At 35.3% G+C, this 238,695-nt stretch overlaps 1 protein-coding gene and 1 long non-coding RNA gene across 7 annotated transcripts; one reads left to right on the forward strand and one right to left on the reverse strand.

The window, feature by feature from the left end:
- Positions 1-67,906: 67,906 nt before the first annotated feature.
- CDK5RAP2 (CDK5 regulatory subunit associated protein 2) lies at positions 67,907-225,279 on the reverse strand. 6 transcript variants are annotated; one of them, XM_074292916.1, is made up of 39 exons: positions 225,058-225,202; positions 212,448-212,512; positions 208,973-209,040; positions 206,016-206,187; positions 196,948-197,058; positions 186,873-186,949; positions 185,247-185,370; positions 183,447-183,601; positions 181,019-181,181; positions 179,993-180,046; positions 178,069-178,188; positions 177,336-177,428; positions 172,293-172,511; positions 155,502-155,672; positions 154,021-154,182; positions 139,700-139,797; positions 137,257-137,387; positions 136,012-136,121; positions 132,701-132,820; positions 127,695-127,799; positions 124,933-125,120; positions 119,857-120,316; positions 116,715-116,946; positions 115,745-115,864; positions 107,225-107,801; positions 104,369-104,601; positions 98,729-98,777; positions 96,695-96,873; positions 94,025-94,144; positions 89,100-89,216; positions 86,219-86,408; positions 85,826-85,947; positions 84,779-85,024; positions 79,569-79,646; positions 78,583-78,842; positions 76,628-76,771; positions 72,177-72,303; positions 68,750-68,796; positions 67,907-68,006 (listed from the first exon to the last, which is right to left on the reverse strand). In XM_074292916.1, the coding sequence occupies exons 7-39, from the start codon at positions 185,295-185,297 to the stop codon at positions 67,950-67,952; spliced, it is 5,298 nt and encodes a 1,765-aa protein (XP_074149017.1). In that variant the 5' UTR covers positions 185,298-185,370; positions 186,873-186,949; positions 196,948-197,058; positions 206,016-206,187; positions 208,973-209,040; positions 212,448-212,512; positions 225,058-225,202; the 3' UTR covers positions 67,907-67,949. The 6 variants fall into 6 exon arrangements, with proteins under 6 accessions (XP_074149017.1, XP_074149015.1, XP_074149014.1 ...); XM_074292914.1 differs by lacking the exons at positions 206,016-206,187; positions 225,058-225,202 and adding exons at positions 222,746-222,765; positions 224,819-224,863; XM_074292913.1 differs by lacking the exon at positions 206,016-206,187 and having other exon boundaries at positions 115,748-115,864; positions 225,058-225,279.
- Positions 139,411-142,674, forward strand: LOC141557375 (uncharacterized). The gene is made up of 2 exons (XR_012486775.1): positions 139,411-139,447; positions 142,376-142,674. It is a non-coding gene; the product is annotated as an uncharacterized LOC141557375 (long non-coding RNA).
- Positions 225,280-238,695: the final 13,416 nt, after the last annotated feature.

Raw genomic sequence — 238,695 nt, forward strand, 5'->3', positions numbered from 1 at the left:
GCTCCAGTATTTTGCCAAGAAAATTCCAAATGGGATCATGAAGAGTTGGACACAAATGAAACAAAAGAGCAACAACAATTGGAAGGGATGAGGAAAAATAATTGGATTAGGTTAAATATGTCTAGAGAAGATTCATTCTGAAATAATTTTAAAGGTATTGAAGGATTAATTCTCAAAGTATCTAAAAAGGAAAATGTACTAAATATGTAGAAAAGGATCTTGAATTTAATTATTGGCAAATATAAAAAATGACCAAGAGAATAATATCAATAACTGCCAACTTATTTATCTAATTTCTTATTCATATTAATTTTATTTATATATAAATATATTTTTTTTGAAAATAATCTAAATTAAATTAACATGAAAACAATCTGCCTATGGGTCACTGGCATCCTTGATGAAGGCTTGAGAAAAAATTAGGCAGACAACATTTTTATAATAAAGAAATCGGCTAAAATGTGTCAAGAATTCAAGCTTTTTTGTGCTTATTATTTATCCACTTTTTTAAAAAGTTTATTGAGGAGAGTTCAATAGAGAGCAAAATTCTAATATAACAAGAATTATGTATTCAGATATTAAAATCATACAATATATGATTCCTTGAAACATGTTCAAAAGAAATAACCTTATTCAATCCCCTCTTTATTCATATTAGACAAAGTAGAAAACAGAGAGATTTATATTGACCAAATATGTTTGCTACTGTCACCAAGGATGTCCAGAATAGAGTTAAAAAGGCGTTCTTTTATTTGGTGAAATTTGACAGATTCTTCAATTTGTGAAGGATATTGTACTTGTCATATCAAGCCCCAGGACATTTCAGAGCCTCCTAAATGAGAACCACCATCTCTCAAAAGAGATTGGTTTAACTATTCAAAGAGGGAAAAAATAAGTAGATGAGGAATGCCCTCTTGATCAGATTATGGTTTGGAATACTGCCATAAAGCCTGTTCTCTAGTGTAGTACTAGAGTAATACCTACAGGTCAAAGTTGAATAAAAGGAAGAGAGCAGGCTGGATTACCTTTTTTGAAATTGCCCAGTTTTCTGGGTCACTCTAAGCTTCTCCCTGAAAGAAAGGCCCATTTCTTTAACAGCTATAGTATCCTAGTATTGTTGTATAACTATGAGCCATGGAATTCTAAAATCTCTGAAGAATGAAAACTGATGATTATCAGAAGGAAAATGGAGAGGTGCATAGTGGTCATAAAAAACCATTAAAAAGACAAGATTGTGGGGCAACTAGGTGGCACAGTTACCTGAAGTCAGGAGGACCTGAGTTCAAATCTGGTCTCAGACACTTAACACTTCCTAGGTGTGTGACCCTGAGCAAGTTACTTAACCCCAATTGCCTCAGGGGAAAAAAAGATAAGATTTTTTAGTAGAGGTGGTATAAATGATGTCATCAGAGAAACAAACGACCAGGGGAAAAATATGGGTTTGTCACATGGTACTAGCATGGAGTTTGTGGCATGTTTTATTATCATAATGTTGAGACAAGATGAGGAATGCCTTTGATGTGCTGGGTGAGCTCCAATGGCAGCTTTGGGGCAGTATATGAACAAGAGTTGGGATGGAAAGACATGTACATTAAGTTACCTATGAGAACTTAATGAAGTCACCAAGACCCATTCTAAAATCTATAAAATAAGGGAGTTGAACTAGAATATCCTTCAGGTCTTTTCCAGTTCCAAAGCTAGTTTACTGGTAAATATATGGGTTTCTGTTCCGGTCTTCTATTCAAAGGTTAAGTCTCTGACATTTTATTAATGATGTCTTCCATGCAGAGAGCTATCCCCTTAACCCTGTTTCAATTATCAGCATTTGTCACCTCTTAGGGGCTGTTTTGTATAACTTGTGTTTGTTCACCCACCGTCAAGATTCACCTTTCTCAGCTGGTGAGGTGTAACAAAGTCCAATGGGCATCCCACTATGCCTATAACTTGATACTGAGATGCTTCTTTCCAGAGTATTCCCTGAAGCACTGGACTCCTAAAAATCATACTGGACAGCACCTTAGAGATGGATGATCAAGTTCAATTCACTCATTTTTACAACTGAGGTCTCCAAAGATGAAGTGAATTGTCTAGTAAGCAACAGAGACACCTTTGCCTAGAGTACATCTTCTGCTTAAGTGTAGTCAGTAAAACATCCACCTTCACAAAAAAGCAGCATACTATAGGAGAGAGAACACTAGATTTCAAGTCAAAACAGCTGGGTTCAAAGTCCCGCATTACAGCTCATACTTTGGACAAGTCACTGGGTATCAGGCTCATCATTTGTAAAGTGAGGGGGCTAGACTATATGAACTCTAAAAAGCCCCGATTGTTCTAAGTCCCACAACTTACTGTTCTTTTGCAATGTCCTTCTTTTGGACATTTTTGACATTTCAATGGCTCTACTCGCCACCACCACTACCACACACACACATGCACTTAGGAGTCTTACAGAACCTCTTAAATATAATTTAAAGGGCAACCTCTCCCATGTTAATGGGCATCACAAAAATCCAGTCTTTAAGATATGAAGAAATGATGCTTTGATGGAAATCCTTCAGGTGTCGTGTAGGTACGGACATCACATTATGCAGGCACATACAAAAAGAGTAAATTGTAAAGGCAAATATACATAAGCAATCACTGTATAAATCAAGATTCTATGTATCATATGTAGCATTTCACAGAATCTGGAGCCAGATTTAAAGTTAGAATATGTAGGTTCAAATATGTGGCCCTGAAGATTAAACTCCTTGAGCCCTAGTTTTCTGTTTATAAAAGGAGGATCACATTAATTTTATCCCATTCCACTCCCACACCCCAGGGTTACTGTGACGAAAGGACTTAATATATCTTCAAATGCTGCAGAAATGGGAATTATCCTATAGGCATCTCCTCCTACAGTCAGACACATCAAATGGCTGGGAGCTAGTCAAGCAGTTTCTCATAAGCAGAAAACGGAGTAAAAGGCTGGCTGCTAGAATGCTGCCTAGTGAATGTTCCTTCACCCAGGCACCCTATATCACCCTGGCTGCAGAGTCAGTGGCTCAGGGGGATTTCAGGCTGAGCAAAGGAGCAATTTGTACTTATGACATGTTAATGAATTTCTGAATGGAGGAATTAATTACTGCCTGTCGAAATTAGACTCCCCCCCATCCCTCTGAGATGCATCTTCTTTTTATCCTTAATTAATTTTTAAAATTACGACGTCAGTGCAGATTCTAATTTACTTTGCGTGTAATATGATTTCTCTGATAAGCAATTTCACTTTGTAGGGGGAGACTGTCTGCTCTTAGATGGTCAACTAAAGTGGGGGAGAAAGAAACTCCCTTGGGAGGTGGGGAAGAGAGGGCAGAAGTGGGACATAGACACCAGCAGGACCATCTCTTTGAGAACTCACGACAAAGTACCATGCTTATTTCTTTCTGCAGCAGCATCCTCATCTCTGTCCCTGGTACCTGCTCATACAAACACAGGGATGAGAGGGGAGCCTCTGTGTTTCCAAATTGTAACTTCCTCATAAAACAAATATTTTGAAAAGCTTTTGGATTCCACTTTTATTGGGGGCAGGGGAGAAGGAGAGAGGAATGGTGACAGGGAGGGAGAAGAAATTCTCCTTCCCACATTCATAATTTAATTTTTTTTACGGTTTTTCCTTTTATGACTGTGTTTGCTTTCATTTTCCACATATTTATTTAGTTGGTTGTCAATTAGTGTCTATTCTCCCAGCGACAAGCACATTAGCAGCTGCAGAAATTCAAATTAAAATCCCAGGCCAGTTGTGTACATATTAAAGCAGCATCTTGCGGCTCTTGCTAAGTCAATAGCACCTTTTTGTTCCATATTTCAAAAGACGACCTTCCTCTCTCTCCTCCTATCTTCGTGCATTTTTTTAAAGTCTGACTTCTAGTTATTTCATTGAGCAAGTGAAACAGCTTGTGAAGTTCCCTCCCCCACCTTTTTCTTTTAAGAAAGGGGTTTTATATATATCAGGATGTAACTTCTAGATACAACTTTGAACAGGATAATATATAAACAATCATCATCTAGATTAATAAAATAGCAAATAGAACAATGTTGGTCCTGGAAAACTGAGAAGGAAAGATACTTTGTTCTTCATAAAAAAGAGGAAAAGGCAACTGTTATGGAATACATGATCAGATGCAATTGCCATATCAGTTGGCTTTCTTAAATATTTTGTTTTGGTGTTCAACAGGGATGGTATAAGGGAAGAGACTTGTCCAATTTTGTACAATTAATAAGAAGCAAAGCAATCATAAAGTATTGTAAACTGATTTGTAATACAAATAGTTGCTATGTAATATAGTTATTAGAGAGTACTGGACTTAGAGCTAAGAGATCTGGGTATAATTTTTTTTTTACATTTAATAACTGTGTGACCCCCAGCCAAACCATGACTCTTTCATGAGCCTCAATTTCCTCATCTGTGTAATGGGAATAGTCAAAGTGAATTCTACAAAATAATTATTAAACGCCTGCTATTTGGAAGTTACTATACCATTCATGAATACACACACAAGCAAGTCCTGTTCTCAAAGAATTTATTTTCAATTAGGAACATAGCATGTACCTACATGAATATAATTCAAGCTAACTAAAAAGGGAGGAAATGTTAATAAGTAAAGGTGGGGGGATACTAGAATCAAAGAAGTCTTCAAAGAGATGGAGATACATGAGCTTAATGAGGGAAAGGAAAGGGGGAACCTCATTTCTCGGCACATAGATAATCCCATGAGGTGCAGTGTCCCCTGTAAAATGAATTTACAGGCCGGAAAATCTAGATTGATAAATAAAAGGTTTATTGTAGAAATTTGGAAGTAAAGCTCAGTTAGAAAGACGCCAGGGCCAAAGGTGGCCACTGGGCAGGCAGAGACCCTTACGTGGCTGGAAAGATACCATGTGTTGGCTGGGAGGGCTCCTGCAATGAGGGCGTTCCGGCTCACCTCTTTTATACCCAAAAGATGATGGATGGTACCCCTAAGTTCTCAGGGGGCTTTTCAGTTAGCTCTGATCAGGTGAGGGCTGGGGAAAGCTGAGCTGAAGGTGGGGGCTGGGCATGGATATTCAAAGGGTGCCTTTGACTAGGATTTGTGAATCAAGGTCAGTCATGGGTTGGGCAATTAGAAAGGAATCTTAAAGGGGGACCTCAACCCTCATCAAGCTGAGGGTGTCAAAGATAAGAGGACTGAAAGGTGGGGAAAAGAAAGGAGGGTTTTCTTGGCATGAGACCTGACCCATATAAATGGAAGAGAAGGAACATCACATTTAGGAAATAGCTGAATTCCAGCTTAGCTAAAATGTGGATTGCAGAAGGGAAAATGTATGCTGATGCATTCACTGACATGGAAGAGGTAGGAGACCATGCTTCTGGGAAGACATGAAGACTTACAATGGAAATGCCCAACTCTCTGATTAGGAGCATGAATAGACATTCTAAAACTCCTCCCAAGCTTCTAGCTTCATGAGAAGAGGAGGTTTTTTAATTGGCTTCATAACCTGAAGGGGTGAATTCAAGTTAGTAATGAGCCAATAGTGAGCACTAGCGATCCTTGCCCTTGAGCTAGATCTTCTCACCCTGGATGACTTCTAGGGAGAGAGGAATGCTTTAGATTTCTGGATGGGCTTTATGTCTCCCCATTCAAGGTTTACACATGTTTCATCCTCTAGATATCATTTACTTCTTTGTATTTATTCTCATCTATCTTTTACATTTAAAAAGAAAGATTAGAGATGGCTATTTCTTTGTGGCCTTCAAAATTTCAATAGAAAAGACCACCAGTGTTAGGGAACTGAAATCCACAGTACAATTTGAAAGAGAGAGAGAGAGAAAAGAGAGAGAAGAGAGGGAGGGGGAGAAAGAGGAGAGGGAAGGAGGAAGATCTAAATGATTTGCTTGATTTGGACCAGCAGTAGGAGATGTAAATGTATCTATCAGACATGATATCTTTAGAAGTGAACTGGATGATATAAATACTACACAGAAATTTCATTAAGTCTGAACCCACTCTCCCCATGGACCTTGGTAGAATAGGGAATACTATGTCTCTTAGGTTTTCAGGAGAAAATGATTATACTTCACTCTTATTACATATTTATTGTAAATATCCTTTTTTTAAAGTTAACTTATGGTTACTGGTTAAATGGAACTGGTACTTTAATTACTTGTAATTGACAGTTGGAGGAAGAGTCAGAAAACATTAAAACAGAGGCTTTATCCAGTAATATTTAAAAAGACATCCTTACAATGGACCTCTAGAACCTAACAACATGTCTCTTATTGAAAGGCAGCCAGGGAAGGAAGATGCAGACTAAAGGCTTTATCCTGGCTGGGTAGAAACTTTTGGATTCACCCTCATTTTGTCTATGTAGTCAATCAAAAAAATCTATTCATTACATGGCTGGCAGACCAGAAGCACTTATATAATTTCTATGCATGCTCCAAATCGGGAAGTAAGGTATTTCCCTGTGAGAGATGGTATCAGCACTAGATGCTCCCTCACATTCATTCAGTAAAGTAGTGATACATGTAATATTGGTGGTTGTCCTTAATACTTGAAAAGGAGCAAAATGATGTTACTATGTCAGGGTCAAAAGACAATGTGTCCTACTGAGGCACATCAGACCAATACAAGCTTAGAAGGCTCTACCACAGGTCGGGCACAAATACTCTATATGAACATTCCAAATGAAGATGTCTCAGTGTCAGGTGCCTTATCTTGCCAGATGATCTTCAGAATCTTCTTGAGACAATTCAGTGGAAACAATCACTTTTCTGGCATGACGGTGGTATCCTACCAGGTTTCATAGCCATGTCCATGAGGTCAACAAAAACAATGATGTCTCTTCAAGCTGTAAGCATTCTACAGCCCTTGCTTCCACCACCTTCTTGAGCCACTGGAATAAATTGTTCTTACCTGCCCTTTCCATCAGGTGAGATCTTCACATGCTTATGGTGGACGCCACCTTACCTCCCTGAGTTTAAGGCCCACTGGACAGCCTCAGCCTGGTTCAACTCATCTGCCAACAGCTTAGCAAGCTGTGGCTGCTGCACATACCTGGAACCACAGGTGAGAGGTAGGTGGCAGTTAATCACCAAAGGTAGAAAGCATCCCATACACCAAAGGCACTAGTCCTTCCTGACACCTGTACATCCCACCTATAATATAAAACTAGAAGTACATGTCAGAACCAGTGTGTGGAAGGCTTCAGATTCTAGTCTGAGCTGTAGAGAAGGGCATAGTCAGACCTATACCCTCTTGGAGCATTATTTTGACTGCTGTGTGAAGGATGGATTAGAGAAGGAAGACACAAAACAGGAGATGAATTATAAGATCATTGTAAGAGCTCAGGGAAGACGTGATGAGGACTTAAACTAGTTCAGTGGCCTTGTAAGTAGAGCAAAGGAGATAAATGCAAAGGATATCATATAGAGAGAATCAACAAACCTTAGTGACTAAATGTGCATGGCACATGAGCGAGAGGAAGAGCTGAGCATGACTCTAAGGTTACATACAGGCCTCAGAGACTCTGGGAATAGAAGTGCCCTAGACAGAAACAAGAAAGTTTAAGTGGGGAAATAACCAGTTCTATTAATTAGACTGCCTATCTAAGAGAATTGTTGTGAGAAGTATATTTTGTAAATATTTAAGTGTTAAATTTTTACAAATAAAAATAATCCTTAAGAACTCACATTTAAGCCACACATTTAAGACTCACAAAGTGCTTTGCCCAAATGAGGTTGGATTTTTTTAACTGTGACCCTTAACAAATCATTCCCTTTTATTGGGTGCTAGTTTCATCATCTATAAAATGAGGAAATAGTTCTAAACTATCTCTGGTGCACCTATGCTTCTTGAAATGAAGAATAAAACATCTTAAATGCATAATATGAGCATGTTTCAAATTCCAGGTATGTACAATATTATACTATAATGGATGGATAATCGAAATGATTGAATTCATAGATTGATTCCAAAGCTTATTAACTGTATGATCTTGAGCAAATCATTTAAACCAATGCTTCTCAAAGTGTGGTTTGAGAATCCCTGGGTCCTCCTAGACTTTTCCCCAAAGACCCTCTGAGAAAATCTACAAAGTAATAGCTATTTTCTTAATAAAGATATTATTTGTCTATTAACATATTCCTCCTTTTCCAACTGCATATTTACATGAGGCTGGATTTTCTTCATCTACTTTAACCAAAACAACAACTCTTAATAGATTTAATGTAGAAGCAGATATGAGAATCCAGCTGTCTTTTATTAAGCCAGATGTTAAAGAGAATTGCAAAAATATGCAAACAAATGCCATTCTTTTCACTTTTTGTCTTGGAAAACATAGGGTTCTTTATTTAAAATGCTCTTTATGTTAATATGTGATGGGTTTATTATTTTAATGAATAAATAAATATTTTAAAGTTTACATGTTCTAATTTCTTTTTGATATTTTATTTTTCTCAATTAGATGTAAAAAGAATTTTAAACATTTATTTTAAATGATAGGAGTTCCAGATTCCCTTTCCCACTCTCCCTTTCTCTCATTGAGAAGGCAAGCAATTTAATATACCATATATTTATGTAGTCATAAAAAGCATATTTCCATAATCATCATATTGTAAAAGAAAACACAGACCAAAACCACAAAAACAAAAACAAGAAAAAGAAACTTTTTTTAAAGTATGCTTTGATCTGCATTCAGACCAATCTGTTCTTTCTCTGGAGGTAAATAGCATGTTTCTTAAATCTTTCAGAATTGTCTTTTATCTTTGTATTAATAGAATAGCTAAGTTATTCCAATTGATCATCATACAATATTGCTGTTACTGTGTACAATTTTCTTCTGATTCTGTTCACTTTGAATCAAATCATGTGAGTCTTTCCAGGTTTTTCTGAAGTCAGCCTCCTCATCATTTCTTATAGTACAATAGTATTCCATCACAATTATATACCTCAACTTGTTCATCCATTCCCTAATTGATGAGTGTGTCTTCAATTTCCAATTCTTTGTTACCACAAAAAGGACCTTTCCTTTTTGTTTTTATCTCTTTGGTAGATTTGGTAGATATTGCTGAGTCAAAGAGTATGCATGGTTTCATAAGCCTTTGGACATTATTCTAAATTGCTCTCCAGAATGATTGAAACAGTTCATAATTCCACCAATGCTTATTATCTGTTTGTGATTTAGAACAATTTTTATATGACTATAGGTTGCTTTTATTATTTTATCCTATTCTTATCCTTGATTATAATTTGAAAAATGGCTCTTATTTTTATCAAACTGACTTAATTTTATCTATGTATATATGCACATAGGTATGTATGTGTGTATGAGAAATTATACCTTTATCAGAGAAACTTGCTATAAATTGCTTTCAGTGATTATTACTGTGTATTTTCCTATATCTTGTTTTCCATCTGTTTATTCTCTCTCTCTCTATCAATCTCAATCTTTCTTTCTTTCTTGCTGTGTGTGTGTCTCCCCACTTCTCCCTATCCTTCTCTCTTCCCCTCCTCCTCTCTTCTTCAATTCTACTTTTTTTAAAGAATTCTTTTCTTCATTGAATTATTGTGCCAATTTTACCATTTGACCTATTCTGTTTTTTAATGTGTTGCTTTCTTCATTGGTTAGACTCTTTTAACAAGCCAGAGGCTCTTTTTTCATTATTTTTTGTGGATCACTCATTTCTTTTCCCAATTTCTCTTCTACCTCTCTTATTTGGTTTTTAAAATTCTTTTTCAGCTCTTCCAGGAATTCTTTTGAATTTGAGATTAATTCACATTTTATTTTCTTTTGAGACTTTGGATGCAGTAGTTTTGACTTTATTGTTGTCTCCTGAGTTTGTTTTGATTTTCCCTGTCACCATAGTAACTTTCTATGGTCAAATTTCTTTGTGTAATTGTTGCTTGCTCATTTTTCCAGTTTATTTCTTGACTTTTAGTTTTATGTTAAAATTGGGTTCTGTTCTAAAGGTGAAGGTAAACCTGTCCCAAGATTCAAGGTTTTTGTGTAGCTTTTTTCAGAGCTAGTTCTGGATATAGATAATTTTTCCAATTCTTCCAAGATGATATGATCTAAGGAGAAGTGTGTTTATTACTCTTCTGACCTGTACATTCTGGGAATGACAAGCACTCTTTTCCACCCTGAATCTGTGACTATAATATCTCTGCTTTCCTGGGGATGCTAACTCTTATGTGCAAGTTCTCTTCTTTGCCCTGGGATTGTGATCCATAACTGTAACCCACATCTAAATATGGGCAATGCAATAGAGTCTACACCAAATGCCAGCAAAGAGGCTCCTGTAATATTCTGGCTAATTGTTCAGGTGCCTTACTCTCTGTGAGTTTAGATTTCTGGAAGTCCCTACTGACAACTCAATTGCCCCCCAGTCTGATGCTGACTTTCTGGATGTTTCCCACATTGGACGGCCTCCACTCTCATCCCAATGCAGAAGACATCTCTTCCTGATCTTGTCTCGGATTGGAAAATTGTTCCACCCTGTTGTTTTGTAGCTTCTAATGCTCTAGAATTCATTTTAAGCTATTATTTAAAGTTGTTTAGAGAGGAATTTGAGAGAGTATAAGTGAGTCCCTTCCTTTTCTGGTTTTTTTTTTCTATCATCTTGACTCTCCCCACATCCACATTTTGGTTTCTAATATGGCAAATATTTATAGATACATATAAGTATGCATAAGCCAGATTGTATTAACTCAGAGAACCAATTGTGAAATTTTCAGTACAAGAATTTACATCTGAAAAAATTGTTCAACTCTACAAACCCAGGCCTGATTTATTATTGATTGTCTAGACATTGAGCAAGTAATGAATACTATGTTAATAATGTGAACTTTTTTCTAGAGTTGTTAAACATTTGCCAGCACACCTCTTAATATAACTTTCTATATACATACACTCATAAAAATGTGCTCTTTGGAGTCTTCAATAATTTTTAAGAGTTTAAAGGGGTCCTGAGACTAAAAAGTTTGAGGACTACTAATAATCTATCTGAGCCTCAGTTTTTGACCTCAGACACTTAATACTTCCTAGCTCTATGACCCTGGGCAAGTCACTTAACCCCAGCTGCCTCAACAAAAAAAAAAAATCACCTACAAAGTTGTTGAATCAATCAGCAAATATCTTTTTAATATATACTATATACTAGCCCACTAGTGTTACATCCTGAGAAATCAGAGATAAAAATGAAATCATTTCTACACTCAAGGATCTTATAGAGGAAGCAATATGTACATATATAAGCAAATTTTAACTATATTCAGACTAAATACAAAGTAATTTGTGGAATAGTAATTTGAAATTGCAACTGGAAAGATCAGAAGAAGCCTCAATATAGAAAGAGATGGCCATTGAGTTGAGTTTTGAAGGAACCTAAGGATTCCAAAAGGCAAAAATGAAAATAAAAAATATTCCGGGTATGGGAAATAGCATGTACAAAAGCATGGAGATCTTTGATAACTTGGAGGAGAGTAGTTTCAATTAAAATTATGGGATATTCAGAAGTGAATGAGAGGAAAGGGAAAAGAGATATGACAGTAATTTGGGAATAGTTGAGTGTTATATGCGAGGGATAAAAAGGATTTCAACTTGCCTGAATTAGAGAGTGCATAAAGATGATTAATTTATATTAAATCTGGAAAAGCAAGCTAAAATCAGATATTGAAGGAAATTCAATGCTAAACACAAAAATGTATAGTGCTTTCTTTTGGTGGGGGAAGGAAGCAAATCAGGATGGAACAGGGAAGGCTTGAAAAGGAACATGGTTACAACTGTCTTTTAGGAAGATCACTTTGGCACTTGGGTGGGAGATGAACTGGAGACATGAAAGTCTTAATGCAGGGATACCTGATTAAGAGGAATTTGTCTCCATCTAGACAAGAGGTAAAGAGAGCCTGAACTAGGGTCAAAGCTACATGAATTTAGAGAAAAGAAGTAGATGCAAGAAATTTTATTAAAGTAAAAATCAAGATGAATCAGTAAATTATGGCTATAGAAAAGAAAGTGAAGAATAAGGAATGATGGGTAATAATTCTGGGAGACTAAAAGAATGATGCTATCCTTATCAAAAATAAGGAAATTAGGAAGAGGGGTGGGTTGGGAGTAGAAGAAATAATTGAATCCCTTTTTAGACATATTGAATTTGAGATACATATGGAACTTTAAATATTCATATGGTCTCTGTGATCTTATTCCAGTGAAGCAGATTGGAGTCTGTCCATGTAGCACACTCTTTGTAGCCCTCACCTATGTCCTCCCCAAAAGTTGGCCACAATGTATCAAGCCCACATACTGGATGTTTTCCTTTCTGTCTTCTGATATAGCAAGAGTACCAAAAAAGTACTGTTATCTCTCGCTCTTGTCACAACTGGCCCAAATGACCTTCCTTTGGTGATACCCATTACTCTTGGTCCTCAGAATTGCTTGTTGCTTCTCTGATGCATCATTTTTCCCCACACTCTGGGACTCATATTTAGTTCCTCAGAGGCAGTGGTTAGCCATACTTTTCTGTCATCAGCCAACACCACCAAATTTTTTTGTATTACAAAGATAGTCTTTGGTTGTTGTGGGAAGCTTGATCCAAGTGGATATTCTAATAAGCCAATTAGGGCAGTTCCTTTTATTCAAATAGCCTGTAAATAGCCCTGTAGTATCTCTCTTTATGCTGTCTATTTCAGGCAGGTGGTAACAAATAAAAGAGTTCGAATTGGCCAAATTCACCCTGAAATCCCTATCTGACTCAGCAAGTGTTCCTTATGATTCCTCTAGACATAATCAGACAGCTAGAATAAAGAAAAAACTTTCTTCACCCTTCATATAATATTTGTCTTCCACAAATTCTTCATCTCCTAGAGAAATCAACAAACAGCAAGTGCAGTAAAGCCTTATATTTCTACAGAATTCAGTTAATTGTGAAATCTAGATGGTACAATAGGCAGAGTCAGGAAGATATCAGTTCAAATCCTACCTCAAATACTAGGTGTGTGAGTGTGGGCAAATAATATCTTTCTCTCTCTCTCTTTCTCTCTCTCTCTTTCTCTCTCTCTCTTTCTCTCTCTCTTTCTCTCTCTCTTTCTCTCTCTCTTTCTCTCTCTCTTTCTCTCTCTCTTTCTCTCTCTCTTTCTCTCTCTCTTTCTCTCTCTCTTTCTCTCTCTCTTTCTCTCTCTCTTTCTCTCTCTCTTTCTCTCTTTCTCTCTCTCTCTCTCTCTCTCTTTTTCTCTCTCTCTCTTTCTCTCTCTCTCTCTCTTATCTATGAAACAGGGATAATAATACCTATCTCACAGAGTTATTGTGAATATCAAATGAGACATTTTAAAGACACTTTGCAAATTTTAAGGTACTATATAAATACTATTATTAACAAAATGGCAAAGCTGAGACCCATTGCTGAATACTGATTGTTAAAACCTAACCTGTGCCTACTTGTTGCCTATCCATCTTAAAATATCTAACAAGGAGTTAGTGATATGTGTCTGGAACTCTGGAAAAAGACCTTTTACTGAATCTTATTAAATTATATCTTTTATACAAAATATCATATTTTAATGATAATGAAATCAGAAAATCTGAGTTCATGGCTTAGCTCTGTCACTTACCAATTCTGTGACCTGGATGTTTGGAAATAATCTTCATAGAGATAATTGAAGTCATTAAGGTTAAAGAGGTCATTGAGAAAGTATAGAGAAAGTCCAAGAAAGAGGCACAGTAGGTCCACAGCTAGAATTCAAAATATGGATGATGATCGAGCAAAGAACATTGAGAGAGAATGGTCAGAGAGATAAAAGAAGCAGGAATGAGCATTTCCATGGAAAGCAATATTTAGAAGGAAAGAGTACCTAGGAGGAGAGTAGTCAGCAGTGTTAAATGCTCCAGGGGTCAGGAAAAATGAGGACTCTAAAAAGGCCACTAAAATTGGCAATCTCTAGATCTTTGGTAACTTGGAGGAGAGTAGTTTCCATTGAAATTATGGGATATTCAGAAGTGAATGAGAGGAAAGAGAAAAGAGATATTATAGTAATTTGGGAATACTTGAGTCAAAAGAGGACTTAATTAATTTTTACCCCCACTGATTTTTTTAAATAGTGGTAATCTGGAATTTTTAGGGGCTAAAAAAAAAGGTTTACAACCATTATTGTCAGATTTATATTACTAAATTTGGGTGGTTTTGTTTTCTTACTTATTTTCTTTTTTTAATTAATATCCTTCCATCTAATCCCATAAAAAATAAATCCCAAAAGAAGACTCTTTTAAGGTTAGAGAGATCTAGGGGTATATATTTGTAGACAGCAAGGAAGGATCTAAAAGATAGAGTAGACATATTTAAAACAGAGATAATTGTATGGTCAATATGCCTAAAGAGACAGAAGGATAGGTTTAAGAGTCAAAGTAGAGGGATTGGTCTTGGTGAAGAGAAAGGTCCTTTCTTCATAGGTTGCAGTAAAGAAAAAGAGAAAGCAATAGATAATGGAAAGGATTTTGAGATGTAGGGAAGGGGCAAAGCAAAGGACCATGGCTTCTATATTCTCAGTAAAATATAAAGCAAAGTCCTTACCTGAAAGATAGGGAAGAAGAACTTGGTATAAAATATTTGTTGAGAAAAAGGAACCTTTGTCATAGCTTCTGTGGTAAGATCCAAAGTCAATTAGGGAAAAATAAAAAGATTGCCTTGCAATAATGAGGGCCCAATTGCAAACAAGTAACATATAAAATTAAATGACTTAGCATAGTTGTAAATTCCTCCAATATTCTTTAGCAGCAAGTGAACAGGAGTGAAAAAGGTACAGTTATCCCTTCTACATCATAACTTTCCCCTTCATAGTTTTGATATATTACAGGTTGGTATAAGAAGTCAAATGGGAATTTGAGGGAGTTATGCAGAAGCTGAAAGTGACACATGAAGGCCAATGAACAACACAGAAAAATACTTAACCAGAATTTTACAATAAGGTTCTGTAAATACCCCATAAAAAACCCACAGGGCTAATGCCTATATTGCAGTTACAAATGAAGAAGTCCAAAGTAATTGAAAGAACAATCTAATAATAATGATGGTGATGATAGTTCTAGAAACGACAGCTCATCCTTCAAAATAGTCTTATCTTTGCAATGTTGGATCACTGATGCAACACAGAAACACTGCCCATTTAAAAAATATTGTCTTCCATCTTATTCCAAGATGGCCTTCCTTCTTTCTCTCCTTCTTTCTTTTCTTCCTTTTGTCTTTTCCTTCCTCTGTCCTTTCCTCCCTCTCTCCTTTCCTTTTTTCCTTTCTTTTTCCCTCTTTTATTTCTTCCTTTTTTCTTTCCTCCTTCCCTTGCTGCTTCCCTCTCTTCTTTACTTCCTGTCTTCCTTCCTTCCCTTCTTCCTTCCTTTTCTCCTTCCTTCTTTAGCTTCTCTAAGCTTCAATTAGTCTTAATTGTCTTTCTTTTAAACCAGACTTAGAAACATTGTAATTAGACTAGCTTAACTTCCATAGGTTTTACAATTGGTACCATGAAAGTGTGTCTAGTAGAAATGTCTTTAAAGTTCACTTACAATATTAGCATCTACTCTGATAAGGCTGTTAAAAGGGATGTAACTGGAACAAAAATATGACATTTTCTTCCTTCCTATCTCCCTCCCACCCTTTCTTCCTTTTTTATCCTTCTTTTTGTGATTGTCCCATAATGCCCAAGACTGAGCCAAGAAGGTAAGTAATTTGCTTTGATGTTCAACAAAATTGGTTTAGTTAATGTTTGCATCTTAAAAGATGTAAATAGCCACAAAGTATTCAGCATTATTTATAGGTTTATTGCACACAATCACTGGTTGCTCTTCTTCCTGGGTCTCACTCAAAAAAAAATGTAGTAGGGAAGGGAAAAGGGAAATATTCTAAAAGATGTAAGAGACTCCCAAAGAGTTAAGTCAATAGGACATGTCCCAGGTACTCTATCCTGATTGAGATCCTTGTTAGGCTAATTTTGAACTGTGCAGTGTAAAGAGCCCTGAACAACCAATCAGAAAAGCTCTTTGCTTTGGAAGTAATTATAAACTTTTGGATAAGTCCCTATCCTCCTCTGAACCTCAGTTTACTCCTCTGGAAAATGAAAAGGTTCAACTAGATAAACTTTATGTTCCCCTTTGACTCCAGCATCCCAGGACCAAAGATCCCTCTCACTTCTATCTCTTTCTATGTTCTCATATTGTAGATTTTTAAATCCTTTCCAGTTCAAATAGTCATTGGAACTATGACACTTAAAACAATTGGTATCTGCAAGTATCTTTAAAGAGCAGTTTTCAGCATTAAATTATGGAATAAATTCTTCTTTCTCTTAAATTACTCTATGGGCAGATTATGGTTATGTTGTAAAAACAGTATTTATATTTTTTCTTATTCCCACCTGTACTGCGGGGATATGGATTTTGGAATCCAAGGGTCCCAGATGCTCAGCAGATGGTTAGCATGAACAGTTAATCCAAGAGGCAGCAGAATCCTGTGCTCATGAGTTCCTATTTATTTCAATCTGGTGTTTTGCCTCACAACAGGACTAATAAGCAATTACTCTAGCATCTCAAATGCTTATGCAGTGTAAATGTATCTGTCAGCCAGATTCCACATCATCAATAAAGACGCCAGAGATGTTCATAATTCAATGATCTATGCTTTGAGCATCTTTTTGGAATATAATTTAAAGATTGCAGACTTATGATTCTGGCATTATTCTGAATGTGGTTTAGAAGTTACCAGCTGTGGAAAACTCAGGAGGGCTTCCTGGCAGAGATGGACAGGCAAAATTTAGACTCTCTAGAAATAAAGTGTTAGTCTGGTCCCAATATGATTGTTGAGATTCCTTTCCATGATTGAAACCTTTTTGATGTTTGTACCCTAGCCCTCAGCCCAATTTGTTTCATTTACAGTATTTGCTAAAAGCACCAGCTTGGTGGTACTCTTGGTTGCCAAATTGTCTGACAAGCAGTCAGTCAAGAAGTATTTATTAAACACTAATTATGTACCAGACTCCATGCTAAGCACTGAGGACACTAGAAAAAACAAAGACAGTGTTCCCATCTCCAAGAGACTCATGTTATAATAAGGGAGATGACATGCTAATAACTATGTCCATACAGGACATGTATATGTGTAAACAAAGTAATCTCAGGAAAGTCACTAGCAATTTGGGGAGGGAGGAGAGAAAAGGCCTCTTGAAGAAGGTGGGATTTGAATTGGGTTTTGGACTTCAGGGAAGCCAGAAGGCAGAGGTGAAGGGGAGCATTCCAGCTTTGGAAGATGGCTAGTGACAAGTCTAGATAAAGCGACCTGTCTGAGGGATAATATGAAGGCTGACTTAGCTAAGTTACAGAATATTTAGAGAAATGTAAGGTGGAAAATGACTGGAAGAGTAAAAAGGGGCCAAGTAGTAAAGGAATTTCATGTCAAGGAGAGCATTTTATACTTGAACCTGAAGACAATTAGGGAGCCAATAAATTTAGTGGGTGTGGGGGGTGACATAGTCAGAGCTATGCTTTAGAAAAATCGCAAAGGATGGATTAGAGCAAGGAGAGACTTCAGATAGACCCCACAGTGGTTCAGGTGAGAAGTAATGAGCATGGTGGCTCTCTAAGTAGAAAAATATATATATATCACAAGGAGTGTGTGAAGGTAGAAATGACAAAATGATAACAGATCCTTGCTTCTTAGTGACTTACTCACATGTCTTTCACATGGAAGAAGCCCTGGTGTTAAGGTTCTAGTTCAGGCCTTCTCCTGACTGAGTTTGACCTTGAGGAATTCATCAGCCTTCTCTAGGTCTTGGTTCCCTCATCTATATAGTGGGAGGGATGCAAGTTCTTGAGTCAGAGAACCTGGGTTCAGACCTCACTTCTAATGCTTACTTTCTTAGACAAGTTCACAACCTCTCTGCAACTTAATTTCCTCATCTATTAATTGATAAAATCATCTATAGGTGATTCCCTCATTTATAAAATTGAGAAGATTAATCAGATGGTCTCTCAGACCCCTTCCAGCTCTATGCTCTATGAACCTATGATATTTTGAATTATGTCCAGCTTTAAATTTTTGATTCTAAGATTCTATGATCTCTAAAGTCTCTTTGAACTGTAGAATTCAATTATTCTAAATGTCTCAAAGAAACTTGACCTGAAGACAGCAATATGAGGAGTATGGACTATGTAGCCCTTTTATTTGAAGTTGAAAAATTGAGGCTCAATTCTGGCTGTACTACTTACTAGCTATGAAAACTGGGGCAGGTCATTTTACCCTCTGGGGACCTCAGTTTCTTCTTCTGTAAAACTGGGATAATTATCTCTGTGAACAGGTTTCAGAAGCTTGTTTTGAGGAAGAAAGACTATGGTACAAGGAGCAATGAATATGATATATTTATGAAATATGAGATGTGAATATGAAATAAAATCATATATAAGATGCTGTATGATGGAAATGTGTTTTGCATAATTGCACATATAATCTACATCAAATTGCTTATTGTCTTAGGAAAAAGGGAAGAGAAGGAGAGAGGGAGATAAGTTGGAAATCAAATTTGTAAAAAATATATTAAAAACTGTCTTTACATGTAATAAAAAAATAAAATAGCAATTTTTTAAAAAGATGTTTTATGTTTACAAAGCATTTATTCAAATATAACCTATTACTAGTATTAAACTAGTAATAATATTGTCATAGAGAAAGTGTTTTGTAAACCATAAAGCACTTTATAAATGTCAATAAGCATTTATAAAGCAACAATTATGTGCCAAATACCAAGCTAAGCACTGGGAATACAAAGAAAGGCAAAAAGTCAATCCTGGGTTCTCAAGGAGCTCACAATCTAATGGGGAAAGACAATGGCACAAACAACTGCATACAAGTAAAATGTTCATCAGAAATTTTGGAAAAAAAATCATACAGGGAAGGCACTAGAATATTTCATCTGGCTGATTCCCTTTCTGGCTGTGCCCATCTGTTTCCTCTGCCTCCACCCATCTTTCCTAGTCTAAACACAGTATCATGGAATTTAGAAATTTAGTGATTTTAGAGGCAGTTTAGTTCAACTTCTTTATTTTACAGGTGAGGAAAGTGAATCTCAGAGAGAGAATATAACATATGTAACTTATAACTAGTAAATAGCAGCACCTTCTGACTTGAAATTCAATGTTAATTCGAATGGACCACCCTATGTGGGGAATTAATTTCTGATTGGACAACCAGTGGTTTGTTGTTAGGGAATGGTGGCCTAACTCTTATTAAGAAAGCAAAAACATAAGTATTTCTATGAGGAAGAAGCAGCCTTGCTTGGATGAGTCAGAGGTGGCCCAGTGGGAAGTTAACAGATGAAATAATGGGTGAGGGAATGTTTTAGACTTTGATTTAAGTGGCTGCCACTTCCCTTGGGGAAGCTATTTCACAGTCTGGTAGTTCTTGCTGTTTGCCCCGATCTGATCTGGAACCTAAATTTATCTCTTGCCATCAGTCCCTTTGCCATAGTTTAAAGGGAATGAAAACCCTAAAGTTTACCTACTGTGAGAATGGATTTGAAGATAAAAATCAGAAAATTTTTCCTATGCATCCTTACCTTGCCATTCTCTTATCAATACCCCTCTATTTTGCTTGCCTTCTTTTCCCCGACTTTACCCTATAAGAGCTCTCTGTGAGATCTTTTGGTCTAATCCCCTTTTTGTCCCCTAATAAAAAACTTACTAGTTGAAAAAAGAAAAGAAACTTGCATAAGTTCAAATAGTGCATTCTACTTGGGTAGATTAAGTCTACTACAGTCTGCCACAATGCCTGGTCCATAGCTTGCTTTTTTTTTCTTTTCTTTTTTTTTTTTTTAATTATAGCTTTTTATTTACAAAACATACGAAAGCGTAATTTTTCCAACATTGACTTTGCAAAACCTTCTGTTCCAATTTTTCCTCTCCTTCTCTCTACCCCCTCCCCTAGATGGCAGGTAGTCCCATACATGTTAACTATTTTAAAGTATATGTTAAATCCAATGTATGTATATATATTTATACAGTTATCTTGCTGCAAAAGAAAAATCAAATCTAGGAAGAAAGAAAAAAAACCTGAGAAGGAAAATAAAAATGCAAGCACACAATAACAAAAAGAGTGAAAATGCTATGTTGTCATCCACACTCATTTCCAATAGTCTCTCTGGATGTAGCTGATTCTCTTCGTAACTGAACAATTGGAACTGGTTTGAATCATCTCATTGTTGAAAAGAGCCACATTCATTTGAATTCATCATAGTACAATCTTGTTGTTGTTGAGTACAATGATCTCTTGGTTCTGCTCATTTCACTCAGCATCAGTTCATTTAAGTCTCTCCTCTCTGAAATCATCCTGCTGATCATTTCTTATTGAACAATAATATTCCATAACATTCATATACCATAACTTATTTAGCCATTCCCCAACTGATGGGCATCCACTCAGTTTCCAGTTTCTCGCCATTACAAAAAGACTGCCACAAACATTTTTGCACATGTGGGTCCTTTTCCCTTCTTTAAGATCTCTTTGGGATATAACCCCAGTAGTAACACTACTGGATTAAAGAGTATTCAGTTTGATAACTTTTTGAGCGTAGTTCCAAATTGCTCTTCAGAACAGTTGGTTCTATTCTCAGTTCCACCAACAATGTATCAGTGTCCCAGTTTTCCCACATCCCCTCCAACATTTGTCATTATCTTTTCATGCTATCTTAGCCAACCTTAGAAATGTAATATAGCAGTTGCTTAATAAATGGTTACTGACTTAATAAATACTAAATTAGTATTTATTATTTATTATTTATTTAATATTAAAATATTAAATATTAAAATAAATACTTTTTTTTCCTGAGGCAATTGGGATTAAGTAACTTGCCCAGGATCACACAGCCAGGAAGTATTAAGTGTCTGAGACCAGATTTGAACTCAAGTTCTCCTGATTTCAGGGCTGGTGTTCTATCCCCTGTATCACCTAACTGCCCCAATACTATTGACTTTTATGCAGCACTTTAAAGTTTTTTCTACAACAATTCTATTATTATAATAATATTCATAATGGCTTATATTGATGTAATGCTTCATAGTTGATGAAGAATTTTGCAAATAATCTTATTTCATTCTCACAAGCTATTTTTGTTATAGTTCAGCTGTTTTGACTGTGTTTGACTCTTTATAAGTTTGGGTAATTTTTCAGCATTGACAATTGCAAAACCTTTTGTTTCAATTTTTCCCCTCCTTGCCCCCATCCCCCAGATGGCAGGTAAACCAATACATGTTAAATAAGTTAAAGTATATGTTAAATACAATATATGTATACATTTCCATACAGTTTTTTTGCTGCACAAGAAGAATCAGACTTTGAAATAATGTACAATTAGCCTGTGAAGGAAATCTAAAATGCAGGTAGACAAAAATAGAGGGATTTGGAATACTATATAGTGTTCTTTCACTGTATGTAGCTGGTTCTATTCATTACTGAACAATTGAAACTGATTTGGTTCATCTCATTGTTGAAGAGGGCCACATCCATCAGAATTGATCATCATATAATATTGTTGTTGAAGTATACAACGATCTCCTGGTCCTGCTCATTTCACTCAGCATCCGTTCATGTAAGTCTCTCCAGGCCTTTCTGAAATCATCCTGCTGGTTATTCACAGAACAATAATATTCCATAATATTCATATACCACAATTCAGCCATTTTCCAATTGATGGGCATGCACTCAGTTTCTGTAAACCCAAATATGTCAATTATTTTCTCTTTGAGCCAAATCTGATGAGAGTAAGATTCACACAATGTTCCTCCCCTCTCTAAATTCTCTCAGATATGATAGGTTTCTTTTGCCTTTTCATGGGATGTAGTTTCCTTCTTTTTCCATTTTTCATTTCTACTTCTTTTTTATATTATATCAGTAAAATCAAAGTTCTTTTTACCTTTTTCTGGTTCTCTTGAGAACTATAGTTGGAGGTTAATTTTTTTTTTATTTAGCTCTGTTTTTTTCATTAGAAACAAATGGAATTCACCTGTTTCATTAAATGTCCATCTTCTTCCCTGGAAGAAAATGCTCAGCTTAGCTGGGCAGTTTATTCTTGGCTGCATTCCAAGTTTTTGCCTTTTGGAATATCAGATTCCAGGCCTTTCAATCATTTAATGTGGAAGTAGCTAGATCCTGAGTGATTTTATTGTGGCTCCTCAGTATTTGAATTGTTTTTGTTTTTTTTTCTGGCTGCTTGTCATAATTTTTTCCTTAGTCTGATAGTTCTGAAATTTAGTGTGACAAAGATATTAAAATGGTTTGCCATTTTCTTTTCCAACTCATTCTATAGAGGAGGAAACTGAGGCAAACTGGATTAAATGACTTGCTCAGAGTCACACAGCTAGGAAGTATGTGAGCACAGATTTGAACTCAGATCACCTGACTCCTGGCCCAATGCTATATCAACTCCACCAGGGCATCTTACTTTTTCCACTTGCAATTGTTTTTTGTCAAATAAGTTTTTATACAGCCCCAGGTATAGTGATATATAAAATAAGTATACAGATGCAATAAATCAAAAAGAAATTTTTTTCTAATTTCTTTTAGTCTGACTTTATTTACTTATTTTATTTTCCCTAGTTATATTTTTTAAAAAATTTTGTTATACATGTATATTCATTTTTAATATATTTTGATATGAATCATGTTGAGAGAAAAATTAGAACAAAATGGAGGAAAGAGGTAAAAATAATATGTGTTGTTGTTCTACGTTGAGTCTCCATAGTTCTTTCTCTGGATATGGATGGAGTTTTCCATTGGGATTGCTTTATATCCCTGCACCAGAAAGAACCTAGTCTATCATCTCACAATTCTACTGTTACTGCATACAATGTTTTCCTCATTCTGTTTGCTTTACTCAGCATCAGTTCCTGTAAATCTTTCCAAGTCTTTCTAAAATCAGCTTATCATTTATATAACACAATAACATTCCATTACTTTGCTACACCACAATTTATTCATCCATTCCCCAATTGATGGACATCTACTCATTTTTCAATTCCTTGACACTACAAAAATTTATTTTAAAACAATTCTTTGGTATACATATAATTTTACCATTTATTAAAGATGAAAACAAATTTGCATACTAATGAGATGGATGTGCTTATTTACTTTTACATAAAGAATTAAATCTCAGAGGAATATCTGATAACTTTTACTGCTGCCAAATTTTTCACATTCAGTTATGCAATCCACAGTTTAAAAAGCTTTATACTATACCACCTAGCTGCCCTTCACAACATATTATACTCTTTGCTTCTTGCACTATGTTTTTTTGCTCCCCATATCAAAACCTTTGAAGCTAGTTCAAGTCAGTCTCTGATGTCCAGTGGGATAAAATAGTGGAGATAAACAACTGTGCAACTATAGGATATAGGAGTTATAAAGCATAAAGATAATTCAAATAAAAAAAGACTACAAACTCAATTTGGGTCAGTAATATAAGGTATAAGCCAAAAGAGCTAATGTAATGTTGGATTGCATTAATAGAAAGATTCATCTATGTATTCCATGGCCAAATTAGTTTGGGAAATGCTGAACTAGATCTCTAAGTGTCTTTCAGCTGTGACCTTCTATGCTCTAACATTCTGTATTCTAAATTTCTTTCCAATAACAAAATTCTCAAATTCATCATATGCTCTTCTGTACTGGTTGGACCTTACATCAATGGAGCCATGGGCTCTAGAGCTAGAAAAGGGCATAGAAGTCACCCAATCCTAGCTTTTCATTTTACTGAGGAAGCTGCAGTTCAAAAAGAGGCTTCCCAATGTCATTCAAGTAATCAACAGAGCCATTGCCTCAACCTGAGACCTTGATTCTAATTCTAGTGTCCTTTCTATTAAAACTTGTTGAAGTTTACTGAAATAAATGCTTGGAGATAGTGAGGTTTTCTTGGGAAGCTGAAGCTAAAAACCCAGACATCTTTCATTTTAATCCATGTTTATTTATACTTCTCTTATGGCAGTGAATCACATCTTGCTTTGTATTAGTTATTTATATACATGTTTCATCTCTCCTGTTAAATTATAAGCAACTTGCAAGCAAGGACTATCTTATTTATTATTTATAACCCAGGACTCAATACATATTGGTGTCTCAAAAAATGTCTTTGAATGGCCAAATAAGTTCATAGAGCATCTAGTATGTGCAAAGGACTACGAGAAGAGGGTGGGTGGAAGAGAGATGAATAAGTTTCTATCTTCAAGAACCTTATTGTTGGTAGGGGAGATGTGACATAGACACATGACAAGGAAGCCAGCAATATAAATTGACATTTAACAAAAGCTAAATGAATTGGTGTTCCAAGAAGCAGATCCATGTGGGCAGGGGTGATCAATAAAGGCTTTAGAGAAGAATTTGAGTCTGGTCTTAAGGGGGAGGAATTTGTTTTTCATCTTCACAAAGAATGAGAAAGAAGGGATAAACCAAAGTCACAGTGTATGCAAAGATAGGAATGAACCTTGTAGGTGAGGAGATTTGCCAGATCAGTTTGCTTGGTAATTAAGCTATATGTAAACTCCCATGGATTTCATTTTCACTCCACCTTCACCACATGAAGGAAGGAAAAAATAAGAAAGGAAGGAAAGAAAGAAGAAGGGAGGTAAAAATGGAAGGAAGGAGAGATGAAGACAGAAAAAAAAGAAGAATGAAAGGAGGGAGGGAAGGACAAAAAAGGAGGAAGGGAGGGAGGAAAACTTATATGAAATGCATGCTATATGATAGATGTATTAATTTCTGGGGATATATACATAAAGACAGTCCTGCCTTACAGTCTAATAGGAGAAGGTAACACACAGAAGGGACCTGAAAAGGGATGGATTGGAGAAAGGTACTTGGCACAAGAACTTAGTTTTGAAGTCTGAGAGCCAAAAATAGAGCTGGAGGGAGGTCAGCCTGGGCTCTTCCTCAAAATGGAGATTCCACAAAACAAAACAAAACAAAACAAAACTTGATATTAGGAGAAAGGGATAGGGCTTACTGAAGGATATTCCAAATTGAGAAGGCCACAGAGGTGGGTGGATGTTCTAGGATGAGAAAATTCCATGCACGAAGAGAATTTCAGGATAAGCTAGGGTAGTTTGGAAGTCCTTAAGCCAGAAACAAGATAGGAGGGGGACAGGATAGTGATATTTTTGATCTAATCATCACCCCCAAACTTCCATATTCTGGAACTCTAATTTTGGAGAATGCTTTTTTTTTTTTTTTACTCTTTCTTTATATATTAAAAATAAAAAAAACAAAACAAAAGGGAACATTTGTCATGTGCCCAGTAGAATATCAGGGAGGATTCAAAAAATAACAATAAATTACCAGTTCAAGAAAGGCTATATAATAATAGAAGACATTATATTCACTAGTGTCCATATTTTCTTTACTTCCTTGTAGATTGTTCTTTTGTTCTCTGCTGTGCACTTTTTTTTAATTTTATCCTTTTTTTCCCTTTCCATCTTCCTTACTTCCTCCAAGCAGGCTATAATTAAGCAAAGATATATTTACATATACATATACATATACAAATTATATATATATATACATACACACACATATAGATACACCTCTCTGCCCCCCTACACACATACACATACACAAATAGCTTTCCTATCCCCGTTGACTTTGCTTTAATTCTACTCTTTAATTTGCCTTGCTATTATTTAATCTCTCCCTACCCATGGATCTCTCCCTTGTCTTCTTCTCCCACCATCTTTTTCCCCTTCCTCCCATCCCTCCTCCCTTACTTCTTGATAGATTTTGGAAGATGTTATACCTTTCAGGGTATATATTTAGTGTTGCCTACTTAAACCATTCTCAAAGTGAAAGGGTTTTAAGAACTAGGAGCTCTCCTCTCCCCTCTGATGCTTCTAGGTCTATTCTTCCTCTATACCTCATTTGCATAACATAATTACTGTTTTTTTACCTTAACTCTGCCCCAATATTTCTTTTGAAGTACCTAATTGCAGATGTCAATCTTAATATAGTATACATTTCCATGTAAAAAAAAATAACAATTTGTTCATGTATTGGCTCTTATATGTTAAATTTTCTATTGAGCTTGGGTTTAGTTGAAAGTCCTGACAATTTGCAAGTTCATTGAATGTCCACTTTTTCATTCAATATTATAGATAATTTTGTTGTATATATTTTTAACCATAGGTCCAGTTCTTTTGATTGTCAGTATATATAATTCCAGGACCTGTGGTCTTTTATCATAACTGCTGATAAGTCCTATACAATTCTAATTAATTCTACCAAATTTGAATTGTTTTTTCTTGTTTGTTACAAAATTTTTTCTTTGATTTGGGGATTTCAAAATTTGGCAATAATATTCCTATGTGTTTTCCATAAAGGATCACTTTGATTATCACTTTGTGATAATCAGTGAGATTTTTTTATTTATACTTTATCCTCATTTTCTATCACTATGTGACAATTTATTTTCAAAGAGTTGTTTTCATCTTTAAGACTCTATCTCCTTTTCTAGCTGGTTAACTTTTTTCATAATAATCTTCTTGTTTTTCTTGGATGGTTTTTATTACTTTTTTTAAATTTTTTCTCAATATGTCTCATTTTATTTTTAAATTCTTTTTTGAGTTCTTCTATAAACTCTCTTTGGGCAGAGAGCCATTTCATTATTCTTTGTGGTAGAAGAAATTAGTTTTTTGTTTTTGTTTTTGTTTTTGTTTTGTTTTTTTTGTTTGTTTGTTTTTTGGTACTTCAATATTCTCCTCTGAAGATGAACCTCTTCCCTATTCTCATAGTAAGTTTCTGTGGCTGGGTTTTTTGTTCTCAGGTTCATTTTTTTTTTAATGAGAAGTATTTGTGTAAGCACCTCTAATCTGCTCCACTTCAACTCTCCCCTCTGACCTGGAATCCCAAACCAAGGATTCCACCTTCCTGCAACTGCAGGCAGCCAGAAATGTCTCTGTCCCACTGGCTCTTAGGATCACTGGATGTGCTGGCTTGCTCAGGGTCCAGTCTCTGCATCCCATTTGGGCCTGGTGTTCCTAGTCAGCCAAGGTTTCCTCAATCTTCCAGGACTCAGACCCTGACTCTACAGACTATTTGAGTAGTGAAAGTTTCTGTGTTTCCTACTAAAGCTCCCTAAACCTAGCTCTCCCCAGGGGTCCCCACTTGGTGTTTCTGAGGAGCTAGCCAGAAAAATATTTGCACTTCACGAGTTAATCCCCAGCCATGGTTTAATCTCCAGTCTTCTCTGGTTGTCTCAGGAGAATCCCTCTTCTGCCCCAAGTTTTCTTTGTGTTTCACCAGTCTCTATGTTCACCCTGAGGTAAAAATGTGTTCTTTTTGTGGGGGAAATCTAGAGAGCTTGAAATTACTGACCTATTCTGCCATGTTCCCAGAATCCCAAATACTTTTTTTTTTCTAGTAACAACTTTCTTTTAATCTTTCCTCAATCCTTTGTTCTAAAAAGAGTTGTCCTTGCAATGGCCTACAATCCTCCTATCCTTTCCTGTTCTCTCTCAGAAAGGAGAAAGTCTGTTCTTATGTCATTTCTTTCCCTTCCAACTTGACACTATGAATGATCAGTTCAACTTTCCCCTTAGACCTATTAGAATCATACTTTACCAAACCAATCTTGATTGTCACTTTTTCCATCTCTACTCCCATTCCTACTCATATGTTGCTATAAACTTCTGGACAAAGTTATATAATCACACTGATAAGGTTCACTGCAAATTTATTATTATTTAATCTCAAGTAAGCCCTCACTATGTGCCAATCCTTTTTATTCTTCTCTGATTTTTCACAGTAAAACTATCTACTTTCTCCTCAGGATTTCTATATTGCCCATTCTTCTTCCCCCAACTCCTCTTTTTACAGATGACTCCACTTACTTTATTGAAAAAAAAAAAAAAAACAACCACAATAATAAGAAACCATCCATTCTGGACATTTATTCTTCCCCAATTCAATTCTTCAAAACTTCTCTTCTTTATCTCTCATTCTCTTTTATTTTACTTCAGTCTCTAAAGAAATAAAGTATATTAAAGTATATTCACATAAAGTATATTATATTTATATAATATATTAGAGGATATAGAGAGTATATTTTCTCTTTGCTAAAACCAATTAATCCATTCTAATCCAATAAACATTCATTAAATGCCTAAGACAGGCAGGCACTGTGCTAAACTCTGGGATACAATTAATAAAAAGAAAAACAGTCCCTGCCCTCAGTGAGTTTATACTCTAAAAGGGGAAACAACATAAGGAGACAGGAAAGGGAAAGAGGGATGTGAGATACCAGGGAGTAACTGACAAGTAGGCATCTTGTTCCATCTTAGAGTATCAGATACAAAGTGGACTCAGCTGAAAGTCCAATTTCCACACTATGGGGAAAAAAAAGTATCAGGAAGAATTTGGTACACTGCTCTCCAGTCTCTCAGTCAGTGGGAAGGGAAGACTGAGGGAGCTGGAGTTAATTAAGCCTTGAATCACCAGCATAGTAGTGAGTTTGGAAGAGATGAGCTCATCTTGAGTAGGGCAAAGTAGAGTGTCCTTGTGGTTTTATTTGATCCTATTCAATCTCCTCTAAGAACTTTATTTCTACTAATTCTTTTCGTTTTTCACCTACTGATTCTTTTTCCTGTTACCTGCAAATAGGTTTGGGTCTTATCTATATTTTTTTTTAAAGTCCTCCATTGGACCCTACCATTCTCTCAAGCTATTGCTTTGTATCTCTTTTCCTTCACAACCAAACTCACAAAAAGTTTTGTTTATACTTGTTTCCTTAATTTCATCTTTTCTCAATCCCTTGCAATTTGATTCCTGACCCTATCACTGAACTGAAGCTTCCTATCAAGTTTACCAACATTCTCTTAATTTTTTCAGCTATCAGCTTCAGCTAATGATAATTGTTCTGTCCTATAATTTACCTTGTTTTAAATTGTTTAACTCTGAGAAAAAAACATTAAAGTCTCCTACTATTTTTAAATGTATTCTTTACATATGCACACTTGTATATGTAAATATACATGTATATGTACAATAATTGATTAAATTATTTTTAACATTTTAATAACTATTTGATGCAAATTTGTTTAATATTAGTTCATTATTTATCATTCCTAAACATAATGATTTTCCATTTATCTCTAGTGACAAACATTTTTTTTGGCTTTGGCTTATAGCAAGATTGCAATTTCTGGTGTTTGGGTTTTTTTTTTTTTTTTTTTTTGATGAATCATGAATTTTGCTCAAACATTTCATTTTAGTTCTATATATGTCTTTAAGTTTTATGTTTTCATACGCACACATATATAGATTAGTGGGTTTTGTTTTCTTATCTAGTCTGTCACTTTTTTCTTACATTTTTCTTAGAATTATTTTCTTTTAAAGTTTTGACTGTTAGGCATGTGTTTTCCTCTATTTCTTTAATACTGTTTTCTTTTTTAAATTCTCATTTTTTTAAGCTAATACTTTCTCTCAACAATTAAATTTGCCTAAGTTATTTAATGCTAATATGATTCCATAAACTTTCCCCTCCTACCCCATTCTCATTTGCCTATCCTTTTCTCAAGTTCTTCAAATAATTAATTTTTGTCTTGTATTTAGTTAACTATTTCTTCTACACTTTTGATGCTTTTTCCCATTCAGTTAAACACTTCAGAACCTTCCCTCTCTCATATTTGATCTCGTTTTCATTTTCTTTTACTGTTCCTTTGTTGTTTTGTTCTCTTCATTATATTTTTTATCTTTCTAGGCTGTTCTGAATTTTGTTTTTGTAGGTGATACTCTTATCTTTTTCTTTTAGGTCTCTGGAGATCTTGTGATATTAAATCTTCTCAAGAATCAGGTTTAAAAGTTTCCTATTGCAACTAATTTCTGTATTATTGCCTTTGTAGATAGAGCTTGCTCCTTCTCTCCTTTTTTCTTACTATGATTCATTCTTACAAATATTAGGTGAAGAGCACCACATGGTAGGAATCAACCTGTGTTTTAAATCATGTAACTCAGTTTCAGACCTGCACTCATTATGATCTGACTTCTTCCCAAAGTTGTACCATCTCATATCTAGCTCACTATCCCCTCAACAATGAGTGCCAACTGTCCTTAAGAACTTACTCTACCTTTCTTATGAGTTGAGATGCTACTCATAGGTATTACATTTTCTCAGAGTAAGTGGCCTCTGGATGTACAAATTCAATCCAAAACACCCAGCATAAGGTCCCTATATCCCCAAACCCAGGCATTTTCTCTCCCCATCCCCACCCCCAGTCCTTTTCCTTTGCTGCCTCTACCATTCTCCCACAACCTTCCTTTTGTTGGGACACTATAAAATCACCAAAGACTTGTTAGGTGTTTCTGGCTCCTTACCTTTTTCTTCTCCATTTAGACAACCTTCACTTTGTAACTTCTTCCCATAAAAGCAATTAATGCACTTGCAGGGGTTCAAGGACTTTCATTAGTGGTAATTGAGTTCATTTTTTCTATCTTAGCTACTTCTGATTCTTCAAATTTTAATTAAATCTGTATTACCTCATGTACTTTTTTAATCTTTTGGTCTACTTTTTTTTTTAATTGCATAAATCAGCCTTTATTTTTTAAATCAATAATCACTAAACATGAGAAGTGATTTCATTATTTATTATTTTCTTGATCATTGTACATATTTACTTTTTTGTGCTTCTGTTTGGGATGTTTGGAAGTCAAATATTCTGCTTAGATTGTTTTTGTTTCAGGAATGTTTCTCTTTTGTTGAACATTCATATTTTTATTGATATTTTTCAGGGCATATTATTTTGAATAGCAAATTGAACTCCTTTAGTTTTTAGAGTATACTATTCCAGTCTCTTCTGCAATTTCTCATGATGGAAATAATCCCATTTTAATTTTCTTTCATGTTTAAATTTGTTTTTGTTACTGAAATTATTAAATTTAATTACATCGTATGTTGGAATTTAGAGCATGAAGATTTTTTTTCTGGAAGTGATCTATGAATTCCTGATTTATGTTTGTTATCTATGCTTAGAAATTCTGAGCAGTTTTCTTACATTATTTTCTGCATTATGATATATAATTTTTTTAATTTGTAATGTTCATCTGAGATCTAAAATTCTTAAGTTATCTCTGTGCATTCTACCTACAAGGCCAATTGTTTTAGCTTGTATAGAATTCCTATGTTCTTTTAAGAATATTTCCTTTAATTTCCCTTTTCTTACTTACATAGTAAGTAAGGACTTAATATGTGCCAAGCATTGTACTAAGCATTGGGGATAGAATTATAAGTAGAAATAAATACTCAAAATAAGAGTCCCTGACCTCAAGGAGATTACATGCAGAAGGGGGAAGACAACATATAAAAAGAAGCTGAAAAGGAAGGGCGGAGAGAAGAAGCATGGTAAGAAAGTTCAAAGAGTCAGAGTAGAGCCAAGAAAGGAATATCTGGGTTCTCCCTAAAAATGGAAGTTCTAGGAGGAACTGACCAATGAGAGATGGAGACTAAAAGGGCAGAGGGATATTTCAGGAAGAGAAGGGCTTCGGACCTTCCAGGGTAAGAAAACAGATGAGACAGGGCAGCAAAGTCTGGAGAATCAAGAGCAAATCAAAAGCAGAGAAGAATCTCAGTCTTATTTATTTAGAGAAGTTCTCTCTCATAGATTAAATGTCTCTTAAAATTTTGCATTTTAACTATTTTCAGAATTTTAATTTCTAACCTACATTCATTCCTAATTTTCTCTTTTATTAATTCCAAAAGGTATAAACTCCTTAAAAGAAGGTATTGGTTCATTATTTGTATTCCCGGGCCTGTCCTATACTATATATGTAATAAATATTGAATTGGATATCTCTTTTAAACCATTCTATAGTTTCTTGAGATGTAATGTTCTCTTGAAAATCTATAGATTTGGGGCAGCTAGGTGGTGCAGTGAATAGAGCACCTGCCTTGAATTCAGGAGGACCCGAGTTTAAATCTAGTCTCAGACACTTAACACTTCCTAACTGTGTGACCCTGGGCAAGTCACTTAACCCCAGCCCCAGAAAAAAAAAGAAAAAAGAAAATCCATAGACTTCTGCCTTTTCTCATACACTATTATTGCCTTACCTTCATTCAAACTCTATCATTATCTAAAACAACATTGTATTCTATTTTAAGTTTTACTCATTCTTCAATTTTTTTTTATTCTGTTGATTTAACTTTAGCTTGTATGCTGGGCTTTCATTGATGTTTCTCCAAGTTTTTTCAGAATTTCCACCTTTTTTTCTTGAATTTCCTATTTTCATTTTCAGGTCCCTTCCCTTTTTCTGATTAGATGATTTACCAGAGCTCTTTCAGCTTCCTTGTGTTGGAGGATAGAAGATTTGCCTTATCATCCTCAATGATAGCTTGAAAACAATTCAGTTCTCAACTGGTAGTTGGGAGCAACATTTCTTTCTTTCAAGCACAGCATGTCTACCTCTGCTGTCATCCCTCTGAATTCCTCTTTCAGCTCTCTTCTTTTCCATGTATTATATCAAAATATGTTATATAATTGGTATCTTTGCCTTCTTCTGAGAGGGTAGTTGGTGGGATTTGATTAGAGATAAGGAACCCCAGGCATACCCCTATAAATTTGTCCTTTTTTCTGCTATGGGTACCTAGAGACTGGTGGGAGAGGACTGTGAAGTGAATTCTCTAAGTATTAGATTTCTTAGCCATAAATTCACAACAATTTTACCTTTTTTCCCTATGGGACTTGGAGATTATTCTAAATTGGGTACATTTTATAAATACTAACCAATTTGTCATTTATTAATCATTAAGAGCTCTTTTTCTTCTCCCTCCTCTCAAAAAGACAAAATCAATTTATTGTTTTTAGCTAATTTTACTTATTCTCTCTAGTTTTTGACACCCTTGTGGGAGGAGAAAAGAATAGTCATTTTTACTTCATGAAGATTCATTACCTCCCCTGAAAGCTGATGCTCAATCTTTCTTGGTAATTAATTCTTGGTTGTAGCCTCAGATCCTTTGACTTCCAGAATATGGTATTTCAGGCCCTCCAATCCTTTACTGTAAAAGTTACCAGATATTGGGTAATCCTGACTGTTGTTCTTTGATATTTGAATTGTTTTTTGTCCAGCTACTTGCAATATTTTTTTCTTGAGATTGTAGTTTTGGAGTTTTGCAACAATGTTTCTTGGAATTTTCCTTGTGGGATCTCTTTCCAAAGGTGATGGATGAATTCTTTCAATGGTTATTTCCCCCTTTATTTCTAGAATATAATGGCAGTTTTGGTCATGGCCTTCAGGTACACCAATAATTCTTAAATTGTCTCTTCTAGATCTATTTCCCAAGTTGGCTATTTTTCTATTGAGTTATTTCACATTTTTTTATATTTTTCATTCTTTTGAGTTTGACTAATTCTTCATGTCTCATAAAGTCATTAGCTTCCATTTGCCCTGTTTTAATGTGTGATTCTCTTCAGTTAGTTTGGTATTTCTTTTTCCAGTTGATTAATTCTATTTTTGAAGGTGCTGTTTTCTTCAGTGTATTTATTTGCATTTGGCCAATTGTATTTTTTAAGGAATTGCCTTCCTTTTCCAAGCGGTTTATTTTCTCTTGCATACCTCTCATTTCTTTTCTCATTTTTTCTTCTCTCTTACTTGCCTTTTAACATCTTTTAGGAGCACTTCCAAGAGTTTCTTTAGACTTAAGACAATTCATACCACTCTTTGAGATTTCCTCTGTGGACATTTTTTCTTCATCTGAGTTGGTGTTTTGGTCTGCCCTGTCACTATAGTAACTTTCTATGATCAAGGTTCTTTTCTATTTCTTGCTCATTTTCTTTCCTTTTCTTTTGGTATTTCCTTTTTTTTTTTTTTTTACTTTTATGGCTGAGCTCTGCTCCTGGGGTAAATGAAGTACAATCCAAGCTTCCTGTACAGCTCTGAATCTTGGCTTTGAGCACAAGGGCCTCTTGTGCTTACAGGGGGTAGCTTTGCCTGCTCTTTTCAGGAAACAGCCTGGTTTCCCAGAGTTTATTTTTGAGCTGGGACTGGCAGCTGACCCATTGATCTGCTCTTCTACTGAGCCAGGACCTAAGGTTTCATTTGCTGATTTGCTGTGATTGAGACCCTCTCAATGTCTTTCCCAGAATCTGTCTGAGCTTTGCTAAACACACTTTTCACTTTAGGGAAACTTGCCTTTCTTGAAGTTTTTCTAATCTATTTTGAACTGGAGAGTGGATTTATTCCATCAAACTCTATTCAAAGGCTTGGTTTTATGTGATTTTCAAGGGAAACTGGGAGAGCTTGAGCAGTTTCCTGGCTTCCCTCCACCATTTTGGCTCTACCCCCAGAACTGAGGAATAGTCATTTTTACCAGGCACTGTACTCAGCACTTTACAAGTATTATCTTTTTTTTTTTATCTCTATTAATTAATACTTCTTTCTGAATACCCTCTTGACTTGAATTCCACAAAACTGCTTTATTCTGGCTGGCTGCCTATATGTCTGACCATCATTCCTTATCTCCCATTCTCCATTTGCATATGTATGTATATGTATGTATATATACATATATATTAAAATATATTCACTCTACCTTGGTTAACTTACTCATTTTCATGGGTTCTATTAATATCTTTTTTTATAGATGACTCATAATATATATCTCTATATCTAAATAATCACCAAATTATGTCAGCATTGCCCCTACAACATCTCTTATTTCCATTTCCTTTCCATTTCCTTCTCTCTATTGATGCATTCTGTTTTAGTTGTGGCCTTTATTCCCTCTCTGTAGGCAATTAAAAAGGCTTCTTAATTGATCTCCATGCCTTCAACTTTTCCCTTCTTCTTCAATCCTTCCTTTTATCTGTACATATTCTAAAATGATGATATTCCCATGGCACAGATATAACCATTTCACTTCCTTTCTTTAAAAAAAATAAAATTTTGATAGCCACAATCACATCTAGAATCAATTACAAATTCCCTTGGCATTTAAATCTCTTCACAATCAAATTCCAATCTATTTGTATAAAATGATTTCACATCACTCTCCCTCACACAGTTTGTTCCAAGAAAAGTGGCCTACATATAGTTCCTAATACTTAACATACAATCTCCAAACCTTCAGCCTTCACATACAGCCTACCTCTCATTTCGGAGCTGTTCTCTACTTTCCTCTGCTTCCTGAATTACTATCACCCTTCAGGGTTTAACTCAGGTATCTCCTCCTGCTTGAGGCCTTTTTCCATCCCCCATTCAAAGAATTAGTATTCCTCTCTCAAAATTACTCTTTATTTGCTATAACATAATTTAGATTTACTTATTTTGGTAATGTTTTTACCCATTCCACTCCCATCCCATAGATTTGTAAGATCCTTGAGGGAAAGGCTGCTTTCGTTTTTGTCTAGGATAGTGCTTTGTACTCAATAAACACTCAATAAATACTTGTTAAACTGAATTTTGTGTGATAAGGTTACTTATCTCTAAAGGTCAACTGAAGCCAGAAGACGAATGTCCTCATGTTGGATTAAGGAATTTGTATATTTTTTTTTTTCCCCCTTTGGGCAATAGGGAGCTGTAGAAAGTTTCTGAAAAAGTATTATATTGGTCTGAGCCAGACTTTAGGAAGGTTAATTTTATGGCAATGTACCAAACTAAATTCATTTTCTTTTCTTAAGTAGGATTACTTAACTAGTATTCTTGACATCTTTAATTCCATCTTGTGGTATTGAGGTGATCTGTATTTTTGAAGCCCCTGGCTGTTTGGGCTTAGAATATAATTCTGATTACAAACTGGGTCTATAATCTGATGACCAATTTAGCTACAGAGGCACATTACCAGGTTGGCAATAGGGTAATAATATGTTCAGCCACAGCAACCCACAGAACTAGAGAAGAACAAATCATTTAGGGGAATGCTAAATATCCAGACTATTGGAGTTTCAAGTACATTGACAAAGTCTTTCATGCTGTCCTTTGGGAATAAGATGTGAAGTGGTGGTAGGCCCAAAGATAAGCAAGTTAAGTAGATTCATTCCTGTTCAAACACTCAAACCCACAAAGAATTGATAAATGGAACAATTTCAACCTGGAAGAAGGTCTGTAGAGCATGTTTCAAGGCTCTGCCATCAGCCTTTTTTTATATAATATTTTTATCAGTAGTTTAGCTGAAGTCATAGATGGAACGCTTTATCAAATTTGTGGATGGCACAAAATTGGGATAGAAAGTTAATATGCTAGATGTGAGAATCGGCATTCAAAAAGATTTCGACAGGCTGAAAAGATGGGCTGAATATAATGAGATGGAATGTAATAGGGATATAAATAAAGTCTTACATTTAAGTTTTTTAAAAAATCAACTGTACCATTCAGAAGAGGAAGATGTCCAGTTCCCATGAAAAAGACTAGGGCTTTAATTGACTGCAAGCTCAATAATGTGACACAGCAGCCAAAAAGCTAATGCAATCTTAGATTTAAATTAAGTCCCAGCATGCAGAACGCAGACTAGGACAGTCATACTAGACTTTTCACCAGTCAGACTCGATCTCAGAAACTCAAAGTTTTAGAGTTTGTGCAGAGCTTTGGCTCTTAAAGCCCTTCATAATTAGGCCAAATTATTCATCACACATGCCTCCCATTTCAGAGTTCTCTCGAATACCCAAACTTGCCTTCTTGCTGCTGGTCAGATATGACCTGCCATGATTGTTTTTGTTTCTTTGTATTGCTATCTTCCATATCGACAATGTGCTCCTCACTTCCACTTCATCGATGCCCTGGTTACTGCAACTCTTGACTTAAGTTACCTTGTATATGAAGCCTTTCCCTTTCTCTTTTTACAGTAACTTTCTCACAAAACTCGGCCTGTGTGTGTATATTGTGTCCCCTCACTACATTATAAATTTCTTATGCACAGGCAGGTACTGTTTCATTTTTACTTTTGTATACCTAGCACAGTGCCTGGCATATAATAGCTGCTTAATAAATGACTGTGATTAAATAATATACTACCCATTAGATATGGGAGAATGTAGATTATCAAATACTAAATCTTGAAAAGATCTAAATGATTACATAATATCAGGTATATTGGGTATGATAAATTTGAAATGGTACCTATGATCCACTTCTTTTTTCTCTCTGGATTGGCTTAGTCACCCCAGCCTGAACTCACCTTGGCAGATGAGGGTAGGAAGATTTTAAAGAGAGAAAGGGCAGTCCTAATGGAAGAAACCTAATGTTGTAGAAATGCATACCTACACTCACTATTTGACCAAATTGCTGGGAAAACAAAATAATCTGGCAAATATTAGTTACAGGCCAACATCTCACATTGTGTAACAAAACAAACTGCAAATAGATACATGACTTAGACACAAAATGTGATATCACAAGCAAATTTAAAAAGCAAGACAGAAATTACTTTTTGCAACTTTGTAAAGGAATATAGTTCAGTGGTATAGTAAATAGATCACTAGATTTAAGAGTCTGAAAGTCTCTAGTTCAAATGTGACCTCAGACATTTCCTATTTGTGTGATACTACTAGGCAAGCCACTTAATTGCTATCTATCTCAGTTTACTCAGTATAAAATGGGAATAATCATAGTATCAATCTCTCAGAATTATTAAGATCAAATTAGATAATATTTTAAAGTACTTTGGAAACATTTGCATTGGTCATTACTGTTATTACTGATGATCAAGCAAGGGACTGAAAAGATCATACAATATAAAGTAGACAACTTGGTTATATAAAATCTAAAAAAGTTTTGAACAAACAAAAGCAATGTGGCTAAAATTAGAAGTGAAAGAACATTTGCAGAAACTTTGATAAAGATTTCATATCCAAGATATATGGAAAACTAATTCAAATTCATTTGAATTAGAGGCCATCCCCAGTAGATAAATGAAAAGGGATATAAACAAATATTTTTCAAAGAAAAAACCCAAGTTATTAACTATAATATATAGTTGATAAAATATATAATATAATATAATGTATAAAATAAGTTTCTGAATCACTATTAATTGAAAAATGCAAATTAAATCAGTTTTGAGTTTCTACCTCATATCAATCAGATTGGCAAAACTGACCCCAGAAAAAAAGAAAATAACAAACTTTAAAGAGACTTAAAGAAAACAGACATATCAATGCATTCTAGTGGAAATATGAAATAATTGCCATTTTGGAAAGCAATTCAGGAGTATGTTCCCAAAGGCACTAAACTGTGCAACTCCTTTGAGACAGTACCGTCTTTGCCAGGCCCTCAACCCAAAGAGATCAAAGAAAGAAAAAGACATATATATATATATATATATATATATATATATATATATATATATATATATATATATATATATATATGACAACAATTTTATAAAGAAAGGCAATTTTAAAAGAATCAGAATTCCAATCACAAACCAAAAGTCCAAAGGACTAGAAGTAAATTTAGCATGCTATCGAACTCCTGATAGAGAGGTGATAAACATTAAATTCAGAATAAGGCATGCATTTTTTAAAATAGTCAATAAGAAAAATTTCATCGTTTAACCATGCATATTTATTGTGAGGTTTCTGTTTGGGATTTGAGGGTAGTTTTTATTTTGGTTTGGTTTGCTTTTGCTTTTAAGTGAGGAAAAAGTAAAAGAGAGTGAAAACAAACATTTTAATTGAAAAAATAATAAAATTTGTTTTAAAAAGAAAATATGTGCTTATACTCAAAACTATAGCTCCCAAATCCCCACCAGTGTGCTTTCTATTTACAGTGACATGAAAGATTTACTTGATAGTAGGTAAAGGCAGGGATAATCAAAACATAATAATCCACTGATAAACCTTGGGTAACATTTTCCCACCAATATATATATAGTGTCCATGAAAGAGAGAGTTTGCATATATTGGCAGAAACTTGGAACTAGTCAAATGAATAGGGAAATTCACAATTCTGGACTTCAAATCTGGCTGTCTGTGGTCTCTTTAGGGAACAGTCTATATCATATACACAGCATTTGCTGAGCAAAACTGTTCCTCTTCTGAGCCTCTCCTACTGGACAAAGCTTTTACTCTGCTATTTTTGGGCTACTGTTTATCCCATACAGCAACCTTAAGTCTCAGAGCTGCTCTCTTGGCTAGTAAAATCAGTTCTCTTGGATCTTCAAAATTGTTTAAATTTTGTTCTGGGTACATTTTGAGGAATTTTCCCCTCTTGATCCTCAAAAAACAATAATAGGTAATATTACCAAGTCTTTGATGGATTCTCCTTTCCTAAATAGTATACAATACCAGGGAACAGGACATCCTTTCTCCCAGACTGTTCTTCATTTACAGCCAGAATTATTCTTTCCTCCCATCTGTTCCTTCAAACAGCAGAGCTTTCTTTTTATCAAGTTAGCTCCTTCATCAACTAGAGAATTTGTAGTCAACTGTATCTCAAAGCTCATGTCATCTTAGCTTCTCAGCTCTGAGGTTTTTGCGTTCTGGTTTTTGGCTTCTGATATCACGGCTTCTTAACCCTTAACCTTATGCTCTATAACTTTTCACAATCTTCCTTGCCTGAAATTAAATCTTCCTTATGTGTAGTGACCCATTTCTAATTTAAGTTGATCAACCCAAATCCACATTTCTGTCAGCTCTGACACAAATAGTTATTATACAATAGCCCCGTAGACCCAAAACAGTTCTTTGGTTCAGAGTTTCCAAGCAATAAACTCTAATGTCCTGAAAACAGCCATATTCCAATTAGCTTCTGGGAAACAGTACACTGTAGCCATCAGTCAATATTTTTGCCTTTGAAAGGGGCATAAGTCCTCTCAGCATTTTTATCTGAGAGGCTGGATTTCAGGCACTCAGAATTGTCTTTTTTTTTTTTTTTCAAGCTACTTTTCTCTGTGTTTCTCACACCATCATATCTTTTCTGTCCCTTTCAGCAAATTTATTGTTCAGTTGTTGTAGTTGTGTCCAATTTTTCATGATCCATTTAGGGTTTTGTTGGCAAAGATCCTTCAGTGGTTTGCTACTTTCTTCCCCAGTTCTTTTACTAATGAAGAAACTGAGGCAAACAGGGTTGGGTGACACATCTAGTAATTGTCTGAGGCCATATTTGAACTCAGGCCTTCCTGACTCCAGCATTGAAACTCTATTGGGCCACCTCGCTATCCAGGATCAGCAAATAAAATGTCTTATAAGAAAAGGAACTACCTTCTATCCTCAAAGCTCTTCATTTGACAAAAAAATAAAATAAGAAAAGAAACTGAGTTCTACTAAGTAGAAAATATTTTTCCAAGTTCATATTGCATGTTAGTGTCAAGTCTAATTCCTAAGTCTCCTGATTCCCAGGTAGTATTCTTTTTACTATTTGTAGCTATGGCTACTCCCATTTGGGTAAGTTGGGAAAACTTAACTTTTAACTCATTTTAACATGTCTGCTCTTGAATATGGGGCTAATTTTAATATTTGATGAAGGAAACAAGCCCTTATTATGTTTCTCTAGATCTTGTGATATCTTCATTCTACAAGTAAACATCTAATCAACCTCTCCTATATAACTAGTCTTACAATAGACATAAAAGACTTGCCTTGCCCTAAAATATCTCCATTGTCATCTTGGCACAATGCCTAGAATTCTGCTCACCTATATTGAAACTCCCCTTTTAAAAACTATTCTATCTATACCTATTAATGCCCTAGTTTTGATTAGTTCTTTGAATTAGTTTATTAGATTATCACTAACAAAGAACAGGATCCTAAAAGAATAAATCAAGGAATAGATAGATGTATTTTGAAGAACCCAACCTCAAAGATAAAATACAAATGCTTCTCGTTAACATTGAAGTTCATTACAATTCAAGCTCTCTTTCCAGTCTTAGTTTATTCTACACCTATTATATACTACAATCCCACCTCATCCATGACATGCCATACATATTCTGAATTAGTGCCTTTGTATACATTGTTCATTATGCTTGCTTTACAAAGATGGCAGGACTGAAGCATCCATAGGATAGCATTAAGAAACTACTTAATGGACACAGAATAACCATTATCCCAGATTCTCCAACCTATGTTACTACTTCTTCCCTATGGGAATCAGGAGGACTTTTAAGCCAGGAATGTAAGAACCTCCTCCTTCCTTGAAGGAAGTTTGCCCCCTCCTTGCCACTTAGTAGCCAGGAAACTGTCTCATGCAAATTTCCATCCTAGCTTTTCTCTCTAACTTTTTCAGAAAGTTCAGAGGGACTTAAGAGACTATATAGGGCAATTCTTGGCTGTGTCATGAATCTCATACTCACCACTAATACTTCCCTTCCATGTATCCTTCCTGCCTATATCTTGATCTCTGTGTGTTAGGCATTAGCTCATAAGAGTTCCCTTAGTCACATGGTTCAATATTGGTATTCTTGACTTGCCATGACCCAAGTACCAAATGATCCATCAACAAGCAGGCCCTAGGCCTTTTCCTGAACACTACTAAAGTGGGTTTTTTCTTTCATTCATATCCTGAAAGGTAGCATCTACTCACCTTGAGGGAATTTGCCAATTAAGAAGATAAGCTGGAAAAAATTTAAATGGGTGGACACAGTGCAATGGGAGATTGAGGCCAGGAAGTAATATCTGTGGATATTAGGACTGCCCTGTGGGTGGGATCTTGGCCACATTGAGATAGCTTCATAATGGGTGACTCTCTCGCTGATTGGCTGTGTATGTGACCTCACAGGCCCTTTATAAGCCCACTGCAGACAGCAGTTGCTTTCTTTAACCTGGATCCCTGTCCAAGCGGACAAACTGACTCTGGAGAGCATAACTAGCAACAGAGAGAGAGGGAGAGAGGGTACCAAAGAGACAAGTTTCAGTTTCATGTAAAGAAAAACTTTCTAAATAACAGATGGAGTAAGCTCCCTCAGAAAATAGGAAGTTCATAAGGGAGATGTTGATAAAAGTGGTACTCGTTGGGGATGTTGGAGCAGCAATTCCTATTCGAGAATGGATTGTACTGCATGACCTTTGAAATCCTACCCAACTCTGCAATTCTGTTAGGCAGACAGATCTAGTGCATATTGCCAGGGAAAGTATGTCTATACATTGAGACTATCCTATATTCTTTGTCCTGAGGGTAGGAGAAGAGAAAAACAGAGGATGGTTGGATACAATACAGAAGCTGAGCTTGGCAGTTCAATATAGTTTTACTTTTCCTTCTGGAAATATCCTGAGAAAATGCCCAGATAATCTCTAGAGGAGACTTAATTTGGAGATTTCATTTCTGTCCTCCTTTCTGAGTCTCCAGGTGCATCGAAGCATTGAGGTGGCTAGGGGATGGGAAGAAAGGGATAGTAAAGGCACCATTTAATATCCAGGAGATAGTAGAGAAAGTGTCCTTTGAGCTTGGTCCTTTAAAAAAAATCCTGTGAACCTTTTATCACCGTTGTTTAGCTAATAGTTTCCCTGTTCTTTGGGGATTGTTATCATCTCTAAGTGCCTCAGTGCTTGAGCTTGCAAAGTGATTGATTACTGTTTTTATATGTATTCTTCTGGTTACAGGGCTAATTGTTGGAAGGCTTTAAATGAAATGAATATTCTAGTTTTCCTTTAATAATAACAGCTAAAAAACTCATAAAATTAAAAAGAGTGGTACCAATAGAAGCACCATTTAGAGATTTTCTGAATATAGGAGAACAAAAGCCAAATGACGGGCATCATTCCCATAGTCTAGGCAGTGCAGAGAAACATCAGGAGCAAAATGGGGGCAGAGTGAGAACAAGGAGTATCTGTGCAAAAATCTGTGAATCAGCCTGGCTGGAGTCTTAGGTAACTGTAGGGCATGGGATGTCGAGAAAATGTGCAGCCAGATTATAAAAGGTCTTGAATGCCAAACTAGCTAGGAAGTCTAGACTTGATTCTATAGGTTACTAGGGAATTGGAGGTTTCTGAGCAGGTGGGTGACATAAACATGTTATGCTTTGGAGAAGATGCCAAAGTAAAAGAATAATTGTTGTCATTTAGTCATTTTTCACTAATGTCCAACTCTTCTTAGCAAAGATATTGGAATGATTTGCCACTTCCTGTTCCAGATAATTTTATGAGGAAACTGAGGCAAACAGAATAAAGCAATGTGCTCAGTGTCACACAGCTACTAAGTGTCTTTGAATTCAGGCAGATGAGGGTTTTTTTTTTTTTTAATTCTAGACCCCACAGTCTATCCGCTGGGCCCAAGAATAATAACTCATGATTACATTATCCTGCAGTTTATAAAGCAATTTCCTCAACCTCCCTCTCTAGGTAGGGAACAAAAATATTATTAACCCCATTTTATACATAGGGAGATGAAGACATAGAAAAAGTATCTAGTTCTTGGTTGGCAGGATGTGATTTAAAATTCACAAAATGATTTACATATGTTATTTTGATACAATAATCCTGTCAAATGGGTTCTATCAAATAGGTTCTACAAGTATTATTATTATTATTATTATCAGCAGCAGCAGCAGCAGCAGCAGCCCCAATTTACAGATAAGAAACAGAGGACCCAGAGATACAAAGTAGTATGTACACCTAAGTAGTGAGTATCAGAGGGTTTGAACCCAAATGTCTCCTAAATACAAGTCTAGTTTTATTCTGCTTCTTCCATATTGCCAGAGTAAGGTGTTAATGAATGTGGGGCAGAGTTAATCAGGGGAGGCTTCTTGGAGTTGGTGAATACTTAAACCAGAGACTATAAGGAGTCATATCAAAGAATTCAGGCCTGAGATTTAAGCAGACTTTCTAAAAACATCTCACTGTTCTTAATATTCTCAAAAAGACTGAAAATCAGAGCAGTGACCCTGTGAAAAACAGCAGTCAGGAGAAGGTCATCTCATCCATCCCACTGCCTCCTCCTTGCTATCTTTTCTTCTCTTACACATAGAAACCAACAATATAGACCTTGGCAACACATACTGAGAGAGAACATAATTGTCCACGACAAAATATATTAAAAAGCTTTGTCTTTATCGGGCATGCCCACCTGGGTCCTCCAACCTGCTGAGTTCAATAACCATAAAAGATTGTGTTGGAGACAGGGAAATAACTTGGGGAAAAAAATTCACTCTGTTCTCTCTCTCCCCCTCCCTCCATTCCCCCTGTCTCTTGCCCTCCCTTTCTCTCCCCCTTCTCTCTTCCCTTTTTCCTTTTGGGTTTTTGCCTTTCTTGCCTTCAATAAATACAGACTCTGGAGTGCATTTCAATGTCTATCTCCCCAAAGTGATATTGCAGCTAGCGCTGAGGCTCTCCTCCATTCTGGCTATTACACATCTGATCACTGAGAGAAATTGGCTCTCGTTTTTTAAAGAAACCCAATGCAGTCATTTGTGGTATTTTTTTTTTTTTTTACACAGCAGAGGGTCTTAGGGGCTGAAGCAGTTCAGTGTGGTAGAAAGAGCACTGAACCTGAATGCAGCAGGGCTCAGCCAATTGGCTAGTTTTGGGTGACCTTGAGCAAGTCACTGAGTGGGCCTCTAAGTCCCTCCCTGAAGAAGGAGCAAGAATGTTCACCCAGAGAAGCAAAGATTGTCTATACTTTTTCCAAGAAGGTACAGTGAAGTAGAAACAGTGGGCTGCCTCTAGACTCCGTGCTTCCTTCTTATTTTTCAGAGATGGAAGCCTCATTGCCTTGAACACTTATCAATGTCCTGACATCCTGAGAATATGCCCCTCTGCTGGAATGGGAGGAGGCTAATAAAGAGACTGTTTTAATCTTTTATCAAGGATAGAAAATGTTCTTTGTGGATAGAATTGAGATAGGCAGGACAGAAAGAACTCTGAGCTAGATATAGGAAGCCTGTATTCTAATTTCTGCCGTATTTTTGATCTCTTGTGTGACTCCTTCCTAAGCCTCCTCAGTTTCTTCAGCTGGAAAATAGTTATGATCATAATTCCTGCTCATGCCATTCCTTTTGTTTGGAAGAGAGTTTGCTAGCCCTCTCTGCCTCTCCAAATATTAGCCAGGCTAGCTTCTTCCATGTAGCATCCCTGACCATCCTCCCCTTCTCACCCCCTAAACCTAAAGTATTCTCCCCCTCATAATATCTACATCTCTTCTCTGCCAGTTTCACACCCTATCTTGTATTATAGCCATGTCTTAGCTCCCTAAGAGTGAGGTTTATATAATTCTGTCCCCCACAATACAGAGTGCAGAATTAGATACATAACACTCATAAATGTCTGGTAGTAGAGCAAATGAATAAAAGGTAAGATTAAGATATGAGACAATAGGATGATGCTAAGTTGTCTTTCAGGGATTAAAAGGTATGAAAGTGGGAAAGAGAAACAAGAATGTTTCCTCTTGATCCTGAGGGGAAAACTAGGAGCAATGGGAAGAAAGAGAGGAAGAAGACCCTAATCATTAGCTTCTCCAAGTGAAATAAACTGACTATAAATATAGTGATTCTTCTCTCTTAGGACAGAGGTAGAGAACTGTGGATGTGAAATATTTCATATGCTATGGATCATATCACAGAGGCAGTCATTTTGTTTAATTGTGAGGTTTCAGGAAGGAGAAGGGAAGTATGACTGATATAGAAGAGTATCAATTATTTTTTTTTTGCTAAGGCATTGGGATTAAGTGACTTGCCCAGGGTCACACAGCTAGGAAGTGTTAAGTGTCTGAGGTCACATTTGAACTCGGGTCCTCCTTTTTTTCAGGGCTGGTGCTCTATCCACTGCACTACCTAGCTGCTCCAGTCATTTTTTTAAAGAAAGATTTTTATGGAAGGTCTTCTAAAAGATACTGAATGATAGCTTAAGGGTAATGTAAAAAGGATCCCTGGAGCAGCTAGGTGGCACAGTGAATAGAGTGCTAGCCCTATTATCAGAAGATCTGAGTTCAAATCTGGCATCAGAAGCTTATTGACTGTGTGACCCTGGGCAAGTCACCTTATCCCAATTGCAGAAAGAAGGAAAGGAAGGAAAGAGGAAGGAAGGGAGGGAGGGAGAGAAAGGGGGATCCTTGTTCAAGCACACACTGGACAAGAACTCTGCTCTTTAATAACTGTTCCAGTTCTAGAAGTCAGTCAGAGTTCTCCATACCTCAGCTGGTCCAGAAAAAACTATCCCGGGTCAGAGCAGCTAGCTTCCCTCTCCTGAACTGTACTTTCTCAAGGCCAAGTTCCAGGTCCCCATTACATTTTCTCAAAATCCAAATGGCTTAACTGATGAATCTAAAAATGTTTGGTTCTTATCCACATCTGTTCTATTCCCTTCTCATTCTGAAAGATGCCCCTACTCTTGCAGACCCTTCTCCAGTTGGTGGGTTCCTCTCTAGAACCTCTAATTGAGAAAGTTCTTAACTATACTGACTTGAGTCCATTTCTCATTCTCCAGGTTTCTTCACCTTGCACCAAAGAACTTTCCCCTTTATCCTCCCCAACTTCCCATCAACCCAGAATCAACTTTTCAGCTTTGTTTTATGTACTGTATTACTCCATTAGGATGTAAATTCCTTACAGGCAAGGGCCGTCTCATTTTGCTTGTTTTTGTATTCCCAGTGCTTATTACAGTGACTGCTACATAGTAAACAATTAATAAATGCTTTATCTATGTTTTCTAAGTCTGGGATCCTCCATGTTCCAGTCTTGCCCATCTGCCCCCCCTCATTCTTTGGGCAAGACTGTCCTGGCCCTCCCTTTGCCCCACTCCTAGGCATCAAAAAAAAAGTTTTAATTTGTTTTGCCTTCCCTTAGATGGATTAAGGGCTCATAGCCTAAATCCATGGTCTCTATCATCTACAGAAATAGGGTAGGGCCATGTAAAGGATGCTAGCATTAATACTTAGTAGCTGTGTGGTTATTAGCAAACTAATTTACTTCTCTGGGCTTCAATTTCTTCATCTTTAAAATGATGATAATGATATTTGTACTACCTACCTCAAAAGACTATTGTGAGGAAATTATTTTGTAAACCCCAAAGCATAAAATGAATGCAAATATTATTATCATCATCATCAAGATCATCTTCATCTTCCTAACTGGATCCCTGGCCCAGCTGGCCCTCAGCACAACTAAATGTTGGGCAAACTTGGCTCTAATATTAACACTCTACAATGTGCTGCAAAATGAGGAACAATAAAGTTATCCTCATTATGCAGTTGGGGGAAAAGAGACCCAGAGAAGCAAAATGACTAGTTTAAAACAAGTGACTGGGGAAGGCCCATCTCCTTAGTGAGGGAGGAGATCATTCAACAGAACATATTATTTGATGGTTCGCTTTTGCATCGTAAGTACATAGTAAGTAGTTCTACTAAAGACTCCCAGAGAGATTGAAGAATGGCCACTGGTCTTAGTAATGCACTGTGGATGGATACTTGGAGGAACAGATGGGTTGGAATGGGGGGAGTGGGAGGAAAGAGAGAGAAAAGGGAAAGGGAAAGAAGGAAAAGGGGAGAAAGGAAAGGGAGAGAGGAGAGAGAGAAAGGAAAAGGAGAGAGAGGAGAGAGAGAGAAGGGAGATGGGGGAGAAGTAAGTTATGTTCTTAAGATATGATGATTTCTTGATGTCCTCAAGGAACCTCAAGGAGTTTTGGTATTAATTCACTAAAACTAGATGGGCTTCCTGACTTTTCACTCTTCCTTCCTTTTAAAAAAACAAACACAGCATAGACGTTTCTGGCACTACTTAAGTGTTCTCCCTACCCCATCCCTTCTTTAGCATAGGCACCAGCTGAATGTGGGTTAGAGAGAAGACAGAGCAAGCTGATGAATAATACATCCCTGGCAAACCACCTTAATAAATTCCAATAGTCCTTCCCTGGAGCAGGGAAGCATTACAGACATATCTTTCCCAAAGGAAGGAACTAAGACTTGGATTTAAAGGGAACTGCATATCTGACTAAAGCTCACTTCTTGAGAGTCATTCCTCTCAATAGTCTTAATACCCACCTGTTGCCTTTACCATGGGACATGAAACAGTGAGGAGGAGGGGAAGTGCAACTCAATATCTTTCTGTCCTTGAATGATAATATACAGGGAAAGTAAGTAGGGTAATTCCTAGAGGAATGGGAAGATCTCTGCCCTCAAAATATCTCAATCCAGCAAACATTTATGAAACACTGACCAAAGCCAAGTGCTGTATTAGGTACTAAGGATGCCCAGAAGAAAAATAATCCATGCCCTCCAGAATACAAAATTTACATTCTGATACAGAAGATTTGTTCTCTTGTTCATGTGGGAACACTTTGGAACAATACAAATCTTAACCCTTAAGTCAGTTAAGTGGCTCCAGAAATGAAAAGTCCAAAAGACCTGAATTCAAATCCAGAATCAGATGCTGATAAGCTGTGTGAACCTAAGCAAGTCATTAACTACTGTTTGTCTGAGTTTCCTCAACTGTAAAATGGGAGTAATTATAGCACCTACCTCCCAGGTTTGTTGTGAAGTAAAGTACTTAGCACAGCGCCTGGCACATAGTAAGCACTTAATGCTTATTCTGTCTCTTCTATTCATACCTTATCTCTCCTCTATGATTCTTGTCAATAGTCTCCTGGAAATATGAACACTGTGTTTATGGCCTTCTTTTTATTTTCCTAATATTGTCCAAATAATATTAAAGCATATGAGTTAGCAGTTGGCTTTCTCTCATTTTTATTACATATGATTGGCCTGCCCTTTTTTACCCTGCCTTTTTCTGATAGCATCCTTTGCTTTGCTTCTGCACAATCTTTCATTTGTAATGTGTCGTAGTCGGTGACCATTCCCACCATGCATTCTCTGCTATTCTTTGGGGTGAGCCTCTGCTTTAATTCTTTGAAGACTATAGTATTCAGTGCAATTTTAAGAGGCAGAGCAAAGAGACATGTCAGAGAGGGAGTTAATTTTAAAGAGGAGAACATAGGGATTCAGACTCTGCCTCAGACAAGTACTAGCTGTGTGACTATAGATAGGTCACTTAGCTTCTCAATGTACATCACCCCCAAGTATAGACAAAGTGCCATTCTACATTGGTAAAGAAAGTTTCCTGAGCAGATAAAATGTCAAGCCCAGATAATAAAAATGAGGAAATACTAACAATGGAGGAATCAGAAAAGGCCTGGCTGAGGAGAGAGTACCTAAAACTGTTCTTTGAAGGAATAGGGGAAGGCAGAGGTAAAGAGACGGAGCTGGTAAACTGATTAGATTGGACAGAGAGTGCATAAAAGCGTAGAATATGAAATAAGACCAAAAAGAGTAAGTGAGAGCCATATCATGGAATGATTTAAATACTAAGCTGAAGATACTATATTTTATCCTTGATGTAATAGGATATTGAAGATTTTTGAAAAGGATAGTTCCATGGTTAGATGGAATTTGATTGGTGTGTAGAAAATAAGATGGAGAAAGACAAGGGCTCAGATGAGTCCTTTACTTTTTCTTTTAGGTGAAATAAAACCTGCCTTATGCTTACTCCCTTGTTTACCTTGAGTACTTGCATGGGAGATGAAGGCACATCTTTTTGTGATGACCCCCTAAAAATAAACTGAATTCTGTTCCTAGGGAAAACTCAGTGATGGCATGCACCAAAGTATTATATTTTGAGAAGTCTCATGTACTTTACTACATGATATATGTAGTAAATTCATACCCATGGTACTCTCAGTCTAACACTATGTGTCTACTCCCTTCTCAAATTTTCCTAGAGCATTTTCGATATTTATCTGGATACATATCATATACTGCAGTAAAACACGTGCTCCTTAAGAACACAGACTGTTTCATTCTTTAATCTTTGCATCTCCACTGCCTCCAGTATCTTGCACATAGCTGGTTCTTAATAACTATTTATTGAATTGTATACTACAGCACACTGCCTCCCACCAGGTCAGCCAGGCTACAGGAACCTGGTTTCTAAATTAAAGAAAGTCATTCTCAGTGTCTATAATAAATAGGTGTGGTCCAGTGAAAAGAGCATTGGATTTACAAAGCTCAGCTCTGTTGCCTATTTTGGGGTAACTTGGAACTATGGGGATATAAATTTAGATCTAGGAGGGTCATAGGATATTGGATTTAAAGCTAGAAAGGACCTTAGAGGCCATCAAATCCAGGCCCTTTATTTAATAGATGGGAAAAGTGAGACCTAGAAATTTGCTCAGGATCATGCACATAGAGGTGAAATTTGACCCCAGGTCGGTCTTTCTCTAAATCTAGAGCCCTGTCTACTCTAATATGTTGCCTCTTAGAAATAACTTTACAGATGTTTCATTTCACAGATGTCACACAGTTAGAATTTGGAATTTGCAACAGAATTTGACCCCAAATTCATCCTTTTCTACTGAGGCTTTATCTATAAAATAAAGTACTTGTTCAGGAGTCAGAGTATCTGCATTCAAATGAACTTCAGATGTCTGATCCTGCAGTCATCTAAAGTCTCTGAGTCTTGGTTTCCTCGTCTTATGGAATGAGGGGGTTAGACTAGATGGTCTCAGAGGTCCCTTGCAATTTAGATCCATGATTATGTGACTACATGACCTCTAAGGTTCCTTCTTTGTCCTAAATCCCCTGAATACAGCAATGAGAAGAGGGTAACTTGGTGAGTTTCCATCCCTTTCTAGGTCCCTGCATTCCTGATCCCCATTCCCAGAAGTCCTACTACCTGCACAAGGCACCTGTAACAAACAGGGTGGCTGCTAGAGAAGGAACAGAAGAATAAACAGATGGCCCATCCCATGGCAGCATATGTATAGTGTAAGCAAGGAATATGCAAACCATATGTAAATACTCTGGGGTCCTTTCTACTCATATACCTACAGGAAGCCCTAGAGAAAATCTGGAGGAAAAACAGCTCAGCACAAACTCTGCCTGACCCTTAAGTCTCCTTCCCTGCTGGTTTGCTCAAGCTGGCGTGGGGAAAGGTGCTCCACTGGAGGGCCCAGGAGTTCTAGGTATAGCCTAGGTTTGCTCCCGTCTTGACTGGGTGATTCTGGGTACCACTTCCCTTTTCTGGACTTCATCCTGTGAAGAATGAGGGGACATTAGATGGTCTCTAAGGTCTTCTAACTTCAGTTTTCAGTGACTTTGAGTCTGGTGTTACCTCTGATCTAATTAGGATTAGAAAGGAGAATTTTGAATTGAAGAATACCCTGAAATAGCTTTGGAGCACATGAACTATAAACAGCTTAGGGGATATAGGGAAGAAGTAAGATTCAGGTGGCAGGGGGTGATGGGCCCCCTAAATAGAATAATGTCCCAATGTGAGACATAACAGGAATCTGCCTAAGCCATAGGAGAAACTGGCAAATTGTGATATGTACCTTACTGTAGAAAGAACATTGATTTTAAAGTCAAAAAATTTTCATTTGATTTATACTTTTGCAATTTATCTTGGACAAGGCATTGATTATCAATGCGTTTTTAAATATGTGAGACTGGGACAATCCTTCCCTGCTCTAAGTGTGGCACAATGGAGAGAATACAGGATTCGGAATAGAAAACTTGGGTTCAAATTCTGGTTTTACTTACAAACAGTGTGGCCTTGGGCAAAGATGTTCATTTCCTAATCATACAGGCAAAAAGAAAAATGGAATATGCTTCTTGTATCTCACAGATCATTTTTCCAATCCCTCATTTTGTAGAGCAAGTAACTAACCTAGATCACTCTCAGTAGTAAGGATAAGAAGTGGGATAAGAATCCAGGTCTTCTGCTTCCCAATAAGAGACTCTTTTTGCTGCATTGATCTCTAAATTTCTACTTCCAAATCCAGTAGTTCTAACAGGAAAAATATTCACAGAGTGGGTGCCCTTCATGAAATATTTAACCAGGATAGGAAGTTTTAAAAACCTAAAACTCTTCAACATGTCAAATTAGAAATAAATAGTATTCAGTTCCTCAAAAGCCTCTTCTTCCGAAGAAGAGCCAGCAAACAAAGTGAATGAGCGTGGAATGACTTTGATTCAATTAAACAAAAATTTATCAAAGGCCTATCACATGTCTAAGGCTAGGCTGGCCATTGAAGGGGAAGACATAAGAGGAGAACAGAACTTGGTTCTCCTCAAGGACTTCATAGTCTAATTAGGGGAATTATATTTCTTTTCTGAGTTTGATTTCCACATCAATATCATGAAGGGGTTAGATTAGATGCCCCCTGAAATCCCTTCCAGTTCTAAATACTAGGAGCTTATGCCTGAATGAAATAAGATGTGGACACAGGGCAGAAGACAAAACAAAAAGTTCCCTGACTTTGTAGTCAAGGGCCCTGCTCTTAGCTACCATCTTTGCCACTTTTTTTTTTTTTTTTTTTTTTTTTTTGGTGACTAGGAAAATCAATTATACCTCTTTGGGTTTCAGTTTCTTCCTCTGTTAAAAAAAACAAAGGCTAAGAATCCTTTCAGCTCTAAATCCTACAAAACTTACGAATAAGCTTGGACTAAGATATTCAATCAAATGGTACAATAGATGGAGGACTGGGCCTGAAGTCGGGAAGACGCCTCTTTCTGAACTCAAATCTAGCCTTAAGATACTTACTGGCAGTGAGACCCTGGCCAAGTCATTTAACCCTATTTGCTTCGGTTTCTTCATCTGTAAAATTAGTTGGAGGGGATGGCAAACCATCCCTATATCTTTGCTGAGAAAACCCCAAATGGAGTCACAAAGAATAAGACACAACTAAACAACCACAAAAATAATATTCAATTAAATATTTATCGTGTATTCTACTGAGTACAAAGGTTAGGAAAAAAAACAGTTGTTGACACTAACCTTGTGAAACTCATAAAAAATTAATATATAAATGGGGATAACACAAGATAAATTGTAAAAATTTAAGAAAAGAAGTACAAAATGCCATACAAGTTCATGGGGGGGGAGTCATTTCAAAGTTGGGAGTTTATTTATGATTTCTATTGACTTGATCTGTTATGCACAATTTGGGGGCATACGAGGGGAGGGAGGCGGGTTGTAATCAAGTCTTCTACTCTTACCCAGCCATCAAGAGCAGCTCTGCTCCTACAGAAAGTCTTCCCCAAAGTAGCAACTTAGGGAACTTAGAATATGAATGGTGCAGTTTTGCCTTGATACTACGCTGAATCGCCATCACTTTTTGCCATCTAAGATCAGAGATTTCCTGAAATGAACCTTGAAGGAAAGGTGTGAGTGGAAAGCATGGAAGGAGTAAATCGAGGCAGGAAAAGGGAGCACGTCTTAAGGTGGAAGCACTGGGTCTGGTTGCAGCTTAGGGATCACAAAGTGGGATAAATCGGGATTAAGGCTGTAAAGGTAGAGATCTCACTTATTGTGCCTGTGTTGAGAAGTTGCATTGTTATATTCAGTCCAAAGAAAGGATATTAATATAAATATAGAATTTTTAAGACCGAAAATATGTAATTAAGCACTAGTTTGAGTGCCTTTTAATGATTATATGATTAAAGTGTTTCAAAGAGGAATTTATATGTTGGATGAATTAGTAACAGCCTTGTAGTTTTATTAATATTGTGGCTGAGAAGGGGGAGTGGGGAGGGAGGGAGATACCAGGAGAAGCAGTGTGCTGCCATCTAGTGGTGAGTCTGGCGGGTAAGCATCCCCACTGCTTTGGAGCAGACAGCAATACTGGCAGACCATAGGATCAGAGGGACAAAAATTCAGGACTGAAAGGGACGTAATTAGCCATGGTTTTACAGATGAAAAAACGGAGGTTGGGAGAGATTCCATGTCTTGCACTCAGGATTTAACTTCAGATCCTGTGCATAAAAAATAGTTTCCTTTCCCTATTGCCCTCTAAGAAATAACTACTTGCCCAAAGGCCTAAGTTCCAGTCCTGACTCTGCTTTTTACTGTGTAACCTTGGAAAAGTTACTTTCCATAGTTAGGCCTTGGTTTCTTCCTATGTGAAAGGAAAATAAAAAGCCTAATTCCTGTGGTTTTCAAATGGATCAAAGGAAATAGCAGAGGTCAAAATGACTTGAAAAATATAAAGCATAATACAAAAATGAGAAACTAGCTTAACTAAGGTTTGAAATAAGCAATATCTGAAATCCATGACTAAGAAAAGGATTTACAACTTATGCTGGAATAGCCCTTATAAGATTAAGACCCATCTATATGTGTTTATCTTGTCCAACTCAAGAGAAGCCTCCATCCCTGTTATCAGGGATCTCAGTCTGACTAAAAAGAGCTACACATATATGAAGTATGTGATGTCTGGTAAAGGAGTCCCTGGGTTTCAGAGTCCAGCTCTGCTCCTATCAGTCTGACTGTGATAGATCCCTTGATCTCTGTGCATCTCTACTGAAAATGTGGAGAATTGGATTCAATGTCTTCTGAGATTCCTTCCTGATCCCAATTCCCCTGATTAAAGCAGATGTTATTCCTGATCATAGAAATGTTATTTCTGATCGGAGAAAAATTTTAAGTTCCAGAAGAGTTCCTGTTGAGGAAGTCTTCCAAGGGAATATGGGACCTGAAATAGGCCTGGAAAGGTGGGTAAAACTAAAAGGAGGCAAAGGTGGCAGCTTATATTCCAGAATTGCAATTCCTCAGCCTCTGTAATATTCCCTCAAGCAGTCCCAAAAACTTTGCCAAAATTTATCTCAAAATGATAAAGCTCTCTGCAAGAGCTAAATGGGCTCAGGTATGTTCCCAAGAGTGCTTTAAACATACATCATTCTTGGACTCCCTAGCTGGGATAGGATCATCCATTTCAACTAGGAAAAGCCTATTTGTGAAACTAATTGATATAATCACTATGTACACTTTTTTGGTGCAGACCCACTATTTGATTGGTATAAGGAACACCAAATATGTAAACTCCCTCTATTGATATAAATCAGAAACTCTTAAGATAAGTTAGTCTTAGAGAATTGCCTAAGATACTGTGAAATTAAAGCAACTAACTTGCCCACAGTCATAGTGCCAATATGACAGAGGCTAGACTTAGAGTTCAGGTTTTCTAGATTCAAGCTCAGCTTTCTACCCACTAAACCATGCTGGTATCACATAAATATTGGATCAATGAACTCACAGGCCTTTTGATTGTGTACAGAAAATTTACCAGGTTCTTCTCCATATGCTAGCAAGTCATCTTTTATCTAAGGCACAAACTACCATGTGTTGTTCTATTCTAGCTTCTCTTGCTTGAGATTTCTATCATTTTTTCAGGTATGACCTTATAGTTACAAATTTTCCTATAAAGGTAACCTTTCATATCAAATCTTATAATTCTTATCTGTTCCCGCATAATCTACAGCTGGCTCTCAATTGTTACAAATAATGAATATTGTGAAGTAGCTCCATGTATTCATTTTGCACTCTTCAGTTATAATTATGTAAAATATATTCATTTCCCAATAGAAATGTGCAGTGTAAATGAGAATTAGCTACTCCACAGGATTATTATTTGCACTCATTGGGACCTAGCAATAGTTAAAGATCCCAGCATCCAGATTCAGGAAAACTAATTTTGCACCTTTAACTTTTAAGTTAAATAAAGTCTTCTGAGGCTTAACATATGAGGGAGAATGGGACCTCAGAGATAACTCTTTCAAGTAGACCTAAAATGATAAATGGTACATGATCCATGTGAACAGGCTGCCATATATTACCAATGACAAATCATAGGCAAGTCATATAAAAGATAACATAAACATACATGGGTGGAAAATAAGGAAAGTGGTTATATATTAAGAACAAGGAATAAAAAATGACCAATATGCACTGGGATATATAGGGCTGTTCTGGTATCCATGAAATACTGAAAAAGAAGCACTTCTCCATAGTATATAGGTCCCTGTAGTGGATTTACAGAAATAGACAAAGAATGACACAAGATGAAAAGTAATGGATAGGTTGTTATCCGTACCAGTGGAGTGAGTGCCTACATCAGTAGATCTTTGTCTCCAAGCTATTGGTCGTCTTGGTTTTCCTTATCTGATGTCATATCTTGATATCAATCTTCAGCCCCTCATCAATTTCCTAACAACTCAGCTACTAGGTAAAGGATTATAATCGGCTCAAGCACAGGCACTGTTCCTTACTTCATCTTTCCACCCTCCAGACCTTATATACATGCAAAGGCACTCAAAAATGTTTGTTCAATGAAATCCTCACAAATGCCATAGAGGTAACATATTCAAACAATTCTTATTTAAATGCACTTTCACCTTGATTCCTGTGGCCACTTTTCTCAAAATCAGAGTAAGCATATTTTATAAGATAGTCACAATGACACATTCTTATTCCATTTGTGCAGCATGGATTTTAGTTTATAATTATAATTCTGAATGTGTCGACTATATTCTCCTGTGATAAACCAGAAAATAGACCCAGAAGTTTGTGGTCTGCTTTTCATCATTTATCACTGAAAATTCCCTAAGGGGTTCTATAAAAACACATTAACATCACTGAACTGAATACACCATTATAACTCAAGTAAGAAACCAATGTCTGGGATACAGACAAAAATGTAGCCAATCATGTGTTGTGCTCAGTTGCTAAGGGAGTATCATGCAGACTCCTTTTCATCATGGTCCTAGAGAATAACTGAGCAAGTAAGTGATGCACACATTGTCCTAATGTATTTTTTATACTACAAAGAATTGTAAACAAGGTAGATATCCATCATTTGGGGAATGCCTAAACAAATCATGGTTCATGAATGTAATAGAATATTACTATACTGGAATTATGCCCTAAGAGTTCTTAAACTACCTATACCCTTTGATCCAGAAATACCACTACTTGGTCCATTTCCAGATGATTAGGGAAAAGAAAAGTAACTAATATGTTCTAAAATGTAATGGTAAAAAACTGGAGGTTACCTACCAATTGGAAAATGGTTAAACAAATTGTGGTATATGATCGTGATAGACGTACTATGTGGTAAGAAATGATGAGCTCAACAATCTTAGAAATATATGGAAAGTCTTGCATGAAATAATAAAGAGCAAAATGAACAGATTCAAGGGAACACTGTATACTACAATACCAATATTTTTTGAATAAGTTATTATTGACGTTCACAAATACCCAAATTAACTATAAAACACATAGGAAGAAAGATACAATATGCTTCCAGAGAAAGAACTGAGAAAGAGATGTATAAAATAATTTTACATATCTGTGTGTGTATATACACATACCTATTTGTATCTAATGATAGCCAGCTCTAGAGTGAGGTGGGGAGATAGGAGAAAAGAAATCTACCTGATGATTTTGTTGTATAATTAAAAGTAAGAGCAAATTGTGCTTGTAGATTTGCAGTTTCACATACAATCGTCTTTTTCATCATACTATGTAATGGAAATGTTTGTATTCCAAAAATATATATTAATAACAAAAATAAAGGGAAAATTTTTAAAGAAATGAGCATAAAGAATTCAGAGAACATATTATATAGCAAAGCAATCATTATATTCTGATTTTAATAAATATCCAAAAAGATGAAAAGAATTGAAGCATCTCTCTAAGAGACTGACTTGCATTTGTGGAGAAACATGCCCTCAAGAGAATGAAGTTAATAGTGGGTATTGTATTATCTTAATGTCCTTGAATTCTACTGTTAGTAGAAAATAATTTTGTGTTGATTAAAAAAAAAAGAAAAGAAAGAATGAATGAATTCAGAGAAACATGGAAGCACTTAAATAAACTGATGCAGAATAAAAGTGAGCAGAATCAGGAAAACAATCATGCAAATAGGAAGAACAAAGTTAAGGTAATATTGCAGCATTCTATCTCCACTTGAGAATTTCTATAATTCTAGAACAATTCTACTTCTTGGATTATCAATTTATTTTCCAGAATTTATCACTACCTCAATGGAAACAAGACTTCAAAGTCCATTGAAAGTAAAAATATCTTTACAATGAGACAGTAAGTACTTAGCACAGTTCTGGCACATAGTAGTCATTTAATAAATATCATTCCTTTCTTCTACCTACTCTTCCTTCATATTTTCTTTGGAGTGGGTGTTTTAAAGTCTAATAAAAATTCCCAGATCTGACAAACTTACTTAAGACTGGTAACAATTTTAGTAACAGATTTGAATAATCCTATACTATTCATCAATAAGTTACTTTTTTGTAATCTTCACTTCTGCATTCTTTTTATGTTCTTGCCCTTGACAAGTGTATTTCCTTCATAGTTCATTTTTTATTGTTTTTTTTAACTCTTCTTTCCAACTTCAAGTTTATCCCACACTGTAAAATAAATAAATAAATTATCCTTTTAGTTGTCAAGCTTCAGTGAATTCTTTGATTTTTTTTCCCCCTTAAGACTAATTAGACCAGTCTGCATTGATAATTTTATTGATGCTGTTTTCATTTTTTAAAGTATTTTATTTTTCAGTGAGACTGATCTTTTACCATTGAGTTGAATGATACTTAAATTGTTTAACTAATCCCATACCAACAGCCATGATACTCTTATTAATATTTTTATTTTTCAATTAACAAAAAATCAATTTTCCCTTTCCACTCACCCCCATTAAAAATGAAAAAAAGAAAAACAATAAATAAAACAATGTGCATAAAAATATGCATAGCAAAGGAAAAACAAATTCCCATGCTAGCCATGACCAAAAATAGGTCTTATATTGCATCTTAGTTCACAAAGTTTGCTAGAAAATGAATAATATGCTTTATTATAAGTCCTCTGGAATCATGATTTCAAAATGTACAGATCAATGTTCTTACACCTTTCAAAGTTGTTTATCTTTACAATATTGTTATTATTGAGTATATTGTTTCCCAGGGTCTGCTCACTTCACAGTACATCAATTTATGCTACTCTTCTCGGGCTTCTTTCAAACTGTTCCTTTTGTCATTTCTTATAGCCCAAAGACATTCAATTACTTTCATATAGCAAAATTTGTTCAGTCATTCCCAAACTGAAAGGAACCCTTTTACCTTCCACTTCTTTGCTATCACAAAAGAGCTGCTATATGTTTTTGTACATATATTACAAATATTTTGTACATATATGCACTTTTTGTAAATATATACTTCTCCTTTCATTGGTATCTTTATGGTATAGATATAGTACTAGCAACACTGGGTAAAAAGATATGTAGAGTTTTGTGATCTGGCCGGTAGAATTCCAAAATGGCTTTCCAAAATGATTAGACCTATAATTAAGAAATACATTACAAATAACATGAAAAAAATGCTTCAATTATCTAGTAATTAGATAAAAGTAGATTAAACCAACTCTTTGATTCCACTTTATCAAATTGATAGAGATGTCAAAAAAGGAAAATGACAGATTTTGGAGGAAATAGATGTGAAGAGAAAATTATTAGTGATGTTATTCATAATGTATTTCATACTTATAAAACTATCTATTCATGTCCTTTATTTATCAACTGGCAAACAGACCAATGCCCTATCTCTAACAGTTCCTGAAGTATACTTTTTTTGCATGTTTCTTTTCTGTAATATCCATTCTTTAAAATCAGAGAATTTTTTTTAAAGGCCAATATAATGTGCATATAGTGTAAAATCCAGTACTTAATTGTTAGAGAACTAAAGGTGAGAAAACCACTTCCTTTGGGTTTGGTCATGGTTAGCTTAATGTCAGTAGAAGCAAACATTCATGACTATTGCTGGGCCAGAGGGGAACAGATTATGCACAAATTTAGCAGTTATTCATTAACTATACATCAAGAGTAGAATATGGCAAGAGATTATGGAACAAAGCACTATGAAAAATATGGTGGAGGCAACTTAGGCTTGGGATTTGAGGGGGAATCAGAGAGCTAGTATTTACTTTATGCATATGTAACATACAATGGAATCATTTTAGCACCTCCAGATTTCATACACTATCAATTCAAATTTGCAGTTGGCAAATGCATTATCACGAAATCACATCTTTTGGAATAATTTCTTCCTTCATCTAACTTGACATCAGTGCTAAAAGTTAAACTTTATTAATTCCCTTAATTAAAAAAAATACATTAATTATCAAGAACTCATACACATTGCTCTATAATTATATTTTGGAATTGTTTTAGCATTTGTTAGCCTTCCCCTATTCACACAGAATGCTTTTTCCTTTTCCTTCTTATCTAAATCTTGCCCAGGTCATAGCCTACTTTCTCCATGACCTCTTCAGCTGATCTTCCATTCACCAAATTTCAGCCTTAATTGCATACCTGAGTGCTAGACTGCATAATGGCTTACACTGTTCTAAGTTAAGGTTTACTTCCTCAGTAGAAGTGCAAGGTTCCCAAGGGCAGAAACCATTTTCTCCTCTATATCACTTAGCAAAGAACAAAGCACATGAGAAAAGAAGGGCAAGCAATCAGACAGATTGGACTGAGTTGTCCTCCAGAGGTTTCTAAGAAATAGGAACAAAGAGTAGAAGCTGTAGACACAGATTTGGGGTCCATGTTATTAGAAGCAAAGCTGTCAAAGAGCAGAATGAGCTCCCTTGAAAGATGCTGAGTTCCTCCTCAGTGAAGGTTTTCTAGTAAAAGTTAATCATTGTCAAGCATGTTGCAGAAGGGATTCCTGGTTCAACGAAGATCAGAAGAGATAATCTCTGAGATTCCTCAGGTCTGAGATTTGACAAATATATCAAGTATTTGTTGACAACTATAGAAACAACTATTTAGTATCTAGGAATGTGTAATTGTTGAATTCCTTCTGAAAAAAATCTACCAGATACGTACTACAAATATAAATGAAAAAAATTATGTAAGATTCTATGCAGTTCTTTCAAGTTTTCTTGGCAGTTCAGGGAAGGCAAGAAACACCCAAACAGGAGGAAAACTCAACAATGTCCATTATGCTGCTAGTGAGATGTCAGACTTTCAAATGCATTTTAGTCCTGCACAATCTGGCTGACTAATATTTGGGGTTTTCTCTCCTTTCTACCAAATTCCAATCCCTAAAGGAATCCTTTTCTTAAGTACTCTAGTTTACAATGTGATGCTATCCTGTCTCTTTAAGTTTCTGTAGTCCAATAAGCATAAACACTGTCACATTTACTAATTATTTTGTTTTAGGCTTAATAGTTTCCTAATTAGCCTGAAAACTCCTCCAGAGCACAGATAACACTTTTGTCTTCTACCTACCCACCAAGGATAGTATGGGATACATGATATGTACTTACCTTTTTTGAATGAATGAATATTTATGAGAAGAGAAACAACATTTCTTTTTTAATTAAAGCTTTTTATTTACAAAACATATGTATGGGTAATTTTTCAACACTGATCCTTGCAAAGCCTTCTGTTTCAAATTATCCCCTCCTTCCCCCACCCCTTCTCTGTAAAGTACAGGCTAGCTCCCCTGGAGGGTTTCAGGGTTAGTCAGAGTGAGGATGAATTAAAGTCCTTGGTCTTTAGGGGAAGATGTGGAAGTGGAGGATGTAGGCAAGCTGCCACAAGGCTTGCCAAAGATGTATCCTGGATTCTGGAGTACTGAGTCCAGCCTCTCTCCTCCTTGTCCTGCCACCAAGTGACTCTGGCCTCTGTCCCTCGGCCCTCCAATCCTTGCTTATGATTATCTTGACACCAAACATTCAGCAAGCACCAACAGTGAGAAGAGTCATTTATCCAAACATACACTAATAGAGTCATTGTCTCACATGGAATATGTAGTTAGCCTTAAGTGCTGGTTGTCTGATTCAAACATACCTTTTTGGAGTTTCAGCCCTCTACACTTCTCCTAGATGGCAAGTAATCTAATACATGTTAAATATGTTAAAATATATGTCAAATCCAATATATGTATACATATTTATACAATTATTTTTCTGCACAAGAAAAATCGAACCAAGAAGGTAAAATAAAACTGGGAAAGAAAAAATGCAAACAAACAACAATATAAAGGGTGAGAATTCTATATTGTGGTCTACACTTAGCTCCCATGGTCCTCTCTCTGGGTGTAGATGGCTCTCTTCATCATTGAACAATTGGAATTGGTTTGAATCATCTCATTGTTGAAGAGAGCCACGCCAGCTACCTGAGATAGTGTCTCAGCATGTTTGTGTGGCCTCTTCAAGATGAGATGGCAAGAAAAAAAAATTGTTAGCTTGGACCCAGAGAACAGAATCTGGAGCAATGAGAAATGGTCAGCAAAAATAAAGATTTGTGCTTGATATGAAACAAATTCTTAAAAACTAGATCTTCCAAAGTGGATATCTTCAACATAAAAAAGAGCTAATCCAATTCCAATTGATTAATGATGGACAGAATCAGCTACATCCAGAAAAGGAACACTGGGAAATGAGTGTAAACTGTTATTTTTACCTTCTGAATCCAATTCTTCCTGCGCAACAAAAAATTCGGTTCTACATACATATATTGTATCTAGAATATATTGTAATATATTTAACATGTATAAGACTGCCTGCCATCTGGGGGAGAGGGTTGGGGGAGGAAGGGAAAAAATCTGAACAGAAGTAAGTGCAAGGGATAATGTTGTGAAAAATTACCCATGCATATGTACTGTCAAAAAAAAAAGTTATAATTATAAAATATAATAAAAATTAAATTAAAAAAAAAAAAACCTAGATCTTCCAAAAGCAAGATATTTCTGCCTCAGGAGGTAGTAGATTGATTCCCCTTCCTCACCATCATCATCATCATTTTCACCAGAGGTCATCAGGCCAATGATAGATGATTTGTTGATGATACTGTAGAAGGGATTCTCATAAAGGCATCGGTTAGACTAGATGGCATCCCCCAAAGGCTTTTCCATCTCAAAAATTCTGTGATTCTGTGTGATGACCATGTGCTCAAGAATATACTTGGTAAAAGACATAGAATTTACCCTCAACTAGCCCACAATTTTGTTGAGTTAACAAAAGACAAGAAACAAATGGAAAATGATGTCAGTAAAGAAACCAGTGTCAGTTTGCGTAAACCAGAAAAAATACTGCAGAGTTCAGATTGGGAGAAGGAATGGTCAGCCCTGTTTTTACTTAAAAATGTTTGCTTAATATTTCATCTCCTTCGTTCTCATTCACTACCTAATCAATTGAATTAGTAAAACTGATTCTATTCTTTTTCCTATCCATCCCACATTTATTACCAGACCTAAAATATCTCTTTATCATGTCACTCATGTTTAAAAATCTTCAGAGATTCCCCAATTAATCAAATATATCAAGTCTTGAATCCAAATGTAGGGCTGGTTTTAGAATCAAGTCCTACCCTAAAAACATACTGGCTAAATGTCCACAAACAAGTTACTTAAGTATCTCAAGAAACCCTTTACAAATTTAATTTTATCTATATCAGTGACATGTTTCCACACTGGGACTTGCCCATACCAATGAAACCATAGGTCCAGATCAAAACCAAATATAAAAAATAAAAACCTGTTTTATCCTAACTCATCAGCTACTGCCTAGCATGCAGTTTTTAATAATACCTCCTGATCTCGTTGTCCTAGTCATTTCAAACTCTCTTATCTCCCTATCTTTTGTTCCTCTTATATTCCTTTCCTGGAAATGTCTTTCCAGTGACCTCAGGCCCAAATCTCTTCTAGAAAACCTTATCCATTCTAATCTTCATTATTTATTGTCTACTCTGTTCATTCAATATGTATTTATAAAGTGTCCACAGTTTTGTGTTTAAGAACTCAAAAATAAACAAATATAGCTAAGACAAAGTTTCTACTTCTTTGGACTTCATAGCATAGTAATTTATTATCTTTCATTTTGTTTTGCTTCTTTCTTTTACAAATCCTACAGCAACTAGGACAGAGTGGATCACACAGCCAGGGATCAACAAATAATTATCTATTACATACCATGCATTTTACTAGGAACAGAGACAAAAAGTGAAGCTGTCCCTGCCCATAAATATCCAAGAAAAATATGACATGTTCATGGAGGAATAAATGTCATATGTAAAATAAATGATAGCCAAAAGGATTCACCAATACTTGGGAAAGTCAGGAAGTTCTTCTTGAAGGAAAAGGAACTCAATCTAAGTCTTAAAAGGAAACTGAGGTTTCAAGAGGGAAAAGTGAGGAAGAACATTCCAGGCAGCGAAAAGGTTTGGAGATAGATCAAAATGCTGAATGTAAGTAAAGAATAACAAGTCAGTCAGAAAAGTTGAAGTGCAGAAAGGAATAAAATGTAAAGATAAGTAGAGTCAGATCGTGAAGGGCTTAAAGCCAGAGGAGTTTATATATTATCCTAGAGATGATGGGGAGTCGCTGAACCTTTAATAAAGGAACAGGGTCAGATTTTTGAATATTAGCTTGGTTGCTGTGTAAAGAAACAAAATGCAAAGACAATTTAGAAAACTAGTCTAGTCAAGAAGTGATGAAGGCCTAGATCAGTGGTATGGGCATATGAAAGGGATGGATACATAATAATGTTGATTAAGCAGGTCAAATCAATGAGACGTGGCAACTGATTGCATAATATAATAAGAAGATTCAAGAATGCAAACCTGGGTAACTGGAAGAATAAACACAGATGTGTTTATTTGAGGTAAGGCTTGATTTGGGCCTTAAAGGCAAGGATAATTGAAATATGCAAAATGGATGGCTCACTGAAGGGTAGGATTATAGGATCTGGAGTTGACATGAACTTCAGAGATCTCTTTATTCAGCTTGTTCCTTTTTCTGGAAAAGAAATGGAGACCTACAGAAACTTAGGAAGGAAAGGTGGGAGAACCACTAGAATCATGTCTTGAAAGATAACTGGGTCAGTGAGCTAAGCATAGATGATGTTTCAGTCACTGAGCCCATGGGTGTTTGGAGGTTGAGAAAAGGGAACCAGCAATTGTTGAGTATTACTGCCAGCAAAGGATAATAGCTAGAAGCCCTTTCTATCCTAGTCTTCATCACATTTCTTTCTCCTCTCCCATTCACCTTCTTCCTGTTGCTTACACTGATCCTCTCATGTCCTGCTGATCACCCTGAGTGCTTAAGAATTTAATGAGTTCAATATAGTTCAATAAGTTCAATAGACTTAATTCCATACCTACTCTGTATCTAGTGGAGGGGTTAGGCTGGGGATGAAAAAAAATAGTAATAAAATAATTAAGTTAAAGACAGGTAAGATTTCAATAGTCAGAATAAGTATGGGAGGAAGGCATCAAAAGCACAGTGACAGCAAACATGCTGAGGCAGAATGGCACAATTCTATTTGTTGGGTAAGACACAGAAGAGTGAGCAAACAAAAAGAGTAGTTAAGACTTTTAAGAAATCTCTTGTTAATATCTATCTAGTTTGGCACTATCCAAGGGATCTAACAATTTTACTTCCTTTATTCTGGAATAAATAGTCTGAATCTAAGGTTACAATTTAGAAAAAAAAAAGACAATAGAGGCTATTAATGCAAATTAATAGCAGATCATCTCCCAAAAACTGAAAGCAAACTAAGGAAACTTGTATTCAAGGCAGAAAAGATGGAGAAAGACTGTAAGGCTTGGGAGCTCTATATATAGATGTACAGCTGTTTCTTTCAGGTGTTATAGCTCAAAGACATACAGTGATTAATTTCAAAACTGGAAATGTACAACATTTCTGATTACTACTTTTGAATGTCTATAATTTGGCTGCTTAGCAAAATTAACTTGACATTTTTAGTGGTTGTGAGGACAATGATGCTTTTGTAAAGTGCTGAATTTCCCTCATTTACAGAGTTTGTTCTCAGCTCTAAACCAGCACAAACAAATTCTCTTCATCTTTTAGCAAATGGAAAGCCTTAGACAACCCAAAGTTTTGAACTCATCTGCTTTTACATAATCTGTGATTGGGGGGGAGGGGGGAAATGTAGTAGATATGTACTTCATTTATACAAGAGAGCTATTTATAAATTCAACCATTTTCAAAACTACAGAAGAGCTCTCTACTTAAAGAAATCCTACTATGAATCCTCTGGTGAAAAAGTAAATAATCACTTTTTATCTTTTTTGTAAATATGAACTTTCTCATATTGGTTTTGCTTAAAGGGAAGTACTTGTAGATACATTTTCTTAAATTTGAATAAGATAGAATGTTAAAACTGGAAGGAACCTTCCTAGTCCAATTCCCTTATAAAGGAAGGGAGGCCCAAATAGGGAACTTGCTCCAGGTAACTGAGGGAATAATGGTAGAACTAGGACTAGAATTTAAACATCATAGTCCAACATTCTAATACAATACTGCTTCTCAACTGGATTCTATTTTTCCTAGTTATGTTATTATCTCACAGATGTCTTTAGCTTTGTTTCTTCCCCCTCCGATTTCTATAAACAAGGAACTCTTATCTGCCAAAGGATTCACTGCAGGTTTGGTATAGAGCAATAAATCCTTCTGAAAAGCACTTGATTGGTTTTGCACATTACCTTCCAAGGACCTTTCTAGTTCTATCATTTGATCAAAGTGTAGTGATGCTGAGGAATCACATTTCTTATAACAAAAGTGCAACTCCTAAAAATCTAGAACTAGCATAGGCAAAAACTACTAACCCCACTAGTGGGTTACTAGTCATTTAATAGAACCCATTCTAGTAGTCAGTGCTACTTGTGACAAAGAGCCCCAAAATACCCTATAGACTACTTTGGACTAAAAACCCCCTCAGCCAAGATCAAATGGTAGAGTTCATTCTACTCTTTTTAGAACAAGGTTTGACTGTGTATGTCTCTCTCTGGAAACAAAAATATCTCTTTGTCAGCTGCTGAGTATAGGACTATTGGACCCCAGAATAAAAACTGACATTTCAACAAATCATATTTCTATAATGTTTTAAGATTTATAGTAATTTCCCCACAACAACCCTGTGAGGTAGGTAGGTATGCAAAGATACTTTACCCATATGGATTGGGGAAACTGAGATGTTAAATGATCTTGCCAAATCACAAAGCTCTCAAGTGTACAAAGGAATTTGGTCTATTTAAGTATGGTAAGTATACTAAATATAACATTTTCCCATTTTATACCATGCTACTATTAGAGTTGGAAGGAACTTTTAAGATCATAGAGCCAAAGTATGTCTTTTTATAGATGATGAAACTGAAGCTCTTCCAGTGATTCGTTAAAAAAAAATAAGACCCCAGGTCATGTTAGACAAGGAAAGTTTTGTGGTACAAGACTGTAGTCACCATCAGGGCCCTTATCTTTGTACCATACAGTCTTTCAAAAACCAGAAAAGTACTAGGTAGAATTTTTATCTCCAGAATTTAATAACTAGTCCAACTAAAGCAGGAGATGAGAGAACAGTGATTTTAAAAATTATTTCATGGCAGAAACAACTAATATTATCTTAATAATTACACAACTATTTGTTATTATGCAACTAAGATTTTAGCTTAAGGCTGGATGTTCCATATCAAATAATTGCAGAAACAGATTTAAATAAAGGCATTATCTAATTAGTATCTACAAATCATGTCAATGGAAGATTGTTGAGCAGATAGAAAAGCTTGATGAAAAACCATTTTACATGAACTTTAACAGAAGCCCCTGGCCAATTTCAGCCACAACTTAAGTGGGTACTACAGAAAGTTCTTTTTTCCAATCTGTAATTCTGAAAAAGTTGGAAATTTGTATTTCCTTTACAAGTTCATGGATACTCTCTAGCTGATGATACATGAAAACTGTGTATGTACCATAGCTAGTGAAGCTGTTCAAAACCCTATAGTACCATCTATGATGAATTATTCCCCCAAACCAAGTATACTAATTTTTTTTTAACAATACATAAAACAGGACTATGAACTGGAAAATATTTCAGGGGTCATCTAATCCTCTCATTTTACAGAGGAAAAAGGCCTAGAGAAAGAAAGTGAAGATTTAACGTTACACAGGTAGTAAAAGAGCAGAGTCAGGATTTAAATACAAGTCCTCAGACTTCAAATCCAGTGCTCTTCCACCACACCAAATGTGTCTATAAACATATACATATACATACACATACATACATACACACACACATACATACATATATGTAATATTTTACATCTGCTTCTCAGAGACTGTTCAAACCCTTTCCCGTGATATAGGAAACAAAGACAAGCAGTCCGCAAATGATCATAGTGAAGAGCCAATGCATTTATTAGCAAAAGTTGGTCCTTCAGGATTCTGATCCGCAGGAACTGGCTGTTCCCAGAGATGGCCCCCCTGGTTTAAGCTGAAAAGAAAAGGAAACTTTTGAGTGTGCCTCAATTAAAAACTGTGACAAATTTCATTATTTCTTATACATGCACTCAATTCCTTAACACACAATTTCAGATATTTTGAATGCAACAAAAGTAAATACTATAAGGTTTGCTCCCCCTCCCCCCCTTAAAAAGACCAGGAAGCCTTAAAAAGCAATGTGTTTATTTTGCTCTCAATCAGGGATCACTCTGGTGAGAAATGAAGAAGAAAAGAGTTGGAAAGTATCATGGAGGAAGGAGTTGGGCCAAGCTCTGATACTCTTGGGTGGGAATCTAAAAAGAGAGCATCTCTGAAAATAAGGATCACTTACTTTAATAAAACAGGATGACCAAGAAATTAACTAGCATTGAAAAATGCCTTATGCCTTTTTGTAAGAGATTGGCAGGGGATAAGTGGCTACAAATTAGTTTTTCATATATATATATTTACACACACACAGACTTCAACATTTTAAGAACTGGTGGTTTGCTGGTATAGATTCTCTGCACTAATATAGATCACAATTCCTTTATGGCTTAGAAAGGTATTTCTAGCCAAAAAAATTCATTCATCACATTGAAGACATAGCCTTAGAGAACTCAGCATCTCTTCAATGATACAATGAAAAGGACTTTAGTGGAAGATGAGGTTGTACATGTGCATACATATGAACTTTATTTTTCCTTTTATTTTTATTTTCCTTTAATTATAGGATATTTGGAAATTTTACTTTACCTCAAGGTTTCCTCTAGCCTTTCTGAGGATTTCATGAGTTAAAACCACTGGAAAGAGAAAAAAAAAATGGAAAATTAATTTCATACACTAGTGAAAAATACACTTAATTTCCCTTTCCTACCCCATGTGATAAGTATAGCTGGTTGAAAAGAAGCTTCTACACTTTGCCACCCTTTGTTTCATTTAAACCTCTCTCTGGGTCTCAGTTTGTTGACCTGTAAACTAAGAAGGTTAGACCAAGCAATCTCTACATTCCCTTTGGATTTTAAATATATGAGCCTGAGGTCTGAGGCAAGATTTGTTCTTCAATATGTGACTCTTTTTAGTATCCCATGATGCATCTTCAGAAATAGGCTCTGACCTATAAAAACTACTCCCCCTAAAAGCTACAAAATTAGAGCAACTGATGAAATGTCATGTTTTAAATGTAATTTAAGTTCTGGCAAACATCTCTCATTTGTACTTCTTCATATGGTTACCTTTCAGTGCTTAGCATAGTACCTGGCATATAGTAAGGGCTTAGTAGAATAAAATAAAATAATAATAAAAAGAAGTAGAGAGTCAGACTTGGGTTTTAATTTTAGTACTACCAGTCACTAGCTTTGGAACCTTTGTACCTTAGTCTTCATTTCCTTCTCTATAAAATGAGGGAGTCAGACTAAATAATTTCAAAGAGCTTTCCTATAATTTTGGAGTGTATGTAGATTATTAACTAGTTCCCAACAAATTATCTGGTCTTACAGGAATTCTGTTGGAAGAAAGGATATTAAATGATCTTTTTTCCCCCATCTCTGTCAAAACAAAATTAAATGACCAGAATGAATACAATTAACAGTTTCCTGTGCTTCACTGATCTTGCTACAAACCTCATCAAAAAGTTTTTAAGAAGAGATGCAGTTTAGAGGCAATTCCAAAAACTGCTGGGTAAGGCCTGGGAAAACTGTCCTTGCTTTGAATTCCTCCAATTGCTGAACATGGCCCAGAATATGGCTTAAATGTAACTATATGCTCTGCTAACAAAAGCCCAAAGTTGGAATGAACTCACCAAATTAAATTCCATCCCTTAAATGGCTTATTCAGTACAAGGGCAGAATGTCGAGCTTGATAAACAAATATGAGTGGCTGTTTCTTGCCCAACAGCACTTTTCATCAGATGATTTCAAAGCCAGTTTGAATTCTGTGTTGGGAGGAGGGCATGGACATTTTTTTTTTTCACTGAACAAGATAAGATTTTAATGCAAGTCATTTCTGATAAGCTTCCCACTCCTTTCCTCCATCCCCTCTACCAGAAAGCTTAAGAGGTTAAAATTAATTATTGCAAATCAAAAAATGTATGTCAGTAAAAATCGAAGGAAACCTTAATGAGGAAAAATGAGGGAAGAAAGAATTAAAACATCTAAATAACCTTTTAGGAGGAGGGAAAATGTGGATTAAAAAGTTTTACTCCTACTTTTTTATTTGGTTTATATTATTATATTGTTTTATAGTTTACAAAGAAAGTAATTCTTCATAAGAAACTTGTGAAGTCATTAGAGCTCAAGTAGTTACCCTTATTTCACAGATGAAGTTAAATGGAACAATGTGGCCTAGTTAACCAAGCAAGGCTTGGCAAACAGGAACTCCCATCTGCCCTGTCTTTTCTTCCTATATAACCTATGACAAGTTTCAACTTCTTTAAGCCTGTTTCCTCATCTGTAAAAAGAGTAATAGTACTTATCCTGCCTACTTCAAAGATTATTATGAAGAAACCCTTAAAATATTCCATAAACATCAAGTCTTATTAAATAACTTGTCCAAAATCACATAAATAAGCGGTAATGTCAGGACTTAAAATATAGCATTTTTTTCATAGCACAGTCACATTCCCAAAAGGTTTGGCTCAAGTTCCCTCAAAATCTACAGAATTAGAGCAATTGATAAAATAAGAGCAACTTAAGCTCTGACAACCATCTCTTATTTGTACTTCTTCATATGGTTACTTTTCAGGGCTTAGTTAGCATAGTGTCTGGCATATAGTAAGGGTTTAAAAAAATGCTTACTGATGTACTTTATACCAAGTGCTAGGGTATCTCAATTTTCCATTTCTAGATTAATTGATTCTTGATACACCTGAGGAATAACTCAACTAGAGTCATCAGAAGTCAGATCTAAACAATACAAAGGCACAGATCCTAATAGAACCAAATCTTGCTATTTATTATTTTTATGTCATAAGGTATTTATAGAATAAATCTGGAAATTAAAAAGCAAATTCACAGGGAAGCCTCAATTAGAATACATCATAATCAGTTTGTCTACTATTTGATATCTACTCATTCCGAGACCTTGAAAAATCACTTTCTCTCTGTGAACCTCAGTTTTCTCATCTGTCAAATCAGGGCATAGTGTGGCAAAATGCAGAGGACTCTGTACTTGGAGTCAAACACTGGCTATATGTACCTATATATGACCTTGAGCAAGTCACTCCATATTGCTTACTACTATATTTCTTTACCAGTAAAACACGAAAGTTTGACTAGAAAACATCTAAAGTTTCTTCTGGCTATTTTACATCTGATGAAGATATAATGGCTTGATTTGCACAGATTATCTGTATAAACTATCCATATTTTCATTAGAACTCTAGGTTCCCCTACATAGGAAACAATATGGCCTCAGGGAAAAAGCAGTAGAGTAGTAAACATGACTCCCATATTCTAATCTTTAATAGCTGTGCACCAGTAAATAAACCTGCCAGTCTCCACTGGTGTTGCTGAAATGAGATCAGAAAGGAGAGCAGAAGAAATGTAAAGTGGTGTGGTTGATGTGTTAGTCTAAGATGACTAGCTCAGATAGCTCCTAGGAAGTTCTGCTAGATGTTTATATTCACAAGGGTCACTGACAATGAGGGATTTAACACACTTCCCCTTTTCTAGTTCAAATCCTGCAAGTCTCATGAACTGTTCTTTGCATGCACCTTCCAAGAGGTAGCCAAGATGTAATCCTACTCAGCAATAAACTCAGCTCTCTGCTCTTCAGAAAAGACCCTAAAACTTTCAACTTTATCAGAATTCAGGCATGAGGCAGGATCTTAGTTCTACCCGAGAAAATGCTGAAATAATGGTGTAGGAGGAGGAACTGGGGTGGAGAGTGGGAACAAGCAAGGAGGGATGCCTCAGTCAGCAAACTCTAAGATAGAAGAAATGACACAGTTAATGCGAAGCAGCCTCAGGAGGCTATTATGCTGACAATATGAATGAATATAATAAAACACCTTTGACATGGCACCAAATCTTTGCAAATACCATGACATAGAAAATATGATAATTAAAAGAACTTAATTTCAACAAAAGCAGGAGTCAAAAACAACATGGTCCAAAGTACATAAATAGACACAGTATACAAGTAAAAAAGACTAGAAGTTATATGAGTGTAAAATTTTACATACACTGATCAAAGATGACTTTTTCCTGGTGTTTCCTCAACTGTAAATGTCTAGCTGTACTATATAGTTTCTTCTCTTGTTCAGAAATTTTCTTGCGCAGTCGGATGATTTCAGCTTTCATTTCAGCAATCTAGAGAGGAAATAAAGATAAACTGATGCTGACCTCTTTTTTAAGGTCTAATGATCTGTTAACATCAGCATGGAGCAAGATATTTGAGGGGGAGTATCAACGACAATAGCAATTATTCTTTTTTGACCCTCCTCCTAACCTGAGTTCTTTGTCTTGCATGATTTTCACATTAAGCTCTGAACATCCTTACTAAAGAAGTAATTTTAAATAAAGTAACCAAGTTACTAGGTAGTAGAGTGGTTCAAGATGAAAAAAAATCACAAGATATTTATCCTAGCCACAATAGATGCTATTACATGAAACAGGTCACAGACTATGATATGATTAAGCAAGACTGAATCACATATGATTAAGCAACATGCTTCCAGTTGTAATAGATTTTTAAAGTTGGTAGGGGGAGGGAAGCAAGGACAGGTTCTAGGAAAGTAAGGGAGAAATTAGGGAAGAATTGGGAAGGAGCTAGAAAGGGGCCAAGGAGGAGCTTGGTCTAAAACCAATTTACATATGCAGCACGAGACAAGGCAAACATTAAGATAGGAAGAAGTTGAGTCGCTTTTTAGATATGCAAACAAGACAGTATTAACTCGGTGTGTGACAATGGAAACAGGATGTATGGATTAAAGTTCCTGTTCCTTATCACCTAGAAAATCACTTCTGTGATCTTCCCAAGACTGAAAACAGCATGAAGAAGTGATTATTATGGCTACTTTTTCAAATGGTATTCATTTATGAATGGACATTTAAAATCAATATTGCAATATGGGAGCTATTCATCGGGAACCCAGTTTTTCTTTTTAAAAGCAGATACCTATTTGACATTCAATGTCTGAAATACAGGATTGTATTCTGAATTGGATTTTAGGCAGCCCTCCACTATCTTAAGGATGATTGTGTTACAGGAAAATAGATTTAGAAGCACCAAAAAAAAAAAAAAAAAAATCTAATTAGTTATATTCAGCTGTAGCATTATCTTATCTACCCCTACCCCCAAAATTTCAAGTTTCCTGAGAAAACTAATAAATCTGGGACTGCTTTATGCTACACAGTGGGCTATAAGAATAATTATGTGCAAACAGCACTGGAAGCAGAAGACTTTCAGTTTTGTTCCTGGCTTCATTATTATTATTATTTTTTTTTCCCTAAGGCTGGGGTTAAGTGACTTGCCCAGGGTCACACAGCTAGGAAGTGTTAAGTGTCTGAGACCACATTTGAACTCGAGTCCTCCTGAATTCAGGGCTGGTGCTCTATCCACTGTGCCACCTAGCTGCCCCCTCCTGGCTTCACTATTAACTAAATGTATGGCCCTAGGCAAATCCCTCAGGCTTCAGAATACTCCTGTATTGAAAATGGGCACTGGACTTGATGGCCAGACTCAGAGTTCTTCACACTTTTAGTTAGTGTTCCCTCCCTCCTAACAAAACTGTTGGATGTCAGTTTAATTTTAAGTATAGGGTCAATAGATGCCAAAGATCCTATATTATGAAGCACAAAATAGTTTTTTAGTTGTAGTTTCCCATTTGGGGAAGGGAGATGGGGAAATCATATTGGAATGGAAAATGACATATACAAAGAATGGTTAAAGACAAGTGAGCTTCGAGATTCATAGTGATATCTTCACTAGGTATAGAAAAATATCCACGGTAAGGAAACTGTACTCCAAGAAGTGAAAGTTTAATGGCTGAGATTGCAGACTGTGAGACCTTTAGGGAGAATTTTTAAAAGGAGGCATCTAACTGGAAGGGTTTAAATGAATTTGTCCATTGAAGTAGGGGCCTGTTTCCTGTAGTTTCTTCCAATCCTAGAAGACTTGGATCTTATTTATAAAAAGATAGAAACAGGGGGGTTTTTTTGTTTTGTTTTGTTTTTTTAAGAAATTAAATATATATTCTTTTTGTTGTTGTTGCTGCTGCTGCTGCTGAGATAGTTGGGATTAAGCTGCCCCTAAATATATATTCTTTAAGAAAACAGTAAATAAATTATTAAAGGTAGGAGGATTTAAAGAATTATTTTTTTCTTTGTAATCAGTCTAAAGACTGGAATTTTATGAAGTTTTAAAAAACTCAATTTAGAAATAAGCTAATGTCTAAAAGTTTCAAAGAAATATTATAGGTTAATCCCTCAGTGGCTCACTATCACACTAAGTGCCTTGCAGAGCTGTGCAAGGATAGAGGCAAGAAGTTTACCATAAGGTGAAACTGAGATCCATTCCCACCCACTAAAAATATAGGCAACTTTGCTTCAGTTGATGGACACAATTTTCATTGTGTGAGGAGATAGTATCACTTAAGCTAATCACTTAAGCTACCCTGAATCAAAAAAATTCTTATTTTCTCTAAAGGGATTCCAAAGCTATTAATGAAATTTCAAGACCATAGCAGAAATAGCTAACAGCTCAAATACAACTCTCATGTTGAAACAGTATGTTCTTCACTATAGTTTTTTTTTTGTTTGTTTGTTTGGTTTTTTGCTACACTTTAGATATATAGGGATAGCCAAAGATTTTACTACTAATATAGCAAAATTCTTTTCTTTCAAATATTTGCAAGATCCTAAAACTTGGAAAAACAGAAGTAAAATTTTCAAAGCAACAAAATTGATAGCTATTTACTTCTCTCTCAGGGTAGTGCTTCCCCTCTTCAAGGAGCTTCCTTTGCAGGTGTGGGGACAATTGGAGATGGAGAACCTTTTTCTGCCAAGTGCCATTTGGATACTTATAATATTCACAGGCCATACAAATTATCAACTTACAGAACTCAAGCAGTGAGAGGTTGCTGTACCTAGCTTTCAGCTCATTATCACTTGCAGTTGATTTCCTTAGCAAATGATTTTTTGGGCACAGGCTTAAAAAGGCCTGCAGGTTGGACATTCCCTACTCCTGGGTTAAGTGGAAGGAGTGATGTCCAACATGATACATTTTCTATTAAAGAAATAGGTCCTCTTGCCCAATAAAGCCAGCACCATATTTTCAGCATATTCTAAACAAAACTTAGCAGAACAGAAATGAAAACTTAAAGAAAAAATGCAAATAAGCATCAACAGTGTTAGAGAAGTCAGGATGCAAAAGGAAGAGAAACTAGAAGCAGAACTCTAATATGTTAAGAATAGGCTAAAGCCCCAGAATTATATCAACCAAGTGTGTATTTGTCAAAGTATAGCAAAAGAGCTTCCTTAAAATTTGAAAAAGATAAAATTTTAAATAAATAAAAGGAGGTCCCACTTCACAGAACAAGTAGTAAATAACTCATTACAGAAAAATATGATAGAAATTGATTATGTAAACAGATTAGAATTTCAATAAATTCATAGATGACAGATTTAATGGAAAAATTACTCAATTAAACATGTATTTTCTGAGTACCTAATGTGTGTACAACTAAGATGACTGAGATAAAGTCTATGCTTATAGGGGGGACAGAGGGTAGACAGGAAAAAATAACCATAGACAGCAAATGCTACTTAAATGTGTAACATAAGCCTTTCTTGATTAACAGAAGACTCATCTGATAGCTATGTGAGAATACCATCAACACTGCTACTTACATTGTGTGGATGGTACATAGGACAAAATGCCACAAAAGTTCTTTAATCACCAACATGTGCCTGCTACTACCTCTAAGATAGGTATTCCATAAGATAGTCGATAGAAGAATGAGCTACAAGGGTTCATCAGAAGAGATCACCTTGGCAGGGGAATGGAAATAGAGGGGTCCTCTAGGAAATTTGTTTAAAGGAGCTAGTTGAAGGCAATTGTGCCTGAAGAAGATGACTATGGAAAATCTTAAGTGACCAAGCAAGGAAGATTACCTTGGGAGGACAATTCTTCAGAGAGACATTCTAAAGAATTATTATGTTCTTCTATGGCGTGGGACCCCCTGTTAACCAATGAGGAATCCATAGACAAAGATGGCTGGCAAGTGAGTAGTTAAGAGAATGTATGAAATACTAGGGATGCTCTGTCATTCTCACCTATTTGAATTTTAGCCATCCTTTAAGATTTGGATTAGTGCTTCTTCCCTGAAACCATATAGGCACAGTTATTGTACTTTTTGTTCCTATAATTTAAAATATACTGCCCTATAACAGTTATTTGCATACATGCTTCATAGCCCCTTAACAAAAGAGAATATGTCCTTATCTTTTTAGAACCTCCTTAAAAGCCTAATATTAATGGTGCTTAGTAAAGAGTTGAATAAATGAATAAGGGACTATTTGCCTTATCTGTTATTCACCAAGAAAGTCAGAAACTTGACCAGAACTCAGTTCCTGCCTAAGCATTTCATAGATAACCAACTTGTATTCTTTGTCATTACATTAAATTGCATACCTGATTAGAGTGAACAGGACAGTGGCCATTTATGGGAAGGGAAACTCTCCAAAGAAGCTTCAATAAACGAGCTGCCTCTTCTAATATCTGCTGTGCTGTGTTAACACTGTCAGAAAAACCATTCAGAGGCGCCTGATCTGGAACCTATATTGTAGGATTAGAAACATGTTATATTTTGGCCTGAAAAGATTATGAAAATGTAAGCTTTAATTAGTGATATAAATCCTTGTGCTGTAATATTCGTGTTTAATATGATGAAGAAGAGGATAGAGCCAGGAGAAGCTCCCTAATTTATGGATTTTAAAGGCTACTGAATTATACATTATAGAAGAATTTGGGGGGATTTAAACCAAATCAATAATTGTGATTAATAACTGGTTGCATTTACTGTATTTACTAAGACATGAAGAAAATGCGTGGCAAGACTTGCCTTCTTCATTTGCATTTCATGGCAGGCAATTTGAAAGTCAAATGGTGCTAGACATCAATTTAAGCAATGTAGAGGTATCCTCCTTTAGCAGACCCTTTTAAACTGTTTTATTTAATGCTAGAATAACTATCAGAAACCCATAAAATATATTTCCCTTTGATGACAAAACAGGAAAAAAAAATGGCCTCAATGTGTATAGGCCCAAGAGACAGCAAAAGACACACAGAGAAGCACTCCTGTACCAGAAGTCTTGTTGACCAGATGTCTTCTGCCAGGTAAAAATAAGTGGTTTCAAGTCCTGCCTTTTCAATGTATGAAGTGACTCATTTATCTCTCTAAGCCTGTTTTTCATCTTTTAAAATGGGAAAGCAGCAAAGTATAGAAGAAAATGCAATGGATTTAGAAAATGAATTCAAATCCTGACTTCATCTTATCTGTAAAGTGAAAAATTTGGAACACATTATTGCTAATGCCTTTTTAAAAATATAAATCCTATGAACCTATCTGTACAAATTTGTACAAATGCATAGGAAAGTGTTTCAAAAATTAAGAGTGCCATGAATGCTTATAATAAAAAGACAAATAAGAGAGTGCAACTTCTCATAAAAGGATTTTGATGACCAAGTCACTGAATGGACTTGTATTCTCAGAGAACAGGCAGGCAAAAAAATTTATACAAAAAAATTGTGTGTGTGTGTGTGTGTGTGTGTGTGTGTGTGTGTGTGTGTGTATATATATATATATATATATATATATATATATATATATATATATATATATATATATATATATATATATATATATATATATATATATATAAAAACTGCTGAAGCATGATATTATAACCTGAGGGAACAGACTCTATTTATATCAAGTAGGCAAAATAGTATTAGCTCCAAGGCCTAAGAGAACCTATATTATGAACAACTAAACTCATTTGCTAATATCAACCACAAACACAAAGCTAGAAGTAGTATTGCACTAAGAGAGATTAAGTCTAACATCTCCAGTTAACACAGTAAAGACTTAAGGGGTTTTGTTTTTAATCAATCTGCAAAGCTGGTTTATACTGGAGCTATCTTTCAGAAACACAAGTTATACAGTATACGTCTGGGGTATGTACTTTTCCCTGGGAAGCAAACAAAACTAACTCCATTTTACAGGGAAAGAAAGAGGACCAGAAGAGGTTAAGATTTTAAGGCCACAGAGCAGTATTTGTACTGATTTGGAGAGAAAAAAGGAGAGAAATCATCTGATGCAATGAGGTTCTATTCAACAGACACAATGGCTTAAAAAGAAAATCATATGAATACTGTCAAAAAGGATTACTATAATTTTATACAGATTTCAAAAAGAAGTCCCCACATATCTAGCATCAAAAGTTGTTTCCTCCCCCAATAAAAAAATCTATGAACTCTTAGGTATTTCATATGCAATGTATAAATATTCTAAATCTAACCAAATGAATGGGTTTTATTTTTGTTTTTCCCTCCAGCACATCTAATTTTTTTTTTTTTTTTTTTACCTTTAATCCACTTTCCTGGTTCTTGGGGCCAGAAATGAGTTGAAGACGAGCTTCCATTTCTGAAAGTAGCTTCTGGCCTTCACAAATTTGCTTACGTAAAGCATTATAATCCTCAATCAACCCCAGAATGTGACGTCCACTCTTGTTGGCCCACATTCGATGGCCAGGAACTAGGCGGGGAGTACATGGTATACTGTGCGCAGAGCTGCTGCTACAGCAAGAAGAACTGTCCATATCCCCTCCAGACACTTCTGGCTTTTCTGAAGTAACAAAATGCATATTCTATTATCTTGCTTTCAGAAAGGGGCACATTTTTCCCACTGATGTTACCAACCATTTTTAGCTCCTAGAGCAAAGACAAAATTCTGAATATTCTTAGATTTAGAGTGTTGCTTCCCACCAGAACATGAAAAAAGTCCAGTGCTTTTCAACTCCTACCTATATCAGGCTCTTCTCTAATAGGCTCTACTGGAACCTAACTATATGAAGCTTTTCTTGATTTTCCAACTAGAATTGCTATCACTCTCTTTCTGAATCCCTACAACATTGATTATTCTGCCTTGTATTTATAATTATTTATGTTGTTTAACTATTTTTCAGTCATGCTGACTCTTCATGACCCCATTTGGAGCTTTCTTTGGCAGAGATATTGGAGTGCTTTGCTATTTTCTTCTCCAGCTCCAGCTTTTACAATTGAGGAAACTGAGGGAAACAGGGTTAAATAACTTGCCCAGTGTTATACAACTATTAAGTGTCTGGGGCCTTATTTGAACTCAGGAAGATGAATCTTCCTGTTTCCAGGGCAGGTACTCTATCCACTTACCAAGGAATTACTTGGCTATCCTGAATTATTTTTGTACAAATCCTATTTTCCCTACTAGCTGTTAACTCCTTTAGGAAAGGAAGTGAGAATTATTCATTTGTGTATATTCCCTAAAATAGGCCTTAACATAAGTGCTCAACAAATCTCTGAATCGGGAAAGTACCTGATTGTGGTAGCTGTGCCAAACTCTGATCTGACAGCTCACATTGTTCCTTATCTTCTGTAGAGGGCTCATTATCAACTGTGAAGCCCAAAATAAAAAGAAAAACAAATTAATTCAAAACTAACATTATAATCCCAACAACCCATATGTAAGATTTAAGTATAACTACTTAATCTAATATTTAAATCTAATAATTTATATTGAGCTTTAGAGTTTACAATGCAATTTTATAAACAAGCACTAAAGTACTTACTACCTCTGTGACAATGTGCTAAGCATTAGGATTACAAAGGAAAGGGAAATCTGTCCTTATCTGCAAAAAGCTCATAGTCTAAACAAGGCAACCAGATAATTATAATATACAAAATATATGTGGAGTAGATAAGAAGTAATCTCAAATGGAAGGCACTAGCAGATAAGGCAACTGGGAAAGACCTAAAGCAGGAAGGATTTGAGTTGTTTTGAAGCATCCCAGGGAAACTATGAGGTACAGGAAAGGAAGGAGAATATTCTAGAAATAGAAGACTATCACAAAAAAAAAAGCATGAATACCAGGGATGGAGTATCCTGTGTCAGGAATAGCAAGTACATTCTTTGCTGGATCTAATATATGGTGCTATATTAAGAGTAAGATTAGAAAATTAGGAAGGTAGCAGCCAAATAAGGGATTTTATATTTGATCCTAGATAATAGGAAGCCACTGGAATTTACTGAATATCCTACAGTACATGGTCAAAATTTTATTTTAGGAAAATTGCATTGGCAAACATTGGAGAGACTGTGGAAAAACAAGCACATCAGCATACTGTTGAAATTCCTATGAATTAGTCCAGCCATTATGGAAAATAATTTGGAACCATGCCACAAAAGTTACTAAACTGTGCCTAACCCTTTGGTCCAAAAATACCATTACCAGGTCTATACCATCAAGAGGTAAAAAACTAGATACATACAAAAATAAGAAGTCAGGTCATTTGTACAGTAAAGAATAGGAAATTAAGGGAGTGTTCACCACCTAGGAAACAGGTGAATAAATCATGGCATGTGAATGTAATGAATACTATTGTGCCATAAGAAATGATAAATGGGATGCTTTTAGAGAAATCTAGAAAAAATTGTATGACCTAATGTAAAGTGAAGTGAGCAGAATCAGAAAAACAACATTCAATAGCAACTCTGGAAAGATAAAAAAAACTTTTTTAAATCTTAAGAATTCTGATTGACATAATAATAAAGCATGATTCCAAAAGACTTATAGTGAAATATGCTAATGATTTTCTGAAAAAGATGTGATGGAATCAAGGTGCAAAATGAAATATATATATTTTTAGATGTGATCAATGTAGGGACTTGTTTTACTTGACTACATATATTTGTTATAAGGGTTTTGTTTTTCATCTTTTTTTAATGGGGAGAGAATGTTAAAAAAAAAAAAAAAAGAAAGAAAGAAAACTGCTTTTTGTTATTTGGGAAAAAATCATTTTAAAACAGTCATTTTGGCAGCTAGGTATGGAATATAGAGTGAAGAAACTGGAAGTGGGGTGATCAATTAGAAGACTATTGCAATAGTCCAAGCAAGAAGTAATGGGGGGGGGGCAGCTAGGTGGCGCAGTGGATAGAGCACCAGCCCTGAATTCAGGAGGACCAGAGTTCAACTCTGGTCTCAGATACTTAACACTTCCTAGCTGTGTGACCCTGGGCAAGTCACTTAACCCCAGCCTCAGGGAAAAAAAAAAAAAAAAGAAGTAATTGGGGGTCACCATTACAGTGATGACTGTGTGATTGGAAATATATATATACACACAGATGATTTTGTGAAGAAAAAAATGAGATTGGTAACACTGAATATGTGGGTTCAATATGAATAGAAAGCCCAAGGCTTGTGAGGATGGTAGTACACTGATAATAAAAAAAAAAAAAAAAAAAAAAAGTTTGAAAGAGGGAAAAGATTTGGAATAAAAATAATGATTTCTGTTTTGGACATGTTTCATTTCAGAAGCTTATAAAAAAACCAATTCCAGATGTTCAAAAGGTATTTACTGATATGGGACTGGAGATCAGAAGAGAGATTAGCTAGATATTTAGAAGAGATTCCTCTGCAAGGTAACTAAACCATAGAAATTGATAATGTAGGACTAGATAATGTTATACTGTAAGATTGTATAAGGGATATAAAGAAGAGAATCCCAGAAAGAGCTTTAGGGCATACTCACAATTAATAGGCATGACCTGGAAGAAGATTCAGCAAATGAGACTGAGAAGAGACAGACAGGTAGGAAGAAACCAAGAGAGTGAAAATATCTAAAAAGAAGACTCTATCTCAAAGGAGATGATGATTCACAGTGTCAAATGCTATAGAGATATCAAGGAAAAGGAGGACAATTGAGAAGAGGCTATAGCATCTAGATGATCTTCATAACAATAGGAAATAGGGATCACTGTTCCCATTCCCATTTTAAAGATGGAAATGCAGAGATTATACAAGGTTAGATAGCCACTAAGTGGCAGAATTTGGATGTGTAATCCAAATATTCTGACTTCTAGAATGGTATCACCAATCCTTTTCATTCCACCCCAGGAGTGGAAGGAATGATTTGATTAGAAAACAGAAAAATGAGCTGACCAGCCTTATTAAGATATCAGAATTACATGGTGCTAGCCTATTAAAGAAGTCAATTCACTTTTTTGGAAAACATATGGCAGCTGTTGAGAACATTGAGCAGTCAGTGGCCTTTAAATTTGACTTTTAAAAAGTAGCATACTTAAATATGGATCTCAAAAATGCCTCAAAAAGAAGAAATAATGCTGCCTAACAAACACTATTATTCTAAACTACAGTGACCCAAATTTTACTATCAAGTTTTGATAAGAGAATATCTTAGTCATATTAGTTTTAAAGATATTCTTTTTTTTCCCCCCTGAGGCAATTGGGGTTAAGTAACTTGCCCAGGTTCACACAGCTAGAAAGCATTAAGTGTCTGAGGCTAAATTTGAACTCAGGTCCTCCTGACTTCAGGGCTGGTGTTCTTTATAAAGAGTACTCTAAGAAAAAAAGATATTCTTAATAAATTTTTCACTAGTAAAGCCTAAATCTAGACCTTAGCAAAACTGGGAAGTAGGGGATATTTTTCCCACAATCATTTTCATCCAAACTCCTCTCATTTTTACAGATGAGGGCACTGAGAACAGGAAGTAACATGTTTCATGCAGGAAAGAAGCAATTTTTTAGCAATATCTCTGATTCCAAAAACTGTGAACTTACTCTTGAAAAGAGAGTGAGATGAGAAAAGAAGGCATTGTAGGACGAGATGAATAAGGCCTATAGACACAATCTAATAGAACAGCCCCACTTTCACAAAGTTTCTTGATTCCACAAAAAGCTATTGGGCGACAGCGTAATACAATGGAAAGAGTTCTAGATTTGGAGTCAGAAGAACTGGATTCAAATCCCACTTCAGACACTTACTAGTTGTGTGACCCTGGGCAAGTCATTTAACCTCTGAGCCTCAGTTTCTTCATCTGTAAAATGAAGATTTGCAATTGATGGTCTCTGAAGTTCCTTCTAACTCTAAATCTATGATCCCCTGAAGACTGGAAAGCAAACTGACAGAAAATAGGTTTATAGATTTCCTTCCAGTTATAACATTCTATTCCATATTCTAAATTTCCTTCCATCTTTAACATTCTATACCCCAACCCTTCCATTCTTAATATTCCCTGAAGAAAGCTGTAGTCATATAACAGGACAACTGACATAATATAACCTTGAAAGACAATTCCTTGGATTTCATGTGAAATCTACGAAGCTCTATGCTGGATACTACAGGCCCAATATATGTGTGAACAGTTTATTAGATTTTTCTCCAACAGTAGTGGCTCCACCATCACTGTCTGACAGTGATGCAAATAAAGATAAAATATGCCTCAAGGATATAAGGCTAGAAATGGATTACATAGTGTGTTCTCTGATTGTTCTTGAGAAATACAGTGGCAACTGTAGCAAATGCTACCCTTGATATACAGATGTTTGAGTAAATAGCCTTTGGCCAAACCAAATTTATGGAAGCTTAACCTAGTTTCTATCATATGCAAAATCTCTAGTATTTTGCAACTAACAGTTGGAAACTCTGAAACCCACTACTGCCAGCTTTCATAAGGGAGGCATTCAAATAGAGAGAGCAAAAAGCATGAAAACCACCTCCCAAAGGGCAAAACCGAGAGCTTGTGAAAATCAAGCCTGGTACAGAGAAATTTGGAGCCTTTGGCCAAAGCACAGTTCACTAAGAAATCCCAGTGTGAGAGAGGTGAAGGGACTTCCCCCTATTTGTACAATTCTTTTTTCAAATCATTCTTTACTCTATATATGATGTGGTAAGAAAAGCAGCTGCCTGGTAATCAGAGGAGGGTTCTAATAGAATAGTCGATTAGTCTTTCTGGGCCACTGTCTCTTAATTTGTAAAATGAAGGGTAATAACATAAAGTGGTTATGAAGCTCAAAGAGCTAACAGAGGCAAAGGACTTTTAAAAACGTAAAGTGCTGAATAAGAGAAGGAAATTATTAAAAGTTTCTTTATTTTTTGTTTTCTTTCTGTTTGCTTTCAATTTCACTAGAAAACAATAGTTTTCCAATATGAAGAAATGGAGACAAAGAATTGAAATAACTTGATTAAAATCATAGCGAGACAAGATTGGGACTATACTCCAAACTTCCTGGCTCCTGATCCAGTATGCTTTTCTTTATGGTCTATTATCTATCTTAAAGAGTCATACAATGTTACAGTAAAAGAGATCTTAGAAAACAGAATACTGGAACTTTAAAAAAAAAAAAAAAAAAAAAAAAAAAGGAAAAAACTTAGAATGTAAAAGGTTAGAATGCAGAATATTACAACCAAAGGAATCTTAAGACAAAATCTAATAAAACTCTTAAAGAAACTAAGAATCAGAGACATAAAGGGGATTTCCTGAAGTCAAACAGCTAGTTTAGTGTAGACAGGACTAGACCTAAGACCAGTACAGTACCTCCCTATACCATGCTTCCTGCAATAGAAACCAACAAACATCCATAACTTTCATAGAGGAAGGAAAGGGAGGAAGACCAGGAAGATGTAAGAATCTTTCAAGCATTTATAGGTATACAAGTACTACTGTGTGGCAATTCTGAAAGAACTAGGGTTAAAAAAAAAAAAAAAAAAAAAAAAAAAGTGGCCTACCATTATTTCCTGGACAAAGCTGCCATTCTTTTTGGGGAAGGCTGGGAGTGGTCAAAGGAGACACTGCAGCCATAGTGTCCATTCCCTTTGAAAGCTGCTCCTCTAACTTGTTCCTCAGGGCATTATTTGTCTCGATGCTTCTTTCCAGTTGAATCCTCAAATTCTGTATCTCTGTCAGGAGTTCATGCAAGTCCAGAAGATGGTTCTGCTCTTTTCTGCATTCCTCTGACATATCTTGTCTAGGTTCTGTGGCATTTTGTGAGAAAAGACTTATCTTTTCTAATTAAAAGGTCAGTTTTCCCAGGAACAGGAATAGTTAAGGATATAACCACTTGTATATTCTCTTTTCCACCAACCAGTTAGAGCTAAAATAATGGCTTGACTTAAAACCAAAAATATTGGCAGACATAATTGCTGCTATAGCAAACACTTAATAAGAGCTGAAAATTAATTTTCACTTCTGGCTATAAAAGCTAGCAAACTGCCCACCAAAAATCTGAAATTAATGTCTAGTTGTAATAAAATCTATTTAGACTGGAATTAGTGTATCAAAAGGGCCATTTTTTAGGACACCATATATCACAAAAGCCACAACACAGAGGGAAAGGAAAGAAACTATGAAAGAAAATAATTATATGATTCTTTGCAAAAACAACTTTCAGCTAGAAGTTATCTAGCAAATTCACTTTTTTAAAAAGTTCACCTCAAAATATAAACTCAGGAAATAAAGGCTTAAAGAGTGATCTCAAAAATTTAAAATCTTTTAGGGGAAAGAGAACAGTGTACCCTGAGACAATACCCTAACACAAGCAAAACCGTAAGAAATGAAATACTGAACTTTGTGAGGCCAATGAAAATTAACTATAATTTAAAACATTCTTATGCTACCTAAAAGCAACAGTTAAATATCAGCACTAGCTCAGTGTTTTACTATAGCATCTCATGCCAAAGGAAACTAATGCCTAGCTTCTCCTATGAGGGCTCTCTGCATGGCTCCAGTCCGACCCAATTTAATTTAAAATCAGATGAGCTCATGGCTCCAAATACCTATCTGTCTTCTGTTTGCTTCTTCCAGCTTTTCATATACCTTGAGTTCAACTCGGAGTGATTGCAATAATTTGGCATTCTCTGCATACTGCCGTTGTTGAACCTTCATTTCTGCCTGAATCCTAAAAAGTACAATGCAGGTTAAATTAAAAGATGGTTAACTTTGATTTATTTTAACACAAGGATAAAACCATGCAAATTACCATTTCATGAAACCACCTTAGATATGTCTATAATTATCCCTGAATTATATGAGAAGTGTAACATATACAGAACTAAGGAAAGGGTCTGATCTCTATGGATGACACTCAACTTAAAAACATTTAGACAAAGCTGGCTTATTTACTCCTCAACTTTCCACAATGGAAGTTTAAGTGGAGATGAGATCAATACCTGTTTAATTCATGATGGCTGCTATAAATCGCATGAGTCAGATGCCTGTTGTCTTTTTCTTTCTCACTGACTTGTTTCTGCAACCTTTCATTTTCTTGCTTGACACATTCATAATCCCTCTGAAGGTGTTCAATGATCACAGTCTTCCTGGAGAGGGATTCTCGTAATTTTTCATTTTCCTTTTGTTTATCTGCAAACACAAGCACTATCATTTATAATGGGGACCATTTGTTTTTAAAGCTAATTACCCAAATACAACACTTCAGTTTAAGTACTCCAAAAATAAAAATAGAAAGAAATTTAATCTGGTTTTTAGGATTTTAGTATTCTAATTATCTTCTGCATTTTGGCTAGATAAATCTGTCAGCATCAAATCTACAGATTCTACTTTCCTGGAATAAATTGGTCTTTTTAATTTTCTATTAAATAATAGGCCATGCAAATTTCATTTTCTTGTCTTCATAAGCAAATGATAAGTAGAAATTTGGAAAGCATGCCCTACATATTAAAAGTAGTCAGCTATATTATATGATAAAAGCAAGAAATTCATGAAGATCAGAAAGCTTACTTCATACAATTCTAGAGGACTTGTTACATTGACAACTGCTGGCTTCCTTTTTCTTCAGAGACCATGAGGACAGTTATCAATAAATTATCTTTTTTCTGTGATCTATATCACTTAGTCTCAATTTCCTCCTCTGTAAAATGGGAATAAAAAATTCTTGCCCTTCCTACCTTAAGGATGTACTAAAAGTATTTCATAAATTGTAATCAATTACAGACATGAAATATATTATCATTTTAAAGGATACCATCCTGGCAAGAGGGTTCACTTCTTAAAAATGTCAGTCAGTGAAAGAGAAAGTGAGGAACACAAATTTTTCCTTGGATCAGTATCCCAGGTCTTAGGCCTAATTACTTCAGAGGTGAGAATTAGATAAACAGAGGTCTTGGATCAACAAAAACTCGATCATCATGTCAGAGGACCCTGAGAGGTAATGCAATCTATTTCTAAAACAGAAAAACAGAACAAGGAAGGAGCTAAACAGCAGCAGGTCTTCCAGCTGTAAAGGGGGCAGAAACAAGTCATCGAGAAGAAATACAAAGGACATCTGACTCACACAAATTTATAGCAGCCATCATGAATTAAACAAGTTATTGATCTCATCTACATTTAAAATTTCCTTGTGGAAAGCTGAGAAGTAAATAACTTTATATCTTTTGAATGTTAAGAATCACAGCTAAAGAGTCTTATTGTTCTACAGAGCCCAGAGAAGCCAAAAAGTCAGACCTTTATGATGTGATTTCTTCGTTTTATTTGGATGTAATAGTTATCAGCCAAGCCCTTTCTTGATTACTCCTTTGCAGTGTAAAGAAAAGTCTATGGCAAGCATTCAGTGCAAACTTCTTTCTTACAAAAACTGTTAGTAATTTGATATTTGGGGAAGAAAAGGAAAGAAATGATAATTTAATCATTTCTCCAGAGTAATTAAATTGGAATTAGTTTCTTAAGAGGACTGAAGACCTAGTTGATCAATAAGAAGGAAAGAGAGCTAGGCATTAAGGTAGGAAAGAAAACAGAAATGGGTTAACAAAGAGATGTATGGATCAGATTAGATTAAATATGTATTAGAGCTATCAGAATGGAATTTGCAAAGTTAAAAACCAGGAACTTGAAAACACAGGAGAACTCAGACTGTAAGGGCTACTTACACTGCTTGGGCAGGGCACTAATGACCTCAGTATCCAGAAGGAAACAAAACAAAAAAAAAAAAAAAAAAAGCTGAAGGCAGGAGAAATAGAGAATCTCAGAATTGAGAAAACATTTCAGGAGGCCCAGCCAGCCCAACCTATACCTAATCAAGATTCCCTTTTTCTAGATACTCACTGTGAGAAAGAAAGGAGGAGGGAGGGGCGGGTGGTGTGTGTGTGTGTGTGTGTGCTGTGTGTGTGTGTCGTGAACGTGAACATATGCATACCCACATTTGAAAACTGAAAGACTCCTTAAAAACTACCAAGGTCCAATTTCCTCATTTACAGAAGATGAAAAAGAAGCCCATAAAGGCCATCATGCATGCGACTCTAGGACTCCTGACTCAGTGTCCTGGCTTTTACTACTAACCAAAAGAATTCTCACTTACTATTTTATGGATAGGTTGAATCCTAATTACTCATTACAAATACAGAAAAGTCACTCAATTGAGCTGAAAAAAACAATGCTTTCATTTAAAAAGAGATAGGTAAGCAAAGAACTATTCCCTAATTCACCTGAATTAGGGTCTCTCATAGATTTATGAATCTTAAAAAAATCATCTAATTACACAAAGAACATGACAAAAGATTATCTAAAAACCTCAAATTTAGGGGAAAATCCACCACTTTCTGATATACCTCGTTTTATTTTTGAAGAACTTTTAATTATTATAAAGTCCTTTCTTTAGGTTTAGCAAATCTGCTTGTAAATCTGACCAGGGCAGAAGATAGCACAACAGCATTTCTGTCACTCTGCTAAAGTAACCTAAGATCACAAATTCTAGACTACCATGATACATTTAATTCACATTAAGCTTACAGTACCCATCAAGATCAAGGGAAATAAAAGGGAAAGAAATACCAAATGAGGAAGATTTTTATCATTTACATGTTTCAACAGAAGCATAGTTTTGATTCAGCCAAACTTGCAGTTCAAAAGGGCAAGTCAATTCCACATTAGCAAAGCTTTTAGATACCAGTAGTACCTTGCTATATCTTTCTTATGTTCAAATACCAATGGATTACTTTTTTTTTCTATGTTTATAAAATTATATGGTTCAACATATAATAGAAACATCAGTACCCTAGACTGCCAATTACTTTTTTAGGAAAATTGTCTACTTTTTACCTCGTGAACCTTTTGCAAGCATCACATTGAGGGCTTGATTTTGTTTCCTCAGGAAATGAATTTCTGAAGTAAGGGAATTATGTTGCTCTGAGCCATGGATAAAAATGTTTGCAGAACCTATAAAAATATATATAAAATCATAATTTATAAGTCATCCCTAGGTCCATAAAGATTAAACATTCTAAACAAGAATATTTTTAACAATTCAAGGGGAGAAAAAAATATTGTTCTGAAATATAGTTCATCTTCTGTATTTTCTGAATGGTATACATAATCCCTACAGTTCAAAGATGACTTCAAGAAAGCTTCAACTAGAAGGCTGATGGGAATCCTAAAGTTCCTCCACAGTCTTCCCTAGTAATGCAATGAAAGTGGTTATAGATTTATGTATAGATATCTTACAGAACTAAGAGGTAATCAATACTATAAGCAACCAATCCTACAGGACAAACTGTGATTAGGACTGCTCTAGCACTTAAAAATTACTATGTTGTAACCATTCCTTAGATAATACTTACTAAAACCCAGCCAGGCTTGCTCATTCAAAATGAACTACATTCTGGCTGTACCACCTTCAGCAATGATTGACAGGCAGATACTAAGTGGGCCTTGACAGTCAAGGCTGCCTCTCCATGCTGGAAAAATATTCTGTTAAGCAGCTGCAGCACACTGTACCTACTCCTAAGCTTATCCTAGGTACCACTCTCAAGTCTCCTCACATGTGTCAGTTACTCTCCTGAAAAGGAATAGGGTGGCTGTCAAATGGAAAATGTTACATTGAATAAATATATGATAATATTGTTGATTCTGATGATCTTCATAAGACTTTGGCAATACCCTTGACCATTAAGAACTAAGATAGTACAATAACTAGAGAATTTGGCAATTAAGTTGAGTTCTGTTTGGGATACCACGCCAGAGATTCTTAAAATAAGAATTTTTTTTTTCATCTGCAAATTATTCATTGGGATACACTCATTTCCCCCAATCTCTGGCCTCTGCCCCCATTTCTACTGAAAATTAATCTACTGAAATCTAAGATATAGTACACCATATTAGACCTCTATTTTCTGCTTTTTCTTTCATGCCATGACTGGCATGGAACACTTAATATATTATGTCCTTTTCAGTATATATGTGACATTATCTATTTCACTGCCACAGTGATCCATTCACGCCTTTATCTCCTCATTGGTCCTGGCCACTCCAGAATCCACCTGAGGCCCTGGGAAGCATGAAGATTTGCCATCACTAGAGGCGCCTTCTTCACTTGTCTTCACTAAGCTGTCCAGATCCCATCATGTCCACACAGTTTGGATGAGAGAGAAATCACAAATTTTATTCTTTATAGTAATTAAGATCTATTCATCTGCCCTATCAATGTCTCTTAAAGTCTTCTTGATCTTACCATCTGCCCTGCCTCTAATCAATACAAAGCCCTAGTGTTGTCATCTGACCTAATGACTTAACTTGAGGATTCATGAGCTTTATTATCTGCCCCTGTACTATTGCTATTATCTTAGCAATTCCAGGCCTTTCCTTTCGTCCAACAGCTGAGTTTTATGCATTGTTTCTCCCCATTAGAGAGTCAAGAACTCTTTGAGAGCAGGAACAATCCCAATTCAATTCTGTTTATACCCCAAAAATCTAGTGCAATGTTTGGCACATATAAAGTGCCTAATAAATTCTTCATTATTCATGCCCAAGTCCTGCCTTCAAAGTCCTAGAAAAGCTCTGCCCTACAATAATGCCTTTACTAATGACCCCACCTTTCAATGATCTCTCCCTCTTCCCAATTCAATTTGATATTTATTAAGCACCTTCTAAAGACAAAGCATTATAACAGATGCAACTCTTATAGAACTTACTGCTTAAAATTCCCTTCAATGTTGATTGAGACCCTACTGTGTGTAAGGTCTTGTTCTATGTAGACTCTTGGGAAGATGATAATGACCATAATCTTTCACATTATTATGTTGCTTGACAGTTTTCAAGGTTTATCACTGCCTGCAAAAATCCTATGAGGTAAGTAATCTAAGACTATTATCCTTTTATGGATTGGGAATTCCATGGGAATACAGGGAGCAAAATGACTCACTCAAAGATACATGGTAAGCCACTATCTTTGGCAATTGGTACATGGCAGATGCTGGAAAACAACATAATCTCAAATAATTTATGGTCTAGTTAAGGAATGCATGGAGCAGAAACATAAATACCTACAAAATAAGGGTTTTATATATATATCTTGTTCATTTTCACCTTGTAACCATTCTATTTATAAAAATCCAGTCACTCCAACAACAGTTGTCCTTACATAGCCTCTTTCTCAACCTTTAATTTTCTTAACCATAAAATGAGGATATTAAGTACTAATAAATAGTACTTCATATGTTTATAAAGTGCTTTTCACATATTATATTATTAGAAAATGGTTTTATTATTTACCTCATAGGACTATTATCAGACTCAAATGAGTCATATATATATAAAAGGACTTTGTAAGTCATAAAGTACTATCTAAATATCATCTAATGTTATTATTACATGCTACTGTTATTTCCCACATTGCTTAGAACTATGCTAGACATACAGGTATATTCCACAAAGATTACACTGAGTCTATATATTAAAGACTTAAAGGAGGAATGTTAAAGGAGTCAACTAGTTCACAGAATCAAAGGATATCATCATTGGAAGAGACAATTATCTGGTCAACCTATATTGGCAAGAGAATCTCTTTTACAACATCCCTGAGGAGTCATTCAGTCTATTGGAAAACCAAAAGAGAGGAATACCTGCTAACTTCTCAAGGAAGCCCAACAGGCCATCCCACTTTGAGGCAGAGTTCATAAATATGAGTCAGACTTTCCAAATTCTCCCTTGGTAAGTAGCAGCAATTCTAAATAGTATTATTATTAGTCAACATTAGAGATATATATGACTTTGCCAAACCTACACTTGTTAAGTTCTCACTGGATGGGGACGTATTTGTATCTTTGTCTCTCCAGAAATTCTTTTCTTCAATTGATTAGTCATGTCTAACTCTTTGTGACCCCATGGATTATACTTTCCATGGAGTTTTCTTGGCAAAGAAAATGGAGTGGTTTTCCATTTCCTTCTCCAGTATATTAAAATAAATAGAGAGTAAGTGATTTGCCCAGGGTCACACAGCTCGTGCATGTCTGAAGGCAGATCTGAACTCAGATCTTCCTGATTCCTGGCCGAGCATCCTCTCCACTGATTCACTCAGCTGTCTCCTAAGCAAATGGGACTAAGCCCAGAATTATAAAGCTACTAAGTGTCTAAGGTCATATCTGAACTCAGGTCTTTTTGACTTCAGGTTCAGCATTCAATCTACTGAACCATGTGGCTGTGCCCTCCCTCTTTCCCCCCCGCCCCCAGCAATTTTAGCAGGACCTTCTATATCAAGATCAATATTAAATAAATTCCTTTTGTCAATCTTTTGGATATAGTGAATTATTCTTAAAAATATATGTCAGCTTTATTTTAAGTTTGTGGCTCCTTAGGCCAGGAATAATAACAACAAGAAGATTTTCACTACTAGATTTTAAAGAACTACATGGAATTTGATGAATCTTATTCAGGTTATTATTGAAAATTAATATAAATTAGCATACACATATTTATTTCCTATATGTGTTATGACTAATAGTACAAATCAATCAACCACTCAAAAGAGAAACTGCAGAATACCTAAGAAGAAAGCATTATAAAAATTGCATCTTGCACAACATTCCCTGCTATTAAAACCTACCTAGTTAAAGAAAGACCGACCATCTCTTCAAAGAAAATACTGAAAAACATCTTGTTAGGAGTATAATTTTGCTTGTATGGAATACCTATCACCATTTGGCAGATCAGTCAAAATTGCCCCTTATTTGAAGACTCTGAAGCCACTGAGTAGTGCTGAGATTTTTTAATCCATGATCTACATTGACAGATATCTAAAAATATTTAACTTGTATTTTAAATAAAATTTATCTGTAATGTTCTGTTGTCTCTAAATTGCGATTGTTCTCTGGGGGGCAGATTTTCTTAGGGAGCTTCTGAGGAGGCAGCCTTAGTTTTAGTTCCAGTACCAGTAATCCCCAAAATGCAGCCAGGAGTTAAAGTCCAGATCCTATATTGTGTCCTTCAAAGTCTTGAATCTTTTCCTGTCAGAATGTCTCCAGCCAGGTTCAGTTTCTAGCTCCCTCTGAATCCAAAGCCTCCAGCCAGCACAAAGGTAGATGTGGGAATGAAGCAGACTGCCTCCGAGAGTGTGGGATTGTGGGCTTCTCAGAATTCAATCCTAGATGTGAATCTCCTGGAAGTCCATGAGCAGGCTTTTCCTTTAGACTTGTGAATCTGCTGGACTTGTGAATCCACAGAATCCACGCTCTGAATCTCCTCGAATTTCCCTGAAGTTCTCCCCTTCACTCCCTCCCCCACTCAATGTTGACTCCTTATATCCTCCCAGAGAATGGCTTGTGGGTACTCCATGGGCTTGTGGGAACTCCTTACAGAACCAATGAGCAAACTCCTTTAAAGGTATAAACTCCCTCAAAGGTTTGAACTCCTTTAAAGGTATGAACCAAGATTACATTATCTCAAGTTCTGACCCATAACATCTGTGAGAATCCTAATATTCATCGATCTTACTAGATTCAAATATAGACTTTTAAGCTAAGTATGACTGAAGAGCTTACTTGTCTGCCAATTTCTCAAGCCAAAACTGAATAAGGAAATTCAGAAAATAAAGTCAGACTCCTGAAGCTAAAACAGTCATCAGAGATTATTTAATCAAACCATATCATTTTACAGGTGAGGATATGGAGACCCAAAGAGGAGACACCTTTAGAATATTTTCCTAAAGAGTCATCTGAAGAAAAGCATTACCAAGTGAGACTGTTCTCCTTTACCTTGTTCAAGTTCACCCCCTTGATGTTCAAGCTGTTTCCGCAGCCTGTCGTTTGTTTTAATGGATTCTTCTAAACGTTGTCTCAAAGTTCGAATTTCTTGCAGATGTTCCATTAATAAGTCTAAAGGAAGGAAGGACATTTTTTATTTAAAGACTGAAGCCCCCAACAAATTGAATAATTTAGGACTATGCAGTAAGTGCTAACTTGAAAATCTAAACATTATCCTACAACTTAAAGATAGTCAGCAACTGGCATTTACTCTGGTCTTTTGTGCAGATCCCATAGTTGGCATATTTCAATTGACATGTTTCTTTAATGGTACCCTAGTGCAATCCACCAGGAAGCCATTTAACACCATATGGAAAAATTATATTAGCTACATTTTTAATGCAAATGTTAATGTAGCCTTTTATTCTTCTAACATATCAAATATTAATTCAAAGTCTTCCTAATGATGAAGGAAATAAATCACCTTCAAGATGGCCTGTGTTGCATCATAGTTGATTACAGGGCTTTCCTAATGAAACCAAATACTTGCAGACCAAAAAAAAAAAAGAAAGTGAACTTTGTTGTCTGTAGGTAGATTTCTGGATTCACTTTTTAAAATACACTCAAACTAAGTATCCAAAAGAAGCACTATTGTTCTTGATAAACCAATTAGGTTATATTCACTGCATCTTAGTAATGTTTGTTTTAAAGTACTACACTAATGTTATGACCCAGTTTTAATTCTTTTAAAATTACTTTCATTTAAAAGTAGCACAATGTTACATTTCTTTTCCTAATTAAATAGTAATTTTAATATGAATTTGAATGGTCACGAGATTACTTAATTCCCAGATCTGCAACTATCTTCCATTAACACTAGAAATGTTCCAAGTAATTTGATACAAAATATATAAGGACGTTATGTGTTCAATACCTAAGAACTCTGCCTTCAATAAAAGGGCCAATTCCATCTCAGTACAATACCTTTCCCTCCTTGCTTGGCTGCTCTACAATTCTTCTTCCATCTGCTGTTCAGTTCAGCACGAGTCAGGAACTTATCAGCTTTAACTGCTACTTTATTTGCCAGTTTATCCATGTCATACACCATTGGCTTTGGAGGTAATCAATTTTTTGTAGTCATTACTATAAGTCACCTTTTAAAGGGACTTTTCGGCTAGGAGATATAATCATCCCTTGGCCTTAAGGAAAAGCTCTCTAGATCAAATTAGACACCACTTATTAATTATGTAGCCTTAACAGCAGAAAGGGAAATATTACACTGGACTTTAGAAAAGGAGAAAAATCTGTCCTACTTTGGCTTCCCTAGTCTTTGGACAAATATCAGCTAACAGTGGATGTCATACTGCCGGGGACATCAGTTTTTTCAACTATAAAATGGAGGCTAAACTGAGGTGTCTTGGAGACCTGAAATCCTAGTATCATCCTCATCCCTTGGCCCATCAACTACTGGATAAGAATTGGATCTGAATGAAGATGCAACACTGAGCATTGAAACAGACTATTATTGGTTCCTTGAGAGTAGGAACTTTTATCTAATTTGTCTTTGTATTTCCCCCTAGCACACAGTAGGAACCTAATAAGTTTATGCTAAATAAAGGCCAATCTTCTGATTTACAAAAGATTCCATCACAAGAACTATATTATGTTAAGGCACAAAAAGCCATTAGAACTTAAAATGCCAGAGCCAGAAGAGACTCTTAGAATGTGAGGAAGGGAAGATTTATTAAGCACCTGCTTTGGGCCAGACATTGTGCTAAGTGATTTACAAATATCAATTCATTTGTTCCTGACAACAATTCTGGTAGATAAATGCTATTATTGTTATTCCCATTTTAAGATGAGGAAAATAAGGCAAATAGAGATTAAGTGAATTGCCCAGAATCACATAGTAAGTATCTAAGACTGGATTTTAATTCAGGTTTTTCTGACTAAGGCCTAGCATTCTACCCACAGCATTACCCGCCTGCCTCCAAGAAACCTTAGTAATCATTTATGTAGACCAACTTCTTCATCTCATTGGGGGGGAGGGGGGAGAACCAACATTTTCCATCCACTATGTCTATGCTAAAAAGACAATGTATAAGCGAGTAGGAATTTGACAGCCTTAATTACATGGATAGGTGAACTATATAACTCAGAGTACATGTATGTAAACAGTAGCCTCTGCAATTCCTGAAGAATCCATAAAAAACTTAAATAATAAAAAATGTTTATTAACAAGACTGATTTTGGATACTTAATTTTTTTAGAAAATAAACAAAAACCAACCAATGTTATGGCTTTAAAAGAATATTTTTAAAGGGAAAATAATTTAAAGGGAATCTGCACATAGATGTTACAATCTCCTACTTCTATATCTATAGATAACTTCAGACACTGAATAGTGACCAAAGAATTATGTTCACTTTATCTCATTCACTCATAAACTATACTTACTAAGGTAGTAAAATAGATGGATATAATTTTAACTAACTGCAACAATAAAGACCTAGAATAAAAAAATTTTTAGGCTAAAAAGAGACCAACATCCCATTAAAATAAAGGTTTTTTTTGTACTTGGTAAGTCTGTTACTGAAAAACAAAACAAAAACAAACAAAAAAACTTGAAAACTACTTTTCTTCTTTAAATGATTATTACATGATTTACTGTAATAAAATTACCTTGAGAAAAATTGTTTGCCACAACAGAACTCTTGTCTATATCCTCACTATCTTGCTTATGTTCTCCAGAATCAAAGGAAGACTTTTCTGATATTTCATAATCTGACAGCACTTGATTAGCTGGTAGCATGGTTGGTTTATCATTAAGGCTCGGATATACTGTATTATCCTCTGACGCCCTTGAGTATTGAAAACAAAAGAATTAGTGCCTAAAAAAACACAATTTTTCTGTCAGATAATTTCAAATACAAATCAACATTCATTATAAGTAGATAAATCACATTTTGTAACATAATTCTTAATATTTTAATTCATTATGATTAATCACAATAGTAGCAGCTTATATCTGTTTTGTCTCCTTATGAGGACAACACACTATACCTCCCTAATCTTATAACAATCTGGTAAAAAAAAAAAAATTATATCCTATTTTTCATATTAGAAAGTGGACTGAGAGAAGTAAAAACATATAGTTACATCATCATGTCTTCTGCGAATGAGTTCTTTTAAGTCTTTACATCTCACCATTATCTTTCTGAAACTCCTCTGCATAAAGATAGTCACTGTTTGTGGAATAAAGCTGTTTTGCATTTGTCAGCATTACGTATAACATATGTTGTATCCTAAAAAATGTGTTGAACATTCAGGCTTGCCCTTTATTTTCAGAAGTATACAGCAAAAGAAAGGAATAGTTCAGTTAGCTAACACAGGAGTTCTTAACCTTTTATGAGCTATATATGTTTTGGGAACCTGGTAAAGCTTTGTTAATTCCTTATCAGAATAATATTTTTAAATGAATAAAATATATAGGATTTCAAAGGAAATTTTTTATATTGACATACAGTTATCAAAATATTTTTTAAAACAAGTTCATGGATCTCTTCTTAAGAACCCTTGAACTCATGAAGGCCTAAATATAGCTAAGAGATTAGACTAGATTTAACTCTAGACTAGGAAAAAAAAAAGCAAACTATTCTCAATCATACAATCCACTATGACTTTAAAAATGGGAATGTATTGGGAACACCAAAGAAATTATCACAAAGCAACTCACAGTTTTTTAATACTTTTAAAGTTTATAAAGCACTTTTCACAAAAGCACCCTGTAAAGAGACACTGCAAGTATTGTTTTCCTCAATTTACACATTTAAAAAACTATTAAAAAGATAGTAAGTAATCCTATAACTAGCAAGTGACAATCAGTACTTCAGCCAAAATCTCCTGACTTAAAAGTTCAACACTCTCTTCTCAACATCATTCATGAATAGAAAAAGAAAATCTTGCAATTTCAATTGGCTGCAGCATAGAAAGTTGATAAGTAACAAATTTGGAATATAAATAATTACTGATCATAGAGAAACTCCAGAAATAACTTGAAGAGGCTAGAGAATGGAAACAGGATAGACAAGTTGTGTAGCTTTTGTTTTTGATATGTTAGTTTAAGTTTCTGCTTTTATTCACTTAGTTTATCAAATGATGGTTCACCATGAAAATGAAGAAGCAAGGAAGGAAGCTAGTCATAAGTCAGTAACTAGTCTGAGCATTCAAGGAGTTAAAGCCATTGGGGCTCAAGAGCTTGTTGTGACCACCTCCTTTCATTCAATCAGCACTTCTGCAAATTACCTGAACAGCATCAAGATGGTTTTTTAACAACAGAATAGTAGAGTTTTGTATCAATGACACCATTCTTTCATTTTTAGGTAAGTATGTTAGAGAAGTACAATGTAACACTATCTTGGCCTCTGCTTTTCTCTTATTCTTACTCCCCACTATCACATCCCACCTTCCACTAGATTGAGTCCCACAAGAACATGGACAATGCCTTATCTTCTCCAGTACACAGCACAAAATTCTCTGCACACAGAAGGTACTTAAAAATATTTGCTACATTGGAATATACTATTGCAGCTATAAAGAAATGGCATTGTCTGGAACAAAGTAATAAGGCATATATACCTATTCACTCAAAAGTTGACAGTTAAAATGAAGCTTGTGTTTTTGAATGATTTTCTTTAAAAAATGCTATAAGCTTACCTTTTGATTAATTCATTATGTTTGCTGACTTCTCTATCAGATGATTTTCCTGCGAAGGAAAAATCCATTAGATTGAACAAAAAATATTTCATATGAAAACATTTGTTCTACGAAATCATTCCCCATATGAATATTTTTAAATGAGCTAACCAGCTTGTTTAAAAATCTTCTTTAAGATTCCAAGTCTTTAATGTATATATCTAAGAGTCACCAACAATAGAAAAGAAAACAAAAAAATCCTTGCTGGTGGGCCACCTTTATTACCAGTTCTTAATTATTTCCTGCAGGGATGGATGACATGGGCAAATCTATAAAAAATGCATTTCTGGGGGCAGTTTTAAAGCTTATGTTGTCTAGTCTATAAGAAAAGAAGAAGCAGAGTCTAAAATGCAGCTGCTGAAAGATTTGCTATTTTCTTTTTGTATATATTTATTTGCCATTTCTGAGGGTATGAGATTTAAGACAGACTAATATTTTATGTTGGCATAATTCAGAACTCTTCAAACTGTGCTCTTTGAAACTTTAAAAAAGAGGCCCAGAGCTATACCTAGCATGCAGGATTGTGACTAAATAGTACCCACACAAAAGTAATTAATGAAACTCAAGAAGGGAAAGGTTCTATACCTTTCTAAGTGGAAACAAAAAAACCTGAAGACTTGAATGTACTTTGATGTCAGATTTCCTTTACTGCTACGAGTACCAACCAGTAGCATATGAAACTAGCTGAGAGGGCCCACCTACTGTGTAAGCTGTCCATCATAGTCAATCAAAGAGAATTTACTGAGAACCTAAAAGAATCTAAAGAGTTGAAAGATATCTCAGGTCATCTTGCCTAAACTCTACCCAAAATAAGAATCCTCTTCATATCAACCTATTAAGAGAAAATTCATAACCTCATAAATCAATGCACTCTACTGCCATACACTTAAAATTGTTAAGAATAATTAAAACAGTTCCCATTGGCAAGAAGTAACAAATGGCTTAGATTATCTACCAAGTTTCAAAATATACCATTCTGTAAGAAAATTAATCTGCTGTTGAAAACTCCTTTGTAATACTGTATCCTTTTCAATTTCCTCATGGGAAAACACTCAAGTTTGATATGATTATATGATTTTCAAAATACTAATGTGGCTTATTTCTTCCTTTGAACCAATTAGAAACCAAGAGACAGAATTTTGTGTCAAGTTCAAAGTTATACTAGAAAACGGTGATGCTTAGAAACCAATCTGTGAATTAATTCTTTTTAAGTGGTTTACTGGCCAAAGAAAACATAAACTTGCCACCTGGAAGAAAATACCAAATCCTACCTCTATAGTCTTTAGCAGATTGATATACCATGACTGGCTCAAGTATATATAATATATTAAAAATCTTAAAAGGAGAAGGTGGTGCTAAGTTATACCCTATTCAAGAAAACAAAACACAGTGAATTTGGTTATTTGTTACTACAATGGTTTATTCCCTCTGCTTCTAGTAAAAGACCTTTGAAAGGATTTCAATAATTTAGCAGTAGTTATATTCCAATTCTCTACAAGAATGTTTTAGTTTTTTTTCTTTGAGACAAAGTGTTATTCAAGGAGAAACCATTTCACCTGATGCACAGAATTATTTTGAAGCTGCCTCACATAAGTAATAGGCTACCATCTGTTGCTCTACTCTAATATGTTAGGATATCAGCCTTTAAAGCATTTCTCCAATCATTCAATCTCTAGTTAAACTGCTATAAAACCAATACAAGTCATACTAGACCAAAAATTTTTTAAATAAATAGAAAGTAAAACAACACATACAAAAAGTCTTTATCTTTAAAGTCTAATTCTTTGGCTTTATTCACAAGTACACAGGAACACTTCTAAATGTTATGTCTCTACCTCTGATCCATCCTGCCAACAAGTAAAACAATATTTTTATCAAGTCAAGTCATTTTATCAAGAATGTAAAAAAAAGGGAGGAAGGAAAGGAGAAAGGGAGAAAGGGAGGGAGGGAGGAAAAGAGGGAGGGAGGGAGGAAGAAAGGAAAGAAGGAAGGAAGGAAGTTAGTGAGGGAAGGAAGGAAGTGAAGGAAGGAGGGAAGGAAGGAAGGAAGGAAGGAGGGAGGGAAGGAAGGAAGGAGGGAGGGAAGAAAGGAAGGAGGTAAGGAAGGAGGGAAGGAAGGAGAGAAGGAAGGAAGGAAGGAAAGGAGGGAAGGGAGGGAGGGAAGGAAAGAAGGAGGGAAGAAGGGAAGAAAGGAAGGAAGGAACGGAGGGAAGGAGGGAAGGAGGGAAGGAGGGAAGAAGGGAAGGAAGGAAGGAAGGAAGGAAGGAAGGAAGGAAGGAAGGAAGGAAGGAAGGAAGGAAGGAAGGAAGGAAGGAAGGAAGGAAGGAAGGAAGGAAGGAAGGAAGGAAGGAAGGAAGGGAAAAATTGAATTCTGAAGGACAAAATCCAGATTTCTAGTGTGGAAATCAAGGACTTCCATAATCTGTTGTACATATTCATGTTCAGTCTTACTCCCACCTTCTTCTCTAACCTGAACCTAACATACTCTAGGAGGCAAACTGATTTTCTCACCATTACAAACATATTATATACATTTTCCCACCTGGAAGTTCTCTTCTAAATATTAGAATTTTCTTTGTTTTCAGACCCTAGCTCAACTTCTCTCATCATCCATGGAGTCCTTCAGAACCCTTTAGCCCACTGTGAGATAAATTCTTTTGAGTTTTTTGAGGATTTCTCATCTGAATGATCCTATATTCTACATTACTCTGGCATTAGTTACTTTGTATTGTTATTATTGACAAATAGTGTATTTATTATATGCAAAGCACTGAACTTTGAGAAGTACAAAAAAAAAAAAAAAAAGAAAATTAAGGTCTGCCTATCAAAAAAAAAATTTGTGGGACACACATTTCCCCCACAAAATCTAATTTGACTAAAATCTAAATGTCACTTGTAATTGGGATTAATTTTCAACATTGTCCTTTCAAAAAAAAAAAAATGGGATATAATTGAATGACTACAGTAGTTGGGAAGCTAAACCATGACACAAGAAAAAGATATACAAGGAAGCAAGTTTAAGTATCATACGAGTAATACAGACAATATCTGTTCAGAAGAAGAGAAAAATCACTGGGTCAAGACCTATGGACCACAAAAGACAAGAAAGTTTTCACAGAAGAGGTGGGAAATTTAATAAATTTAATAAATGGCATTTAATAAATAAATGCTGAATGACTTCTTGGAGATTCTGAATTAATCAATAATCATTAATAAAATTGGCAATAAAATAAAACTAAGCATCAGGAAATGTCTTTGATATTTGTGACTTCCAGGGGCAACTAGATGGCACAATAGACAAAGCACTAGGCCTGAGATCAAGAGGACTTGAGTTCAAATCTGCTCTCTAACACTTAATACTTACAAGTTGTGTGAACCTGGGCAAGTCACTTAACCCCAATTGCCTCAGTGAAAAATTAAAAAAAAAAAAAAGAAGCAGCAGCAGCAGAAGAGAGAGAGATCTGTGATCTCTGTGAGTCAAAAAGAAAATCAGGCCTGCCCACCAGGAGCTGACCCCTGGGAGAAGAAAGGAACAAAGCTAGAAAGCCAAGATGAGAAACTGCATAAGGAAACCACGAGAGGAAAAGAGATGTTAGTCCTGGACAGATGAAATGCCTCGACCCACTGTGTTCCCTGGTTGTGTTTTTGTGCTAATCCTCTTTCTTTCTATTTAAACTATGTATGGCTGGAACAAACTGCATATCACGCTTCTGGATGAAATGTTCTGTTACTATTGTTCTCTTTATGTTGTTTTAGTAAATGCATTTGCTTTCAGTTAATTATATCTCCTGGATATTTATGGTAAGTGCACCAATGGGGGGGAGGGGGTTCTGCATTTTAGTTTTAAGGGAATGGAGCCACACATACAGAGTAATTGAACCTGAGTGTAGTTGTCTCTAGGAATCCAACTTGTGAGAATGAGCTGGAGCATAGCCCCAGAGGAGGGTCTAATTACATACAAAAAAATTATCTACAAAATATTACAAAATAAATACAATAATTTCAAGGTTCAGGCAGTCATCAATGAAAAGGATCAGAAAAAATTGGAGTTGGAATCTCTACGAGTCTTTATAGGTGGATAGCTTGAGAAGACATGAAGGATGACAGGAGTCAGTGGCCTTTTTTTTTTTTTATCAATTGTTCTACTTCATTAGGCTTGAGTCCATAGTAAGAGAAGAGGCAGTAGAAAGAACAGAAAAGAAACAAAATTTATAAAATCTATTCCAAAACTGAGTTCTTTTAATTATTATACTAAAAATTCCTCCATTAAATTCTTACTTCAATGCCACATAATGACATAGAGATTACCTTAAATATTCAAAAGTTACCAGCAGATTACAAACTCCTACAGATCTCACAACAAAGAAGACAGGCCTTGAAAATGGGCCATATGTTTATTATTTGAGAAACAGTCTACCTAAGCTGAAAGAATGGTCAAGTTGACCAAAGGAGAGAGGCAGCATAGTGTAGCTGAGAAAACACTGGATCCCAAGAGCATTGATTTAATTTATAGCTCTGTTATAAATGACTAGCTCTGCTAGTCACCATTTGGTTGAGTGTGGGCAAATCACTTAATTTCCTTTGCTCTCAATTCTTTATCAATTAAAAAAATGGGAATAAAACTAGGTGAGCTCTAAAGTCCCTTTTTCAGACCTACACTTATGACTATTACCATGATTCTATCAATTTTTTGGTAACAAAACCTTTCAAAGACAATCTATGCTAAGTTTAAAACAGGTTGCAATTTTTATTTGTGGAATACCATACTGATGAAATTAGTGATCCTTCAAATAAAAGAATGATGACTGATAGATATTGCAAACACTGAGCCAACAGGTAACAATGGGATAAGAAAAGGAATAGGGAAAAGTATTTCATGCACCTCTACCCAGCCAAAAATTCCAAAAAAGGAAAGATGAAAAATAAATTGAAATATATCACTTCCTGCCCTATTCATAAGCTGCACATTTGCAGTCATAAATGAGGTTCTTAAAAACATGACAAAAAAAACAAGTCATAAGCATCCACAGACCACAAAATGTCAGAGCTAGAAAGTATTTTTAAGGTCATTAACTTTAATTCTCTCATATTATTGAGGAAGAAATTGAACCCCAAAGAAAAAACTGATTTATCCAAGATTACCAAGTAAGTAAATATTATAACCAGGCCTGGAACCTCAGGCTCCTAGCTCTTAGTCCAGTGGCCTTTCCACCAAACCATATAAAGAAGCCAAGTTACTTCCAACAGTTTGTCATGGAGGTCCTGTTGAGCCAGCTGTCTTAAAGGCTCTTAGAGCAATGTATAATAAATAGCTCACAGGTGTGGCTAGTGGCACAGCCATTACAAAGGGAAAAGTAGCTATAAATGATAGTTTCCAAACACCAGAAACCAATTTGCCATTAGGCAACAATTGCTGGCTGCCTTCCTAAATGAAAATGGTTCAAGATGGTTCCTGCTGTGATACATATCAGGTCAAAACAGGGGAAAGGGAAAGCCAATTTGTTCCCCCTCCACTCCATTCCAAGACATATACTACTTAAAAAGTCTGACTTAAAATATTTAAGAATTTTAGACATTAAACAATGCAAGCATTACCACTTACCATTAAGAAACATCTTTTCCAATTTCTCAAGTAACTGAATGCTTTGATTCAGCTGCTCCCGGAAGCCTTCAGCTACATAGTAATCAACATCACTGGCCTGCAGCAACTCCTCAAAAGCTTTAATAAGGTTGGTCATATGTTGACGATAAATGACACAGATGCTGTGGCTGTCTTTAATCTGCTGCCGTTGGGAGGAGAGCTCCCTAGCTTGGGACTGAACTAATGAATCGTATCTGGTAAAAAGGGGGAAAAAAATCTGGTATCATTTTCAAATTGAATTTTTTGACCTTAACACTAATTGAAAATATGATCGAGTACATTTTTCAAAAGCCTGAAGCTGTACAAGTATATATACTATTTTGTTAATGGCATCTATACAACATCATTTTTTTTTCTATTTCAAAATAGCTAACAAATCCTGGAACAAGGGACTTCATGCAATATTTTTCAACCTTACAAGGTATCCAATTAAAAGACAGATTATTAGTGACTAAAGGAAATGAGCAATCCCATGTATTTTTCAAAAGAGCAATTCTGACGAGCCTAATCCACAAATATCAGTGAAAAATGATAGAATTAGAAGGGGGGAAACGGAAGGAATCATGGGCATAGCCCTGTACTTCTATGGAGATATATAACAGCAAGAAGCCTTACTCTCCCCAATATTTCCCATTCAGCACTGGCATTACAGAAAAAACAAAGTAGGATACATATGCTAAATATACACTATATATACACTATATATATATGTGTATATATATACACACTATATATATACATATACATATATACATAATATGTATACATATATACATATATGTATACATGTATATACGTATATATATGTATATGTGTGTGTGTGTGTGTGTGTGTGTGTGTGTGTGTATATATATATATATATATATATAGGATCATAATTTCCATTTTATAGATGAGGCAACTGAGGCCTTTCCACAGAGTTTACTCATTGCTTCTCTTCTGCATGAGTCATATTTCTATTTGATATTATGGCCATTTGTATCCATACCTTCTCCTCCCTATTCGTATGTAAATTCCTTGAAAGCCAGGACTGTATCACTGCTATATTCCCCGTACAAAGTTATGCAGATGATGATGCAAGATTCCACTTATTATAAAATGGAATATGAAAAATCTCAAATATGGACCAACTTCAAGTGTACTCAGAATAAGCAATGAGTTCAAATGCTTCCTTGTGCCACATGTCATCTTTCCATTTAAGTGACACTGGAATGAGTAAGAAGGTAATATTTGAAACAATTCAGCATATCAACAAGCCCCATCATAATGATGTGATGCTAGTTCTTAAAAAACTATAATCCAAGCATTTCAGAAATATTGGAAAATTCAATTCTGCCTCTAACAAAATTAACAATAGATTATCACCAATTAGTGACAAACAAAGAAGGGTACACTTTATAAACAATCCTATTTCCAATGTATGATAAAGAATAAAATTGTATACACTGATACCCATAAAATATCTGTGAATAAAAAATCTTACTCTTTTATTAAGAGCCTGTTTTTCTAAAATGATCTTGAGGCATAAATACAGAAAAATGCTTACACTCCTCTTCTTATTGTCACTTGAGCTTACACAGAAATGCTAAGGTCAATAACCATGCCTGGGAGTGAATATTGTAGGCTGTCAAGGTAACATGATTTGATCTATGGTGGGTCCACCAAAATGGGACTTGGGGGGAAAAAAAAAAAAAACAGTTCTAGGAAGATCTCCCCCACAAGCTTTTCTAGAAATTAACTACTGTTTAAGAGTACTTAAATTCTACCCATTCAGTGAACTATTTCAAAAACATCCATCCTTTCTTTCTTGTTGCCTTAGCTTCCCCCCCCTCTCATTTTTATCTCTTTAGAGATCAACTTAAGCTCTCCTTTCAATATAAGTAGTAATTAGGGTTCTTTCCCCCCTCATATTGGTTTGTATTTACTCAGATGTGTATCATATCCTAAATAGAATGTGAACACCTTGAAGATACAGCCGTTCTTCATTTTTTGTACCTGTATAGTGACTAGCAAAGTGCCTTATAGCAAAATAAGGGCTTTATAAATCTTTACTGAATTGCTGAACAGATTCAGCAACTTCCACTGGTCTGGAAACATAAGAACAAATAGAAGTATGTTAAGCCAGCATTTCAATTTCTTAAGAATGAGTGCCAGCTCATGATCTGAGAGGATAACTGCAGGTTTTTTACTAGTAAATAAACTTGGGGTGTGGAAAATGCTATTCAAAATTCTGATCTATAAATGCTATATTCAGATATTACCCTCTTTCCAAAACCTTTCCTGAATAACTCTAAAAGTATTTGCAAGGCTACCACAACAAAGAGGGATTCCATTTTTATAAGTTTGTCTTTTTAGACCTTTGGAGCAATGGCAGTTGCAGAGAACCAAATTTAAGCTTGAAGTAAAAGAAAATTTCCTAATGTTTATAGAGCTATTCAAAGGAAAAATAGTCTTCCTCTGGAAATAGTGTATTCCTCCTCAATAGGTGTCTTTTCAAGAAATGGCTAAATAAAGGTTATAAGTAGATATTTTTGTTTATCCCTGAATTGATGTTGATGACTTCTCAAATCTCTAGCAACTGTGGTTCTTGAAATATATAATAATTAAATCTAAAAGTCTTAGAACAACCTCAACTCCATACTGCAATGTCAGTCAGTTTGTTTATATAACACTTTTTCTATAGAACTAACTTTCTGATCTAACATTCTTTCGCCTATTACTGTGTTTTCTATGCACCTGGTAGGTGGGAGAAAGCTGTGCAGTTAGTAAGAATGTGCTGTAATGAAAAGTAATCTGGCTAGTCATACCAGAACTTACCTTGTAGGGGATGATTCTCTGAGTTTGTTTTGAAGATTATGTACTTCCTCAAGAAGGTTCATATTCATATTCTGCTCTTTCTTTAGTTCAGATCCTTGTTCTTCCAGCTGTTGCTTTAGTTCTTCCACTATCCCATCAGCCAACTCTGAAGTCAATGGATGAAGGATTTTGGTGTGTTTTACATATTGAACTTGATGTAAACTAGAGAATGTCTTCATTTCTTCTTCATGGGTCCCACCCTTAGATTTATTCTGTCCTTCCTGGGTTTCTTCAGTCCCACACAAGACTGTGATAATAGCCTTACTGCACTGGGACTGTTTAGAAGCTTGCAACTGAAACATGAATTTCTGGTATCCTTCAAGTTCAGTTTTCAAATCTCTAATTCGTTGTTTTAAATGTTCAGCATCATCTGCATCAAATTCATCAGAAAGATCTGTTCCATTCACGTTTACTTGAAGAGAAAGATTTTTGGAACTTGCATAAGACGCAGTTGAAGTTGCATCTATAAAATCTTCACAATGACTCTCTTTGTTTGAGGGCAAGATGTCAAAGTTTTTAAGCTGATATAGTTCAGGTTCTGAAAGTTGAATGCTTTTATATTAGTATCTGTTGTTTTCAGAATCACTATAATGAGTAAGATTTTCATAAATCATCTATTTCAGGACAAGACTTTATCCAACTTCCCAGAGACATAGTTATAGCCTACTTATTTTTTTAAATTTCCAGAAGAGGATCCTACCATATCTTCAGTAAATAGTTCTAGAATGTGAGCCAACAAGCACTTTCTCAGAGCTAACCTAAATCTCTGTTATGTTTGATTGTGCTCAGGTCTTAAGAAATGAGGAATAGATGAAATTAGGTTAAATTAATGGCCCACCTTCAAAAATTTTTAAATGAGAGTCATGTATCAATATTCCACCCACAATGTAACAAAAACAACTCTTACATATATAGCATTTGACGATTTACAAAGCATTTTCATATACATTATCTCATTGGAAACAAAGGCCTGAAAGAGCATTCAACTTAGAATCAGAAAGCCAGACATCAACTCCTGATACTATTAACTTGCTAAAAGAGCAAAATGAAGATATCACTTTACTTAAGTTCAGTTTCCTCATCTTTAAGATGTGAATAATACTAATTGTATGACCTACCTCAAAGTGATGGTGAGGAAATCACTCTGCAAAGTGAAAATTACTACAGAAATAAAAATCATCGTTGTTGTTGTCTAAATACATATACACACAACTATGTATTTATATGATACTTTCTTTTTAATCTATTACCATTATTATTAATAATATGCCACAATATGTGAACAGAAGAACCAGAATTGGAATCAGGGAAACACAGGTTCAACTTTCTTCTCTGACACATACCAATTATGCAACTGACTCTCAATGTCCTAGGCAGAAAATACACTGGCAGTCCTACTTCATTGAAATCACAAGTCTAATTTCTACTCCTGCCACTGATAATAAAATACTAATAATTCTAGGGGGAGAATTATTCTAAATTATCTCTCAAGTTAACCAAAATATTAGAAGCCTAGGTTTTCCGACTATCAGGTCATAACCAAAATTAAGTCTCCCACTTAATGAGAGGGTGCCCTAAATATAAGCAATTATAAGAAAATAAGCTACCTATTAAAAGTTAGTCTTGTAAACCCTAACTTGTTACAGTTAAAGAAATATTAAGATGTGTCTCTGAACTTAAGTAAAGTGATAAATCTTAGCCCCTTGGTAATAAGTCTAGATCTAAGAAAACAAGACAATGGTGATTTCAATGCAATTCTCTTCACAAAAGTAATACCTTGATTAAAGCCAGATAATTTTGAAATTTACATTTCATAAATATATGAATTATCACAAATCTTACCTGTGTACATATTTGTTTTTGTGAATTTTATCATCAAACATTCTCAAAATGGTAAAAATGAAAACAATGTTAGTCTACAGGAATAGGGATCATGCCCCACTCAGATTGTTATTAGTGAATGAACAATTGCATTGAATCTAGTGGGGGAGGGGGGAGAAAGAGGTATATTATTTGTCTTTGTATATATGAGAATATTGAGTATAGTACCATTTCATTTCTTGTACCTCTCATAATACTTGGCATGGAGTAGTTAAGAGGAAGGCAGGCCCAGAGAAAAGGAAGAAAGGAAGGCCTATGTCTCTCATATCCACATATAAATAGTACCAGTTCCCTTTCATCTACTTAGTTCAGAATTGAATTGTACAATAGAAAATTTTAAATCAGAAAGAAAATATGTTAAAGAGCAATTAGCCTACTGCCCAATTTCACAATAGAGAAAACGGAGTGCCAGAAAGGTGAGGTAACTTGTCCGTAGATCCAGAGTAGTTGATAATTTGACAAAGTGCTCAGCTGGAGCATAAGTTTATGTGCTTTGGTACTGAAATAAGAAGAGTAAAAAGATTTGAGGGTCATTTTACTAACTGAAATTAGAAAAAAAAAAAAAAAAGAAATAAAAAAGCCCTGCAATCTTTCCCCTAATTACATTGCAAACAACCCAAAATTAGATTCTTTCATTTAATAAATTGCTGTCATGTGAAGGATTAGAAAGAAGTTGGAATCATAAAATCTTAGGTCCCTTGGAAGGGACCTTAAAGATCACCTAACTCCAACCCCTTTATTTTACAGAAAAGAAATTAGTCTAAAGATACATGGCTAGTGAAGTACCAGAGCCTGGTACTTCCAAATTCTATCCAAATCTATGGTAGTCAAATTCTAAAGACAGCATTCACTCATTCATTCATTCAAACAGCATTAGTAAGCATATGCCAGGTGCCAGCATTGTTCTAAGCACTGACAACAGATAAAAAGACAAAAACAGAACAATACCTAGCCTCAAGAGGGAAACATTCTGGCAGAGGAAACAAGAACATATATAAGTACAAAATATAGACAACGTAACTTCAGGATTAAGGGTGCTAGCGGCTAGGGGAAATATAGCTTTCTTGCAGAGAGTAACACCTAATCTGAGCTCTAAAGGAAGCCTGGAATTCTACAACACAGAGAGAGGTAAGGAGGATGTGCAATAAGTATAGGCAAAAGAAACATCAAGACATGGAGAAAAGAGATATAATGTCACGTGTAAGGTATAGCAAGTAAGTCAGTTTGTCTAAAATATAAAAGGATATAAAAGGGAGTCATTTGCTCCAAGTCTGGAAATATATGCTAGAGTAGTGGTGAAAGACTTTAAAAGCCAAAGAGAGAAGTTTGTATTAGAAACTAGAGGCAATGTGAATCTATAAAAGTTTTTGAACAAAAGAGTAAATGGTCAGATAAGTACTTTAAAAATAACAAGAAGAAACATTCACATTCCACTTGATGATTTGCAAAGTGCTTTATAAATATTAACTCATTTTATTCTCTCAACAACCCTTGGGTAGGTGCTATTATTATTCCCATTTTACAGATGAGGAAACTGAGGCAGACCGAAGTTAAGTGATTTTTCCAGAGTTGCACAGATAGTAAGTTATCTGAGATCACATTTGAACTCAGATTTCCTTAACTCTAGATTTAGGTAGCTGAATAAAGGTTGAATTGGAGAGGAAAAATCCTGGAAGCAGATAAAGAGATCTGGGAGGCTATTATAACAGTGAAAGATGGCTTTGTAGAAAATAGGCTCTAGATAAGAGATATAATGTGGAGGTACACTTGAAACTGAATGGAGATGCAAGGGTGAGGGAAAAGGAAAAGTTGAGGATGACTCCAAAATTTTGAACTTAGGTGACTAGAAGAGTGGTACCATAAAAAGGAATGTAGAAGTGAAGAAGATGGGAGATGGAAGAATTTGAGGAAAGAGAGTAGAGATTAGCTGTGTTGAATCATGCCAATGAAAATATCCAAAAAGCACTTAGTAAACTGGGATTGGAGCTGAATATCCAGATCTGAGATTGATCTCTATAGAGATAACAAATAACTTTAATACCTGAGGACTGATAAGATCAAGTCAAAGTATAAGAAGGGGGCACAGGGCATAGCCTTAGGGCACAGCCACAAACAGTATAAAAGACAACTTGATGATCCAGCAAAGAAGACTGAGTAGCAGAGGGCTGACAGATACAAGAAGAAAGTGGAGGGCAATGTAATGAAATGGAAGAGCAGTCAAGAATATCAATTACTGCAGAAAGGCCAAAAAGGACAAGAATTTTTTTAAAAGGCCATTGGATTTGGAAGTCTAGTCACTAATACCCACTGCTACATGCATAACCTTTTAAGGGGATAGGCTTTTGTAAGTGGGCTCTAAAAGATATGGTTTCTGTGAGCCATTCAACTGAAGAGAAGCAGCTCTGTCACACTTCATCTGTTTTAAGTATACAGTCATATTCTACATAAGGTTGCCCAGACCAATGTTCTACACATGGGTCTACACAGACTCATGTGGCAAAGTTGTAAATTCTGACACAATATAATTTAGCCAAATGATCATTTATATGGACCTAAATGCTCTCTGTAATGCTGTTTCCATGGAACCATGTCATGGTATTATGGAGAGTTATTCTTGTATTAATTTTGGTGAGACTGTGCCTGTACTTATAATACCATAGCTGGAATGCATAATAACATTATTTGGTCTAGCCAGCTCCTTTCACTGATGAGAAAACAGGTCTAGGGAGAAAGAATGACTTTCCAACACCACACAGATGTCACAGGGTCAGGATTTGAACCCAAAGTCAATGCTCAGCAAGTAATATAGAAGCACAAGAGCAGTAGGTAATCTTGAAACCCTTTGTTAAATAATTATGAGGGAAAAAACTGTAAATTTAAGCATGCTTCATTAACAACGATGCACCCCTGAGGCAACTTTAACATGACACGGTAGGGCAAGATGGCGGAGAGCAGACAAGACTCTCTGACCTCCTCTGACCTTCTCTCAAACCAACAGCAGATTAAGCCTCTAAACTGGTTTTGGAGTATAACACATTTCTAGAAGAAGATACCTTGGAAGAACTACAGAACAGGTCTGTTTCAAATGGGCAGGGGGACATTCTGCCTAGCCCAGATGGCAGTACAGGGAGCCCGGGGCAAGAAACTGGAGTGGAGAGCCAGAACACTGCAGCTTCCACACACCTGGGAATATTCTGTGAGCCTCTTAGGTCATTCTATCCTGGTTGTAAGCAGGTGGTTTGGCAGATTTGCCTTTTGTAAAAAGCAAATTGTAAACTACTAAGCCCCCAGTAGAACGTTGGACCTAGTGGCTATTACCCAGCACTAGAAATCAATCAGCAGAGCTGCCCCAGGGCAAATTAAAGCAGCTGTCATTCCTCTGCATTGAACAGACCTCAAATCCTGAGGTTCTTAAAAGCAAAGCAATTCCAGATGTAGCCCCAATGGGAGAAATGAGTTGGTCCCCATTCCACAAGGCTTTCTTCAAAAACTGCATAAAGGATCTTAAAAGAGTTAGAAGAAAATTGGGGAAATGAAATGAGATCATTGCAAGGAGGAATGGAAAAAGCATATAATGTCCTACAAAAGAGATATGAAAAAGACACCAATTCACTGAAAAACAAAATTTGTGAAATGGAAAAAGAATGCAATGAACAAAAAAAATTCAATTGGCCAATTGCAAAAGGAGTTAAAAAAGGTAACTGAGGAAAATAATACACTAAAAATTAGAATTGAACAAATGAAAGTAAGTGAATGACTCAATAAGACTTCAAGAATCAGTCAAACAAAAACAAAAAATGAAAAAATAGAAAAATATATGAAATATCTCCTAGGAAAAACAACTGACCTGGAAAACAGATCTAGGAGAGATAATCTAAGGATTACTGGACTTCCTGAAAGCCATGATGAAAAAAAGAACCCAGGCATTATCTTACAGGAAATCATAAAAGAAAACTCCCCTGATATTTTAGAATCAGAAGGTAAAATAGTCATTGAAAGAATTCACCAATCACTTCTTGAAAGAGACCCCAAAATTAAATCCCAAAGGAATATTGTGGCTAAATTTCAGAACTATCACACCAAGGAAAAGATATTGCAAGTGGCCAGAAAGAAGAAAAGTTAAATATCGAGAAACCACAATTAGGATTACCCACGACCTAGGAGCTTCTACCTTAAAGGGTCAAATGGCCTGGAATCTGATATTCTGAAAGGCAAAGGAAATTGGATTACAGGCAATAAGCTATCCAGCTAAAATGAGCATTATCTTTCAGGAAGAAGATGGACATGATAAAAATGAATTTCACCTATTTTTAATGAAAAGTCCAGAACTGAACAAAAAGTTTGATCTGCAACACAGAACTCAAGAGAAGCATAAAAAGATAAAAAAGAAAGAATTCTTGAGAACTATATTTCTGTTATGGGCATACTTGGAGAATGCGGGTATGATTTTATTTTATTATGATAATAAGGAAAAGAAACTAGAGTTGGAAAGGGGATCATACTGGAAAAAGAGGAAAAGGGAGGAAAAATAAGGGAAATTACATCTTACAAAGAGGCAAAGAAAACCTATTATAATTGAGGGAAAGAAGGGAGGGGGATGAGCATTGTGTGAATCTTATTCTCATCAGGTTTGGCTCTAAGAGAGAATATTAGACATATTTGGTTTCAGAGAGAAACTTGTCTCACCTTATAAGGAAATAAGAGGAAAAGGGGGGAAAGAAAGGGAAAGACTAATAGAAGGGAAAACAGAAGAATTAGGGGAAAGGTATAAAAAAAGGAGGACTGTTTGAGGAAGGTGGTCATCAAAAGCATAATACTGGGGAGGAAGGAAGAGGGAAAATAAAGAAAAAAGCATAACTTAGGGTAAATAAGATGGCAGGAAATACAGAATTATTTTAACTGTGAATGTGAATGGGATGAACTCTTCCATAAAAACAGAAGCAGATAGCAGACTGGATCAAAAACCAGAATCCTACAAAATGTTGTTTACAAAAAAAAACCACATTTAAAGCATAATGATACATACAGAGTGAAGGTAAAGGGCTGGATCAGAATATAGTATGCTTCAGGTTAAGAAAAAAAAAAAAAACAGGGGTAGCAATCTTGATCTCATATCAAGTAACAGCAAAGATCTAATTAAAAGAGATAAGGAAGGAAACTCTATCTTACTTAAAGGGTACCATAGGTAATGAAGTGCAATATCAATACTAAACATATATGCACCAAATGGTATAGCATGGAAATTCCTAGAGGAAAAGTTAAGAGAAATGCAAGAAGAAATAGACAGCAAAACTACTTTTTCAGATCGTGATGCAACAAAAATCACATGCAATATAAGGCCAGGAAAAAACAGACCAAAAAGTAATTGAAAACTAAATAATCTCATCCTAAAGAATGAATGAATGAAATAGCAAATCATAGATACAATTAATAATTTCATCTGAGAGAATGACAAAAATGAGACAACATACCAAAATTTATGGAATGCAATCAAAGCAATAATAAGGGGAAATTTAATATCTCTAGATGCTTACGTGCATACAATATAGAGAGAAAATCAATGAATTGGCTTGCAACTAAAAAAGCTAGGGAAAAAAAATTAAAAACCCCCAATCAAATACCAAACTTGAAATTCTAAAAATAAAAGGAAAGAACTTAAGCTGAATACGTACGTGTGTGTGTGTGTGTGTGTGTGTGTGTGTACATGATTGTACGCATTTATGTGGACCTCCTACTTCTTGATACAGTAAACATTTATTTAGTATTTTATAATCAGGAAGGCAGAAGTTATTAAGCTTTCTTACAAATATCAATAAAGCATTTGAAGTCATAAGCCATCCTGATATCAGCATCATTTATATTCTTAACAATGCTTCAATTAAGTTTAAACCATGTCAAATGCCTTTCCACAATTCAGATAAAGGACCAGTTTCATTTTCTGACTTCCTCTTCCACAACCAGAACTCTGCAGAAGCTTTTCTTGAATTTCCGGAATTAAAGAGAGGTCCCACAAAGAAAATAACATTCAACCCATTTATATGAAGATCTGAATTTATAAATCCTTGTGACCCTCTTGAAAAATCATCTTCTCTTGAGTCTAGCATAAGATTTCTGGGATATCACTTCTTACTAACTGAAGTATGTCCTAGTTAAATTATATCGCAAAGGACAATAATCCTTTTAAAAAAAGAATCACAAAATATTATAATGAAAAGGGAACTTATCTATTATAATGTACATTCTCTCTTTCTTTAAGGCACAGTGATATGTGAAGCTCAGGTAGAAGTAACTTAAAGACATCATCTCAAGATATGGAAACTGAGGCCCAGAGAAGGTAAAGGATATAGGATGTGGACAAATGCCATTAGTAATGATCACCTAGCAATAGAATGGTAAATCTGAAAGACCCATTAAAATTGCATAGTCTAAGCCTCAAGAGTTTTACAAATATGGAAACATAGGCTTGGAGAAGGGTCTAGAATTAAGAATTCATAAATATCAGTTTGGGTTCTTTCTTTTCATTATTTTTGTAATCTGCTTTCTAATCAGTAAGCAATGTTCAAGCTACAGAACTCCCATCCTTATTTTCTAATTACAAACTACCTGGACTCTTTCTCTGATTCTCATCCTCCTCTTTTTCCTCCTTCCCACCGGCATCACCTTCAGGATCCTTTAATTCCACCTTGTTCTCCTGGCAAACTGCTTTCGACGAGGGCTCAGCTAGAGAAATCCACAAAATGAAAAAAATAAAAGCACAAAACTGAAACCAAGCCAAGCAACTGAAAAGAACACAAAGACACAATGGGGAAAATGAAAACGCTGGGGATGCAAGATGCAATTTATAAGACAAAATTAATCTACAGAACTGCCATAATAAAAAATAAAAAGCATAAATATACTTCAGCTTGTCTCAAATGGTTTAAGTCCCTGCTTTTGAAAAAGAAGCACATGGAAATGAATTCTAGAGGGTCAAGCCACGTTTCTCTGAGAGGAGAAATCTTCTAATGGGCTTCTTGACTGAGAACCATAGAACTAGGACTTTCTTGGGTTCCATAGTCTCTCAAAATCAAAAATGGGGTACCTTTATGGCCCAAAAGTAAACCCCCCCAATGGGCATCATGGATTCTAATACTCTTATTCTTCTCAGGTAGAATCAAGCCCACTCTTTTCCTAGGGTTAAGGCAGAGATTCAGAACAATTCAACCCATATTGTGGGTCATTGGAGTCCAAAAGGGACCAGGCAGAAGTAGGTTAGATCCAAGTCAGATTAGGTTTTCCAGTTACCCACAAAAAAAAAAGCATCTATCCTAGTGACCTCTGCTTCAATATTAGTGTGACCTAAACCAACCCCACCCTTTACAGTATTCCAGGGGGAATGAAAATAATAGATTTGGTTTTCCCTTAGTGTTTTTCTGTATCATGTTAGAAGCCAGAATCAAGATTAATCACTGCAATTCATAGAATTTATAAGTGAACTTATTATAATTCTAAACAACACAGCTGACATTTCAAGCAGTTCTATCAGTTATTTGCCTAGCTCTCTAAAACACATTTTTCTTTTTCATTTTACCATGCAGCAAGAGTTTGTCTTGCATTGGTCTCTCTTCAATCAGAGCTTCGGTCAAAGATAACTTTTGTTGAAGATGTTTGTTTCGAATTGAACATTCCTTGAGATGTCCATGTAGCTCAGCTATCTGGTTCTGTAGATAAACCATTGTTTCCTGGGTAGAAGAGTTTAAGTTTACACTTCCTAATGATCTAGATGATTTTAATGGAATGGGTAAGCGGGATTTCTTAGTGCTCTGAAAAAAACACATTGTACAATTTTACACATACTAGTTAATGACCACTGCATACACATTACTATTCTAATAAAGTATTAGGAGACATTATTAAGGAAAGAAAAGAGAGAATCCCTGCTTTCATGAAACTTATTTTTCAGTAAAGAAAAGATGCCATATAAAACACATGCATCACTTATTCTAATAAGATTATCTCTCTGAAAACTTGAATTATTTAGATCTAGCAGTAAACAGAACAAGCCTCTGAAGAGTCAGAGATATCATAAAATTGATACATCAAAATTCTAACACTGTATTCACGAGCTCTTGCTCAAGTCCTATCACTCTTATTAATATTATGAAGTCTTAAGCTTTAGAAATGTAAGCTTAATATTTACTAATATCAGTATTATTAATAGCAGCTTGTCAAGTTAATATTGTTAATACTAATAACAGCAATATTGATAATAACAGCTAGCATTTATAAAGCATGAAGACTTGAAAAGTATATTGCAAAGATGGTGATATATTATCACCTTCATTTTGCAGGTAAAGAAACCAAAGTTCAGAGGGATAAAAGTAGGAAGTAGGACACAAACTCAGATCTATACTAGATTTCAGTCCAGTGTACTTTCTATGCCTATCATTGTTCTAAAAGCTTTTTCAGGAAGTGCAGGAGAATAGAAGAAACAAATTAGGAGGCAGGGAGTTACAAGAAGTATACTGACAGCAGAAAAACCTGAGAGCTGACACCAAAGAATAAGGCAGAAAAGAAACTAACAAAGAAAACAGACATAAGAACTCACACATCATAATAGTAAGGGGGCAATAAGTATAAAAGCCAACAAACTCAAGTCTATACATAAATAGCTTCTAGAAGTGTAAGCATATTACAGCTTATAATTATAACAAAGGCACTAAAGTAGAGGGTGGTCAAAACTCTCCCAACCTTCCCTCCCACACAGTAAAACTGCTCAGGCTAAACCTTCATCCCAGGTCCAGATAAGCAAGGAATGCCAACATTTCTCACTAAGTAGTCTAGAACACACATTCCCGATAGGTGGTTCTACTTTTGTCACTGTGAAAGCATTCTTTTTACAAGAAAATAATCACCTTTGGCCCATGTACAAATTTGCAATATCTATATAGGCCTCCAAATTTTTATCTGGCAAATTTGACTGAAATAAAATCATTCTGGAATCCAGCCTTTTTTTTCGTTTTTTTTCCCCATTTAAATGATCAACAATATAGATTATTCCAAACTATATATATATATTTTGGACAAGGGGAAAGGGAAGATGTAATACTCTTACAGTTCCATTTGATTCAAAAAAAAAAAAAACCATAAGAATTACCTTTCCTAATACTCAGGTATAAAACACAAGATATATGCAATTACATAAGTGAGAATGGATATTTGAAAAAACAGCCAAAATTACACAGATGTTCATCCCAGTTGTCATTAATATTATAGTAATGTCTTTTTATTGTCTACTTCAGATATATTTAGAAAACCCCTTTCCAAAAATTATAGTTTTGGTGCATAATTTAAAACAATCAAAAGCAATTTTGTTAATGATATAGCTAACGCTCTTTGGTACAGACAAAAGCAGTAATTTGGTGGTCAGAAAATAAACTTAATTCTCTATTTCTGTGTTATGAAGCACTATTACAGTTCATTTTTCAGATCCAAAACAGCCATCAGAGATAGATTAGAAAAGTCATCACTAAAGCACCATATTTGAAAATGAGCACTCTTGTACTGTAAGACTTACAAATATGTGCTCATGTTTTAAAAATACAATGGAAAATTTGGTGATGAGGAAGGTTATGACATTAAAACCAATAGAAGGCATTCAAGAACTTTCTAACATGTTATGTTCTATGCTATTAAAAAGTTACTAAAAACATGGAGCTGGATAAAAATATCTCTTGTTGATACAACATTATCAGAACTCAAAGGGTCCTTAGAACAGTAACACTGGGATTGAGAGAGGCCTTGATTAAAAGAGTACATTTTTCTCTAGTATTTAAGTTTCATAAAATAGTGTCCAAAGAACAACTCTACAGGTAATGTATTATTTCTGATTCACAGATGAGAAAAGAGAGATTCAGAGAGATTAAGTGAATCTCAGCTGCTAAGTGAAACCTCATAAAATAACATTTTTAATTTTAGAAACAACCAGTGCAAAGCAACTTAAGAAACTTAGAACCCAACTCAACTATAAACTCTTTGACCTTTTGGTTCAGAAGACTATGTAATTTTATTAACAAATCCTTATAAAGAAAAACAATCATTTTGATGGCAGTACTGAAAACAGATTAGTAATATTCCCCCCCTGCCAGCCTGGGGTTAAGTGACTTGCCCAGGGTCACACAGCTAGGAAGTGTTAAGTGTCTGAGACCAAATTTGAACTCGGGTCCTCCTGAATTCAAGGCTGGTGCTCTATCCACTGCTCCACCTAGCTGCCCCACAGATTAGTAATATAAACCAAAAACAAAGGAACAATTGGAATTAGGGACCACTGATCTAGCTCAACTCCATCATTTTAAAGTTGTGGAACCTGAAACTCAGAGAAGGAAAGTGACTCACCCAAAATTACAAGGAAAATTGTTAATGATTTAACCAAAGAACAGAACCCCAAGGATTCTGAATCCTAGTCCATTTATCTTTGTACTGAACTAATTAAAAATCAACATTGAGAATATCATGCAATGAAACCATTTTCAAGGCACAATATCTAAATATGATTTCAGTGAACTGTCTGAAGGAAATGGTGCTAAAGGAATTTTGCATAGTGGGAGATCTGACCCCAGAAGGAGAAATAATGCTCTAATTCATTGGGGAAGAAGAGAGGGAAGAAGGTGTTTATGTATTTTCATCACTGCTCTCCACCCCCAAGCAGGCAAACAAAGAAAAGAAAAACATACTTTGTGTATTGTGCTTTGAAGAGGAAGAACATTGTGCTGTTCTGGCATCTTACATATATTTTCATGCTGATGTTCTGCATTTAATACTGAATATTTTGCTTTTTCTTCTGCAGCATCTTTCTTCCCTTCGTGTCTGAATTTCATGGTGTCACCCTCTGGGTTCATTGTTTGTGTAACTGAATCTTTCACTTCCACCATAGACAATTCAATTGCCTTATTAAGGTGTGCTGTTGCAGCAGGATAAAATCTTTCTTTTCCATCAAATACCGATTTCAGGTCTACATGCTGCCTTAAAAATTTATTGACCTGTTTAAAACGTCGGAGTTCAGTTCTTAACTGAATAATTATTTGCTTAAGAGCCTTTTCATTCTTATCCTCTAGATCACAGCCAGAAAGTTCCTGTTCAGTCATGCCCAGATGTTCCAGGAGAAGTTCACTTACAGCTTTCATAAGCTCTGGTCTGTATTACCATAAAGAGAGAAAAATGGTGAGTTTAGCTTTTTAGAACACAAACTGTTCTGTATATTCATTTCAGCTACTCAACTTATCCTATAGCAATGATAAAATCATAAAAAGCTAGAGTTGTGGGAGACCTGAGTTTTGAGTTCAGATCACAAAATGTGAGAGTTGTAGAGGACACTCAGAGGCCTTCCCTTCTACACTATTCCTAAAAACCAGGTATGTAGATGATGCTTTAAAATTCCAGGGATGGGAGCTCACTAATGCCTACAAAAAGTTCATTTCCAGTTTTGACAGCTCTCATTGCTAGGAAATTTTTTCTTCCAAAGAAATCTGTCTCTGTAACTTCTACCCAGCTCTCCTACTTCTGCCCTGTAACCAAAAAGAATAAATTGAATCCCTCTTTCATGTGAACTTTAGAATGGAAGTGACCACAGAGATCCAGCATTTGCTCATCTTGTAGTGAAAGAAACTGAGGCCCAGACAAGTAAAATAACCTTCCCAAAGTCACATAATTAATTTAAATCAGAGGGAACTCAAACCCAGGTCTTCTGATTCCCAGTCCAGTAAATATTCTTGTCATTAGATTATACTTCATTTAATATTGAATTACTTGTCATCTAAGGGAGGAGATAGGGAGAAGATGGAGATGAAGATGGGGAAAAATTGGAACTTAAGGTTTTGCAAGGGTCAATGTTGAAAAATTATCCTTGCATATGTTTTGAAAATAAAAACTTCAATAAAAAATGAAAAATTAACATTTTCATTCTGAAATGAATAAAATAATGACAAGGAAAAACTATATTTCATTTATCCCACATTTGTATGGCATCTTGTGTATAGTATTGTCCCAGGCACTGTGGATACAGGTTTCAAAATGACAATCTATGCTCTCAATGATAACACATTTTTCTGGGTGAAAATAGTAGAGTCTTTACAAAATAAATGTGACACAAAACAAGCTGTAGTGCAGACAATGATGAAAGCCAAACAAAGTGCTCTGGAGAAAGTTTGAGAAAGAACTAGTTAAAAGCCTTCATTTTTTAGAAAATTCCAAAAAAGGGAGATGAAGCAGAAGGATAGAGCAAGCTTAAGCAGCATGCCAACTCCAAAGAAAAGGGGAAAAAAAATTAAGCCAGATGGATAGTGGTCTACATAAAATGTGTAATAGTTCCATACTGGAAATATCATCTCTATGGCCTGAGTGGTAAAATTCACCTAAAATATTTCTCACGTCCATCCCCTTCTCTGTTCTCACAAACCTCATCAAATTTTACCTGAACTACTACAACAGTCTCCTATTTAGTTTCCCTCAGTCTCTGCCCCTTCAAATCTAACTCTCCAAACAGCTGTCAAATTTATATTCCTACAACGCAGATCTGACCATGATCTGTCTGGCACTATCCTCAATTAAAAAGTATTTAATGTCTCCTATTTCCTTCTACGATTAAATAAAAAATCTTCGGCCTGATATTTAAAATCACCTATAATCTGGCTTCCAGCTACCATTCCGGAATCATTTCAAATTATTAACTTCTTCATCTACTCTCTGTTCTAATCAAATTGATCGGCCTTGTTTTTGCACAATTGGCTATTTATATTTAGCAATGCATTCCCTTTTCCATGACACCACACTCACTACCTTTAATAGAAGAAACATATATATAGGAGTCCTATAGTGGGAAGCTCTCAGCAGTAGGTATGGAATTGGCTTCCCCCTTTTTTTTCTGCCAGATAATCTTTAGCTTCAAATCTAAAATCAGGTGATACATTTCTAATTGGAAATATAGTAAAGTGGTACAAAACTAATTAGCCAATAGTGTGATAAAAATTACTTAATAATACTAACTTAAAAGTACTTACAATATTTTAAGATTAAAATTTAAAATACTTAACTAATCTATTACATATGGTAGCTAGGTCATAGAAAATAACCATTCTACTATATTCTGTCCTAGTCCTACTCAGTTTGGAGTACTATGATCACTTCTGGGCACAATATTTGAAGATGATTTGACAAACCGGTGTGCAGTCACAGAAAAGCAATCAAGATAGTGAAGGACTAAGGAGTGGAAATGAGGGGATAGTGATAAGTGTGTACAGGGAGGAGAGAAACATGTTCAGCATTCAAATCTCTGCAAGCTGGCATTTCAAAGAACTGGATTAATTCTATGTTCTAAAGAACTGAATAATGAGGAAACATTCCAGAGAGGAAAATTAATATAAGAAACTCACTAGCAGATAGACCTCAAAAATGGAACGTGCTGTTTCATAAGGTAGAGATGTCACCATATACATTCAAGTAGAGGTTGGATGATCATGTGACTGAAGAAATTTTTGCTTTAAAATGCAAATCCAGCAGCAAAAGTATCTTCAAATTCTAAGATTCTGTGCTTCTGAGGTTCTTCTAAGGTTTTTCTTACCAAGGATTTGATTTTTTTTGTTTGTTTGTTTGTTTTTTAAACAGGAACCAAATTTATTCCCAATTCATTTATTCTTTATTCTTCATTTAATTATATTAACATATTTTATCAGGGCTGTGCATTCACTTTTAAATGTTCAAAAATGCCCACAATGAAGAGTTTCATAATTACAGTAAATCCCTATATCCAGGATCCCAGAGTGACTAACAGATTCTAGAGATGTTCATTCAATTTCAACTACAAAGCTTCATGTTATAGACTAACTTCGGTTACCACAAAACTCACAAAGAATAACATATCAAAGAATATCTCTCCTATGCAAAATATATATTTAAAAATATAATTTGATTACATATTTCACTATTTAATTATATTGCTTCACAATTGTTGTAATAAAAAAAAATCTCATTTGCCTAGAATTTTATTTTTTTCATAATATTTATATTTTTGAGGTAGTAATGAAAAAGATTTATACTATGAACAAAAGTTCATAGCCATAAGTTTATTTTTCCAAAATAAATGAAAAAGATATGTTAGGCAATAGAAATTATACAATAATTAACAAATATATTCATGTCAACGGCTTCTAAAAAAAAAAAAAGAATAGGAGCAATGTTTGAGGAACTAATCTTTTACAAAAAAAAAAAATAATAATATATATAATAAATGTGTGAGACTTGCTTTTAGAAACATAGAATGCTAGAGTTTAGAAGGGATTTTAGAGGTTCCCCTAATGCAGGAGAATAGGAACTAAGGATTGGACTTGTGTTTTTATCAGTTTAGAAAACCTTCAGAAGTAGAAATTTCTGTTCTACCACCTTCTAGTGTTAGATTTCCCTAGAGAACTGAGAACCTTGCCCAGGGCCATAGAACCAATATGTGTCAGAGGCTAGTTTAGCTCAATTCTTCCTCCCTTTGAAGTCAGCTCTCTTTCCACTATGGCATGCTGTCTGTCCCATCCAGTCATCATACAGTTGAAGAAGGTTCAAGTCTTTTTCCAAAAGATGGAAACTGAAATGAATTCCTGCTTATGCTAATCTAGAAATCAGAAGCCCATTTTTTGCTTATTGCACAAAAATCTAACATTTTATAAACTATAGAGAAAAGAAGATCATCACATTCCAATAGCATGGAAAAAATCTAGGGATCTATTCCCACCTTGCCTTATCCCAGGAGACATGAGCAATTTCCTTGTATTCTCAGTCAATTTTCTATGCACTCATTTTCTATATTTATAAAAGAGATAGAATACTGCCTGGCTATTGCTGTTGTCATATTGGTGGAAGGAATTTTTTTTTTAGTAATGTATTAAAGAGATAGCTTCAAGAAAATTGCTAATGTTATGAAGTCCAATTCCCTTTACCTAGAATGTACTTGATTCCCAGTTCATTTATATATCTCAGCAACCCTCTCATCTTTCAAGACTCAACTCAACTGCCATGTTTTATCACAAATCTTCCTTGACTTCCCCACTTGTTAGTGTTCTCTCCTGCCTCAAACTTCCTTGTACTCTTATTTATTTAGTTATGTGTTATAGCCCCTCCTGGCATGTATGCAAGAACCCTTACAGTTTTTGTCTTTGTGTCTTTAGCACCTACCAGGGTGATTTAAATTTAATAAAGGCTTATGAAATGTTTCTTATTGAAATGAATTTAGAAGAAAACATTCTAAAGCATTTCCCATCAAGAACTCAGTAATGTCTTCTTCATGTCACTTAATCAACCAGCCTCTACTCAAATACTTATAGTGACATCATTACCTTAAAAGGAAACATGTTCCATTACTGGACAGGTCTAATTGCTAGTAAGAGACTTATAGTTAAATCTAGACTTTAAACACCAGAATCACAGATGCTTTATATTAAAAATGTTTCAAAAGCAAAAAGATTTAAGTACTACAGATTCTTCTCTCTGAAAGCTAGACAATACTCAGAGAGAAACTTTTTTTTTTTTTATCTCTATAATGTATTTACATGTGGTTTTTGTCTTTCCCTTACTACTGCTAGCATGCAGTCTAATTACTTAATTGCATGATTGGCAATATTCCTTCAGAACCATTTCACTCTCTCTTTCTTTCTCTCTCTCTCTCAGGTAAATTAGGCAGGGCCATTATCTAAATTCACTTCAACAAAATTACTTTTTTCTCCCCTCAACTAGAAACACTGTCAAAAGCAAAGCACAAATCTCATACATACCTGGGCTCCAGCAATGATGTTCTGTTTTCACTTAAAGGCGAAGGGAACAACTTCATCTCCTCACCTCCATGTTGACATTTGTCTTTGTGGCTATAAGAATCACCAACTACATCAAAATCTAGCTGAGAAGCATCTTGATTCTTTGAATATCCATTTTTACTGAAAGGTTTAGAATACTCCAAAGTAGTCTGGGGGGGGGGGGGAAATTGATTTAATTAAATATGCATTCTTCCATAGTTGACTGACAGATATCAGTATCCTGCAGGCACATGTACCAAGCATGGCTTCTTATTATCATGAAGGTCAATTAATGTGTTATTAAGCTGTTGATCCTGTTTTCAGAATCTCTAGACTGACCATCTGCAAGAGTTCTCAAAGCATAATTAGTGTTTCCTCCAACAGCATCCACATCAAACCCTTCATCCACTGCTTTTAACAATGATATATATATATTCAAATCCACTTCTATCACTATACTTAGTCCATGATCCTGGAAGGAAAGAAGTCACAACTTTGGCACAGCACTTGTGAGACGATGCCAATCCTTTATCTACTAAATGATATACAAACTAGTGTGTCTCAAAATAACAAAAGCAATAATAATAATTGGTATTTATCCAGTGCTTTAAGGTTTGCAAAATATTTGACATACATGATACAAATCTACAAATATAACTCTTTACATACATTATCACAAATAATTCTCTCACAGATTGGCTCAGTGACCATAGAAAAGTTCCTTGTCAACCTCAACCAGAGTATTCTAGCATCTCTGTGGGTGCTGAACAAAGAACATGGTCAAAATTTATTTTACTTAGGGCCATTCCAAGCAGGGCTCAGGGACAATAAGTTAAGGCAGTGGTCCTCAAACTTTTTAAATAGGGGGCCATTTCACTGTCCCTCAGACTGTTGGAGGGCCGGACTATAGTAAAAACAAAAATTCACACTCTGTCTCCGCCCCTCAGCCCATTTGCCATAACCTGGCGGGCCATATAAACATCCTCAGCGGGCCACATCTAGCCTATGGGCTGTAGTTTGAGAACCCCTGAGTTAAGGATATCAGCTGCAATGTAATTTTGTCTTCATCTAATTTCATTTAATTCAACAAACATTCACTAAGCCCATAAGTCCAAGGCCCTGTGTTACCCTCTGAAGAGAGAGTCAACATTTTAAAATAGTCTCTACTCTTAAGTGGCTTACATTTTACCGGGGGAATATATATATATATATATATATATATATGTGTGTGTGTGTGTATATATATAATTCAGGAAAGGCTCCCAGTGGAATACTTTAGGCTCCTGTGTCTTAATTTGTATAATTATTTATAGAAGTATTTTACTTTTCCTATTACAAGGTATGCTCCTGGAAGACAGGGGCATTTTCTCCTAATCTTTTTAAATCTTCCTTCTAATATCCAGTATAGTGCATTTAATACAGCAGCACTTATTAAATGATTTCTAAATGAATGAAATTGCATATGCTTTGAGATCTTACTAGCCACTATGAAAACCACTAGAGAGAGTAATATAAGTAACTCATTAAATATTTTATGTAGACTTTCATTATATTTTATAATTCCCCTTTATATTTCTTATATATATATATACACATACTAATTAACTTCACTTTGATTTGTCTAATTTGGAAGGTGGAAGGAAGGATTTCCCATGAAAATGTTATTTATGAATCCAAACCTTCTTAGGTCACTGAAGTCCCTTGAGAACTGCATGAAGTTGAATCTAGTTAAGGCTTGTACTAGGCATGCCTTGAAGTGCAGTAATTAATATTCTTTCTCCTATTGTAAAGTTGTAAATTTCCTATAAATAACTTTACTCCTGCATCAATATTCCTGATACAAACCAAAAAACATTTTTTTTATCAAAAACAAGCCTGTCAAACACATATCTCCTCATTTATAATGAATTATTTATCACAATCTAGTTTTAAAGACTAGTGATTAGGAAAGTTAATACAAAGTAGAAGCCAGAGACTAGCTGAACACATGTCTTAATTTTAATGTTACTTCTCTCCACCTTTTCAATTGCATATTTATTTGCGCCATTCATGAAAAACAAACCTATAGGTTCACTATTCACTTCCCCATCCCTTTGTCTCTTCCTCCAGAATGTAAAATAATCAGGAGCAGCTCAGTGGACAGACCACTGGCGTTGAAATCAGGAAGACCTGAGTTCAAAATGTAAAACGATCATAGGATCTAACCTCAGAATGCAAAATGTTACAGGTAGCAGGAACCTTCAAGATCCAGTCCAATACCAATATTCCAGAGATGGAAAAATTTGGGAACAGAAAAGTTAAATTTTTTTTTTATTCTGTTTCAAGAAATACAGAAAAATGCTGTACCCAAAAAAGTTCATAGTAAGCCTGAATGACTATTCTGAGTAGCAATTACCCTTATCTTTTCTAACTTTATAAATAGTATTCATTCTGGTAAAATGTTGGTATCTGGGGATGTCAAAAGCGAATCCAGTTTTGTCACTGAACAAGTTCCATTTAGGGAAGTAGGGAGACCAAGGAATAGAACCAAGGCTTAGATGCAGAAAACAAGGATCAGGTCCCTATCCAACAACTTATCTGTGTTATAGCAAATCCCTTCACCTCTCTGAGTCTCTGTTTCCCAATTTCTAAGTTCTCTTCAAATGCTAGTATTCTGTGTAGTAACAGTTTATGGGCCAATCATATCTGGAAAATGCTGCTATAAATAAAGATTTTGGGGGATTGGAGGGTAAACAGAATCCTACCTCGCTGCCCCACACTGAATGGGAACTACTAAGTAAATTCTTCTCATCATCATCTATATCTTCAGCTTTTGTAGCATCCTCCTCATCATCCTTACTCCCCAGGATCTAGAGAAGATAAAATATGTGAAAATGGAATACAAAAAAAATGTGAATAAAAATTTTATGAGTTGATAGAATATAAAAAGCAAAGTTTTCAAAAAGCCAAATTGCTAAAATGAAAATTAACTAAAGTTAGGCTTGTTAATTCCAATAAAACTACAAAAGGCTTCCTAGAACCAAGAAAAGTTTATAGACCACTTTCTTTAGGAAATGATCAGAAGCATTTTCTTACCACATCTCTATGCTTTTCATCAAATTATTTGAAATTGAATGTTTTGTCTCTTGCTTTACTGATATTGCTTCACACTATGCAGGCTAAATTCACTCACAAATTACACAAAAATACAGAGAATTAAGAATCACTACTGATGGAATTGAAAACATAAAATCCTTAAAAGGTATTAAAGGAAATTTACAATATGCCGAATGGACACATAACATCTACTGACAGAGAACAAACTACTTTTCTCAATTGTCATACATCCAAAAGGAGAAAGGGACAATACCAGTTATACTGCCACTTTACTGCCAAATACTTATAAACACTAATGAATGCACAAAAGTCAGAGAATATGTCTGGTTTAGAATGAAGGGCGTTTTATGATTAAGGTCTAACACTTCTTAAAAGTCAAATTTAGGAAGTTTCTATCTTGATCATGTAACTGACTAGAAAATGTTTCCTTAAAGGGCTATGGTAATCTCTTGGCCTTTCCAATGGATTTACAAGATATTTGGCTCTTCCAAGTGAAAAATGGAACTGGCCATTCCCAAAGAAAAAGCCTTTCAGAGATGTGGAAATATACCTCAACAATTTATTTTGTGAAATCCTGCCATTAATCAGTCAATTCTATGATTCTCTCAACCCAACTTTCATCTTCCACACATTATTCCCTATTTACTATAAAGATAACTTGACTGGAAGGCAACTCACTGAAATCCTAAATGTATTGAATTTTGTTTTTTGAAATCCACTTCCAAAAGGGGAACAACAGAAGAAAACAAATTAATATTTAGGATTCAGTCAAAATTAATCCTGGAAATCAAACCACATATAGTTTTCTTTTTTCTACCTTCCTCATCTACATTTACAATCCTGAACTTTAGAGAATTGGTGTTCAAAATGATGATCCAAAGGTACTGCAAGATCTTCAGTCATTAAACCAAGTTTGAATTATGTTCAATATACTCTATTTACTAAGAGAATTAACATAAAAAAGATTTTTAACAGTGAGGAATAATATAGAGAAAAGAACACTGGAATTGAAATAGGAAAATCTGGTTCAGGACATGGTTTTGTCATATGACTGTGGACTAAGTCACTTAACTTCTGACTTTCAGTGACCCTATCTATCAAACAGAGATACTTATACTTGCCTTGTCTACCTTAAAAAGCTATTATAGAGAAAAAACTCAATATAAATTTGAAATCACTTAAAATATGAACTATTAAAAATGTTTTTCAATATCATTGCTGGCCATGATTTTCTATATGCTGGGCTATCCCATTTCTAAGATAATCTATTTAAGCAAGGTTTTCAACTATAAGCATATTTCAGCATCCTTCCCATCTATGTTCATGAAAATTTATAACTGGTCATCACATCCATTGATCAGTCTAATCCAGTAAACTGAACTATCTGGCTGATTATTCAGGATTAAGCACAAATTCATAAAATCATAGCAACTCAGGAGTAGAAAGAATCATCTAGCCCACCCCAAGCACAAATTCTCTCTAAACTATTTGGGAGGATGGTCATTCAACTTCTGCTTGAATATTTCTCAATTGCAAAACAGCTCCAATTATTTGAAAATGCTTTCTTATTCTGAGTCAAATTGTAGCTGTGCCTTGCCCCCATGTTCTGTCCACAAATCTTGCATCCTCTTTCCCTTCAACTGTGTGATACCAGTAAACAAATTTCCTGAATATTCTCTTCTTTAGAAGAGAATATCCATTGTCCCTTCATTTTTTCATATAGCATCATACTGGTCATCATACTGGTTACCCTGCTCTGGGAACAGGTTCCAATTTGTCTTTATTGATAGCTATTGAAAATCTTTTTTAAAACTCAAAAGTTTCTGATTAAAAGTTACCTAAAGAGAAAGTGATTACATGCATGACTTAAAAAAAAAAAAAAATGCTGTTAACTCACTGAACCCTCGAGCATATGTTTCAACCAGTTATTGATTAGCCTGATGCTATCAGATCTAAAAATAATTCTCTTACACTGGTAAGCAACTATATGGAAGTAAGCATTTTCTCCCAAAGATAATCATCAAAATGTCATCACTTTTTGGCACCTCATCCTTTCCACACTAATCTTCAAATTCCATTTTTAGGGGGCAAAGGGACTTCTATTTAAATTAGAACTACAAATGACAGGGCAATGCACAGAGAATATCAAATTGAAATATATGCTCAAAATTTAACTCAATAAGAATTTATTAATGCAATGTGCCTGGCATTTTACTAGATACTGGAAACAGAAAAACAAAAACAAAACATTTATAGACCTCAAAGAGTTTATATAATAATGTAGATGGAAATGTACAAAGTAAACAAAAAGATGACTGGGAAACAGCACTAACAAGTAATGGTTTCAGAAAAGGTCTTGTGTGGGAAAGGTAATCAAGCTGAACCCTAAAGAAAGCTTAGAATTCTTTTTTTTTTTTTAAATAATAGCTTTTATTTTCAAAATATATGCAAAGGTAGTTTTCAACATTCACCCTTACAAAACTTTGTTTTCCAAATTTTTTCTCCCTTTTTTCCTCCCACCTTTTCCTCTAGATAGAAAGCAACCCAATGTGTCAAACACGTGTTAATTCTTCTATAAATATTTCCACAATTATTATATTGCACAAGAAAAATCAAATCAAAAAAGAAAAAAAAAATGAGAAAGAAAACAAAAAGCAAAGTTTGGAACTCTTAATGAAGGTAAGGAAGACCACATCATCCCAGTACAGTGAAAAAGCAGAGAGGAAGAAAATTAAATGATAAGAATAGAAAATAAGAAAGAGATTAGTTTGGGTAGAACACAGGAGCTATGATGGGGATTATAAATGTGAAATTATACTGGAAAGATAGGATAAAGCCAAACTGAAATTATGATTTAACAAAAAAATTTGTGTTTTATCTTAGCAGTAAGATGGAGCCATTACATGAGGACTGTAATGGTCAGACCTGTACTTTAGGAATATTAAGAAGAATAAATGGGAGAGAAGGAAAACTAAGGTAAAGAGACCAATTAAATTTCTATAATAATCTACTTGAGAAGCAATAAAGACCTAAAATAGCATATTGACAAATCTTTCAAATTTGAATTTTTTTAGTATTAAGATCTCAAAACAGGAAGACAAAGACATTGTTATCTAAAGAGAGTCAGAACTACATTTAAGAGTTAAAGGGCAACAACCAAAAAATAAAATTCCACAATTTCAATATCAAATGAACTCTGAGAACAACCTAATTATTAAAGCATTTCCTTGGAGGAAACAAACCTAGAGACTGCTCTTTTTGTCAACAAATTGAGAACACACTAAGTTTTTTAAATTATCAGACTTCCTGGACGTTAGAATCATAAATGTTCTCTTCCTTAAAGAAATCAAATGGTTGAGAGTGACAAACTACCTATGAGTTTCTTTAAATCTTATAATCAAGAAAATGATTTCTTGGGGTTTCAATATCTATGGAAACAAAATTGAAGCAATGGAACCCTGATCTACATTCATCTATTTTCCAGTGTAGACTTGCTTAAAGGTAATATCAAAATGAACAGATTTCATAGCACTCCAAGAAACAGTGAAATAAGTTTGTATTGTACCTAGCCAAACACATTTATACTAGCTAACTAATGAACGAGCCAGCCACATTCTGTAGAATAACTATATTCTTAACGGCACATACTAACATTTCTTGGTGAAGTTCTTTAGGAATTTAGGTTGAAGGTACAGATTAAGAAGAAGGAATTTGATGGCATTCCTCACTTTTACTTTCATCACATACATGAAAAAAACAAAACAATAGGAACAAAAAGTCACTGGAATCAACATGCAAATTAACAGTATCTTATGAGAGTGAGTATCAGAAGTGAATGAGCATCCATTCACTAAACCTGAAGTGAAGTGAATGGTTTTCAGTGCCTTTAATATAAAAACAAAACCCACAAAGAAAGTAAGCCCACATGACTCATTCAATGCAGCAGCCTTTATTCCAAAATTAAACAAAAAAGAAATTATTTTAAACTGTCAATTGATAAAGGCTACATTCATGCTACCAAAGTATTTTAATAACACCAGATTATTTTATGCAGGTTACACTATGAAATTGGATATTCCATTTGTGTGACTACCAGTGGCCAAAAATATATATAAGAATGATTCAAATTCCTAAGAGCTTTGGATGCTATGTAAAAAGCATGGGAATTGAAAACCTGGCTCATCAAGACATATTTGAAAAGTTACTACTTAAGAGCTAAATTCCTGAAGCCCTCAACACATATTCAGCCTTTTGAAAAGAAAACAAACCAAAAATTCTAATAACCAAACATAATGGTTCACGTCTGTAATCCCAACTACTGAAAAGGTTGAAACTAGTAAGTCACTTGACCTCAAGAGTTCTGGGCAGCAACGTGCTAAGGCTACCAAGTATTCCCAAGTCTATCACCAATATAGTGTGTCCCAAGAACAGAGGACTATCAGGCTGCCTAAGGAGAATTGAGGAAGAGCCCACTCAGGTCAGAAAAATGAGGCAGATCAAAGCTCCTGAGCTGACCAATGAATATGAGGATCAAACCTGAGAAAAGCCTCTGTACTCCCAGTTTGGGGAAGATAGAGAGACTGAGACTTCAAAAAAAAAGTTTTTTTAATTTTTAATGGAACTATTTTAAACAAGCAAAAGTATTACTTCTTACCTCACTCTGGGCTAATGAACCACTTTCCTGTGTACCCAAACAGGAGAGTTCAAAAAGGGTTTTCTTGAGGTCTTGGTTATCTGAATGCAATTCCTTAATAATCATCACTAGTTCATTAACCTAAACACAATAGAGAGGAGTTAGTCTTCATTTTAATACATCAATTTTTTAAGCAGATTCCCAATACAAGTTATTCAATGCCATAATTATTAACAGATGCTCTATCTTCCTCATCAAACTACCACATAACTGATTCATCTTCCTGCTCCACCAAGTGGTAGGAAAATAAGAAAAACCAAAGGAACTAAGAAGGGCCTTTCTAGCTTCCCAAGAATTTTGAAATGAGAATTGATCCTTTCCTGATAAGCTCTACCCCTGATGAAACAGAATGAATTAACACTGATGTGCATGATGAACAGGAGATTCTGGAAAGGAAACATACTCAACACTATTTCTCTTATACTAAGTCTCTGTCTCACTGCAACCATCATCCCATTCTGCTCTCCCCTTTCTCCTTCTTCCTCTCTGTCCACCTATGCCCCCCACCACTTCATCCCAGATCCTTTCCTCTTTCATGTCTGCTTGTTAAGAATTCAGTCTCATTACCTTATTATATCTTTATGCAACAATGAGTCAATAAATGGCTTAAATAATAAGTGCAAAAGGAATACAGAGAGAGGGAAGCTCACTGTAGGGTTAAAATGAAATGTTCAAGGAATATTTCATGGATAAAATAGCACTAAAACTAGAACTTGAAGAATGAGTAGATTCTTAGCAAGTAGAATATGAAAGTAAATGGGATTAGAAAAAATGGCATGAGCAAAATCTAGAAGATGGAAACACAAGAAAAAAAAAGCCTTCTTGCACCATGCGCGTGCATGCAACACACAAAAGTGAGAAGTCTGGGCAAATAAGTACAACTGAGTTAGAAAACTATTCCTTCCTCTATTTTGTATGTTTTCATTAAGAACTACTTTTTGAGACTGGTAGATCAGTGGAACAGATTAGATACAAAGGACAAAAAAGGGAACATCTATAGCAATCTAATCTTTGACAAACCCAAAGATACCAACATTAGGGACAAAAATTCATTATTCGGAAGAAACTGTTGGGAAAACTGGAAATTAGTATGGCAGAAATTAGATATGGACCCACACTTAACACCACATACCAAGATAAGATCAAAATGGGTCCATGATTTAGACATAAAAAATGAGATAATAAATAGATTAGAGGAACAGAGAATAGTCTACCTATCAGACCTGTGGATGAGGAAGGAATTTATGACCAGAGGAGAACTAGAGATCATTATTGATCATAAAATAGATTTTGATTACATCAAACTAAAAAGTTTCTGTACAAACAATACTAATGCAAACAAGATTAGAAGGGAAGTAACAAATTGGAAAAATATTTTTAAAAGTAAAGGTTCTGACAAAGGTCTCATTTCCAAAATATATAGAGAACTGACCCTGATTTATAGGAAACCAAACCATTCTCCAATTGATAAATGGTCAAGGGATATGAACAGACAATTCTCAGATGATGAAATTGAAACTAGTTCCACTCATATGAAAGAGTGTTCCAAATCACTACTGATCAGAGAAATGCAAATTAAGACAACTCTGAGATACCACTACACACCTGTCAGATTGGCTAAAATGACAGGAACAAATAATGATGAATGTTGGAGGGGATGTGGGAAAACTGGGACACTGATACATTGTTGGTGGAGTTGTGAAAGAATCCAGCCATTCTGGAGAGCAATTTGGAACTATGCCCAAAAAGTTATCAAACTGTGCATACCCTTTGACCCAGCATTGCTGTTATTGGGATTATATCCCAAAGAAATACTAAAGAGTGGAAAGGGACCTGTATGTGCCAAAATGTGTGTGGCAGCTCTTTTTGTTGTAGCTAAAAACTGGAAGTTGAATGGATGTCCATCAATTGGAGAATGGTTGGGTAAATTGTGGTATATGAAGGTTATGGAATATTATTGCTCTGTAAGAAATGACCAGCAGGAGTAATACAGAGAGGCCTGGAGAGACTTAAATCAACTGTTGCTGAGTGAAATGAGCAGAACCAGAAGATCACTGTACACTTCAACAACAATACTGTATGAGGATGTATTCTGATGGAAGTGGAAATCTTCAACATAAAGAAGATCCAACTCACTTCCAGTTGATCAATGATGGACAGAAACAACTACACCCAGAGAAGGAACACTGGGAAGTGAATGTAAATTGTTAGCACTACTGTCTATCTACCCAGGTTACTTATACCTTCGGAAGCTAATAATTAATGTGCAATAAGAAAACGGTATTTACACACATATATTGTATCTAGGTTATATTGTAACACATGTAAAATGTATGGGATTACCTGCCATCGGGGGGAGGGAGTGGAGGGAGGGAGGGGATAATTTGGAAAAATGAATAAAAAAAATAAATAAAAATAAAAATAAAAAAAAAAAAAGAATGTCAAGAAAAAGACTTTTTTTTTTTTTAAAGAAAAAAGTAGACCTGATTCCCTCCTCTTCTCACATATTTATCCTTTTTCTAAGTCATAAAAAAGGGAGATCATTATATTTGATCTCCCAAGTAGAACATAAGTTCATTGAGGGTTTCAGGTTTCTTTGTATTTTTAGTGTCCTAATATAGTAGCTAATTAATAAATTCAGAAATCATTTAAAAAAAAACAAAAAAAAAAAAACTACTTTTTGTTGTTGTTGCTTTTTTGACATTTGAAGGGGAAAAAAACCACAATGATCCAAAAGAAAAAAGTTATAGGTCCAAAAGAAAAGTATTATCCATGAATACAAGAGTCTGGTCTTACAATATAGAAGAGAAATGGACTCATCTATCCTTTTGTTGAACTCAAAAAATTCATAGTATGAACCATCAGTTATCAAGGACAAGCTTCTATTCTTCACTGTTCTTTCTATGTTTGGTATGTTCATCTTGTCTATTCCTACAAAATTAAGTTCCTCCTCCCAAGTATTACATTTTCTCCTTGACTGATATTTCAATCTCTTTTATATATAAAAGAACACCTTTAATTTATTTAATGTCACAGATTCTGAGGGCATTTCCAAACAAGAAGTTCTAAAAATGCTAATATTGACTGGCAATCTAATATGATTTCCTCCAGTTTAAAGATGATGTAAAGCTTTACTGCTTTAGGATAATCATTTGTTAGATGGGGACAAAGTAATAAAACTTCCTGAACCTAAGGGTTCTCTTTTCTGAGACTGCTAGAAATGAAGAAAAAACTCATCTCTAATAAGAAGCAAATAAGAAACTAGTTAATACCCTTTGTTTAAGTTCTTCTAGAGACAAATGTTCTGTCTGGAAACGATCATGATCACCAATGCAAATACTCAAATAGGACGTCTGATCACTATAAAATGAAATGGATTCTTCTGTCAAAAGAGAAAAAAAAAATGTCAGAAATATTATTGATGAGTGATACAAACAAATTCAAGCTTTCTTTCTAACAAAGCCAACTTTAGACTTAATTTTGGAAAGGCAAGCAGAGGAACTTAGAAATGTAAACCTTTATAATGAAAGAATGTGCTCCCCTCTTTTCCTTTGGGGAATTTGCCATATCCTATTGGACTTGCCAGTTTTCCAATTGAATTATAACTTACACAATAATTGTTGTTCTTATAAATATGCACTACAAGTTATTCTAATTTAGTTAAGATAATGAGAATATTAGCTGCAGACCTCAAGGGGAAGATTAGGTAAACCAAGTGACAACACTTACACTACTGCAGAACTTATATTCATTGGCCCCACATTCTTCACAGAAAAGTGAGACCATGGATGACTTAGGCATAAATCTAAGATAAAAGTAAACCCATACACAGCAGCAACAACAAAATAGGTTGAAGTCAAACTAGCAAACACCTCAAAACCTTAAAAGAATGTGGGCAAACACAGCTACATTTGGAATTTAATTTTAATCAAAGTCAAATCATATCCTTCCCCTCCCTCCAACAAAATTAAATCTCTGATGACACTGCTCTTACATAAAGGAACCATGAAATGTCTCCAATATGCTTAATTCAAACTGACAAAAGATCTGCCTGACGTGGCTCTATCAGCTGTCCTAATTGTGTATCACAGTAGACAGAATATGTGTCAATCAAATCATAATAAGAAAATGAAATCCCCCAGCTGGGAAAGTGACCCTCCAGCCACAAGAATACAAAAAGCCAGGAATCCTTAATTTAAGCAGAAAACAGTAAATTACGATTATAGGAACTGTAAGCAGCTTAAAATCATCACTGCAGCTGAAGTGACATGGCATTATTAGAATTTGCTGCAAGAGGAAAAAAAAAGTATCCCTATACATATACCTTGCCTTCTGAAGCAGTTGGTACTTATACTAAAAATAAAATGGAGGACAGCAGAAATAGTTATTAATAAAATTTTCATAGATCCTGTGTTTAATTGTCCTTATCACCTCAAAGTTCACACAAAACAGTCAAAGTGAAAGAGACTGAGTATAGGAAAAGGCCTAATTAAGCATGAATTTACAAGTCACTATACCTTCTTGCCTCTTAATTTCATTAATTTGATCTTCTAGGGTCTTCCTCAAGGTCTGGTAAGACAGAACATCATCTTCTAGTTGCTTTCGCAGTGAAAAAATGTTGTTTAATTCAGCCTGCAGATTGTTGATACTTTGCAAAAGATACAAAAAATTATAAAACCAAACACATTTTATTACCTCATAATTATAACACATACTATAAAAAACCTAGAAAGTCTTTCTTCCAGAGAAAAAAATTTTACTCTTCTGCCATAGCCCAACCATAGTCTGAAATGAAGTTTTCTCTAAAAAACATATTCCACAGAATCAACTGTTACTTCCCCCTTCAGACATTTCCCTCCTCTTCATCCACATAATATTCAATACACATAAATCAGCATCTATTGAGATGAAAATAAACCATTATATCTAATCTTCTATGCTGACTGCTTGTTTTAAAGCAACCTTTCCTACAAGGAAAGGAATTCTGTTCACAGTTTTTCCCTGTTCCATCTCATGACAATAATAATGATCAATTTGGAAGGCTGATAGAAAACCTTCCCATCATGTTACAACATAGCACTGAAGAAGAATCTTATCAGAAAAAAAGAAAGATTGTTTTAGCTAACCTCCTACTATTTGGCACTAGGAGAAACAATTGCTTCATTCTCTTCTACTTTTTGACAGGGTGAAAAGTATACTAATGTCATACCTGCATTTAACATCAATGCTCCCCCAAACAAAAAGAGTAATAGTTTTTTGAAAACTATACAACCCCACCCCCTCCTCAAGAGAAAGTGATTCTTTATGACCACTAGTTGGTTATGGAACCTGGGACAACATCTCTTTTCTCTCCAAGGTTATTTTTTCACTTGAAAATGAAGGGGGAGCAAGAGGAAAATTGATTCCTAAAAGAACTAATTCTAAGAGCTTATTTTCTCTTCTTGAATACCCTACTTCTAAGGTCCCTTTCAGCTCATTCTATTCTAAAAGATCATATTTTGATGACTTTAAAAGGCTAGAAACTTCTTCAGTCCTACAGGTACAAAGTTTTTCTTCAATTAAAAAGCACAAGAAATAAATGGACAGGACCCGGGGAATCCAAAAGACCTGGTTCTGAAGACTAGACACTTGCTGGATCTCTAACTCTGGGCAAATCATGTACTTTCTCTCAGTTCCAATTTGCTCAACTATAAAATAAGAACAATAGTGCCTCTTCCACAAGAGTATTTTGAGGATCAAAAACAATAAACTCTGTAAAGTGTTTTGCAAATATTAAAATACCATATAAATATTAGCTATTATTAGTAATACTGTTTTTACTAAATGGAAGAACTGAAAAATTAATCATTTTCTTTGCAGCTGCCTTCCCAATGATAACCACTGCCTACTTGAGAGAAAAAAAGATTCTTCTACCCTTTTTTATATACCCAAGAAGAATTAATTGAAGTAGTTTCTTTCAAAGTGGATCCATCCACATTTGTGATCCAAAAGCTCTATAAAGCATAAATACTGTAGCACACACTATACACTGCACCACAAGACACACATTCAACAAACATAAAGCTTTTAAGAATCCTTCGTAGTTATTCCCCTGGCAAATCACCCTGGCAGCATTCAATTACAATTTAAGAAACAATTTCACCATCTAACCTAGACTTTTTTTTTTTTTTTTCATAAAATAGGCAGCAAAATCCAAAGCTCTAAGTGATTCTAGTCAAGCATAAAAATGGACACAGTTGCCTATATGTTCCAGTAACCCTCTAAAATGTATTTGAACTCCTAGTTGAAAAAAATATACAATTAAAATCAAATTTGCCCTCTTTCTCTTAACAAAATGGCCTTAATCCCGGATGGGATAACTCCATAATCCAAGGATTTTAAGAGAGGCCCACTTCCAAGAAGTTATACTTAATGTTGACCACATTGAGGATGAACACAATTTAAACAGAATATTTTCATATTTTCATTTCTTCCAAACTTGAAGTTTTAAAGTTGTCCAGAATGTTCTCCTATTATACATTATGAGACATAAATTCCCAGAATTTTTCAGAGATGGAAGGAACCTTAGAACACAGAATATTGGAACCCAAAGAATCCAGTCCAGTCTAGTATTTCTAAGGAGACGCATAAACAAAAAAAGTAACTAGTCCAAGGTTGGACCACTAACTAGTGGCAGTGAGGGTAAGAACCAGGATCTCTCAATATCAGGTAAAAATTAAGTCTACATAATAGCCTTATTGTAAACCAGAAGGCATCCCTATTCAAAACACAGTCTTCCTGTTAGAAAGAGAGGGCATCAGATTGCTAAGTAAAAAAAAAAAAAAAAGTAGTAATTGTCCAACTATTTCCATCATTTTTTGCATCTTTTTTCTATGTCAAAAGGCATAGATTTGCTGTTATTACCAATGTGCAAGATTTTTCAAAGATATTCTTTTGTATATGAGATTTTAAAACACTTACCTGTCTGAATCTTTCAGGGCTTTTACTAAATCAGAATAAATGTGCTGCTCTTTCTTTAAAGCATGAATTAGCTCTTCATACTCAGATCCTTGCTTTTCCTAGAAACAACAATGGACATGATATTAAGGTAAAATTGTTAAAAGGATTTATCTGTATACAACATCCATGCAAACATATATACATGTGTAAGATCTGAAAAATACAGTTAGAAAAACAACTATGCCAATCTTTGACTAAGTTAACAGTTAGAGACCACCATCTGCAGGAAGAATAAGGAACAGTTGTCTATCATCTAGTACAGAGTTGAAGCTGAAAGCTATTCATCCAACATATAAACAGCTATTATTAAAAAAGACTAATAGTTCTGTTATTTGCCTGTCATGAAACATTCACTCATCTTAGCAGTTGTTCATCATTTTTTCAACAATACAAAAAGTGCTTTTTATCAGCCTCCTCACTCTTGAAAGGGTGGAAATTATTAACGACCCAACCAAAGTGATATGGCAAGACAGGTATTTTGAGGACCTTATGCAAAGCATTAGCTTGCTAGGGGGAGAAATTCTGAAAATGTTCTTTAGATACAAGCTGAACTACTGCTTTTCTAGAACCAAGGTATTCTAAAAAATAAATAAATAAATAAATAAATAAAAAGCTATTTTATTTCTAATCCAAAAAGATTACATGATAAAATAAAGGCACTGGCTGCCAATTACTACTAGAAATGTCACAGTCTTGTGGAAATCATGCTGAATGTCATAGTTCTTAACTGGAATTTGGGGTTCTACAATCTTCCACTGGCACACTTCTGCTTTAGCAAATGATGTACATAACCAGGGAAAGTCAACAAACAGATTCTGAAGACTGACCAGATAGACCAAGTCAGTTGTTGCTACTGTACCTTCCTCTCCACAATCTGCAGGTTATCTTAGGGAGAGGGGGTAAAAACCAGAGTTGGGCCTGGTATCCCCTCTCCTGATCCACTCTGTGATCTAAAACCTTCAGGGAAACAAAAAGCGAATGGTTTTTCTCAGAAATATCTTAAAGAGTTTGTGTACAAGAAAAACCTAGCGTGTATATAAGCATATATAAACAAAATAAATTCAAGGTAATTTTGGAAAGTAGAGTTCTAGGAGCTTGGGATTAGGAAAAGCTTCACTTATCAAGTTGCACTTAAGCTGAATCTTAAAGAAAATCAGCGATTCCAAGAGGCAAGGATAAGAAAAGGGAGCATTCCAGGCTTTAGAGAAAGCAAATGAAAAAGTAGAGAAAGAAAATGGGACTTCACAATTGAGGAAGAGTAATTTAATTAGGTAGGTATGGATGGATCACTAAGTATATAAAGGGTATGTAAGAAGACTGGAAAAGTAGAAAGAGGTCATGTGATAAAAGGGTTAAATAATAATCAAAGCTAACAAGGAGCCATTTATTAAAGGGACAATAAGTGGACACAGTCAAACTTTTGCTTAGAAAAATCAGTTAGGTGGAGCTGATGAATGAACTGCAGTAGGGAAGAGTAATTTTAATAAGGGTGACCAAATAGGAAGCTATTTAATAGTCCAAATAAGAGGTAATAAGGGCCCAAACCAAAGATGTGAGCGAAGTAAAGCAGACAAAATGGAGTGTTCTGGTTGGTTTTCTGGAGGTCTCTGGACCAGCTTTCATTTTAGCAGAGTAATCACCACGAGAATAGCCAGGAGTTAAAGTCCAAAAGTCTTTATTGTCTCCTACATAGTCTGTTTCCTTGCCTGGGGCCCAGCTAACTTTCTTGTGGCCTTCAGACTGCCTTGGTCTCAGTGGAGAAATGCAAGAAGCCAGCCACCACAGTGGTGTGAGATGGAGTGAATCTTTCTCCTTGGCTCCAAGAGCTTGAGCTCCCACCACCAGTCCTCTGTCTTCTCCAAGTCCCTTCCAAGTCTCTCTCTGGCTGAGTTTGTCCCAGTTTATATACAGTATACTGAGTATAAACCAAACATTATTATCTCTAGGGAACCATTATTTGTTGTAAGTTTAAATCAATCATACTGAACTTGAACTAGAAAACTATTAATCACCATGCTAAACTAGATAACTAATCATTGTCTTATCAATTCCACTGACTTAACACCTTGTAAGAATCCTTGTTTCAAGTTCCGGCCCATAACAACAGTTACAGAATCGTTTCCCCTTTCTAGGTCTTGATTCTCTGTTTGTAAAATGAAGAGATTAGGCTAAATGATCTCTAAGTTTATTTCTAAATATAAAATTCAGATTCTATGAATTAATTATGTGAAAATTAAAAGGCAAAATGGATAGAGAGCTGGCCTTGAAATCAGAAAACATATGTTCAAGTCCCACCTCTGGCACATCATGGCTACAATCATTTATGCTCTTGGGGCCTCAAAAAACTCTCTAAGATGCTAAGTTTGAGAACAGATGTTGATCTGTATTGAAGAGGGAACTACTCACTGGGATTATAAGTAGAAATCCCATACAACTCTGGTCTTAAAAAGTACTGATGACATGAATGTTAAAAGGAGAATTCCTAAAAATATTTTGTCTAGCCTAAGGTAAGCCAATGTAAATAAACCTCTTGCTAGGGGAAAAGTACTCACTCATGTTAGCTAAATTAAGTGCAGAGATTTAGGATGCTATTTCATAAATTACCCCATTCTAACACAATAAATCATACCCTATTAGAATAAATTCACTTGGCTTCATCAGAAGAGCTGATTAAACTAAAGGCCTCATCTGGAATAGAATTCAAGTACCAAGAAGCTTAGGCAAGAACAAGAAATGATGAATTTATACCTCATCAAAATCAGGAAATAAACCAGTCCAAAAGACAAGTGCCTATCATCAACACAAACTTCAATGGCCCAAGTGAAACTGCTACAATATGTTCAGCACAATCCTAAGAGAGAAAGCTCAAATAGAAAAGGGAATCACTTCCCAACTGTGAAGAAGACAATCAATAAACAGCTTTATCAATTTAAATAGTTATAAAATGTCGGCAGCCTACTTACAACTGCAAAAATTCTATTTTTAAAGACTTATTACCTATAATGTTTCTTTTTTTTGTTTTGTTTTTATTTTTTTATTATAGCTTTTTTATTTTTTTAATATAGCTTTTTTATTTACAAAACATATACATGGGTAATTTTTCAACATTGACCCTTGCAAAACCTTCTGTTCCAACTTTTCCCGTCCTACCCCGCATCCTCTCCCCTAGATGGTAGGTAGCCCAAAATATGTTAAATATGTTAAATCCAATATATGTATACATATTTATACAGTTATCTTGCTGCACAAGAAAAATCGGATCTAGAAAGAAAGAAAAAAACCTGAGAAGGAAAACAAAAAATACAAGCAAACAATAATAGAAAGGGGGGAAATGCTATGTTGTGGACCACACTCATTTTCCATAGTTCTCTCTCTGGGTATAACTGATTCTCTTCTTTACTGAACAACTGGAATTGGTTTGAATCATCTCATTGTTGAAGAGTAGCTATAATGTTTCAACTATATCAACAACTGCAGCACCAATTATAATTTTGACTACAACTTATCATAAAGATACCTATTTCCTATTATTCAATACCCTATCATTCAACATTCACTCTCAAGTTCTTACAATACTTAACATAAGGACAAAGGACAAATTACACTGACTATGTGTCCCAAATCTGCAGAGATGACAATAATAAAGATAATAAAAATAACAAATATTTATATGATACTTAAAGGTTTGCAAACGTACAAATCTTACATATATTTCATTTAGAACATCAAACATTCCCTGTAACAAGCTGAAATTTTTGGAGGAATATTTTTGGAGAAAGGAAAATACCCAAAACAGAAAAACCCTATAATGTAACAAATCAGAATTCTGAAAATTTGCAATTTGAAAAACAAAATTAGTCTGACCATGAATTCATTTTACTGTAAACCTTCATGTTTTTAAAAACTAAATGTGGGACTTCCGGCCAAGATGGCGGCGTGGAGGCAGACAGCTGCTTGAGCTCCTCGTTTTCTCTCAGAACTTACTTCATGACAAGCCTCTGACTTAATGCTTGACCCAGAAAGAAATCCACAAATAATGACCAAGAGAAGACATCCTTGAAAGTCGCCAGAAAAGGTCTGTGTTTGCTCGGGGGAGGGTCAATCAGACTGGGCGCAGACTGAGGGCAGGCAGCAAGAGCAAGACAGGCAGCTCACACAGCTCAGACCGGAGGGGGAGGGGTGTGATCTCTGCCATTTCTGTGAAAGGGCTTTTGCCCCAGTGTGGATGCTCCGTCTTGGCAGCAAGCCGGGAGCAGTGGAGAGGGTGTAAACACCGAAGGTGAAGATTAAAACCCCGGAAAGCCAGCGTCTCTCAGAGCCCGGCCACCCCCAACCCCCACCTGGACTGACTCGGTGCGTTCTCGGAGCTTCAGAGCGCAGACTCAGTACAGTCATTGCTGTTCTGTTAGTGGCTCTCTGCTGCCCTACACCCAGTCTGTAGAGGAAGCCCATTAATACCATCCAGCCCCATCCCCCCCAAAACAGACCAATTGTTTCTCTTGTCAGTTTGTTTTCTTTGATTCCTACTCTAACAAAATGAACAAAAAAATTCAAAAGGGCTCTAACCATTGACAGCTTCTGTGTGGAGAGGGAGCAGACTTCAAATGCTGAGGAGACTAGGAACAGACTGTCCCCAGATGTATCCCCTGGGAGGGATATAAGCTGCTCCTCAATACAAAAGAACCTTATAGAGGAAATCAAAAAGGCTCTCACAAGAGAGCTGGAAGAGAAATGGGAAAAGGAAAGGGAAGCTTGGCAAGAGAGCCTGGAGAAGTCATCCCATGCATTCAAAGACAGAGTGGATAAAGAAATCAAATCATTGAGAAACAAGATTAGTGAGCTGGAAAAGGTAAACAACTCCAAGGACAACAGGATTAGTGAGCTGGAAAAGGTAAACAACTCCAAGGAAAACAGGATTAGTGAGCTGGAAAAAGAAATCAGCTCTCTAAAAAATAAAATGGATAAAATGGAAAAAAATCCCATAGAAGATAAAAACTCAATTGGACAATTACAAAGAGATATAAAAAAAGTGAGTGAAGAAAATACATCATTGAAAATTAGACTGGAATAAGTAGAAATGAATGACTCAAGGAGAAACCAAGAGGTAGTCAAGCAAAACCAGAGAAATGAAACAATTGAAAAGAATGTCAAGTACCTTACCAGAAAGACAACAGACCTGGAAAACAGATCCAGGAGAGACAATTTGAGAATAATCGGACTCCCTGAAAAATGGGAGGAAAAAAAGAACTTGGACACCATTTTCGAGGAAATTATCAAAGAGAACTGCCCAGACATTCTGGAAACAGAGGGTAAAATAGACATTGAAAAAATTCATCGATCACCTACTGAAAGGGACCCTAAAATCAAAACGCCAAGAAATATAGTGGCCAAGTTCAAGAACCATCAGACAAAGGAAATGATATTGGAAGCTGAGAGAAAAAAGCAATTCAGATATGGAGGATCCACAATAAGGATAACCCAGGATCTAGCAGTGTCCACATTAAAAGAACGCAGGGCCTGGAACATGATATTCTGAAAGGCTAAGGAACTTGGTATGCAGCCAAGAATAACTTACCCAGCAAGAATGAGCATCGTTTTCCAGGGAAGAAGATGGACATTTAACAAAATAAATGAATTCCATCTATTTTTGATGAAAAAACCAGACCTACATAAAAGGTTTGATCTTCAAACACAGAACTCAAGAGATTTCTAAAAAGGTAAAAAGAAATCTTGAGAACTATACTTCTGTCAAAAAAATATATAAAGAACATATGTACAATTTGTCTTAGAAACTAGAGGTGGAAAGGAGATTATATCATAAAAAAGTGTAAAGTGGTGGTACTACATCTCATGAAGAGGCAAAGGTAACCTATTATATCTGAGAGAAAGAAAGGAGGGAGATGAACATAGCGTGTATCAATAGACATATTCGATTTATGGTGAAACTTCTTCCACTTCATTGAAAAATGAAAGGGAAGAAGTAAGCTAAGGGGAAGGGAATACAGTAATTTCGAGGAAAAGGGGTAAAATAAGGGGAGGATCTTTAAGGTGGGGGAGGGATCCTAAAAAGGGAGGGCTATGAAAAGCAAGTGGTGTTCACCAGTTTAATACTGGATAGGAGGGTAAAAGGGAAGGAAAGGGGAAAAGCATAAGCAGGGGTTAATAGGATGGCAAGCAATATAGAATTAGTACTTCTAACCATAAATGTGAATGGGGCAAACTGCCTCATAAAGAGGAAGCAGTTAGCAGACTGGATTAAAAGTCAGAATCCTACTATATGTTGTTTACAGGAAACACACCTGAAACAGGGTGAGACATTCAAACTAAAAGTAAAAGGGTGGAGCAGAATCTATTATGCTTCAGGCAAAACCAAAAAAGGAGGAGTAGCCATCCTCATCTCAGATCAAGCAAAAACAAAAATTGATCGAATTAAAAGAGATAAAGAAGGGCATTATATCCTGCTAAAGGGCAGCATCAATAATGAAGCAGTATCAATATTAAACATATATGCACCAAGTGGTGCAGCATCTAAATTCTTAAAAGAGAAATTAAGAGAGCTGCAAGAGGAAATAGATAGCAAAACTATAATAGTGGGAGATCTCAACCTTGCACTCTCAGAATTAGATAAATCAAACCACAAAATAAATAAGAAAGAAGTCAAAGTGGTAAATAGAATACTAGAAAAGTTTGATATGATAGATCTTTGGCTAAAGCTAAATGGAGACAGAAAGGAATATACTTTCTTCTCAGCAGTTCATGGAACCTATACAAAAATTGATCATATACTAGGGCATAAAAACCTCAAAATCAAATACAGTAAGGCAGAAATAGTAAATGCATCCTTTTCAGACCATAATGCAATCAAAATAACATTTAATAAAAAGCCAGGGGAAAATAGACCAAAAAATAATTGGAAACTAAATAATCTTATACTAAAGAATGATTGGGTAAAACAGCAAATCATAGACATAATTAATAACTTCACCCAAGAGAATGACAATAATGAGACATCATACCAAAATGTGTGGGATACAGCCAAAGCAGTAATAAGGGGAAGTTTTATATCTCTATAGGCCTACTTGCATAAAATAGAGAAAGAGAGGGCCAACGAATTGGGCTTACAACTAAAATTGCTAGAAAAGGAACAAATTAAAAACCCCCAGACAAACACAAAACTTGAAATTCAAAAAATAAAAGGTGAGATTAATAAAATTGAAAGTAAAAAAACTATTGAATTAATTAATAAAACTAAGAGTTGGTTTTATGAAAAAACCAACAAAATAGACAAACCCTTAGTAAACCTGATTAAAAAAAGGAAAGAGAAAAAGCAAATTGATAGTCTTGAAAATGAAAAGGGTGAACTCACCACTAATGAAGAGGAAATTAGAACAATAGTTAGGAGCTACTTTGCTCAACTTTATGCCGATAAATTCGATAACTTAAATGAAATGGAAGAATACCTTCAAAAATATAGCTTGCCCAGATTAACAGAGGAAGAAGTAAGTAGTCTAAATAGTCCCATCTCAGAAAAAGAAATAGACCAAGTTATTAACCAACTTCCTAAGAAAAAGTCCCCAGGACCAGATGGATTTACAGGTGAATTCTACCAAACATTTAAAGAACAACTAACTCCAATGCTATGTAAACTATTTGAAAAAATAAGGATTGAAGGAGTCCTACCAAATTCCTTCTATGACACAGACATGGTACTGATACCTAAACCAGGTAGATCGAAAACTGAGAAAGAAAACTATAGACCAATTTCCTTAATGAATATTGATGCTAAAATCTTAAATAAGATATTAGCAAATAGACTTCAAAAAATCATCCCCAGGATAATACACTTTGACCAAGTGGGATTTATACCAGGAATGCAGGGCTGGTTTAATATTAGGAAAACTATTAGTATAATTGACCATATTAATAATCAAATTAATAAAAACCATATGATCATCTCAATAGATGCAGAAAAAGCATTTGATAAAATCCAACATCCATTCCTACTAAAAACGCTTGAGAGTATAGGAATAAATGGACTATTCCTTAAAATAATAAGGAGCATATATTTAAAACCTTCAGTAAACATCATATATAATGGTGATAAACTAGAACCTTTCCCTGTAAGATCAGGAGTGAAACAAGGTTGCCCACTATCACCATTACTATTCAATATAGTACTAGAAACTCTAGCCTCGGCAATAAGAGCCGAGAAAGAGATTCAAGGAATTAGAGTAGGAAATGAAGAAATCAAATTGTCACTTTTCGCAGATGACATGATGGTATACTTAGAGAACCCCAAAGACTCTGCTAAAAAGCTATTAGAAATAATTCAGAATTTTAGCAAAGTCGCAGGATACAAAATAAATCCACATAAATCCTCAGGATTTTTATACATCACCAATAAATTGCAACAGCAAGAGATACAAAGAGAAATTCCATTCAAAATAACAGTCGATAGTATAAAATATTTGGGAATATATCTACCAAAGGAGAGTCAGGAATTATATGAGCAAAATTACAAAACACTTGCCACAAAAATAAAGTCAGATTTAAATAATTGGAAAGACATTCAGTGTTCTTGGATAGGCCGAGCGAATATAATAAAGATGACAATACTCCCCAAACTAATCTATTTATTTAGTGCTATACCAATCAGACTCCCAAGAAACTATTTTAATGACCTAGAAAAAATAACAACAAAATTCATATGGAAGAATAAAAGGTCGAGAATTGCAAGGGAACTAATGAAAAAAAAGTCAGAGGAAGGTGGTCTAAGTGTACCTGATTTAAAGCTATATTATAAAGCAACAGTCACCAAAACCATTTGGTATTGGCTAAGAAATAGACTAGTTGATCAGTGGCATAGGTTAGGTTCACAGGGCAAGATAGTGAATAAAAATAGCAATCTAATCTCTGACAAACCCAAAGATCCCAAATTTTGGGATAAGAATTCATTATTTGACAAAAACTGCTGGGAAAACTGGAAATTAGTATGGCAGAAACTAGGCATGGACCCACATTTAACACCACATACTAAGATTAGATCAAAATGGGTCCAAGATTTAGGCATAAAGAACGAAATCATAAATAAATTGGAGGAACATGGGATGGTTTACCTCTCAGACTTGTGGAGGAGGAAGGAGTTTGTGTCCAAGGGAGAACTAGAGACCATTATTGATCACAAAATAGAACATTTTGATTACACCAAATTAAAAAGTTTCTGCACAAACAAAACTAATGCAAACAAGATTAGAAGGGAAGTAACAAATTGGGAAAAAATTTTTACAATTAAAGGTTCTGATAAAGGCCTCATCTCCAAAATATACAGAGAATTGACTTTAATTTATAAGAAATCAAGCCATTCTCCAATTGATAAATGGTCAAAGGATATGAACAGACAATTTTCAGATGATGAAATTAAAACTATTTCCACTCATATGAAAGTGTTCCAAATCACTATTGATCAGAGAAATGCAAATTAAGACAACTCTGAGGTATCATTACACACCTGTCAGATTGGCTAAGATGACAGGAACAAATAACGATGAATGTTGGAGGGGCTGTGGGAAAACTGGGACACTGATGCATTGTTGGTGGAGTTGTGAAAGAATCCAACCATTCTGGAGAGCAATCTGGAATTATGCCCAAAAAGTTATCAAAATGTGCATACCCTTTGACCCAGCCATACTACTACTGGGCTTATACCCCAAGGAACTACTAAAGAAGGGAAAGGGACCTGTATGTGCCAAAATGTTTGTGGCAGCCCTTTTCATAGTGGCTAGAAGCTGGAAGATGAATGGATGTCCATCAATTAGAGAATGGTTGGGTAAACTATGGTATATGAATATTATGGAATATTATTGTTCTATAAGAAATGACCAACAGGAGAAATACAGAGAGGCTTGGAGAGACTTACATCAACTGATGCTGAGTGAAACGAGCAGAACCAGAAGATCATTATACACCTCAACAATGATACTGTACGAGGATGTATGCTGATGGAAGTGGATTTCTTCAACATAGACAAGAGCTAATCCAATTCCAATTGATTAATGATGGACAGAACCAGCTACATCCAGAAAAGGAACACTGGGAAATGAATGTAAACTGTTATTTTTACCTTCTGAATCCAATTCTTCCTGTGCAACAAAAAATTCGGTTCTACACACATATATTGTATCTAGAATATACTGTAATATATTTAACATATATAAGACTGCTTGCCATCTGGGGGAGGGGGTTGGGGGAGGAAAGGAAAAAATCTGAATAAAAAAAATCTGAATAGAAGTAAGTGCAAGGGATAATGTTGTAAAAAATACCCATGCATATGTATTGTCAAAAAAATGTTATAATTATAAAAAAAAATAAAAAGTAAAAAAAAAAAAAAAAAAAAAACTAAATGTGGCCAAGAATAAACTACTTCAAATTACAAAACAGAGTATGTTTTAAATGGACACTCAATTTAAGTATGAAAGAACATATAGAAGAAAAAAACAACAACCTGAATTATAGAAGTAGGTATTTTCACAATTATTTTCAGGGGAAGAACTCTTACTAAACAAGGGATAAAACAGATAACAAATAAATAAAGTAGGTAATTAGGATTTCATGAAACTGAAAAGTCTCTTGCATAAACAAAATCAATACAGCTAGGAAATTGTAGGAAACTGATGAATAGGAAAAGTTTGCAACAAATATTTCTGATACAGGTCTGATATCCAAGACAAAAAGATAATTAATACAAATATAAACCAAGAGTCATAACCCTTGGTCAATGCATATGAATAAACAATTACTATCTAATAACAGGAGGCAGTTAGGTGGATCAGTCAATTGATAGCTGGCCTTGGAGTCAGAAAGACCTGAATTCAAATCCAGCCTCAGACACACTTACTAGCTCTACGATCCTGGGCAAGTTTGTCTGCTGTAAGGGAATATCAAACAATTCTAGTATCTTTACCAAGAAAACCCCATGGACCACACTGGATGAGACATGGCTAAAGAATAATCTAGAAACAATCACATGAAAGACTGATCCAAACCACTATAATGGAAATAAAAATTAAACCTACTCAGTTTCACCTCACAGCAAGAAAATCAAAAAAATATGATAAAACAGAAAAAAGTTTATGCTAGAGGGGTGATAGAAAGATAGGCAGAATAAATATTTGTAAAGCCATGAAATAGTCCACCTATTCTGGAAAGCAATCTAAAGTAACTCAATGATATTACTACTAGATATATCTCCCAAGGAGAGGCAAGACAAAAGAAAAGGTTCCATATACACAAATAAATTCATAGCTACACTTACTGTGGTAGTACAGAAATGAAAACAAAGTTAAGTATACAGAGAATGGCGAATGGAAGTGTTGCACATTAATATCATAGAATATTACTGCAGTAACAAAAACCAGCAAATATGAAGAATTCAGAGAAACATAAAATATGAATTGAACAAGAGTAGACAACACCAGAACCATGAAGACAATATACATGATGTCTATGATAATATCAACTGAAAGAACAGATAAAACTATGTATGTAATTTTAATAACCAACCTTAGCCCCAAAGAAAAATTTAAAATATACATTTCTCTCTCACTGCAGAGATGAAGAATGAAGTCTAACAGTATAGAATATTGCACAGATTATCAGACATGGTTAATGTGTTGGGTAGTTTAGCTGAATTTTTTTCCCCATCTTTTTTTATTGTTGTTACAGGGGATAGTTCATTGGATAAGGCTAGCAGAAGGAATATAAGTAAAAATTAGTGTAATATGGAAACAAAAAATATGTAAGAAAAAGTCAAAAAAGCTAAATATCACTAATTGCATAAAATATGACATTAAACTAGTTCTACAGATCATAAATCTTATAACATAACCTTTTCTTTTTTTATTTTTATTTATGTATTTATTATTATACCTTTTTATTGACAGAACATATGCATGGATAATTTCTCAACATTGACCCTTGCAATCACTTCTGTTCCAACTCTTCCTTTCCTTCCCTTCACCCTCTCCCCTAAATGGTAGGCAGTCTCATATATGTTAAACATGTTAAAGTATATCTCAAATACAATATATGTGTACATATTTATACAGTTCTTTTGTTGCACAAGAAAAATCGGATTTAAAAAGGTAAAAATAACCTGGAAAGAAAAAAAAAAAATGCAAGCAGTCCACACTCATTTCCCAGTGTTCTTTTGCTGGGCATAGCTCTTATTGTTCATCACTAACCAATTGGAACTGAATTGGATCCTCTCATTGCCAAAGATAGCCAGTTCCATCAGAATTGATCTTTATATAGTATTTAGCATAACCTTGTTTAGGGATCTGAATTTCACTGAGATGGGCACTTCTTTTCCTTTCTCATATTCCAAATCTACAATTTGACAGCCTGTATATGAGTTGCTACAGCCAAAAACAATTGATCACCTGGTGGCCAAACATCTAATGATGATCATTTCTGAATTTAGCAAATCTGGCTCCTGTATAGGAAACACTGTGTTACCAGATCTGTATTTGAACTCTTTCCATCTTAGGGCTCACCAGCACCTGCACTCTGCTAGCTTAATGATATTAAGAATCATTTGTACAACATACAATCACAATGTACATGTGAGGAGGGAAGATAGTACAATCACACAAAAATTAAAGGACAATTTTGCAGATATAAATATGATAAATAAAAATGGATTTCACTACAAACAAGTCAAAATTATTCATCAAGTTTAATAATGTTTTTGTTTCAAAATGGCTATAGTAAATATCTCCCCTTCTCCATGTCCAAATCTGGACCGAATCATGCCATTTTGAGGCCATCTCCATTACGTTCTTCCATCTCCCTCTAAAATCAAAGTCCCCTCCAACTCTCCTTTCCTCCCTCCAATCAGGATCCTGAAGTCTAGATGAAAGAGACCATAGCAATAATTTACCCCAACAGTGTCAAACTCAAACAGAAAGGGGCAATACATAGACTTAAAAAACCACAAATTATTTGTGTAATTCCTAATGAAATTTTATTCTGATTCCCCTTCTGATCTAAACCTATCTCTTCATTTTATAGACAAGGAAGTTCAAAGGCAGAGGGCTAAGTGACCTATCCAAACCTACAAAATAAAGAAAGGATCTTATATGAACTGCTACAAAGTAAAGCAAGCAGAACTAGAATAATAATCACAGTAACCACAATAATGTAAATGAAGAGAAGCCCAATTCTGAATAATTATATTGACCAGTGTGTGGCCCTAAATACCTATCTCCCTTTAATTTGCAGAAAAATAGAGCTCTAGAAAATATAGTCTAAGATTTTGTAAGTGGTCACTTTAGCAATTATTTTAAGTTAATTATTTTTCTTTGTTACAAGAACAGTTTCAAATTCCAGGGCAGGAAAAATATACAGAAATGATCATAAAGTAAAAGCAAAAGACATCAATAAAACATTTGTTTTGGGTGTGTATTTCAGTTTTTGTTTTTAATGAAGAATCAGGGTTAGTGCCAAACTGAATTTAGGTCATTGCAAGAGAGAGACCAAAAGATATGCCCTTTGAAAATTGTCATCAGGTACATTTTTATTTCAAGGAAGCGGACTCACCCACACCAATTAAGAAATATCTTACTACTTTTCTGTATAGTTTGACCCAATTTAGTCAAAATTTACATTAAAATTATATGCAACAAAGGTGGACATGCAAAAAAAAATAAACACAAAATCCCAATCATATTTGAGTTAAAACAGACTTCAGACATAGGATCACAAGTTTTTAGTGATTAGAATAACCAATTCATGACCAGACTAGAAACTCAATTTTCTGAATATTTCAAGTTTAGAAAACTAACAAAAGAGTATATAATTAGAACTTAGAGAAAATGGCCTTTTTTAAAAATAATTCCTCCCTTTCTAGGATTTCTTATTATTTCACATACAATGTAATGCTAGAGGCCATATTATCTCCTAAATATCCTTTGTATAGCTAGCCAAAGAGCCCACAAGTCGTAAATTTATTTATTTCCCAAGAAGAAAGCCTATGGAAAACAAGAAAATACTCTTTAATCAGGAGGTGATTTTCCAGCTTCCAGGTTAGGTAATCAAAGTCCTAATGCCATGGAATAAAGGTTATTAATCTATACGAAGAAGATAATGTCATCAAATTCACTACCACATTGCGAGGTTTTAATTAGTGGCAAGAAAACATCTGGAGATCTCCTTGAATCACAGCGGTTTCCACATATTCCCTATAAAAACAAATAAATTTAGAAGTAAAATTCAGCTGAGCTTACCTCTGAGGATAGGGCTTTTCTGACTGATAGCTGTTGAGCATACTTTTCTGTTAAGTCTTCGTTCTTCAATTCAAGATCCTCCTTAGCTTTTAAAAGATGATTTAGCCTATTACAAAGCTGTTCAAGTTCTACATCTTTTTCTTTGATCTTCCCATCTAGTCGCTAAGAAAACCAAGGAATGCAAATTCAAGTGTTTACCATAGCAAAAACATGTCACAAGAACATAATATTTTGCTTTTTTTTTTTTTACTGATACCTAGTTCTACAAGTAATTCCTCTTTACCAAATAATGTTCATGTAATAAATGAGCATAATTCTATTCTATTTTGATTAAATTATTTCTCATCAAATGTGAAGTTTTCCCAAAGGACAACTCTGGCTATGGCAGTATGCCATTAATGTATAGAAAAGGTCAGAGAAGTGACAGTCATTATAAACCTCATTCATAGCATATCACCAATGTAGCCTTATTCTGTTATCCAAAAAAAAAAAAAATGCATTCCTTGTCATATCTGCTTCTAATAAGATAAATCTGTGATTTACTTTTTGGGTGCAGCAAAGCCAAATGTCTCTTTAAAAAGATTATAAAACCTGACTCAAACTAGAAAAAATGCGTCTATGAACATTAAAAACTATCTCAAACTTTTCCCTATCTGCTGAGATCTGACTCCAGCTGGGAAAATGCAAAGTTTCACAGATCACTCTGGACATAGCAGGAATGTTTCTTTGTGCAATAAATTTCCTCTGTCCCCATCCCATAATGTGTTAGGTCCCAATAACTAAATCCCTCAATAAGCTGGTTCTACAGATGTAACATATAAACAAAATTCAAAAAGAAACTGCATTAATGTAAACATGGACTTAATCAACTAGATGAAGTTCTTTCTGGCTCTAAGCCTGTGAAATATAATGTAATTTAGCAAATTTAGCAAACAGGTATTAAACATGCACTTTGCACTGGATCAGGTACTGGGTATGACAGAAAAAGAGAGATGATCCAGTTCCTACAATTACAGATCTTATAATTTATAGATATATCATATCCTAACATTGCAAATTGCTTCAACAAGAAGAAAAGATAACTAGATAAAATTACATTATAGGGTGAAGGAACACCACCATAAAGTTAAAAATCAGTGATTAGCCAGATCATGTTATGGAGGCTAAGGATCCATGATAAAAATATTCTAACTTGGATGTAAAGCAATGAACCCAATGATACAATAGTACAGTCTATGGTGAAGTTTATGTATAGTGAAATAAAGATGATATTGCAACAGTGGTTTAGACAATATAAGAAAATAAACTTGCAATAATAAGAATAAGGCATGTAAACAAAATATATTACTATTATTTACCTCGCATCCCAGTACTCTGATCTTCAAACCCATTCCTAATAAACACACACACACACACACACACACACACACACACACACACACACACTAGATAAAACATACAAGAAAAACAAATATTTGTACCTGCAGTAAGATATCCTTCTGATTGACATTGTCTGTTAAGCATTTCATAACTTGTTCCTGGCTCTGCAATTTCTGATTACTTTCACTCAAAAGGATACTGTAACGTTGTTCCACTGACTTCTCTTTCTCAATCATTTCACCATGTAATTTCTCTACTTGATTTCTAAGGTCCTACAAACAAACAAAAACCTTGGAATTAACTTTACAAAACTTTCAAAGTGACAATATGTAATAAATCAACTTTGTACACCTTCTAATTAGTAGTCTAAAGAATGTATTTGGTAAATGTGTTCATTTTTTTTAAATTTAAAAATTTTAAGAAAAAAAATTTTAAGAAATCATTATCACACTTTCTCTAAAAAGAGACAGGAGAAATGAATCAGCCATCACTTTTTTGTCATATGTATATTGTCATATTCAATAAACAGAAACCCAACACTACAATCAATTAGAACTAAATTATGTAAATTATTACATTAGAACTAAATTCCAAGGAAAAAATACTCCTTAGGAACTTTGTCCTCCCTTCACCAAAGGATTGTTTTTGTCCAGATCTGGGATGTCATAAGTGGAAGAAGGAACCACCCCTATCTCTCAAATTTTTTCAACCAACCAATGCAGATCGGCATCTCTTCTACATTTTCATTTTTAAAAGTTTCAGGAGAAAAGAAGGTGGGAGCACTCAGAAATTAAGCAATTTGCCCAATGTCATTTAACCAGTACCTTAAGAGGCAGCTCTCAAACCTACGTCTTCCCAATTCTACAGAAAGCTTTCTCCCCACTAATTACACTGCCTTCCCAGAGGAACTGTAATACCCCTGATGTTTACAAGGTATTCATGAGAGGCAGCATGTTACAATAGAAACCAACACTGGATCCGGACAAAAGAATCAGAATTGACTTTCTTTCTTTCCTATCACTTGCTAGTCATGTGATGATGGACAGCTATCTCCCCTTACTGAGTCTCAGTTTCATTGTCTGCAAATTGGAAGGAATGGGAACAGCTAGTTGGCACCTGATGCTAGAGTTGGGAGGACCAGGCTCAGACCCTTATTAACTAGGTGACCCTGTCTTCTTTATCCTTGATTGCCTCCACCAAAAAAAAAAAAAAAAAAAAAAAAAAAGACTAAAATAGATTAGGAGTCACAAAAAGCCAAATTTGGCCTTCTATACGCTTTTGTATGGCTGGTCTGGGACCTAAGAATGATTTACCCAGGAGAGCTAAAACTAGTCTGCTACCCTGCAGCCTTGCTTTTATATACTAGTACACAAGGAATCGTTTTCATTTTTAAAGTAATGTTATATTTCAAAATATAAAACCCATTCATAACTGTACTTAGCCTTCTGGCCATGGCAACATCAAGACTGCTAAAATCCCTTTCTAGATGTAATGTTATTATCACTCTGTGCATATGAAATGCTTCCATAAATAGACGGCATAATGGATAAAGCACTGGACTCAGAGGCAAGATTTGAGTTCAGATCTTCCTTCTGACATTTACTACTTGTATGACCCTGAGCAAGTTACTTAACCTCTCCTCTCAAGCTCAGTTTCTTCATTTGTAAAATGGGAATAATAATAGATCTGTCATAGGGTTGTTGTGAAAACAGGATGAGATAATGTTTGTAAAGTGCTCTGTAAACCATATAAATGTCAGGCATCAACATCATATTTTATTGTGCAACATGTTAAGATCACTCAGTTCAACATATACTGACACTGATCATGTAAAATGAGCCATAATAATATGAAGAAAGTGCTTTGTAAATATAAAACATTATAAAATGGAATATATTATTATTTCACAAATCAACTTTAAAATAAATTCCTCAAGATGTATTCTGATGGAAGTGGAAATCTTCAACATAAAGAAGATCCAACTCACTTCCAGTTGATCAATGATGGACAGAGGTAGCTACACCCAGAGAAGAAACACTGGGAGGGGAATGAAAATTGTTAGCACTAATATCTGTCTGCCCAGGTTGCATGTACCTTCGGATTCTAATGTTTATTGTGCAACAAGAAAATGATATTCGCATACATGTATTGTACCTAGACTATATTGTAACACATGTAAAATGTATGGTATTGCCTGCCGTCGGGGGGAGGGAATAGAGGGAGGGGGGGTAATTTGGAAAAATGAATACAAGGGATAATATTATAAAATATATATATATATATATATATATATATATATATATATATATATATATATATATATATATATATATATATATATGAAATTAAAAAAAAAAATTCCTCAAAATAAGCTCTCAGAAGTGGGATTTCATTATTTTCCAGAAGCCACTCCTGATTTTCCTGATTCTCCGTAGTCCCTGTTCTCTTCTTCCTCAAATAATCTTGCATTTACTTCGCTCTGTCTAAAATGAATTCTTCAGTAGAATGTAAGCTCTTTAGGGCAGGGACCATGTTTCACATTTGTCTTTATATCTCTAGTACTTGAAATAGTGCTTTCTACACAGCAAGTTCTAAAGTAGAAAAATGGAATGAAGGTAGCCATTCCTCCACTCTGCCACTCTAAGAGGTAAATTTAGGAAACTGACCCCCCATCATCCATATTATGCAACTCCTCCAAAGATTATAGTTCAATCAATCCCATAGAACAAGAAATTAGAAGCAAAAAAAAAAAAAAATTATCTTTTTTTTTCTTGTTCTCTCCTTCACCTTCCTTCTGTCTCCTCCTCCTCCCATCCTACAATTAGTTCTCCCCCAACCTTACAAAGGAATTACAAATGATGTCTAAAGCAATACAATTAGTATCATGAAGGCTACTATCTCAATGTGTTCTCATCCTAGACTTGACACCTTTATAATCACAGAGGTTAATCATCTTCAGTAAATTAACAATAGAGCACATATAAAACCTAAATTCCTAATCTAGCAATCAGACCAAAGTGCACTGTTGTGGAACTGTAAACTACCTTCAAAAAATTACTAAACTGTTCATACTCTTTGATACAGTAATACCATCTGTAATCCAAAGAGATCAAAAAGAGGAAAAAAGATCCATATTATAAAAATATTTATAATAACTCTTGAATAGTATTGTATATAAGAAAGGTTGAAAGGGATGATTTCAGAAAAACCTGGGAAGAATTGTGAGCAGAAGTAGGAGAACAATTAATTATATAGCAACAAATACTGTTAAGAAATGAACTTTGAAAGACTTAGTAGCTGATCAACATTATGACCAACCACAATTCCAAAGGACTCATGATGATCATGCTATTCAAATCTAGGTAGAAGAACTGATGAACTCAGGGGGGGAAATGAAGCATATTTTCTTCTTTTTTTAAAATTTGGTTTGGTTTAGGTTTTTGGTTTTTTGTTTTGTTTTTTGTTTTTGTTTTTGTTTTTTTGGTGTTTTAGGGGTAAAGAAGTGGAATATGACTAATACAAGAATTTGGTCTCTGTGATTATATATATTTGTTAAGAGGCTTTGTGGTTTTTGTTTTCTCAATAGTTGGGAGAGGGAAAATCCAGAATTCAGAAATGAAAATAAAATTTAAAACCTGAAGAAAAAGATAAAAATACTGCCAAACTAAACGCTGACTTTCCCCTTAGTTTATAAGGTATTCCCAATTTCTTGATATATTATGTTACACAACACTTCAAAGAATCTGTGATCTCATCTACTTGAATATTCTCTCCAATGTTACAGAGTATCCCACATTCTACACCTTCTTTCTGCTAGAATCTTAATTTTTTTTGTAAATCCTGGGAGTGGAGAATGGAGGGAAGAGATAAAGGATAAGGTACCAACGCAATATGCTAGGGACTTTCTACTTAACTTGACAATGATCTACAGTCACATAAATCAAAGTGTAGAGGGTATAAAAGCCCACTGCACACATTGCCTATTTTTAAAAGATGTTTTGAATTGAAATGTCACCACAGCTTTCCTCTAACAAATTATATCTCATGGATATGTCAAAATCAAAAAGATTCTGTGAAATATTTAATACTGATCACTTCGTTCATCAACCTTCTGATTATTTATATCAAATAAGACATAAAACAAGGAGATATATGCATGCCAAAGGTGAGTGCCACTGAAATGGAAGATCTTAAACATAGAGCTCAAATTAACGAAGGATCTCATATAGATGACAAGATCCTCTAGAAGCTCCTGTCTTCAAATGACACTATACTGGATGTACCAAGTTCTAGATGATTGAAGAAACCCATATTTGCTCAAAAGAAATGGACATAACTCTCCACACTGAAGGAAAAAAAAAAGTAGACAAAGAAAAGCTATTACCCAGGCTAGTAATATCAAACTCATAAAACTGAACCAGATTAAAATATAATTAGAAAATGTTTAACCAAATAAAAAAATTTTTAAATACTACAACATATAGAGACTCTGCTAATTTGTGGTTTGCTAAATCAATATGCTACCTTTAAGGTTCTGTTCCTTATATGAATTTGACATGGTCTAATCTACAATATGTATATAAATGGATAACCCATTGAGTTTACCCATGGGGATATTTATGTTACATAGACACTGAATTTGGACAATAAGATGGGCCCAGAATTAAACAGAAGGGTGGGCTGGATTAATTCTGGAAATTGCAATGTACTTTTAACAACTCTAAACATTTTCCTACAATAAAGTCCCAGTTCTAACAATATTTTTCCAGTGATACTACAAAGCCATAAATCATGAAATGCTATAGTATCTGAAGAATTAAACTTGAAAGTTAATGAAAAGAGCAACAGAGAAGCACCAGGTATATGAGAATAGATCAAAACATTACCAACCAAGAATGTAACATAACTGTAAACATAAAAGACTTCATCAAAATGAAGTGATTGGAAAAGAAGGTAAGCTGGTTATATGTCAAGAGCAAGGGGTAAATAGTATATTAGCATGTATGCTTTATTAGTACCAATATAATGTTAAGAGAAATTCTGACAAATATTTTTTTTTCTATTTCTTTCAATTGAAAATTTGGCCACTTGACCACTTTCAGGTTTAATGCTATGTTTTTTTCTTAAAAGTTTTTAGATCATACAGGGTATTTATACTACAATACAGTCCAAAGGCAAAAAAAAATACTTGTTATACACAAAGTTAAAAAGAAAAGCAAAAAAAAAAAAAAAACAATCTAACACACTCTCAGCAAATTACATATCTTTAACACTCAAGATTACCACAGCAGGATGTCAACCAAATATTGTGATCTGGCTATTTTAAAGAAATCACAGTTTACCATCATGGTTTAATATTTTTTAAAAATCTGTAATTATCCTTGATATGGGCACTCATTCAAAAGGGAGATCACTATCCATCCATCTACTTCTTTTCCTTTTGTGAGATTCCTGACTATATTGTCTTTTTGCATACAAGTCATTGTAGTCAACTTTGCCCATTAGGATAGGTATTTATCTTTTATGATGTTAAATACCCTAATGTACTACAGTACCTAATACCTAGGCATTCATACACTCAGTGTCTAGAGTGCAAGGTGGTGTTTTGATGCTCAATAAATGTTTGTTGAATGAATAGCAAGGAATTATGAACAAATTTTTCTAATAATAATTCTTTCTTATTTAAATAAATATTTTTCTTTCCATAAACAGATGTCTTTTTGATATAAAATACTTCAAAGCTAGAGCAACTTGATAATGAATGCTCAAAATGTCTGAGCTAGAAATTCTTTTGTAATTAAACCATTCATTCTTAGATGTACAATATCACAAAGCTTTCAAAATATGTCACATCCCAATGGAGACTGTTCTTACTGAAAACCAAGACAATAATGCATATAGATTCAAAAAACTTAAAGAGAAGAAGTCAGAAGGGTATGTGTAGAGAATGAAACGATTCTCCATTGTGTCATCAACTTGCAGCATCACCCCAATTTGCTTAGCTATAGATGGAAGTCATTCATATCTAACTCTCCTAAATTTGGTAAGAAAAACTGAAAGGAATGCAAAATACTTTATTAAGCAATTTGTGTTGCTCTTTGTATTTGCAATAAATTTGTATGCTGTCCTTGAAAGATCATTCAATTTTTGCCTTTTAATTTTAAAAATGTTTATATAACACATTAAATAAAGAATGTGTGCTCTTCATGTGTTCAGTAATTACAAATCCACTTAAATAATTTTTTGATCTCTATTCCTTTCTTTATGCAAACTTACATCAGTACCTTATTTTAGATGACTGCTTCAACTTGTATTGTGTGGGTATTCAGGACCAATTTGTTCTTTCTTTTCATTTGATTTTTTAAATTTTAATTCAACCACTTAGATTAAGGAACTTCATTCATTTTAAATAAAATACATTAATGTAGTGCTACACTTTTCTCATTAACACACCATCAGAATTTTTACTACACAACCATACAAGTTTTCTTCTTCCAGTTGTTGTTGATAATAGAGTAATACACTATCCTCTCTATACAAAGACTACATTTTGAATTTTTGTTTCTACTGAGAATATAGTCTGCAATGAGATATTCCTGTTCCCCAGCCTCAGAAAAACAAAAAAAATAAAAACAAAACAAAACAAAAAAACAAAAAAAAAAAAAAAAACGAAAATGGAGATATTCCTGTTTTCTTTTCCTGTAACATATCCAATCCAAATATGTTCATATAAATAATGTTGACTAAGTCAAAGGGTGAATTTATAATTGTCTTATAAGATTTTTCTGGGAAAAATTAAATCAAACCTAGAATCACAGAGTGTTAGAGCTAGAAAAGGTCTTAGAGATCTAATAGACCAAACCCTTCATTACATATGGGAAAATTTGGACCCATAAAGGAAAACTGATTTATTAAAGGCCACATAAGTTAATAAAGAACCAGATGTCTATTTAAGTCTCATGATTCCTTGGTCAGTGTTCTTTTTCCACTATATTATGCTGCCTTCTCAATCTCAAACTTTAATATAAAAAATTTTGAATCAAACTGAGGTTTCCAATAACTAACTTGAACATTGATATTCTAAAAATTCTATTTTATCAATGAGCAGAAAAGGATAATTAGAAATTTTAAAAATAATTGCTAAAAAGATATGGCATTTCTTAGTCTTCCTCACAATAATCCTAGATTCGTTAGTATCAGCATCACAGTTGAGTTCAATGATCAACAAGAAAAATCAATGTTAAAACAAATTATAATTTTCTCACAACTGAAAAATCATATCCAAAACTATACTGAGATTTCATACTCAATCCCCTCATTTTAAAGGTGAGGGAAACAGAACCCATAGAATTTAAGTAATTTACTCCAGTTACTACAAGAAATTGACAAAGCTCTCATCTGAATCCAAGTTTTCTAAGTCCAAATCCAGTGTTCTTCCACTAGACCATTTCTACTTCAGATGCTGTGGTCACTACTTTCTTGACTGCTCCCTAAAGAGGTACAAAATGAAATCAAATTGTTTTCTTTTGTTTCTCATTCATAGATTTATCTTCCTTATGTTCACAATATCTGTGCTTACAAGTGGTACAACAGTAGCCTGGTAAAAAAGCACATTAGACTAGTTTGAGTTATCAAATCTGAGACATAGGCCTTTCCTACAAATTCCTTTGGGTCTAGCTGCCCATGGATATGATAAAGAGAAGGCAGGGATGACTTAATGAAAAGGAGGACCGAGTGGGTATGTATGCTGAAAACTGCCTCAGAAGAGAAAGAACAGCTACCATGGAAACATTAATAGTGCCTGCCTCGTCTCATCTCCCCTATTCTGCACAGGTGGAATTATAATAAGCAATACGTGCCAGTGGAAGGTGCAGAGACTTCAGTTCCTCCTTTGACAGAGGGAAGAGAACTTGGAATTGGGAACAGAGAAGTTATGTTTGTGCCCAGCAGTCAATTATTTGTTTTGTTTATATTCACTTAGAAAGCTCCCATACCACACATAGAATAAGTTGTTGTCATCATCATCAACATTTAAATAAAGTCTACTTCATGCCAGACATTGTGCTAAGAACTTTAAAGATACTGTTTCATTTGATCCTCACAACAACCCCTTTGAGAGGTAAGTAATTTTATTATTCCTCTTTTACAGATAAGGAAACTGAGACAAGTAAAGGTTAAGTGTTCTGCCCAAGATCAAATACCTAGCAAGTCTAAGAGGCTGGATTTTAACTTGGGTCTTCCTGACTCTGAACTGCCAGCTGCCCTATCCTAACCCCCCAAAAACAACCTATTTTATTTTAATCTTTGTATCTCTTAAAGCACCTACCAAAGTGTTATTAAACTCAGTAGGTGCTTCTTCATTCCCTTCTTTGCATAGGTTAGGGCCAAGGAATATTATATATGCTGACAATCTCATTCGATGTGTTGATAAACTTTACTGAACTGCTTTTTTCCTCTTTTTATTTTTTATTACATGATATGACTCACTGCATGAAGATGAAGGAGACAGATTCAGAGTTAAAAGTGATGTAAAAACAAAAGATATCACTAGGATAAAAATATAGTAAATGTTTATTACATTTTTGAATAAAAAATTCCTTAAAAGTGGGATCCCTTATTAGACAATAAACTCCATTAAAGTTGAAATTATTTTTTTATCTAAACTTTGCATCTCCTCTAATGGCTAACACAATGTTCTGTACAAAGTAAGCACTTATTAAGTACTTGTTCCATGGATAAAAAAGAAAAATCACATTCAATAAATATAAAGCAATAATCAGATTCATTTCTTCCAAAAGGTGACAATCTCAGATTATTATCAAATATTCTCTTTTAGTATTGTATAGTGGAAAGAAAACAAGAGATCTACATCTGAATCTGAGCTCTACCAAATCTATGATCCTAAGCAAGTTTCCTAAACAATAAAATAGGTGGGGGTTAAGGGGAAGATGAGAAGCAGGTTAAATGATCTCCAGGTTCTCTTTCAGCTGTAACAATCTGAGGCAGCATGATAGCCAATTAAACACACTGGAAAGGAAGTCAGCACACATGAGTTCAAATTTTAGTTCTATCACCTACTAGCTAAGTGAACTTGGAAAAGTCCCTTCATCTCTCTGAGATGAAATCTCACTTGCCTTACCAGTAAAATGGGAGGGGAGGGGGAGTTAAAAAGACATTTGTATGACTAGTCTCCTAAAGTTGCTGACAAGAAAATTGTATGCTGACTGTAAAGCATTAGAGAAACATTGAGCCATTATTCTCATGAACTCTAAATATACCAAAATACTAAAATGTTATGAATACTACTTTCAAGGTATTCTATAATGACTATAACACAAAAGCCATACCTATGATGTTTCTCCCTACCTCTTGTGCCTTCATTTAGAATTCATTTCCCTTTCCCAAAATACCCTCTCATTACTTTTCTATTTATCTTTATCTATCTTTATCTTTACTATCTTTTAAGGTCCAATTCAAGTCCCACTTTTCCCAGAAAATTTTCCTTAACTATTCTACCTATCAATGATTTTCCTTTCTTCAGGACTTCTTTTCTTTAATACTTATTTACAGTATCTCCAATATTTCACTGTTTTAATGTCTCTTAATATTACTTACTTGTGTTTAATTGAAGACTAAGACAATGTCTTACTCCTTACCCCAACAGTAGCACACCTAGGACTAAGTACATAGTAAGTTCTTGATAAATACATATTGATTTTGCAAAGTGAAATTCTGGGAGATTAATGAATAGCCTCGTTTTTAAAAATGAATCCAACCAACATGAAAAAAGACTTTCTGATATTTTGATGTAAAGTTGGCCTATTTGGGGTCCAATCCAAGAGTATTTAATTTCTAAATTTTACTCTACAGTGATACATGTTATACCAAGATTTCAAGAAAATAATATTAATTGAACAACTGAAATTTTCCATGCTTCCTAGAAATTCCATTTCACTATCCTGTTAGAAAATTCTGAACCAAAAGAGAGGAAAAAGTTTTGAATGCTACATCTGTCTCTTGACAAAAATAGAACTATAGATAGAATATAAAAAGAGATCATACATACACATAAGTTCCTGGAGTTTTGTATATGTACATAAGAAATAAGAGGACATGTCCCTCATTTCTTTATAAACTGAATTTGCTAAACTTTATCTTTAGTCAAAAAAAAAAAAAAAAAAGATGAAGTTTTTCATCCATCAAATTTTATCTTATCAAGTTTTCTGTCAAAAAGTTGGCCTACCTTCTCAGGAATTGCCTTCAAATATTTGCACAAAAACTCACTCTGTAAAACTATCATTAATTTTAAGATACCCTCTGAAATTATCTCCACCTAATCAGTAGGAAATAAATCAATCTGTCTGTAAGTCTTTGGTGAATATCTCCTAAGTACCTGGCCTTAAACTAGGTGTTTTTTAAAGGACAAGAACAGGCAGCATAATGAAAGGGAAAGTGAAATGGAACTACAGTTCAAATCCCAACTCTGCCACTTTCTGGCAATGTTTCTGTTGGCCAATTATACCTCTCCCTCCCCTCAGCTCCAGTTTCCTCATCTTAAAAACTGGAATAAAAAACATTATGACCACATAGAACTGAAATGAAGAAAGCAATCTGCAGAGAATTAAAATGTGAATTATTACGTGGAAGAACAGTAAGATAGGGTTCCTGTCCTCAAGAAGCTTACAAAATGATTTGGGAGAGAAGACTAATACACAAAACAAAACAGCCAGAATTCTTCAAAGATAAAAAGACTTCCTCAATATGTGTACTCCCCAAAAGTCCTCCAATACAGACTACAACCTCACTATAACTCAGTAGATGATCTTCAAGAATAACTGTGATTGAAAAATTCATTATCTTGCAACCACCTTTGTGATGAACCTCTCTGAACTAAGCTGGTCCTCAGGTGAGATACAGTCCATCTATATCCAAAGCCCTTCCAGTTTGCAGAACCTTCCAGAGCTTCTGTTCCATTTGCATAGTATCTAAGAACACAAGTCCACCTGCAAGCCACTAAGAGAAGTCCCAGAGTAGTATATAGGCTAGAATAAAAACAATGATGAAAGACAGGTGATAATATGACAGAAAGAGAGAAAAGGAGAATCAGCAAGGCTTATAAAGAGGGAAAGTGGTGTAAACAGGCTGAACTAATAAGACTTAGGACTGAATCTTGGCTCTATTACTTATGATGTAGATCTATAAACACTGGCTAAATCAATAGTCCACAAAGCTAATGGAGTGAAAGCTTGATCAAATTTAGTCTAGAAAGTTTCCAAGGTTCCTACAGTTCTCAGATTCTATAATACCTGTGTGAGCTTAGGTAAATTGACATTTCTGGACCCAAGTTTATTCATCTATAAAAAGAAAAGGTTAGATCAAATGGGCTCTAAAGTATCTTTTATCTGTTCTCTGGTGATGAGGATGGACATAGATTTTTTTTTTAAGGTAATTTCTAATTTAAAAATCTATCCTATATCCTATATCCTCAATCCTATAATCTTACATTGGTCATTCTGAAGAAACACAGCATCTTTGTTATAACAATATTTAGAAAGAAAATCCTGAAATAGGACACAAAATTCTAGCCTTCAATGTTCTATAAATCCCAAAAGATGCCATTCCAACTTCAGATGGCATTAGCTGATGGGAGACTCTTCAAAGAGGATATTGGCATCTGAAGTGCCTGCTGATCCCTTCTCACAGGCCAGTGAAATGCTTCAGTATTTCTCCAAAGAGGAGTGCTTTTAACTAGCTCAATCTGGGGAAAAAACAGGCACAGATAGACCCTTTTGTGAAGAACAAAGGTTACCATGGATGTTAGGGGAGGAAATATACTTTTTTTTTTTGACTTGATTGATAAATGTGGACTCCAAGAAATCTTATCAATTAGAGATGCTGACTAAATGATGACAGCTGGTATCCTTCTTACAGATAGGGACTGGTTTGGTGCTTTTGTCTTGCTTTGTAACTCCAGCTTTCAGCATAGAGCATGGCACAGATTGACTAGTGACTTACCACAAGAAAGTCAATTCTGCACTTCTAATGGAATAAGGTTTTAAGAGACATAATATCAAGTTTCTGCTATGACATTGACTTTCGCAGCACACATGATAACAAGCAAATCACTTCACCTATGTGACCCTCAATTTCATCACCTGAAAAACAAGGATAATAATACTTACAATATCTAACTTACAAGGCTACTGTGAAAAAAAATTTTGGCAAATGTAAAGCACTATAGAAATGTTGGTTACTATTATTATTGTTAGCAGTAGTATCTGGCGCTCAGAAACTTAGAAAGACTTAAAAGAGGCTACAATTTCCAATGACTGAAATTCCCCCAATATATAATTAAATACCACCTTATTCTAAAAAAAAAAACAAAAAAAAAACAAAAAAAAAAAAAAAAACATTGCTAGAGCTACACATATGACTTAAATAGCCAAGTGATTTTAACTTTTGTTTAAAAAAAAAAATCATTTCCACAGGTTTGTAGTCTGATATACTTAACAGAAATGCAAAAACACTTTTTAAGATGGCGTGTTTAGACGACTATTTGCCAAAAGATGTTCCTAATGTTGTCACAATCTTATTTCCAGAAATCCATCAACCAGCATGAGTGTGAGAAATGCATACTAGAGATGTTCTAAGTCTAACCTGCCCTAAAATTAAAACTGCTCTGTCAAAGCACACTAGATTAAGCCAGGCGGGTGAAGGGTACAACTTTAATTAGATTGTTGGTCTTCAGCCAGCAGATATGCCTCTCCAGAGTAAAAACAGCCAACTACCGAAGAACGCTCTTGTCAGGTAAGTTGACAAAGACTCCAGTGACAGATGAGGGCATTATAACACAGTCAAGGGAATATTCTCTAAACTGATTTCTAATAAATGATGCTTAAAGGGAGAAGAAAAACAATGTGACTACTCCCATCTAGCACTAAATACTGAGAATCACAGTAAAAGATCACACATGTGAGAAAGCTGAGGCCCTCCCTTTCACTCACACAGGATAAGCATCATTCGTCCTTGCTCTTTCGTTCCAGACATCAGAGCAAAAAGGCAAGTGGAAGTTTCAGAGGGAGCCAAGGATATGTGATTTCTGGCAGCTCCCCATTTCCAGCACAAAGAAGCTATGATACTAAGTGAAACTAAGAAAGAGATTCGGAAATACTGAATGAAAAGGCTCCTGAACTTGCTTTACAGGGATATGGATCCCTCTGGTGGTATAAAATTACATAACAATGCTTTTAAAAAAAAAATTGTTTTTTTAAAGTAGATTCTTTTAATAGATTCTCCCATATTATTTATCAGGTTGGTTCAAAAAAGACCATGAGGAAAGATGTACATTTAATGACCTAATGGCCAGGAACATGCCAGCTTGCTAAAAAGTCAAATCTACTTTATATAAAATGGCTCAGATAATTGGGGCTTTTTAAAACTTGGAGTTACCGGAAAATCAGCCTAAAACATTAGTTCACTTGACACTAACAGTCATTGGGGGTTTCAGGATCATCGTAATGAAAATTAGATCAGAATATAGAAGTAACTGGCACAGTTAGTGGCAAAGTCAGGCCTAAAACCCGGACCCCTAACTTCTAAAGATAAGATCAGTGGTCCTCAAACTTTTTAAATAGGAGCCAGTTCACTGTCCCTCAGACTGTTGGAGGGCCGGACTATAGTAAAAACAAAAACTCACACTCTGTCTCCAGCCCTCAGCCCATTTGCCATAACCCAGCGGGCTGCATAAACGTCCTCATTTGGCCCACGAGCTGTAGTTTGAGAACCCCTGGATAAGACTATGAATGGCTAGGTATAGTGACAATGAATATGTATTGAATCCAGGATGCATTCAAGGAACTGCTATTTGACTTTCTTACCACTTGCCTCTGCAGGTATATGTTCCAAGGAAGAGAGCCTGTTAACAGAGGGACTTAAAATGAAAGTTTTATTGTATCATCTGCTTAGAGTAAATAGCAAGAATGACTGTAAAACAGGAGACCCCTGCTCAAATTGTAGCTTTTGGATGTCCTCACAACCTACACTGAAGTTAGCATAAATGAATACACATTACTTGGGAAAACATGACTTGCTACTTGTTTCTATCTTAGCGGACAAGAAAATCATCACTGGACAACATTCACAGACATCACTCCAAGAACAGTTTATAAGGTCTTTCCTGGCATATTAAAAAAAAAAAAAAAAAAAAAAAAGACCCCTTCCTTCACGTGCAACAGTTTAGGTCACTGAAAAGGCTTGCCACATTCACAAACACCAACGACTAGTGAATAGGAGACTCTTTAGTTAAAATGCCTAGTTAACTGAAACAAGCTGATAAGATAATCTATATCTCTATAGATCTATCTATTCACCCATACTGTTTTTCAGGTTGGTTCAAAAAAGACCATAAGATGGACAGATCTAAAGAACTGTGTTCTCCTGCAACATTCAGCATGCAAAATAAAATCCTTGGTTAAACTGAAAGATTCCATGCCATTTCCCAAGCACAAATCACCAGGCCTCAATTCTCACCTTGGTCAACAGAGATCCTTAATCTCAAATTCATGAACTTGTTTGTTTTTTTAATGCTATTATAACTATTTCAATGTAACTTTATGTACTTTATTTTATGGATTTAAAAATGCTTTGAGAAGGAGTCCATAGACTTCACTAGACTGCCAAAAAGGTTAAGCAGATCTGCTTTAGACAGATGCAGAACTGCTGAAATGGGAGGAAATATTAAACTGTTCTAGACATGAGCAAACTCAAAAAATACTGAATCAGCAGAAGTAAAGACCTTTACTAAGCTACACATAAGAAAAGTTATGCAAAGAGGAAAATATGTCAAATTCCATGTTACTATAAAAACATTCTATATGGCTTTCAGATTTAGAAAGCTAGAAGGAACCTTAAAATACAGAAATGGTGAACAACTCTAAAATACAGAATGCTAGAAAAGACAAAAACTTAACACCTGAAAGAGATTCTGGAAACCACCTAATCCAATGACTCATTTTTACAGATAAGGAATCTGAGAACCAGAGTGAGTGCTTCCCAGAGTATTATACATTTTCACAGCAGAGATCATGACAGAAAAGTTATCTTGGTTCAAGGCAAGCATTATTTCCATTAAACCTTTATGCCTTTTACAAAACAATACAATGAAATAATCAAGCAAGAAATGTTATGGATGTTCTTATAAAGTATTTTTTCATACACACATGATATGTACCAGTCCCTTCTACTCCTCCAGGACTTACATTCAGAATCCACATCTTCCTTGAAACATTCCCCAAATACTCTAGCCCACAGTGGTCTTGCCTTCCTCAATTTTTATGACATCAAATTATCACTTTATTTTACATACTATTCTGTATCACTCATAAATGTTTTCACATATGTGTGTGTGTGTGTGTGTGTATATGTGAAAGCACTTTCAAATGTATTTTCACGTTACTTACAACGCTTTGAGTGAAACATTATATTCTAATGCTCAATTTACAGAAGAAGAAACTGAGGCCCCAGAAGGCTTAAGTACTAAGTGAACCATGGATTATCAAGAAGAACCATTTTAAAAGGACCTAAGTATTTGCATTTAGATTGTTCCCTTATTGGTCTGACAAATTATTTCAAATTAGTTATATATGTGAATCCATGACAATAAAAAATATTAGGAATTATTGGGGATTTTTTTACTCTTTTAAGATTCATAGACTCCTAAGGGTTAGAAAGATCCATAGAATACAAAAGAGTCCAACATAACAAGAGAGATCAAAGTAGCCTGCAGTCAGAATCCAGGGACTAGCAAACTACAATCCACAGGCTTCTTTTTGTTCAGCCTTAGAGATAAGAATGGTTTTTATATATTTTAATAAAGTTTCATTGTATTTTAAAATGTAAAAACCATTCTTAGCTTGTGGGCCGTGCAAAAACTGGCTGTCGTAATTTGCCAAATTTGGCCTGATCTAGTCCAACTAGTTCATTTCACAAATGCAGAAACTGAGACTTAGAACAGTCAGTTAGCTTTTGCTCAAGGTTCTATGGACAAATCCCAGACTTAACCTCAAGTCCCCAGATGTTTCTCTCATGCTTTTTCACTATATCAGGTTGCCAAAGAGGCCATTTGCACTTTACTGATTCTCTCCAGGGCTTCTATAACATAGCAGCTCTCCAACTTTTATGTGCTCATCACAATTTTTTTTTTTGCCATGAGGAATAAAGCCACACTAAATGGTGAAATTGGCCATACAAAAAGAGTCTGGAAACTTACATAGGCACAAATTCCCTTCAATAATATTAGCAACTTTTGTTGAATTCTTTATGAGTTTAAGATGTGATGGGCTTTTAGGTAAGTGTTTAAGTGTAAGATATACTCACTATATTACATATACTTGGTAAGTAAAATATATATTAAAAATTTTTACATATTTCCTTTTATTCACAGTAAAATTTTCTAAATTGTTATAGCACACTCTTTCAGAGCCACTGATATGAAGAAATATCATACAAAGAAAGCAAAACGTTCCTAATAATTCTTAGTGTAATCATATCCTATCTGACAATATCAAAAATCACTCTAGTCAAGAAACCAGGGCTCAAGGGTCTTCTCTAACAGTTAGTATAGGATTATGGTAAAGCCATCTCATGTGTTGAAGGCTCAGATGCTTAATTTGTAAGGTGAAAAATTAATACTGTTTATACTATTTCATATGGTTGCTGTAAAGAAAACATTTGATAAATTATAACATGCACTAGAAATGAATTTGCTGGTGATCAAGAGTCCTATGTTAAGAGATTCTAAAAAGAAATATAAACATGAAACAAGGGAAAAACCCACTAGTAACTGCACCCCTGTCTAATAACCCCATTAAAAAGCAAGAAGAAGCAATAACTACATTGATGGTTTTGTCTCCATGACTCTTCTGTCGTCGGGCTTCATCCAGCTCTTTCTCCAATTTTTCTCTCTCATGCTGAAAATCATCTAGATCTTGATTAAACTTTTCAATGGCTCTTTGTAGTTTATGGTTCTCAGTATCTTTCCTCCGATTTTCAGCATGCAGCTGTGTTAAAAGGGTTTCTTTTTCTAGCAAAATGGTCTCAAAATCTTCAGTCCCCTGAAAGAGGAAAAGAAAATATGCATAATCACTGTTAGACAAACCAATCTAAGCTTCTACTTTACACTATTTCAAAGGATTTAGGAATCGAAAGGATAAACTTTGAGATATATAGTCCAAAACCTTAAATTTTACCACCTGAGGTTCAGAATAGAAAAATGACTCACCCTAATTTGGATATTAACTGAGTAGAAAATTTGAAAATTTGAAGCTAAGTCCTCTAACTACAAATCTTGTATCTTTACACTATACACTAGAAAGAAGCAAGGAAAAGGGTACATGGGGGTTGAAAGGTTAGATTTATCTTTCACAGAGTTTAAAAATCAAAAGGAGAAAGAGTGGGAAAAGTAATAAATATACAAAAGCCCCTTCCATGTATGAGATAGCCCTAATGATCCTGAATAAGCCACTTTGTCTGCAGCTATTTCCACATCTATAAAATAAAGACACTCCCTACACTGCCCACATGGGATTTTCAAATCAATTCAACTAAAGTATAAAAATAAGTACCCACTTTGCACAAAGGACTATGCTGATTGAAAGGATCAAGAAATATATAAAGCACTTTTAAAGTAAATCAAAAGGTGCTACAAAAAATGTCATGCATTATTATTAATAGCATGGAAATAAATTGACTATCATCTGAAGAGTAGAGATGAAATTAGATTCTAATAGGATCACTATGTATTGGGCTTGGGACAACAAGCCAGTAAAGGTCAAAGGTTCAGAAAAGAGCAGTTGTCAACATCAAAGGGCCTAAGTGAAATGAAAAGATGACAGCTTCAACAGAGAAGACATGTTTGAGGGATAAGTGTGGTAAGAATACCTGTCCTTAAGAAACAGATTAATACTTGGGATTCCATATACTCACAGGAAACAGAAAGACAGAGTTCAGGGTCACAATGGAGACAGACAAGAAGACTAAGGCAGTGGTCTAGGATACAGAAGCTATGTGAGTAGCTGCCCTCAGCCTCCATCAATATTAAGCTGTCAGTTTTTCCCAAAAAAAAGTTAATTTGCAGTTATTTCTTTAAAGGACTATAATCTAAAAAGGAAGGCTTACTGTTTCAGGCCTGCTATCAAAAAGCACAAGAATTTTTATCATATGTTCACTTGAACCATTAACTTAGAATGAATCAGTGGAAAGTTAACCCTTTTAAAGATGAAAAACAAACATTATGATAGGATCTGCAAGCATCTGTGGCAAGATACACCTATCAATGTCACACATACACACACACACACACACACACACACACACACACACACACACTAAAATAAAGTACAAACTGCTCACTTGCATTTAAAGACCTTTACAACTGAATCCCATCTACCTTTGTTAATGACATATTTGTCCTTCATGCATTGAGTCTAGCCACTACATCAGCTAGCTATGATTGCCCTTAGATCATAACCCATCTAGGAAAGTACCCTACACAAAGTTAAAGCATTTATTAATATTTGATGAACTGAATTAGATAGAAGTTGCAGCCCCATTTTACAGAAAAGTAAAATACAGTGTTATAATTTCACATTTAAGGCCTATCTACACAGGATATACAAATTCAAGCTCACTTGTTAAATATTTATTAAGTTCCTCCTAAGTGGCCAGACTCTGGGCTAGATGCTGAAAATAATAATACAAAAATGAGAAAGTTTCTTTTCCCCAAAAATATTATATTCAGGAAAATGGGGATAAAGGAATAGAAGGGCAACATAACAAAAATAAGAAATCTGGAGATGGGTGTAACAATCAGGGGTATCAGGAAAGGCCTCTTCTAGTAGATGGCACTGGAGCCCAACATTGAAGGAAGATTTCAAGGGTTTCAAGACATGGAGGTAAGGAGGAAAAACATTCCAAGTACAAAAGAATATTTGTGCAGAAGCACAGGAATGAGAGATAAAAAATATGTATAAACAAAATAGCAAATAGTCTGTTTTCTGGAATAGAGAGTTGTGTGAAGGAGAGTGAAATCTTATCAACTGGGAAAAATAGGTTTGAATTAGCTTGTGAAGGGTCTTAAATACTAAACTGGGGTGCTTCTAACTTAAGAAGTAACAGAAAGCTGCTGAGGAAGGGAGTGGAAAGGTGACTAACTTTAGGAATGACAACGTTAATTAGGAATGACTACATTAATTCCTTGTTATCATTATAATTGCCCTGCAATTCCTCTAATGATTTTACTGTATACATTAAGAGGTAAAATTTAAAAACAGACTTCAACTTTGGTACATAGTAAAAGTAATAGATCAAGATCATAGGGCTTTGGATGTATAGATCCATTTTGGATATTCTTGACTTTTTTCCTTAAAAAAAAAAAAAAAAAAAAAAAAAAACAGATTTGTTGGAGAGCTAAGATTTTACTTAATATTTGAATTTTGTTCTTTCTGGACACGTGGTATATATTTCCTTGAATGGGAAATCAAATAATCACTTGTTAAAGTTATAACTCAAAGGGATGAAGTATTCTTGTGACTGTTGTTTTCCTTTTTAAACTGAGTTGTGGAAGAAGGAAGAGATCATGAACTGGAATGACTGTTGATCTTTGTTTCAAAGATTTATTAGTTTCATTATTCATTTTAATAGCAAGACTTTAGGTAGGTTTATCATAATATTCAGTATGAGGCTTATTATATTTCTTTTTTCTTTACTTAATTCTCAATCATAAACTACAATAGAGTTTCTTAGCCATGTCTTGGTTATACTTGTATTCATAATCTCTCCCTAGTTCAAGGATTTATGCATACACATTTCATACAATCACCTGTACAAATGCACACCAATGAATTCATATAGAGATCTATAAACATATATGAATGGATGTGTGTCTACATAAGCACGATACAGAATGGTGGGAATAAAAAGCCAAAAAATAAAACTCTCAAGGAATTTAAATTCTAGGGGAAGAGGGAAAATATAAGCAGACACTTTGATAAATATGAAGTAATTTTAAAAGAGAAACGGCTCTTAAAAGGATGAGGAAATATCTCTTGTAAGAGATGGCATCTAAACTGGGCTCAAAAAGATAGGGAATACAGCCTAGACATGGGGGACTAATTGTGAAGGCAAAGAGAGGCAAGAGATAGAATATGGTTTTGCAGTGGGAGAGGAGGTTCAATAAGTAAATATTACCAAGACTTGGACTGGTTTCTCAAAGGAAGAGACTTTATTGTTGCAGGGGACTGGTTAGTCAGAGTAGGTAGTCTGAGATGGATATTTGTTAGAGTAAAATAAGAACTATCTCCTCTCCAGGAGAGGATGTTTTATTCTTCAACCATTGGTCAGAAGTTGTCAAAACAAATTTTTAGAAACATGTAGCATGATCCAAGTTCCACACATCCTATTTACCACAACCCAAACTCCCTGCATCTGGCCAGGTAGACAATAGCATCCTGTTTTTCTGCCCTCTGCAGTTACTCAGAAACTAACAAAGCCCCTGCTGAGGTCTATTCCAGGCTAAGGGCAATAACTAGCAGAACAGGATGACTAGAATAAAGGGTGTATGAAAAGCAGACATACAAAATTAGGAAAGGTAGATGGGATTTAATTTCAGAGGGCTTTAAATGCAAACTGAGCAGTTTTAAATACAAGGCTGAACAGTTTATATTTTATCATGGAGGTAACAGGGAGATATGAAAGATTGTTAGGGAGGAAGGGAAGGATATCAATTGGTGGTTGTATGAAAGATATACTGTACAGAACTGAGACTGCAGGAACTGGGGAGGAGGGGAGGAGGAATAGGATGGAGACCAATTAGGAGGCTACCAATAATCTAGTTTAGAGCTAATAATGAACTAAACTAGAAAAGACTATATTAATAAAAAGAGAGCAATTGATGCTCTTTTTAAGGAATTTGCTTCCAAAAAAAAATGCAAAAAGGTCAACTTTATTAACCTTTAATGGTTGTATCTTATTTGCTATTCATATATATATATATATATATATATATATATATATATATATATATATATATATATATATATATATATCTGAAATCACTTTTTCTTTTTTTTACCTAATTGGCCTCAGTGAGGGTAAGAACAGAGTATATGCTATAATTGTCTGAACTAACCTAATCTGAATTTACCTAGTCTGAAAGGGAGTATCAAGGGATATGAGCAAGCAAGGTTGTCAATATGCTTTGCAAGGTAAAACTCAGATATTAATAATCAAAGAATCAAAGAATTTCAAACAAAAAAACTCCTTAGTTATCATCTAGACTGACCTTTCCTTTTATAGTAACCTGCACAAGGTTACACAAGCAGCATAGCCAGAAGTCAAACTAAGGCCCTGAGACTGCACATCCAAGATTCTTTCCATTCATCATAAATAGCTTTCATTGATGTAGCACTTTATAATTTGTAAAATGTCTTATATATAAGACATCTGAATTTGTCCTTTTTTTTTTAATTTGAATTCTCATTTGAATTTGAGCCTCATTACTCTTGTGAAGTAAGTGATATAAACACTACTATCCCCATTGGATCCAAGAACAATACAAACAAAACCAAATAGAAACATGGGCCAGAAATATGTACATAAAGATCCCTGTGAGCCACATAGTGACTTTTAAAATGTAATGTTATTTATATTTTACTGCATTTTAATTTTGTTAATATTTCCCAATTATATTCCCAAATATGTTCCCAATTATATAATATTCCCAATATCTGGCAGCATGGGAGAAGAGGGTGTTGTGGGCTATAATGCTCTTCGGGCAGTGTGTTGTGACATCTCTGTGCTATAAAATACAGCTTGCCTCTGTGAATAAACTGAAAATCAATCTAACCTAACCAGTGAGAAAGCTTTTTTCAATAGCTTACCTTGATTTTTTCTATTTGGGCACTATGAGTAGCTTCTCTTGCTTTAGCCAAGGAAGTAGTCAACTCCTCAATTTCAGATGTAAGTTCTTCAATCTTTCAGAAAACAAGACACAGGTGAAAAAAGAAAGCCACAGCAAGAATCCAATTACATTCTGCCCCCAACAAAATCTTCCCTGAATAGTTCCCTGTGATTGTATTAGATGTTATTCTGTGGAAACCAAGTTGCTATATCACCCCCAAAAAATGGCACTTATGGTAAATAATATGCTGATACTTCTTTAAAGAAATTTAATTTTTTTTTCCTATCTGCAACTTATAAGATAAGCTATACAAATAGTAAGTGATTCCACAGGGAAAGACAATCCACAGATCAAGCCCCATATGACAGGAAAAGAAAGGCATAATGACATCAGCAATATAACACTCTAATCACCAAAGGCAATGTAAATAAAACTAATTTCTGTTTTCAACTATACTAAAATGGATATTATACAGATATGGCCTAGTCTACTACTAATTCCTTTATGTCAAACCTCTAGTTGCTTAAATAGTAACCTACCTGTATTAAAGCTACCCACAAACAAAAGTTCCCACATCATTATATTCAACACCTTAGTTCTGTCGTGTACTTTTTATATATGGCTGAAAATTCAAGATAGAATAAACTAAAAGCAATCATTCTAATTTATAGTATCTATCCTGAATAAATCTAAATAAGTGTACAAAGACATACCTCCTTTTCTTTTGTTTTTAAGGCCACAGTTAGACCCTGAATTGTTTTATCCCTCTTCAAACCATTTTTCCTTTCAACAGCAATTTCTTTTTCTTTTTCTTTTATGTCCTCCTGGAAAGACTAAATTAAATAAGAGGATTCACTAAGTTGACCAGTCTTAACCATAATGCATTGTTAATACATCTTTTAACATAAATTTAAATGTTTTATTTATTTAAATGCTATTTTATTCATGTCAGACTGTATTTAATGCTTCTAAGGGAAACCAAACATAAAGGAACCAGCTCTAAGTTACACTATATCTCACAGCAAAATGACATAATGAAAAGAAAGGAGATCTGCTATAAAACTAGTCATCCTCATGGAAAAAATAGCAATGCCTTCTGGAATGTGCACATAGTCACAACCAAGCAGTGAAGAACATACCAAATGGTACTGTAAAACACAAAGTGCCAATTGAATCCTGCAATGACACAGAAATTTCCAAAGGATTTGATTTCACAGGATTCTAGACTCTTGAGCTTGAAGGAATCGAAGAGCAAAACATCTAGCAAAACTTTTTTCTGCAGCATGGATCTCCTCCACAACATTTCTACAAAATGATCACTCAGCTTCCATTTGAATATCTCAAATGCTAAAGAACTCAGCCTCCCAAGCATCCCATCATACTATGGAACAGATCAAACTTCTAAGAAGTTCTTATAATAAATTCAGATTTACCTCCCCATCCCTCTTTCGATCTCCTCTCTCTGATTCTTCTCTCTAGAGCAATAGAATGGAAATCTAAGGTTGTAAAGTATAATGTCCTCAGGATCAGTCAAAGTCCTTGGTCTTTAGGAAGAGACGTGAAAGAGGCAGCAAGATGCCATGCAGCTTGCCAAAGATGAATCCTGAACTAGGGAGTCTGAATTTCTCTTTCCTCAGCATGCTGAGGCAGAGAGGTTCTGACCCTCTCCCTCAGCCCTCCAATCCTGGCCTCTAATTACCCCATCATAACACATTCAGTAAGTGCCAATCATGAGGAGAGCCATCACATCACCATATGTTTATAGAACCATTATCATACTTTGAATAGGTAATTAGCCTTAAGTGCTCTGTCTTAGATTCAAATACACCTTTTCAGAGTTCCAGCCCACTACAGTAAAGGATGGATTTAGAGGCACAGGATGAAAGTTCAAATCTGAGCTCTACTACTTACCACTTGTCTGACCTTGGGCAATCTTACAAAATTTCTTTGGATCTCAGTTCCCTTATCTCTAAAATGGGGGGACTGGCCCACTGATCTCCAATGCCCACCAGTGCATACATAGTACACTGCCTCGCTCAGATAGACATGTCTGTCTACTGATTAATTCTAAGGTCTCTTTCAACTCCAAATCTATGATCCCAAGATTCTCCTTATATTTAAAAACAATATATCATCAAGGTAGCCATCGTCAAGCCATATCAATGGCACAGAATGCTTAGGCCTACTATCAGGAAGATCTGAATTAACCTTTGTGTTAAGTTTTCGTCAACTATAAAAAAGAGATAATAGCATCTATCTTACAGGGTTGTTGTAAAAGACCAAATAAGATGATATTTGCAAAGTTCTACCTGAAACAAATTAGGCACTTAATAAATCTTTTTCCCATTCTTTTCCATCCCCCTACCTCAGTCTTCTCTTAACAAAATAGCTTCATTTTCTTCAGTCACTTTTCATGATATGGTTTCAAATCCGGTTTCAAATCCCCTCATCATCATCCTAGATACCTTTAGTTTATCAATATCTTCTCTAAAACATAGTACCTAAAAAATGACTACAATAGTCTGGTCATGGCAGAGTACAATGGATTTGATCAAATTTTAACTTAGTCATTTATATTTAGAATAGGAAATAAGGCACTAATAAGTTAATGAATCTAAATATGTGATTTAAACATACCAGAATTCTCTTTTCAAAGCAATTTCTTTCATTTTTAAGTTCCATTTGAACAGCCTAACAAAACAAAATAAATGTTAATTTATTAACATTTGTATATGTTAATATAAAAGAAAAAGGAAAAGGTTCTAAAAATATTTCTCCATAAGTATTCTCCTTAAGCATCATAATCAATTAGAACAAAGCTCCATATACTTAATTTACAACATTTCATTTGGATCCCATTCCCCCCAGTCAAGTTAACAAAGCTTAAAAACAAAGGAGGGGAAAGCGAGCTGACACAAAGAACCAGGCATGACATGAAATGATCACTGATCATGGTTTACTCAGCTCTGGTGGGTATAAATAAAATGTCAGATGAAAGACTGCGAGGAATGCAAAAATGAGTTCAAGGGAAAAACTTAAAAGTAACTAGTCTTGGGAACAATATTATAAACCATTAAAATTCCAGACTAAATCTAATCTATAATGCTAAAAACATACAACTGTTAGATCAATGGCCTTTCTTAATACAGAAACAGAAAATTCAAATAAATATTACTGATAATCAATCACCTAATATACTGTGACTTATATGAAGCCTCCATTGTACAAAAACAGAAGGTCATAGCTAAGATTTGAATTTTTCAAATCACTATTTTTATGAGATGTATTTTTGCACTAAATCTTCTAATGCTTCAGATAAAGGATCTGCTTCTTACTGTAACATTGGAATTATCAAGAAGAGACCACATTTACTGTAGGAAATCAGAGAGGAGAGAAAACTTGAAAATACTCCTCCTTGTTAATTCATTAATAGGTAATTCAACAAGTAATATTAGGGCTACCTATTCTTTCATATACTTAATACAAATGTATACAATTTTTAACAATTCCCAGCATGCTGTGACATACTCATTTTTGCTACTTACCCACTGACAAGTAACTGGCTGCATTTGTTTATTTGTGTTTATACATAAAATATGGAAGATGTACATGCATCCTCCATGGAAGAACCAGGAATGCTCATTAAAATGTCCATTGCCTCACCTCTATCTCTAATTCCTTTTCTTCCCTGAAAGCAGCAGTAAGTTCTCTGAGTTTTCCAGATGACAAGTTCTCATCAGGAGATCCCATTTGAGATTTTGCCTCTTCAAGTTCCTGAATTAAAGCATCTTTTTTCTTCAAAGTCAGCCTCAAGTCCTCTATCAGTCTAAAAAAGAATGAGACATAAATAAATATTATTTTAATATTATACTCAGCCCAATGGGACAAAGTAACTAAGAAATAAATAGTTCCTGACATCTTCCCGACAATTCCTACACAGAGAATAAATAGAATCACATTCCACAATAACAAGGTCAATGGTCAGAAGATGCTGCATTTAGGATAAACACCCTAGGAAAATAGGATGGCACAAGAGCCCATGTTAACTATGACACTGCATCTCTAAACAGTAATGAAAGGATGCCCATTCTTTAACACAATGTTAGTACTAGAAAAAAACAGAACCTAGAGCTCAGATTTCATCACCAGGGGGAACTCCAAGGTGAAGAAACTCCCTCTGCCAACACAGGTCAGCACCTTCTTCACAAGTGATAATCTTAGAGAGCTGTCTGAACAACCAGGATGGTCAGTGCTTTGTACAAGCTCACCCACAGCATTGATCAGTGGTGCGACTTGAACCCAGGCTAGCTCTCTCACATTGTGGCACGCCACTTCTCTCCCAAGTATTACAGAGAACTTCCGAATATAAAACCTTAGAGCTGAAAAAGACATTTAGAATACAGGATGCTGGAGCCACTAAGGACTTTAGGCATTATTCAGTCCTGCCCCAATAGGAAAGGCCCACAGAGCTTAAGTCATTTATTCAATGTTACAAAGCATATGCTTCTCGCTTACAAGACCGTGCTCTCAGCCTTAGGAGACTTTGCATGAAAAAAGTTATGACTCTGACCCCTCAATCAAGCATTCCTAATAAAACAAAGCAGCAGCCCTCTGCCTGCCTTATTATTGTGATCCCCAAACTATTAAGCTCAAGGATCTCGTGAAGGACAACTCCCCCACTCTGAGCACATCATCTCCTCTCACAAACCAGAAGAGATTTAGGCCAGGCTCCACAAAAGGGATCCACAGTGATCACAAGGCTAATTACTTTATATATACGTGGAATTTCCTAAGTGGAACAAAAGAAAACCAACATGTTCAGCAGTTGAAATGAATCCCCCCAAAATGCAGAACAGGAAAGTTAGAACAGGGATGGGCATATTCAAATCCAAACATCTTGCCTTTGGTCCAATAGTCGGCTGTTCTTTAGTCACCCATCATCCCAAGGAGCTAGACTAGCATAATGGGAAGAAATCAGAAGAACTAGACTCAAGTCCTAGTTCTTCCAAATCCTAATTGGGTAACCTTGAAGAAAGTCTTTTGAACAGTCTAATTCTCAGTTTTTCATCTGTAAAATAGGGAAAAATACTCATACAACTTAGCTCACAGGGATGTCATAAAAATAAAATAAGCTGATGTGTGTCAAGTACTTTGTAAATGTAAAGCTATCTATATATGCCAAAAATTATTATTCTGTTCTAAACCACATGAAAATTTGAAGGAACTGCTCACCTTACCAACATGTAAAAAGAAATTGAAAGCAAAAACACTCCTAGACCAAAAATGAGAGCAGCCAACTTCCAAAATTTTTACTTAATAGTGAACAATTACTTGTTTAAATACTCAACAACCACAATTCCAAATAGCTAGAAAACAGTAATGCAAAAACAAAAACAAAAAAACAAAAAAGTCTATAGAAATTAAGGCAGATATCAGAGTCCATGTAGCATAGTTCATACACAAGATCCTTCCTCAAATCCAAGAGATATTCAGAGTATATTAGATTAAAATACAACAAATAAGCTTGATTATATCAGCCTTAGCCTACAAATTAAGAACAACAATTAAAAGGGAGGTTGGTGCTGCTAAAAGCAAATATACTTAGGTCAAAAAGAAATTACAAATGTGAGCAACAGAAGAGACAGATGAATACTACAAAGAGCAGACAAGAACTTAAAAAGCACAGCAAGCTGAGAGCATCTAGTGTAAAAGCAGACTTTATTAAAGGAAACATTATAAATAAATGAATTTCCAAGATAACCACAGTTTTCAGTACCAAAGCTTTCTTAAAACTGCTTTGGCAGCTTGCTAGCCCCAACAGTATCAGAGAATTATAACCCCATGCAATAACTGGTAGGAGTAAGAACTCCATAAAAGGTAAAGGATGCACACTGCACTTTAAGAATGCTCAAAGGAAATGACATCTGTTTTCCAAAATCTTTCCAACTAAAGTAGTTACAAATAATAAAGTTTTAGCACTCACTGGAAAACATCAGTTGTCAGGGACATTTTTAGTGTACAATGAATGCCTCCTTTCATACTGATGCCAGATAAATGAAGTATCACGATACTAGAGTGATAAAGGTCAGACCTGTCTTTGTCTTCCTCAGATAGGGCCTCCTCCAGATCTCCCTGCTGCACCATCTTCAGAGATGAAAGTTTTTCTTCCAAACCCATTCTGAGAACCTTTTCCTTCTCTGCCATTGCAAAGGCCTTTTCCACTTCTGCCTGGGCTGCTTTGACGTCCTAGAGTTAAATTAAATGCATCCAATGTGATTTTTCAATACAATTGGGAACATTTTGAAAGGAAATTGGATTAAAATATAAATATTTATGACTTCTTCTCCAACAGTTCTCCCTCCCTGAACTGTACTATATACACAGTGAGAATTGGTAATAAATACATTTGCCAGCCATTTTTCCATTACCTCTTATATATTGAAGAGTTATAAGCATTTCCAAAGGAAAAAACTCAATTAACTCACAAAGAGCTTTTTCTAATTTTTTCTAAATCAAATCAATATTTACAATTTCAACGAAAATGAAATGCTCCCCACAATACTGCATATTTATAAATAAATTCCAAACAAGAACCACACAGTAATTCACATACAGATTTCACTCCTTCATAATAACTAGAAACTAGAAAATCTGAACCTACATTTTCTAAATCTCTGCAGTGATTTAGGTGGTGATAAATGCAACATATATCCTTCTGAAAGCTCAAGAAAGCCAGTAGGAAAATTATTTGTATCATCAAAGGAAAAAACTCTAAGCCTAGATCTGTAACACAGAAATACACATCAGTGTTAATCAAAATGATTTTCAAATGAATTGGATCTCAGAGTTGCTTATGTAAAGTTCTATGCAATGTTCTTTGCTATTTATATATGTGTGTACATACACACACACACACACACACAAAACAATAAAAGGTGTTATTTTCTACAATGTATCACATTATTGCCTGCCCAAATAGGGTTTTGCTTCATGATCTCAAAGATAATGGTGTTTATGTAAAATTATTTCTAAATCTATACTGAGAACTATACTGCTCAGTCGAATAAAGGAAAGGACCACCTCCTTCCATTCCAGTAGAGGCCTAATATTTTAAGTGTTAGGAAGCCATGTGGAAAACATCTAAGATCTGAAGTCAAAGGACTCAAAGGACTTGTGTGTAAATCAAGGCTCTTGCCATCTACCAGTTGTGTAACACTGAAAAAATCACTTCTGCTCTCTGGGCCTTAGTTCCCTTTTAAATAGGCTTAATAATAATTGTACTCCCTGGTTCAGTAGATTATTTCAAGGATCAAATGAGATAATATATGAGATAATAACTAAATAAACTATTTTCACTATTTGTATTATATTCTCACACTTAAAAAGAGTCATTTATTCTGGCAGTGTAAACAATAGGAAAACCAAATAACTTTAAGAATTTGACAGTGTAAGATTTATTTAAAATAGAGAAATATTTAAAAGTCTGTGATATAGGGGCAGCTAGGTGGCGCAGTGGATGGAGCACCAGCCTTGAATTCAGGAGGACCTAAGTTCAAATCTGGTCTCAGACACTTGACGCTTCCTAGCTGTGTGACCCTGGGCAAGTCACTTAACCCCAGCCTCAAAAAAAAAAAAAAAAAAAAAAAAAAAAAAAAAAGTCTGTGATATAGTCGTTTTCTATCAATTAGTAAAAACTGAATTTGAGGATGGAAAGAACTCTTAGAGAAAATCTAGCCTATCGATGAGGAAACTCATTTCAACCAATATATATATATATAGTCATTAGCAAAAAATGAGTATCTTACACAAAAATTACAATATAATACTAGACTCTTCACTCTCTCTAAAGGCTCTAAGAAAACTGTACTATTCCTCTAAAGTTTACACTTGCCTCTTCTAGATGGAATATTTTTCTTGTTAGATGGTCTTCAACTTGCTGCATCTTTTTGTGAGCATCCTCTTTCACACGCTGAATTTCTGAACCACCCCCCTCTGCCAGGCTTTCAACCGCTTTGCTGCAAAGACACAGAAAAAGTATGAACACTGAGAAAAGATGGGTCTAAATCTGACCATGAATAAGCAGACTGAAGACATGAAATATTGACAAACACTTTTCCAATGTAACACACACAGCTTATTTTGTAACTGGAAGAGAGGGTGACTGAGCCAAAACCAATAAAAATAAATCTGGAGAAATTAAGGGAGGTTTAATGCAGCATATTTTGTCAACTCATAGGAAAAGAATTTTAAACACAGCACATCGATCTATTTGAGACAGGAGATTGTGCAAGCAAAACAAAATCAGTCTGCCTACACCCTATAGTTATGTGTTGTTAAAAACACAAAATGCCAAAGTTATTATGTTTAAAACACTAGAATTATGTTTTGTTTGATTAATGATGAATGAGAATTGTGCACCAAAGCCATGCCTCTGTGATTCCAAAGCTAAATCCTTATTTCTTTTAAAGAAAAATTATGCTAATTCTGAAGATTCCTTAAAAATTCCCCCCTTAGCCTTCCATCAAAGTTGGGGTTTATAGAAAACATAATAATAAAAGGAAATATATCTGAATGCTTTCTGATACCTATCTCCTATTTCCTAATGGCTAAATTTTCAAGAAACAAACAACACAGAGAAGGTAGAATCAAGAAATCAGAAATGAATTCTACTCATGGTTGTCATTACTAACCATGTGACTATAATCAATTGATTTCACCCTAGTCTCTTATAGTTCCCTACCAATAAAATGGAGATAACAACATAAAAGGAATATTATGAGTCTGCTGTTTTGTAAACTTTAAAGGACTAAGTAAATAAGCTATCATTATCTAATTCAAACTGCACCCAATGCAGGAATTCCTTCATTTCTTTTATAAATACTGGTTCTTCTGTACCACTTTTTAGATTTTTACCATTCTGTCTTGTTGTTTATGATTGTCTTTCTGCAGCCCAGACTTTGAGGACAGGGCCTATTCATTTTGTCTTTGTATCACCAGTAATTAACAATTACCTGGCACATTGTAGTTACTTTTAGTAAATATTTGCCGAATGACTGATTGGCATCTTCTGATAGGTTCAAAATTATAGAAGCACATCATTTTATGATCATATAGAACCTGAAAGATCAACTACCCTATGTTATCCCCTCACTTCACTAATGGGAAAACTAGAACCCCGGGCATCAAAGAAACATACACATCACCTCCAAAAGCAAAAAGCCACAATCTAGATCAATCCCAGGTCCAACTCTCAACATTGTGGCATACTCGGTAAACTATGAGTCTCTTCTATTAGAGGGGCTTTCCCCCATTAATTATCACATTTTACACCAAAGGGGACTGCACTTCAAAGGTAAATGATGCACTTTCATATACATGAGCTTGGTTGAGCACACATTGGATAATATGCTACATAAAAAACATCAAAATATGAGGTTTTATTCATCTGCTTGGGCAGGATTTTACTGCTAAAATTAATGAAAAGGTTACAAAGTTTTATATATGAGGCAATACTCACGAGGCTTTGATGAGGAGATACTCCCTCTCCTGCAATTCACGTTTCAGGCTTTCTAGCTCCACTTTCAACTCAATGTTCTTCAAGACAAATTTCAGAGAAAAAGGGTACATTGTAAAATTATAAGAAAATACAAAAAAAATCCATTCAATAAACAATGTTTCAAGTACATATTCACTATGCATTGCTTATAATTGGCAAAAAATAAACTCAAAATCTCATTAGCCTTAGCACACACTAGAAAGGAAATTTATTGAAGATACTATCAAAAAAAAAAAAAAAAAAAAAAAAAAAAAAAAAAAAAAAAAGGAGTTTGGAAATTCCCCCATCTCAGAATAATCATGTAAATTTTTCAGGCTTCTAAAAATCCAAAACATTTAAACATCACCATATAAATGTCATTCAAATAAAGTTGATTTAAAAATTGTTTGCCCTTTGCCAAACAAATTTATGGGCAATTCTGCAATTTGTTTTTACCATTCCAAAGCAATTACTTCTGGTTGTTTACAATTCTGCATATGGTGGTCACAGACGTGGGAATGTATTTAAGCTTATTAAAAAAATAGCTGGGGAGAAGAAGAGAAAAATAATGAATTCTAATCTATTATTTTAACAAATCCCATTACAAAATACAAACACAAGAAAAAGATACAAGGATGTGACATGATCGATCAGCAATGAACATGGATATTTCATCCATTTTTCTTTCTTCATTAGTAAATCAAAATGACCTGATTCAAATGAGATGTACAACTCTCAGCAAAAGAGGAAAATCTGGAAAAAATTAATGAGCTAAATAAATAGAAAATATAGCAATGTACCACTGATAATATATGTAGCCTTGGGCATAATACCTGCAGCATTTAAAAGAACAAAGAACTGGAGAACATTATGAAAGGCAAAATGGATAATTTTGATTTCATTAAATTAAAATGTCTTTGCACATACAAAACTAATGCAGCCAAGATTAGAAGGAAAGCAGAAAGCTGGAGGGCATTACACCCAATGTTTCTAACAAAGATCTCATCTCTCTTAAATATATGGAAAACTGAGTCAAACTTATAAGGATACAAGTCATTCCCTAATTGATAAACGGTCAAAGGATACAAACAGACAATTTTCAGATGAAGAAATTAAAGCCATTTCTAGTCATATAAAAATGCTTTAAATCACTATTGATTAGAGAAATACAAATTAAGACAACTCTGAGATACCATCTCATATTTCTTATGAGGCTAAGATGACAGGAAACAATGATAAATGTTGGAGGAAATGTGGAAAAACTGGGACACTAAAGATTGTTGGTGGACTTGTGAAATGATCTAACCGTTCTGGAGAACAATTTGGAACTATGCTCAAAGGGCTATAAAACCGTACATACCCTTTGATCCAGCAGTCTCACTACTGGGTCTGTATCCCAAATTGATCACAAAAGAGGGAAAAGATCCAACACGTGCAAAAATGTTTGTAAAAACTCTTTTTGTAATGGCAAGGAACTAGAAATTGAGTGGATGCCCCTCAGTTGGGGAATGGATGGTATATATATGTAATGGAATATTATTGTTCTATAAGAAATAATAAGCAAGGAAAGCTTGGAAAGACTTACATGAACTGATCCTGCGTGAACTGAGCAGAACCAAGAGAATATTGTACACAGTAACACTATTATGTGGAAATGACGAGCAGGATGATTTCAGAAAGGCCTGGAGAAACTTACATGAATTAATGTTAAGTGAAATGAGCAGAACCAAGAGATCATTGTACATGGCAACAACAAAATTATCTGATCAATTCTGATGGACATGGTTCTCCTCAACAATGAATTGATTCAGACTAGTTCCAACTGTTTAGTGATAATGAAAGCCATATACACTCGGAGAGAGGCCTGCAGGAAGTGAGTATAGACTACCACATAGCATTTTCATACTTTCTGTCAATGCTTGCTTGCGTTTTTGTCTTCCTTCTCAGTTTTTTTGTTTTCTTTCTAGCCCCAATTTTTCTTGTGTAGCAAAATAACTGTATGGATATGTATGCATATCCATTTAACATATATTTTAACATGTATTGGAACACCTGCCATGTAGGGGAAGGGATAAGGGAAAGGAGAGGAAATTTTGGAACAGGTTTTGCAAGGGTCAGTGTTAAAAATTACCCATGCATATGTTTTTTATAAATAAAAGGCTATAATTAAAAAAAACACTATTATGTGATGATCAACTGTGATGGATCTCGATCTTCTCAACAATGTGGTGCTTCAAGGAAATTTCAATAGAATTGGGATAGAAAATGAGAGAACAATGGAGACTGAGTATAGATAAAAGCATAGTATTTTCATTTATTTTTGTTTGTTTTTTCTTTCTCTTTTTTTTTTTCCCCACTTTTGGTCTGATTTTTCTTGTACAACATGACAAATATGGAAATATGTTTAAAAGGACTGCACATATTTAACCTATATCAGAATGCTTGCTGTTTTGAGGAGGGAGAAGATAAAAGAGGGAGAGAGAAAATTTTGGAACATGAAATCTTACAAATGAATGATGGAAACTATCTTTACATTTATTTGGAAAAATAAAATACTTTTGAAAATTAAAAAAAAAAAAAAGAAAGAAAAGAAAAAAGAATGATGGTTTGACAAAATGGCTTCTTGAGACAGTGGGATCCTTAACAAAAAAAGCATAAACTAAGGTGGCCATTTGGCAAGGATGTTGTAGAGGAGAAGCATGCTTCAAGAAGGAAATGGGCCAGATGATCATTAAGGCTCTAACTTGTAAGATTCTATATAACTATTATACAGCACACACAGAAAATTCCTCTATATAACTAACACTTTCTTTAAATGAAAAAAAAAATTTTTTTTATACTTTGCCCACTTCTATCTAGGGAGACCTATTCCCAACTCCGCCAAAAAATGATTTGACTTGATAATGAAAAAAATAACTATACTGCTCCACTCACATTATAACATGACTAATAGATTAATTAGCAAACCCTCCCCTGAAAAGGCCTCTATGATTGCCAATCCAACTTTATAATCTTGTCAAAGTTTTATTTGATAATTCTGATGACATAAAATTACTGAAGAGAATTTTCACAAGATTTCCACTTCTTATAACTCTGCCATCTTGTTTCAGGGGCTTTTCCCCTGTTCCCTCCATCAGAACTCTCTACTTTACCCTCTGTCTTCCATCTGTGGGGTTTTTAATTCTCAAACAATTATCAACTAATCTTTCATCTCCCTAAACCTTTCTCTCACTTCCTACCTCACAGAGTTATTGCAAGGATCAAGTGAGATAATATTTATAAAGCACTTAGCAAAGTGCCACATAGTACTTGTTCTTCATTTTCCTGCATCTTGTGCCCAAAGTCTTAAGTAATATATTCAAGATATATTCACAGTGATAGATTCAAGAAAATCTTGAACAATTTAAGATTATCCCTTTAACATGTGCATGTTGGTTTCTCTATAAGGGCATCAGAAAGTTCTTCCTCCTCCCCGGATACAGCATGACATTACAAGAAACATAAGGATATCTGTATCATGTAGGGAAGAACATAGATTTGGAATCAGAAAATTATTGGACTTGGAGCTGGAAAGGCCCTTAGAAATCATTTTGAATAATAAACCAAGACAATTCCAAAAGACCCATAATGAAAAATTCTATCCAACTCAAGAGAGAAAACTGATCATCTCTGAGTGCATATTGAAGCACGCTTTTTTTTTTGTTATTTTTATTGTTTTTATATATGCATTTTCTTTTTTTTTTCCACTATATTCTTTTCTTTTTTAATTTAATAATTTCTATTTACCAGATATATGTATGGGTAATTTTACAACATTGACAATTGCCAAACCTTTTGTTCTAATTTTTCCCCTCCTTCCCACCCCCCCAGATGACAGGTTGACCAATACATGTTAAATATGTTAAAGTATAAAATAAATACAATATATGTATTCATGTCCAAACAGCTGTTTTGCTGTACAAAAAGAATCGGACTTTGAAATAGCATATAATTAGCCTGTGAAGGAAATAAAAAATGCAGGTGGACAAAAACAGAGGGACTGGGAATTCCATATAGTGGTTCATAGTCGCCTCCCAGAGTTCTTTCGCTGGTTGTAGCTGGTTCAGTTCATTACTGCTCAATTGGAACTGATTTGGTTCATCTCATTGTTGAAGATGGCCTCATCCATCAGAATTGATCATCATATAGTATTGTTGTTGAAGTATACAACGATCTCCTGGTCCTGCTCATTTCACTCATTATCAGATCATATAAGTCTCTCCAGACCTTTCTGAAATCATCGTGTTGATCATTTCTTATAGAACAATAATATTCCATAATATTCATTGTGTATGCATTTTCTTTTGTAATATTGCCAATGTGGAAATGTCTTGAGATTCACATATAATAATGTACAATCAATGCCTTCTCAAAGTGTGAAGGAAGGGTAATCTGGAGGGAAAGAATTTAAAACTCAAATTTTTTAAAAATGAATGTTAAAATTTTTACATATAATTGGGGAATATGGGACATGAGAAAGGAAAGAATGAAAGAAAGAAAGGGAGGAAAAAAGAGAGGGAGGGAGGAAGTCAGAAAGGAATCCTCTAGTGCAATTCCCTTATTTTAAAGGAAACTGAGGTTCGGGGAGGAGAGTAAAAGGCCAAGTGTCAAACAAGGAGCAGCAGAACTGGAACTCAAATCTAAATCCCTTGACTAAAATTAAGTCTTCTTTCACTCCATGCCAAAATTTGTGCTCAGGTGACTAGCTCAGTCCCTTACTATTCTTGTGACTTTAAGCAAGTTGGCTAATGGATAAGTTAATTTTTCCAGCTATACAAGGAAAATATTCCTATTTGTAGCACCTACACCTACTTCAAAGAACTGTTGGGAGAGAACTATAAAGCTACAGGTAAATGTGGGCTATTATTATTGGTGTTATCAAATGGAAAGAATACATTTTGAGAAAATGAAAAATTTGCAATTGTGATGCTTGGAATTGCCAATAATTTCACAGAGGATAATGAGTAAGTTACATCATCCTTCAGCATTTCCATTTTCCCTACCTGTAAAATAAGCTGCAAGGACAAAAGAGAGATGGTCTTTAAAGTGCTCTAGACTAACATAAAAAGCACAGGAAAAAGCAACCTTGACCTGCAAAAAGTTTCCAAAGTTGCCTTGATTTAGAAGACAAGTTGATTTAAGAACAAAATAAATCCTATTGGGCTCAAAAGCAGATCCCAATTCACTGCAGAGGATAATATGGACTGAAAGTGACAGAGATCAATAACAACATAACTGGAAAAACAACAGCTGACATGATGCTGAGCATGACAAGTTTTAAGTTTTGCATCTTCACTGTTCTCAAAGCAAAGACAAAAGCTTGTTTGTGAAAGAATTTAAGTCCAACACCATTTCTAAAGCAACGTCCAAGTCTTTGGAAATGGAAAATTTCAGCACAAAGGGATCACAGAACAGACTTTTAGATCAAGGAGGGATCCTAAAATGTACAATATTAGAACATGAAAGATTCAAATTGGAAGGGAACTTGAGATATTTTAATCTGGCCTACTTCATTTTAAAGATCAGAAAACTGAAAATTAAATGCCTTACCCAAAGTTCCACAATACTTATTACTAGGACCCCGTGTCCTAATTTTCAGAACTTTGCACAAGGAGATGCATAATTCTAAAGTCAGAAGACTGATTTTTCACATATAGTACACATGAATGTAGAAGTCAGGTAACTTCTCAGTTCTATATTATAATGTCATAATAATAGTATCTAGCATTTAGATTTAGCTTTAAAGTTTGCAAAGCATTTTACATTTGTTGAATCATTCTTCACTGTCTTTGTTCTCATGATACTCCTTTTTTTTTCAAACTGCTCAAGGAGTCAGAAGACATAAAATTCCTGATGTAAGTATGATCTGAAATTGAAGCATTTAGGAAAATGCAATTGTCTTATTACTGAAATAGAACTTACTTCCAAAGTATGACCTAAAAATAGCTACATCTTGAAATATTGAAAATAAGTTCATAACAACAAATGAAGAAATTCAACCCTTCTTTTCCAAAGGACTATGTAAAGCTATATAAAGCTGAACCAATGCCACTGCTAATTAACACCAAGTTTGGGAGAGAACCACACAAATGATATAAAACACAATTCAAGAACCAAAATCTGCAGTGCTATGATTCTGTAGCAGTTAGGAATCATTGCATGTATTATGAACAGAATACTGCATTAAGAATCTGCATAGCTTGCTCACAATCAGTACTACCACAAAAGTGGGATACTAGACGGGTCCTGTCTCTGGGCTTCAATTTCCTTATCTGTAAAATGATGTCTAAGGTCACTTTTAGTTTTAAAATTCTGGGTTAATTCAGCCCTAATTACTTCCATGAGGATTTGAGGGAACTCATATTAAAATGCAACAAAAAATAAGACATATATATATATGTAATACAATATAGGCCTGAGCTTGATGTTTAACTTTTCAAATTCTGGCTAAGGTGCCATCTGAGTAAACACTAAGTACAGAACTACTGTCTTAGGTCCTGGAAAGATACAATATGATCCCTGCCCTCATGGGAAGGTTTCTGTTCTCTCCAGAAACCTAATTTTAAAGAATTTATCATGTAGTTCTTACACAGAACTTAGTATACTAAGGAGCACAGTAGTCAATATCTTCAACAAAGTTTTATAGAATCATAGAAATTATGTTTATACTAGAGTCTTTGTATTGTCCCTCTAAAAAAGGCAGAAAGTATAATATTAAATCATAACTCAGGAAAAGCTAGGAAGATAAAATAGGAAGACATTTTTACATAATAATGGCAGGCATTTTGATTTCTGATGATATAATTCAGCCATTCACCAAGTTTTTGGTCCTGGGATTCTCCAAAGAGTTTTTGCTTATGTAGGTTTTATCTACTCATATCCACCACATCAATTCACTGATAATTCACCCTATTATAAATTGGAGCACATTGAAGTCAAGAAGATTCATCTTCCTAAGTTCAAATGTGGGCTCAGATACTTACTAGCTGTGTGACCCTGGACAAGTCACTTGACCCTGTTTGTCTCAGCTCCTCATCTATAAAATGAGCTGGAGAAGGAAATGGCAAACCACATCCAATATCTGCCAAGAAAGCCCCAGATAGGATTATGAAGAGCTGAATATGACTTGCCCTGACTGAACAACAAAATATCAGAAATTAAAGCATCTTATTATTATAAAAATTGTTTTTACTGAATGGAAAGGGTCTCAAGGACCCCTAGATCACACTCTAAGAACCACTGCCTAACAATACAGAAATAGAAAGTACTAATCTAGATAAACTTATTATTCCTCCCATCCCATCCCCAAACTTTCTCCTCTTCCTAAAGTCTATTTCTACCAAAGTTACCATCCCAGTTACTACCCAGTCACCAAAGCTCAAAACCAAGGTGTCATCCCCAATCTCTCACTCTCTCATTCTCCATATTCAAGCTGTTGACAACACCTATCCATCAATTTACCTTCATAATATCCTTTGTATATGCTTCCTGCTATCATTTGACACTGCCACAGGCCCTCATCACCTCACTCCTAGATTATTATAAAAGCCTGCTGGTTGATATCCCTGCCAAAAGTCTCTCCTCATTCTTATCTGTCTTTCATTCAACTGACACAGTGATCTCCTTAAAGTGCAGATCTGATTATATCACTCTCCCTAAAGGACTCCCTCCCGATGCCCTTTAATAAACTCTAGCGGTTCTCCATTATCTCCAGGATCAAATATAAAATCTTCAGTCTGGCATTCAGAGCCCTTCAATATCTGCTCTACTACCACCAATTCCATGGACTTCTTATGCCCTACACTCCCCCACATACACTCCCCCACATAGATTTTGATCCAGCAACACTGGCCTCCTTGATGTTCTCTGCACAAAGATGCTCCATCTCCTGACTCCAGAAATTTTCATTAGCTGTCATTCATGCTAAAATGTATCTTCATCTTGTGACTTTCTTTAAGTCCTAGTTAAAATCCCATCTAGTACAGGAATTTCCCAATTCCCCTTATTCTATTGCATTCCCTCTATTGATTACCTCCATTTTTCCTGTATAGATCTTGTTTGTACATCGTTGTTTCCATGTTGTCTCCTCCACCTTGACAAAATCAACTATCTTTTGCCTTTCTTTGAATCCTCAGAGAATAGCGCAGTACCTAGCACATAGTAAGTTCTAAATAAATGTTTAATGATTGAGATGTTCAATAATGTCTCTCAAATAACAGACATCTTATTCTATATTTTTTATTAAAATTATTATCTTCCTTTAAATTATCAATTTTGTCACAACCCTAACCTGCTTTAAATGTATAGTAGAAAAAGAGCTGGTCTTTAGTTCAAAAGATGGTTCAAATACCTGGCACTGATACATATTAGCTCTATAATATTTGGAAAGTCATAACTTCTCTGAGCCAGCTGCCCTCTAGTCATCTTCATTCCATAATTCCTTACTAGCTCAGGCTCTCCAGTTCCCACCCTGAGGCTAGGAGCTTCAGAATAATAAAACCCCATAATTAGAACAACCCAGGCCCACCATACCTATACTGGAAACAAGCTCCAACTGATGAAAATTATCCATAACTTACAAAATCTAGACACACCCTACAGAGTGTATTTCTCTGGACAGTTTCATGCTATACCACGGCTTATCTATCCTGACCTATTTCTACATCTGGTTTATGGAAGAATAATCAAATCAACACCATGATTTCTAAAAAAAATTATCAGTATGGTTCCACTCACTATTTCTACAGACTCTTACTTCCAAAAGATTCATCTCTGACCAACTCCCTCATAATGTTGTCTCCCCTTATTAGAATATAAGTTTTATGGGTGAAGATTTTTTGGATATTTTTATATTTTTGCCCTCAACATATACATGAGGCTTAAGTGTATAGAAAGCACCTGATAATTTTTTTTTCAATCATTCAGATCAAAGTAAAGATCATAATATTTGCCCTTCCTACTTCATAGGGATCTTATAAGAAAATTGCTACATAACCTAAGCTACAACAAAATCTGATTTATTATTATTTCACAAAAACAGGATACTGGTCGAAATGTTATAGGAGACAGCCATTTAAACATTTGGGGATATCCCTAAATAACATTTCTCTAAATAACTATTAATGCCCCATGACAATGAAGTTTCATTATGATGTATTAACAAAGTTAATGATCTTACTACTAACTCTATAATATAGTGGTGAAGAGGGGAAGGTCTTAAAAAACAAGGATGTTTTTCATTCTTAAAAAAAAAAAAAAAAAAAAAAAAAGGAGGGGAAGGGTAAAGACCAGAGTGATAGCTAATATACTCTTGATTCAAGACATCAATTTATAGTTGGTTGGCTGAATTTCAATAATAGGTGTTTTTTTTTCCTCCTTCAAAAACCTCTACTGATACTAACTTCTACAGTGAAAAGAAGGAATAATTCCCAGACATAAGGCTAACTCTGCTAGAAAATACAAAGAAATGTACCCTGAAATACTGTTTGTACTTGTTTCTTTTCAAGAGAGCCAAGAGCTTTTTTTTTTCTTCCCCCAGATCCTGTAACAGAAGTTTGTTCTCAGCTAGAGACCTCAGGGTCAAACTTTCAGACAAGAGCCAATTTCTATGACAGTTATAAGTGCACAAGGAATAAAAAAGTGTTGTATAATGGAAAAACTGACACTGTCACAATCTTAACTTCAGGCTTTTGCAGGAAGTCTCAATAAAATGTAGAAAATAATTAGAGAAAGACATAATAGATATGGAATGAGAATAAGAAGGCACTCCTATGACTTACCAGTTTTGTTTTACTTTACTCTGCATAAAAAGCCCTCCTTAAATTAAAATTAATCTTCCATATGGCTGTTTAATATTAAGGTCATGCTAATTTCCTCAAACTGTCCATAATCAATTAAAATAAAATGAGAATCATATGAATCATACTAATTCAGGGAACAAATATTAATCAAGCAGAAATGTCTGGCTAAATTAACTATGAGAAAAAATAGATGAGAATCCTCTATTTCAAATGCTTACAATTTTATAGACATCTTCATTGGGGCTGTCAAATTTCTGCTGTATCCGTTCCTCAAGGAAATAGATGCGAAGCTTTAAGTTGAAATTTTCTTTCTTCAAGTCAGTGATTTGCTGTAACAAAAAATTAAATATTTGTGGCTTTGAGGGAGTGGAGGGGAAGGGTCCCAAAAACAGCAGGAATTCTTTACATATATAGAGGATTAGATCCAGCTTAAAAGTACCTAAATCAGTTTAAAGTTACTACTAGGATAAGCTTATTAGTCTTCCATTCGCACCAACTGAAGAGATCAGGAGTACATTTTCTGTGAATCAAGTTTTGCCAAAAGAAATGTCTTGTGTTACAATTTTGCAAAATAGTTTTATTGAAAGTAGTTTGATGGAAATTGCTATAAACCAACATCGAACACTGCAAATCACAATAAACTTCAAATGGATATAAAATAGATTTAGAGGTAACATCACAAATTAAAGAAAAATAAATTACATTTTAGATAAATGAATAGAAGAGTTTGGATTTCTGACTAAACACAGAAAACCAAACAAAACAAAATAAACCTTTTTGATAATATAAAATTTTAAAAAATTTTGCACAAATTTGTTGCAATTAGAATTGAAAGTATTTTCCAGTAAATTTCTCCTATGACTTCATATCCAAGAAAGATAAAAGAGTGATTCAAATTTCTAAGACTTAAGAGCCATTCCCTAGCATATATGAAAAATTTTCAAAAGAAATCCAAGCAATCTATCTATATATATAAAAAAAAAAAAAAAAAGTTTTACATCACTAATACTTAAACAAGTGCAAATTAAAGCAATTCTAGTTTTCATTTCATAACTACCTTACTGGCAAAAATAAAAAAGAAAGTTACAAATATCAGCAGGATTACAGGAAAATGGATACTACAAGAGAAGCTGTAAACTGATCAAGTCATTCTGAAAGCAATTTGAAATTATGTCTGAAAATTTAATAAAACTTGCCATCCTGTGAGCCAATTAGGAAGCAAAGTAGATAGAAAGGTGTATAAAAATACAGCAGTTCTTTTTTTCCTAGAAATTAATAGGATTCCCACCTACTGGAGTATGGTTAAACAATGGTATATGAATAAAATGGTATATTACTTTGCCTAAGAAATGACTAAATGGACAGTTTCACAACAAACTAGAAAGAACTCTATGATTTGGAACAGAATAAAGTGAGCAAAACAGGAGACAAATTTAACCATAAATATGATAGAGGAAAAACAAGTTTGAAAGATTTGAGAATTCCAATTAATGCAATAAAAAACCATGAATCTAAAGGACTGAAAATGAATTACTCCACCTACATCCTGCCAGCAAGATAACTGATCTAAAATACTGAATGAAACATGTATTTTGGGATATGACTAATGTGGGAATTTGTTTTGCAGGACTATGAATGCTCCTTATGAGGGCTTGGTTTTGTCTTTTTTTGTTGTTCAGTGGGGAGTTCAATTGCGGAGTGAAGAGGTTGGAGACATAATAAACTGCCTGCAAAAATAAATGGATAAAATTTTTTAAGTTTAAAATTTTTTTCCAATCCACATTTACAACAATGACAAACTATTTTAAATACTAGAACTTTAAATTATTAAGACACAAACAAGCTTACTTTATAAGACAACCATGAAATGATCTCAACAGAAATAAAGGAAGAAAAGGGCAGCTAGATAGTATAGTAAATAATGTTGAACCTGGAATCTGGAAGATCTAAATTCAAATCCAGCCTCAGACATATGCTCCCCGTGTGACCTAGGACAAATTACTTAATCCCTGTTTGCCTCAGTTTCCTTAACTGTAAAAAGAGATAGACAAGGAAATGGCAAAACCACTCTAATATCTTTCTCAAAAAAAAAAAAAAAAAAACACACAAAATGGGGTCAGAGGCAGGCATGACTTAAATGACTGAATAACAACAAAATGAAGAAAATAAATACACAAAGAGATGATTGTTCATATCTAAGTCAAGCCAATATATTAAAGATAGTAAAACATCCAAATCAATTTATAGATCTGAATTAATACCACAATTACTTAAATTAAGAACAAATTCAGAGCAGACAAATATCAAAGAAAATTATGATAAAGGGAAAAGGAGACTTGTATTGCCAGAATTCAAATTATAAAGTGAAAATTTGGCAAAGCTATCTAGTGCTCAATCTAAAAACAATTACTGAAACAAAATGAATGATCCAAAATTGGAAACAAAAGCATATAAAAGTGACTAGTTTTTAATAAATTCAAGATTATAGAACACCTCAGAAGATAACTCAAAAAACTTGAAGAAAAAAATAGTATGACAGAAAATTGGACTATATTGAAATCTATTTCTATATAATAATAAAATAGCACACTATTACATGTATTATGTTACTCATTTTATACAACTCCATGAGGATCAAATTTAAATTACAAGAAAATGGAAGTAGGAAAAAATATAGTGTACACAACTATAGAGAGACGGAAAATAATATTCAATAAATGAAATAAATCACAAAATAGATTTAATTATGTAAAAGCAAACTTGTGTAACAAAAAGCAATACACACCCAAACTAAAAGGAAAAACAGAACAGGAAAGGCCTTTGCTGTAAATATAGTTGACAAATATTTTAAAAAGCTGACCCAAATTTGTATGAGAAAGATCCATTACCAATATATGAACAACGAATGGGAATTTATTAAAATAATGCTAAATGGTTGAAAATCCCTAATAATTAGGAAAATTATAAATTAAAATAATTCTAAGATACCACCTTATAACTATTAAATTGGAAAAGAATTAAAATTCAATTCAGGGGGCAGCTAGGTGGCCCAGTGGAAAGAGCATCAGCCCTGAATTCAGGAGGACCCAAGTTCAAATCTGGTCTCAGACACTTAGCACTTCCTAGCTGTGTGACCCTATCACTTATCCCCAGCCAGATTCAACTCAGGATTCAAGCCTTCCACTTTAAGGTCTCTGTGCTATCTGGACTACAGGCTATCTAGCCTAGGTGTTCACTGAAGAGATTTCTCAGCAAATCTTGAACCAAAATGGTTCCTTTTCTGTCCAGAGATTTCTCTAGACATTATGTCAAATAGCCTGCAATTCCTTCAACAATTAACTAAAACTCTCTTCCGGGTCACTGTCTTCACTCTCCCTTGACTTCCCCAGAGCCTAGTCAGCCTGGATCTAGATCAGTCTCTGAATCTTCACCCAGCACCTTCTCTAGTGCTCCAGAAGATATTCCTAACTCAAAACTATCTCAATATCAGCTCCTCTCTCCTAGCTGTAGTCTCCAAAAATCCCAGAAGGAAATCTTGATCAAATTACCTGCCTCCTTTAAACAATTTCTCTCTACCCAGATTCATTCTTAAATGGTTAACCTACCCCCTTCCATTGTCCCACAATTGAATGATTAAGAACCTCTGGATGAATAAAACAAGTCTCCACTCCCTTAATCCCATTTCTTTCAATCCCCACTCCAAATTTATTCATCCCTTTCTCTCTGCTATCTGGAATTCTATAATTCCAAGGTTAACAAATTTGCTTTAATCTTAAAAGCTTTTCCAGAGTTTAGCACAGTGCCTAGTCACATAGTTTAAAAGATGCTTTTTAAATGACCATTCTCAGTCTCTCCATATTTTACTGAGACAGCTCTGTTTCTTCCATCCTCTTCCCTTCTCTCTCTCTTTCTCCCTCACTGCTTTTTACTATCTCATTTTGTGATCTCATCAACTTCCAGAGGTTCAACAATCAGGTCTAGGCTGATTTCCAGATCTAAATAAATCACCTTAATAAAATTACAGGTCAAATTCTACATCTCACCTAAAAAAGTATGCAAAGAAATAAAGGAAGATATACATAGAAAAGAAAAAAGAAAATCAATACTATATCTACCTGTATTATTACTATTTAAAAATAAATAACAATAGTATCAAAACTTGAAATATACAGAAAACCATTCTTTAAAAAAAGGAAGTAAATCAGTTATTTCTATTGAAGTTAAATACTTTTTAAATATATATATAATCAGAAGTTAAGTATTCTATACAATCTTTTAACTTTATTTTTTAACTTTATTTGAATGGGTGGGGACTCTCTGGATGACAATTAAGTTTATAATTAAAGAATTTAAAATAAACACCAAAGGACTGTGAACTTAAAGCTAGAAGGGAAGCAGTACCTGAATCGTAGCACTTAATAAATGCTTACTAATTAAGGAAGGTAATCCTATATTATTTTTATATGTTTGTAGCTTTATTACTTATACATCATTTTCAATTTCACTTCTTGTTCTGTCAACTAAATATTAACAAGCCAGAAGAACACTAATGAAGAAAATTAAAAAAAACTCCATTTTACAAGAGCCATTGATACCCAACAAAGGAAAATTTAATTTCCCTACCTTCAACTTCTTACCTTATTCATTATATAATGATAACTTGTTACTATATCACTAAAATAAATTGTAAATAACTGGCCCTTAAACTACTAAGAATAAATGCTAAGAAATTGGATTCATAAAATATATTAGGAAAGGATTTTAGGGACCACATTAGTGCAACTCCTCATTTTACAGAGAAGAAAACTGTGGCTCAGAATACAATTTCTTGCCGAATCATCTAGGCAATTAATACCAAGGCTAAGATAAGTTCTCTAAAGCCAAATATTTCTGGTGGGAATCCTTCTAATAATAAAAGGTTGTAAGTTCTGCTATAAAATGATATGAAGGGGGAAAAAAAGAAAACTAATAGGTTTAAATTTGAAGTCTATTCAAGTAAGGAACATAAATTTGTTCAGACAGGTGCCCAAACTATGACTGAAAGTTAAAGCATCATCTTTTTGCTATAATCTAATGAGAGGCAAGAAGAAACAGACAGTAAAAAGGCCTCAGGGAGAGAGCAGAATAAGACATCATCAAAAAAAAAAAAAAAAAAGCCTCAGCTAATAGGCTACAAACACATGGGGAAACATTTGATCTCTCCAGAATAACTCACTTACACTGACTTCATACTTGGCACAATATTTACACTAAATTGAAAATATCTAGTTTGTTTTTCCTACAAGACAATCTTGCCAAACAGAAGGAATACGCTCCTTCAGTGGCAGGGATGCTAGTTAAAACACTAAAATCTGACTCCTTATACTTTTATAACAACTAAAAGTTGTACAACTAAAAAGTTGTACAACTCTAAGATCAGCACCATATTATCATTCAAATGGTACCTAGAACATAGAGGTTTCTATCTCTCTCTGGATCACTTCAAAATGACTTGTTGACTATATTTCCCTTCCTTTTCTTTTGTTAGTTTCCTACTTCTACATGGTTCTAATTAATTCCCATTCCATTTTAAACTGACAGAAGGACTGAATGAGGTAAATAAAGAGCAATGGCAGAATCAAGGTGATTGAGTTCTCTGCTACTGACTAGTCAACTATTTTTTAACTTTGAACTTTAGTCTTCTATAAAATGAAAAGTTATACTACGTGATCTCACACAGTTTCTTCTAGCTATATAACATTATATAAGTCTATGGATTTATTATTCAACTATGCTTAGTCACTATGGAGAAATCATTAAACATATAGCATATTAAATGTATTTTACAAACTCTCAGCATTCTGCCCTCCCTTTAACACTTGTGGTTTCAATTTTCTGGGTAACAAGAATAGCAAAGGAAATGTTTGTTGGCTTCATTAAGAATCTCCTTTTAAATGTTTTAAGGAAAGAGAGCATGAAACATTCATCGAAATAAAAACATGTTCCCAGCCAGATGCTTGCTATAAAGAGAAACATTACTCAACTACCAATAAAATATTTATGCAGGTTTTCTTTAGAATGCCAGTTGTTTTGTATGGGGAGTTAAAATTCTTAGCCACACTTGAAAGACTTTGTCCTATTCAAGCTAAAGTAGTCAGAAGGTCTTCAGTTTATGGCCTAAGCTAAAAGAGATTTAGGTTGGTCACCACTATAAAGTGGAAAGCCAAAAAACAAACATATCCTCTTTTCTTTTGCAAATCTTTCAAGTGAAACTACAGTGAACACTCAGAAGAATGGATACTAGTTTTTCTCTTCACAAACTGACAGTCAAGTTCCCTAAAGATGGCTGTCACCATTTCTGTAAAAAGAAAGATTGTGCTCAAAATGCTTTGACAAAATTTAAAATATCTTATCAGTAAAAATTACAATAGTCCACATTCTTATAGCTCTTTACAAAACACTTTCCTCACAAGATTCCTGTGAGCTAGGGAGTTCAAGAATTATCATCTCTATTTTACAGATGAGGGAATAGGCAAAATCATTCCATACAGTCACAGAACTAGTTAAGGGGTTCAAATTCTGGGCTCCAGACTCCCATTTTAGTGCTCTTTCCACTATAACATGTTACTTTCTACTGACATACACACACACACACAATAACATGCCACCTACATTCAAGTTAGTTGTGTCCAAGTGCACCATGATTCATTTAAAAAAAAAAAAAACTATTCTTGGACAATTCCTGACCTAGCTAGCATTCTATTTTGTGTGGTTAATATTAAATGGTACTATGATAATCAGTATAATCAAACAAACATGTGAGAAACCAACTTCTGGGAGTCCTGAATAAAGTAGCTTATATTTATAACTCCCTTGTGAGGTAGATAAGACAGAGACCCTGCATTTGGGGGAAGTAACTTGCCCAGGTACATAGCTATGGGAGGAGAGGAGGGAAAGGAATAAGCATTTATTAAGTACTTACCATGTGCCAAGTGGGGCAGGTAGGTAGTAAAATGGATAGAGGGGTAGGACTGGAATCAGGACAGCACATCAAATCTATCTTCAGACATTTACTAGCTGTGTGACCCTAGACAAGTCATTTAACCCTATTTGCCTCAGTTCCTCATCTGTAGCTAAATGGATAGTACTGAGCCTAGAGTAAGGAAAATATCTTCCTGAATTCAAGTTTATTTTCAGGATGTTAGCTATATGACACTCAGCAAGTCACTTAACTCTATATGCCTCAGTTTCCTCATCTGTAAAATAAGCTGGAGAAGAAAATCACTTCAGGAACTTTGCCCAAAAAAAAAACTCCAGATGGGGTCACCAAGAGTCTGAGATGACTAAAATGTGCTAGGCATTTAATCTCATTAAATCTAACAAACAGGGACTCATAATCTAAGTTTTGTATTTAAAGTCCAGCTGTTTAAGTAATTGGCATTTAAAGGGTTGTTAAAGTATGAAAAATGATCATCAGATTCTCCCATCTGTTTTCCCTAGCACTGGGCAGTGAATACTTTCTAAATAAGTAGTTTTTCTGGTATGTCAGCAGCTATACAAGAAACATAAAAGCCAGCCCATATGTAAAACTTAAGAATCTGAAACAAATTTTACTGGAATAAAATTATAGAGTATACTCCTTCTTTCTTTACAGAGATAAAAGATGAGGGATGTGAAAAACTGCATCCATAGTTAGACTTAGTTGGTGTATTTAAGGAGGCTCTTTTTTCTCCTCTTCTTTTTTATTTTCTGTTACAAAAAAAATGGCTTGCTGAAAAGAGAAGGGAATATTTCCAGAAATGAAGATGCTGTTTAAAAAAAAAAAAAGACATTCAAAAAAAATTTTTTTAAATTGTGGGGTATAATCAGATAGCCTTTAAAGTCATGGCAAGATACAGGAAAACAGCTGCTGAAAAGGCCCTCAAAGTACTTCTAATTGAGAGAAAGGAATATTCTTCTAGGTCTGGAACAATCAGCTAATTCCACCTATGTAAGTACCAACAAATGGATGTAGATCAATTAAGAAGGAAACAAACCAAATATGGAAACTCCTGGCATTCTCTTATATAATGAAGAAACTTTACTTCCCCCACAAAAGCCATGCTGTTCCTATGTCTTCCTTGCTTCCAAGAACCCATTTTGGATTCAGGAGGTCAAAAGCCAAGCTTTCATTTAACTTTTCAATTTAACTCCACCTTTTCACAGGCATTGAACCTATATAAAACCTTGGAAACCCTCTTATCTGGACATTCCTAAAGTTAAAAGAGATCCCCCTGCTCTACACAGTCATTATCAATAAAAGTTTTGGCTTCTCAAGAGTTTAGACAAGGGGCTTGATTGAGATACAAGCTGGCAAATAGCAAAAAAAAAAAAAAAAAAAAACCCAAGAAACAAAAAAATTGAAGGTAATATTAATTATCAACATGGCTGAAATACATGATGAAATTCTTCAATTCAACAAATTAATCTCTAAACATTAAAAATTGCTATAAAGATGTAGTATATAACTCACTCATGCCTTCATGTAGTGTGGCACATAAGATAGATAAATAGGCAAAATACAGGAATGTTTAAAAAAAAAAAAAAAAAAAGCTACCATTACATTCATCTCTTTTGGCTAGAACGCGATGCTTCTCAACACAGACTGAAATCTTACCAGGGGTACTCACCTAATAATGAACCAAACAAACTCGCAATAAATGCCAAATCTCTGCCCCTTATACTAACTTCCACTTCACAAGGCCTTAAAGTAACATTCCTCTGTCCTTAAACTAATAAAAAGGCTAGCTGCATTTCAAAAGGAAAAACATGAACTTGTAAATAACCTAACACCCAATATCTTTTTTACTCTGTCACAAAAGTATCACATGACCCAATGCTGTACCATATCTCAGTATCTCAAATCCCTTAACCTTCCTGGAAAGGAAATGGATAATAACCTATGGTGCTGAACTTTACAGAATGTTGGAAATGACTGTAAAGCATTCAGAAGAGTACAATAACATTGAAAGGCTGAACAGGTAGATTTGTTTCGACTAAAAGGCAACTTCTTTCTGAAGCAGAGGCTCATCCAACAACTGGTATACAGCTTTGCTGCCAGATCTATCATGGTCTAAAAGGAAAATAATTTTCTCATTTCAAAGTGAGCCACTTATAAGTCTAAATCACACAAATCTAAATTTGTATGTTTAATTTAGAAATCATTTAAAACACAACTATTCCTGGCTGAACACGAAGGCATATGCACTACCAATTTGATCACATCCATCACTAGAATATATAAAATGAAAGATCTAAACTCACTCACCTCTAAGACTTCTCAGCTCTAAATCCATGATCAAGGGACCCTCAGAAGGCAAAGTAAGGAGAGTAAGAAAAGCAATAGGCTTTGAGTCACAAGACTCAGAAGTGAATCCTGTTTTTCCCACTGACCAGCTTTTCAAACTTTGAGCAGCTCCCTTGGCCACTCTCAGTCTCATCTACAAAATGAGAATATTAGCAGTGTGAGATCCTTTCCAAATCTGAAATTCCACAATTCTACGAGTAGAATAAACACCTTGAGTTTACTCTTAGATCTGTCAGTTTCTGTCTCCGACACCCCAGTGCAAAATGGGGTTTATAACTATTTTTCTTAGAATGACATAATGTGCTTAGTAAAGCCCAATGTAAATTGTAGAACACTGATATTTGAGCTATTGTTTCCACTAAAACAAGTCATCCCTATCCAAAAGTACGTGTACAATTCAAAAATTGTATTTTTTACAGGCTTTCCAAAGAAATGCTGAAGCTGTCTTGGAGAAGAAATCAAACATTTAATGGTTCAACCCAAAAGAAATATTTGAGTGACTTAAAAAAAAAACTGTGAGAGGGACATCTAAAATAGAGTGCCCATTTCAAGTTCAACTATGGTATTTGCTCCTGCAAGTGCTATAATAAAAAATATTAATGCTACAAAACCCTACAGCAGCCAAAGGACTCCAGACATAAAGAAAAAACATAAATTCTTAAAAGATATTGGCACCATAGGCAGTAGGCTGCCTTCATAAGCTCCCTGGCTTTGCAAGTTATTAGGTCTTCAAAACCACTTTGACACGAAAAAACTTGAGTCAAATGAAAAATGAACATGAAACAAGAAAGACCATTTAATAGTAAAGCACATTTTAATTATATGCAACACATAATAATCAAATCTTATCCATTTGAGGACCCAAACCCCATAACATATAGTTTGTAGAGTTAAAATTACCACTACTCAAAGCTCAGAAATTACTTGTTTCCATTACAGATCTGACAAGTAATTTCTTCAATTGGTCACTGGTGGTTTGCAGATAACTATTAGAGGTAATGAGTATTCTAAATTAAATCCAAAGACAGCACCGCTCCATTCCAGAAAGACAATCGGGGATAAAGAAATATAATTGCACAGTGTTACCCCATTTGTTTCCTCCAGTCCTTCTTTGATAAATATCTATTACATTTTCTACACTATGGATTTCAGTTGGATACAAATGAAGGTTCTAATTCACCCTGTGATAAATGAGTGAATCTTACAGTAAACTTATTCAGAACTAGACTTGGAGGAAATGGACCTATTTTCCTGTTAGCTGACAATATAAACATGACCTCTCTTATTAAATAAAGAAAATTCTGAAACTTGAAACAAACTTGAAAATTCTAATACACTAATTAGCAGTAGGATATGAAATAAATTCCATCCATTAGTAAACATATACACTAAGGAGTTCAATCCCAGGAAGAAAATCCCCATATATCACAAAACATGAAAGGCAACAAATTGGATGGTAGCCAAAAACCTGCAAAGTGTCTTATCAATTAGAGAATGGCCAAACTGCTGTTGTTTAATGGATACTATTCTTCAGGGGGAAAAGTATGATTACAAAGAATTCAAAGTCACATGGATATATACCTGTAGAGACTAATGTAGAGAGAAGTAAGCAGAACACAATAAAAAGCACAATTGCAAGAAAATTGTTTTTGTTTTTAACTGGATCCCCTATGATTTCATCAATGAGGGACAGTCCTGGTAAGGAATCTTTTCTAACAATGCAGGTTGACCAACACCTTCTCTGCTCCTTTTAGTCTTAGAAGGGGAGGTCTACTGACTTGGCCAGAGTCATGTGGTCATTATCTGTTAGAGACAACACTTGAACTCAGCTCTTCCTAGCTAGCTCACTAACACCATACCATGCTGACCATCCTATAAATAAAAACATCAGCAAAAAACAGCCAGACAATGAAATAACATATCTTCTCCTCTCAACAGAGAGACTGGCGGGGGAGAGGGGCTAATAGGTATGAAACATTGTGTTTGCTGTTAGACACTGTTACTCTATGAAGTCTTTTACTACACTTTTCCTTTGTTACAACCAGGTAAGTTCAATGGGAGAAGAGTGAAGGAAAGAGATGTGAGAAAGAACGAACCACTGGGAAATTACTGTAATATAAAAGCAAAGGGGAAAGGGGGAAGTCAGGTGATACAGAGCATAGAGTCCTGGGCCTAGAGAAAGAAAAACTCATCTTTGCAAACTCAAATCTGGCCTCACACACTTATTAGTTGTGTGACACTGGCCATGTCACTTAACCGTGTTTGCCTTAGCTTCCTCAACTATAAAATGAGCCAGAGTGAAACACTCCCCTCCAGTATCTTTGCCAAGAAAACACCAAATGGGCTTATGGAGAATGGGACCCAATTGAAAAATAGCTATATGATAACAAAAAAATAAGTTTTTTAAACTAGCAATTTTAAATCTCATTTAACATCCTGTTTATAACAGCCTATGATAAAAATTAAGATAGCCTACCAAAATTCAAGGTTCATCTGCGTGACATAGTAACCCTAACAACTTCAAAATCCCATAGGGGAAAAAAAAACCTCTATGGCCTGACAATGTTCTAAATTATGGGAAGTATCTGTAAAACTCCAAAAATTAATAGACAAATGAAAGCTGGAGTCAGAAGGCTGGTTTGCAAAAATATGCACCAAATTTTATTTAAGAAATGGCAAATCTTTGATTCTAAAGGTACCTGTCCTCATTCTAGAAGCAAGATGAGTATCTTCTTGGCTTCACAATAGAGGCCAAAAAGATTTAGCATCAATCTAAAGGTTCCACCAGGAAAATGTTTCTTCTCTGCTGGTATTTAGCCTTAATAGTTCTCTGAAAATACAGCTCCCTCTGGGTTCTGGATTGCAGGAGGTAACAAGCTTGATTTGTTAACTAGGGTAACAGAGATAGCTCCACTTACATTTTCAAAGTCTTTCATGTTTCGTACTCTGGTGGGAGACACAGTTTCTTCTGAAGCATTTGGGAACACTAAAAATTAGAAGAGAGAGACACTTGAAAAAAAGCACAGTATGTAAATTACCCAAAATTCATATTGGAAGAGGGGCTTGAGAAAAACAAAATGGAAAGAAATACACATTATGTTGAACATGTAACTTTTTTTCAGCTACAGTTTACTAACTTGGATCTAACTAAATTCCTAAAACACCATACTTAATATTTTTAAATTGTATAAACTTAACCCAAGCATAAAAGGATGACAGAACATGTACTAACAACATCCAAACAAAATGCTCTGTCCCATGATAATATGATAGTGATTAGATTTACAGGGCTGGAGGGAACCTTACAGGATAATAATCTAGACTGCTCCAATGCCTCTAGTTTGCAGGTAAAGAAATAGAACCCAGAGAGGGAAAGTGAGTTGTATAAAGTTACACAAGTGGAAAGAAACAGAGGTAAGTCTCAAGTTTGGTCTCTCTGAGACACACAAGGTTTTTGAAAGGCTTGAAGGATAGAGGAACCAGAGGAAGTAAGCTCAGAGAGAAAGGGACAGAATGTCAAGTTTGAGGAACAACCTACTCTCTGTCTAGTTGGAAAATATGGCGTATCAATGCAGATAATCTAAATGTAAAATGATGTCTGGAGGTAAAGGGGAGGTAGCTGGATTCTAAAACTGCTTATATTTGATCAGTTTCACCTCCTCAACAAAAATCTCATGGGTTCATTGAAACAAGTAAAACTACTTGTTGAACTGTTCACTCTGAACCAGGGAAATTGGAAAAAGGAAGGCATATGATGGAAGCCAATTTTGCATTAGCAGTTCATACTTTATGCTCTTTTTAGGAGCACTTATATTCTAATCTATATTCTATTTATCTGTATACCTATCTTATTTTTTCTTCCTATACGATAAGATCCTTGAGAACAGGGAACATATTTTATTTATCTTTATACTGCCCATGGAACACTGTAAATGTTTGCATAATAAATGTGTGTCCCATGTTTTATACATTTTTGGAAGATGATGTTCCAAATTCAATTAAGTTAAACAGGCATTTATAAAGCAAAGATAGTTCTTAAAATATTGAAGCTTATCCTTCTAAATGCTAAAATTTCTAGAGGGTATTTTAACCATTTCTCATGGAAATACAAAATAATAGTAGTAATAATTCACATTAATATGATGTTTTTAAGTTTACAACATATTTTCCTCATAAGTCAATGATTTAGGTGATCCAAATATCATTATTCCCATTTCATAAATAAGGAAACAGAGACTCAGAGGTTGTGACTTCCCCCAAGGAAAGCTAATAAATGATAGAATTAAAGAGGTACTCTATCCAGGTACTCTATTCTGAGTCTACTGTTTTTTAACTATTCATTTCTGACTTGTTAAACAAGAATATAACCATCATATGAAAGGAAAGGATGACACAATATCACAGAATGAACACTAAACCTCTAGACAAGAGACCAAGGTTCTTATCACTCTACTGCTTAACTCTTAGGCAAGTAATATGACCTCTCAGGGCCTGGTCTTCCTTCTACATTAAAATAGTAAATGGGAAAATGGGAAGAAACTTAAGTTTGAAACTTATTACTTAGATGACACTAGACAGGTAGATATCCCAGAGACTCAATTTCCTTATCTGCAAAATGAGGCGAGAGCAGTTCACCTATGAGGTGCCTTCTAGCTCTAGAGGTCTATAATGACTAATGTTTCTTCTAACTCTGACCTATCACTGTATCTTTCCTTAAAGAAGTAGGCGCATTATGAACATTAATTATGCCACAACATATTATGTATTGCAACATAATGTTATGTTGCCCCAAAAGGTTATTGAAGTACTACAGGGAATAATCCCATACTACTTTGCTTTTCAATCTTCTATGCCTATTACTCATCCTATCTCTTCCATTGCCATGGCAGCAGTTTGCCTCAAGTAACCCATAATTATCCTCCTAATTTGCTGTTTCAGATCAGCTGCCAATTGATAAACAAAGCAACAAAGTTAGTTAAAACAATGAGAAAAATAAAAGTAAATAGACCCATAAAGAGGGTCTCTAAGAGTAGGGAAAAAAGGGTGGAGAGAGTCTTATTTTGACTACTCAAAAGTTTTTGATAATTTACTGGGTTTCTCATTAAATGAAATTTCTAAATTAGTGGGAATTCTAAATTAGGAGAAGTGAAATGTTACTTAATAAAAATCTCATGTATGCACTCATGTTCAAATAAATTTTATATATGTGAATATGCAATTTTCTGAGAAGAACATGAAAGAAAAATTTGGATGCACAAAGCCTAAATTAACTTTAGATCAATAGGTTTTTAGTCTTTTTTGTGTGTCATGGGTACCTTTAGAAGTCAATGGACCCTTCTCAGAATAACATTTTTAAACGCATAAAATAAAATACACAGGATTACAAAAGAAACTAATTATAATGAAATGCACTTATCAAAATGTTTAAAAAAAAAAAAAAAAAAAAAAAAAAGTTCACATACCCTCCAGAAATCTATCTATGACCTACTGTGGGTCTGTGGAACTCAGGTTAAAAGCTTTGCTGTAGATAGTATGATAAAGTACAAACAGCACCTCCCTGGAAGTTAAAAAACCTTCATTCTATTTAGGACAACACCATTAGCAATTGTATGACCAAAGGCAAGTCACTCTTTTTTTCTAGACCTTTTTCCTCCTCAGTAAAATTAAGAGATTGGACCAAGTGATCTCCATATGCAATTCCAAATCCAACATGTTATTTAAGATACTCCAAGAAAGCAAACTGTTGTTTGGGAAATAATTGCAGACTTGGGGCATGGCTTACAAAAATGTAAAAAGATGCCTCCATCAAATATCATTTACATGAAAAAGAAGTGGGCCACTTTGGGAGGAGCACAGAGTGGATGATGGGAATAGTGCAAGCATCATCATCAACAATTTAGAAATCAGGAACTGAGGCTCAGAAAGGTTAATGACTTGCCCATGATCATATACAGCTATAGTTACAATTCAAATTCAAACCCGGGTCTTCTAACCCCAAGATCTGTTCACTTTCTCTTGGTATCCATTTATTTCCACATGTTGGATAATAGTGAAAATGACAGCAAAACATAAACTGCAAAAGAATTTTGCGCCAAATAATCTGGTTTAAGTATAATAGTCATTATTTACTAAAAGTCATTCCCCAGATCTAGCCAACTACAAGATCCAAATAGGCCCATCTCAAAATGAGTGGAATAAAGCTGGCAGACAAGAGGAGAGCAGTTTCACAAAAAGGAGTTGGCAAAGTAAAAAACCAAGATAAAATTTTTAGTGATTTAGTAAGAGCCCTTTCAGCCTAATTTTCTGATCTATCACTATGACATCCCCATAAATCTAAGAATGCCAATCTAGATTCCTTCTTAATGAACAAAGCACATTATTTACTGTACTTACCATTGCTTCCCAGACCAAAATTGGGATCAATGTCTGAACCATCTGGTAAATTTGAAATAAGAACACTAGAAGAAAACATGCACAACAAAGCAAAAGGTTAGACAGAGTTTTAACAACAGATAATACTAAGACTGCCTAAGGCTACTAATAAGACATTAAACTATATTAGCCTCAGCTAACAACAAATCAAGAAAATGTATCCATGATATAACTAGGGAATGACACTATCAACAAATCTTGTTGTGACTTAGGAAAATAATGGCCAATTCAGATGCTTCAAGGATATCATAAAGACCAAATATAAACATGGAAAACTCATTATCCTAAGAGGTTAAAATGCCTCAAAAAAAAAAAAAAAAAAAAAAAGAAATAGGTTGGAAAGGGGGTAGAAACACACACAAACAAAACTGTAACAAGTTACTAATTGAAACTAGGAATGTTCAAAGGACATTCCTAATTTTTGAAGTGGATATCACAGAAGATATCACACTGTTAATGATCATATGAAAAATGATCAGAAAATGGATAAATAAATTACAATATATCAAGCTAATTGAACACCATGATATCAGAAAAAAATATGTAACTATAATGTATTCAAAGAAACATGAAATGGGAAGGAATCATGAAGGAATCCCATAAAAGAGGAAAAAAAAGATATTCACTTGCAGATCTCCCAGTGGAAGATTCATAAGCAAGGAATTAAGATGTATAGTGTATTTATGTACACTATGTATCTGTATGCATACTATATACTAGGTACAGTGCTGGGTACAATCCACTGAAAGATAGAGATAAAAAACAGTCCTTACATATAAGGAGATTATATTCTATTAGGAGAAATGTGTGTATAGGTGTGTATGTGTATGCATATATACATACACATGTATATAGATAGATACACACACAAAATAAATATAAAGCAATGGGGGGGGGAAAGAGGGAGGGAGGAGAAGGAACCCAAGCAGCTGATTGGAGGAAGTTTCATAAAGAAATTGGCACTCCTCTTGGTAGTGGCAAGAAAATGGAAAAAAAGAGTAGATGTCCATCAATTGGAGAATGGTTGAATAAATTGTGGTATATGAATATTATGGAATATTATTGTTCTGTAAGAAATGACCAGCCAGATGATTTCAAAAAGGCATGGAGAGACTTATATGAACTGATGCTGAGTGAAATGAGCAGGACCATGAGATCATTATATACTTCAACAACAATACTATATGAGCATCAATTCTGATGGACGTGGCCCTCTTCAACAATGAGATGAACCAAATCAGTTCCAATAGAGCAATAATGAATTGAACCAGCTACACCCAGCGAAAGAACTCTGGGAGATGACTATGAACCACTACATAGAATTCCCAATCCCTCTATTTTTGTCCGACTGAATTTTTTATTTTCTTCACAGGCTAATTGTACACTGTTTCAAAGTCCAATTCTTTTTGAACAACAAAATAACTGTTTGGACATGTATACTAATATTGTATTTAATATATACTTTAACACATTTAACATGTATTGGTCAACCTGCCACCTGGGGGAGGAGGAGTGGGGGGAAAAATTGGAACAAAAGGTTTGGCAATTGTCAATGCTGTAAAATTACCCATGCATATAACTTGTAAATAAAAAGCTATTTTAAAAAATGGTAGAGCATGGTAGAGTAGAAAATGAAGAGGTTGGACCTTCTTCCATCTCTAAAAATGTCTATGAAACTGAGATGATAAAAGTTTAGTTGAGAGCTGAAGAAAAAAAAAAAAAAAGAAAGAAAAGAAATAGGCACTTTTGAAGGAAGTAGGGATTCTAAGAGTCAGGGATAAAGAGAGAGTACATTCTGAGCTAGGGAGATAACCTGTACAGAGGCATAGTGATGGAAGATGGAGGATTATTTATGAAGAACAACAAGACCACTAGTTTGTCTGAACCACAGGTATATGAAATAGAAATAAACCTAAAAAGGCAATTTAGAATTAAGTTGCAAAGGACTTTAAATGGTAAACACAGAAAACTATAATTAAACCCTAGAGATAATAAAGAACCACTAGAGTTTATTGAGTAGACAAGTGAAATGATGAAACCTGGGCAGCTAGATTATTTGGTGAATAGAGAATGGGACTTTGAATCAAGAAGACCTAAGTTCAACTCCATCCCGAGCCACTTATTAGCTGTGTGACTCTGGGCAAATCACAACTTCTCTCAATTTTCTCATCTACAAAATGGGGGATAATAGTACCTGCCTTCTACCTTGTAAGGTTGTTCTGAGAATCAACCAAGTCAACAACATATTAATCTCTACACTCTAAATGTAAAGCTCTAAATAGATGATGTTTATCATTATCATTGTTAAAATCACTTGTTCAGCTGTGTGGATGGCCTTGAGAAGGAAAGATGAGGCAAGGAGGCCAATAAGGAAGCTACTGATATAGTACAGATAAGATTTAAAAAAAAAAAAAAAAAACTTTAAATAAGGTAGTATCTATGTAAGTAGAGACATGAACAATTTTAGATATGTTATGGAGACAGAATAGACAAGATATGGCAAGTAAGAAGTCAAGGATAACTCTCGGGTTATAAAACTAGAAGGCTGGTTGTACTTTTCATAGAAAAGGAATGGGTTTAGGAAGGGAAGAAAAATAGCTTCTGTTTAGGACATGTTGAGTTTGAGAAGTACATGGGACATCCAGTTGAAATACCCAGTAAACCACTGATCTGAATCTGGGGTTCAGGAGAGAGACTAGGCTGTGCATATATGTATGTGACAATTAAATCCATAGAAGCTTATAAAGTGACAAAGTGTGTAGGGAGAAAAGAAGTCCTAAGATGGAGTCTTAGGACACATCTCACTTATGAGCAGTAAAATATATAATATTAACGTTGATAATGTTGTTCACCCTTCATTTTTAAAAGGACCAACGCTCTCATGGGGTGACATTTTGACTTCTGTGCAATTTGGATTTAAGTGAGGCAGTTGAGCAATGTCTTCAGCCTTCCTTTCTCTTCCAGAGTGATCAAGGTCACAAGGATCACAAAGGATACTCTTACCCTTATCTCCATATTTTTCAACTGATAATTATCACCCATTCCTGGAATGCTCTGCTTTCTCACCTCTGCACCTCAGTTTCCCTATCTTCTTTTATATATCTGCTCAAATCTCAACTTCTGAAAAATGTCTTTCCTAGTCCTCCTCCTATCCTTCTACCTCTAACTGCTAGGGGTAATCCCCTCTGAGATTACCATCCATCTATTCTCATTTGTACTTTTGTATTCTTTATAGTTTGTGTGTACCAATTTATTTTCAGTTTTGTCTCCCCCATTAGAATTTGGATTTTTTAAAGGCACAGACTGCCTTTGCTTTCCTCTATACTCCCAGCTTAGTATATAAGAAGTGCTTAACATACTGCCTGACTAAATCCATGGATGCCAACAAAAGCACCTAGTAGAGTATACCCTCAGGAATACCAACATATATGGAGTGGAACATAAATATGATTCAGTAATGAAGAAAAGGAATATTAAGGCAGACAAGAAAACAGTATCATATAACTGGAGCAATAAAAGACTAGCCAGGAAAGAATGGTAGTTTACAATGTCAAATGCAGCAGAAACCAAGATGAATGATAATACAGAAAAGAGCACTGGATTCAACAATAAGATAAATGGCAAGATTAAAAGCCAGATTTGAAGATGAGAAATGAATAGGATATAAGAAATCTGAGACAACCATTCAGAGAGAGAAGATGATATTATCAAGGGAAGGTTTTTTTGTTTTGTTTTGTTTTGTTTTAAAGATGAGGGAGATGAGTATGCTGTGAGCCAGCAAGGAAGGAGTAAATGAATAAAGAGATTGATGAAGACAAGTTCCAAAAAGAAAAAGCAAAGGATAAAATCAAGGCACTACAGTGGGGTTTGGCTTTGTAACAGATACTGAAGCAAAGGGGAGAGAATAGAGGAAGATGCTGCAGAGATATGTTGAAGAGCAAAAAAAAAAAAAAAGTCAAAATTAGAGATATTTAAAAATTAATTGGAGAGAATGAATAAGATTGCAAAGAGAGAAGAGACAAGAACAAAAAAAGAACACCTTTATTAAGGGATCAAAGACCTGGAATTTGGAAGAGCTTAGAGGCCAAAGTCCAAATCAAGTCCAAATAGTTCCCTCCCTTTTTTTCAGATGATGACAAAAAGATACTGAGATTAAGTAACAAGGTTATATAGGGAGTATCACAAGTAAAATATGAACTTAAGTTCTCTTGACTCCAGAAATAATGCTTTCCATATCTGGGATTCAGAAATGGATATGAAAACCGCAAGAGGGACAAAGATCTATTTTAGAGATAAAAATACTTGAAAGATTTGAAAAAGTGGAGCAGTTAGATGATATAGAGGACAGAGCACCAACCCTGTAGTCAGAAAGATCAGTTCAAATTCTGGTCTCAAACACTTACTAGCTAGCTATGTGACCCTTAATCCTACTAACTCCCAATTACCTACACTCAACCCCAACTACCTACAAAAAGACAAAAAAAAAAAAAAAAAAAAAAAAAAAGACAAGAGCTTAAGAACTAAAAGGCCTAATACCTAGAATTAAAAAAAAAAAAAAAAACACAAGTTAATCTCTAAAAGATGTTGCACAATTGAGAAACAGAAATTTAAGAAACTAGTAGTTTCAGCTCCAAGAATTAAATGTCAGTCCTCAGTTTTTCATAGTTTCCTCCCTTAACTTAATATGGACAAAAATAGAATCCTTACAGCAAGTTTTTTGGGGGTTTTTTTTCCTTTCTTTCTTTCTTTTTTTTTTTTTGATATTTTGCAGTAGTATCTTAATATCAGGTTCATTATGCAACATTCTTAGAAAATATATGACTTTCAATTTTGTTTATCATAGACTCTAGAGCTTTATTATCTCCTATTAATGAGGATACCACATTCAATCATCCATTCAACAGCATCTTCTTTATAATATTGAAAAGGATAGTGTACTAATATTGCAAATAAGTATACAATTGGCTGAAGAGGAGAGAATGTGGAAGTAGGAAGAAGGGTGAAATGCAACCCATCTTCCAACATTCTAAATGATCAGTCAACAAGTTTTCATAATCAAGCCATGGATCCTTTGGAATCGTTTCACAGCAAAACACTGTAGTAAAAAGTTGGAAGAGAGAAAAGTTACAGAGATAGTTAAAATAGTCTAGCTGGAAGACCATGATATATCCACAATACATATATATCCACACATAGAATATAAAACAATCAAATATAAACAACTAAGATAGGTACAAAACAGCATATAAAGCAGAAAATATCTTTTTATTTCTTGTCTTTTTTTTATTCATATTATTTCCAAATATATATCACCCCCCTCCATTTCCCAGAGTTCTCTTTTCTAACACAAAAAAAGGGTATAAGCAATTCAGCAAAGCCAATTTATCTGACTATGTATAATATGCTCTACCCTTAGTCCCCCACCAATGCAAAAATAAATATATACAATCTCAACTGTTCTCAAGAGCCAATGTTGGTGTCATGATTACAGAGTATTCAGTTTGGGGTTTTGTGGTCTAGAAAAGACTTAAACTGAAAGAAATTAAGAAGTCCCTTGGACAAATAGCAATTGAGTTAGGTTTTTAAAGAATCTACTTAAGTAAATCTTTTGATCATGCTGGACTTGGAGTCAGGAGAGACATGGATTTGAATCCCACCTCCAATATTTACTAGCTGAATAACTATGGATTAGTCTTTTTCTTCATCTGTAAATGAAGATAACAAATGTTAACAGCCTCACTGGGTTGTCTTTATGAATAAATGAGACAATATATGAAAGCTATATAAATGTCAACTATTATTATTACCAACTCATACACTTCTGCTTTATATCTTCAGTTTTGGCAGGTAGCATTTACTACACTTAATTAGGATTAGGTTAACACCTGATCCTCCTATTTACTCTTGCTTGCTATTTAAGCTTGTCCCCTCTCCATCATCCTCTGCAGAGAAGGCACATGAAACAGAAGCATTTATTTTCATCCTTTAGGCCACTTCTACTTCGGCTAACAAATTTCATCAGCCTGAAAGACCATTCAAAGTAGTAACAATTCAGAGCAGGTATTAGGGAAAAGTTGAATTTGGGGACAGGGAAGGATGAAATGGAGAATTGGATATCTTCCCAATATTGTCAATTCTAAGCATTTAAAATTGAGTCCCTTCAAGTGAATTTTGTTTGAAAGCAATGAAAAGGCAGTGTAGTGCTATGCAATGGTCTCCAAACTTTTTTTTTTTTACATATACCCTAAAAGTTAAAAAAAAAAAAAATTTACACACAAGGCTCCCCAAATGGGTTATAGCTTTTTTTATTTTTTTATTTATAAATTATATACATGAACTATGACATTAATAATTTTATAATTTAAAATTTACAGAAAAGAAAAAATTTTAAAGATAAGATAAAGATAAAATAATATTTGATCTTAGAGCTAATAATAGGAGGTGACCTGGTCAAACCTGAGCTGGGCAACAATCACTTATGTGGAAAATGGATTTGACAGAGTAGTTTAGAGGCAGAAAAACCAATCAGGGAGCAGTAAGTCTAGTAAGGCCCTTAACTAGGGTTGTGATAATATGAATAGAAAAAAGAAAACATATTGAAAAAATACTGTGGAGTTAGAAATGACAAGGCTGAATATGTGAGGAAAAGGAAAATGAGGAATCAAAGATAACACCAAGGCTGTTAACACAATTTACTAGAAGAATCAGCATAAATAAGCAAGTTTCAAAGAGAAAGAAGTTTGGTGCAAAAGATGAGTTCTTTGGACATGATGAATTTAAGACTCTTTTGGAACACCTAGTTCAAAATGCTCAATAGGCAGTTGGTGATATGTAGTAGAGTTGAGAAAATAAAGATACAAATAAGTAAGAATAACCTGCATTAAAAATGACAATTAAAACCATAGAAATCGATAAAGACAACCAGTGAGAAAGAAAACAGAATCCAGGTCAAAGTCCTAAAATACAACCACAGTTATAGAGGAAATTTTGAAGGGAATGCTGTAATTATATTGGAGTTAAGTCTGATTGGCTGATTAGCTGTTGGGGGGTGGGGGGGAAGGAGAGAAGAAAAGCAGATAGAAGAGTAAAATGCAGCCCATCTTCCAACTGTTTGAATGATTTGATCAACCATTCCTTAGAGTCAAGACATTGATAATTTTACATTTTACAGCCCCCACTTTTAAGAGGCAGAACACACAGTTAATAAGTGCCTATTACGTGCCAGGCACTCTGCTAACTGTAGGGGGTTCTTGTCTAAGCTCTGGCACCATTGTGACACCTCAGACAAGTGACTTCATTTTCCTGGGCTTCAGTCTCATCGTAAAATGAAGTGGTTGACTTCTAGTCATATGAAAAGGTACTCTAAATCACTACTAATCAGAAATTCTAATTAAGACAACTCTGAGATACCCACTATACACCTGTCAGATTGGCTAAGATGACAGGAAAAGATAATGATGAAAGTTGGAGGGGACATGGGAAAACTGGGACACTGATACATTGTTGGCAGAGTTGTGAACTGATCCAACCATTCTGAAGAACGATTTGGAATTATGCCCAAAGGGTTATCAAACTGTGTATACCCTTTGATTCAGCAATATTTCTACTAGGCTAATATCCCAAAGAAATATTAAAGGAGGGAAAGGGACTCACATATACAAAAATGTTTGTGGCAGCCCTTTTTGTAGTGGTAAGAAACTGGAAACTGAGTGGATGCCCATAAACTGGAGAAGGCTGAATAAGTTATGGTATATGAATATTATAGAATGTTATTGTTCTGTAAGAAACAACCAGGAGGATAATTTCACAGAGGCTTGGAGAGACTTACATGAACTGATGCTAAGTGAAGTGAGTAGAACCAAGAGAACATTGTACACAGCAACAGCAAGATTATACAAAAATCAATTCTGATGGATGTGGCTCTTTTCAACAATGAGGTGATTCAGGCAAGTGCCAATCATCTGGTGATGAAGAGAGTCATCTGCACCCAGAGAGAGGACTGGGGGACTGAGTGAGGATCACAGTATAGTATTTTCATTCTTTTTGTTATTGTTTGCTTGCATTTTATTTTCTTTTTTTTTCCTTTTTGATCTGATTTTCTTATACAGCAAGATACTTACATAAATATGTATGCATATATTGAATTTAACATATATTTTTACCATGTTTAACATATATTGGATTACTTGCCATCTAGAGGAAGGAGTAGGGAGAAGGGGAGCAAAAATTAGAGCACAAAGTTTTGCAAGAGTCAATGGTGAAAAATTATCCATGCACATGTTTTGAAAATAAAAAGCTTTAATTAAAAAAATGAAAAAAAAAATGAAGTGATTGAACTCAATCTCTCTAATTCACATGAACCAAGAAGAAATAACTCTGGACAAATATGTGTCCCCTAAACAAAGAAATCTTATGCTCACCAGCTATACTTGTCACCATCTCCTTTTCTTCTCCTTTGCCACTAAACCTGAAAAAATTTAGTCTACCCTTCCTTCCTCCTATCCTTTCAGATAGGTAGTAACTCTTATAGACCTCCAGAGAGACAGAAGTTGCCAACTTTCACTCAAAGTTATTGGAGAAGCTAAGTTGCCTGTTCCACTCCCCAAAGATCTCACTGAAGCCATTACCACTGGTTCTGCAGAGGCTTCCTTCATGGATTAGAGTAGAATCATGAATTTCCTCAGCAAGTATGGAAGGTAGGTGATAATAGGTCCCTTGGAGAAAGTTAGAGTGAGAAGAAACAAGATGCTATATCACTCAGAAGGTCTAAGGCAGGGGTTTTCAAACTATAGCCTGAGGGCCAGATGCAGCCAATGAGGACATTTATGTGGCCCACTGGGTTATGGCAACTGGGCTGAGGGGCAAAGACAGCGTGAGAGTTTTTGTTTTTACTATAGTCCAGCCATCCCACAGTCTGAGGGACAGTGAACTGGCCCCTATTTAAAAAGCTTGAGGACCACTGCTAAGTTCTCACAAAATTTCAAAAAAGTCATAACCTATTAATAAAAATCAAAGTTCAAACCCAGAGAAGCTAAGTTAATTTCTGGGCTGCTCTCTTGGGGCACTTATCATCTTCAACAGGTATAAAAAGCTTGAAACTGGGACACTTTTGAGCTCCATCACAGACAGGCTTGTCTGTGTTGAAAGCAATTTTCTGCTAAACTAGTGGATGGGGAAGGTAGTATGGCACCATTAAAAAAAAAAAAAAAAAAAAAAAAAAAGGCTTTAGAATCAGATGTCCTAGGCTTAAATCCTGTCTCTACTGCTCACTATTTCTGTGAGCTTCAGCGAGTCACTTGAGTTATATGGATTTTAGTTCCCTCATTTAAAAAAAAGGAGACTGGGCTAGCTAAACCCTTAGGTCCTTTCCAGCTCCAAGATCCAGAGCTAGGAATCTAGGATTCCTCTGAGAAAAGGCATAGCTATACTATAGCTTTATTATACTATAAAAAAGGATAGCATCTCTATAACTAAGGAGGAAAGTATATTCAATAGTAGAGAAAGCTAACTGTCAAATGCTGCAAAGGTCAAAAAAGATGAAAAGTGAAAAAAGGTCATTATGTTCAGCAATTAAATGGTCACTAAAGACCCTTGAGAGTCATTTAGGGAAAGTCAGGGTTAGTGGCAGAAGGGGAAAAGGAGATGGTGACAGCTAACTAGATGAGTGGTTAAGAAGAGTGGGTGTTAAGGAAATTGACTATAGATAATTATCTATATAAAAGGGAGGAAATAGATGGAATAGAATTTTCAAGGGAAATGTGTATTAAGACTTGGACAGTAGAATGTATATAACATATGAAAAAGAACTAGATAACAAAGAGAATTAAAAGTTTCAAAACTCTGATTAAGACATTGGTAATCCAAGACAATCCCAAAGTACTCAAGATACAAAAATACCACCCACCTCCTGAGAGAGAACTGATGAATTCTGAGTGCAAGCTAAAATATAATTTTCTAGGTTGTTTTTTGTTTGTTTGTTTGTTTGCAATATGGGTAATGTGGAAATGTTTTGCATTATTTCACATTTGTAATAGATATCATATTATTTGCCTTCTAAGGGGAGAAATGAGGGGGAGAAAGAATCTGGAACTAAAAATTTTAAAAGAAAATAATTTAAAACAAGTAATAAAATTTAAAAAAATAAGTAGACAAGAACAACATATTCAATTATAATATAAATGAAAAGTTAACTAAAAGTTAACTCTAAACAATGACAGGGAAAAAAATGAAGGCCCTAGAAAAGGAATAATGAAGCATACCTCCTCCAGTATGGCAGGAGCTGGTAGTGATTAAGATATATTATATATACTGTCAAATTCAGTCGATGTCATCAGATTTTTCTGCTTGATTTTTTTTCTCAGATCAGTCTGGAGAAACAACCTCCTTTCCCCTCCCCATAAATAGGTGGCCTCATTCTTTCTTTATTAAGGACAATCCTACCTACTACATGTATTCCCATGATCTCATCCCATCTTTGTCTCCTCTAGTTCAGTGCACCTTTAGTCAGTTCCCTCCTTAGCCTTTCCCTATTAGTTCCTATTCTCCTGCCTACAAATATGTTCAATTCTCTCCCTACACTTAAAACACTTTCATTAAACCAATTTTCTCTTCTCCATTTCTCAGCCAACTTCTCCTCTTACTCTCCAACCTTTATAATCTGGCTTTTAATTCTTCACTAAGCTGAAACTGCACCTCCAAAGTTTGTTGTTGTTAAATCATTTTTTAGTAGTTTCCAACTTTCTATGACCCTATTTAGGGTTTTCTTGGCAGACACTAGAGTGCTTGGACATTTCCTTCTCCAGCTCATTTGACAGATGAGGAAACTGAGGCAAGCAGGGTGAAGTGACTTGCCCAGGGTCGCACAGATATGAAGTGTCTGAGGCCAAATTTAACTCCAGGCCCAGCACTCTATCCACTGTACTTATTTACCACTGATCTTTTAACTGTCCCATCTGATGGTCTTTTCATTATTTTCATTGTTTTGTTTCACTTTCTCCTGGTCCCTCTTCTGAGGAGATCATTCCTCCCTCTTCCCTCCAGCTATAGGTATAGCCTACGGTGGGATCATGGTTCTCTCTCTACACTTTATCTCCCACAATTTTAACTATCCTGCCTCTGAAAACTTCTCCCAGATCTATTATATAACAAGCACCACTCTCTAAGCTTCAGTGCCACGGATCAGTTATTAGATCTTAAACATGTCCAAAACTGAACTTGTTATCCTTCTCCTCAAAATCCTCTTCTTCTAAACTTCCCTATTTCTGTCAAAAACACCACTTCCTAGTCCTCAGATAAGTAACATCTGTTTTATCTTCAATCAACCCCTAACTTTCCCTTGCCTGACATGCATTCAAGTTGCCAAATTATGCCATTCTATAGTCAGACTCTCTCTCCCATCAGACCCCCATCACTATCAGTTCTGGTACTCACCCCCTCTCACTGTGACTACCGCTAACAATGAACTCAAAACTACCTCTTGCAACCCAAATCATACCAGCTCCTGTCCTTGCTTTCCAGTGTGCTTTTCCAGCGCTCCAAACATACCCGCACATCAATTTTCCTCATTCACCTCACCCCGGCACAGGAAGTCACTTCGCCAATATCCATTACATACACAAACTGCTCTGTGCTTCCAGGTTACTTCTCCTCCCCACACACCGACAGTACTCCTCCATGCCCTGAAATTAACTCTGCTCTTTCCCCTAACCCACAACCCCCGATTACTCCGTCCTGAACGACTCCAAACATTCCTTTGACCTACACTAGCAATACCCCCACACTACACCTCACCCTCTCACGCTCCCATCCTCATCTCCGGTCCGGACTAGTTGTGGTAGCACCCCCTACTCAAGTCACTCCCAGCCGCAACTGTTACACACTCACCCGGATTCATCACTTCACCACAAACTCCAAAGCTTCAATTACCTCCTCACCCCAAACGGTCTCTTATGCCCTCAGGTCCCCCTACACTGCTCTTACACCCTCATCATCTCCATCCTATTCTATCGCTACACTTCCAAACATCCCTTAACTCTACATTTCCCCTACGCCTCCTATTCATTCCTTTACTCCATCCCCTACACTACGCCGAAGCCTCAAAACCCTTTGCCCTAAACTATCATTATACCCCCATGTCACCCCATTATCCTTAACTACTCACGACCACCCAAACCGCCTCCACACCCTCAAATTATCTTATCCCTCCTCCTTAAAATGCCCAACACATGCAAAACGGTCCTTCCCCAAGCCATCCCGGCATCACCGAACCTCCACTCAAACACCCTGCACTCACCGCCTTCACCTATACCCCCAAATGAACCCCCACAAACTACCTTTATAGCAACTCCTCCATCCCCTTCCATGCCCCCGAATTCTCCACAGAAGCCATCTCCAGGGACTTCCCAAAATGTTCACACCAAGCTACTTTCCTGTTCTAAGCCCTAACCCATCCTCTAACTCCGAGGCCTAGGGCCCCGCCCAAACCACCCAAACCCCGGGGGACGTCCAGCCCGCGCCCCCGGACACGGCGGGCCAGCCCGACCGCCGCCGCCTCCCGCCCGCCGAGGCCCACCTGCTGCCGTTGAGCCCCACTGGCAGGGTGACGTCCTCCCCTAACAGCGAGTCCATGGCGATGGCAGCAGTTGGCTGCAGCTCCCTGGACCTGGCGGGACCTTCCCCCGCTCCAGCTCTGCGGAGCCGATCGTCCTGACTCCGCTGGCGCCGCTAGAATTCAAACCCAAGCCACCGCCCCCGCCCCGCCAGTACCGCCATCTTCTTGGGCCTTTTTTCAATTTTTTTTTTTTTCTGACGGCTTTCTCCGGAAATGAGGCGGGACTCCCGCGCTTCCCATGAAGCCAAAGGGGCGGAGCCATAACGAGGCTATCCCAAGGAAACTATGCAGGGTGCCATATTAACTGAGGGCAAGATGGCAGACAAGAGTACGGGAGCCACCATCATAACTGAAGGCAGATTCAGTGGCGGACAATGTGGGGTTGCCATGTTACTTAAGGGCATCAGATTTCCCAATTCGACTCGTTTCAAAAGGACGGAAGGAGCCCGCCCTCGGACGAATTTAGATTTCTCGGCGCAAAATTTGTTCTAAATTACATTAGATTGAAGAATTTTAGCTTCTGGGAAATGGGTATAACTCATTCCAAATGACATCATAGGCAAAAAACTGTCACGGCCCTTAAGTTAGATCAGGAGACAGCCTCGCTTTAAAAAAACAAACAAAAAAAAAAAACCAGATGTACGAAATGCAAAGTAACAAAGACGAGAGCAAGCACGACTCCTAGTTCTACAGAAAAAAAAAAATTCAAATTCAAATTCAAATTTAAAAAAATTTTGAAATACCCAACTTGCTATTATTAATAAATAAATATAATATCATAGCAGCGATGTGGGTAATTTGTTTTTTTTGTTTTTTATATCTGAAAAAAAAAAAAAAAAAAAAAAAAAAACACCAGAAATCATCTGGTCTAAACCTCTTGTTTTTGCAAATAAGGATGCTTCGGGTCCCAGGAAGGGATGTGATTTATGCACAAGGTCATACATTTAGCAAAACCTGAACTTGAACACAAGTCCTTGATTCCAAATCCTGCTTTCTTTCCTCTACAACTCAACCTTTCCTTTTAATGATGAAAAAAAAAAAAAATTACTGAGGAAGAAGGAAGACAAAGGAGAAAGGGGAATATATGTGCATAATTCCAGAGAATAGCACAGAAAGAAAAGGTTTGTTTTTGGTTTGGGTATTGGGTTTGGGTTTTGTTTTTTTGTTTTTGTTTTTTAATAAGCAATGCAAAGAAATGGAAGAAAATAATAGAATGAGAAAAAAACTAGACTTCTTCAAGAAAATTAGAGACATCAAGAGAAAATGAGTGTAATAAAAGACAAAAATGGTTAGGATTCAACAAAAGCAGGAGATTAAGAAAAGGGTTACTAGAATACATAAAATAAATATACAGGAAAGATCTTAACATCACTGACACTCACAATGATGTGATTAAGAGCTAGAGCTAGAAGTCCTGAAGAATGAAGTCAAGAGGGCCTTAGGAAGCAACAGGGTCATCCATTTCATTGCTCTCTGTTCACTTCTTCATGCTACTTCTCAATATATAGTTGAACCTTTACTGCATTTAAAATAGGATTTTTTTAAAAGAAATTCAAGTCACACAATTTTTCAGGAAGACAGCTATTGTATAATAAAAGCTCCGTTCCTACTATATTACAATAGAATATGCTTTTCAGCATAGAATTGCCAAGTACAAATAACAACTTAGATTTATATGTAGTTTTCCAAAACGTTTTCTTGCAACAACCCCATTAGGAGAGTATTATCCTGGTTTGAGAGATGAGGAGGTTGAGATACAGAGAAGTGCCTTGTCTAAAGTCATCCTTCATTGATTTGCTTAATTACACTTTCTTTGTAAATAGTAAAAAAGTAGCATTGGGTCATATAATATGAATGAATAGAATTCAAAATTAATGAACTTTATATAGCATTGTTATTTCCTTTTCAAAAAATAAACATTTCATAGAAAGGCCATATGTTTGAGAATATCATAGAAATAACCAGATTGTAATTTGAGGCTTATCTGCTCACTGTGCCTCAATGGAAGAGAAGTTGCTTACTTTCCAGGATGCTGCAAAAACCATCATCAAGCCACTGTTGTTTATTGAAGGTCTCTTGGGATACAGAGAACCATAGAATGAGACAACAGGTGAGGAAAAGTGGTTGGGGGAACTAACCCTAGAGAAGGTGCATGATAGTTATTGGTCATGGTCGCAGGCTAAATCAGAGGCTGGGGGCAGAAGAATTATAGCTCTACTTGGTGCTTTTTCCTAAAATGGATAATACTTCATGTAAAATACTTTACAAAAATCACAGAATCTCTGATTCGAAGGATTTTCAAAGGTTAGCTAGTCAAACCCTTTCCTGAACAGAAAGCTAGTTTTTCCACAGTATAGATTAATACTTAGAAAGAAGTCGGAATCGCAAAAAGTTCAACAGCTGGCACTTTAAAATCTGTTTAAGCAAAGCCATACATCCTAATTTATCCTCATTCAATTATGTTAAACTTTAAAAGTTCAGAACACAATTAGGGCTAAAATTTATAAATATGAATACCGAACATCAATGATTATGGATATGCCTATCTGTTCACAAGTTATCTCTCTCCTCCCTTCCCCAAACTCCGATACCCAAGCCAGGCAGAACTTTCAATTAGGGCAGTAACCTCAGTGCACAGCACATTGTTAGCTACTAGCACAAACACTAAATAAATGTTTCTTGGATTGGATAGGACTAGATGAACTTTATCAGTTCTTCTCAAGAGGAAACCTCTATCATCACAAATCACATTGATGCAGGACTTTAGTGCAAGTATTGACATCTCTTTTTACAGACCCCAGTCTTCTGCTCCTCCTAGCTTATCTACTGCCTTTCAAGGTTCTTTCTTCACAACAGTCCTGTGAGGTAGAAAATAACAATGGCGACTTTACATTTCTATACTGTTTGAAGGCTTATACATACTTACAAGCTCTTTCAAAACTTTTCTCACCACAGTGTGATGAAACAAATATAATTACCTCTATTTTATAAAGAAAATGAGGCTCAGACAGATACTCTGCTCAAGACTGCATAAGCTAATAAGCGGCAAGGCTACACTCAAATCCTGTTCACATCTACCCACGGCAGAGAAATGTTCATTTAAAACACAAGGAAAATTCAGTGATCAGATTAAAAATAACATATGATTCACATTTCATATGATAGACCAGAGGCCTCCAGTATTTTGTGAGCTTTAAAAAAGATTTACCAAAAAATTTTGTAATGACTGAGGTAGGAGTTGAAGACTAGATACTAACAATGAAAACCCCTGGGGCAAAAGGGATGATAATAAAAAAAAAGAAACATGAAGATCACAGAGGCATAGAACTTTAGAAGTAAAACGCAATCCTAGATGAAGACTCCAAAATCAGAGATGGGAAAAAAAAAAACTTTTTAAAAGTCATATAGCTAATAAGTAGTAGGCCACTACTCAGGCCATTTTTGGGGAGGTCTTGGAAGAGCAGGGTTGGCAATCAGAATTAAATCTTTACTCAGGGTCACACAGTAAGTGATTGAGGCTGGATTTGAACTTCAGGTCCCATGTTCTTTCCACTGAACCACCTAGCTGTCCCACAGGCCTTCTTCTTGCCAAGTCCAACACAATTTCCATTGCACTATGAAATATGCTGCTGGTAGTTGCTATAATTTATGAACTCGAAATCCTAACAAACTAAATAAAAAGCCCAAAGGAATAGAAAGAAAGCTAGCTTGGTGATCTATCACTTTAGACTTTAAGATCTGTCCATAAATTCTGACCTATTCATATCAAACATCTTTTAAATTCAAGGCTTTATGCTCAACACTGCGGATACAAAAAAAAAAAAAAAAAAAAAGGGCAAATTAATTTTGTGTACATTCTCAGTGCTTAGCACAGTACACAATTAAGTTTAGTATGTCCTTAATAAAAGTTTATTGATTGATTGAGATAACCTAGTTTACAATTTAATAGAAGAAAATATATTTGTCTATAAGATATGAGGAAGTGGAAGAGATATTGGTTAAAAGGCAGGGTTGAATACTGGCTTTTCAGCCTTCTGAGGGACTCATTTGCAAACTCAAAGAGTTGAATATCATACCACATCCAATATCTTTTCCAGCTTTAAATCTATGTTTTTGTTCTTTAAGTGTGATAAAAGGAAAGTGACATTAAGTTCAAAGTAGAGACCTAGCAACATGCTGTGAAAAATTTCTGGAGAGAAAGATCATTTTCAAGATGGGGAATGTAAAGGACTTAGTGGAATTTCATGGGAAAAGTAGCACTTAGCAGTATTTCTGTGATAACAGACTTATTTCTAAAAAATATCAGTAACCTACTCAAACTTATAAGAACAAAAGTCCTTCTCTAATAGATAAATGATCTAGAGGTTACAAGGAGGTAGTTTTTGAAAGGAGAAATACAAAGTATGAACAAACATGAAAAAATGCTCTAAATTACTAATAAGTAGAAAAGTGAAAAATGAATAACATTTTACCTCACACCTTTCAAATAAGAAGAAGAAAGAAGAAGAAAAAAGAAGAAAGAAGTGTTAGGTTCTTACTAAGTGCTAAGGAGATAATGAGATATTAAGTTTTTACTAAGTGCTAAGTCGGTACTTAACAATTTTCTAGTTCTGGCCTTTTCTGGGAATTTGACTTGTGAATTCCTGGGGAAGAGCTTGCATACTTAGGAGGAACAAGTTCATTGGTTGAAGTACTTCTTCCCAGAAGCATTATCCTATGCCCATTCTCTAGGAGGATAAAGAGGGCAGCTCTGGAAGAAAAAGTCAGTCTCTGCTCTAGAGCAGACTTGAGGCAGTTCTCTGCAGGAAGGGAAATCACTTTTCTGGATGAGAGTTGATAGCAACTGTCTGGAGACAACGGTTCTCTACAGGAAGAAGAATCTGTCCAAGAGATTTGAGTTGACATAGCAGATCTCCCCCCAGAGAGCAATCGGCAGCTTCTGGAGACAACAGCACATTACAATTGGTGCCCAACGTGGGGCAAGGACTTTTGCTTATCCTGACAAGGACTTATTCTGAGCTCTTCAGAGGAGCTAGACTGGTCCATAGCAATTTGGCGCCTGAACAGGGACAGACACCATCCTGATTCCAGTGGAAAAGCCTCCAATCCAGATCTCAGTCTCTCTGACCCAGAACTGTGAGTAACAAGGAAATTTTGTTAAAGATTAAGTGAGCATGCTAATAGATAAATAAGGAACTTAACTTGGTAAGGGCTAAACCAGCAATCTCTTATAGTGAAATGGGGCAAACACCTTCTGTTCAAGGGAAATGTTTAGAGAGCATCATCAAGGTTATGAAAAGCCAAGGATTGATTATAATTTTGGAGGAGATTACTGAACTTTTAAAAACTGTGAAGGTCATATGTCCTTGTTTTTCTCTGGAAGAAGAATTGGATCCAGATGAATGGGAATTAGTAGGAAAGCAATTAGGTGAACACTACAATTCCAGACCAGACTCAATTTCCAAAGATACACTTCATACCTACAATTTAATCCAAATGGCTTTAAAAATTACTATTCTAAAGGAAGAGAAGGAGCAAAATGGGGAGGTGTCAACTAAACTAGGTGAAAAGGATGAACCAGATAATAATGAAGTTAAGTACAATTCTTTTTTTTTCTTTTTTTTTTTTAATTTTTATTTTATTTTATAATTATAACATTTTTTTGACAGTACATATGCATGGGTAATTTTTTACAACATTATCCCTTGCACTTACTTCTATTCAGATTTTTTCCTTTCCTCCCCCAACCCCCTCCCCCAGATGGCAAGCAGTCTTATATATGTTAAATATATTACAGTATATTCTAGATACAATATATGTGTGTAGAACCGAATTTTTTGTTGCACAGGAAGAATTGGATTCAGAAGGTAAAAATAACAGTTTACATTCATTTCCCAGTGTTCCTTTTCTGGATGTAGCTGGTTCTGTCCATCATTAATCAATTGGAATTGGATTAGCTCTTGTCTATGTTGAAGAAATCCACTTCCATCAGCATACATCCTCGTACAGTATCATTGTTGAGGTGTATAATGATCTTCTGGTTCTGCTCGTTTCACTCAGCATCAGTTGATGTAAGTCTCTCCAAGCCTCTCTGTATTTCTCCTGTTGGTCATTTCTTATAGAACAATAATATTCCATAATATTCATATACCATAGTTTACCCAACCATTCTCCAATTGATGGACATCCATTCATCTTCCAGCTTCTAGCCACTATGAAAAGGGCTGCCACAAACATTTTGGCACATACAGGTCCCTTTCCCTTCTTTAGTAGTTCCTTGGGATATAAGCCCAGTAGTAGTATGGCTGGGTCAAAGGGTATGCACATTTTGATAACTTTTTGGGCATAATTCCAGATTGCTCTCCAGAATGGTTGGATTCTTTCACAACTCCACCAACAATGCATCAGTGTCCCAGTTTTCCCACAGCCCCTCCAACATTCATCGTTATTTGTTCCTGTCATCTTAGCCAATCTGACAGGTGTGTAATGATACCTCAGAGTTGTCTTAATTTGCATTTCTCTGATCAATAGTGATTTGGAACACTCTTTCATATGAGTGGAAATAATTTTAATTTCATCATCTGAAAATTGTCTGTTCATATCCTTTGACCATTTATCAATTGGAGAATGGCTTGATTTCTTATAAATTAAAGTCAATTCTCTGTATATTTTGGAGATGAGGCCTTTATCAGAACCTTTAATTGTAAAAATTTTTTCCCAATTTGTTACTTCCCTTCTAATCTTGTTTGCATTAGTTTTGTTTGTGCAGAAACTTTTTAATTTGGTGTAATCAAAATGTTCTATTTTGTGATCAATAATGGTCTCTAGTTCTCCCTTGGACACAAACTCCTTCCTCCTCCACAAGTCTGAGAGGTAAACCATCCCATGTTCCTCCAATTTATTTATGATTTCGTTCTTTATGCCTAAATCTTGGACCCATTTTGATCTAATCTTAGTATGTGGTGTTAAATGTGGGTCCATGCCTAGTTTCTGCCATACTAATTTCCAGTTTTCCCAGCAGTTTTTGTCAAATAATGAATTCTTATCCCAAAATTTGGGATCTTTGGGTTTGTCAGAGATTAGATTGCTATTTTTATTCACTATCTTGCCCTGTGAACCTAACCTATGCCACTGATCAACTAGTCTATTTCTTAGCCAATACCAAATGGTTTTGGTGACTGTTGCTTTATAATATAGCTTTAAATCAGGTACACTTAGACCACCTTCCTCTGACTTTTTTTTCATTAGTTCCCTTGCAATTCTCGACCTTTTATTCTTCCATATGAATTTTGTTGTTATTTTTTCTAGGTCATTAAAATAGTTTCTTGGGAGTCTGATTGGTATAGCACTAAATAAATAGATTAGTTTGGGGAGTATTGTCATCTTTATTATATTCGCTCGGCCTATCCAAGAACACTGAATGTCTTTCCAATTATTTAAATCTGACTTTATTTTTGTGGCAAGTGTTTTGTAATTTTGCTCATATAATTCCTGACTCTCCTTTGGTAGATAGATTCCCAAATATTTTATACTATCGACTGTTATTTTGAATGGAATTTCTCTTTGTATCTCTTGCTGTTGCAATTGTATTGGTGATGTATAAAAATCCTGAGGATTTATGTGGATTTATTTTGTATCCTGCGACTTTGCTAAAATTCTGAATTATTTCTAATAGCTTTTTAGCAGAGTCTTTGGGGTTCTCTAAGTATACCATCATGTCATCAAGTTAAGTACAATTCTGAGCAACAGGAGCATTTCCCATCTCCTCCCTCAAGTAACCCATCAGGGGTGGAGCAAGAAGGAGGAGGGGAAGAGGCAGAAACACAAACAGAATTGCCTATGAAGCAGCCTAAGCTATGACAAGATTAGAAAAAAGCATTGGTTAAAGCTAAGAGAGAAGGACAGGATATAAGTGATTTTATACATGCATATACTGTGATTGAAGAGATTGATTCTGTAGGCCCTGTTCAGACATCCTTGCTCACTTAGCCTTTGGCTATAACCCTCAGGCTTACTCATTCTCATGATCACAAATCATTGCTTCTTGCTCAGCAAGGGCTTTTCTGCAATGTGGCAGAAAACTTGTGCATCAAAGATGGATGTGGCCTCTGTACTCCCTCTTGGTAGAATCCCATAACTTAGCATCCTCCAACGGAATATATCATATCCATCCATGTCCAGCCATCCCCTGTCACGTCCTTTTTTCCCAAAAGGCTAGAGGTTTTTGTCTTTCTCTGGGCACCACAAGGATATCCTTTGATATTCCATCTCTCCTGCTTCTCCCATGTGACTAGTTGAGCTCTTCCCATCATACAATTCCTATTCTTCTCTGAGAAGACCATGGACATGATTATTCTCTGAAATTATTTCATTAATTTGAGTCCCTATTCTTGTGTATTTTCCCCAATATTAACTTCTAATAATTAACAGACCAGTTTCAATTATCCAATTAACATCAGTTAGCTTTTACAAAGGCAAAATTATTGGGAAGCTATAATAAGAATGAAAGTTTAAAAACATTCATTCCTTGCCCTTGCCCCCAAAATCTAGAAGAACACTCTCCTCTAAACTCCCTTTATCCTTCAGAAGCTATTCTTTTTCCAAAATCAAAGAAGTTTTGATAAAGCGTTCATCCTACCTATTTCACCTATAAATATGACATAGTTGATGCTACTAGGACATATCAAGTGGGTCTCTAGCTATTAGGCTTCTGGAAAATCTTGGCTTGGACTACAGTTTCTGGACTTTTTTCAAAACTTACAAGCTGATAGTCATTTCCAATATCCTTTCAGCTGGAATCAGGAAAGACTAGACCCAAAAGAGACAGAAGCAAGAGCAGGGATGTGTGTCCTTGACTTTACACTGAGTCTGGATGAGAGAAAGCCTTTTTTCTTTTTCCAAAGACTTTCTCTTTCTTGAACTCTGGACCAAAGAACCAGACTAAGTGAGTTGCTTTTACTGGTGAGTAGCTTTTGAATGTGCTCCCGTTCTAGCTCAGTTGTCAATAATTTGTTCATCATTTGGTTGGCAGACTGATACTTGTTTAAGAATGTCTGTGTTATGTTTAACCTGTATTGGAATACTAACTGTCTAGGGCTGAGGAGAAGCAAGGGAGAAAAATTTGGAACACAAGGTTTTGCAAGGGTGAATGTTGAAAATTATTTGTGTATGTATTTTGAAAATTAAAACCTATTATTAAAAATAAGAAAGTTTCTTCTATGTGAGAGTTTCATCATCAGTCAATACTAACAGCTTTTATAATGTGCCAGGCTTGAATTCCCATCTAATTTTCTTCTGACTAAACTATACTGCTGCCAGTTTTTGCCAGTTTTATAAAGTATTTTCCTCATTCCACCTCTGGGTTATTCAAGGATTTCTGTAGCTGTTTATAGATGAGAAATCGAAGCTCCGAGTTTCATTTGCCGAACGTCAGAGAGCCTGTAAGTCCGGGAGTGGGCATTTGAACATAGATCTTCTGACTTCAAGTCCCGTGTTTTTCCTGCCACGTAAGTGAGAAGTGGGGATCGAGAACTTGTCCAGGATCACATAGCGAGTCAGCGGGGAACGTGGAACCAGAAGCAGTTTCACGGTTAACGTAGCTTGAATACAGGGACTAGCCGCTCCGCTGCCGCAGGAGTTAGGGGCGCTCTTCTTCCTCACCTCACCCCCTAGCAGCCGGTTTGCCGGGAGACAGAGCAGAGCCACCCGCCGCCCCTGCAGCCCTTCCGCAGCCCGCCCCTCATTCCCCCCGCCTCGCGGTCACCAGGCCTGGGACTCTCAGCGAACACCGCCACGTGCCTACTGCTGCTGGAGCAGTCCCAGAGCCCTCCGTCATCCTTGCAGGAGAGCAGTCCTGTCAGCAGTCTTCAAGGTTCCTAAGGCTTTCTCCTTTAACCCAGGATTTTCCCTGACTACATTCTTTTTGTTGCAAAATAAAAATAAGCAAGAACGCTCCTTTTTGTGAGGTTTCTCCCGATTAAAATAGGAGCTCCTCGAGAGCAGGAACTGCTTCTGTTTTCTAACTGCTTCCCCGGTACTTCACACAAGCTGCTTTTCAATTCTATTCCAAGGGATTCTAGAATGCCCGTTAAATGGGGCCCCGGCCTTTCTGGGGCACGCTCATTCCCGTGGTCTGCCCCCATAACCAGGCCGCACTCAGAACCGCGAGCACCGCGAGGCTCGGACTTTTTAAAAAGGAGGCAGACGCAGGCTCCCCCATCCTTGTGCGGAGAACAGCCAGAGGACGGGAGGGTTGGGGTTTTGCCAGCTGAATTGTCTGTTGCTCTGTTGGCTGGTCTCCTGCAGCCGGAAGGGAAGATGTTTGTTCTCAAACCACGTGCGCACCTCGCATCCTCCCCGGCGGCGCTCAGGGTCCGTTCTATTCCAGGGTAATTGACCACGGATGTCCGGAAGCGTGCATTGCAAGCTTCCACTGCCCCCTCCTGGAATCGGCGGAGTACTGTGTACCTGTGCAACAAAGCCGCGGCCTTCCTGCGGGTCAGAGGACCTGCCGGCGGCAGCGACTTTAGAAATGAACCCTACACTCAAGTTTTAAATCTCCACACTCAAGTTTACGAGGATAAATTGCCTCACGAGGGAACGAGGGATACAAAGTCACACAGGCCAGGTTTTCTTCATGTAAAGAAAAGCTGGGAAGGGATGGACTTTCAAGCCAGGAAAGACCCCTCAGACCCCGTTGCCGAGTGAGGTTACCTCAGTAGAAGAAGCCTTCGGGAGCCGGTAACTCCCCTGTCCTCTGTCCCGGAGGATCAGAGCTTGGGAGCCGTGCTTAGGCCTGGGGCTCCGTGACGTTGACGACTAGGAGCAGAGGAGAGCAACGGAGAAGCCAGAAATCATTTTCCTTCCCAGGATAAACCGAAAGAAGTAGAAACGTCTGGCCTGGAGAAGAGATCTAGGGAGGGCAGGATTAGTATGTTCAAGAATCTTAAAGACGGTTGAACCGAAGAGGGAAGAGACTTTTCTCTATCCTAGGGAGACTGAGGAGTAAAGGAGTGCTGGTACTGGAAGGCTGATTTTAGCTCCATCTCAGGGAGTCAACTCAAAAAGCATTAAAAAAATCCCTGCTTTCAAAGAGCATAGAGTCTAAGGAAAGAAAATGCATCACCAGCCATATATGAACGAGATTCGGTGCTGTTGTCAGTGTTTTCCTGCTCGGCTCATTTCACTCATTGACAAGTTCAAGGTCATAGAGAGGCCCAAACTTAGTTCTTGTAACTCCTAATGCAGATTTTCCCTTCATTTCTGATTTTATTCTGCCATTTAAAATGGAGAAATGTTGGAATACACAGGAAAGCTGTTGGAATACCTGGGAGCCACCTGACAGTGGCTGCTGAAGATCCAATCCCAGAATGGATCTCCTTGTGTGAGAGGATGATACAAGGAGACTGAGAGACTGATGCTGTTCTGACCTCTCTGACTGAGAGGCTGTTGCATTGTCTGACCTCTCTGCTCTTCCCTCTGCCTCCAATTTATCCCATTCCCAGTCCATAACACCTGTCTCAGCAAAGGCTGCCCTGCAACTCCTTCAGATCTTATGATCCACATTCCTCCTGGAGACTCTTGGAGAATTGACCTGCCCCTTAACAGAGAAATGTTCTATTTATTCATCTGTCCATAAGTGGTTAGCACCAGGATCTATATTTGTTTCAGGTTTAGCACTACCATGAAAACCAACTACTCCCTCCAATGTAATGGACTTGAGCTGGTTTGGGGACTTTCATTAATGAGGTGTTATTAATCATCAAATGGCCTTAGAAGAGGTCAATATTAAACCTCTATATGAAAAAGAAAAAACAGAAGTGAAGTAACCTGAATCCCAACTCTCCTACTAGTCTTCTCACACTGGCCTCCTTCCTGCTCACTGAAGACATTTCATCTCCTTACTCTGAGCATTTTCATTGGCCGTCTCCCATGCATGGGATTCTCTCCCTCCTCATCACTATCTCCCAGCTTCCTTCAAGTATTAACTAAAATCCCATCTTTCATAGGAAGCCTTTTCAGGTTCCTTTTAATTCCAGTGATTTTCCTCTGTTAATAATGTCCAACTCATCCTCGATGTAGTTTTTTGTATCTAATTATCTGCATGTTGTCCCTCTCTAAACCTCCCCCCCCCCCAATTAGACTATGAGCTCCTTGAGATCAGGGAGAGTTTTTCTTTTTATCTTCAGTATTAAGCATATTACCTTGTAATAGGCTCTTAGAATAAGTTTTTTCATTTACATCATCATTACATTATCATACTAGTGAGAAATAATTCACTTGGATCCCTACTCTGTTCAATCAGTTTTAATCAATATGATAGAACCATAGCAAAGTTCTGTATGTAAAGTCCCAGAGCTATGAGCTGCAGATTCTAAGTTCACTTGCTTAATTATAGGAGCTTAATGAAAGGCCCTTGTCATAGTGACCAAGCCCAGCATGGTGGAGCTGACTCAATTGCATGGAAAGTCACCCAAAATATTTTTTACCTCCAGACTAATCTCTTGTCCAATAGAAGCAGGTAACCATTTTATGACATTTAGGTCACTGACTATGATAGCTTGTGTCCTTTTCTCTTTCCTAACCTAAGGAGAAATCTGTCCATCTTGTGTGTCCTTATTTTATCCAACTTGTGACTGACATTATTTTTCTATTTTAAATTGTTACCACATGTCAATCAATGGAGTTATTTGGTGTAGTTGTTCTTGAATATCTGGACATTTAGCCCTATAAAAATAGGGCCTTGGAAGGAGGAGGAATCTCAGATCATGAGGAAATCTGGGGTCCACTTCAATAATAAAAGCCAAGAGATCTGCTTCAGTCTCCTTCCTTGTAGGTTGGATAATTTTAATTCCTATGTAGTCTTGTGGATTGTAGGGCATATACTTTTCAGGCTTTCAAGGATTAATGCATAGTATGAGAACAAAAAGCCATTTTAATCTTTGGCCACATCTACAAATAAAAAGGTCAGGTGATGGGCATAGATTATCCTACTACCTTTTTTCCAATAACTGTATTACATGCACCAATAGGAGAGACTTAGAATTTAAGGGTAGAACCCTTAACCTCAAAGCCCTGTTTAATAATTATTAGGCAACATAGCATTATCTGTTTTACAGTTTAGCCTAAAGAAATGAACAATTGTGAATTGTATATAGGAAGGTAATCATAAACTAGAGTGAAGTCTCTGTCAATGGCTCAGATCAGGAAAAGTATTCAAAAGAAAAAACTTAAATCTCAGGGCTTTAACTTATTGGGACAACTTTGCTCTTCCCTCGCATCTGGAGATCACAAATCTTAGAGAGGAAGCAGAATTGAAAAGGCTTCTGCTGATCCCAGAATAAGATTATTCACTCTTTCCAAGAGAGGATAGCAACAATCTAGCCTGGATTTTAGGCAAGCTAAAAGCTGAAAACATTGGAGACTACAGCTGAACAGTAATGAGTAAAGTAGAACCCAACTGGGAAGGGTTTGGTGAAGAATATGAAACTAAAAATAGCAAATGAAGTACAAAGATACCAATTGTTCTGCAACACTCAAAAGTAAATTGCCTTTCCTTAAATGTGCCTTGATCACTTGTGTTCCTTTACTCTGCAACCT

This window comes from Sminthopsis crassicaudata, chromosome 2 (genome assembly GCF_048593235.1).
Source record: "Sminthopsis crassicaudata isolate SCR6 chromosome 2, ASM4859323v1, whole genome shotgun sequence".
NCBI lineage: Eukaryota > Metazoa > Chordata > Mammalia > Dasyuromorphia > Dasyuridae > Sminthopsis > Sminthopsis crassicaudata.

Coding starts and splice junctions, on each gene's coding strand:
- CDK5RAP2 (XM_074292912.1), bottom strand. CDS start 225,113: ATGGACTCGCTGTTAGGGGAGGACGTCACCCTGCCAGTGGGGCTCAAC. Junction 185,371..186,872: donor TATCTCCTCATCAAAGCCTC/GTGAGTATTGCC, acceptor GTGTCTTTGCAG/CAAAGCGGTTGAAAGCCTGG. Junction 116,947..119,856: donor TTCAAAGCACAATACACAAA/GTATGTTTTTCT, acceptor TGTTTTTTTCAG/AGCACTAAGAAATCCCGCTT.